This window comes from Chroicocephalus ridibundus, chromosome 4, assembly GCF_963924245.1.
Source record: "Chroicocephalus ridibundus chromosome 4, bChrRid1.1, whole genome shotgun sequence".
NCBI classification, from domain to species: Eukaryota; Metazoa; Chordata; class Aves; order Charadriiformes; family Laridae; genus Chroicocephalus; species Chroicocephalus ridibundus.
In genome coordinates, this window is record NC_086287.1 from 60,057,967 (window position 1) to 60,334,016 (window position 276,050).

The following is a 276,050-nucleotide window of genomic DNA, read 5'->3' on the forward strand; positions in this document are numbered from 1 at the left end:
TGCCTGATTTTTGTTCTCTTTGGGCTGATAGATGCATTTCTGAGTAGGCTTGAAGGTTTTCATGCAGGTTGCCCTATTGCCCACGTTTCACGCTCCTCTGCCAGGTGTTAAGGAGCCACCCTGCTGTTGCCTGTCCCCATTTGGTGGTGTGCTGGTAGAAATGCTGGTGCAAGGTGAGAAGCTTACAACAGAGGGTTCACTTAGCATGCAGCGTGGACGCAGCAACTCTGGAAAGCTGCCTTTAACTTGCACAGGTGCTGTGTCCCCAACGAGTGTTGCAACAGCAGAGAAATTACAGGGTGCCTCAGTAGATCTGGTTTTGCTCCTTATTCTTTCTAGTCTAGCTCAAGCAGCTCTCTTTGGGGTACAGATTTTCTCTGCTTGGAGTCATCCTCCAGGAAAGCTTTACAGTCCTTTCACCTTGATTTAGCAACTAAATGTCTTGAAGTCTGGGAGAGTTCTGAAGTTTTTACATCTGTAAAGTAGAGCTGATCCTCCTGAATGGACTAGATAACCAGATGGATTAGGTGACCTCTCACGGGACCTTTGATCCCTTTCTTCTGGCATCACATGCCTCAAAGAGATCCTCCAAGTGCTGGGAATGGGACTAAGGGCTGCCTGAGGGGTCAGAAACAGAGACCTAAAATGGGTATTTCCACCGAAGGGCAAGAAATGACCCTGAGGACTAAAATAGACTTGTGACCTTCTGTGAGTGTAGTTAAACTCCCAGTATCACACGTGCCATCTCTGGGGGCTTGGGGAGAATCTAGAGACAGCAGTATGCTTTAGCATCTAGATAACACTCATTTAATTCTTGGGCTCTATACCTTCAGAAAAATGCATTAAAAAAATCTATTAAGATTAGGTTCTATTGCAGTAACAACTAATTTTTCTCAAGGACTACTGGTTTCATGCTTGGGCTGGTGTGCTCTGGCTACCTGTCTTCCTCAGCTTTAACAGACCTTCAACTCCTGACATTTCCCTTGAAGCGACGCCTGGGTTATTCAAACAAATGATGATCCCAAGGCAAAAGCAAAGACCAAACCAACTCAGCTTATGAAAGTTTACAGGGAGTGGGGGCAGTTATCTGTTTAGCTCTGCTTCAGTTTTGTTGGCATAAAGTTAAGACTTATAAAATGTCCTGGAGTTAATGATGTCAGTCCTTCAGGTGACTTCATGCAGGTGGGTCACTGCGTGACATGGAAAGCCTGTCTGGCTTGCTTTGCTCCTGTCCCTTCTCCCATACCAGACCCAGCAGCATCCTCAGCTGCCAGCTCCCTTGCCTGGACACCAGGCCGAGGTCTGAACAGGACCCTCCTGCCAGCCCAGGGAGGTGTTTTTATCCTCCTTCCTTCACGGGGAAGTAAAGGGAGCACCGGCAAAAGAAGAATAAAAATCAAATCTCTTCACTGAGGCCTGGGCAAATAGTTGACTCTCCGGCATCTCCGAGTTATTTTTGTTTAATAAAATGCAGCAGAGGAGGCTTTCTCAGGAGACTCTCTTTACTCCACTCTTTGTACTTCAGGGTCAATATTTTAACAACTTATTTTTCCTCGCATTTGTACTTCTACAGTAAGTATTTCTGCTGGCGTGGCTGAGGCGGAACTAGCCCCATTAAAAAGCAGGGAGCGCGGAATGAACAGCTGGGACCCTCAGCCTGTCGTGCAACACAATTAACAAAACATATGCAGCAGGGACAGGTGGTGGCAGCCTTCGTGGGTGCTGCTGCACCCACCGTGAAGAGAGAGCACAGCGAGGGGCAGATCCATACCCAGGTAAGTGGAAAAACCACAATCCTTAGCTGAAAAACTACAATCCCTCCTTAGCTAAAACCTCACCAAAAGAAGCACTTTGGCTTTCAGAATGAAAACCCGGTGGATACCTAACGTTTGTATGCGTGCATGGGGGCGCTCCAGCCCTAAAGCCAAAAACGTGATGCTAACACCTTGCCTATGCGTCTCCCCGTGGGGACAGCAGACGACAGGCTCCAACCCACCTCCAACGTACTGGCAGCCACGCTCCCTTGCAAACCAAGGTGAGGGGACCCCCTCGCTCTGCAACGTCTCTCCCGTCCCCTCCTTGTGCTGGACCAAGGCTCTGCTCTGGCACAGCCACAACAGCCTTGTGAACAGTCCCATGGCTCAGACCCTCTCCCAAGGGCTGGTTTCTCTCCTGTGTTAGTGCCTGGACCACTGTGCTGCGGGGCAGAGGGGAGCTGTGCTGCAGAGGGAATGTCTGCCTGCCCGCTTTCTGTCCAAACTCCACTGGCAATAGCAGCTTGCTTTCTTCCCTGGTGCCCTGCAGTCCCTCCCCTGGCATTTCTGGGGTAGATGTTTGCTCGTGCATGGAGCACAGCTCTCATCCCTCCACTTGTGGGGGAGAACGGTGGCTGGGGACGGCCATGGTGCCTGCCTGAGCCCCTGCGAAAGTGTGGAAGCAGGATACGTGCGGTGCTTTTTCCCCTCCCAGCACCAGCAGCCTGTCCCGGCACGAGGAGAACTTGTCCTACAAGAGGTGACCACTCTCTGGGAGCTTGCACACTGCAGCGGATTAGAGTGTGACGGCTGAATCAGCTTCCCAGCAGCGCTGCGCCCACCCTCCCCAGCATCCCTACAGCGGGGACGGGAGCTGAGGATGTCCAGGAGCTCCCAAACTGCGGCAGTTATGAAGGTCCACTACATTAAATTAAAGCAGGACTGATTTTGGTGTAATAAAGCAGGGTGAAAATGTGTAAATCAACACCTTTAAGGTATCTGGGATTACACAGACACTCAGTCCCTCACATGAGTTTTTTTTTTAAAAACAGAAGTAATGAAAGTATTAAAAATACATGGAATTGGTTGGAGCAAAAGGCCTATTGTCACAGGCTCTGGGTTCTGTTAAATTCATGCGGCAAACTAGAAGGTCATTAATAAAGGATAAAACGATGAGTGAATGGGGTTTCTTCCCATTTGGGATCTGCAGCGGGCGCTAGGTGAGGAGGAGAGACCTCTGGGCAAACCGTTACCATCAGGGCTGCCCTGCTCAGGCTCTTCTCGAATCCCAGAAATCACTAAGTTACTGAGATGGGTGTATTCCGCTTAGGGAAACTGAAGGAAAGGATCTGGCTGAAATCTTCATTTCCACCCAGTTGGGCTTCTACTTCTTATTTTCTTTCTTCCCTCTCCCTGTTTCCTCTTCTCTCCTCTGTCCGCTCGGGCCCCTGTTTCAAGCCTGGATTAGGCAGGCAGGATTGCATTTTTGTTAGTGCTGCGAGGGTGCTCAGAAAGGCTGAGCGGTGCCCTGAGCAGCTGAATGCTGGTACAAATCATCTCAGAGGAAATGATAAGAGCGTGCGCTGTGCCCTTTCTTTCACAATGAGATGGAGAGGAAGAGTCAGCACCACAACAGCCGCTGTGTTTTCTGTCTCCGCAGCTTTTCCCTCTCGCTCTCCATTTGTGTGCTCTTGTCTTTTTTTTTCCTCTGGAGGAACAAAAGAAAACAACATCTGCTCCAGCCCATTCAAAATAACCTTTTCCCTTTTTGCCGAAATGGACAGTTGTTGTCACCTCCAGTACCTTACAAGAGCCAGCCAAAAGAGTGGCTTTCCCTGATAGTAGGTCGTTCTGTAAGCAGGAAAAATAATGAAGCCTGTTTCTCTGCAGATCTGTGTTCCTATCACGTAAAGGGCAGTATTGACTTTTAAGTTAATTATACTCAAATCTGCTGTTATCTCTGCATAAAGCATAAATGATATCATGCTCTGCGACTTCCATGTTCTTCAGCCACTCTGCCTCCCTTGCCTCCCCACAGCTGCTCCGCTGCCTTTAGCTGGCTGGCTTTCCTCCTCCTTCCCATCTTCCCTGCATGGTACTGCTTCCTTCTTTTTCTGCCGCTCCAGGTTTCCCTTGAGATCGTCTTGTCATTTCCTCCTCCTGTTTAACCCATGCCTTCCCCTGCTGTGACCGTTCTCCTCTTTGCAGGGCCATGCGAGCTGCCGTGGTGACCATCAATAACGGGAGGGCTGTGGTCAAGCAGTGACAACTCCCAGTACACGAGGAGCACCAGGGGAAGCGGGGCGATACCTCACCTCACTCCCCCACTGCCGGTGATCTCTCAAGGTCTTTCACATCCCCACTAGCCACAACAGACCCACCAGAACCAGCCGTGCTCCAGAGATGGGACCCGCCAACGGTCCTCCTCAACACTGTTGATCTTTTATCCACTAGCCATAATCCAGCTAGGGAATCTCCTTTCCCTGCTGGCTGCTGTTGCACTACAGGGACTACAGCTCTTTCATGCAGCTCTAGACAGCACAGGGTTCTTGTTCTGGGTGTGGGACAGCTGTTGTAACACTGGTACCAGGGCCTGTGTGGCACAGCAGCTAAAGGTGGAAGAACTGAGCTACAGCTACTCCTTCCTGGTACTCAGTCAGCCCTTTGCACTGTGCAGCGCACTTCCCCAGTGGCTGCTATCTCCTATTATACATTTTTAATTGATTAATTTTTCATCCTTATCCTAAGGTCGCACGTTCGTGGCAGTCATTGTCAGCACCCCGTGTTCATTTCATGTACAGCTATATTTAGACATTTCCCGGATGACATATCCCTAATGTCCAATATCCTTTTACAGCTCGTGTTAAGTCAGACTTCAGGCCTAGAGACTAGGATTTGGTTAGTCCTTGTCTGGACCATAAGCCATGCTGCTCAGAGGAAGCTTGTCGGTCGCACCAGTGTGACTGCAGTTAGACAGCTACAAGAGATTTCCTCGGTTTTTTCAGTCTTTTTTGGCATTGCATTAGCCTGCCCTCTTCCCTTTACTTCCTGCCCTCGGCACGGTATCCGAGTGGGGCCAGGAGGGCTCCTGTGTTTGGCCTTTACCACGATGGCACCACAGTGGCTGCTGTGTATAGCGTGAGTTGAGGCACCACATGCACTCCCCAAAGCACCACCTTTGCCCCTTCTTTTCCCTTACAACATTCCCCCTCCCCTCCCCCTCCCCAAGTACTTGAAAGCCAAGTGTTATTCTAGAAATTGGGCAACTGGAGAAAAATCATCTGAGGTCGACTTGGGAAGGTCCAAACCACGCTCTCTCCTTGCTGGCCACTTCTAAATTCCGTGAGAATTTAATTAACTCCGAAGAACTTTACTTTTTGTATTAAATTCTGTTGAGATTGGCTAATGGGGGAAAGAAGATGGGGGGAGGACGGGGGACAGATGTGCATTGCTCAGCTGATCTCATAAGCTTTATTTCTATAGAAAATTGGGATAAAAGCTAATGGGAGAGAGAATAAGGAGTGTTAAAAATAACAGCCTTACTTGATCCTTTGCATATCCGATGCTTTTAATATTTTCTCTCTCGTTCAATACGTTAAGGAGGATTCACAGGGCTGAGATGCTCTGTCTGAAGCCTCGGACTTCATTTACCAAGTTGAAGTTGAGTTAGCACCTTGGAGCCTCTGGGGCTGTGCCTTGCATCAGAAACAACACAGCTTGTTATCATCCCTGAACTCTGCTCCTATCAGTCGCTGTGCTAGGTGATGCTAGGTGACACGCGGAGGAAAACAGGATCTCTTCCAGAATATGTGAAAAGGTAGGTTTGACATAAGATTAAATCAATAAGAGGAAGACGGATGAGCATTCATTACCTGTATTTATCGAGGAGACTGTTTTAAGAGAAGGGAAAGTTTACCTTAGGACGTTTGTTCGTCTCCCTTTTGTTGTACAGCTGCTTGTCAGTCAGCTCTTTGGCTGCCACAGTTGGGAGCCTGTGCTTCAAGGTGAACTGTTGCTTATTTCAGTTTGCCTTAAAATGTTGCTTGGCAAACCGAGGTAGTTCAGGAGATGATTGATGAGCAATGAGACAAGCACGCAGCAGGGACAGGCCGGACAGCTGGGATGACTTCAGCCACAGTCCAGAGCTGATCCTATCATTTAAAGGGCAGGATTGGGTCGAAGGGAAAAGGGATGCTAAGGGAGAAAGGATGAATAAGGGAGAGAGAGAGACAGCTTCAAGGGCTGGGAGACAGGCTGCGATACGGTAGTCACCATAGTGACGATGAGGGAGGGAGGCAGGAGACAGGGCAAAACCAAAATCAGTCAATAGTAAAAACAGTCAAGGTTCAAAAGGCAGCCTGCTGGCTTTGCGCGTGTCTGGGGATCCTGAAGACTGGGCAGGCACCAGCTGCCTTCTCCAGTGCCTTTCTGCAGCTATTGGTTTTATTTTGCTAAAGGCATATTTAATGTTATTATTTGGACCATCGCGTAACAGTGACAACCATGTTTTAGCTCAAGCGTATTCTCTTTCGATACAAGTGACTCTTGGCTAAGCTTGACTAACTTTGTGGTAAGATTGATATGGGAAAAAATTCCTTGTGGCCTCCTTCCTGTCTTTTGCTACTGCCTTTGAATTGTTAGTGCATTTATTTCCCGTGAAGGGAGGATTGCCTTACGGATGGGGTCATCAGGACACGGCTACACAGCAGACACAGCAGGGTCTCCAGATCTGTGGTAGACCCCTTGGTTCCCCAGTGCATGGAGGTGGTAAGGTAACATCAGAAGGGGCTCCACAAAAGCCACTATGCTGAAATGTCAGTTACCAAAAATAGTCTAAAGGAGGCACCGAAAAGAGAAGACATCCTTGGATATACACTGCCACTTTAGAAGAGGCAGCAGCAATTTAAAACACGATCATCATTTCAGATGTTTGAGTTCCTCAGGTCTCTGCCCGAGTTTACCATTGTCACAGCGGAACGGTTCACCTGAGCACTCTTCATCTGCCCCACTGCAACGTCACACCACGTGGTTTTTGCACTGAAGCAGATGAGTGATGTCACAAGCAACTCCGCCAGCCCTGCTGAGGGAAAGCAAGTTTTCAGCCAGTTTTCAGCCCAGGACTTGTAGCTGAGGGACAAGGATCTAATTCATTCCGCTGCCACCATTACATTTGCCAGAGGCCATCTGACCAAAGCTTTAAATCCACCCCTTCCCATGGCATAGACATCTTACTGCGTGCCACCAGGCAGTGCCTTTCTCCTTTCAGAATTCAAGCTGGAGCTAGATGTCTGAAACTTTGCCTTATTGTGTTAGTCTGTTTGTTGTTGTTTTCATTGTTTCTGTGTCAGCTGCTGGAGATGACACAAGAGGCAGGGGTTAGAGCGCTTGACAAAGAGATCTATTCACCTCCTGTCTATCAGTAGAGCATCCAGGCATAGCTGGAACCGTGCTGGAAGAGAAGACCCTGCAGACCTTTTGAAGTTTTGCTCTGCTGCATGAAATAATTAAAGATTCTTGAGGGAAGGGAAAGGGGAACAATAACTCTGTTCCAGCTATTACAGCACCTATCTACGAGTCTCAGCATCCCAGGCCATCCCTAGTAATTTAGCTAGTGATGCCTTGTCTTGTTCTGTCTTTGTCCCCTCAAAACTTTATTCCTGATAGCAGTGTTTCTCTGAACTGTGGGAAGAGAGTCACATAAGCTTAGAGACAAAAAATCGGTCTTATTCCAGTTACTACTGGAATACATCAAGGACATAAAAATTTGACACTGGTATATTAAGTGTGTTATTGCTACCTCTTTAAAGGCTTCAGGATATGCAGTATTTACTCTGACCCTTTTACTTGCAAGTGTGTCTCTTAATGCTTCATGGTAAAATCATCTGTTGGTTTTGGTTTTTTTTCTTCTTTCTTCAGAAATTAGGTGAATTTTAAATTTCCAAACTTGCTTTCCTTGACCTTCTTCAATGAGGAAAGGCCTTTGACTATGCCGTGAGAAGCGTAGTGATTTTGTGATTGCCTAATTTTTTAAGGGTGTAGGATGGACTGAGTCTCTGGATTTACTTCACACCCAATAAATATCCTCAACAGACTATTCCTCCCATTCTATTTGGATTGTAAAGCCAGGCCTAGCCTTGCAGGAAAGAGGGTGTCAAGCCTAATTAGCCCCTTTCCTTTGACCTCTTAAGCAGACCAGAGCACAAATTAAAGTTCTTGATTCTTGGACCCTGCAGTTCTGGACAGCTTTCATGTTTCCTAGGCCCTCCTATAACTATTTAAAAATGTGCACGTTCTGTGAAGTGTGCTGCGTGATGCACTACTGAAATTGTGAATCTGAATTACAGACAAACATACTGACCCTTGCTTCTGCATGTTTTTTTATAATATTTCAATACTTTGTGTTATTTGGCTCTTGCAGTGTTCAGGCTCCAAGAAGAGCTTAGATTGCAGCGTGGCAGTCTTCAATAACCTGCTTTTGGGGTGGTTTTTTTGGGCAAAGGTTTCACAATGGTACCCTGGTGTGGGGCACAGGCCTAGAAGTGAGAGGGAGAGAAAGGGAAATTGTATAAGCAATAGGGAGGAGAAACGGGAATTAACATGATTAAAAGGTGACTGGTCCTTGGTACGAAGGCATTGACAATGTAGAAAGAGAAGAGTACTTGGATGGAAAACCCAGAGATGGAGGTTATAGCGATGCCATCAGAGAGACTGGGATGAGGATGAGGCCCCTGAGAAAGGAGGGGTGAACTTAAAACAATGGGAAAAGTGAACAGCATGAGAGGAAGCAGGAATGTGGAAAAGACTGAGATGCAGAAAGGTCCATTTTAGGGGAATGCCCGTCAGGATGTGTGATACACCCTGTCAGTGTGTGGAAAGGCACTCAGGCTGCTGAGCCTCCTTCTCTGCTGTCAATAGACAGCAGTGAAGCTGTGGTGGCAGGAGAGGTGCTCGGAGTACGAGGCATTGTGGTACCATGAGCAGACACTCCATTAGGTCAAGCAGTAGAAGGCTGTGGAGTGGATCTAAAGAGTCTCCTCTTTCTGAGCTTGAGGATATGAATGAGTCCAGATGATACATTAAAAAAAAAAGTCTTCACTCTCCTCCTCCTCCCCGCCCCCCATACTAAAAATCTGCAAGCGACAATGAGGTTGAAGTTCAGGTGATTCAGAAATTCAGATGACTCAGAAAAATGACAGAACAGAGACTGCATTATGATGCAATCCTTAGTGGGATACTATTCTTTCAAAGTAGTTGAATTTCTCTGGTAGACAAGAAGGACAGAAGATCGTTAGTCGTTTTGTTTTATCTGCAGTATTTAATGTGTGGTCCCTTACATATTTTATTATGTATTATTCAGGCTTGTTTTAAAAGCCATCTGTTTCCTCCTAAGTAAGGATGCCGTATATTTGTTTTTGTCTGGTACATCCTTCTTTTCGGCCCTTTGAATCCCATCTGGATGATTCTTTTAGGCAGTAAACAGGATTTTAAAAGAGAGTTTCAGGGATAGGTGCTCTTGGTTTTGGAGGATTTGAGAAATACCATGCAAGACCTCTACTCCTTTTACTTTTTGTCAGTGATATGGTAGCTCAAGTCCTAAAATTTTCTCTAGTGCTCATCACTGCTGTTCTTGAGGGCTTCACAAACACTCAATTCATCTTCATATCAGCCTGCTGAGGGTTTCATTTTGTTCTGTTATTTTGGGGAAGAGTTAGGTGGGGTTTTAGAAATAAATTTCATTATCTGTCTTTCAACTTTGATTATAGGGTGCATCTGTCCAAGCAAAGACCTTGCCAACAGCATGCTAGTAGCACACAATGGATAACACCCTCTGATTATAGATCAGAAGACTGAAAGTATGACTCCTGGATCGTTTCTCTTTTGCAGGCCACACGCTTTTTTCCCTTCTCATTCAAGGTGTTTGAAGAACAGATGGTAAACTCTCTTTGCAATCTGGGTTTCCTTACCAGCTGAGTGTGCAAGTACCCCTACTTTTTCACCTACTTTCTATAGGACTCAGTTTGCGTAGCTCCAAGTACCTCTTTAAGGTTAAACTGAGATAGAAATCTGGAAGGCAGGAGTCTCTCTTACTGCACACTTCACATTTAAACCCCAACAGTGATCCGTTACTCAGAGAGGTAGAGGAACCAGTGGAAAAAATGTGATCGCATCATTAAAGGTTCAGAATTCATATTCAGAAGCAGGGCAGAAGGGATTTCAGTCAAACTGAAGTTGCACACACAGGCTTAATTTTAGCACTTCCTCAATTCCCCTGTCACATTGTTCTTACTGGATCTTGATATAAATGCTGGGACTAGAAATGGAATGCCAAATACACTTAGCAGAACTGAAATAAATTCACTGCAAAATATATTAGTTGTGACCAATAAAGTCAGATTATTTCACTGGATTTACTCTGGGTTTACCCTAGTGTAACCCAGAACAGACCGTGGTCCAGTGGGTATGGGAAAAGTTACACTTTAAAGAAATAAATCTCAACTATTTCAAGTTTTATTAGCTTGTTTCTGTTGTGCCTTTCAATTTTTATATTTGTCATATACTGGGGCTTGGCTGGATGAAAGCTTTAGTTTTCATTGTGTTATAGAGTTTTTGTAAATAGTAGATGATGTTTTTAAAAAGCCAAGAAGAGACAATACGTGTAACTGTTTACAGTGAACTTACTCTTGCCTCAATTTAGCCTTTAGCATGACAAAGGATTTTATCCAAGAGCACAGTGAATCTATATGGTATTGCCAAACTGAATCGTTTAAAAGTCATGAGTCAGATCTTAAAAAAAAAATATTATGACATAGGCTTCTAATTATAATGTTTAGGAGCAAATATATGTTCAATTCATTTTGCTTTGCCTTCTGATTCCTGAACCTTTGCAGTTTGCTCAGGTTATATTTTTAAGCTTTCTATCTACAACCATGAGAGCAAGAAAATTACTGCCTTTTTGTTTAAATGAAAGAAAAATGAGAGATTCTCACATAATCACATTACTCCAAGAGCTGGTACTTTGAGGAAAAAGCCTCAAATATCACAAAACTCATGATAAAAATTGTGAGAATTGGCAATTTGTAGCTCCTCAAAGGTGTCTGAGTTTTAGATATGCCCTTCTTACAAATAAAGAACTTCCTGAAGTATATAAAAGATGCAAAGCTATACTTTAGCTGCAGTACCATTAGAAATAACTTCTCCTTCTCCAGGGAAAGACGTAGATTGCCACCTTCTCTCCACAACCGCTGAAATGGGAGGCCCAGCTGCAGAAAAAATGTTCTGATCTCAGCTGAGTCGACAATCTGTTACCACAGTATGGATTGGGAATATCTCCAGGAAAGTTACTGCAAATACCACAGCTTTCCACTTTGGATCTAAGATCAGAATGTTTCCTGATACCTCAGGGAAACTGGAGAAGGGAGGGATACTGGATTTTGGTTTTACGACTGGGTATTATCTCAAACAGACGAGGAGAGGTTTGGGGCCCCCTTCTGCTCTGGATTACGTTGGTTTAATTCTGCAGCAATTACACAAAGACAAATTAGCATACCACAGATAAGACTGAGGTCAAAGGAGAACGCAGCTTTTTGCAACTTTTAGTTCAGTACAAAGATGATATTAGATTTTGGGTGTTTTAACTCACATCCGTCTGCAACAGGGGAGCATTAAATTGCTAAGCAGCAAATGGAAGTTATGCAGGTAATTCAGGACATGGAAGCGCTTTTCTCAAGGGCTAGAGCAGACACTAGAGATTGACCTCGGGAAAGTTGTATGGGATCAGACACAGGCTCTTATCTCTCTGGGATATAATCTAGGTGGAACGAAAAGAGTGAAGAACCTGGGAACTGCTGTGGAGTGACCTAGTGAATGGTGAAATCCCATTGTTCCATCTCCCCAGGGATCCTGAGAATCCAGCTATTCCATTTGAGAATGGATGTGGTAGCCCCTTGTCCTCAACCCCAGCGATGACATTTGTCTGCTATTATTAAAGTGAGAGGGTTGCACTCAGAATATTCTGGGGCTTCTTTTTCTGCATTTGCTGAAATTACAAGAGCGCCTGGGCCCGCCTGCAGTTTGCCAACAGGTTCTGCTCTATTATTGTCTGTTTTTATGAAAGAACACATGCTCATCTCTTTTTTGCTTTGCAAAGGGTCCTTGTTTTCCATGCTGGCAGCAGATTACTAGGTGTGTCCTGGAAGCTGACCAGATGACGTCTCCCTCTGGCTTCTGCTACTCCAAGGGTCTTTACAGAGTTGCATCCTAAGCATCTCTCCTGAGTTTCAAAGGAGCTCTTTTTTTGTCATGGGGGCAGCTACAAGCAAAGTGTTACCACCCTCTGTCCACTTTTCTGCAGGAGGATGCCTGTGACTGATATACCATCCCATGGCTACAGGAGATGACCACCGCTGACAGCAGTAGCTCACTCATTTTTTGTAGAAAATCTTCAAGCTTGTTTTGTCAGACACACTCCTTTCCAATCTTCTGAAATCTCCAAAGGAATTTTTCTAATAGTTCTATCTCAGGCCTTTGCAGGGTCTAAGCTAATATTTCGCCACTTCCGCAACAGGTCTTTCAGCATCTGGAAGAGCAGGAGGGGCTGCTTCTCTGGTGGACACGGCTCTTGGGCGGGCTGGTGCCGATGAACTTGTCTGTTATCCCCCCAGTATCAAAACAGCAGCCTCTACAGTGGAATAGTTGAAGACTATATCCGATAGTTGAAGACCCAATGTCCAAAAGGTCTGTTTGTCTGCCTCTTGCTGCTCGGGCCTTGGTGTGCATCTGCACCAGAAGTCTGAATAGTCCCGCATGATGAAGAAACTCAAGGCAGTTACCCTACCAGGGTAGCTCTCTTACGAATGCCACGCATCAAAGATCCACAGCTCATTACAACTACTTGGCAGCTGACTGGCACTGGCCTTCCTCAAAACGGGAGGCCTCCTCTTCCTCTTCCCTTCACATGAAGCTCTGCCATCCTACATCCCTTGGGTTCAGTGGAAGCCTTATCCTGGGTAGCCACCTTGCCTTTTTCCTTCTCAGCTTTTCTCCCCAGTCTATGTGCTCTTGAGTCGTTAGTCCTTTATGCTAATCATTGGAGCTGGGTTCTTTCTAGCTATCTTTAATTACTGTCTAGCTTATATATAACTCCCTCATATTGTAATCATAGAGATAGTAAAGATTATGCAAATGCTGATTAGGGTGTAATGTGGCTTGCAGAGCATTCATCATAACTGGTGAGAGGGGAGAAGAAGGGAAGCTTGATTCTTATGGGCTAGGATGAAGTTGTCCTGAGAGCATTTAGATTTTACTTTCTTTTACTTGCAACTGAACATATTTGACACAGAGAATACTGAAGCCCAGCAAGGAAAATATTTTAATATAATCATGCTTCCCTGAAGATACATTTAAACTAGGTACCTGTTCTTGGGTCTCACCTATGCAATACGTGGGGGGAGTTAAGACAGTCAGTTGTTTGCATCCCAAGACAGCCACTCTCAACTTGGTACCACCTAGAGCACTTTTTGTCCCTTTCTTAATATGCACAGGGCAGAAACCCCCCAAACCCTGTGATAAAAAATTACAGGCAAAAGTGAAATTATCCTAAACAGCAGTCAGTGAATATGCTGATCTTCTTTCCTCTCCTAGCTCTGAAGACTCAGGTGGATAAGCAGAATCCAGCTAGGAGATATCTTCAGACAAACAGCTGGGTAATTATTTTTTCTCTGGAGTTACCACATTTTACGCATATTATCATGAGGCAGAACAAATGGTACCTGGGAAACTGTAAATCTGAATTACCATTTACCGTACAAGATGAGAACATTGCTAAGAATAGTGGAAAAAACCATCGAGTTACAAGAGGCAGACCAACAAGGTACTACAAGCTTTATGGTAAAAGCCAGAGAGACGGAAGGACATTACACCATCGTATAGGTGTGCATATGTCTTGGATCCAACACTTGTGGATCCAGTAGAGGGATGGATATATATAAGACAAAGGTTGGCAGAGAATTGTTAATGCCATGGAGGAAGTCCCAAAACTGCATCTGTAAGAACTAAATCTGGAATGGAACATCCTTCAGGAGCACAATAGTATGTGTCATACACGTAGGGCAAGATCCATGTGATTTAACAAAGGGATCCGGGGTTAGCTATACCAGCTATATCTCCCAAGGGAACAGCGTTGACAAGAGAAGTGTTGTTTTCCTCTAGGCTTCTAGAACAACTGTTCTTTAGATGGTGATTGCTACTGACTGGATTCTCTCCAGGAATATGCTGGCATTAATGTATAGGAAACATCGAGGTTCCGTCCCACGGTAGCCTCTTCAGTACTGAGGCCTGGTAGGTCTGCATGGGTCAGTCTGCGTGTAAAGTCAGGACAGAATATCTCAGGGTTTGGAAACGCATCTTTTGCAGACAGTTAACTTATAACAAAAGAACACCCAGAGGCTCAAACAACGTTCAAGGATACTCTGAAATCTCCCTTTAGAACTTGCTAGAGCACCGTCAATAAAAGGGAGGGAAAAAAGCCTCTCATCTGGCACAAATGGAAAGAAATCTGTTATGATGTTCTTGATGGCACTGGAGGAAAGGCACACAGCTAAGCTGGAAACCAGGAAAGCGATGAGACTCAATGACCACCTCCCAGTCACCTCAAATGCTCAAATTGTTCCTAAGCCTGATTCTCACAGGTTGGTTTGTGTTCCCATGACTACATGCAGAAAAGGTGAAAGTAAAAATAGTTACGTCACCCTGAAGGAACAGCTATTATTGATTACTGTGAACAGCCAATAACAATTTCTACAATAATGAACAATTCTCAGCATTGAAAGTATACTCATCTGGTCCTCCTGCCAATATGAAGTGAGGCTTTTTCCTCTTATATGATTAGATTCTGAGATTCTTGATGAAGAAAAGATCCTAAGGATATTTTCAGAGATAGATGTATCATCCAGAAAATGAGGGCATCTGGATAAATCAATACAGCTGTTATATTCATGTCAGCCTTTTACTTTGCCAGGTATTCAACAGAATCCTTGTAGTTGTTAGTTACAAACTAGTATAATAACTGACGTTTTATGTCTGGGGAAAACTTTTGGACCAAATCCTTGCTCCCAATAAAGCTGCTTTGTTCTGCTCAAAAGGCACAAAGCAGCCTTTAAGATGCTTTTACCAGTTATATTCAGATTCAGCTGTCACAGGGAAATCTCCATATGGTGGAGAGCTGGTCTTGCTGAGTCTGCACTCTTCCCATCACAGCTCTGATTTTGGAGCCATACTGAGAGACAGACGTAAAGCTGAAGCATCGCTGTGCTCTGGTAATTCCCTGCTGTGGAACCGTATCTTGTCTCTTTTTCCAGGTACAGCTTAGGATTCATGTGAGCCACGTTACAGGCCTCTTTGGAAATCCACTGACATGCACTCCAAAATTTCATTTGACTCCAAAGTCAATTTGGCACAGGCACAATGGAAGTCTTGATGGTAGGGGAGCCTGGGGACCTCAATATATTTTTAATAGTCTCAACAAAAGAGTAAGAAGGCACTAAGATTACTGAGATGCAGTTGTGACATGCCATACTAATATTTCTTGTCAATTGGGAAGCAGATCTATAAACTGACTTGGGAATTACAATTAGCTTGAAAGAAAGGAAAAAATGTCACATAGCATACTCATAAAGGCATATATAACTAACTTCTGGAAGACCTGAGGAATGTTTCGCCTCAAATGCTTGTCATTTAGAAAGCCGTCACTTTCTAGGAACTTCAAGTAGAAAATCACCACTCGGGCAGGGGAAATCCCTTTTTTTTCTTTAAGCAAGTGGGCTATCACCTTAGACATTATGGCTTCGTAGCGGTTGAAATAAACCCCAGGGAATCTGTATCTCATGTATAGGAGGCAATAAATGAATGTGTATTCTCATGATACAAGTCCTCTTGGGCTGTGCTTCAGCAATAAAAAGGAATATAAAGTCAATGAAATTATTATTCTGTTAATAAGCGTCTTTGATCCAAAGCATAGGATGAGGTTAGCTACAAGTCAAGAAGCTGCGTCAGTGCCAGAACTGCAGAAGCTGGGTCCTGCTAAGTCTTGCTCAGATCCACAATAGGTATCGATTAGGAACAAAGCATAAGTACCATCTGCAGAAACTGTGGAGAGGGCACGTACAACGCACACGAATCACAACACTTAGAGCTGGCATTACATACAGAAGCAGTGCCAAACCACACCTGAAACAGCAGGGCTAATAAGGATGTGTACTGTATCGTTACCAATTACAATAGTTCAGCTGAATGACTGTTAATTGCAATAAGCTAATTCACAGAAGAAACAATGGTTTGCTGCCCTCTCTCTCTCTCTCTCTCTTCCCTCAGGTTTACTTCCAGCATTAAAAATAACCTGTTGATACTGCTTTTGGGAAGATAGGGCTGGAAATGATCCCGCTCGACAACTACACGATGCCGTTTTGTTTAGGAGGTCTCACAGAACACCTTTCCACCAGCCCCTACTCAGCAAGGGTCACAAAGCACTTTTCAGTAGCAGGTAATAAACTTAAGAGCTGCAGGAAAAGACCAAACCTCTCAAGCACAGTATCACAGAGGAAAATAACCAGTACCCCTGCAACAAGATATTTGCCAAATAAATCTCCCAGCAGATTCTGAAAAAAGCGGCAGGGGTAAAAAAGGCAAAACAGTCCTTTGCCAGGCTCACCTGAGGGAAAAGGTTTCATTGTGACCCAAATCTGACAATCAATTCAGCTGTACGCCTGTGAGCAAGATGCACCACAAACCACCTGATGACTTAATGTCACCAGTGTCCTTTCTACATCCTGTTTCTGACTAATTTCCAGTGCCTCAGAGGCAGTTGAAAAAAACCTCACAAGCCAAATGCAGACGGGGTAGAAGACCAGAAGAAACCCTGAAGCTTAGGAATGGCTGAAGTACAATGTCAAAAGTCAGCAGCTCAGTCCCCTTTGAATCCTCCTTGGACCGAAGTATCATGCCCCGATTTAAAATCATTTAGGTGCTTGTGCCTAGAGCACTATTTGTTTGCTCCTGGAATAGTGAGAAAGCTTTTCAGTCTAAGCATCCTCACAACCAATTTATAACCATACATCCTTGTGCCCGTATCATTGATTAATTCAAATAGCTCTCCTTCCTTGATATTTACTGTTTGAATGTATTTACAGCAAATCATCATGCTGTTTTGGCTTCATTTGGCTAGTTAAGGAAGCCAAGCTTACTTGCAGCTCCCGTTCAAGAATACAGATCCTCTGCTCCCCTACCGCCTCCGTGTTTCTCTTCTGCACCTGTGGCGACCTGAGTCAATCTTTTCTGATTGTAAGTCACCAGAACTGGACATAATTTTCCAAACAAGAGTCCTTAGCTGTGCTGTGTAAAGCCATATTAATACTTCCCTCTCTCTACTAAAAATACCCTGCTTTGTGCATCGTAGACTCACATAAGCATTTTCCACAGCTATTCCCGCTGGCAGCTCACAGTCATTTTCTCATGGAGGAATTCACCCACGTAGTAAGGTCAGACGAGTAGGCCTAAGGCTACCAGCATCACCACCTTTCTCCTTTCACTATACAGTGTTTTAGGCACAGGGTACTACTTCTAACCTTGAAAAAACTCCTTGCTGTGGCAATTGTTATTTCCTTTGCCAGCTTCCTTCAATATCTACGAGTTAAAATCATTTTTGGGTTCCTCCATCCTGCCAACCTCAGGAATTTCCTCCATTTCCCAGTTTGCTGTTCTGTAATCCCAAGTCTTACACAAAGATCTGCATTTGTTCCTCTTGCAGTTTAACACGAGCTGGATTAGCCTGTATCACTCAGTTCAAGATACTAATCTTCAGTACTTTAATACTACGGCCTTCTACAAGGTCCTTGCCGCTTATTAATACTAGGCCTAAAATAGCATCCTCTCTCATGGACTGTTTGCTTGAGAAATAGAGTTTCTACGACACTCGAGAACATTTAAGCCCTACCGTTTCCCAGTGGCATCTTCCAGTCTGTGTCTGAGAATTTATAGTTTCCCATAATCACATGATATTCGCTCTTCTACATCTTCCCCATCATTTTTGAAGGTATCTATCTCTGTCCAAGTTTGTAACTTTTTTTTAATTATTTTTTGCTCTCATGTAATTTTCCAATGTAATGCCCTATTATTTTATTTCTTCAAACCATTTTACTAAAATATAGAGTGACTCCATGGTCTTTACCATTATTTCTGTTGTTCTAAGTAGATACCCCTCCAACGACTGTATTCTAAACACTGCGCCTAAGCAGAGGTGTGCAGCTTGTTGCGGCAGCATTGAAACACAACGTTTCAGGCCCTGGTGAAAACATTGCTTATAAAAGGAAATTCCAAACCAGTTAAAGACAAAACATATCTTGCTATAATAACTGTATTAGAAATCTTTAAAATCTTGTAGTCATGATACGGGAAAAGAAAAACCACCAAAGCACTTGAACTGGTAGATATTGCATTAGATCAACGCTTTATCCCTTTGGCTACAGAGAGGCTTATGACATCTTTCAGATGGTATAAGAATTTGTTTTCTCTTTTTGGGGAAGAATACATTAGTATAGCTGCTAGAGCTACAGGCACTGGAATCCTAGTATGTTTTTTCCTTTTCTTTTTTTTTTTTTTTTTAGGGCAAAACAAGAGGACACATATACAACAGCAAAAAGAGTGGCAAAGAAGGAAATTGCAGGTTTGCCTCTGGTAGAAAGTTATTTGCAGCCCTGCTGCTGGAGAAATCCAGGCTGGGTGCAGAGCCCTATCAGCCAGTCCAGCGCTAAGCAATCTTGAACAAGTGATGGGAACATTTAAGACATTGGTCTTAGATCGCCTTTCTGATCGCGGGTTCAGGGTGTCATTTCAAAAGGTGCAGTTGTCTTGACAGCTAAGCCAGCCTCTTACTGGGGACAGCAGCAAAAGGAGGGAGAGAGAGAGGAGGGGAGAGGCAGAAAGGAAAGTGGAGAAGTGGCATGAGGAAAAAAAACCAGCACACAAGGAGGGAATTAGCAGTGCGAGCCAAGCTTCGCATTTTAGGGGGCTGGTGAGGACACAGCCGGAGCTGGAGATGTTTGGTTTTGCAGGTTGGCGTGGGCGTCACAGAGATCCGGGGGATGAGGACCGAAGAGGGTCAGGATGGATTTCGGGACGCGGGGAGATGCTGTAAGCGGCAACTATGACGCAAAGCTTGTCCGTTCAGGATCACGCATCCAACTGTTCCTCCCTAGTGATCCCTCGACAAACAACGTCCAAAAAGGATGGTGACCTCATCCCACTGAAATTAGCCAAACACCACACATTTCTCCGCGTTCAGCTCCGCACATTCCTTACAGCGCCGGCTCTGGGGCTCCCTGACCCACCAGCCCCATGGCTTCACCCGGAGATCCGGAGCCCCCTGTGCGGCAATTCCTCCCACTGACCCCGGCTCCCGATGAGCCTCCCCCTCCACCCCCCCCGGCTCTGTCTGAGCCCTCTCCGGAGCTGGCTGACCCCCCCGGCTCCGGCTGAGCCCCCCCCCGCCCCCGGAGCTTCTGCGCCAGAGCCGCCTCTCCCCCCCCGCCCCCCTCTCAGCAGCCCGGCGACTCGACAAACCGCACAGCTCTGCCCCGCATAAAAAGCGATGGCGCCGGTACCGGCCGGGCATCTGCCCCCACCGGGAGGACACGCCGCGGTACAGGCGGAGCCCGGTACAGCCATTTATTTAACCCGGCCGCCCGGAGCGACAGGTTCTATCGGGTGTCAGCGTCGCCCCCCTTCCCGCTTCCCCTTCTTCCCCCGCCGCCGGAGCGGGACGGGTGCCTCCCGCACCCCCGGGACGCCGGGGAAGGGAACACACCCCCCAGTGACTCGGGGTTGCCACCTACGGTCGGCTGCTCGCCGCTCGCAGCCGGCCCGGGCCCGCCTGAGGCGATCGTCCCCTCCGGGCGGCGAAGGGCTCTGGCTCGCTGCTCTTCTCTGCTCTTTTCCAGACTCTTCTTCCCCTCCCTCCCCTTATTTCCCAGTGGCATTTTTAATTTTATTTTTAAATAAAGGCTAGTCTGTCCGAGGCGACCCTTTGTGCCGGGTCGCTCGCACCTCCCCCGGGGGGCAGAGGGGAAGCCAGCGGCTCTCCGCCCGGTCGACCCCTCTCTCCCGCCGTCCCGCCGCCAATCCCCCGGGCCCTTTCCCTCCTCAGCGCTCCCGCCCTTCTCCCCGGTGCCCCAACGGCCGGGCCGGGCCGCCGCAGCAACGCCCGCCCTCAGGCCGAGCCCCCGCCGCGCCTCGGCACGGCTCCCCCCCGGCCCCGAGCTGGACGCGCCGCCTCGTCACAGCCCACCCCGCGCCCTCCTGCGCCGCTTGCGGGCGCCGGGCGGGACGGGCTCCGTCTGCCCGGGCTCCTTCTCCCGCGGAGCCGGAGCTGGGGAGGGGGGTGTGGGGTGTAACGGCGGCATCAGGTGCAGCCGGGGCAGGCGGGCAGGACAGGCCCGGCCCCCGGCTGCCGCCTGCGCGCTGAGCGGCTTGGGCCAGGCCCGCCCCTCGCTGTGTGTGAGGAGGAGCCGGGAGAGCAGCGGGCTTCGCCGGGGATTTCCAGCCTGAGCGGGCGGGAGAGGAAGTGCGGGGCGGGGGGGGGGGGGTGGGGGGGAGACGGCGCAGAGCGGCAGGGACTTTCCGTCGGGCTGGCGGTCGCCTTCGCCGGGCTCCAGCTGTCGCCCGCCGCCCCGCTCCCCCTCATACGCTCGCAGGTAGGGCGGCCGCGGGGCTTGGCGCGGCGGAGAAGGGGGAAGGCGGCGGGGCGGGGGGAAGGAGCCCTTCACCGCCGCCGTGGCGGCGGCTCCCTCTCAGGGCGCCGGCACCGGCCGGGCTCCCGAGGCAGGGGGACGGGGCTGGGCGGGCGGCAGGAGCCGGAGCTGGCGGGGGGGTGTGTGTGTGTGTGCGCTCGGGGTGCGCGGTGCTGATCCGAGGCATCTGCTAGCAGGCAGGGGCCGAGCCCGCTTCGCCCGCAGCCTGTTGCCGGGACCTTGGCGGCGGCTGGTGGCCGGGGAGAGATCAGCCTCCGGCGGGGGCGGCGTGGACTCTGCCTGCCCGAACGCACTCGCACTCCAGGGCTCTGCAGGTGCCCCCTTTTCACTTACTTATTTCTGCCTCCCCGCTTCCCTTCCCTCCCCCCCCACCCCCGCTCCTTCCCGCTTCTCCCCTCGCCCCGCGCTGTGTGTGTGCGGGGAGGGGAGGGGAGGGGAGGCGAGGGCCAGGCCGGAGCGGAGCCGTGCGGCGGCGGCGGCGCTTGCGGCGTTTTGATGTGTCGTTTGAATGCAGAAGCCTCGCTCCGCTCCTGGCTCCCTCCATATGCGGTGCTGGGGGGGGCGGGCCGACGGCCTTTAAAGGGGCACTGCCGGCAGCCGCCGCGCCTGGCTGCCGAGCGGCGGGGCCCCCCGCAACTTTCCGCCGCCCTCCGCGGTGGCGGTGCCTCTGCCCGGCCGCCCCCTCGCCTCCCCCGCCATGGGGACTTCGGCCGAGGATCCTCTGCCGCCGGTACGGAGCTGGCCCTGATCGCTGCGGAAGGAGTTTTATATATATATATATATATATATATATATATATATGTATGTGTATATATATATTTAATTATTTTTTTTTTATAAAGTCTGCCTGCCTCCAACGGCCTCTGCGCTGTGAGCCCCGGCGTGAGCGGAAAGAAAAGTGTTTTTGTTTTCACGCCATTCATTTTTGTGCGCTGTTCTCGCCGCACCGCGGTTTAATACGTTAAATTAATTACCGCGTTGTAGGTTAGAAAAAAATAACGAGTGTTTAAAAGTTTATACTGAGTCATTCCTCTGCAGATGAACCTATGACTGACTCATAATCTGAGAACTGCAGTGGCTTGTAAAATAGGAAGGTAAGGCATTTACATCTTGATTTATTTGTATCTTCAAGTGTCTTAAGATCTGAATTATCTGCGGAAAAACAAGAGAAATGGTATTAATGCTTAGAGGCGTAATCTCGTGTTCTGCCGATCTGAGCTTGTGTGTGACGTGAAAGACTGTATGTGCACCTCCGTGTGGATCTTTACAGTGCATCAGGACATTTTTCATCTTTTTCTGTGTCTGTAGTAGTAAAATGTGGGAAGTTCCAATGATACGATTTGAAATTTGCAGTCTCCTTGGGTCAGTGACTTCTCTAGCTTGTTGAGATCTAACTGAGCCTTGTATATTGCAATTCATGCGTTTTTTTTATTTGTTCAGTAGAACCGTGTATTTTTCCTTGCGGGTTTGTCCCGTAGAATGCATGTAGCGTTATTGTGCTCTGATCTGAACTTGCATTCATAGATCAAAAAGGAGTTTAGTGTATGATGTGAAGGTGTGCTAGCACTATTTAGCTTAGACAAATGAAATAGTATAATTTTAAATAGTTAGTAAAAATCCGTATTTAAAGTAGCTACTGGCTTGAATAGAAGCTTGGATTTAAAGGCTACGCTGATTGCTAGAGTTACAGCTAAAGAGATCATAATGCATACTGTACGCTGTCCTTTAAAATGAGCCATTTGGTGAAAAGTGTCTATAAATGGCAATCCATACACTGTGTATGGATTACCATAGGTCTAAATGTTGTTTATTGTGATTAGGGAGAGGTTTTTTTTTTTTTAAATGAGAAATACTTGAACATTTGGACTGAATCAGAGTTTTTTATGGCTGGACCGGGAAACCCCTTGTCACAAAGCTTGATAACGGAAACATTGATGTATCATGAGTTTGGCATTGCAAGCAGACGGCACTATGAGATTATAGAAGTTGCTTTGTTCCAACCTGAAAATGGTAGGTGTTTTACTGAAATACGACTTGATGAGAAGCTTCCAATAATAGCTGGATCTACAGTACAGAAAGGTAAAGTGCATTCCATAGCACAGCAAATTAATTCTAATCGAAAGAGGGTGCTGAATGACTCGGTCTTTAGGCTTTCCTGAAGTCCTTCTGCAGTTAAGTTTGATGATACCAATTTTGATACCATTCTTGTATGGATTCAGGAAATTTGATCATTGTGTAAGCTTATTTACTGTTGGTACCTTGGAAAACTGTGTAAGATGGCAGTAGTTAGCATTGGTGACAAAAAATTCTTTATGAAGTCTTACCAGTCGGTGCTAACACAGTTTGTCTTCTAATGATTCCGAGGTCTCGTTGTATTTTAGATCTTTACGTTGTTCTTGTCCATAATGAAAAGTTGAAGTGAGAGAAGAGGAACATGTTTTTTCAATACTGAAGTCCAGCTGTTCTATTAGTAGATATGGCAATGCTAAAAATAAGAAAAGCCAGAAATCTCAATTTTTAACTTTTGTTGTTAAGCCACTGGAACATTGATAAGTAGATGATCATAGTTCTTCTACAGATGAAAAGGCCGTTTAAAAATAGGAATGACTTACATCTACTCCAGTATCCTAAACTGGTTTTATATGAATAGATAGTGCAAGAATAACACGTTTTGATCTCTGATATCTTAGATGATGCAATAACTGGATTTCATTAGTTTTTTTATTATAATAGTGTTTCTTAATTGAAGGTGCTGAATCTTATGATGTCTGAAGACTGCTCATTACACATTGGTTTCAGATGTCTGTGCTCTTGTGCACAGTTCCTTTAAAGAATTGCCAAGGCTTAATTTTTTTTTTTTTTAATATGCCTGTGGGTGGGTACTTTCTGAATACGGTGCTTGTATTTGAAACCTCCTGGCATTTTTGGCGTATGGCTCAGGAACACCAAAAGTGGTGGTAGAGAGTGAAATTGAAGATTTGAAGATGTGGTATGGATGGGGAAAAGAAGCCAAGGGAGGGAGAATTGTGTATCTTTGTGTAACAAAATAAAGGTGTGATTGTCACACAGGAGATTGTGTTGTAGTCACGCCAACTTTTATCGTATACATTTTAACCTGTGGTGATGAAGTGATGACATAGAAACTACAGCAGTGAAGGGCTGGCAAAGAGAATATATCTGGTCTCCTAGCTCTGCCTGCTGGAAGCCCATACCCTCGCAGATGGATAGATTAGAAGTTAGTATATGTTTGTTTAGACAAATTACAAACCCTTCTCTACACCTTTTTTTTTTTTTTCTTTAAGGTAGAAAGAGAAAGGACTAGAGAATTGGGAAGAAAGAGGGGCAACTTACAATGAAGGATTGTTAGGTATCTGCAAAGTAGGAAGAGATGCTCTCTTCTGTGCTAATGGGAATGAAGAGACGAGGAAATAAAGACAAAAGAATACCCCTAGAAAATCAGTGAGATCTTAGAACTTGGGGAGAAAATAAGGCAAAAGATTATTTGGTATTAGAAATTGTGATATATACGTATATATTTATATAGTCTTTGAGGGTGTTTTTCTTCCTGGAGATCTTTTCTACTGGAGCACTGACAGCAAAATATTGTTGCCACTGTGACTTCAATTGCTACTGACTGTTGGCTTTGTAACTAGGCTAACAGGGCGAGTGTCTCTAAAATTATATACAACAACCGTAGGTCACTAATCCTCTCCGCCCCCCCAAAAATGTTAAGCCTTTGATTTCCATGCTGTTGTTCTTCCCTGCTGCGTTACTCTGCATGTATACAGTGTGATTTTAGCAGAATTCCAAGTTCTGCAGTTCATCTAGTCAAGGGCAGCATGGGAAGGGAAGTCTCAAGATGTTTGTGGATGCACAAGTTCAGTGTTGGACATGCGTGATGGCCTCTATCCCTGGCTCCCTCCTTGTACTGAAAATAGGGGTATTGTGTGCTTTGACATCAAGATTGAATTTTGTAAACTGCAGGCATTAGAACTGCAATGGGCTTAGCAGGAATGCTTTAAGTTGGAACGTTCCAGTACTATTTTATATAGTGTCATAAAACAATCATTTATGAAATGGATTTCTCTGATGTATAGAGGAAGTGTTCTGTAGCTTATTTACGATGCTAAAAACTGCTAATAATTCTGTAACATGGCTTAAATGCTCTGAAGTGAATATATCCTTTCACATACAGTATGTGTAGCAAGTGCTTCAGTCAAAAACATTAGTGAAAGAAGTCATGAAACTTCTATTTTACATGCTTTAATGATGACTATATGGAGACTTGTAAGTAGAAAAATTTAACATTTGGAGTAATACTGAACTTTTGTCTGACTTTTTGGTTTCTGCATTAATAAGAAAAACATCTTTTTGTAAATAAAGTAAGATACGTCTACTCAAGACAAGCTCAACATGCTATAAGTATTTACAGCTTTCTTGAGCATCTAGCAAAAAGAGTTATTTTGATTTGGTCTGTCTTGAAAAGCATGTTGCAGATACTACTGGGAGATAAGAAGTGCCTTCCTGGCTGCCACTTCATTCCTGCAAGACTTGACGTCTATCAAGAAAGAGAAAGGTGGTCCATTGAAGATACCAGTGTAAAATCTAGGAGACCTGGGGGCTGGTTTTTTTCATTCCTGCAGATAATATGTACTGTAAGTCATTCAGGACCAAACCAACAAAGGGCTTAGACGTTGCAGTGCTGAGTGATGTGACATCATGTTTGAGTCCCAGGGGCAGAAGGGGGATTCCAGTCCAAGTTTCCTACTTCCCTGGGGAGTATTCTCATCATCAAGCCACAGGCCAGTTAAGAATAGTGTCACTTCCTCCTCTTACAACTCTTCTGCTATACCAGGAATAATCAAAACTCAGTGTGCCTGAGAAACAGGACAAGAGGAAGCATGATGTCTCAGTCAAGTGGTTAGGACAATTCCCAGGATGAGGAAAGACATAGTCTGCTGATGCTTCTTCCACTGCTGTTTTGTTTGGTTTTCTGGTGTGTTTCAGCTTGGATGTTGAATGCTTGCTCAGGTGATCAACCTCGTCAAGACACATGTTCCCTTAGGCATAGAAGGAAGGGGAAGAAAAGAGTACTGGTACTTGGGTGTTGCTAGGGTTAGGTGGTAGCAGACTGGGAGTTCTGAGAATAGCTTTGATGCAGCTAGCAGCTTGTGTGTCTGGCTTCTGGCTCCATATACAGACCGTTTTCTTGGTCTGTAAAATGAGAATTGTGGCCCTTTCCTACAATCTGAGGACCTCAGAAAGGATGAGGTGCTGAGACCCAGTACAAGCGTCATCTGCTGATAAATGAAATGAATTGCAAGTGCTGTGTGGAGGCATCCTGTTCGGTCTCCTCTGCGGTGCTGTGCTGTTCTGCACCGTCAGCATCGTGGGACAGGAAACAGTATTTGCTTTATACTCTGCCATTGTTGCATACAGCAAACGTGTGGTGCCATAGGAAGCTGAGTTGTACATGACAGAATTTGTCAGTGGTAGCTTTTCTGGTGCTTGTACTTGTTCCCACTTTCTGCTTTGGACGTTCTAGAAAAGTAACAATTTTTTCTTGTTCTATAGAACCAGCTTACACGATAAATGTGCCTAAAATAACTTTCTAACAGCAAAGCCTAGCTCATAAACCAAATTTTGGCAATGTGAATGGATTTCATTTTGTAAGCTCATCCATGTACTTGAGAGAGGGAGATAATTAGAACAGTTATTAGAGGTTTTTGTAATGGAGATCTTGTGTTACTGTACCAGTTTGACTGTGCCCTCTCTCTGTCTTTCCACAGAGAGGAACCTTCTGAGAGTAGGTTTCCTTGAGTGTTGTGGCTTCTAACTTAATGACTCGCAGATGTAACTCTTGATTTTGCATAGGAAATATAGCCTTACAATTTTCATTCAACTTGTTCTTGTTTTAATCTCCTTTAAACCACGCCAAGTGACTCTTCTTTCTGCGTTTTATGCTTTTCAGCTACTAATGGAATGCTCTTGTCCATGCTGTGCTTCTCTTCCATCTTAAGTTGTTTGGCCGAACAGTATAAATGCTCTTAATTTCTCAAGCTGGTTCCTCTGATTCTTAGAAGTGGCTTATTTTGAACTGCTTTCAGTCAGATCTCTTGTAATTTGAGAGTTGTTAAGGGATGACTTTTATTCCAAGGTGGTTTCATCCTTGCACTTCAGCAAAGTGGCTGCATTTTCCCCTTTACTTTACTTCCATTTACATCGCTTTTCTCTTGAAATACTTGTTTTCAGGCTTGTACTTACTTTCACACTTCTGGCTAATAATTTTTATCTGCAAATCCACTTTTTTTTGACCTCTCTTTGACTTCTCCTCCAGGTCACTGAAAATGGTCTACAGTGTACCCTGCTGTTATCTGAAGTAGATGTCTTTAAATCTACTCTTGCTCTCTCGTTCCGTCTTTTTCGCCGTCCCCTTTGCTGTTCAGCACAACATCCTTGAGAGAGGAGCATTGTGCTTTTGCCTGGGAATGTTTTTTATTGTTATGACTTTTGCGGTTGAACTTGATTAGGATACCAGTTCTACATTCAATAGGTACCAAAGGTAAAGTGCCTGCGGTTGTAAAATGACATGTTCTCAAAATGCTACCGTTTGGCTGACAGTTTGAGTAGGTGGAAGTTGGATACCTAAATAAATGAAGACATATTTGCCTTAATTTGCATATGCACATCCCTAGCAGTTTTGGAAGCCTTTGATGCAGTAGTATTTTAATTGCCTTCTAAACCTCAGTGTTTTGGGGGGAAAAAAAGACAGGATTTGGGCTAACTTAATTTGAAGTTAATAATACGCAGTATCACTTGAAGTCAGCAGTATCTTCTCTCTCTGTTTTCTGTTAGGAGTTGAATTGTATTTCTATCTACAGAACCTGAGCATGCTATATTTCAGATTAGCAAATATGTCTTACTACTTGCCCATGGTGTCAATGTATAATGGAAATACCAATGGATCCTGTGTTGTAATTTGGCTAGTAGATATTGCTGTTGTGTTGCTCATATGGTTTGGCAGGGTTTTGTTTGGGGTTTTTTTTGTATCTGTGTTCTAGCAAGGTATTTTGACAGTTTTTTGGAGCATGTGCAGAAGAATGCTCTTGGCAATCCCTAGGAAGATAAAACAAGTTTATTGTTATTTGTGTTGTACTTCATCAGCTATTTTTTGGTACCTGGTACCATAAATTTCCCTTATTCCTCTTTCCTTCTTATAAATTCCTGAAAACTTCACTTTCCTTTTGAGAAGGATTATGTAGACATGCAACTTCCAGTATTTGGCTAGTAGATTTTTGAGGGAGTTTTGGGGGATTTACTTGGTTGGTTGTGTGTGGGGTTTTGTTGGTTGATTTTTTTTTTTTGTTTGCCTTTTTTTTTTTTTAAGAAAGATTTACAACAAGCAAATAAGTATCCACCCACTGCATTCTGTATATTTTTTGCTGAGGACATTCTCTCAAAATAAATGAAGAAGAAGCCTGGAATCGTCCTGTTTGTGTAAATAAAGCTGTTAGTACATATAGCCAAAGTATGATGCTGTAATTTTGCCAAATTATTTACCAAGACTTTTGGTGATGTGGTTTGGTTTTTTTTAAATATGAACTCTTAATATATTGGTTGACTGTTCTGAGATGAGATACGGCAGACAGACTTCGAAAGTCCTTTGCGCTGTACGTAAACAGTCATTTATTCCAGAACAAGAGTGTCCATATACTGAGTTAGTTCGAAAAGTTCAAAGTAGTTGAACCCTTTCTTGCAATGTTGTGATTTACTTAAAAAGCAAGGAGGACAGAATGCCGTGAGGAGAAGATACCTACTACTTGTAGATCCATTTTGTACATAACTTCTGGCATGTTTGTTTGCATGAGAAAATGTTAATGAGATAAAGCGGTGGAAGTTGCCAAACGTCATCATGCTACAGGCTTTATTGATGCATACAATAATTTGCTACCTGTCTCCCATAGTATGTTTTGTAGCAGAAGCGCAATCTGAAGATGTCTTGGAATGCTTAACTTTATCTTAGGCAAGTGTAGGTAGTGACTTCTGTTGCTGTGGTTAAGGTCCAGGTTTGTCAATATTCCTTACACTTTAGAGGTACTTCTGTTTTGCTTTCAGAGCGAAAGTTTAAACATACTCAAGGTGGCTGTATTTTTAAGCTGGCATTGCTGCTTCACAGTTACTGCTGTTTTGTTTGTTTGTTTTTAAAAAAAAGTATTTCTAACTAAAATCTTATCTCATGATTATACAAACGTCCTGTTGTACTTAATAAATTTGTATGTGAATGTAATGTCGGGGTTGGGGGGGGGAAGGACTGTCTGATTGTTGCCTATGGAGAAATAATTTGGCTTCTCTTGTAGCTAATCAATTTTTATAGAGTATTAAATAGGCCATGTGTTAAAGTATCAGTTGTTAACACCTCCAAAATAAAATGTTTGTCATGTTAAGAGGAAAAATTAGTGAGCTCTCCATTAGATGGTGCTGCTGGGATTGAAATATGTGTATACCTAATAGAAGCAGGCTTCTACCTAGAACTGTTTTCATGGCTGTATTATTTTTTTGGTTTTGTTTTTAAAAGGACTTATCTTTATTAAAATACTTTCTGAAGGCAGGGATACTTGCGAAGATGTTGGATTTTTTTTTTTTTCCAATTTGAAATGAATAGATAAGATACTAAAAAGACAGGCTGTCTCCATGGGAAGGAGGTATGGAAGGAATAAATCATGCTTTTTGATTTAGATTTTAACAGCTGCCTCTGTTGTGGCTCTCATCTGTCTAAGTGTTGACTCTGTGTTACATTCATGCCCTGCCATCATGTAGATGGGGATACTGCAGTATTAAAGAAATTCAGTGTCAAGAAAGACTTGATTTAAAAATCCAGAAATTGATTAGACTGACCATTACAGCAGTAACACCCTCATGGATCTAGTATTTGAGTTCCTGTCGTCTTGTTGACCCCTGCCCACTAACATTTCTTTTTAAAGAACAGTGTTTTGACTTAAACACATAATGATAGTATGCCTTTGCCTCAGCCCTGACTGTCTAGTGGTTTTTTTAGAAAAACTCAAGGGAGCAAAGATGGTGCCTACACACAGAGGCACTGAGTACCATCTTAAATGCTGTAGGTGATCCCAGATGGTCTCAAGTTGACGCTCCAAAAGTGTGCAATCTTCCAAATGGCCAAACTCTTATTGGCCAGTCCTGCACACGTCTTGGATGTTTTAGGGTATCTAAAATATTACTAAACACCCATGATTGGACATCTGACTCACTCTGCAAAAGTTGGAGTTGATATACCTATTAAATTAAAAAATATGCATTAACAAGCCTATTTGTTAAATGCTTCTTGCTGTTAGGACTCCTCCAAAGATAGCAAGACAAGGTTGCGGAGACCTTTGAATTCTTCCACACCATAGGGCTGTAAATAGAAAAAAGAAAACCTCTCATTTTTATAAGTGGTGTTGGTCAAGAGAGATGGAAGTAGTCAGGTTGGGTTCGTGAAGCCCTCTTCTCATTAGAAGTATGAGAAGTAGAAGTATTTTTAGTGTGATTTAAAGAATCAAGGTAATTGTGACCAGCTAGCAAAAAAGTTTAGTAGCATTAAATAGTGCTGAGCAAGAAAAGTAAGACACAGTCTTTCTTAAGAAATAGAGATTATTACTATTTTTTTTAAGAAGTAACTTAGCGAAAATCCTGAGGTTGGAAAGTTTAAACAATTTTGGATCCAGCAGTGGGAAGCCTAGCTTAACAGACTTGGCATGAGTTTAACAGCTGTTAAAGTGGTGTGCAGCAGCCAGTGAACTTCACGTGTAATTTTCTGTTTTCAAAAAAAGAAATTGAGAAATTTGCAAAAGTCTTTGTTGACTCTCTAACCTTGGCCAGGGTTAAAATGTGTGATTGTCAGGTGCTGTTAATTCCCCAAAATCTATCAGGTTGAAGTAATAGCCAGAGGGATGATTCTCTTTGGTCTTAATCATCCATTTTGGAATAACTCAAATAGGAAAAGTTATCAGTTATGTGATAACTGGAGAAATGGACAAGCTGTTGTGTGAGAGAACTTGGCCATTAGTGTTTTATCAGTTTGCTAATAATAACCTAAAGCTTGCTAATAATAACCCTTGAAGGGGCAATTAAAAAGTAGCGGTTATGATGTCATCCAGCCATACGACTTCACATCAAACATGAACTTGCTATTCCTTAGTTACGTGATTGGCTTGCTAAGTCAGGCCAAAGCCAAAGGTGGAAATGAATCGGGCAGAAAGAACGTTGTGCTTGGTCACCTTGAATAGAGAGCTTTGATTCTAACATTGCCATAGGACAGAGTATAGACAGAAGGGTGGTAGCAATCTGGGCTCTATTAATAGATACTTAAATATCTGCAAAACCTAGCCTTGCTTCTTCCTTCCTACCTTGACTTTCAACTGGTTAGACTACCTTTGTGTTTACAGGCTAAGATGTGGTAATTAACAGAATTTGTCATTGTGTTTCATTGTGCTTAGATTCCAGATCAAGGAATAGCTATTGTTCCTACGGCCAAAATGACATCAACAGCATATCCCGCAGGAATGTTGACCAGAGAGGGTATAGTAAGGGCAGTGAGGGAGGAAGTATTGTAGTGTGTTAAGGATGTGTATCTTTATTTTTAAGTGAAGAAGGTAACAGGGAAAGTTCTAGGGAGTGATAAAAACAGTATTGTGATAGACCCACCAAAAATGGGTGGTGAAACTTATTTCTGTTTTAAAAGAAACAATAAACAAATGAAAAAACAATCAAACATGAGATTTGGTGTAAATGAAGGATTTTATTTGCATGGGTGTCTTTTGATAAAGGAGTATGGGACATGTACTCCTATGTAAGAATTGACTGATGTGCGGGAAAGCTCTCGATAATAAATGTGGATGCTTGTCTTGATTTCATATTGACCAAGAGAGGAACAGGCTGGTTAAGAAGATGGAAGAAGGCAGCTTGTGAAAGATTAACTTGGACTGATAAAATTCAGTATTTCTAGGAAGAACAGTAAAATAGAGAACAGCAAAATAAAGACAATAATGAGAATTCAGAAAAATTGTAGGTAAGATGCCATAGGAAGCATGTTAGAGGCTGAAAGCAATTCGATCAAGTTACCTGCTTTTTAGGGAACAAGCATGGATTATTAATTTTTACTTTTATTATTTTTTTTCTTTCTTTAGCACTGATACAGAGCAACACACCACTTTTGACTAAATCTGTACACTGCTAATGATTTGAACTTTGAGAAGAAATTGTATGAAATTAGGTGACAGTGTTAAAGATGAGTAAGAAAGAATGGCGTAAATGTGTAGAGATAAGATTGGAGTGTTTGAGCCATAAAACAATATCAAACTAATAAGGGAGCTAAAAGGAAAATGAGAGGATGTTTTTCATATGGTCTTGAGCAGTAAAAGGGTATTGTTCCAGTAGCCAATACGGAGGGAAGAGTGACAGAAGTTGATGCCAAGAGAGGTGAAGTAATTAATTCTTCCTTCTCTCGTCTTTAGAAGAACCAACTGATATAATGCATAACCCAATCAGCTGTTAACTCTTTTGCATCCGTTTGGAATAATTGATAGAGGTTAAACACAATTCAAAGGAGTTTTTGTATTTGATCTTGTGATTTGTTTTCTGTGATATGAGTGATGCAAAACTGAGTAATGAAACTTTATTTTCCAGAAAAATTAGAATAAATGTTTTGTTTATAAACATCTGCAAGACAACAGAATGATGGTAAGGGCCGTTAGAAATTTCTCCATACTGTGATGCAGCCAACCGTACCCTGGGCTGTGTCAAAAGGAGTGTGGCCAGCAGATTGAGGGAGATGATTCTGCCCCTCTACTCTGCTCTGGTGAGACCCCACTTGGAGTACTGTGTCCACCTCTGGAGCCCTCAACGTAAGAAGGACATGGGCCTGTTGGAGCCGGTCCAGAGGAGGGCCACAAAGATGAAGAGAGGGCTGGAGAACCTCTCCTATGAGGACAGGCTGAGAGAGTTGGGGTTGTTCATCCTGGAGAAGAGAAGGCTTCAGGGAGACCTTATAGCAGCTTTCCAGTATCTGAAGGGGGCCTACAAGAAAACTGGAGAGGGACTTCTTACAAAGGTGTGTAATGATAGGATGAGGGGTAATGGCTTCAAGCTGGAAGGGGGTGGTTTTATATTAGATATTAGGAAGAAATTTTTCACTCTTAGGCTGGTGAGGTGCTGGAACAGGTTGCCCAGGGAAGTTGTGGATGCCCCATCCCTGGAAGTGTTCAAGGCCAGGCTGGATGGGGCTTTGAGCAGCCTGGTCTGGTGGGAGGTGTCCCTGCCCAGGGCAGGGGGTTGGAACTAGATAATCTTTAAAGGTCCCTTCCAATTTAAACCATTCTATGATTTTATCATAGTTATTTCTATGTCCTGATTAAGGGTCCAGGGGATCGAGGAGAAACAGTCTTGTTTAAAGGACGTGACTGCAAGGGTAGCATGCAATGGATAGGAAAAGTGAGCAGGAAGAAGCAGGTAACTGTCAATTGTCTTGGGTAATATTGCGTAGGCATCTGTTTTGGCTCCTGAGAGAGTTAAAAGTTTCCAATAGTGACTTCAAGGACTGAATAATAGAGGACGAATTTAGTAAGTTTGCAAATAGATACCAAACTGGGACCCCCTGTAAGTATTCTGGAGAACAGAACTCCAGTTCAAAATGAGCAGGCCTTGTTGGGGTCAGCGGCATCAGGTAGCACGTGGCTTGTAAGTTTTCATATGGCCGACATTTTTCTTGCAACCAAGGATGCAGCTTAAATTTCTCTTGTTCTCCTGATTTTAAATATTGAATCCAATTCAAGATGTCATTGAACTTCAAAGTACTTGGCGTACGGCCTCCCGTGTTTTCTTAAATGAAATGCCTGAATCGGATGTTAAGACTAAATGCAATGTGTCAGTCTTGATGATGTTACCAACACTGAAATAAAATTGTGTATTTCCCCCACTCTTAGAGGGGACCCAGAGCTGCAGTGTCCTGGAACTCACTTTGTATCTTGGGAGGTGCTTAATCCACCACTGAACATGAGTTTTATGTTGTATGACGTTGTGAAGTGAACTGTAAAAACTAAAGAGCCATAGTTTTGGCTTTCTTTTTTTTCTCTTTACTACCACAAGCATAGTAAATTCAAGGAAGAGGTGGGAAGGCTAAATAAATACGTACCAATATCTTAATGGCTGTAGTTAGTCACTAGGGCTTAGGCATCAGAGCCTATTGCCAGCTATTCCATACAATAAGTAAAATAAGAACAAGGGCTTTTAGGGAGTGTTTTAATAATACACATTTCTATATAGCCTTATTCCCTGTTAGAGCTCCCTGAGCCTGCGTGATCATGGAATCATAGAATCATTTAGGTTGGAAACGGCCTTTAAAATTATTGATTCCAACTGTAAACCTGACACTGCCAAGTTCACTACTAAGCCATGTCCCTAAATGCGACATCTACACGTCTTCTAAATACCTCCAGTGGTGATGACTCAACTGCTTCCCTGGGCAGCCTGTTCCAATGCTTGATAACCCTTCCGGTGAAGAAATTTTTCCAAATATCCAGTCTAAATCTCCCCTGGCCCAAATTGAGGCTGTTTCCTCTTGTCCTATCGCTTGTTACTTGGGAGAAGAGACTGCCCCCCACCTGGCTACAACCTCCTTTCAGGTAGTTGCAGAGAGTGATAAGGTCTCCCCTCAGCCTCCTTGTCCCCAGGCTGAACAACCCCAGCTCCCTCAGCCGCTCCTCATAAGATTTGTTCTCTAAGAGCCTTCACCAGCTTCGTTGCCTTTCTCTGGACATGCTCCAGCACCTCAATGTCTTTCTTGTTGTGAGGGGCCTAAAACTGAACACAGTATTTGAGGTGGGGCCTCACCAGTGCTGAGTACAGGGGGACGATCACTTCCCTAGTCCTGCTGGCCACACTATTCCTGATACAGCCCAGGATCCTGTTGGCCTTCTTGGCCACCTGGGCACACTGCTGGCTCATATTCAGCCAGCTGTTGACCAGCGCCCCCAGGTCCTTTTCTGCCAGGCAGCTTTCCAGCCACTCTTCCCCAAGCTTGTATCGCTGCATGGGGTTGTTGTGACCCAAGTGCAGGACCTGGCACTTGGCCATGTTGAACCTCGTACCGTTGGCCTCGGTCCAGCCTGTCCAGATCCTTCTGTAGGGCCATCCTACCCTCAAGCAGATCAACACTCGTGTCCAACTTGATGTCACCTGCAACCTTACTGAGGTTGCACTCAATCCCCTTGTCCAGATCATTGATTAAAGATATTAAACACAACTAGCCCCAATGCTGAGCCCTGGGGATCACCACTTGTGACCGGCCGTCAACTGGATTTAACTCCATTCACCAGAACTCTTTGGGCCCGACCTTCCAGCCAGTTTTTTACCCAGCTAAGAGTATGCCTATCCAAGCCATGAGCAGCCAGTTTCCCCAGGAGAATACTGTGGGAAACGGTGTCAAAGGCTGTCTAGGTAGACAGCATCCACAGCCTTTCCCTCATGATTCTCTCCTTAAACTGCTGTTGTTTCTTTGTTCTTTTAGTCTCTACTCATTTTCCTGTAAATAGAAATGTTTTTAAAAAACCTTTAGTGTTTGCTTACGAGTGATTTCTGAGATGCTGTTTCTATACAATCTTTGATGAAACCACCCTATGTATCCAGATGTTCACTGCAAGAATAAAGATGACAGCATACAATGGCTGTAAATTAGTTTAGCTTCCATTGTTCTAAGCTAATGTAGGTTATTAATCTGTTTTCAGTAACTAGGATGAGACTAAGTGGTGACTGGGTCATTCTTTCTGCAGATACTCAAAGTGGTCAGTTGTCTTTGTGACAGTATCTCAGCTTTGCCATGACCGTGGCAGAACTAGTTAGACAGTCCAAATCAACTAACTTTGGAAAAGCAGGCAGAATGAGAATTGATACCACCGGGCTGATGACTTTTCAGGATTATGTTAACTGATAAAACTGACCTACTACCAATACTGGATGAGGCAAAAATGCATTGAGGAAATAGATCTTGGAATGTTACACATTTTAAATGAGTAATACTATTGCCTGCAGTTTGCCCAAATGTAATTGTTTCTGGTAGTTGTCCAAACATAGACGGCTTCAGAGTTGTCTTCAGTCCATACTCAAACTAGATCAGGGGCTGGACTATAGGCTAGAACACAGCTGTTTGTTGCTGCTGCAAGGATTTCTTTTTTTAATCCTTTCTTTGCCTCTCATCTACGTGTTTGTTTGTTTGCTTGTTGTGTTTTTTTTAATTTGCATTGTGCATTTTGTGTTTTGGATTACTGTACTGAGGTCCTTCCCGGAACCGCATGGAGATACGTTGTTAGACAAGAACAACTGAAACCTCTATAGCATTATATTCCTATTGTAATTGAGGAAACTGTTTTTATGGTGTGACCCTAACTTACAACAGTAGCTCTAAGTGTTCAGATGTCTGTAGGGCCATTTTGCAAAACAGCAGATCAAGCTTGCTCCAGCGTGGTTTCCAGATGTCTTAACGCTGTAGGAAGAGCTGTCCTTACCCTTGTGATCTGAACTGCAGCAACTGCCTTAGGTGGAAAACCTAAGGCAGACCACAAAACCAATATTGTTCTGGCTGTGGTTTTTTGATAAGGCATACAGGGAAATCAGCCTGCCAGTACATGGAGGGTGAGGACCGGTCTTCGGTATGTGGATAAAGATGATGAGGTCCGTGTAAGTACAGTGCTGTCAAGACTGACAAGAAGAGCCTAGCTGCAGGTGAGAAGGAGTGTTTAGCTGTCCTGGGGAACTTGAAAAGCTGTGCTACTGTCTGCTTTCTGTGTGAACTGGTGGACACCTTTGGGTCCTCAGGATGGTTCCCAGAGATTGCTTTGGTCATTACAACATGGAGATGTTGCTTTTTACTTGGGCAATGCAGCTGTATCGCTGGTCTTGGTCTGTATGCTCCAGGGGTAGAATTTTGGCCTTCAAATGAATGAATGCATCACCAGGTAACAGAAGGAAGCATGCTTTTTGTTTTGTTTTGCATGTGTTGTTTTTTTTTCTTCTTTCTCCTTAATTACAAGTTGGTTCTGTCATGCAGTAGAGACAGCCTGCTTAATTAGGTTTCAGTATAAAAAGGAACATGTAGCTATTGGAGTCAGAAGGCCTTTTTCATCCATTCTTCTGTCATCATCATCAGCTAAGATAAAACTTGCATACTCAGAAATGTGGCTTTCGCTGGCAAACACGCAGGTAGTGAGAAGAAAGATGAGATGCAATGCCTTAATGTACAGCAGTGTGGAAAGAACGTTTTGGTAGGACAGAAACCTTTATAAAGGATTTGCATTGCCAAAAGTAAAATAAAAAAGATAAGGACCACAGAAACAGTTGTTCATATATTGCATTATGGAGCCCTATCACCAGGAGTTGTCCAAAGATGATGAATTTAACTCTTGAGTTCGGGCTTCTAAACATTTTTCTTTTTCTTTTTCTTTTCCCTGAATGCTTTGTGGCCTGTTAGGATAGTCGTATTACAGTTATGGTAACAGAGTTGTGTTTTTTCAGTACTAAAACGCTTTTGAGACTGTACATAGTAGGATTTAGTTTATGATCACTTTCGTAGTTTGAAGTCTGTTTTAGAGCTCGAATACGTTTGCATTTATGATCCACAACATTAATTCAAAATATTTATTCGATTTCTAACTTTCAAATTTGAACTTACTCTTAAGTATCATTAAAAATATTTGAAAATCAGCAACTAAAATATAAGTTGTAATTGAACATAGTTTTAGCAGGATAAGGGGAATAATATTTGAGCTGTGAAATGTTTTGAATTTACTCTTGACTTTATTTTTGAGCTGCCTGGTTGTAAATATAATGCTTAAGCTGTTATCAGCCCTCTGACAACTGAGGGAAGGTTTTTTCATTCAAGCTACTTTACTTTGCGTAAACTGGATTTTATACTATAGTTGCCTTGCAGCCTATTTTCATTGATGGAAGAGGGAAAGAACACCTTTCAGTTTGTTACTGACTCTCTGTAGGGAGTCTTGGCTTTCTTGTTAGCTTTTATTTCACAGTAAAGTGAAAATGGAAGAATTAAGATGGTATCATGCTTTCTTGTAAATCCATTCCAACTGTTTCACTAGGACTAATTTTTTTTACAAGAATAAAACTGGTAGCTTAAACTACTTCAGTTCTCGGTATCGCAGTTCAGAAATGGCGACGATGTGCTAGCCAGTATGTTTTAATGCCATTTGGTGGTAGTATTAAAACTACCTGTGTTTTCAGCGTTCGTGTTTCCTTCCTTTTATATCGGGAGTGTGAATCTTTCCTATGCTGAAGAGGCTGAAGTACATTAGCTAGTAAAATTAGATGTGTGTTGTGAAATGGAGTGTGCATCTCGGATAGTTTCTTTTCTTGGTTTTGGTTTGGGTTAACAGAAGTATCTTTACATCTGCAGTTTCTGGAAATTTAAGAACACTGTGAACCTCTGGCCGATAAAAATTTTCCCATTATGTAAAACATTCTTGCAGATTAGCTTGACTCACTAAGTGGTGGCAATGGTGACTTCCTCCATGAAGTAAACAGACTTTTGCAATGAATTTTCAAGTGAACTAGTAAATCTCAGTGCAGCTTTTTGATTTGCTATAGCTTGGTGTATGGTTTCGTGCAACCTTAACCTACTATTTCTCTTTACTGCCTTGGGGCTTTTGACAATTGTTTCTGTGTATTAATAGGAGATACTCGAAACCGACTTTACTTGTTTGTTTCCCAGCAGGAAAGCCTGAGTGCTTAGGCTTTAACTGAATCAAGACCAGCTCTCAGCAGTGGGAGACAATATATTAATCCATTGGAAGCACAGGCTGCAGTCTTGTGTATCACTGTGGTTTGTGTTGTGAATTTTTTTCATGTGAAGAGGTAGGTAGCAACAATTCTTCTGCTATATATATTTTTGTAATATGTATGTTTAGAAACCTCATGACAGTCGTGTGAGTTGGGGTTTTTTGTTGGGGGGGTTTTGATTTGATTTTTTTTTTTTTTGTTTTGTTAGAAGTAGCATTTGTATCATTGCATGAAACTGTGAAGTACCTTGTTCTCCTTTGTGTTTTCACATCTTTAAGTTGATGGTATTAATTTTACAAATCATCTTCAGTGCTTGCACTTGCTTTAGTAATGAATGAGGGTGATACCTCAAAAGTCAAACAAGTTTCATTCTTAGTTCTGTAAGTAAATCCTCTTATAGCCTTGATCTTTCTTGTTCTGTTTCTTCCACACAATCAGAATGGACTATTTAACAAGTTGGGATGGACTGTTTAGCCTGATGGAATTCAGTTGCCTGATAGTATATGGAGGCTTGTTTATTTATAAATTTTTGGTTTGTTTTATCAGTTCTGTTGTATTTGCAAGGAAGGTAAGCAAATTATTATCTTCGTTTCATTAAACATCTGAGGGAAAGATTTTTTAAATTTTTTATTTCAAATAGCTTAAAAATATGTTTAGAACTTGCAGGTGGTCGCCAGCTTCCTCAGTCAGCCACAGCCTAATTTGGAAAATGACATTGTGCCTTAGTTGCCAGAGGAGAAAACATTCTGAATCTTTTAGAACAGTACATTAAATGCGTTTGAGGTTGCGCTTTCCTTCCTAGTTCCACTCTGCTTTTACTGGAGTTTGAAAAGAAATGATGCTTCTACAAAAAAGTTAGTAGTCTTGTTTGCCTTCCGTTTAAGCTGTAAATTAGGAATGGATCAAAACAGTGGACATGCCCCTCAGCTTTTTGGCATGAACATAGGAAATTCCTCAGTCCTTCAGGTGGGCGATAAGGGTTGTGTCTTTGGAGAGCAGCAGTAGGTGATACTCTGGTACCACTCTGTGGCTTGTTCCTCAGAACAGGGGCAGCTTTATAAAGCTGGAAGGTAGATAGACTCTTTCAAACTTTTGCGTGGAAAGGAGGTAAAAATAAGATTTTTTTGCTACAATACACTAGACAAAACATTAAGCACTATGACTAGGAACTTCTTATAAGTTATTGATTATGTCAATTAATGATGCTGTTTATACACAGAAGTTCATGTTCTTGTCACAAAAAGTTCTTTTTGTAGGTTCACGTGGCAGTATAACAAGTCCTTTCTAGGTTGTGATCTAGACACGTAGCACCTGAAGGGTGCAGGAGGAGGAAATAGTTTGCTGGAATGACTGCATGCTATCTTGGCCTTTTCTCTTTCTGTCTTACCCTCCCACCAAGAATACACGGGACCTTGAACAATTTATGAAGCAGAATCGCTATCTTTCTGTAAGATTTTGTTCTGATTTAGTCCTAGGTAGTTTTTTTTTCCCTAAGAAATCCTAGTGTGTGAATCCCAGCCAGAAAGCAACTAGGCTGCATGTAGCTGTCTTCAAGTCATTCTCAGTGTCCTGAAGCAAAACAGATTGAAATGTGTCCTTAAGGTGCTAGTTTTAGACTGACTGCGGAAACTGAAAAATATTTAGAGATTCTGTTCTGTTTTTAGGGGAAAGGGATATTTTTGGTCCTCCTTTCCCCCAACTTTACCAAGATATAATTATGTTTTTGTGTTCCTCATTTCTAGTTATTTTTTCACGTTTGGCAGTTCCCAGCTTAAGACTGAAGTCCTATTATACAAGGTAATATGTATACAAGTATGTGAAGAGATGGGAACTTGGTAGGTGTCAGGTAAGATCAGAGAAAGGAGGCATTGTATCTGTTCCTCAGCGAAGGAGAATAGAAATGTACAGAACTGCTCTGAGACATGCTGAAAGTCTCTGATGGCTCCTCTGATTTTTTTTCTCTTTTAAAACCAACAGGCCTTTCCCCTTTTCAAATCCGTTATCATATTTTTTAAATGTAATATGTGATGTTTGGTCTACAAAGCAGGGAAAAAAATTGAAACTGAAGATGATCTTTAGTGTTAAATAAATCATTTTTAGTAGAGAAAAGCTTAAAATAAAACTAATGAAAACTTTGGGAGCCTAAACTGAGTATATGTTGTCCACTTCAGGAATCTCAATTTTAACTAAGCCATGTTAGAAAAGAAATAAATTGTAATACTGCCGTTTTAGCTCATGGAAACTCAGGAGCCCCCTGTGAAGAGTAAGCAAAGGACTTGTGCACAGCTGTGAGAAATTAATCTTTCTCCCATCTGTGGGTGGTGGAGTGGGTAGTAGAGATGTTCATTATATCTGCGAGTCTGTACCTATGTTGCCCATTACCTTTTCTTTAAAAGGCCAACGTAAACCTTGTTGAGGTACGCCACTAAAAACAACCAACCTTTTCACTGCTGGAGCCAAAACCCAAAAGGATGCATCCACCTCCAAATTCTCCCATTTCCTTTCTGCTTATCCCCATATAACATCGGCTCGTGCCCCTTCTCCTGGGGGGCTGCGGGCAGAAGGTAGGGACGTGCTGAGGAGCTGCTGGAGGTCTCTGAGCTTTCCATGTCACTCTCGGCATGTGTGCAGCCCTGTGTGGTGCTCCCTCGAGGCCCAACCGGAGAAGGCTGGGCGGGATCCTCCCCCAAGGAGAACATGGATCTCATAGGTTGCTGATGGTAGGCAGCTGGGCTGCTATGGGCTAAAAGAGCTGGCCTTGAGCCTTGCTCTGCAGGATGCAGAGGGAAGGAGGGGTGGAAAGCAGTGATGAGCCTATTGTTGCAAATGAGCCAACAACTGGCTGATTGACACCGAGAGCCCATTTGTTTCTCCCTTTGCTCTTCAATGCAGCTGTGGAGAATGAAGAAGCGAGGGCTGGGAGGGAGGGGAAAAAAGGTATAAATCAGATTTCTAGTGTCCAAAAAGGCAATGGGCATAAATTAAAAACCCATAAAATTCCATCCGAACACAAGAATTTTTATTTTTTTGTTTTTTTTTTTCTGTAAGGGTGCTCAAACACTGCAACAGGTTGCCCAGGGTGGTTGTAGAGTTGCTCTCTGTGGAGCTACTCAGAAGGTGATGGGACAGCATTCTGGGCAGCCGGCTCTAGCTGACCCTGCTTGAGCCAGGGGTGTTGGACTAGATAATCTCCACATGTCCCTTCCAACCTCAGCTATTCTGTGAAAGCTTCGTTAATGCTTGGGTGTATTCTTTAGCTGCTGTTGTGGAACACTTGGGAAATAATTACAAATGCCCCTGCTGGGCGTTTGTTTCACAAATGCTGCTGGCTGTGTAATCATGGCAGTTTTAATTGTATAGAGAAAGCGTCCAAGTGTTAAAATAGTTAATTGACTAAATTCCCTGATTTAACCAGCAAAAGCAGAAAAACCCACCATCACCATCTACCCAAAACTCCCCAAAAAACCCCAAACCTTAAAAGATTTTCTTTTTTGCTTTAGTTTTTTTAACCCTTTACAATATTAGTGACTATGAAAGTAAAAAGTAGCTTGAATCTAATTCATAAACAGTGAAGTCACTAAATATAAGAAACAACTTAAAAATGTAAAAAATAATTGTGTCCCCCCCAATTTCCTCTAGTTTTGCCACAAAGTAAAATCCAAAAATTATCCTATGAAAAATTAAGGAAAAGAAATGCAGGATCATGAGGAGAGGAACAGCAGAGAGAATCCTGGAGATCCCAACGAACTGTAGTTTATTCCTTCGAGCCCATGTCTGATAAGACATGAGGATTTGAACAAACTTTACTGCAATTGTGTTTCTTTCCCGGGCTCTTTCAGTCCTCCCCTGTCTGCGTTTTGCGTAGCCCTCGGAAAGACTGCAGTGCAGTCATTGGCAAGGAGGGAATTGCTAGGAGGGAAAAATCAAGCATTGCTGGCCCCTCTTGCAGTGCCGTGCTGCCGAGATCTGCCGTTTGGAGCAGGAGGTCATAAACGGCTGCCTCCAGGTTCTGAACTGGGAGATCTGAGTTCCTGCAAAAAAAAGGCCGTGGATAAGTTTTCATTAAGTGCATGGCATGCCAGACAGCCATTCAGTTTATTGATGCAGGGGTGTGTCTTTTCTTTGATATGAAATGCTTGCTGTTTCTGCCTAATACTTTGTTTTTAATCCTCTGTGCTCAGACAGTGGAGAATAAGGTAAGGTACTTTTTGTTGCCTAACGTACAAAGGGTAATAGAAGTAATTTCTGCATGTTGCAGCATGCGATAATAACTGCATTCTGTTGGAGAGTAAAAGTTTTGATTACTTTTTTTATTGCTTGTAACTCGTTGAAATTCATTGTAATAAATTCCCTGAATTATCAAGTATATTAAAGTTAACAAACAGTTATTTGTTCTTCATATGTATTAAAATATTTTTTGGAGACAGTTTTCACTTTGGTTATCCAATATAATAAGGAATTGTTTTCAAGAATAGTGTTCTGGTAATGTTCCTTTTTTGTCAAGAGCTAAAATCCCAATCCTTTTCTATGTCTCATCCATGTCTTTGGATGCTGGTTTTTTTTCATGCCAGAATTTTAAGGGTATAGCACTGCTATAACGCTGCTGTTTAGCTGTGGAGTGCACTACTTCAGTAAGAAGGAAACCTTGGAGGTGCCTGAATTTTCTGTGAATCAGAAGGGGTTGGTTGGTGTGTCAGGAGGAAAAGGAGAGCCACAAAATTCCCTGCACTAAATTCAGCTTTATAGCTAACAATATGAAAGGACAGTGACCAGGGCAATTGCAATCGGTGTCTAAACTCAGGATGGGAGCTTAAAAGAGCTTTAGAACTTAAATTTCTTGCCCGGTTACTATTTAAATGTTTAGTACAGAAATTCGTATTTCATTCATGACATCTGTAAGAATTATGGGCTGATTTGCAATTTATATGCTATTTTGATGGGGAAAGTTGCAGATCTCCTTTTCATATGAGTAAGAGTTTATTCCTGTAGTTTCCTATAAATCTCACTGCTGGGCTATTTTTCCAGCTACTGTGTTTCTAGAATGAGCCAGATTGGGTTTTCCTTGGCCAGTGTGTTTCTTTTGCCCCAGTCTGAATCCACTCCTTAGCCTCCAAATTAATATGATTGTGGTCCAGACTAGTGTGGCTGCTACTTTGTTAGCTGCAGTAGCCTTTCCTTTCCCCTGAGGGCCAAAGGTGAATTGTAGCATGGACAAAGATCAAAAAGAAAGCCACCAAAAGATCATATTTATAGCTGTGGAAGTTTGTGGCATTTCTCCTGAGTAGATAAATGTTATGTTGGTCTCATGTTACAAAGTCGCTGACTTTAGACACGATAATGGGGATGAGAGCCCAGCGCGTTTAGCGGCAGGTGTGCAATTCTGTGACTGTTTGAACTTCCGTAACTCTGTGTAACTGCTGAGGCTGATCCATCTCCGCAGCGTTCTGTGCAGGATGACAGCAGGGAACGCGCTGCCGAGGTGGGCCCTTGGTGCCGCTCTGCTTAGTGTCATCTGGGAACATCGCTGCTCTGGCACTACGGAATAGCTGCTCAGATCGGTCAGAGTTCACTGGCACTGTTGGACTCTGTGGTAGGTGGATGCAAACTTCGTTGACAAGAGTTGAGAAACTAAAACTTCTTGCAAAAGTGTGGTTTGACTGTATGCGTTGTAAGTGGTCAGGTGAGGTTACTGCAACGTGGTCACAAAATGTTGTCGTTGAAGTCCTTGCTGTCCATGAGAGAGACTGTGAGGACTTCAGATTTAGCGCACTGGTGGCCTGGGCATTGCTGTAGCATCTGTTGCATCTAAACTTTAGTGCCAACATTTAGGAATGCATGTAGATAGAGGCTGATGGAGATTTGTGTTAATTATGCTTTCAGACTCTTTCCTTCTTTTTCTTTGTGCCTGTAAAAATTCCAGGATCAAACAAGCTTCCCCAAACCAGACTGCTTTCTTCTGATGATCTGTTTGAATATTGTCACAGGGGGTGTGATGTGGTGTTTTTTTTTTTTTTTTTTTAAGAAACACTCTGCAGAACAGTTAGTTACTTTCCCAGAATTGAGCTGATGTTTCCAAATGGAATTTAACAGACTGTTACCAAGAAAGTGGCACTGCTCTGAAGGTTTTGTACAGTCTGTAATGACACGTAATGTATCTGATGGAAAAGTTTGTATGTGTGTGAAAGCGGGATAAATTAGCTGTGATTTTTACTTTGTGCATGTCCTTCTGCAATGGTTTGTTGAGAGTCCTTTGTGGACAATAGTGGGGGAGAGGAAAACAATGCTTTAAAAATCATATGTTGGTATGTTACGTATAACTTTCTTTATGTTATTTGTAAAATTTATCATTAAAAACTAGTTTGATACTTCCTCAGGTTCATTAGACCATCTTTACAGATGCTGAGAAGCCTGTTACAGGTTTTTTGAATGAAGGTAACATAACTTAAACTTTTCTTTCTTTAGGGTAAAGAAAGAAACCGGGCAGACTGTAGCAAAGCTCCCCTCATTGGCAAGAGTAAAAAGAACCCCAACAGAGCATTGAGAAAGCCTGTTCTCCTTTCTCCTCAAGCTGCCAATCAAATGAGATTCAGATAAAACGAAGGAAATGTAAGCAATCTAAGAGCCTTCCAAATTTGGGGGAAGGGAGGGATGTTAGTGTGTAACAAGAAGACAAGTGTACAGATTTAATCAAGAAAACTGTTGCATGAACTTTGGAAATCAAGAGCTTTTTTTAAACTAACAATTCCCCTTTTAATATTGTAGTCTCTTCAGTTATCTGTCAAGGAGAACTGTTATGTGAGAAGGAGTACGTAATTTCCAGACTGATACAGAGTGTCCCTGGTAGCAGATAGCCAGTGGAGAGGTTAGAAGAGGCAGTGAGAAAGAACAAAGGTTGGTCTGGGAAGAAGACAAGAACTATCAAGGATTTCAACTGTTAGGCCGTTCTGACTGCAGCTGTGATACTGATGAGGTATTTAAATGGAAAAGGGTCTTGTAACCTGTTCTTCAGGTGAACCTGTTCTAAAGAGTAGGTTCTAAGAAAATACATTTAATTTATGGAGTCGTGTTACTGCTAGTTTGGAGACTCACCTTTAATCTTCTAATGCTTGTGACTTACCTTGTGGGTTGCTTGAAACTGTATTCACACCTGTGTCAAATTCTTTAGGGGCACTGCCACTGCTTTATGCAACTGTGATGTGATAAGAATCTTGATGCTTTTGTTTTGAATATAACTTTTTTTTGGCTGCTGGGAAAAATCTCACGTTTGACGAGCATGAAAATTCTGACAGCGTTGGATAAACTTTGAAGGAGAAAGATTTGTTTGGAATTACAGATTGATGTACTTTCTCTCATTGGTTTCTTTGGCCTTTTGTTTGAGTGCTTGGCTGAGCTGGGCTGTACTCGATCCAAACTTCATGAGCTTGCTAGTAATGGTTAGGAGACAAATTGCTACTACATTTATTAAGGAGTTTGTGATTATTTTTTTTTCTACTAAAGCATGAGTAATTGTAGAGAGGGGAACATTTTACCTGAGCAGTCTTTTACTGTGTTGGAGTACATGGTTAGGACTCCTGTGGAATATTTTTCTTCTTACCTGCCATCTCGAACTTTACTGGAAATCGCCTTTTTGCTTTGTTTTTAATTCAGCACCTAGTCATACACATAATATTTTCTCCTTATGTTGAAAATGTAATGAAATGTAATGAAATTTTTACGTTGTGCTTGAAGGTAAAACTTCAATGTGGTAGTGAGGGGCTTGATTTAAACTACTGGTCAAAACTCAGCAAATGAGAGGACAGAAGGATAGTATGTGAGTCCAAAAGGTCTTATTAATAGAGAGAAGCTCTAGCATATTTTATTCTGCTTAGGCTACTTCTAAAAAAAAAAAAAATTATCTGGAGACGATTTTAAAAAAATTGGGTGATGACATATCATTAAAGATTTAAAATTTTCATGTGGGAAGAGAGAGAAAATTGGGATTGTCCTCATTCAGCTGAACTTTGATACTGTGGATTTGCCTTAATTATAGCTGCTGTTGTCCCTAAGCATGCTAATGAAATCCCGTACTTCAGTGAGACACAGAAGCTGTTTGGAATGATAAGGAAATGTATCCTTGTTTCAAAATGGGATAACCTTCATTTATACTTACTTGGTGACAGCTATGCTGGTGATAGCTGTGATTAGTAAAACTCTGGTGCAGTCAGTGCCCAGGAGAACAAATTACTAAAAATTTATAAAGAAAAGAAATACAGTGTGAGTTTACATACACCTAATTTAATAATTGGGGTTTTTCCGTGAATAACTGTCTTGAAAATGGGACGATTAAAAAAAAAAAAATAAAACGACTTTTGACACTGTATGATTAACCTACAGAACTCACTGATCTGAGATAACACTAGGAATTTTCTGCTCTTGGCCTCAAAATAATTGCTTGTAGGGTTAGCAGAGGTATAGAGGAAACAGGAGTCATGCTTAACAGACGCTTTTGAGCTACCTTTTTTCTTTTTTTTTTCTCTTTCCTCCAACAGTTGTATGTTTCTAGAAAACTTTTCAACTATGTCTACTAAAAGCAAATACTGCTAGGCTTGAGTGAAATCATGACAGGATGCCTGTCTGTGCTGTAGGCTATGAGCCTATCGCTACTGTGTTCTACAGGCTGTTTAATGACGGACAAGAATCCCAGGAACTGGATTGTGCCTGACTTCACGGGTGTTGGTGAGGGGTCTGGAGGATAAGTCTTACGAAGAGCGGCTGAGGGAGCTGGGGGTGTTCAGCCTGGAGAAGAGGAGGCTGAGGGGAGACCTTATTGCTCTCTACAACTACCTGAAAGGAGGTTGTAGCCAGGTGGGGGTCAGTCTCTTCTCCCAAGTAACAGGCGACAGGACAAGAGGAAACGGCCTCAAGTCGTGCCAGGGGAGATTTAGATTCGTTGTTAGCAAAAATTTTTACATGGAAGGTGTTATTCAGCATTGGAACAGGCTGCCCAGGGAAGTGGTTGAGTCACCATCCCTGGAGGTATTTAAAAGACAGGTAGATGTAGTGCTTAGAGATATGGTTGAGTGTTTTTGTCAGAGTTAGGTTGATGGTTGGACTAGGTGATCTGAAAGGTCCCTTACAACCTAGGCGATTCTATGATTCTGTGATTCTCTGTATATTACTGCTTTTTTGAAGTATTTTGGGACCATGCTGTATTGTAGGAAGTGCATTTATGTATATTCTTAATTGGATTCAGTTTGACACTTTTTGGGGATCTTCTAAAGGCAGTAGTACAAGAGTTTCCAGAACAATGTGAAGCAGGCAGAAGAAGAGATTCTTCACACGGCATTTATGTTGTCGAGGTGGTAGTTCTTATATATAGAATGTACCTTGACCTCTCTAGCTGTTTGCCTGTAATATTATACCTAGTGTTTTCAGATCCCAAAATGGCTTTGTGTAGATCATAAAGCATTGGGCTGCAGTTTAGTTGGAAAGTATTATGAAATGAAAAATCTCTTATGAGACTGAGAAGGATGGGCAGGTGATTTCTTCTTATCCAGACTTCTAGGACGATTTAGACTGGTGACAAATCTCACTAGAAGAAGAGTCTAAAAATAATACTTCCTACTGATGTAGAACACTTCAGACCAGGGATGCTATAAAAGGTAAGCAATATTATGCTTATTTTAGAGTTCAGGGGGAAACAAAGTGGTAAAGTCTTACAATCGTGTAGCCATTCAGTACAATTGGTGGAAAAAAAAAAAATCCAAACCACTACTGTAATATTGGAAGCTTCATTGCCTAACAGATTATTTGCAAGAAGTGGGGAATCAGCACTGTCCTCTGAATAGTCATTAGCAGCGGAACATCCTTTCAACTCTAATCTTAGGACATAAGCCCCTTGCTCTAACAGCAAGTGTCCTCTGCGTACTTTTAAATCTGGCATTTGGTCTGATTGGAAGTTACTCTCTGCATTCTGCATAACTAGACTGTGCCTCCATGGATCTTTAATGCAAGCAGATAGTCTTTATCAGCATAAATTCTCCAAGGAATCTCTGAGTATTCTCATTTACTTTTTAGTGCAACACCTGGAGGCTTTCAGGTTTGAATTTTCAAAAACAAAAATGCACGTTTAAATGTTAAATTGCCATTAATACATTAAACAAAATTGCTCTACTCAGTATTTATTTGGTAGAGGTGAACACGATTTCATTAATAATAACTAGAGGATCCCTCCGGCTTTAAGCATGCAAAAAGAATTTTCAACTAAAACTGGCAACTTCCTATTCCAAATCTGAAAACAGAAATCTTTCTAAGACCTTGTGGATGGTGTGGAAAGCATCAGTTTTTAAGGCATCTCTTCAGCAGCAGTACTGCACAATTCTACCAGAGGTTTCTTTGAAAGGCTGCTGTCTCTTGTGTTAAACTTCTTTTGGCTCTATAACAGTGATAAACACTTGCTTTTGGGTAGTAATGTGAAATTTAGTCAGAAAAATTTGTGAAGTAGTCTTACAGTCTTCACACTAAGTATATTGTAGAAGGAAAACATCCTTGTTGATTTTTGTTAATTCTCAAAATCCACTGCAAGAGAGAAACATTCAAAGGGAACTGTTTCTTTTTTTTTTTTTTGTCCTTAGAAGTATCGTGTCTGAACTGGTGCTGTAGAGATGGCTTGTTCTCAAGATGTCAGCAATATCTATTGTTTTGAAACCTCCAGTTTACAGTTGATGTAAACCTGCAGGCAGCAAATATAAGACTTAAGGTTGGCAAGGCAAAATAATATAGTTTGATATATGGGAAAGTAATCACAATCTGAGAGAGAAACTAGGAACTTGCATGCAGGTTCCTGGTAGAGGAGTCTTTTAATGAAACTTTGCAGCTGGAAGAACGAATGCTGTCATAGATCAGAAGGAATTTGTGTCTTATATAGACTTGGCGTTCAATAGCATGTTCCCAAAGCCTGCTTTTACTACAAGAGGAAGCAACGGGTTCTTTCCTTTCCACAATTGCTGGGAAACGTGTTTTGTGAATCTAAATCTTAAGCTACAAAACCCCCAGCTTCTTCCATGAACACCTTGATAAAAGTAAAAAATGCTTTCGATAGCAGTGAATACGAAGTTCTGATTCTGAATATTTTGACAAGTCTGAATTAAGGGTCTATGGTCTATGACTATTTCTAAACCTTGTTTTTTCTTCCTGAAAACTCAACTTCAGTAATACATTTTTACTAGAGATGTAGAAAGTGGAAAGCACTTCAGTATGACTAGAAATACTTGTTTCTGTTGTGTGCTTTTTTTTTTTCCCCCAGATTCCATTTACAAATGTGCGTCAATTTGTTTTTTTCCTCTAACAGAAAAATCTCAACAACTTCAAGATGTTGGTCATAGAAAATACAATATAAACAGTGAAGTATACAGAATGAACACTGAAATCACTGAAGTTAAACTGCTTATCACTGCATTAAACAAGTGGACAGTGTTTTTGTCTTCCTTCACATTCTGATAAATAATAAAGTAGAGGCAAATGATGAGAGTGTTGCCCTTATGCCCTTTTTTCCTTTTTCTTCCTGAAAAAGAAGCAATGATTTTAGACAAAGCTGAAGACGTTGTCTAGAATGGTGGAAAAACCTACTTAAGATCAGTGAGAGGTTGGGATCTGGGTATGAATGCATGTCTTCTAGGCAGTTTAATGTTAAATAAAATATTCTGATGATGTCATTTGCTGTTGTTAGTTCCTAGAATTTGATTAGTATTTAGGGCAGTGTGAAAAAGTAGTCCTTTCTTACCTGTGTTTATAATACGTAGTGGTCAACTGGATGAAATGGAAGAGCAGGCAAATGTTTTATGTGGGTGAGATAGTTTCCACAGGAGACAGGATAGATTTTTTTTTTTTTTTTTTTTTTTTTTTTTTTTAGCTTTGAATGTAGGCTTAGAAAAGTTAATCTGGTTAGAGTGGAAAGAATTTCTTGTGGATGTGAGATACTGTGATCTCAAGTTTTCTGGGATGGCCATTTCTAGTTCCACAGTACTTCATTTCAACATGGAATTCAAGAAGTGCAGAGCCATACTTGAAGTTGCATTCTGTTTCGTTTACCAACTTCCTCTGCACTCTGCTGTGTTCGGTATTTCCAGGGAGGATTATTTTGTTAAAGGTGAGCTGCATTTTAAAATTAGATTAACTAATATTTTTGGGATTCTTGAGAAGGCAGTTTTCCTGTAATTATTTATAATCAGCCTCTTGAAGTGCTTTGGTTTATTATTTTTTTTTTTTTGTATTTACTGGTCTCTGGCACCTTTGCCTTCTTCTAATAATTGCAGAAGATGAGGTAAAGAATTTTAAAGCAGGTAGCACCTCTGCTTAGGTTTGAAGGCCGGATTCATTAAGAGTCAGCACAGACGCACCCTGCCAGAAATTGGCAATGCAGAAAGTATTCTTCATGCACTTGCCAGTCAGCAGAGTAGATGGATAGACTGTGATTTGAAGAATATCTGTTGCTATTCTGCCAGACTTTTGAAATTTCATTACACTTGAAACTGGGGATCTCTTTGATTAAGAGAGTGGAAAAGAATAAAAGAATAGCATCCATCGATAGGTCTCGGTTTAAAAAAAAAAAGGGAAAAGAAAAAAAGACTGACAGTAACTGTAAAGGACAGCAAGATTTTTTTTGATTCCTACTTGGTGATTTCAGAGATGAAGAGACTTAGGTGTCTTAAGTTGATGTAATTTAAAAGCAAGTTGTTTCTGATAAATCATGCAGCAGGGTTTTCTTGAAGGCACACCTTAGGGGGGAAAAGGGGGCTTTTTTTAGGTCACTAAGCGGGGGATGAGACATCTTTTTCAAGGAATTAATGCTTTGGCCAAAATGATTTGGACATGCCATCTGCCTTAACCCATGTTAGGATTTGTCATGGGTAGTTCAAATTTACTGTCTCCCCATCATAGCAGGCGTGAATGGGAAACATAGTGAACGACTTCTCTTTTGGGTGTACGTGATTTGACATTTACTACTTGTAACGTGTTAACCAATGACTTCTATGGGCAACAAAAGTAAAGGAAATGTTAAGCTCGCTGTAAAATGAGAAGTGGAGGAAATCTGGACTGGTGGAAATAGCTTTCCATAAAAATACAAGTACTCAGAATGCAAATCTGAACTGGTTTTGCTAGTTCTTTCTTCAAAGCATAAATAAAACAATTTTGTAAAGGAAACTACCTTTAACTTGAAATATTATGGTTCTTATGTCATTTCCCAGAATATTTGATCTGAATATTTTCCTTCTGTGGTAGGATTTTTCCTCTGTAAACAGAGACAGAAATTACAAAAAAATACAGTGTTGATCCACTTCCTCCACATGGGACAGGCATATGTATCTCAATCATGGACTTCCCCTGAACAGCAGAGGAAGAGATTAAAGTACTCTTTGTCCTATGATCATCTGATCATCTTTTGATCTTTCCTGTTCTTTAAATGCTTCTACTAAAAACCTTGCATAGAAATATGGACCTCAAGTAGGGGTTAATTTCATAGGTGAAAGGCAATAACCTTGTATATTTTGTCTTTTCTCTCCTGCGCCTATAGACAAGAACCCAAATTGGGATTCAAAATGGAGAAGAAAGCACACAGGGCGAGCTTGGACAGGATGGCTCTTTATCTGTTGTCTTCTGACCCAGGCTTTCAAAGCTTAAGAGGTCTTTTGATTTCTAAAAGAGGCTTTTGATTTCTAAAAGAAGCTTTTGATTTCTTGCTCTTCAAATGGCTTTATACTGCGTTTTGGTAGCCCACTGAGATTATGAAGTAATTATTGAGAGTTGTAGATAGCAAGCATAAGTCAAAATACAAACACTTTGTTTTTACTACTGCCTCAGGCTGAATCTTAAAGCCGTTTTGCCAGCACATATGTCATGATTCAAAAGAATGCTGTTAACTTTCAAAAAAGTAATAGGTGAACACAGTGTCACGTAAAAAACAGCTTTCCTAAATGGCACTGAATTACTTTTCTGTGGTCTTTTTTTTAGTAGTTACAATTGAATCCTTTTAAAGTTTTTCTTCTTATCAGTGCTGTATGTGTTAGACTGAAAGTTAATTCTATTCAAATATTAATGGGTAGTTATTAAAAGTGTAAGTCCCTGGGCTTTTGGATACTCCAAAAGAAATTAGTACTACATTATTATTTAGATCCCATCCTCATCTCGTAATACTGATGTGATTACTTTGCACATCTATCCAATGCTTTCTTTTCTGTTTAGATTCCAGACACTTGTTACACACAGGGGGGAGTATATATTAGAAGTGTTTTAATGAAAGCATAGTCTATTGGGTTTGCTGAATTGGGTTCCTTGTACTGGGATGCTGGTTTGCTTAATCCCGTAAAACACGTCACATGACTGTGTAGACTCATTGAAAGAAATAGAGCCAAGGAAAGTGGTAAAAGGCTAAAAAATAAAACAATGTAAAACTTAGCATACCATTAATTTTCTGCTATTCAGTCATCTTGCAGACTAGAACATGAGAAGTACACAATGTTTCAAGTGACATGCATGGTTGTTCTTTTGCAAAATATCAAGATACCATTTTTGGTTATACTTCGGATTTTCTAGTTCAGATAGGAAAAGAAGGAATAGGCTGTACCATCCAAACCAAAAATAGTTTTGCTATTTGTTTAACGGTTTTTACAGACTAGACACCTTAAAGATTATGGTCAAATTAGGTTTGCTTGAGAACATTGGAACAGGCCCTTTTTTCTCCATAAGAATATCACGCCATAATTTCTATAATAAAACTTTTCCCAGAGGAGCGGAACACGTTGTCTGGGGAGGCTGCAGTATCTTCATCCTTGCGGTTTGTGAAAACTCAGCCTTGGGCAACTTGGTCTACCTTTGAAGTTGTCCTTGCTCTGAACAGGAGGTTGGGATAGATAACCTCCAGAGGTCCCGTCCAACCTCTGTGTCTCTGGGATACTTCACTAACAAGTGACTGTGAAGAGCTTGCAAATGACAGAAGCTTCTTGCGCAGAGAATAGTCAGCATCTTCTGTGTGTTTTCAAATGCTTCTGTTCCACTTGCTTATATCCAAGTAGTGACATTTCCTATTGATCTTCATCTTTTCTATTATGTGTGTCTCAAGGTCGTCTTCACAGTTGGTTTCCGTTAGTTTATGCAAGGGAGGTGGATGCTTATGGAACTACAGGGCAAAGTTTAAAGTAGTTAAAATACCCAATTTATTTTAACAGAAGGAAGAATAAATTTTAAATATCAATGCTGCTTTTATTTTCATACAAGAATTAGTATTTGGATCTTTTGCATAAAAGACAAGGAATGGGCTCATCTCTTTCACGATGTAAAGTTATATTTAGCATTGGTGACCAGCAACCCTTCCCCATCCCCCCCCCCCCAGAAATCCCCTCAGAATTTTCTCTTAAAGCATATGCTGGAAATACCTCCGTGCTGGTTGGTTGATCCTATATATGCTATATAGAAACAGTAAATAGTGCTTCAAGAATAAGAAGTGCATGGAGGGTGGGGGGGAATAAATCAGTAATTCCCCTGCCTGTACAAACAAAAGGAGTGAAGGTGCCGAGACTTCTGACCTCACACAAGGCAAAGGTGATGGATGGTCCTCTGCTTTCAAACCTGCCACTCCAGTGCTGCTTCAGCCACTGCCTAGGTGTTTTTGTGGAGTGATTCAAGCTATTTGCATTTTATTTATCAGCTGTTCTTCTGTGCCCCTCTCTGCAGTCAATGGTGGGGCTTTTACCAGGATGGCAGGCTGAGGGGTGGCTGGGTGTTGTGAGGCCGGGACTCTGCAGTAAGACACCTTCATGCTTAAGAGCTCTAGAGTCAAGATTCCCATGGCAGCCTCCCTGCTCAGCTTTAATTTTTTTTGACATGTGTGCACTGAGTAAATTGGTAATACGTTGTCACCAATATACTGCTTTCAACTTGCATTATTGTTTTAACCAGTCATCAAGGTATGGCAGTATATGTTGTGTGTTGTAATCGCACTCAGAAGTAGAAGCAGAACCCAGTCAGCAGACTAAAAGATGGTGAAAGAAAGATGTACATTCTTTTCAGTAAGTATGTGCCAGGAATTTATTAGAAGCTATAAAATGCTGAAATATAAGGCAAAGGAAAAGTTCAGATTGTTTTAATAATTTAATTTTAAGATAAAGGTTTCTGTGTGATAACTTGAAGCAATAATTCTTGGTGATAGAAAGCACATGGGCTGGGAAGACTGAAAAGCTGGAAATACTGCACTGATTATCTGGCTCTCTGAGGGTATCCTTTAAAGAACCGAAGAAAATTCTGTGAAGAGTGAAACTGGTGAAGTCTGGTTTCCTACTAATCTGTGTTCTACATCCCTTTTTTTAGCCCTACTACCCCTTCTTCAATTAAAAAAAAAAAAAAAAAAAAAAAAAAGACCTCCAAAACCCACCCTCTGCCATTGTAATATTGGAGGAGATGTGAAGACCTTGAAGTTTGCCCGGACAAGAGGGAGCACGTGGTCTTGGCTGGCTTGTGTGTGATTGTCTACTGACTGGCCAACTGATGGACCACAGGGAGGTGGTGATGATTGAGGTCGCTCTTTTATAGCCTCTTGCTCACTGGGACGCTGCATTAAGTTTCTCTTTCTGTTAACCACGTAGCTGCTTGTTTTCACGAAACCTGTCTGTCCAGTTGGTTCCAAAGTGTTTTTGAGAGAGTAGGAGGAGAGACAGGACAATCACAAGCCCCATCTCATTAAAAGCTAGACTGAAAAAAAGTACCCCAGGCTACCAAAGAAATGACCTAGTTAGGATTAGATACTGAAGTTTGTGTGGTTTTACGCTTTTTAGGTAAAAATATATAACATGTTTTTTGAAGAGGAAAGGTTGCATCATCTCATTGGTCACTTTTCTGCTGTGATCTTTAGCTCCCTCTCTAACTTCAGGTTTCTTTTTCAAAGCTTAATTTAGATATTGTGCACGCAGTGCTGCTCTGTTTGAGTAACTTCTCAGTGCAAATTGTAATTTGGTCAAAAAGCTTTTCTATCCTAAGTAATAACCAAATTAGATTGTGTCTTCTGTTATCTGCTTCTCTGGTAGTGTAACAAAAACACTTATATCAAATAACTTCTTGACCTTTTCAGATTTTAAAACTTTGGCAAGAGCTTATTTGCTTTGTATTGTCAACACATTGAAACGTCTTCGTGCGGAGCATGCTGGGTCCCAAATCCTGTGGTCCCTTTTGCAATCCATTTTTGGGGGTGTTTTAGATTGCATAAGAGTTGGTGTGCTGTTTTTTTTTTTTCTCCCATTTTTTTAATGCAAATTTATTTTGAGGTTTTAAAGATGCATTATTATATTTCTATGTTGCAACTTGGTTTTATTCCCAAAGAGCAAATAAAAAAAAATATATGTGCTATAATACAGAACACCAATGCCGTTTTCTAGGATGTTTGCCCTCTCTGTGGTGAGAACAGTATCCCTGCTTAAAGAAGGAAAGAACAAAATGCTTTTTGTTTGCGAACTCACGTGCTTTCTAATTCTTGGAACATCTTCGTCAGTAAATGCACTTTTGCTTCCAGTTTCTAACCCTCTGCACTGTTGTTAGTATGAGTTAAATAACAACAAATCGTTCTAACCTTTATTACTGTTTGTACATCCTGAAATATTAACTGAGGTCCAGCCTCAGGTACTTGAGTACTGCTTGTTCTGAACAAGAGTAGTGACAAAAATGGAGCTCAGTGAGATGTGACACACTGGAGTGAGCAGTGTCACCCGTCTGATGACCAGATCGGTCTCTGCTTCTGTTGCTCTGCAGAAACGTGAATGTAGGCATATGCTGCCTGCAGGAGAGGTGGCTGAAAGAATGTAATCGACGGTGGACATGACTTTGGTGACTGTGCCTCTTTTTATGTGCTTATCTGAAAGGTGATTGTCCAAGATTTGACAGTTTTAAAAGACATCAAAAAGTCATATTCTTATATTGGGGTGATTTTTCCCAGGGATAAGAAACTGGAGCTTAAGAAATAGCTAGTGGTGAATTAGGAGTTAAGATTGCTGAACGAGAACCAGAGTCTTTGGCTTGGTGGCAGCTTGCCGTGCCTTTAGGAGTTGGAGGCCCCCACCAGAGCTGGCCTATCTTGAATGTTCTAGCCAGGCTCCTCTGCCCGCTTTCTAGAAGTGCGTTATCTTCACTGCTGTAAGTGCATAGTGTCTTACTGAAGTGTGACTGGAAAATTGCTTCTTGTTGGCAGTTTGAAACGTGATTACGGGGGTACAATCTAAGTCCTGCTGTTAAAGATTCCTGAAAAGGAAAAGAAGACATTGCAGATGATGCCCTGTAGTGGTATGTAAACCATAAGAGAAAGCTGTTTGCAAAAGGGTGGCAGCTGAAATGTTTGTGTTATCTGCACTTGTGTTCACCACTGATCCCATATACAGGTGTACGAGCATGTAACTCATGTGCCTGAGGGCATCGCGCTGTGCGTACAGTAGTTTGATTTGTGTGCGCAGTTTGATAGACATCACGTCTCCCCACCCCCTTGTGAAATGCAGCTCTTTCATTATAAGGAAAGTGGGTTTGGTATTCTTTTAAGCTCAGTTCTCTGTCATGTTTTATTGCAGTACTTCATGAACGGTTTCTTGGTTTTGCTGCCTAAGAAAATCCTCACTGTTCAGAGTACTGTGGAAGAGAATTCCTCGCCAAGCTGGCTATTCTGGTGCTGGGCTTGTTTAGCTTTTCTGATATAATATTCTCGCTCATAAAACAGAAATATAAAAGCCGAGGCACACAGATCTGGCTGTTAGGCATATTGCATAGTAAATTTTATTTACCAGTGTGCTTTCTGGTTGTTTTCTATGACAAGATATCCAATCCGTCAGTTCCCAAAGTGGAGTCCTGTGGAGCCCTGTGCAGTTTAGGGGTATGAAGTCTCTCCTGCCAGCTGACAGTCCAGCCCCTGAGTGGTTTCATATCTCTATGAAACTCTCACCTGCTGCTTACTTGGTATTCGGTACTCTTTCTCAGTTAAATCTTGAATATTCTCTTTCTCACCCTTCCTGTCTCCTCTTGCCTGCCTCCTTGTGACTAATTATTCTGTTTCCATGAAGAAATGATGGTGTTGGAAGACCTCACACCACTAATCATCTTTAGCTTCTTTTTGTTTGGAAGAAACAGAATAAGGAAACAAATGTTCAGTAGTTGTGTTGTATGACTTAGAAGTTCAGGAATTTTGTGCTCTCTTGACTCAACAGTTCTCCTGTCAGCATCTCTTTTAGTGCCCCTTTTTCTGAATTTCTTTTGTGGGTCAGAATCAGGCCATGCCTTGTTTTGTTCTGGTGTTTTAAGGAAAATCACGTTCCCTTTGTTGTTCTTACGAGTCAACATACTTGAAGTTGTCCTTTTACTTCCAAAAATTGACAGAATGGTAGAGGTCTTGAATATGATAAAAAAATATGCAGTTGCAGAGGGAAAGAGGCATTGATATCTGTCTACGAATTACAAATCGGAGAACTGAAAACCTTTCCGGATTCCTAAATTAAAGGCTCTTAAGTGAAGCTTTCCCCACAGTCACGCACAAGAAGCAAATCCGTCGATAGCAAAGTTTCACCACTTTGGATGCTTATGGAGTCACACTTTTTTTCCTCTCTTGCTAATCTGCTTTTCCGACACGACTGCAACAAAGTGCCAAGTCTAAGCTCATGACTGGGTTCCTCTCTGTCCAGCCACAGATGTTCAGCAATGGCAGTCATGTCTTGGGCAATCGCTAACGCTAGGCTACTTTCATCAGCTGCTTTCCTTTCTCACTCGTGGAACTTCTCTTTAACCTCCTTGTCTCTCAGACTCTTGTTCTCAGCATCACATCTCAGTTCTTGTGTGCTGGTTACAGTCTCTTGACTTGCCTCTTCTGTGTCATCATAATCTGGTTTTGGGTTTGTTTGTTTTTGGGTTTGTTTTTTTTTTTTTCTTTCTTTTATTATGCTTGCTGCTGAAACTAGTTCAGGCTTTGCTTGCTTCCCCGGTCTGAAATAATCTGAATTTCCTCATTAATGAGAACTGCAAGTTACTTTCAGTTCAGCACTGATTTTTCTTTTTTTTTCAGATATTGTTCTGCCAAGGCATTAGACTCTGCAGTCTTTGAAGAATAGACAAGGAACAGGCAGACATTAATTCAGATTGTGGACCAGACTTTATATTTCCCTTTCAGTTACTGTAGAAACTGGTTTGTTTGGGATTTTTTGGTTTTGGGTTTTTTTGGTGGTTTTGAATAAGACCCAATCATTGTATCTCTGTGTACTGAGTTATGAGGATGGTTTCCTTGGGCTCTCCCTGTTTGATGAAGATACAGAGAGGCTTTCCCCTGGAGGAAGGGGGCAATGAAGTGTGGATTTGTCATTCAACAGCTCTATCTTTGCTCAGCTGATGTAAAGCCAAGAAATGGTAGCAGCAATGAGTTGCAATGATTTTTGTCTTCTGTTTCTAGAAATAACAGTTGTCATCAGAAATGAGAGGAATTTCCTTGTCTGTTTAGTCTCTATGGAGAGTTCTATACCAAGAGTATAGATGCAGAAATGAGCTACAAGAAAATACATTGAATTGCACATACTTGTTTTGGGCTTAACGAAGGAAAATAAGAGATCGCAGAAACTGTGTACGAGAAGGTGTGTGTATTTGGGATGTGAAGGATTTGATGCCCTTTGTGGTATCGATGGACATACTTCTAAAACTGAGAAATAAACTGGGCCTCACTTCTTCATTCTGCTTCTTAAAGTTGAATTATAACTGTAGGGGTTGAGGCAACTGTAGAGCAGCAGAATAGGTTTATATTTCAAGCGTCAGTTAATATGGAGGGAGAATTGAAGTATGCCTTTCTCTTCTAAATATGTAAATAGGTGTTTTGTCTTCCAACTGTGCTTTCTGCTTCATGCACGGAGGTTTTTTAAGACCGCTTACACTTGCTTGGCTACAAGATAAGCAAGGGAATTATTGAAAACAGGTTTAACCTGGGTATTCTTCCTCTGTTGCTCTGCTAACGCTTTGCATGCTGACCTAGAAGAATCACAGTCCAAGATAATAAGTACTATAATTCAGTCTTCAACTGCATTAATTATTTTCTCAGTTGCCTGTCAGTTGTGCTTAGTCCTGGTGAACTAATCAAGTGGCCATGTTATGTAGGCCTTTCTCCTCTGCCAGTTAGACTTGTATCACCGTTCTCTTCACGTGGGGATGGATGATGAACAGGTTGGAAAGTGTTTAATAAGTAAAAACCTGTTGTTTTGTTCTAAAAGAAACTTAAAGCAGCATGTCTTACACTGGATAGACAGGAGAAGTTGGTAGTGGAGCTGCGTAGATTGCAGATACCCTGATTAGGACACTGATGGTTGTGTGCTTTTTATAATAGCATGTGAGTAGTGTTCGTGTAGTACCGTTCCAGTGCACCTTCTCCACCACACCCCTTGCTGCTTCCTCTAATGGTATGACTTCAATATCAAGGACATTTTTCAGAGAGAGAGAGAGAGAGAGAGAGAGAGAGATGGAAGAATAAAAACTCTGTTCTTATTATTCCTAGAGCGATGGTCATAACGGACTAACACTTTGCTTTCAGGAATAGGTTTTGATTCTTGACCTTCTAGAGCCTTTGAAAAATGTGGACTATTTTACAGATTTGCGATGCTTAATGTACTTGGGCAGTTACGTATGATGTTCACATGATGTGTGGACATGCATCTAGTCTTAGTGCTTTCTGTTTTTACGTAGTCTCTCAGAGATGCCATGTTTGTTTCATTTAAATGGAAGAAGAGATCTTCATTTCTCAGAAGTTTTCTCATTTTTTGCTTCACAGAAACTATCTTAGAGCATGGACAGCAGTAAGAAGACAGAACCCCCTTTGTCTGTAGAAATGGTACAACAAAGAGCCAATCCTGATCGCAGTCCTTCAGCATCGATTTATGTTCCAGAGCAAGGTGGCTACAAAGAGAAATTTGTAAATGCCGTGGAAGATAAGTATAAATGTGAAAAATGTCACTTCATCTTATGCAATCCTAAACAGACTGAATGTGGACACAGATTCTGTGAGACCTGCATGAATGCCTTGCTCAGGTATGGTTTTTGTTGTGATAGAACATGTTGATACCTTTAAGTCTTGTGAACTGATGAAAATAGTGTGGACATCATTGTAGTTTTAGGATTACATGAAGGTAATGCCCTGGCTCAAAGCAGCCTTCCGCTTGTTGCTTGCTTGATTATTTGTTATCCATGTGCTGGTGCAAACATGTGTGTTCTACTTGGGGTCAGGATGAGACAACTAGGCTTTCCATCAGTATTGTTGAAACGGTTGTTAAAGTGGTTTAATCCCGTGTAGTGATGTGTTAGGTAAGAATTTCATTGGCTGTGGAGCCTAGACTGAGTAGCTATTTCATGTGACTGCTAACATGGCTATTTTGGAGTAAAATACCCTCAGTAAATCATGTCTGTGTGAGGAAGTGAGCCTGCAGAGGCTCCTTAGAGTGATAGTACCTAACTAGCTGTGGACCCAGCCTTACAGTTGAGTGGTGGGACCCTTGGGATAAATGTAATTACTTGTGGAGCTTCCTTTGCCTGTAACCCTTCTGGCTGCATGTCCTGTGGCTTTATGTTTTGTGGATTCCAGTAGGGTCAGGAAGGCTGGCTTCTCTGTTACTGAGATGTTTGGGCCAGAGTGCAAAGTGTGTGAGTGAAAATTATAGACATAAAATGAACGCTGAGAGATGCAATCTTTCCCAGTCCAGGTAAGAATAAAAGTGCAATCATTCAAGGAGTATCTAGCTTTTAAGAAGTATCTGTGCATCAGCAGAAGTATATTTTTTTGCCTCTCAGCTTTGATGTGTTGCTACTGATTGTATTCAGCAGTGTGATTTTTAAAACTTGGTCTAATGTTTGGAGACCATTCCACAAGCTTTAATCTCCTGGAGTAAATAAGTAGTCAATACTTCCATTTACTACTGGGAAAGCAGAGGTAGAGAAGAGATTGAGCTCACTGGATATTGCGCTCTGGACCGCTAACAGAGAGAGGATTTGCCTTTGGAAGGTCTTGTTGATCTCCTATTTACTTTTTGTTACCACCCTGACTCTAGGTATTAATTTATATTTCACTTGGAAGTACTGTGATCTCAGGTAGATATAAATCAAGACTATGTGCAGCATGGCAAAACAGATTGGAGGATATTACATTACTCTGTCTCATGATAAAGAGTAACCTCTGTACTGGGCAAATACAAGGGTCCATAGCTCACTAATCCACTCCTGTAGGTTTTGTGCTACAGCGTGTTAAATTTAAAACAACAACAAAAAAAACCCCACCAACTTTTCTTTCAGTACGCATTTTCAGGTGAGGTGTAGTTCGCATTTAATAAATGCAGTTATTTCTTTCTGAATATATGTTTTTTGGAGGACTCTTACATGGTTAATAACAGTGATTGCAGAAAACCGAACATCTGCCATGCTTGGATGTGTGCAGGTGGACAGAGCAGATCCTTAACAATCTTAAACAGTAACAATTCTGGCATTGCTGGAATCTGGGCAATTTTCCTTCCCCGCTGTGAGACATGCACATGTGCTTATTACAGTGCAGCTAGAATATGTGTAATTTTACCTTTCTGACTTTCCACCCAGTCTGTTATTGAAAAGGACACCTGGCTAAGACCATCTACTGCACTGCTCTTTCATTCAAGTTGTTTCACTGTATTTAAGTGCTTGTTGCAAACAAAGCCTTTATTAAAATTAAATTTACAGCTCCTTTTTTGGGAAATAAAATGTGTGCCGTAAAATGGGAAGCAAAATAAGTTTACAGTGTCACTGGATTTGGCACTAAAATTTTTCATTCAGTGTTGATGTGCTGCTGCGCGCGCACACTGATTACACGCTAGTGGGTTCTGTTCCAGGGTTATTTGAGGACAAGGAATTGGGAGTCGGTGTAGATAATGCAGTAAAGCTGTCTGCTCAGTATGCAGTAGTAGTTTAAAAGAGCAATTGGGATGCTTGAGTGGATTCAGTAAAAGCGAGGAAAGCATGACATTGTATTAAACACTATATGCCCTCAAGTAGATTAGTTCCCCCGCCCCCCCTCCCGTTTTTTTTAACTTAAGAAAAATATTACAGATATTGAAGCTGCAAGATAGTTAAGATGCTCAGAAATGAGAGACACAGCGTGGTCAGTTAAGGAGCAGAAGCCAGTGAGATGATTTGAAATAACCATACTGATAATATAACATAAACTTATTCAGCCTTTCACATTGCTTTGCACTGCTGCTAGCAGCCGCAACTTACGTAGCCTGTCAATGAGTTGCTTTACAAAAGAATTTACCTAGTTTTTACCTGGTGCTTTTCATCCATAGATCTCGCTGCTTTACAAGGGACATCATTATGACTATCCCCGTTTTACATAGGGGGAAAAGGAGCTAACAAGGAATGAAGGGATTTGCATTATGACACCTAGCAGGTCAGAGTCAGAAACAGCTGTAGGAACACAGTTTTTCTTATGCTCCAGTTCAGTTTCTGTCCACAAACTGCTCTGCTCCTCAGCCTACCTGTTGTCTAAGAGATCACAAGTTTGGTAATTAGATTACTGAAACAGCTACAGGGCAATAGTTCAGCCAAAGGAGGGAGCAAGGATCTGTAACAGTTGCTAAAACCAGAACAGACTTAAAGGAGATGGGCATAAATACTTTTTTTTTACCCTAAAAGGATGTATAATTGACTGTCGGAGAAAGTAAAGTTTAATTAGGTGTTGTTTGAAAAAGGACTGGGTAATCAAAGAGACAGTATTTTGCTTGTTTGCCCAGATAGATTGAGAAGTGACAAAAATAGTGGATCGAGTGCAGACTGTAAGATAGGGAATGAATTTTGCTGCACAGTTGGCTGGAGGCATTGTGGTGGTCTTATTTCCTTGGAAATGTCAGATACTGTCCACAGAAAACTCAAGTGCTCCAATTTTTTGAAATAACATCATGTTATCTCATTATAATGAACTGTATCCACTTTTAATGCTTTTAAAATATATTGAATAATTATAACTAAGTGCCTCATAAACGGAAATTTTTGTAATACAAAAATTCAGATGAGTTAAAATAGTTTTTCTGTTTTCTTTTCTCTCCAGTTCTTCTAGTCCAAAATGTACAGCGTGTCAAGAAAGCATAGTAAAAGATAAGGTATTGTTAAAATTGTTTCTTATTCAAGAGTATTGAATTGTGTGGCATACATAAGATGTGTTATTGCTTTGTGGTAATTATTTCATAAGCCAGATAAGCTACCCAAGGAAGATAGTTTTGTTATAAAACCTAAACCATGCATTTTATAGAGGAAGACAGCTCATTTGTACTGTTAACCACATGGTAGAAAACAACGTCAGCCTTATCCCTAATGGTCCAGCCAGGTGTCACAGCTTGTTTTCGTAGTTGGGAGCTGCAGCAACATGTTGCAGTTGTCCTCCCATCAGTTTGGGAGGATGATAAGAAATATTACATCTCCTGTAGATGCAGAGATGTCACAGGTGTAGGCAAACCTTACTTCTGATTTGGCTCCGGACCAGTGTCTGCTGTTTCACTAGTCCATTTTTACAGTGTGCTGTTCTGTCAACCACACTGGTACCAGAACCGTGTGGAGTTATAGTAACTGTAATAGAGTCTTTTTTATGGATAAGTTATTTCACTGATGCCCTCCTTAGTGTTTTTTCACAGTAAAACTTTGTGTTGCCTTTGAAAGGATGAGGGTAGAGAAAATTCTTTTTGATTTAGTCCATGGTTTATGCAGGTTTCGTGTTAGATGTTTTTTGTTTAATAAATTCTTTGTGTTAGTAGTCTTTATAATAATAGTATAATATAATATAGAATAATATAGTAGTATAATATAACGATAATACAATAATGCCTAAATAAATACTTCTAATAGTTACCATTTTCAATAAAAGGTTAGTGGGTACATTAATTTCTCCTTGTCTTAACACAAAATAGTTCTCTGAACAGTGCTCAGCTAATTCAGTTTTGACACGGATGGGTTCTGCAGGAGCTCAGACCAATAATTCATGATGCCTACTTTATTTTTTGTTTTAACTCTGACTTTCTGGCTGCCGATATATGTAAACATGTACATTTGTTATGAAACTTCAAATATCTCTAAAATAGGAGGAGGACATGAAGGGCAGTGGATATTAAAGACATGTTAGACTAACTGTGCAAGTTGGTGATTTTCATGAAACTGGAAGCCTCTCTCTTCCCGTAGAATGATGATGTTCAAAATACTGAAGAGCTTTTAGACAGCCTTGGCCAGCTGCTTAAAAATTATCATCTTTTGTTAAGTTTAGTGGGCAAAACCGCACCTAGTAACAATGTTAATTACTTTGGAAAAAGTACTACAGTGCTGGAAATGGATTATTCAGATGAGATTCGTTGATTGATTAAAACTTCACATCTGCATCTGAAAAGTAAACAGAAATCACTGACCTGTGTCGGGTGAGATTGGATGAGAATGATGGCAGCATTTCCTTCTTAGCTGATACTGGGGATAGATTCATAGTCACTGTGGATGGATCTGATTGTAATTCTTTGTTGTTGTTAAATGCAGAACCGTTCCGTAATTACAGTAACCCTGCAGTATACGCGGTATCACAGAACTCCGTTTGTCAGAGAACTAGTCATAGGTTGGGCTTGCTTCTTTAGTATTTCTTAATGGTCGTGAAAGCAACTGCAAAATAACGAGAAGTTTTTATCCCTTGGTTTTGGACTTCAAAATAGTAGTAATGGTCTTCAGTGCTTATCTCCAGTTCCTGCCCTTAGCAATGGGGCTTCTTGAGAGTGCAGTTGTGTGTGTCTCTTTATCTTTTATGGGATATCTCCTGTAAAAGGTGAAAAATCCAAACCCCAAGCTCTCTATTTCTAACTTCTTGCAGTTCTATTATAGACAAAAAATGCTGGAAAGGCTTATAAATATTAAAACGGAGAGGCAATTAAAGCCTGCTTATCTGTGTAAACTTCCTCCAGTTTAAGACCTTAGAAAATGTCTTTAATTGTGTCACCACCGAAGTGCAAGTAGGTGTTCCAGCTAACCAGTCTAGTCGTTGTGAGACTGCCGTAGCCAAATTGCGCGGCTTCTGCTTTATTTGAACTTGCACATTCTTGAGTGGTTTTAAATTTCTAAAATGAAGTGATATTTTAAATTTTTCAGGTATTTAAAGATAATTGTTGCAGGAGAGAACTACTTGCCCTTCAAATATACTGCAGAAATGAAAACAAGGGCTGTAAAGAACAACTATCTTTGGGTCAATTACTGGTAAGTAATCTAACATAGTCATAAGCTTCCTTTTGAGTTAGAGAGTGAATAGAAGTCTTGCAAATTAAAACCCCAATCCATTTCTTGACTTGCTCACACTAGTGGTTAATCTGATTTATAAATTTATAAATTTGGCTTTTAGATGAGCTATAAGGAATTGCAGTCAAAAATCGTGTTGACTGTGTGATGCTAAAGCTCAGAAATGTAAATGCATGAAACAAATGAAAACTGGAGGGAAAACTAAAATAGGGAAAAATCTTAGTGTGTACTTCACAAATGTGAGAAATTTGCATTGCTTTTTGGTGTGTTTTTATTTTTATTTACCAGTCTTAATCCTCTCATGTAAGTGGTGGTTTATGTGTGGAATTAAACCTTTGGCCTCTCCAGACTTGTACAAAATAACTTGTAGCTTTGTTTCATGAAGGCATAACTTAACAGTAATCCAGTAATTTTAACAGTCGGAAGGGATGGCTACACAGCAGTCTGCAGTGAGATGTGTAGGTACTTAAACTTGCTTTGAATGAGCAGGCTCAGGTACTTAAATAACTTAAGGGCAGCATCTATGTTTATGTGGAATAATATACCTTGAAAAAGAATCCTTACCTTTTGTTTAAATAGCCTGTGTGGAATTTTAGTATAAAAGTACCTTGTAGACATCTATAATAGAGTGAAATTTGCTGTCCGGGTAAATGCACTGTAAAGTCAGAGGTGTACTCCCGAGTAGATTTGCTAGTGTTTGCTCTTGCACAATATAGTGCATCAAATAACTTTGCTTACTTTGGTTCTGAAGTTATTTAATGTGGAATGTCTCAAAGGATGGAAGACCTGCACAAAACTTAGTTGGCTTGGCTATTTTTTTGTATCTTTCAGATGCATTTGAAAACTGATTGTCAGTTTGAAGAACTCTCGTGTCCTCATGCTGATTGCAAAGAGAAAATACTGAGAAAAGATTTGCCAGACCATGTAGAGAAGACCTGTAAATACCGGGAGACAACCTGTAAATATTGCAAAAGCCAAGTCCCAATGATTATGTTGCAGGTGCAGTATTTTCTTGTGTATACAGAACAAGATTCATACATTAATGTGAAATAATAACTCTTCTTGTGCTTCTTTGTAGCTGCCAGTAGAGCCTTGGCCAGCATTAGTAAGTCAAAAAAGAAAACAGGCTTACTTTCAAAACGTCTTTTTTTTTTTTTTTTTTTTTTTTTCCCCCCTGCAAAAAGACCAGCTACTGCACTGACTGGGAAACTTTCTTTTTTCTGATGTTCAGATACTGCACTTAAAAGAAATTCAGACACACTGCATAATATTGATACTAAAGCAATTTTTGTTCTGCTTTTTCATTTTGCTTAAATTGATATAATAAATGCAACTACCATGATAACAATTAAATGTTGGGCAGGAAAAGCATAAGCATAGCAAGTGACTGGAGAAATAGCATCTTTCCATATAATCCTTCTCGGGTGCTGTGTGATCTGTTTACGAGAGGAAAGGAGGAAACAATGCAAAAAGAAATAGTGTTTTGGCATAACTAGCAATGGTACATGATAGGCCCAGGCCACGTTACCGCTGTTCTTGGCATATAAGTAGGTTGTCTGAGAAGCAGCATGTTGTGAGTTTGAAGTATGGAGTGGAGGTTGAGAAAGTCTTACGTTACACATGGAATTGTAACTTGTCTGTGTTTGTATTGTTTTGCATTTAACTGTATTATGCTGAATCTCTCTTGCTGTAATTTTAACTTTTTTTTTTAAAATTCTGCTTACATAGTTTGACAGTCTCGGATTTTGGACCTTTTTTAGTGTAGTAAGAGTGATGAGAATTTAATTTTTATTTGTGTTTTTGTGTATTGTTTGTTAGGTGAAGTCTCACAACGATAAGAAGCATTATTTGCACAGAGATGCCATTACAAAAAGGCACAGGTGGAATCTCACCAAGTTCTCATTTAGATCTGGCTTTCAATTATTTGAGTGTATATCTGCAAGGGCTGGTACTTCAATAATTGTGCATTACCTAGTATAAAGTGGCTCAGATGTGAAAATACATGGAGAAAATAGTTTACACTGTTTACTCTTGCACATTCTGATACAGAGGTGAAACTGTATTTAGATAGATTATGGATGCTGTTCTCACAGAATTTTCTTTAAGCTGGGAACTGATGTAAGGCAAAGAGTGACATTAAAAAATGCATAGTGTCTTAACAGACAAAATCAGGGAATATTAAATATGTTTCGTTGTACAAGCTGGATTTCCACATCCAAGCAACATTCTCACAGGTTCCTTGTAGGCAGTTTCTTTTTATAGGGGCAATGTAGTTAAATTTTTGAGTCTGAAATCATCCTTACGTCTTGAAGAATATAGCACTTTGTTTTAGTGTAAGAGCTCTCTCTTTTATCAGATGTTGATGGATTTGACATTTATGAAATCTTTGAACTAGCGGTAGCTTTCAAGATATTCGGAAGCTGAGACAAGTTTTAGTCTATCAGATTTTTAATTCACAGCGAAACCTATTTTAGGCATACATGCTGGGAACAAGAATGGCGTATTACTCTGAAGAACAGAAAATGTTTTAAGTGTTTTAAATGAAGTAATTGTTCTCCAAAATCTTAAGTGGTGTGATTCTGAGTTGTTTTAAGAGGTAATGGAATTGCCTTATCCAGACCGCCAAAGAGGTTAAAATGTAGCTTTATGTTCAGGTGTCGCTATTTTGATTGTACTAAAGTTGGTACTGCTGTTCGCCTGGCCTTAAAAGTTCTAAACAAATCTGCATTTGTAAATCAGAACACTTCCAAGGAGTGTTACATATTCGCATGTTATCATTGGCTTATCTGTTTCAGTACATAGGAAAAAAGGACAGTTTTACTTCCATGCTGCTTAAGGGTGCAGAAAGCTCCGCAATTGGCTGCCATTTTTCAGTTTTTTTGCCTAGATTTTTAAAAGTTCAGTGATTACAGAAATGCAGATGGTTTTATTTGTTGTTGCCTGATAAAATGTTACCTCATTTTACTTTGGTAATGAGAATCAGAAGCTTAATGAGACTGTACGTTTGAATCAAAGGCTCCTTTTGACTTCTCATTTGAGTTTTGTCACCCAGAGCTTGAGTTCATCTCTAGCTTCTGTAGCCTAAAATTTTCGCTAATGTAATAACGACTGAAGCAGGCCTTGGTGACTTGAACTGAAAATGGAGATAGAGGGAGCATACCGAGAAAAAAGGTATGCAAATGGAAACAAAAATAATTTTACCGGAGTATGTATGGTTCATGTCTTCATAGAATCCCATGACCCGTGCGGTAGGAAATCCCCGTTGTTGGAGGCAGACTCTTTAGTTAATGATGTTAGTACACATTTCTTCAGATTGCATTTGTCTTGCCTGCACTGTCTCTAGGCAAGTTAACTTCTTAATTTATTTTCTTTTGTTTAAACCATCGAAAAAGTTTGGGGGTTTTTGTCACAAAGATACCTTTTCCATCCTGCAACTCCCGGCAGACAAAGATGGTGCATTGCTAAAACAGAAATTAGTAGCCTGAAATGCTTCTGAGTTGTTAGATTTTTCTGTGAATAATCCACAAAACTGCTTGGAAGTGCTTCTCCTATAAAATTGATGCTTGGGCAGTAGTGGTATGATACAGATGTGGAAGGACAGCATTACCTAGTGCCTAGGCTCTTGGCTGCCACCCTGGCCACAAAAAGGCTGTCCGGGCAGGCCCTGCCAAGGCAATCTGGACTCTACTCAGTAGGCCGAAATACCACTGGGCTGACCGGGACGGCCACTGAGGAAGGCACGAGACATTGTCACCTTGCTCCCTTGTCACTGCCCTGCAACCAGACCTGTTCTGAGTGCGGCACTGGCTTCTCTGGGCAGCCATATTAATATCCTGCCTTGCCCTCATCTGTGCCAGGTGCCCTGCACGTGGTGTTACCCATATTATGTGCTGCATTTGGCTCTTGGTTTTGTGTGCTCGACTGTGTGAATTTAGCTGGAAGAGGATGCTGCCACTGGAATGGGATATCCTGAAGTGATTGGAAAGGCTCCCCTTGGTTTCAGTGAGTGGGCCTTGGGATGTGGAGTGAAGAGGACTAGACAGAGGGCTGAGAAGAAGTTGTGTGTTGCCTTTTTATCGTGAACCGAGAGTCAATGTCATAGCCTTTGCCAGATAGTTTGGGCAGGTTAGAGAAGAGAGTGAGTTAAAATCAGGGAATGAATGTTAGAAGGGAGCATTATTTTTCTAGCCTTGTAGTTGATAAACCATTACAGACGTTTGTAGGGCAGTAGGCTCCTGGAGCTGCACAGCAGCACGTGATGTCTCTCTTCAACCCAATGACGGACGTGTTCAGAATGAGGGAGCCCAGGTCCAACCCTTGAGTCTGAGCAGAAATGGTCCTATGGGCTTATCAGAAGAGTCCTGCATTTGCCTTGACAGAGGTTACTCTGGGGAGAGGTGTTGTCAGTCTGTTAGCATTGCTCCTGGCTGGGTATCCAAGTCCTGCTGAGGAGGGACTGAGGCTGGCTCCTCACCCCCACATTTTGGGAGGCTGTCCCAGCTCTCTGGCTAAGGAGCAACCTAGGCTTAACTTTGTTCTGTCGCTATGACTGCTTACATGTGCTACACCAAGTGAACTAGTATGAATAAGAATCATAGAATTGTCTAGGTTGGAAGGGACTTTCAAGATCATTGAGTCCAACCATCAGCCTAACACTGACAAAACCATCACTAAAGCACGTCCCTAAACACCACGTCTACCTGTCTTTTAATTACCTACAGGGATGGTGATTCCACCACTTCCCTGGGCAGCCTGTTCCAGGGTTTAATAACCCTTTCAGTGTAGAAATTTTTCCTAATATCCATCCTAAACTTCCCCTGGTGCAACTTGAGGCCATTTCCTCTTGTCCTGTCACTTGTTACTTGGGAGAAGAGACCTACCCCCAACTCTCTACAACCTCCCATCAGGAGGATGACAGGATGGACTGCTTCAGAACAGCATACCTGATGATGTGTTTTTAGAAGTGAGGAGGTATACATTTTCAAGTATTTGCAAATTTATGGCAGAGTTCTGAACTAAGGTCTTTCACATCTGAGAGCTTCGGTCTCCTTTATGTCTTGGTTTTATTTCCGAAGACTAGACATCATTACTGGGCAAAAAGGGCATGCTATTTCTTCTTCCTTTTCTAACCAGCTTATAAATCTAGACCTTTGTTTCATTTGCTTTTCTTAAGTACCAGAAATTAAAGTGTTTGTTTCAAGTTGAATGGGACATGTCACTCGACATGACATTGATTTCTTTTTTTTCCAGATATTTCATTTTGGTGAGGAAAACTGAGAATCAATATAAATTTAATTAGATTGGGCCTGATTTTCTTCCTTCCCTATGGTGATATGGTTTGACATCTGTACTGAAGTGTCTGTCATCATCAAGGTTCAGATCAAAATGCCTGCCCAGCATCATGATAAAATTTCAACATCTCTTTGAACTTTGGGTGTGTAACAGTGAGACTAGGTATCAGATGTTTGGGAATCAAAATTAGAAAAGAATTGGAAGGGGACTATCTGTACTTAGGAAAGAGAGATTCTCAGAGAGGCGGCAATGTACATTTCTGAAGAGCTTCTTCATGCGCTGTATGCCCTTACTAAAAAGGAAATCTGCAGTGGTTCTGCTCGCTCTTAAAGATGCCCATTTTTGTGAGTTATTCTTAGGGAAGAAGACTTGACTTTTATTATTGTTTCATTGCTGTAAGTAAAAACAATAAAATGGGAAGCAAATAGATTTATTCTGTGTGGGAAAACATGAGAAACCCCTTATTTTTGCTTCAGAATATCAACACATCTATCAAAAACATAAACTGATGTTTGAGCAATTGGAGTTCTGTAACTGCACAATTGGGATAAGCATTGAAATAAATGTTGTGTGGTTTTTTTTTTGTTTTTTTTTTTTTTAATTATTGTAGGATGCTTTTCTTTGCAGGTAAGTCCTCTCCTTAATTTTGGAGTAAGAGTTGATTTGTGGTCTGTTTGCTTTTTCCTCTGTAGAAACATGAAGATACAGACTGCCCGTGTGTCATGGTTTCATGTCCTCATAAATGTAGTGTTAAAACACTCATGAGGAGCGAGGTAAGAAGTCATGCCCAGTGTTGTCCTGAAAAATTAAATAATTTTTTTAGTAAGATCTCGCAAGAATTTTGCCAGAAGCCGTTTCCTTATTTAATAAGTGTGAGATCTAAAGAAAAGCTTTTTCTACCACACAGTTAAGTGTGATAAAACTGAAATATTTTTAATGATTTCTTGAAAAACTATTGAAAAAGAAATAATTTCTTAGGTTTGTGTCTTTATAACACTTGGCTTGCCCAAGATTAACGCATGTCTTTCCTGCTTTCATTTTTACTAGCTCTCCCCCTGCCCTTCCCCAATTTGAAGCGTTTGTTGAGGACAATAGAGCAGCATCTTGGGGTAGTTAGCTTACATTAAAATAAAAAGAGATAATTAAAATTTAGTGCACATTGACAACAGTTAGTAAAGACTAGAAAAATCATATAAATGTGTAGAATCATTCAATGGAAAAACTTGAATTATGATTAAATCTGTTAAATTTGGGAAAAAATAACAACTGACACTTCAAGAATTAGTGTAGGATACAGGGTAATAGGAGTCCAAGAGCCAGATCCAACAATACATACAAATCTCTCTTAATGTAGAGAAGCTTCCAGTAAAATATAAGACCAGGTTTAAAAAAAAAAATTAAAACCTGTCTTGTTTGAAGAGATCCACATTCTTGTACATTAAAAGATACAAGTAGCATCTGCCAAAGTCGATGTGCGTTATTTTTTTCCTAAAAATAAAACTTACTCACCAAGGATGGGGAAGAGCTTATTTAAGTCTTCAGCACTCTGGAAGCCTCACTTAAGGAAAGTTAAGTTTCTGATCTGAGGATAAGCTTTTCTCTTTTCACGGGTACTTACTTCCTGAGTTGGATTCGTACTATTTTTCACTTACACTTGTAAATTGTAATATCGTGTCATAGTTGCACAAGGCACATAAGGCAGTTGCCAAACACAGGGGCAGTCTTTTCCCCCAGGATAATGAAATATAAAATATATGACAGATGTTGTACCTATTAAGAGAAACTGCGCTGCTAAGAAAAGAGAAAATATGTATACTGAGCCAATTCCGTCAGTGCTTACTTCTGAGTTTAGATCCCAGTTCTGGAGCACTCGGGCATATTCTTAAATCTTGACTTCAGCAGTTACTTTGAGAAGAGGTATATCTGAGTGCTATTAAGATTTGACCCATTAAAGCCTGGGTTGTTACACATATAGTCAGAATTGGGATCTGAAACCATTGGTAGGAAAAAGAACTTTAAACAGTCATCTTGCCCTGCATCATCTGTTGCTGTATGTTGCTTAATTTTTTTCTGATACTGTGAAAATGTATATATTACTTAGCTGCATGGTTAGGGACAACGACTCTAATGCAGAAAATGGGAAAATGCCTGCCTAACAGTTTGAGAAAATTCTGTAGTGTACAACAAGTGAATATTCTATTGCAGAATAAAAGGCAATTTTTCATGTTTAATTCATAACTCTTTGGCAGAGTTCTAGTTTTGAGAAGTTGAAAATGTGGCGTTCTTGTAAAGCCTGTTATACCACATGTCTCTCTCTTATTTGGTCTTATTTTTTTTCTGAACCACGTGTCTTTTGAAACGATACTGTGAATTTCTATGGATAGCATTTAGAACATCATAGGTGTATATCAGAGATGAGTGACGGCTTGCATCTCGGTATCAGATTTTTAAAGACTGTCCTGTCTGTTCCAGAGTGACACGTTCAAAGCAGAACTGGTTCCCCACTTCTTTCCATGGAGGTGGATGAGCTGAGTCATGTGGGGCTTATGGTGTGGGAATTTCAAATGTGATTTTTGAAACCCAAAAGAGTAATGCCAGCTGAGGAGCTAGACTCTAGCTCTTGTCTGCTTTGTGGGAAATACAAGGAGAGTGTTTGTTGCACCATCCTATCCAAAAATGGCTCTTTGCTCCAACTTTTAGGCAGTTTGCATCCAGCTGCTGCCCTCTGTGCTGCAATGGCTGCTGTCTGTATATACGTATACGCTTCTGTGAATTGGTTTATTTTTAAATGAAAAGTGGTCTGTGCTCATAATAATCCAAGATATTGGAATAAATCTCAATCTGTGAAAAATGCAGGCATTTTACTAATCAATTTTAGTCCTGTGTACTGCATTTTTTAAAGTTACTTAACTGTACCTATTCTAAAACTCTTTGTCTGTTCCATGCAGTACTTGTTTAGTCTTTTTTGTGTAATTTAACCATTAAATTTAGGCACAGAGAATTGCATGTTATGTTTTGAAAAATTGGTTCTTCATGAAATTAGGATTAGAAAAAATGTACTTTACTACAGTGAAACTGATCTTAAGACTTGCTCAGAACACCAGTAAAAAAAATTACTTGTTGAGAAAAGATTAGTCATTTACTAAAGTCAAATGAAATCATATGAATAATTGTAGAGTGTGTTCTTTTTGTTTGCCTTTTCTTTTTTTTTTTTTTTAATTGGGTTGCCTATTGAAATAGTCTTTAGTAGAAGTTTCACTGTATATTAAATGTATCACACTGTATACTGTATCGGCATGTGCGTGTGGTTTACATATGTGTATATATAGTAGTTGCACTTTAGGCCAGACTGGAGAAAATATACACACGTGTATTGTATGTTCTGCAAACGGCACACAATACAAGCCTGATAACCTGTGCCCTTTATGTTTTGAGCATTATCATGCAAACGTCTTTTGCCAAAACTCACATTTTTTTCCTATTGCAGTTGAATGCACATTTGTCAGAATGTATTAATGCCCCAAGTACCTGTAGTTTTAAGCGTTATGGCTGCACTTTTCAGGTCAGTATATAACAATTATACTTCCCAGTTGATGAAAGTCTGCAAATAGAACCTTACTCTTTGACGTGAAAGTTCTGGACTTCTCTAGTCTCGGTTAAGAAAAAGTCATCAAGTTGCACCAAGTGATTATGCAGCAGATGTTTGGTTTTGCCTTTTAAAAATAAACAATGTAAAAAGCCCACACGTTCCTGCAGTGGTTTGGGAGTTCAGTTACGGGGTACATCTTGTTGAAGTAGGAAGATGATACATTTGAAGAACTTTTTAACTTAGAATAAAAGGAAAGTCATTTTTGTTCTTCAGAAAATAGACTAGTAACTTCAGTTGTTTCTATGAAAGTACTTAATTCCTTGAGCTAAGTATGTTTATATTTTCTCTCATTTGTGTGTCTTAATATTTTTATTAAGGTTAAATATAGGTTAGAGCACTTAAAACATATATTTTTATGTGCATTCGTATGTCTGTGTGCACATAGGTGTGTAATCAAAGCATAGCATGAAATTTATTTAAAAGAAAAAAAAGTTTTAGATTTTAATCCTGGCAATCCCTGCAATATTTTAAAAAAGAAAAAAAGGCCGAACCTCGGAGTTTATTATTCCAGTCTCTTCCAATATTCTGCTATCCTTACCATATATCTTGAGGAGTTTGGATGCTTATATAATGACGAGATTAGTCAGGAAATTTCAGAAACTGCTGACAGGAAAAAACGGGGTTTATCAGATAGTGCGATTCATTTGTTAGTCCGTGATAACTTAAAGAGACAAGAACTATAAGCAGCAACACTTCTCAATAAACTGCTTCCTGCAGGTATTTCCAGGTTCTTAAATAATGAGCATTCATCATTGTAAGTGTTAACAGTAATGCTCTTAGTGGTAGAACTGATCAATGCTGTAACCCTGCCCACTGTTATGTCGTATGTATTGCCATTCATTTTATGTATATGTATGTATATGTGTGCATATATGTACATATATCCACATATATATTTTTAGTATTTTATATAGAGTACATACCTTGAGGATCATTGAAACCCTTTCAGTTGCTTTGCAGCGTAACTGCCATCAAAGCTAATATACTCTGCATTGCACAACACTTACTGAGGTAGGTGTAATGCAACACAATACAAATAAAGTCAGTCATATGGTCTGCATCTTATGTACTCTGTATATGATCTGTGTGTGTTCTGTAAACTTTTTATATAGTGGTTATTTGTAACAGCATTTATAGGTTGTGCAGAGGCAGCATATCTGACTATCATAGAGCAATCACGGTAACATCTTAGGATGACAAACTAGGCGTTGTGATATCTCTCAAAGTAATTTATAAAGCTGGCAGTTTCCAGTGATGATAAATTTATCTTAAATATTTGTCTTTAATACTCAACTGAGGGAAAATTTAGTGCTTACGAAGCTGTTCATGAAATACAGCAGAAGTTTTAAATTACGGTTTGGGGAATTGGACGTTTTAGGTTTTGTATGACTCAAGAGTTTTATTGTGCTTTATTTAGTATAAAGCTACACAGAAGACTCCAAAATACAGTTCATTTGGTAAATCTTGTTCATCTTTATTGTCTCTGACGTATCAAACACACTGGATGGAGATATATGGCAGTTGTATAAAACACTTGCTATATTAAATGTATTCCTGACTTTTGTAAATTCCCAAGTAGATTTCCCTTCTCTCTACGGTTCTGCAACGTGCATCCGTGAACCAAAATATGTAGTGTTGGTTCGATGTCTTGATATACTCTTTCTTTGTAGGTTTAAAAGAAGTGGAATTGGCTAAAATGTATAAATTCTTTGTTGTCACAGGGAACAAACCAACAAATTAAAGCACATGAAGCCAGCTCAGCAGTGCAGCATGTTAACTTATTGAAAGAGTGGAGCAATGCTCTAGAAAATAAGGTATATCTTCTACTCACTTCTAATTTTCATTGATTTCTTTAAATCATATAAAAGTACTGGAAGAAGCGCTTTTTTTCTGTTTAATAGCTGTTCAACAGCACAGCTAAAGCACTAATAGGCTCCAAAAGCAATCAAGCTATTTAGCATATCTGGTACCTTTGTTATAATAAAATGCTGTGAGAAACTTGGCTTCGCAACTCCATATACGATTTTCCTCATTGGTAACTTAATTAAAACACTTTCTTCATACAGATAAAAAGTCCAGTATTAAATTTCCTCTCTGAGCTGCCTTTTTACAAAAGGGAGGGTTCAGAAGGCTATGGCAGCGCTATGAGCTGTATTTTTGCTACCTCAGTATTTTTCCAGAGATAACACGTTATTAGAAATACCATGTAATAAACTGGTTATTTATTTTATTTATTTTTGTTCTTGCTTTCCAAACTGAATGGCCTGCAAAGGTTAATTAAATTAAACATACTGTAAGTCATGGACATGATGATTTCTGCTTTAGTGCTAGATCAGAATGAAGTTCGTGTTGCAGTGCTTCCTTGGGACTCCTGGTTTTAGAATGTTTGGGATTTGAGAGATGCTGGAAATCATATCAGTGTCAGCTACAATCTTGTGAATCATTTGAATGACTTAACCGTCTGTTTTGCAAATAAAATATAAGGCTTTGCTTAAAAAATACAAAACTTCATAACAAACCACAGTTTTCTTAAATCTTTTTGAAAAAGTTTTACATAGCCATTAAAATAATGCTTCCGCTTTTTTTTGGGGGGGGGGGGGGGCGGCGGGCGGGGAATCCCAGAATTACTAAGCTATTCTACAAATGCAGGCAGAAGAGTCAGGAGCCCATTCAGATTTTTCTAGAATGAGTTAAATAAAATGCCAGTGTAAACTCGGTGGCAGTTTTGATATGTGTGGCTTGTGACTTCTGTCATCTCACAGCATCTCTCTAGCTCAGGTTTAGCAAACTCTGTCTAGAAAGCGTGTCCCCTTCTTGGCCTCCAGTGATCTCTCATGCTTGGGTTTCCAGCAAGGTCCTGAAGCTGCAGTGAGCATAGCTTTAAAGCAGAAGTTAACAGGAACAGCAAAATATGATTTTTGTCCCAAGCACTTTTGTCCCTGGACTTTAAGCCCCGTAAGGAAACCGTTGAACCTAGTGAAGGTCTAGTGTAGTTTTTTAGACAGAATTTTTACTACGTGTGTAAGTCTTAGTTTGATGATCAAAAACAATACTTAAGTTTGCTTTTGCACTCGAATCTCTTTGTTAATGTAGGAACTGTACATTTTTTTGGTTTTAACAGATACAAATTCATATCCTTAGTTCTTTTTTCAGTAGTCTGATTTAAACTGTACAATTTATTTTACATCATAGGAAAAAACCACGTTCCTTGTGACTTCCAGAATAGACCATGTTCTGCCTTTTGTCAGTGTCCTGAGAGGTGCTTTGTCATTTAAAAAATGCCCAGCAGTTCTATGTTTGTCTCTTATAGAGCTAAGAGAATATTCACTTTACTACTCTTTTATGTTAAATTTTTGTTTCAACTTTCATTTAGGACATAACTGCTTATCATTGTTTGTCCATTTTCTTTTTTTCTTTTCTTTTCACTTCCTGCTTTGTAGACTTCTTCCTATTCATAATAAAGAGTTGAATCACTGGAAATCCCAAGACCATGCCAAGTTACCAGAATAGCTAACCACATATCATATGTCAGTGACATTATTCTAGAGGAGGGTAACAAAATGATTTGTAACTTCATTGATGTTCTCTTCTTTGAGAAAAAATTAATTGATGCACTGAAGAACAACGGCACAAAGTTAACTTAGCTGATGAATATCACAGAAATCTTGGCCCTTCTGAAATCGGTGGAAGTCTTGTTGGTTTCTGTAGGGTCAAGATTTCTTTTGGGGTACTCGCCATGATATGTATGGAGGCGAAAGGAGAAGTCGCCTTCTCCCAGTCACCATGTTCTTTAACAGTGCTTGAAGAGTATGCAAACTGAAAGTCTTCAGAGCTGCAAAGCTTGTGCCGAGTGATGGGTTTGGTATTTGAAGGGGGCTGTTGGCAAAGAGTAGTAAGAGAAGGTCAGATGTAAAATCTTGAATCAAAACTTTGTGGGGCGAATTAAAATCCGGTGTTTTGTTCACTCTGTGATGCGACAGACTTGCAGACTGAACTCCCACAGGTTTTGTGATGTTGGAAATAATGACGTGAACGTAATTTTGTGGCTTCGTCACATTCTTAAAGAAATCTGGTATAAACTAATTTTTCTTTTTTAATATGCGACTTAAATCTGGGACCTGTCTGTTTTAATCCAGCTCTTTGTGGCGTTAAGAGGGTTTCTTCCATTCTTTTTTAGTAATCAATAATAAGCAATAGCTGAATTTGAAAGACTGCTGAATAAGAGCATGCTTTATTCTAGCAATATTTCAAATATGACAAGGAAATAAAGGAAGCTGATGGATGCAGTTTGTAAATGGATGCCATGTTTCCTTTACCCCGTTTTTTAACTCAAGTTCCAAAGACTTACGCCAAATGCAATTAGGAAACTATATTTAGTGTTAAAGATTTCTTATTCACAAGTTACCACCAAACTACAATTACAGACTTAGCAATGACAATTCTGTATGATTAAGGGCTGCAGGACATAATTCTATTTTTCTTCTGTTCTGTAGAGCTGCGTGGAAAATCTCAGTACGAGACAAGCCCACGTTTTGTAACTTGTACAAAAATGGAAATGTAATGTTAGTGACACAGAGTGTAACTGCCGTACGATTGGGAGGCCTGAGGAGGAAACAATGAGAAAAGGGGAATGTAAAGATCACAATTAACTAAAGAACTCTGATTCATTAAGGAAAAGGAGTATGCAAAAACCTTAAGTGGCTACCTAGCAGATCTGAAGTATGTAGGAGGCAGGGGCACTAGTTTAAATTTAAACTTGTTCTTGAAAATTTTCCCTAGTACCTAGGCATGCATTCCTTCAGTCTCGAGATTGTTTCTCTCTCTGCACTGGCAAAATTAGCTTTGTCTTGTTTCTGTTGAGCCTCTTCTGCCAGCTTTTCCATATATAAAATGCGGAACTAATGCATGTGTGTATATGCACACACGCTATGCTGTATCGAAAAGTAGATATGCACATATATTGTGGTATCTCTATATTTTTGGGCCCTTGTCTGATGAACCTGCCTTGCAGACTTTGTCAGTCCTTTGTCTGGTTTAGGCTAGTATAGAGATGGAAATTATTTGCCTTTTTGAAGTGGCTGGCCTCTTCAGTCTAGGAATGCAGGTGACACAAGTGATTCGATTATGTCTGATGAGAGGGCAGTTAGGGTGGTGGAATTCTACGGTGGTACCCACATCACAGTTAAAATGGCTTAACCTCATACTAGCCCACCTCATCTGTATTGGGGGTGGGGGGTAGATTTTTTGGGGGAACACGAAGCATCCAAGTAATTGGTCTTAATGTGGAACGTTTATCAAGATTTCCCTGGGTCAAAAATGGTGCTGCTTCTTATCCATATAAGGATCTATCTGTGGAACTAATCAGGGCATGTCCAAATGTCATTTTGTGTCAAGTGTTTGTTTTCTATGTTTTTACCACCAAATAATCTTGCCTGGTGAAAAATGAGATTTTTTTTTTTTTTTTTTTTTTTAAAAAAAGCAACCCACCACCACAAAGTAACCCCCTGCCCCAAACCACGTTAATGAGCAGAGCACAAAATAGCGTGACAGAGAGTATTACCATATTACTTTCATCCTCAAAGAGATGAGATATATGATATTCTTCTAACAAGGCTCGTGTTTTAAAATCAGAATGAGTCACTAATGAATGAATTCATAAAATGTCAATACAGAGAGAGAATATAATCTGCAGCCTGTAGTTCTTTAATCTTTTCTACAAGTAGGCAGCATTGGATTTTCCTTCAAATGCATGGATCCCTTCTGTATTCACTCATTTCAGGAGTTCTCATCACCATCACATTCTGTGAAGCCAAGCCAATCCTATACAGATGATGTTTTTCCTTAAATTTGCTATAGATCAGGATAGATTGGAGTAGGGGGGGAAGATGAATGCGTCCCTTTCCCAAGTAGATTTTTTTCTGGTATCCCTTCTGTGCAGGGCTCGAGTTCTTCCACTGGTCTAGAGCTAAATAGGTTGTTTCTTCCAAACTCCAGGCAACTCCCAAGTCAGTTAGTGGAAACCAGGAAACCAAGCCATTAAATAAATGGAATAAAGAAAACATTATGCTTAGACACAAGTTTTTTTGCTCTTTGTCTGTCCCATCTGCACTTTCATTAGCCAAAGTTGTACCGACACCACGTTGTGGAAGTGCAAAAGTAGCAATTGGAAGGTTGGGGTTTATTTATTTATTTGCAAGACATGGAGAGAGATTTTACTAGGATCTTATCCCTTTCATGTGTGTAAGATAGTTTAAAACTAACAAAGTTATAGGTATTTTCTTAACAGACTTTGGCAGGAGTAATTGTAGAATTTTTTCCAGGTGGCCTTGCTCCAGAATGAAAGTTTGGAAAAGAACAAGAGTATACAAACTTTACATAATCAGATTTGTAGCTTTGAAATAGAAATTGAAAGACAGAAGGAAATGCTGCGGAATAATGAATCTAAAATACTTCATTTACAGGTAAGAAATTTAGAATCTCCCCATTAAAGCAGAAATGGTAGTACCTTCTGTTCTGTGCCTTTACAGTTGTGAAGTGAGGTGTTCGAATTAAAAAGGGGGGGAGAGAGTTTATTATAAGCCTATTCTGATTTATTTTTTTTTTAATTCTTCTGGTCAGTAGATGGTTTGTTGGAGTAAGATGCTTCATCAAAACACTGCAGTTGCCTAGCCTATGTTAAAACAAAACCCCTGTTTAAAAAGAGAAAAGACTGAAAACAAAATTATAAATCTTACCTGAAGAATAATCATAACTATTTTTTCTTCTCTGTGAAAAATAACTGCTTGAGGAACTACTGTCCAACTGGAGGACAAGATTAGCACCTTAAAACTGTCATATATAATGTATATTTCTTTTCTACTTGCTGGTATTTTAAAAAATATTAATCATGAGTGAGATCAGTCTGGAATGGAATTAATCCAAACGTAGTACGATGCATTTAAATACACTTCTTAAAATCCGCATTTCTGTTGTCCTCCTCCCGAGGAAAATGTATCTAATTGTTGCTTTGCCAGTAGGTCTGAGTTTCTTATTCTGTGGTCTGAATCACCTGGCCACAAGCCAGCGTCAAACTGAAAATCCTCTGGATGCACTAGCGTGGTGCTTTAGCCCCCAAGCTGGAATTCTTTGCTTTGCATTCAGAGCTGACGTGGAATGTGGATGCTGGGAATTTGTGTTAGCTTGCGTGATACTAACAGCAATTAGGGAAACCTCAGGAGATATTTAGCAAACTATTCTGAAGGTATCGTTTACAGATTGTTTTAGTATGTCTTGCTGCTAGAATATCAGATACCTGCTTTAGCATCCAGTGTGAAGGAATGTAAATGAAACAATCTTTTTCACTTACTATTCACGTCACATGTTAAACTGCAAATGTTGATACCCGAGAAAGATCTAAATATCCAAACTAGAGTATGGATAAAATTCAGAGGGTAGCACATTCAAGAACTCAGAGCCTTGAGTCTCTCAATGTTGGTTGTATAAGGGAACCTTTGAGTTTGGCAACAGCAACATTTCTCCTCACAGCACTTATTTCTTTCCATGTTCTGCCCATGTAGTAACCAGTTTAGCCTGCCTTAGTCATTGTTATTTGGGCTGATGATAGTCTGGGATCTGGCTGCATGCTTACAATATTGCATTCTGAGACTGGGAAGCTAATCCTTGTATGTATTGATATTGCTGATTGAATCTACTAGGAGGTAAGTTAATTTGTAAGCCTGGGGTTTTTACACATGCTGTCTCAATAACCAGTGATGAGACGGGAAATGTTAAAAAACGTAGAGCAGAGTTTTTCATGATTGTCTAGATGACAAGTTGCAATATCTTTGATTTCCTCAAGCTGTAAGTGTTAGCAAAATCAATTTTCAAATGGTTTATGTTTAGGAAAAAACAAACCACAAAACAATATGGTTGGCAGACTGCAACAGGTGGCTTTTTGGTGATAATAAGCACTGGAGAGGATGTGTTTCGCTCTTTTTTTTTTTTTAACCTTTTTTTTTCTTTTTTTCCCCGTTCTCCTCATTACTTCTTGCCAGCTATTTTAGTTTAGTTATTTTAAGCCAAACCATGCTTTACAGCTAGTTCAACCTGATTTCCTTCCATTTACTGAAACTTCCTGGTTCAGCCAGGTTGTTAAGGGCATCCTGGAAACACACCTCAATTTGGTTTTCCCCAGACAATAGGATTAGGCTCCTTCTGTTGCTACGAGGAGTTGAAGGAATTAGTTACCTGCTGTGAGCCATTCTTTTTCTGGGTTGCATCGAGCAGCCATGGCGTTACAAGAGCCACAGATACTGCCAGTGTAGAACTAGCCAATTCAGGTCTGGCCAAGCGTTATGTGCTTAGTGCCCCAAGTTCTATACGTGCTAGTAATTTCTAGTACAGTTTCGGTATTAGTTGCCTTCTTTGGCTTAGGAACAGATGTTTCACTGAGCACAACTGGGCATCATCTGCACGGCCAGGCGTTTAACACAACTCATGTAAATGCATCAAAGGTGTCTGGGCACTGGCAGGAACCTCAACCTTGAGATGTTTTGAGATTAATTTTCTGTATACTGGTCTCTAGGGGAAGTGTTTTTACCAAGAGAGTATGTGATCCTGCTTTGACTGCTGTCTTGTGGAAAGGAACCTTTCACATCCAGTGTCTCTGACGAGTGTATGGAAGCATGTTAGTAACCCAAGTCTTAAGCTGAGTGTGGACATGAGGTACTTAAAGAAAATGTGACCTTATGAATATAAAATGATTTGATCGGTAATACATTCCTTCAAGGGAGGAGGATGTATGATTCGTTTTCCCAGTCAAGTAGTACTTTTGGTTCCTTTTCTGGTATGATCTTTAGCTTTTGGGTTTTGCTCTATCAGTTACAATGGAGAGGTCCATTAGGAGCACCTGAAAGAGAACTGTGAATATAGCTTTCTTCAGTTCCTCGTGACGTTTTCTAAATTCTTTTAGTAATAGTAGTGCTAAAGTTCTGGAAATTGTTTATTAGAAATGCCAAACCGAGATGAAAATCAACATCAAGAAGAGCCCTCGATGATTTGCCAGGCATATAACTCTGGATTAATGATCTGGAGAGGTCAGTTGGTGGAATAAAAAGTGCATGCAGAAAATTGATATGTACTTGAAAATTTATGAGTACAGTGTGAGACATCTGTGTGCTTTCTGATGGAATAATTAGAGACAGTGAAATTCTCCAGTGCTGTATTAAATTCAGATTTAGTACATCAGTATCTCCCAGCAGTGAGGGAGGTTGACTCCCTGTAGGATAGAAAGATAGAGATCCCACTGCTTTTTAAAAACAGAATACAAGTCTATTTCTCATTATTCTGTATCTCTTGAATTCTCATGAAGAGGTACAGGAGATAAAAGACTACATGTTTGCTAAAAACCAGAACTGGTTGTGCGTGTACAAAGGTAAAATGTTGCACACAGGGTGATGGAGAGAAGTTGGTCCCTAGTAACAGCTTTTAGTAAACTTCTCCCCAAAGAAGAATAACTTAGAATTCTTCTGCATCTTTACCACTTTCCAAATTCACTTAAAAATGTATTTATTCATTTTGTTTGATAGTGTGTAAGTGCCAAGAGGTCCCCATTGGAAATCAGAGCATCTCTGTGTGAGGCACTGTACAAGCCCATGACCGTGTTATTGTTCTTGCCTTGGAGAGTTCATGCTCTGTGTGAGCCGAGGAAAAAGATCAGGCTGGGGCACACCTTGAGTTTACTTTTTCACGTGAACTGTGAATTAATGACCAGATCTTGTGGCTCTGCTCGTACAACATTCATTCAGGCCATTCCACGGTGTGTTTCCTTTTTGTATGTATAGTGAACAGCCCTTCCCTAATTTATTTTCTGATTTTCGTCAGTTCCAGTGAGAGGATGTGATTGTGTTGGTAGCTGATGATCACTGCATCCAGGCAAGTTGCTTCATCTAGTTAATGGGACGAAGCCCCTGCATTTATGATTCAGTACACAGCTTTCCTTCACAAAGTCGTAAATTTGCAAGTGAGATATATAAGCTTGTTTTAAAACTCCGACATAGAAATAAATAGTTAATCTTGGAATATGTTAGATTACTCAGTGGTTTTAAGAAACAACAACATAAAACACTCCTAGAACATGATTTTGCTAGCTGACTTATCAAATTGACAGCCTTCAATTAATTGTTACAATCTTTCAGTATAACTGAAGCCGCATGATTAAAAGCAAATGCCTAAAAGGGGAAATGAAGGTTGCGTGAGGCAGAAGGGTTTTCCCCATCAGTGGGGAACATTGAATCCACATGGCTAACCAGAAGGCAAATGCAAAATAACTTTTATTTTCTTGTTTTGTACTCAACTGCGACTTTTTTTTAAGAAGTGAAAAATTATTTTTAAACCTGTTGGCACTATATGATTATAAACTGTAAAGTCAGATTTGGAATTTAACTGTAGGTGGTAGCAAAAGTAGTTTCTTGTCTCAAAAATTTGTGTTATCATTTGAACTTCACAACTGGTTATGAGGTTCTGGCTAAAATTCCTGCTAGTCCAAATTAGCTGTGATAACGTACCGTGCTATGTATTTCTTGCACCAGATTTGAGGCAGACTGGGAAATATGTTCTCCTTTATATTTGTAATAGACTGAGGTGCTTGCAATGTCCCGCTTTTGGAGAATACCAGCCGCCTTATGTATTTATTTTTTTTCTTGAGTATTACATTTCATGCCTTTCTAAAATCAGCTGGGTTTTTTTTCTTTGTTTTCTTAAAAAGACTCAGCCAGCAAGCACTTTCAGGAGGGTTATTCAATTTAGGAAGTAAGGGTGGGAATTTTAAAAGTGCTTACGGGGTTAGAAGTGGTAGTTTTGCTTACGCTCTTGAGGACTTCTGCTATGGTTATGGGCACATAATAACTTAGGCTTTCATAACTGATTTATGTGAGCTTGGAGCTTGCTAATGCCGCTGTATCTGCACGCATACGTACTCCTGCTCCGTGTGTGCAAGAGTACTGATGTTTTTCTGGAGGGGTAAGTTATTTTGCTATTACTCGATGATAAACGCATGCACGTGAGCAGCCAGTTGATTCACATCGTGGTAAGTTGTTCTTGTGCCCATACTTTGTTGCTTAAGCACTCTGACACGAAACCCAACAAATATCAGCCTATAATATCAATATAGAGACATCCAGATGGTTGTTCTTGCATTGAAAGGTTTTTTAAAAAAAATTTTAGACAAGAGCACACTAACAATTCTTTTTTTTTTTTTTTTTTTTGGATAAAAATAATTGTGTTGATAATTCTGATAGTGCTCTAACATTAGTACCTATGCAGCGCTGAAGATTTTTTGTGTTCTATAAATACTTGGGCTATTCCTCTAATTTTCAAGGTTTGTGTTATTAAAATATTTGATATAAGTCAAACTTGTTTATATTGGAAATACATCTTACTATCAATATGTAATCCGTGTTTAACTTGCACAAAGTAATGTCTTTTTCTTATTTTAACTCGTAACTTATTGTTTTATAAAGCGAGTGATAGACAGTCAAGCGGAGAAACTGAAAGAACTGGACAAAGAAATCCGTCCCTTCCGACAGAACTGGGAGGAGGCTGACAGCATGAAGAGCAGCGTAGAATCCCTCCAGAACAGAGTGACTGAGCTGGAAAGTGTTGATAAAACTGCAGGGCAAGGAGCTCGAAATACAAGTAAGTGTAAGCACAATGGAATGAAGTACTCAGCGGCGCTGTCAAGAGAAAAATTACGTCCTTTGAATGGCACTCCCATTGCGATTTTTATGTGGAAGCCTCAGTAATGCTGATTCTTCTGATTTTTGAATAGGAAACTGCGTAATGTCTTTGTTGATGATGTGGCATTGCTTCCACGCTGTTTTCTTAGGCTTGATTCTTGTCTTTTATTTTGTTTTCTTGACCCACGTATTGATTACAATGTTAGGTCTTTATAAATAGTTTCTCAACTGATCTTTGACAGTTAATCGCTTTCAGCAGCTTCTTTAAATATGGTCTTGGTATATTGACAAGTTTCCTTTTATTACTCTTCTCCCACCATGAATGGATTAACAGTATGGTTATCCCCCTAAAACCATGTGTCCTGATACCTGTTACAGAGGTATGTTTGATCCAAAGAAAACTGTGAGATCTGCTTGAGAGTAAGGTTATTGTTGTACTTGCTGAGTAAAGTGAAAACTGGAGTTTAGCAAGGTAGTGTAGATCATATCTAAGTGTTTATGTGATTGGACAAAGAACTTAAGGTTTAAATAGATCTGTATAAAACAAACCTGCCCTACAAATTCATCTGCTTCTCAGTATTGTACGTTGGCCAATTTTGCCAGTGTGCAAAGACAAAGAGTAATGTTTTTGTGGGAGGGAAAGGGGACATTAAAAACAGCCCTCCCTCCAAACTACATAAGTGACCATATAATGCAGAGCTAAGCTTAAATTTTCCTGTTCTTTTATGATGAACAGCACTACACTTCTGAGACAAGTAGTGTCTGAGAAGAATATTTTGAATTATCAGCAGTGCTTCTGAATTTCAGAGGGAATTGTGTAGGGTGTGTGACCACTTCCAAGATTTTCACTGCTAGTAGCAGTCTACAGGTAATGCTACCAAGCCTCCTCTCAGAAAATGGAAGCCTCTGTAGTTACATTGCTTAGTGACCAGACAAAATTTATGTTAGAGGATTTGAATATTTGACTTTTACTGCCTGTGCGATTAACACCCGTGTTTGTAAAAATCCCGGTTAACCTAGGTACTAGCTGGCAAACTGTTGTCTGTGGAAATTGCTTCATCGGTGACCGAATGCCCTTTCATTCTTGGGGAGCCAAATGTTTTAATATACAACAGCAGCATTGGCAATTGATTTTTACAGTCTTTAGAAAAACACAGTTTTCTCACCCTCGTCCTTTCCGTTTTCTAACAGGCCTGCTAGAGACACAGCTGAGCAGACATGATCAGATGCTGAGTGTTCATGATATTCGGCTGGCTGACATGGACCTCCGATTCCAAGTTTTAGAAACTGCCAGTTACAACGGAGTATTAATTTGGAAAATTCGAGATTATAAACGTCGGAAGCAAGAGGCAGTCATGGGGAAGACTCTGTCCTTGTACAGCCAGCCCTTTTATACTGGATACTTTGGCTACAAGATGTGTGCCAGAGTTTACCTCAACGGAGATGGCATGGGAAAGGGGACGCACTTGTCGCTGTTTTTTGTCATAATGCGTGGAGAATACGATGCGTTGCTTCCTTGGCCGTTTAAACAGAAGGTGACTCTCATGCTAATGGATCAGGGACCGTCTCGACGCCACTTAGGAGATGCTTTCAAGCCAGATCCAAACAGCAGCAGTTTCAAGAAGCCAACTGGAGAAATGAACATTGCATCTGGCTGCCCAGTCTTTGTGGCTCAAACTGTTCTAGAGAATGGAACGTATATTAAAGATGATACTATTTTTATTAAAGTCATAGTGGATACATCGGATCTACCAGACCCCTGACATACAATGGGGGAGGCGGATTAAACAGAAGACAACTCCGTTTGGGGGTTTTATATCAGTTTGTCTTCAGTCAGAGGTCCTAAAGCTCACAGAACCACCTTGTGGAACAGACGGAAGAGTTTGAAGGCATAACTGCATAGGGTCCAATTGCGAAAGTAGCAACACATTAAGAAATCATACCATGGTATATTTTTTAATAGAACTAGCAACACTTAAGCTCTGAAGAATCACTTATCCCTCATGAGGATAATGATTATGGTCAGAGAGGATTTTTTTTTTTAACTTATTAATGATCTAGTCAATTGGAGGTGAAAAGACATATACAGTATGTGCTGAATAAATTACTGACTTTTATTTCTTTAAGCTAGAATATGAAAACAAAAAAAAAACCTTCACATGTGGGTTAGCTGGAAATTGTCAGCATGTTAAAAGAAGAAATGATGAAGTAATGTTGCAATTATGATATTATTTGAAAAACTGAGGTGCAATCTTGTCTGAAATATAGTATATTGTCTTTTTAAGGCCTCATCTGGTCTCTGTTTTAATAATTACTTTGTCAGAAGATCTTGGAAAAGCATCCATGTCTTCTCAAAAGTATCTGAATCAAAATCATATTTTTATTTAAAGTTCTATTGTTACAGAAAACATTTTATTTTAAAACTGTTGATAGACTGATATTTCTTGGAAGAAAAATAGAAGATATCAAACACTGGTTATCACTTGTGATAGGAAAAAAAACTATTCAATTCTGTTATTTCTCTTTAGAAATGTAAACCTACAATATATGTCGTAGTTAATGACACTATTTCAAAATTAAGGAAAAATCACTCATGGATGCTGTGCATCATTATCAGATTTATAATTGTTTTCACCCTAAAATAGGGCGTTTGTTGAACTTTGGAGTTCTAAACGGAATCCTGTACATTTTTTAAAGTTCTGCCCCATGCTTTCCAATCAAGCTATATATGTTGCACATTATGCTGTCAGCAGTATATAGTATTTTCAGTATTGGGGAGGAGGATTAGTGCTGAAAAAAGCCTATATGTTTGTTCTGTACTAGCAGCCATTGCTTCTTAAGGACAAATCAGCAATGTCTTAATACAGTGATGGTGGCTTGCATGCATACATGTGCCTTAGATGTGCTGTGCTGCTTATAAACCATAGCTTTTTATTCAGATTAATTCTGATATCTGAAATGGTAGTTTAATTGGACTTCAGGCATAATGTTTAGCCTTGTCTTCAGAGCCCTTAGGTACCTTGCCGCGTACAAAATAGAAGCCAAAGCCCATTTCTTTGGCTTCCGGAGCTTCTATGACTTGGCCATGGTGGGATCCATCTTATTCAGGTGCCAAAACGTTATGCTCAGTGCTCCTATGGAGCTTGGACTAGACAGTCTCCATGGCCACTGTGAAGGCAGGCGACATTTTTCCTCTAATGCCTGTGGTTGTAAGGTGGCATCACTTGAAACGGACCCATCTGAGAATTCTGTGGGGCTGTGGATGTATACGCTCATGACAGCTTTTCATAGCAGACAAGCATCCTGACGGGGAATGCACGGGCTTCTTTCTTATAACAGCCTGAACTGTAGTGGAAAGCATTTGCTAGCCCTGAAACATGCTGATTGCAACCTGCTGTGTTCATCTGCTTCTATTTAATAGCCTGTGACAAGCAAGTCTAGAGGCGCAGCCTGACTGTGGTGCTCTTTAAAATCCAGGAACCGCTTAAGCAGAGCAGACTTGCACCACTGTGTTTTTAGCCTTCGTGGGCTTGAAAGAAAAAAAACCTCGTGTCTCAGCCCTTTGTGTCAGGTTGTGTCGGTTTTCTGCTTTTTGAGGCATAGTCACAATTTTCATCTAAGGTGCAGTTGAATTCATGCCTTTGTATTTCAGCTTGTCTTTTGCCGTTGTCTTTTTTGGCTGTGCCTTCACACACAGTGCCTGCAAGAAGTATTTATGGATACACAATGCATGCTAAGTGGTCTTCATGGGTTTTCCAGGCACCTGCTAGAATACTGCCTGCTGCTGACCGTCGCAACTGTCGGCAGCAACTTGTCTTCCTTTTCTTGCCTTCCATTGTCCAGGTACTGTACTCCCTCTATGGTACATCGCTGTCAACAGGTGCAAGCTCAAATGCGGAGGCATGTGCTGGCTTTTAATTTCTAGCACGGAAGGAGGACGTTCTGCACAAGAGATAAATATCTATAGATATACCCGCATCTATATCTCTAGATATAATTACACGGCACTTGCAGTTTTATGCAGGCTGCATAAGCAAACCCATCACTTACGCTTTAGGGCGAAGGTTCGCTCAACTTGTGTCATTTTAATAATTGTGAATGTAGGCAGCTGAGCTTTTGTGTTTGTGCATCACAGAATTTTACTGAAAACAGGATTCCCAAGTGGAAATGTCCAAAGGACTCTCCTCCCATTGCTAATGCATGTCTTGTAAACTTAAATGAAACCGTTTGGCCATCTCAAAACAGTTTATATCCTGTTTCAATCTGGGACTTGGAGGAGATTTCTAGTATAAGCAGGGCCCAGCATATTCTGCAGATTTGTGACTACAGTTTCCAACTCCTGTGACAGAATTGCGTTTCTAAATCCAGGCTCTTTAAAAGAGGAGGAAAAAAGAGTTTCCAGCCTTTGTGATTGAAAGAGGACTTTGAAACATGCGAAAAGTGTAAACTAATAGGGAAGTCTTCCTGAGTCTGCACGCAGCCTAAACTAGTAGCTTTAAGAGATCTGAATATCTCCTCTTAGTGGGATATTGACTCAGAAACTTCGTAGAGAAGTTTAAATATGAACACTGCTAACTATATTAATGCCGATCACTGTAGCAGAAACATCAGTCACTGTTGTATTTCACAGATCTCTATGCTGCTTTCCACATCTCCCAAGTGCCAAAAGCACCAGCTGCCAGAATCTTCAGCTTCACTTGGGCAGCTTTTATAATGCAGTAATGTGCTATCGATATAAAAATATTTTTGCATATATGCTTTTTATCACAGTTAATAAAATGGAGGCCTACTGCACTTATTTTTTAAAACTACATGAAGCTGCCAGAGAATTTCCAGTTTGCCAACCCTGCGTACTGTGAAATCCAGGATCTTGCTACACAAACGTAGACACCGCCTGCTGTGGAATACCTGAAGCCTTGACTGTAACACCCCTTTCTCCGCAGAACTCGCGGGCCATCTCTGTAGAGTTCTTACTGTGTACATAGAAATCGGTTTCCTCTGCTTTCCAGCAAGGAGTATGTAGCATTTTGTGAAAACAAGGCCGCTGTATATTCTCTAAATTGAAAGGAAAAGATACCTGGTGCTTTACTCAACACTTTAAATTAATTAACTTTTTCTCTCATCGTTGAAATGCCCTTTATCCTTTTTTCTGTGTGTTCCTGACCCAGATATCCAAAGTTTTCTAGGGATTGTCTGTTTAAAATTATTTATGGGGCAATAGTCTGCCCCCACATATACTCTTGAATCCCGGCTAGCTCCTGCGGTGTGCCGTCATTGCAAGGGGCTCCCAGAGTATCGGCATTACTTTGAACAGTTTTTTCAATGGAACCTTTTTTTCCTCTGCTTAGTAATTCTTAGCAGGGCACAACTGAAGTCTCTTGCTGGTATTCTTTCTTAACTGTGATGCTCCAAGTTACGTACAAGCCTCTTCCACTTCCAGCTTTCTCTAGGGAGATTCCAGTGTGTGACAGCCTGGATGTTGCCCTTTTTGTACGCTCTTTCAGCACAGGGTGAGTGCATCCGTTACCTAGAAAGTCTTGAATTCTAAACAGGATGAAACTTATTTGGGTGTTTAAAGACCAACCTGCGATTATGATGCATGACCACGTCTGCATTACTTCTTTGATCTAATTAAAAGGGGTCTTGTTTCAGTTACTGTCTACATGGTACACCTTCAACTGCTGACTTACAATATGCAATGTTTGATTTCAGCCTTGTACTGTAAATGTTGTTCTTCACAAAGAGAATGTGCAATAGGAAGAGGGGATGATGGGTGGCATAATTTTGACGGGGGGAAGAAAAAATAACGTCGTGGGTAACATGCTAGCTTTCTTATAAATACGAAATGTGGTTTATTTCCTTTTCCTATGGGTTTTCCTACTTGGAAAAGGAAAGTTGAAGATACGTGCCTGTTTCTGTGCCTGGTGAATTTCTCAAATGCAAAGATAATAGAGATTTGTGTTAGTTGTAATTTAAGCGTCGAACCCATGAATGTTAGGTTGTGATTGTGTCACTCGTGTTTCTCTGCTTGCCACGTTTGTGGCCAGTTGAGATGTGAGTTTAAAAGCTGCCACCTATTTGTATCTGTATTCCATCGCGTGGGATAGGCATTTCACCAACAATGCAGGGGTTTTGTTGTTGTTTTGTTTCATTTTTAAAACACTGGTGCTGTTTGGTCCAAGGCAGAGGGGTGTGTAGGGAGTGACAAGGAAAGTTGCCTGCACCGCAGAAGGGTGAAAAATGTGACTGCAGTATTGATGCCTTGAAATGATTTAACTATGCAAATATACAAATAGGTGAGGGGGAAAAATTCTTGGGTTGCATACCTAATCTCTTAGTTTTTGCTCTGTGAATTACTCGTACGTGTGTAGGTACATACATATACACACAGACATGCATGCACATATATATGCAAAGTCTTTTCTTTATGTAGAAGTGATGAAACAAAACCCTTTCCTCCAAATTATACTTGATCAAGTGGTGCAAATATAACTTGCTGCTGCTAAGGGAGGATCTTGGACAAGGGCAAACTTTGGATTCACATCTTCCAGGTTTGAAGACCTGTGTATAGCAAACAAACAGTTTGTTTAGCCTTTCTGAAGACCTTGGAATGTCATCTAGGGCACGTGTCCTTCCTCATACTCCGCTAATTTGGAGGTTGCTGTATTTTAAACAAATATAATGATGGGCAACTTGTTAATTGCAAATTCTTTCCTTTAGTTTGGGAATGAAATATAATAAAGAGCAGCTGGACCTCTTCCTGGAATTCCTGTCCTGTTCAGTCAATACCTCTGTATTCTGGTTGACCTAGAAATTGTAGCTACTGCAATAAAAACGATCGGTTCTGGAATTCAGTCTGTCCGAGAGTAGTCTTTAGTGCTTTATACAGCATAGTAAGCACTTTGCATCCACAAACATGTTCTTCTTATAGCAAGTGCTGTTTGTCTTTTCTGGAAAAAGGAAAGCAACTGGATGAAGCAACTTGCCCAGAGTCACGAAAGGAATCTCCTGGAGCTGGGACTGAATGAGAGGTTCCAGTCCCCTAGTGTTATCTTCAGATCACTAGGTTTTACTCTTTTTAACACATTTGTCGTTTTAAAGGAACTGAAAAGTTGACATACCTTGAAGACCCACATCAGGACAGTAAGGGCTAGAATTAAACATAGAAGCTGTCGTGATTTGGGGTTGTACGTGTCTGGTGGCCCAGGTGTTGCTCACTCCTTGGCGGTGCTTTGCAGGCCCTGCAGAGTGGAAGGCCAGCCCAGTGCGTCCGTGTGAATATTAGCAGCAAATGTGCATCCTGCTCTATTTGTTCAGAATCCCCCAACAAATTCAGTCTCGTTTGATGCTCCTCTTAACTGGGGAGGGAGCGTACCGTTTTCAAGTAAAGTGGATTAATCTTTGGTCTGCCAGCCTGTAGTGTGACTGACCGTTTCTTTCTTGTGGGGCTTTCTCCCCTTTGCTTTAAACCAAAATATGGAGGGCTTAATTGTTCTTTCCTGCCTCTTAATCCAGGCCTTTGCTGAGAAGCACCAGATAGGAAGGTTGTGGAAAACTTTGGAATGCTGATTCAGGGACATCCTCTTAAGATTTAGAAGAGTAGAGATATACAACACATAAGGGATCTGACTATTCCTATTTCTCTTCTAATTTATGGTCAAGACTGCAGCTTCTGTCTTCCATTTCATGATCTTAGTGTAGATACTAGGCTGTGTTTGTTTAGGTTTTTTCCCTCCAAGTTAGGATTAGTTCCTTAGGGTTCAAATAAGTTCTAAATTTCACAGAGGAGCACCTGAACCAAAATCCTGGATCCAAACATCCCAGACTTGATGTGTAATTCAAATCTGGATCCCAACTCTGTGGCTTACTAACCTACCCGTTCAGGGAAGGGTTTGTTGTCTCTGTGGTGTTTGTGTTTTTGGTCCTTTGGAACTAAGCTTTTAATTTGGTTGCCAGTTCTGCAAGGACTTTTTAACTTCTTAGCAATGCCGGTGTTCACACGCTCCATTGCTGGCAGTGCGATGCGTCGTGATAAAATTTGACTCTGTCTAAGGGTTACTGAGATAAACCAGCATTATCATTCGTAAGGGTCATTTTCTTGCGTAGTGTTCTGAGCTTTGGATTTGAATAGAGCTCACATCTGAAAGGACACATCTTCCAACTATGACCTGCGTCACTGGCAGAGAGTTGTATAATCTGTACTTGTGGAATGGGAAGGTACAAGCTTCCATCGTTGCTGATGCATCATGTGATCCACCTGTTTTGTTTTTCTTATAGTTGTTGTTTGGTTTATATATTTTCTTTTTTCAGTTTTATAGGAAAAAAAAAAAAAGGGGAAGTTCAGGATTTTTTCTACAAGGTATAAAACTCCAATGATTTAGTGGTGACTAGAGAGCTGTGAAAAATACCCCATTAGGAGACGATGGGCTGAACGTAGGTCCATTTCTCTTAGACAAGTAGGATAACCTTTAAGACGCATGGAACAACGTAATAATCGGGAAAACTAAAGATGACATTTGTTTCCAAGAAATTCTGTAAGAAATATCTATGGAAAAGACATCAGTGATCGAGAATAATGTACAAATTAATGTGTTTGAAACTTGTGTATCCATTTCTTTAATCTCATACTCTTCAGTGAACGGTACACTTGTGTTCAGTTTTATGATCAAAAACAAAGACCAAAGAAGGCCAACCTCATTTGATTGTGTATATTCTGCCTGTCTTAATTATCAATAGCTGTAAGGATACAGTGCAAGTGATCTGGTAACCAGTGGTTCTTGTCCTTTTCTTTTAGGGGGAAAAACAACTTTAAAATGTATAATTTATTGCTCAGCAATAACCATGTTGTTAAAATAATAATAATAATTAAAAAAAAAGGAATTAGCAACATGTCTTAATTTCCCAATAGCATTATTATATGTTGTATTTCAGTTTATTGTATATTGTGTTTTTGTATTTATTTGTGTTTGGAGGTCTTGCTATGTCTTTTTGTGTTTAAATGCTAATAAACAAGGACAGTGTGTAAGAGTGTAGAATGCCAAACTCTGAAATGCTAAACTGTGTTATTAAAGGAAAAATAAATCTAAGTAGGAAATCATATTTTTTAAAAAAACCTGGTGTGTTGAATTTGAGTGACTGCTGCTGACTTGCAAATGGCCAAGGTGCATCCTTTCTCCTCTCTCAACCCACTGGAGGATGTTGGCTGTTCAGTTTCGGTGCTTTACGCTTACACACCTAATAGATCTTTATTGTGGCATTTCCCTTCCTTTTCACAGGAAATGTGCCGTAACTTTGTTGTCAGAGTCCTATTTTCCATGCGATAATTCTGCAAGAATAAACTAGGTGATGGTGTTCATCCTAACTTCAAAAGGGCCTCGTGCCCACGGAGGTGTGGGAAAGGAGAGGCAGAGTGCGGCTTGAAAGTCTGAAAATGTAGATTTATTTTTTTTCTTCGCCAGTGTCGTCAGTGACTCGACTCGACTCAGAGCTGCATTTAAGGTGTGTGTTTGAAATCACGGAACACGGTGCAGTCTGTAAAAAGCACCGCGCTGGTTTGAAATGAGTGAAATAATAATATTTCCACCACGTTTCAGATTCAGCCTAGTGATGAAAACCCTGATCCCCGGTGGTGAAGCACGTCACTTCTGCCGAGCTGATCTGTCTGTCCTTCCGTTTCTTCTTCCCTCCCACCTCTTTCTTACTGAAATTCCCATTTCCCCTCTTTGACGTCACTGCAGGGGTAATACCAGGTTTAGCAATGTGGGAATGTCCTGCCTGTGCTCAGAGGCAAGACCATGGTGTCTCAGCAAAAGCCACCGCCGCGCTGCCAGCACCTGGAGGTGAGTACGACCCGGACAGCCGATAGTGGCGTTTGCAGCAGCCGGTCTAGAAGTGCTGGGTGGCTGAGTGCCTTTTCTTGATAAAATGGGGACACCAGAGGAAAAGCAAACACAGGAAGGTGGGCATGGTGAGAGGGACGGGTGCCTAAGAAATGCTGTCCTCGCCGCGCATGGGACGTGATGTGGATGTTCCCTTCTGCTGCTGAGAGCAGGCACTGGTAAGTGACTTGGGATCCTCTGGCATCCCCTGCCCTGCTCATCACTCTTTCCACTCATACTCCCACGGCTGGCCCTCGAGGCTGTGCTGCCTAAATCTCTTCACATCTCCTCACTGTGGAGCGTGAAAAGATGGGGAACTTCCCTTGTGTTCTTAACGAAGCGGGTTACCTTCAAGCAGAGCCTTTGCTATCCCCGGAGCCCTTCCTCCCAAAATTTTTTTGCTTGGTGCTGCTCGGGCTGTGACACTTGTGTCATTACAGTGCGGCAGTATAGGTGGAGAAGAAACAAATTGCTTTAAACGTGAAGGCAAACACCGATTCTTTCCTCACCTCCCTGCTCCTCCTCCCACAAGCAATGAATTGTAATTGAAATGATACATGATGCCATTCCAGCAAGAATGAGTCTTTATAAAAGGTTTCTTCCTCACGACAGGTCACAGAAGGCAGCTGGCAGTGTTGTAGCGTGTGTTCCCCCAGCAGGCGATACGTTATTTAGGGTGATGGAAGCAGAGTGCCAGCTCTGGAAGAGCAGGGTGAAGAGCTCTCCTGGTCTACAGAGGGTGCTGTGCAGACACATACGTCACCCGAGCCCCAACCTGCTGCTGGGGTCATCTCTTGCAAGAATTGCAGGGGCATTTTTTAATCTAGTCTTCTAGTGTTTAAAGCCTTCGGTTTGCTTGCTGTCTGGTAAAGAGAAACATTTCAATAATAATCAATAATAATAATTAAGAAGGACATGGACCTGTTGAAGCAGGTCCAGAGGAGGGCCACGGAGATGATGAGAAGGCTGGAGCACCTCTCCTATGAGGACAGGCTGAGAGAGTTGGGGTTGTTCATCCTGGAGAAGAGAAGGCTGCAGGGAGACCTTACAGTGGCCTTCCAGTACCTAAAGGGGGCCTACAGGAGAGATGGGCAGGGACTCTTTATCCAGGGAGTGGAGCGGTAGGAGTGAGGGGTAACAGTTTTAAACTGAAGAAGGGGAGATTTAGATGAGATATCAGGAAAAAATTTTTCACTCTGAGGGTGGTGAGGCACTGGCACAGGTTGCCCAAAGAAATTGTAGATGCCCCGTCCCTGGAAGTGTTCAAGGTCAGGCTGGATGGGGCTTTGGGCAACCTGGTCTAGTGGGAGGCATCCCTGCCCATGGCAGGGGGGTTGGAACTAGATGATCTTTAAGGTCCCTTCCAACCTAAACCATTCTATGATTCTGTGATTTTCAAAACCTCTACTTTCTTGGTCCTGCAGATGGACCTGTCTCCTGCTCTCCAGGTCAGCCTGCTTTGGTGAGAGGAAGTCCTGGAATTGTTTGAGGAAGGGGGAAATATCCAGTGGTCAAAACAAGTGGCGAAAGAGGTGATTTCCCCCATCCTTCCTCAAAGCTGGTTTTCCATGAGTCAGTTGTGCGGTTCCTTCCCGCATGCCTGGGTTGAGCCCTGGAGGCTGTCACCATTAAGTAACGCTTCTGGCTTACCCTTGTCTTTTGGCCAAAAGAGGTGATAACCCAAGTGTCTTCCCCTCCCTCCCTCAGCAAATGTGTTACCTGGGGAGGGTGATCCCACCCAGCTCTTTGCTCCTTTGGGGTGACCTCTGGTAGTGGTGAGTGTTGGACCTTGATGCATGCTCTCATGTGTCCTGTAGGCTCCCAAGAACAGGGAATGGTCCAAGCTGGGAGCTGAATTCCCATTGTCTGGGCTGACAAACACAGAAGAGACCCTGGAGCCTGACTTCCATCCCATGGGCTGCAAATTAGGCTAAGCGGTGTTTGGTCACAGCTCAGGGCACTGGTTGCAGTGAGCGGAAATGTGTGTTTTGACAGCATCGCTGTGCTAATTAGAGGCAGGAGTTGTTTGCAGACATTGCTATGGACACTCCATGGCTGCTTTGTGCCAACACAGAAGCTCCCGCAGAGGAGATTATTTGGAACAGCCCTGGCTGGTAGAAATGGCATCTGTCTTGGCATACGCTGTGTCATCGGCCAGCAGGAGCGCAGATGAGGCGTGAGCCTGTCCCCAGCCATTGTCCCTTTAGCAGATGCCCTGGGGGTAGACGGTGGAGGCTGGTAAGTGCATCTCAGTCCTCTGAGGACTAAAAGAAATCTCACCCAAGTGCAGGGGCTGGATGCAGGGGGATGGTTAAAGTGTCCGGCAAGGTGTGGGCTCAGGACATGAGAAACGTGCCTGGTTGCTCAGCTCCCCACACCCATGCAGCTGAAGCTCTGTAGCCCTTGTTCTCCTGCTTCACACCAGGAGATAAGAAGCGAGTGGGAACCTGGCTTCCAGATAGCTCTGAGATCAAATATGGATTCCCTCCAGGGACTTCTCCTGCCTTGCTGCTCCTAGGGAAGGGTGACCGTGTGGCTGCTGGAGGCCTGTAAGCACCAGGCGAGTTCCTCTTCCTGAACTGGTGCAGAGTCCCCAGGAGGGTTTGTCTCCGTGGGTTGAATGAATATTCAACTTTTGCTCACCACCGTCCCCGACGTGGCGCCATGCCTCTCCCAGGTGGACACACAGCTCCTCTGCCACCGAGGACTGGTCCTGGCAATACAGATTGTGCTGCTGCACCTGAGGCTTTAACATTTTCTTAAATAAAAGGAAATTCCGCGTGGGGATCTTACTCTGCTCCCTCTGCTCACTGCTGGGGGCTGCCCAGCTTTGAGGGCAGTTGCGACGTACAACAGCTAGAGGGGCTCTCGCCAGGCAGGGCGCTTCTCCCTAGTCATTTAGGATTATCTTTGTGTCCAAACCTTAGGCGATGATGCACCGTGCTGAGGAGAGAGGCAAATAACGTGTGCCTGGGTACAGCCCGGCCTGGCAGCGTGTCCCGGGAGCAGCCTCGTGCCCCCCCGGGCTGCGTGGAGGCAGCTGCTTCGGGCAGGCCTCTGCCCCCTGCCCTCTCTCTGCGGCCACGGGGCCTCATACAGTTACCGCAGAATAATTTTTCCATGTGCTGAATGACTTTCTGGGGACGGTGCTGTTGCGGCTCGGCTGTTCGGAGGGCTGCAGGCAGCATGTGCGTGTTGGGGGCCATCGCTCACGTCAGGGACTGGTGCTCACAACCAGGGAAGCTTTGTGCCCAACACGGGCTCCCTTTCCAGCCCCAAAGTGCTGTGTCTGAGGGCTCGCACTGAGAAGCCCCTTGTGGTGCAGGCTACAACTGTTTCGAGCGGTGGGAAGAGCTGAGAAAGTCAAGCCTCTGCTGTGTGATGTTTTTCCCCTCTGCGCTGGGGATGTGCTCCTCCTCCCCGGGGGCATCGCAGGCAGCCGTGGCCGGGAGAGCGGGCTGGGGAGCAGAAGGGTGGGCTGGCGGCAAGGAGTAAAATGTGCTGATCTCCCCATTAGGGCAGCCGCCTTCATTGCTGGGGACTGATTTCTGCTTCCTTTCATCTTTCTTTCTCTCCCTGTAACCACCTGATCCAAATCTCGCTCCTGAGGCTGTGGCTGCCCGGCGCTGGGGCGCAGCAGCATCTATCAGCAGCAATATCAGCGGCAAAAGCAGGATGAGAGAGGAGCGTGCCCCGTCCCTGGGGAGAGACCTGGAGCGCAAGGGTCAGGTTCTTCTGTCCCCCTGCTCCCAGCAATTACGCACCACTGAGAGGCTGTCCCCAGTAACGCAGGCCTTGCTGGGGTGGCTGTAATTGTCCTACCCTAACGCTAGAGTAGGGGGAGTGGGGACTGTCCCTCCATGGGCAAGATTTCGCAGGCCCTTTGATGAAGGCAGGGCAGATTGGGTATTTCAGATCTCTGCCTGCTTGTCAGACGAATCCTGGCTCGCTTAAAATCAGACAAGTATCTGCTTCAGTGGGACCAGAGCAGCTGAAACACGCAGCACCCAAAAGCTGCAGGACACAAAAAGTAAAAATAAAGGCGTAAAGCATGCCTGAAACATGGTTTTGGAGGCCACGGCATCTCTCACTGTGAGTGGTTTCTCCCCTCCTGCCTGCCCTGGCCGTGCTGCGGGATGCTGAGGCTGCGGACAAGCATGCATCCTGCCCGCTGCACACTGCCGTCCTTTCTCCAAGCTGTTATTGCTGAGTATCTGTGATTTACACTTTTTTCCTCCACCCTCTATTAAAATACAAGACATCTCGCTGCAGCCAGCATTCACCCTGAGAGTCCCCCGGGAGAGATTTGCGAGTGGTAATGAGAGTGCGGGAGCCTTTCACCTCGAGGACATCTCTCGGCATCCAGCTCCCTGCGCAGAAAGTGCTGACTGTGTTTTGGCTGATGCCCAGGCTGAGAGCTGCTGCTCAGGAGATTTTTCCCTTGGCAGTTTGCGGGCTGTGCTCGTGACACCGGTGGGGACAGAGCTCCAGGTAGGGGCACCTCCATCTTCCTTCGCAGGGCACGGTGCGTCGCCTGGGGCTGCGCCAGGGCAACCTGGGGGGAGGACCCCCCCCCCACTGCTCTTCTCACTCTTGCACTTGCAGCAGAGGTGGGAAACGGCACCACGTGGGTTAAGGTTTTGGGAGACTGGAGAGAAGATTTCCAAAGAGTGATGTGTCCCTGGTCCCCAGTCCCCCCTCCTTGGTTTGCCTGGATGGAAGCTGGGAAGTGGTGGGAGCATGAAGGGTCAGATGGGGATGGCCTGTTCCTCCTCCTGGGCTCCTAAAGCCTCGCTGGTGTCAGGTCAGAGCTTCTTGTGGTTTGTGACCCCCTCCACTGATGTCCCTTCCAAGCACTTCTCCAGCCTCCCCCTGGGCTCCTGTAAACCCCTGCATTCACGAATCTGCCCTCATCCTGCTTGTACCAGCATCAGCTAAAGGGTCCCTGCCGGAAGAGTGCCGAGCCCTCCAGCTCTCCCCATGGTGTGGACCTCTGTCGCCGTCCCCACGCTGTCCTCTTCCCAGGCTGTCCTTGCTGTCCTTGTAAAGACATGGGCCTGGACCTGCCCACAGCATCGCTCCGTGCTGGAGCAGAGGTTGGGGATGGTGGAGTCCCTCCTCCTCTTCCTGCAGCCCCGTGCACAAGTGCCACCGCCAGCTGCCCCCTTCGACGCCTGGCAGCCTCCACAAAAGCAGCGTGGGGCTGCGCTGGCTCTGCCGCGGCGCGCGCCGGGTAATGAGCAAATCAGCTGGTGGCCAAAGTACAATTACAAGTCATCGCTGGGAGCTGCTCTCTTCCAAGTGAGCTAATTGAAAATACATTGAGACCATTATTAGTAATTACAAGGTAGCCGGTGTTCTGCAGGGGAGAGTGGCGCGGGACGTGCATGTGGTGCATTCGTGCTCACCACCTTTAGTGGGACCCACATGGCTGCAGGGGACATGGATGGCGAGGTCTCGGGGGCTGGGCTTGGCTGGGGTGACCCCCCATCTCGCCTCCCCTCCTCCTTCCCCAGCAGCTTTCCCAGGCTCCCCATGGATGCCAAGGAAGTGGGGAGCTTGGGAAAGGAGCTGAGAGCAAAGCGGCTTCTGGGTCTGAGAAAGGCTGTGGTTCATGCTGGGGGAATCCTGCCTGCTGTACTGGTTTACTCCCTTCTCCTTACAGCCTCCTCCAGGCTGAGCCCATCACGTGCCCCTGAGGAGGGTCCAAGGTCCGGCTGGGCAGGGGCTGTGGAGGCGAGGGCTGGCAGCCTGCTGCAAAATGAAGTGCCTGTTCTTCCTCCTCGGTGTCCTGCAGCTCCTCGGTGAGTATGCCCAGGGCCCAGCCGCCACGGCGAGCAGCGGTGACCGCTGGACAACTTCCCCATTTCGGGTGCGCTTCTTGGCAATCCTATTTCAGAGCAGAGCTGCAGGTTCCGTCACTTCAGGCGCATCCGTAAAGTAAATGGGAAAAGCCATTTCCAACCGGACAGAGAGAAGGCGGGGGAATGAGGCTGGGATTAGCATATCGTGCCCGCTGCACCTCCGCAGCTCAGGTTTTCCTGCTCTGACTTGAAGCCAGCAGCTCTGCACTGCAGGACAGGCGCTGTTGAATATGCATGTTGCTTTGATGTTCAAGGACTGCGCTTCCCTGGAGACCAGGCTGATTAAATAGCGTGCTGATATTTCCAGGGCTGCGGAAGGTGCAGGAATGCATCAGCGCGGCTGCGTGGGGGAAAAGGCTTTGCAACAGAAGTTTAACCTCCCCTGCCCCACACCCCCCGGCCAGGGGAGATGCCCCCGGTGTGCCGCCGCCTCCGGGTGGGCAAGCAGAGCCATCTCTGCGGTGTGGGGCGGCACGAGCCCCTGTGACACAACACCGTGCAACTGCAGGAACGTGGGGCGTGGGTGGGATGGGGCCGGCCGAGCCTTTCTGCTGGAGCCTTAATCTCCCCATTCCCCAGCATCCTGGGATGGGAGGGATGGAAGTCAACTGCTGCAGGGACAGAACAACTGGCAATTACCATCTGGGGGCTTTTTCCTTTCTTAAGCTCTGTTCAACTCCAAGCCAGCAAGGTGTTTGTGCCCACAGCACTGCAAGCAGCTGCCTGGGTCTGTTTCTTGTTGCTGTTATAATCTTTTTTCCCTCCCAGTGGGTTTTAAAGTGGATACGGGGCAGGGGGGTGTTTGCTCTATCTAAGGGCTCCTTCAGGCAGCTAAAAGCAGTGTCTGCAGCCTGGTGTGGGGCTGAGGAGCCCTTCTGCTCCTCACACCTGGGCTCCAGCCCCTATTCCTACGTTAGGACTTTCATGACGGTTAAAAATACATCTTCTCCTCTTTGCCTGGACATGGCTACGGTCTCAAATTGTCTCAGCGCAGCCCCTGGCAGAGTCAGACAGTGCAAATCACACTTTGAGGTGATCGCTATGTGCTGATAAAGCCTCCGCAGAGCCTACAGAGCACAACCTGCCACATCCCTCCCCATCATTCGGACTAGCAGGGCCTGGGCTTTCTGCAGTGCAGCTCCCTTCATCATTGGAGTCATTCAGACCCTGCTCCCTTCCCAGGCCGGGGGGACCCCGCAGGCCCTCCTGCCCCCTCTCCGCCCACCCTCCAGCACCCACGTCCCACTCCACTGCCTGGTCCCCTCCACCACTGGCTTCCTACGTGTTTTGTAGTTTTGTGGGTTTTTCCCCTAAAGAAAAGATGATTCATATTAAGAGCAAAGGTTTTTTTTCTTTTTCTTTTTTCTGTCTCATAACTCACTTGCCCAAAGCCATTTAATTCAGGCTGCTGGAGATTCATCTTCAGCTGGATGTCCACCTCCCAGTCAAGCCTGGGCAGTGTCAGGCTGGAGGGGCATGCGGCTCTGCTGTGCTTGTGCAAACAGAGCAGGTCAGAGTGAAAACCCACCTCTGCTGTGGCCCATCCCTGGCCAGTGGGTTCATCGCTGCAGGACCGCTGCTGTCCCGGTGAAACCCATGGGGAAGACCTCTACTTCCCATCCAGATGGTGCCTCAGGCTGTAGGACACTGCTGAATCCCCCTGCTCCAGCCCCAAACACATGAAACCAGCCCATATGTTTAGGCTACGCATCCCATGGCAAATGTCCTTTGTCTTCTTGCCCTGCCCCCATGGTCCTGCTGGCTCTGTGTGCCTGCTCCCCTACCCACTGGAACCACCAGGGCTGAGGGGTCTCTGCACATTTAATAGTCTGAGTGGCCACAAACCCCACTGCAATGATTGCTGAGATACCAGGTGTATGGTATTTTTGCCCATTGCCTGCAGGACTTACCTGCCTTCTCTCTGCTTGCCAAGTATTTGTCCCTTACTCCTCTTCCTGCCTGGGTGGGTAAAAGCCACCACCCAGCCAAAAAAATCCCCTGTGCAGAGGAGGGCTGTGACTGCTCAACGGGGAACACACAGGGCTGCTTTTGGGTGGAAAAATCCCCAAATCTGGCCTGAAAATGCCAAGCCATCCCATAGCACATCCTGGAGAGGGCTCCCGACACCTCCCACGAACTGTGTTACACCGGTTTCCCTGCTCCTCCCAGCTGCTGCCACCGCCGTGTACAAGCAGTGGATCCCCAACACCAACTTTGAAACCGCCTCCAACTGGGATGAAGGCAGAGTCCCCTGTGCCAGCGACGTGGTTCATTTCGAGAAGAACAAGGTATTGAACATTTTTATTTTATTTTTATTTTTTTATTGTCTGATTTTATTTGTGTTTTATTTTATTTCTTTTATTTTTATTTTATGTTCTTTTTTATTTTTATTTTATTTTTTGCACAATGCTATCGGGCATCGGAAAAGCCCATTACCTGCCGGGGGAAAGCGTGTTTTTACTTTTGCTTTTCTTACAGGTTGTCTCAGTCTTCGTCAGGTCTCCCCACGCGCTGACAGACATGGTAAGGCAGCGTGCGGTGGCGCCGGGACGGAGGGCAGGGCTGGTGCCAGGTGGCACGTTCCCGTGTCCCCCTCTCCGGGGACTTCGACATTTTGCTCTGTGGTCCAGCCAGGCTGAGGATGCCTCAGCTGGGGCAGGGGACGAGAGTCACAGTAGCCCAGGACAAAAATCCCATTTCTGGGATTGTTTTTTTTTTCACTGGGGGAGGTGGCCGACAGCACTCCAAAACCCACTTTTGTTTAGAAGAAATTAATTTTTCCTCTCCAAATGAAGGATAAAACTCTCTCCATGGGACTCAGACCTTGGCAGTAGTTGGCTGAGGAGCGCCAAGCCACGGCATTGCCGATGCGGAACAGGCACTAGCCCCGGGCAGAGGCTAAGTGAAGCTGACATCAAAATATCTTGAAAGGAAAACAAACTGTTTTGGGAAATCCCAAAATGTTGCTCGAGAAATTTTCTTTCAAGTGCCGTTGGGTTTTATATTTTTCTGCAGCATTATTTTCCTGGCTGTGACAGGATGATCACAACACCCTACCGAAACGCGTGTGTTGGGTGAGATAAGACTGGGGGTGTCTCACCTCAGAGGGGTTTCTGAGCAACCTGGTGTCCCTCCAGAAGAGGACCCCTGCCCGGAGCAGGCTGACGGGCAGCCATGGAAGTGCAGGGTCTTGATCGCCGTGGCTTGGAGGGGCAAATTTAACAGGGAGAAATTAAAAGGAAAAGCAAACCTGCTGCCCCAACACACCCGCATGGGACAGGTCACCGTTGAGCCCCGTCCCAGAGCTGGGATGGCACAAAACAGATGGGATCTCATTTGCAAAACCTCCGCCCCTGGACAGGACGAGCTTGTGACCATGTTTTCTCTCTTGGTTTTAGGGCAGCTTTGCTCTTTTATCGACCATGAAATCCAGGCAAGGCCTTGAAATTTATGTGGTGTAATTTGTTCAGGGTGTCTATGCCACTAATAGTTTTGATGCTTTAATAATGCCATGTGCCACATTTAATTCCTCTACAAATATTTGGAGGAGTTACTTTATTTATATGGCATTTTAAATATGAATTTTGGAAGGAAAGAATGTACTGGGGAAAGACGTACAAATATAATGTAATAAATGATGTGGAATTTACCCAGAGAAGAAAAGAGCAAAATATCACTCCAATAGATTTTATTTTACTTACAGATGAATGTATAATGTTTCTAAAGTACTTTCATCAGAGGCCTGCGAAGTGCATAATTGCAAAGCAGCGTTATTCATTACGTTATTCATTACGGCGTGAGCCTTTCACAACCAAAGAGCGGAGCTGCGCAGCCCTGCGGCTGGCCAAGGGAGAGGGAGGCGCAACACAACCTTTGCACGACTAATGGCATCTGTGGCCGCGCTGCTGTGCCGACCGTCCGCCGTGGATGTTTCCCATCACGGCTGAGCACCATCAGGGTGCCGGAGTGGCCCCCGACTCATCCTGATCAAGGGATGCGGCAGTCCTCGAGGGAGCCGCCGGGGACCCGCTGTTGCCCCGGGGTTTCTCTAGGATCCCGCTGCTGGCAAGCGGCTGTGCAGGCTCCAGGGTTACAATGAATATTATAGTCCCACCTCTGTGCAGGAGGAGAGGAGGGCTGGGGGGGGGGGCCCATGAGGGAACAAATCCTGTCTGTGAGAGCATGGCTCCATTCCCTTCCAGCCAGGAGCTCGCCCAACAGCTTCACCATGTTGCACCTCCTGTGAGCAACTGAGCTCATCCCAGGCTATAGCCTGAACTGCAGCTCACCCTTTCCTTCCGAGCATCACCGTCCCGACGGTTTGCAATGAACCGTCCCAGCAAGTTTCCTAGCGTGGTGGTTAATATTTCTTTTTAATTTCGGCTCAGCCACCTCCCTCCCGTGCGCTGCCCTGCTCTGCTGTCACCAGGTGATGAGGGGACTGCCAAGATTAGGGAGGAAAAAGGAATGAAACCCAGCACCTGAGCCACTCTGCCGCTTGTGGGGATGGCGTGAAATTTGGCAGCCGGGTGGTTAGAAAATGAATTGGTCATGAGGCTTTTTGCAGCGAGGCTGGGCTGCACCTGTTCGGCTGCCGGCCGCGTCGCGCCGGAGCATTAATCACTTAAATCAGCAGGAATACATTAAGCTTTAGAGTCGCCATGGAGATGCGATACAGCCTTTGGCCAAAAAAAAAAGGAGAGCGTTGTTTGCTACAGAAGCGCAGGAGGAAATTCGTGGCCGGGGAAGGGGCTGGGCTCTCATTGACTTTCATGAGGACGGTGCCCGCCATGGCAGGCGCAGGGGGGATGCTCAGTGCTGGTGCCCCACCAAAGGAGGGGCAGCATGAGACCTCCCACCCTGACGCCCAAACTGAGTGGAGCAAGATCTGATGTTGCACCCCCTGAGTGCCAGGGGGTCCTCAAGTGCAACCAACAGCCCCCTCTAGACATTTATATTAAAGGAAACTCTTCTGTATGGTGAACCCTCCAGCTCCCCTCCCCATCCATCCCATGCAGGCACCAGCTGAGGGCCGGGAGCTGCTTTCTCGGGAGGTGGCATGCAGCCCACCTCCCTGCTTGGAGAAAACCCATTTACCATTTTAAACTGAAAGAGGGGACATTTAGATTAGATATTAGACAGAAATTCTTTACTGTGAGGGTGGTGAGACACTGGAACAGGTTGCCCACTGAAGTTGTGGCTGCCCCATCCCTGGAAGTGTTCAAGGCCAGGCTGGATGGGGCTTTGAGCAGCCTGGTCTGGTGGGAGGTGTCCCTGCCCAGGGCAGGGGGGTTGGAACTAGGTGCCCTTAAAGGTCCCTTCCAACCCAAACCATTTTATGATTCTATGATTTATCACCCAGCTCAGACGTTATTTGGTCTGAAGTTTCGAGTGGGTCCATAATTCAGTCACACACTAAATCCAAATAAGCGTAAGTGACTTTGAAACACAACCGTTGTGGTTAGGTTGGATTGTCTATGGTATTTAGCTGCCTAAAGATGCAGATCAGTATTTAGCTGACTTTCAGAGGCATCTGGGGGTAAATCTACAAAAAAGATGGAGGTGCTCAGGGTGGCAGCACCTGACATGGGTGCTCCAGGGCAAGGCAGGCTTTGGCTTTGGTTGTCTCCCTGCTGGGGGAGAAGGGCTGCTCTGAGAGATTTGGACCCCCTGGCCACAGCTGCATTTCCAAAAGGAGCCAGGCCGGGGCACAGCCGTGGCTGCGAGCCTGGCGTTTGCCCCAGTAGCACCAGCCCTGGCACGGTTTGTGCCTGAGCTGGCCAGTATTGCAGCGCGGGCCAGGGATGGATGATGCCACTTGCTATTTTTGGGGTAGCGGGAGTCAGGTTTAGCCACGTGGGCAGAGAAGCCTCGCTCAACCCCCATGGTGCCCGGGTCAGGGCACTGGCCGGGGTTATTTGGCAAAGTCAGCATCACCTTTCCAGCTCTGCCCCATCATCGAGCCCTGCCATGGTGGTGGCAGCTGCCTGCACCTCCTCCCTGCCTGCGCCTCCTCCCTGCCTGCCCAGTGAGGGGCCACAAAGGCTGGGTGAGGGTCAGGAGCATGCGGGGCAGCTGGGTCTAACCAGGGATGTCTCGACCAGGCTTATATTTTTAGCCGCCTAATTGCGAGAGCAGAATGTACTCGGCTTTGCTGCAGGATGCTCCCGCTCGGTTCCTGGCAGAGATTGATCTCGAAATGCCAATTGCTCTCCAGGGGCGCCGGCTCTAATGAATTGCCACAGTTTGCGCTCGTCCCAGGCACCGGCGCTCCCTCCCCCCTGCTTCCCAAGCAGCAGGGTAACGAGACACCCAGAAAAGGGATTATTTTCCCTTCTCCTGAGATGAAGGTAAAAAAATTTCACAGGAGTGCGTGTGTGTGTGCGTGTGTGACAACACATCATTACAAGCCCGAATCCTGCAGGCTTTTCTCCGGCAGCATTCCTGCTGCTGGTCTGCCCTAGGAAAGGAGCGCGGTAAAGCAGCCTTTTACAGTTGCCGCCCCGAGTTTATTTGTTCCTTGCAGGCTAATTTCCAGCAGGAGGAGTTATTAAAGCCTGTGATGAGCGGAGCATCTTGCCGGCTTCCGGGGCTGGAGTGGATGCTGGGGCAGATCTGGCCACTCTGTGCACTGGCTGCCATCCCTTACCGCTGAGGATGGGTCCCCTTTCCACACCTCGAGCCACTTTCCAGGTCTCCCTGACCTTGTCTGCAGAGGGATGTTCAGGAAATGAACTGAACTAACCTCAAATAGATTTGGCAAATGGCTTTAAGCCTCCGTGTGCCTTCTGCATCCACAACTCAAGTGTCTTGGGCTGATTTACCTTGATGCTGTCCCTAAGGGGCTCCCGGCGTCCCCTTTTCCCACCCTGGGAAACACAGTTTCCGCACCTTGCTCAGACACGTTTGGCTCTGCATCAGGAGGTGTGTGCTGGGGAGGCTGCAGTCAAATTAATGGCCTTTTTGGGCCAGTTGCTTTTTTTTAACCCCCTGCACCAGCCTGCCCTCGCATAGGTTTCATGGGGGTAAAAATGCATTTCTTGCTTCTTTTCCTTGGGATGCTAAAGCCCTGCTCCCAACAGGCATCGTGTGCCTGGGCAGGGAGCTCTTTGGGCAGCAAGGTCCAAGTCCAGCAGTGGGTCACCCTCCTCGGCTCACCCAGAGCTGTTGGGGTGGCCACAAGTCCTCCTGCCTCACCACCTCCTCTCATGGGGGGTCTGGAACAGCCGATGTGGAATCAGGGGCTATGGCGGGGGTAGGTAGGATCCGGCGGTAGGCTGGGGTGTGGGGTGATGTGTGCGGCTGGGGGGAAGGACACCAGCCCGAGGATGCAGGTGGGAGCTTCACCCAGGCAGGAATGAGAGAGAATGAACCCCTGCTAACGAACCCAAGAGAGCCCGCTGCGAGCAAGCCTCTGGCAATGCTCCAGAGCCGCCAAAGGGATTCACCTGCGGATGAATCTGGCCCCATGCCTTTCTGGGGCCTCCAGCCAGCAGCTGGATCCCACCCAAGCACCTGCACATCCGGCTGTGCTCAGACCCCCCAGCCCCAATGGGAATTGGGAAAACCCCCCACTATTCCCACCTGTGGGCAGCAATGGGCTGCCCTGCCTGCTGCCCAGCCTGCCTGCCTGCCTGCTGCCATCTGCGGGCTGCCGCTGCCCCAGTGCAGCAGAACTGGGAGAGGTGACACAGAAAGCGTTAGTGTCTGTTGTGGGTTACGACACACATCCTCCCCATGGCAGAGAGATAACCCCCTTGCATCCCACCCCAGCGATGTGTTTCGATGAGGTGCCAGCAGTGCCAGCCCAGGAGCTGCCCCCAGGCTGGGTGACGAGCGAGGGGATGTACCCAAGAGCCATGCACAGCCCCAATGGCTACCAAACTGCTTGCTGGTGCACCCATGGGTGCAGCGCTGCCGAGCCCTGTGTGCCCAGGCAGTCTCGGCATTGTGCAATGGGGATGGTGGCACTGTCTCACCCAAGCAAGGAATTCAAATATGTTGATGATGCCAGTTAAAAGAAGGCTGGAGGAAGAGCCAGCCAGCTGCAATGACAAACATCGCTCACCCAGGTTCAAAGCAGAAATGCTCCATTTTTTTCCTGCGCTGGTGATGGTGACAGGCCAGTCACGCTGCTGCTGTCAGTCGTGTCACGAGTCGAGCAGAGCCGGGATGCCCCAGAGGCCAATTCAAAGCCACCCACTTCAAAAACCACCTCTCAGGTCTTTTCTATTTTTTTTCTTTTGCATTTCAGAGGTTAGTTTCATTTTCACTTACGCATTGGGACAGCAGGATTTCTTCTCAGTGGTGCAACGCTGGGGTTGCAAACGTGGTCACTGCGGGTCGAGAACCACATGGGGTCTTTCCTCTTTTATTTTTGCTGACTTGGATGAGAAAAATGATGACTGTGTTTCAGATATCGTTACATTTGATAACGATGACCAAACAGATCAGTCATTTACCAGTATCAGGGATGGGAAATGAGTGATGGGACTCTAAGCTTGCTGTATTAATGGCCCTGGAGTACAGGTTGGCAGGAGTAAGGGAAAGCAGATGAAACTGCCAGCTTTTTGGCTCTGGTCCTTTGGTACATGTCATTGCTCAGTTCAAAATGTACTTGGAAAGTGGCCCAGCCTATATGCAATTTCTATACTAAACTCCCAAATGCAGAATGCCAGTGCCCAACTGGAGCCTCCGCTTGTCCTCTGCAGTGAGCTGAGATGCTTAGCTTATGTTAGGAAAAAAGAAAGGGTGAATTTTTTGCAAACTAAGACCCACTGGATGACAGAGCCACTTCTGAAAAGCTGCCCAGTGGCCTGTGTCTCGTGGCGGGCTGGTGGTGGATGGCCACCCGTCCGCCTTGGTGGGCAAGGAGCTGTAGCTGCGGGGGCCAGCCTAAGAAATTCCTGCTCTGAAGCAGAAGTGCAGGACTATTCTTGCACTTCATGTTTGTGGAGATGAGGTGCCTCCATCGCCCAGCTCCCATTGCGTTGTGTTGCATTTTAATTCCAGGGCTGGTACTAACAGTGTTTGGGCAGTCCTGGAGGGTGAAGGAGCCAGCATCTGGGACACCGTGTGTCCTGTGGGACTCTCATTTCCCTGCCACACTCACACTCACGTGGACAGCTTCCTCTGGGCTTGGGAAGTCCAGCCAGCCTGAGGTTTCGGCCTCGGTGGTGTAGGGGGATCTCCAGTGCTAGCTGGAGAAGCTGAGTCTTCTCCAGAGAGCCCAGAGGGCAGTGTCTCCTGAGCCCTGCAGGCATGGGGCAGGTTTAGCATGAGGCGTTTTCTTCCTCCTCTTCCCGTGGGTAGGATTGGTGCCCTGCAATGCAGACCCTGCGTCTGCTCCACACCCCATCCAGACCTTGCTCACTTGGGCATCCCCAGGCACAGGAGGACGTGACCTCGGTTGGTCATTGGACCAGCATTTGTGGCTCTCTGTGCACATGTGTGTGTAGCTCTAACTGAGCAAGCCCACCTCATCCCCACTCTCCCCACACTGAACTCAGTGTATACACCAAATGGCTAACTCCCTGGACAGGAAAGCTCATTGTGTCCTGCATGGCCACCGCAGGGTGTTTGGGAAGCTGCGACCCACAGCCATAGTCCAAGTGTTTGGTAACTACAGGGGAAAGTGCTGTCTTTGTGTAACTACAGGGAAAGGCAGGCAGGGATTAGCGGCAGGGACTTCCCAAGCCAGTGGTCTTGATCCAGCCACAACACTCACAAATGCCAACTTCTGCAGCCTGGGAAAGCAAGCAGAGGCCAGCCAGTCATGGCCCTGCTGTGTCACCTGTCACCAGCAGCTGCTCTCTGAGTTTTCTTCCTCCACCCAAAGATCCCTGCAGCTATCAGCCAGAGTGCCCACAGGTGACTGCTGTGAAGAGCTGGTACCCTGTGTTAGTGAAACGATCCACTGCATCACATTCAAAACCCCACCACTCTGAGCAGCTCAGCTGGACCCCAGCAGGCAGCTCTCCCTGCCACTCTCCCTGCTCGCCCCCATCATAGAATCATAGAATGGTTCGGGTTGGAAGGGACCTTAAAGATCATCCAGTTCCGACCTCCCTGCCATGGGCAGGGACACCTCCCACTAGACCAGGCTGCTCAAAGCCTCATCCAGCCTGGCTTTGAACACTTCCAGGGACGGGGCAGCTACAACTTCTCTGGGCAGCCTGTTCCAGTGCCTCACCATGCTCACATAAAGAATTTCTTCCTAATATCCAATCTAAATTTCCCCTCTTTCAGTTTAAAACCGTTACCCCTTGTTCTATCATTACACTCCCTGATAAAGAGTCCCTCCCCATCCTTCCTCTAGGCCCCCTTTAGGTACTGGAAGGGGCTATAAGGTCTCCCTGGAGCCTTCTCTTCTCCAGGATGAACAATCACACACAGCTGCAGGGCGGCAACCTGCAAACTGGGCAAGAGACAGCGGTGAGGGGCTCCAGCTTGAAATGGCCCGGCAGGTTTGGGGGAAGGGACTTGGTCTGCAGTGCTGCTGGTACCTGCCCTGGGTGTAGGCATTAGCTGACTGCTCCAAAGTGTCCCACCACCCATTCCTGTGTGGGCTCACAGGAAAGCAAGCCAGGGCACTTCTGAAGTGAAGCACCTTGTGAAAGATGCTGGTAGCATAGATCTTGCCCAGCTCAAAGAAGGCCAAGTCCTGAGCCTCAAAACGTCAGTAAACACAGCTTTTATATCTGCAACTAAAGGGCATGTTGCCATTCATATCCTGGCAGACCTTTCAGCCTCTTTCAGTGCTTCCGTATTGGAAAAATTGGCTTTACTCAAGAGTAATAGAAATTCAGAGAACATGATGGTGTGGTTTCCAGTTAGGCATGACACAGGCAATGGTCTCATGGAGCAGTGTCCATAGGCAAAAGCCTCTTCCTGGCCATTGGGGAGATTCCATACCCTTGGGGCAGAGGTTGCCCAGACCTCAGCTATTCACCTCATCATCCCCTTTTCTCCAGCCCAATGTATGACATTGCCGGGTCTGAAGTAGATGGTGCACTGCAGGGCTGTTCTCGATGGTAGCCACCCTCTGCTCTCCACCCTGGCTTCTCACAGTTCCTGAACCAAGAGGGGGACATAAGCTATGGCCTTCAAAGCACCTCCGCACCAAGGCACTAAACTTCTAAACAGCTGCCTACAGCTTGGGGGTGAGGAGCTTTTTGCCATGTCCAACCCCCCTGCAAGGTGGTCCCTGTGTGGGACAGAGCATCCTCAGGCAAGGCTGCCCCAAGGACAGAGAGCTATTGCAGACACCCGCAGCAGTCATTCATAAGTCTTGCTTTCTCTAACCTACATACATATTTAAAGACCAATTAAGTAGATGAAACCTTAAAGTCCCACCTAATGTGCTTCTGCCTGAGCACAGGACCCAGTGCATTGGCATAACGCAGTCCTGGAGGGCTTCCAACTGCTGTCTGGGGAGTGATGCTACAACCCTGGGTAGACTGAGTTAAAGGAGAAGGTAGCCTTGAACATCACCCCTTGACATGTGAAAATGTTGAGAGAAAACCTGATTGTCTCGTTGGTAGTTTCTAAACGGAAAACAAAATGGGCTGGGCTGAATAACCCATGTGCTGTGAACGAGTTGCTTGACTTAGTCGTTTCCCAAGGCCTGTCCCAGAGTCAGCAGTGCTGGCTGGTGACCCAGGTAGCCACAGGTCCCTGCCAGAAGGGCCACTGTGGCAGAGCTGCTCCTGTTGAGGCTTGTCCTCATGCCCCAGAGCAGAAGCCTGGCCACAATGAAGCCAAGCAAGCGTGGTGACCCCGACTGCCTGCCAATGATGTCCTACCTAGTGGGTACAAGATGGTCTAGCTATGGCAAGCTGCACCAACTGCTGCTGCATGCTTTCCTTAGCTCGCACTGAGCACAACTCCACTATCTGACACCTCCCCAAACATTGCGTGGGTTCCTGAGTTATTTTTTGTGGGGCAAGCTCAGCCCCTGGAGGTGGGAACCCATTAAGCAAGGTGACCTCTGGGCACTTGCAGAGTAAGGTTGGGTTTTTCGTGGCATACCAATGTATAAAGCCATTCCTGAGCTGCTGGGAGTGGGTGTGCAAGAGGAGGAAGGAGCTGTCGAAAGAGTTCATTTTGCTTTTCCCTTGTTCTTGCTTCCCTGAAAGCTTCATGTGTTTCTGTGTTACTGGAAGACAATGTCAAACTGCCTCTCCCCATTGCAGCATCCCCATCTGTAAAAACGGGAGCTGATACTTTCCCATTAACACGGGGCACGGCGAGGGTAACTCCTAATGACTGTGAAGTGCCTCGGAGACAGTGAGTGTAATAGGCAGCCTAATAATTAGCACTGTTATTTGATTACAAGCCTGGGTGGCTGGCAGCGGGGCCGCACAGTAATACTCTGAATCCCTTCGTCTAGTACCTGCCCCTGAATGGAGAATTCGTGCTGGCGTCTGGCGCAGGATTCGCAGCTTTCGACGGCAGCTGGGATCCAGGCTGTGACTCAGGTATTTTATGCCCAGCCCAGTCAGCCCATCAGCCCCTGACTAATCATGCGAATTCAGCCCCAACGCTTCTACAAAGGTCTTTGCTGTCCCACCTCAGAGCAAAGTGAATCACTCCTCTTTTAATACCTGCCTTTTCTTTGATGACCTCCCTCACATCAGATCTTTTCTTCCTGCTAGATCACCTGTCTTCTAGAAAAGTAATTATAGTAGGGAAGCCTTTGAAGTTGTAGCAGAGAGGCAAATATTGTTTGTATTTTACCCTGCCTATTAAGCATGTAGCCACATCAAAGCCCTCATTTTCTTTGCCATGGTATTTCTAAAGAAAACTGGTTAGGAATTACATACTGGTGAGCTGAACCGCAGCCATCGTGGCGAGCTGGCCTTTGGCCCAATGCACACAGGCATTTCGGCGCGAGAGCATCCTTCCTTCCCCTCTTAGCCTCCAGCCCAGGTTTGCCATGACTGAGGCAGGTTTGTTTCATTGGTGCCTGCAAGCCTGAAAGCTGTTTGCTAGGGAGATGTATTTTGGGGTATTTATGAGCTACTTAACACTTTCAGTGGCAAGTAACTTTTTAGTTTGGCTGCAGGAAAGGAAGAGTCCAAGCGGAGCACTGGCAAAAAAAAAGAGAAAGAAGAGAGAAAAAGTCCAAGCAGGTCCGCCTGGAGGAGGGACTGCAGCATCAGGCTGTCCAGAGCCACTCTGAAATCCTTCATCCCTACCATTTTTCCTCACTGGGGCTGTTTGCCCCCCATCGGGGATGCTCCGGCAGCTGCCTCTGCCTTGCACTGGGCTTTTCCTTCTGACCATGTGCTGCTCCCCTGAAATCAACAGGAGTTTCTGGGGCAACTTTCACAAATGGATTTTTTTAAAGCATGATTTTAAAATGAATGCAAATAATTCAGTCAATAAACGCCCGTTTGACAGCTGAATTGGTAAAGGTTCAGCTGTTGGGGAAGGGTGAGAAGGAAGCAGGGCATCACTGTGTGATGATACTAACTGTGACCAGCAGGAAAGGAGTTAATGGTTAAATAATTAATGGTTAAATGGTGCACTGGTTTCGGGGTTACCCGCTGCGGGGAACAGGGCTGGTCACGTTTCTGCAGGCCTGCCAGGCTGCTTGGAAACTGGGACATGAATTATCATACCCATTTTTATCCCCTTTAGCCGATATTCAGCATTTAGGCTCTACGGCTGTTTTCCTCCTTAACCATAAGGGTGAGCTTTAAAGAAGCGGGGGAAAAATGTGGGATCTGGGGCCAGAGACCTGCAACCAGAAGTGGGGGCTGGGCTGAGCTGCTGAGACCTCAGCCATGAGCCCTGGAAAGCTTTGCTGAGGTTCCGTGAGGCTCCAGGAGGTGCCTGCGGCGGCTGCCAGGGAAGGCGATGCCAGGGCCGGCCCTTTGCTCCCTGCCCATGGGGTGAGTTCCTCCTCTTCTGGCCAAGCTCTCACTGGTTTTACCAACCCAGAAGCATCCATCAGGGCTGCAGGTTTGGGTCCGGGTCATGCTCAACCTTTCCTGTTGCTTTTCCAGGTGCAACAGTGAGGTTTGCCGATGCCGAGCAGCACGCGTGGTTCGACCCCACGCTGTGGCAGGCTCTGTCCCCCAGCAGGGAGCTCGACCTGAGCGGGCGCATCTTTTCCATGGATGAGGAGCGTGTCCCGTGCCGCTACGACGATGTTATCTTCCAGCCCGAAACCTCCTTCCGGGTAAACGTCGACTCATCGCGGCGAGTGATTCATCTCCGCAGCATCTCTCTCATGGGCCAGGTAACGTGGGGGAGATGAGAAACCTGCTCGACGCCTCCTCGCCACAGCCCCAAAGTAGGTCAGGAGAGGAAGGACCAGCCAGGGATGGAGGAGCGGGGCTGCGTGGGGAGATGGGGCACTCCCACGGCGCCGCATCTTCATGGGATGCTGCTGCTGCTGCTGCAGATGGTCTCGATGACTTTTTTCCTCTACCAGTTTGTTATCCTCTCCCTCCCTGTGTCGTGGGAGCACAGGCCATCGCACTGTTCACACTGGAAAAAAAAAAAAAAGCCAATGTGCACGAGTCAAACTACCAGCAAATGGCACCTTCTCCAGCACCCAGGGGCTGCCCCCTTCACAGGCTCGTGTCTGCAACCGTGCTGCTCAGGGACCCTCTGGGTTCACCTCCCTCCCGTTCCTGGTCTTAGCATGGCCCGTGGCCCTGCGATCGTCTCCCAGCTTTGCTTCGGTACCGCTTTTTAATTGATTGGAGGGATAATTATAGAAAGGCTGGCAGCCTGCTGTGCTTCAGCCCGGGAATCAGGCGCAGGATGAGCCCTGTCCCTCGCTGGTCAGAGGAGTGAAAGATCACGGGCACTGCAGCGGTAAACACAGGCTCCTTCCAGGAGTGGGAAACGCGGCAGACATTTCATAAGTTATTTATTATTTCTACTGCTGCGCTGCCTGAGATCTGCCATTTTGGGGCCAGGCATTAGGTAACTGCTTTGTGAGGTAATAACCTCAGTCAGTGTCCAGGCTGGTGCAGACGAGTCTGGACAAGGTAGGACCCCAATGGAGCTCACCTGGGGCACATGTAGCCTCAGGGATGCAGAAGTGGGCGGTCCTGGATGCTCGGAGTGATGCTGGTCCCACTGATGCCTGGGGACCACCCCACGTACACCATCCCCCCCTGCCAAATCTACCCCCCCAGGGACCGCAACTGGCCATGCCCTGGCGTGGAGGCTGCTGATGAATGATGAGATGGAAAGAAAAGGTGCTTTTTATTTCTGTGATTGTAGCATATTTCTTAAAAAATGACCTTATAAGATACTTTGCCCCTTTGAAGACAGCCTGCTCCTTGCTCTGGGTGTGGTATTTGCACGCCAGGGCCTGAGAAATCCTCCTGCTGTGCCAGGGCATGGAGGAGCCTCCCATGGAAGGCAGCAGGTGAGGGACTTACCATCAGCTTGGTAGGACAAGGCTGGTCAGTCCAGTTCAGCTTTTGCTAATACCGAGCCCACTGAAACGCTTCACAGATTGAAGGAAAACACCTTAGCTCCAGCCCCTTCCTCCTGTACTTAAAAGCTGATTAATTGAATTCCATCAGAAAGAGAGAAAACAAGAATAAAAAAAGCCCAGACATCTCATGATTTATTTGTAGTCTTTTTTTTTTTTTTTTTGGTTTTAAATTAGGAAGTGTTTTTCTGCTGGCCCCGTGGAAAAGCAGAGGGCAGGAAAAGAAGCGGCAGGATTTTCCTGATGCACTCCACTGCCTGTGGTGGGTCTGCCCAAAGCTGGCCATTGGACTTGGCAATGGACACCCAGGTGGCACAGCCCCGTGCCTGGGGACAGCGCTGGGACCCGGCTGGGGATTCTCACCCTCTTTGTGCTCTTCCCTGTGCAGGAGCTCAGCAGCCCCGAGGCCTGGGCTGGGTACCTGCAGGGTCCCTCCGCCCCGCTGCAGTTCCACGGCAATGGCACTCTGCAGGTGACGGGCACCGGCTGTCCCGACAAGTCCGGCTGTGACTGTGGGAACGCCCCAGTGAGTCCTCCTTTTGCCATTTAGGGGGCTGCCATTGCAATTTTGCGGGGGGGGGGAGAGAGGGAGGGACGAAGAACTGATGCTGTCCTGCTCTTCTTTAGGATGGACACCGCATCTGCGCGGCCCTGTTCAGGGCATCAGGGAGGCAGTGCCCAGCGGTGACGTGCCGGAGCCCTTTGCAACCCCTCGGCCACTGCTGCCAGGTCTGCGGTGAGTGGGGGGCACGGTCCTACTCCTCCCCACCAAGCTGGCTGTCCCAGCCCCCCTTCCCCTGGCTCTGTGGGGGAAAGCTGGGTGCAGGGGGTGCTGCTGGTCATGGGCTGAAGTTTTGCTGTGTCTCTGCTCCCACGAGTCCCATACACAGGTCCCATCCGCGTCCCACGTGCCACCCTACCAAGGCACCGCTCTGAAGCATCAGCCTGGCTTTTGGGAGCCTGTTCTGAGTTGCAGCCCTTTGTCCCTGCCTCTGGTTTATCCTGTCAGGATGTCACATCTCGTCAAGCTAATAGGGCTCCGCTGAGTTTATGTGGCAGAAAACACTCAGGGGAAGTGCACCTTTTTCACCGTAATGTCAGCTTTCCAACAGCAAGTTTGTTTCATTTCATTTAAAATAAAAACATGCAGATAGACAGCATTCCCTCTGCAATGGGTGCTTCTCCGTTAATTTACCCAGAAGGTTGTTAAGGGGAATTTTTCATGCACAATTGTACCTAGATATTTGGTATATCATATTTGATATATCATACCAAATTCATTAAAATGGGACCATATAATATTTCAAAAGATGCTTACTTGCATTTTTGCTCAGGAAAGTATTTGACCCAATGACTGCATTGCAGTGGTACGGGGAGCGCAGGTGATGCCTCCTTGTTGCCTTCCCTCCAAAGCCCAGATAGCGTTGCTGAATCGCAGCCTTGCAGCCCCAAAACCAGATACAGGCAGAGCTTCCTCGAGGGATATGTGGGAGAAAACTTTCCAGGGAAAGCTTCTTTCTGGAATATGGTGGAAACCAAAAGCCTTTCATCAAACCCAGTTGATAAAAAGACCAGCGAGGGAGGGAGATATTTCTTGGGGCAGAGCTCCTCAGGCAGGGCTGTGGAGCCACCTGTCCACACCAGTTGCATGGAGGTACTGAAGGGTCTCCAGTGCCTTTTGTGGCAGTCAGAGCTGTGCTCTCTGCCTGGGCTCGGTGACAATGTCTTGTCTGTCTGTTTCCATGCTGCAGGAGCCACCGTTAACCTGGATTTCACTCCTGATTTTGACCTGCAGAAGTACCAGGACAGACTGGTCCAAGCCCTGCTGAGCCAGGTACATCATCCCACCAGGTCGGGAGGGGCTACTGAAACCGCAAGCCACCGGCTATGTCTGTTGGTGACTCAGTGCTGGTGTGGCTGTCTGGAGGGGTAGGCAGTCCCAGCGATGCAGGGGGTTCAGCCTCGCTCCCCACCCCACAGGGCTCACCCCCCACATGTGGCCTCTTGGATGTGCCAACTTGCCATGGGGGCTGGTGCAGCCTCCCTTCCTCCCCACCACAGCCACACTGTCCCCCCCGCCAACGCGGGGCAGGAACAGCTGCCGGCGTGCAGATGGGGAAGGATGTGAGGGGCTTGCTGGAAACCTGATCTAGAAAACACAGGAGATCAGCCAGGAGGTCAGGTCAAGATAACATGGGAGGTCAGCCCATGTGGCTGGGATCATGCAAACCTGCTGCAGCACAGCCTGCGGGCTCTAGGAGACCATTCCCAATGCTGGGCTGCTTTTGATTCCCCGGTAGGCAAGCGCTATGTGGGTAACCAGTACCGGTCAACACTCAGATACATGGTCTACAAGGCATCACTTCACGCTGCTGCTTGTCAGACACAGCATGGCATCCCTCCTCCTGGCTGGGAGCTGCCGTGGCAGGGGGATGACGTGTTCTGAGTTACACCAGGAGGATCGATATCAGAGTATTGCTCTATTGATCCCGAGCTGAAAGCCTGCTGCCTGCCCTCCTTACAGCTGCACACATCTTAATACAGCATTTAATGGGTGTGCTACATGAAATTGCTTTCTCGGCGTGCTTGGTTCCGTGGGAGGACTCTGGTCATAGCTTTGAAGGGAGGGGAGATATGAACCTCTCATTTGGGAAACCCAATGACACTGTGGTAACTCGGGTGGCAGCTCTGTGATGGGACTCAAATGAAGATTTATAGGTGGGCCTTGGTGGCACATCCGTTGTGGCTGTCTGTAGAGGTGACTAATTTCTGTCTGCAACTCTCGTGGGCTTTGTGTGTTGCCTTGTGTTTTGAAAAGCCCAAGTACGACGGGGTGCGGATGGCCGTATCCAAGGTGCACAAAGCACAGACCTTCCTGGGAGTCATACCCCAAAGCGCCACTCCCCTTATCCAAATCGTGCTGATCGATGACGAGGCGGGAGCACAGACGGGCACCACCGCAGAGCAGCTGGCTGCAGACATCATGGACGACATAGCACAGCACGGTAACGCCACTGTCCTCCTCGGCGGGTCCCCCACGGGTGCACCAAAACCCACAACTGTCCAGAGCTTCTTGACCCCCACCAGCAGCCCACGTGGCAGCCCTGCATCCCTGCCCTTTCACCAGGGGATCACATGGGGATTAAATGGCTGCTTGGTTGAAGGTCCCTGAGTTGAACACTCCTAAGGTGTTTGTCCTCATCAGTCTGGTCCAGCACACCACGAAGCCTTCCTAACACACAGGCTCTGCATTTCGAATGATTTCAGTAGTGAACTTTGTTTACCCAGAAGTTTATCTTTGCTTACCCAGAAGTTTTACCATTTTGATTGTAGTAGGACAGCGGTGTGGGCAGAGCAGAACTGCAGGATCAGAATTATCGGGTTTGGTAGGGATGTCTGGAGACCATCTTTCTCCTCTGCCCCCGAGAGCAGGTTGCCCAGGGCTGTGTCCAGTTGGGTTTTGAATCTCTCCAAGGATGGAGACTCCACAGCCCCTCTGGGAACCTGTCCCCACATCTGACCAGCTTTGCAGTCAAACGGGCTTTTTCTTAGGTTGAAGTGGTATTCACCATATCTCAATTTTTGCCCATTGCCTCTTGCCCTGTCATTGGGCACCGCTGAGAAGATCCCGGTCCAGCACTTCAGCTGTGCCTCATCAAGGCAGAGCAGAGGGTAAGGGTGACCTCCTTTCCCCTGCTGGCAACCCTCCTCCTCATGCAGTCCAGGATACCATTGTCCTTCTATGCCATGTCTGGCCATGGTCAGCATGATGCCTGCCAGGACCCCCAGGTCTCCCTCTGCAGAGCTGCTTTCCAGCCAGAATGTTGCGTGTGGAGGCAGCCATGTAAGCTGGCTGATGATGATAAGCATGTAGCTAACAGCTGGGGGACCTGGTGGTTGTTGTAAGGGTAGCAGACCCACATGGGCTTGTCCTGTTTGAATCCACCCAGCTGCATATCATAGAATCATAGAATGGTTTGGATTGGAAGGGACCTTAAAGATCATCCAGTTCCAACCCTCCTGCCATGGGCAGGGACACCTCCTACTAGACCAGGCTGCTCAAAGCCCCATCCAGCCTGGCCTTGAACACCTTTGTCCCCAGGGAAAGGTGACTAACCAGGTGAGCAGTGCCAGACCCAACTGCAGGCTCCCTCTGCCCTGTCCGTGAGTCAGGGTGGTGTGCGGGAGTGTTGCCCCATCCAGTCCTCACCCCTATTTCTTCCTGCCCTTTCCCAGGTGAAGCACTTGGCATTTCAAGTGGCAAAATGGAGGCGGCCACTGGCAGCACTTTCAGCGGGCAAGTGGGGAGCCATGCATTGAGTAGGATCACAGCAGGTACGGTCTTGGGGCTACTCTTCAGTCTCCTGTTGCTTGGAGGGATCCTCTTTCTCCACAGAAAGGGAAAGCTAAGGTAGGCATGAGGCTTCTCCTTCAGCACGTTGCCAGGTTTCTCCTGCCTGGGGACACCTATCATCCCAAAGCTGTCCTTCCAGCCAGCCTGGCGGCATGGAGGCATGCAGGGCTGCCCAGAGCTCCCATGGTGGTGGGCATGGCCAGGGGGTCTACTGTACCCAAAGTTGCTAGTTCATTGCATCACAGAATGGTTTGTTTTGGAAGGGACATTTGAAGATCATCTAGTCCACTCCACTCTGCTGTGGGCAGGGGCATTTTCCACTAGACCAGGTTACTCAAAGCTGCATCCAGCCTGATCTTCAACACTTCCAATAATGGGGCAGACACATCTTCTCTGGGCAACCTCTAACGGTGTCTCACCATGCTCATACTACAGAGGTTTTTTTCCTTACGCCTAATTTAAATGCATCCTCTTTTAGTTCAAACCCATTGCTCTCGTTGCTCCTCAGTTTATTGGAGGTGAAGTGGCTGGAAGGCACTTCTGTACTCTTGGCCTGGTACTTGACTGGGAGGACTTGCTTCTTGGTGCCATGTGGCACAGTGTGCTCTGGTGGGAGTGGGGCTGCTGTGGCTCAGTTGGAGCTCTGCACAGCCTGGTCATGCCGCCTGAGGACATCTCCCGTTCCTTGGAACTGTTAGTTTGTAGGCCTGCTGGGGGATGGAGGACTGAAACTTCCAGCTGCTAATAGACGTGCATCTAAATAGTTCAAAGCATTCATCCTGCAGCTTTGTGGCTATGGAAGGGAGTGAAGCATCCAGAAGCAAATGCAGCTTCTGGTGCATTAGTTGCTCACGTTGTGTGGAGAGTGGTGTGCAGGTCCCAGGGGAGGGATGGTGGGGGTGCATGGCACCTGACCTCACCGCAGCTGGGAGCTGGGCAGAAATACCCTTCTCCATCACCTTTCCCCCTCACGGCTCGGAGACAGGCTCCAGCAGTGAACAGGGCATCCCGGCAGCACCCACAGCAAGCGTTTGGGGCACCCACCTCTGCTCCTCACTCATGCACTCACCTTCAGGCAGGGCCCTGCCTCTCCCAAGGAGGGTTTCACAGGGTTTACTGGCAGATGTCTTTGTGCGTGGGGCTGTCTGCTGAGCCATGATGGCTTGTCTCACCTACGTGAGCATGGGCAAACAGGAAGGACTCTACACTTTTTATAACCAGGGGGGTGGGAATAGCTTTAGTTTGTGTGTGCACGGTGCATTGGTGTCTGCCAAGGCATGCCGGACATGTTGCAGGCTTACAAGTCAGGTTGTTTCTTCCCTTCTGGTTCCTCCACCGGGGCTTTCTCGCCATGCAGCAGCGGCCATGGCCAGGGATTCTTGTCCTGTTGCTCGGCACATGCTGACATGACATTTCCTAGCAATAAACGCACGCCTTCATTTAATTTCTAAATAAAACTCCCAGTCCCATAATTGCTACTTGATGATTTATCTTCCACTGACACTTCTTTGGACGCTGGACAGACCTTTGAAACCGTCTCCGTCGGCAGCGGGAGGGAAGTTTGTGTAGCTACAGGAGATGGAGCTGAACCCGAGCCCAGGCCACGTCCCCAGCCAACCCGCTCCTGCTGCGTGTCCCTGGGTGGCTCCGGGACAGGTGCCCTTTCAGGCTTTGAGCATTGAGGAGGCGTCCGACACCAGCAGGGAAGCTGCAAATTAGGCAGGGGGCTCCGGGAACCTGCAAACAGTCTGCCTCCATGCAGCGGAGCCATCCTGACCACCAACAACATAGCGAATTTAGCTCGTTTCCAGCAAAAAGGGCCTGGCACAGCCTCCCTGCAGATATTGCACTCCTCCGGTTGCATATATAGAGCCTGTGGTCGCAGTGTTTAAGTATTGGTGGGCTCTCAGGACCTGCAGGGACATGTGAGGACCCACTGCTGAGCCCACCCGCACCAGGTGCCTGGTTGCAGAGGATGAGGCTCGGTGACTGGGACCCTTAGGATAAGAGCAATGAAGAAAATAATAAAAGTAGTGCTGGTGATTAAGATAATAAAATGATAACATGATAAAAGTAATGATAAAAGTAATTAGTGCTTGTTGAGATTGCAGTGGGAACAGGTGTCAGCTCAGTGGCAATTCATTTTAGGCCACGGGGGGGAGAGCAATGGCTCCGAAGCGAAGCCTGTGCTGGGATTGTCTACATCTGACAAACTCTTCCCTCCAGGATGCAGGTCCTAGCCCTCTAGGCTTAATGGTTTCTGCTGGATTGGGCAGCTTTTCCCTGGGAAAGGATAGAAACAGCCCATTTCAAAGACACCTGAAACTTTGCCCCTGTATTTTCCCATCCACCTCTTGCAGACACAGGGTTTCGATTGGGGGAGCTGCTGGGATGGGTGGGATGCGGGCAGGTGACACCCAGGTCTCTCCCCAGGCTGCCCGCCCTGCGCCACCCCTGGCCCTGGGACAGAGCAGAGGACCCGGCGTCCCCTGTGCCAGCCGGTGACAAAGGCTTCGACAACCCCATGTTCGACGTGGTGAGTCGCCACTGCCTGGAGACGCGGGGAGGCTCGGGGACGTGGGCAGGAGGTGGCAGAGCCCCAGCCAGGACCCTTTCGAGTGCTGGTGGAGGTGCAGCACAGCCGGCAGGGCTCCTCCTTTCCCCAGGCCAGGAGGGGTTTGTGGGATGGTCCCATCCTCCCACTGGGTCACCAGCTCCTCGGCTGCTGCGGGGACTCGGCACTGGGTGGATTTTGCCAAGGGTTTTGCTTCCCTTCCCCATCGGTTGCTTTTCCCTCCCTCGCTGCTGCAGGAGCCACCGAGTGCTGTCCCTGGAGACGAGATGCCACAGGAGATGACTTCTAAAGACCACCAGGTCTTCTACCTCAACCCTTTGTATGATGCAAGTGAGACGGAGACCTGACAGTGTGGCCCCATGCCGGGGGCAGCCACCACCTCCCTGGGAACACTGCCGCCTCTCCAGCCCTCACAGCCCCCCTCATCACTCCTGGTGGGCTCTAAAACACAAGCACGTGGATCCCACCCAAATAAAAGTGTCCGTGCGGTGAAGGAAACCACAGCAAACCTCCACCGTTAGGGCTCAGCCACGCAGGCATGGCCTCCCTGGTGTTGCTTCTGAGTTTTAAACTGTGTTTTGTAGGTATAAGCCCTTTTTAGACAGTTCAACATTGAGATTTGGGTCTCAGGTGATGCCTGGGGAAGTCGGGGTCTAACTCAGCACCCTGGTCTTCAGCCAGCACCGTGCTGGATTTGCCCAGGGCACACAGCAGGTTGAAGGAGGCGTCCCTGGATGCATGATGGAAATTCAGTGCTTTCAATTAATTTCAAAATGTGGCCCAGAGCCTCCGGAGCTTAGACCCATTTGTTGGGATCGAAAGGAAATTATTTTCCTTTCCCGCAATGTGCTTGGTGCTGGGACATCTCTGCGCGGGGTCCCCTGTTCCTCCTCTCTGGGACCTCTCTCCTATCCCTAGGGCGCTGGCACCGGGCTCCCTCCTGAGCAAACGCTTCCCTCTGCTGAGCCGCCTGAGCTTGTTCCTTCCCCCTGCGCCTGGGCTGAGGGTTAGATGACCCTCTTGGACCTACCTGGGGATTTATCACATTATTCCTGGCGGCGGTGCAAAGGGAAGGAGGTCGGGTGCCAGTGTCAAGGGTCCCCAGCAGGACCCCGATGGCTGGGGACAGCCGCTCCGGCCTGTTGCAAACGAGGGTCGGGGCAGTGGCGGTGCCGAGGGGCCTCGTTAGCGGCGGCGTTTGCGGCCTGGCGTGTGTCGGATACCCTCAGCTGCCCGCAATGTCAGGCAGTGCTTCATTACGGGAGCAGGTCTGATGGGTGAGGCTGAAATTATGGAGATGCATGCAAATTTATGCAAATTTACACTCTGCTGGGTTTTCAGTAGGGCTTGTTGGCATATTCCATAAGGAAGCAGCTATTTTAAGTTTATTATATTTTGTTCTAGTCTCTGGAAGACATAATCCCTTCTCAAAGGCCTGGGAATTCATCATTAGGTGCATCAGAGCCCTGACGAAGGGTGATGGGCAGCGCGTGGTGGTGAGGAACCCCCCCCGGCCCCGGCCCCAGGCAGTGAGAGCAGGCAGGACGCAAAACGTGAGCCTGGCAGGGCACGCGGCCATCGCCAGGCCCTGGTTGTTGCCATTGCGTTGTGAGACAGGGTGGGGATTTCACCCTGCACATCGCCCCCGAGGGTGCACCTCCGGCAGCACCGGGATGAAAAGCAACCGGACCTGCCTGGGCAGCAGCTTCTGCTGTGGCTGTCGGGCACTTGGTGCTGAGCGAAATGTCACCAGCTGGGTCAAACCGCAGAGGGAGCCATCGGCTGCTGCAGGTGGTGGCTGACACCAGCCGCTTGGGAATACCCGAGTCCCGCCATCCCGTGGTCCTGCAACACGTGCATCTCTGTGGAGAGCAGTGGTTTGGGGCCGGGTCCTCAAAACTCACCCCGCAGCACACAGCGTCACCCCTGTGATGTGAACCCCAGGGAGAACCCTCACCCCCCCACCCCCCAAGCCCTCAGCCGGACCTCAGGAGGCCGGACAACACCCCATGGCCGGGGGGGCTGGTGTGGACATGGTGCTGCACGGTCAGCCTGTGCGCTGCTGGCTGGGGAGGCCCTGGCACTGCGAGGTTTCCATGGTGCCTGTGAGAGCAGCCGCAGCATCCTCCGGCCCCGCACCGGCTGGGCCTCACTGCGGAGGAGCGGGGGGCGTTCATATCCATACGGGTGTTACTGCTGCCTGCGAGAGACTTTTTGCGCTCTTTTCCCCTTTCAGATCAGTTCATTGCAAGTGACTGAATCTCCTCTAGCTTACAAGCCTTTAAATAAACATAAACATGTGATTTAGTTTTTCCGAGCTGAGGCTGCTGCGGTGCTGCATGCTGGAGGCCGTTGCACCAGGCAGCTCGCCACCCCAGCGCTGCCCTGTGCAGGGTTGGGGGGCTCAGGGCCACCCCCAAAAGAGCCCCTTGCCGCTCACCCTGGAGCTGTTTTTTGGGCCCCTCACTCCAGGGTGACGAGGGGTCTTGGTGGCCACGTCCCTCATGACATTTGCAAGAGCATCCCGTGGCCGCACGCCGAGGGAGGGAAAAGACAACCCATTGGCACCAGGGACCATCGCACAAGGTGGTGGCAGGTGGCACCTGTCCCCTGCGGGCAGCTGAGGACATTGGCTCTGCGGGGGATGCCAGCACATGTCCGCGAGGTGGGGTGGCCGCAGGGGACGCGTGGCCGATGGCGCGGCCGGCAGGGAGGGAGGCAGCACCCATCACCGCCCGGTAACCCCTCCGTATTGGGACGTATGGATTTGCTGCTTGGCGAGGCTTCATTTTTAAAATGCATTAGCAGCTCGAGGTCACTTACAATAGAGGCTTTAATTAAAGTAGAGATCAATTTTTGTCAGCGCGCTAGCAGAGCACATTCTGTACTTTTCCTTCAGGAGCCACTCTCGCTCGCTCGCTCGCTCACACAGAAAACGTGGCAGGGAGGGGGGAAGCTCTGCAGAAAAAAACCTGAAGCGCCAGAGTCAGTTTGCGATGCCGGGGGCCAACGGCGGCTGGAAAACCAGCTGCATCCACGTAGCCATGATCCCTACGCTGCGCACCGGCACGCAGACAGCCCGTGGTGCAGGCAGGGGAACGCGGTGGGGTTTGGTACGTCAGCGTCTCTCCTGGGATCCTGCCTAAACAAGGAATTTCATTCGCAGACATCTTTGCATCAGATGGGTGGTTTGTGCCGCCGAGGCCGTGCGCGGCGCGGCTGGGCACCTGATGGCTTTGTTTTGCTCTTGGTCCTGAGAGTCAAGGGTCCCCCCTGCCGCCACAGACTAATGCCAAATGCATTAGTGTTAATGGCAAGATCTCGGGAGTCGCTGCTCCCCCGGGGTCTTAAAAGAGAAAGCGACCTGCACACGGGTAATGGACACCGACTCCTGTCGCCGCGCCTTCCCGCCACATGTTACGGCCACTCGCAGAAGTTGTGCAAACCTGGATTCAGGCAGCGCAGCAGGAATCAGTGCTCAAAACACCACGGAGCCCGCAAACAGATTTGGCCCAGTACATTTTTTTTTTTTTAATTCTTTTTTTTTTTTTTTTTGGCAGGAGGTAGCAGCAGCAGCGAGAGGGGAGGGGACCTGGCGGGGCTGGCACCCGGGGAGTGCAGGAGGTGGCCAAGGCGCTGCGGGGTGAGAGCGGAGCAGTGGCCATCTCCTCCATCAGCAGCCAGGGCTCCGCACTGCTCCTCCTCACGGGCCTGCAGAGCAGGGAACCGCGCACGGAACTGGAAAGCAGGCGATGCTGCAAAAAAAAAAAAAGCCGAGGGTTTTATCTGTGAGAAAACAAGCCATAAAGCTGCATAAACCTGTGTAGTCAGGTGACAAAAAAAGTGCTGCATCTTATCGGGGAGCAGGGAAAATATTTGCTGCAAGGACGGGGAGCTGGCTGATTCCTGAGTTCATGTTCCTCCTCTGGCTGGAGCGCAGCACTGCAGCTCCCGCTCGCTGAGCACGTCCTGCTGTCTTCTGCTCCTGTCCTCAGCTAACCCCGCCAGCAGCGCTAGTCTGAGCAGTGTTCGCCACTGGGACATGCTCTGCCAACGTTCGGCTTTCCCTGGCATCCCGCAACAGGCGTGCAGCCGGCGTCCGGTCTCGTCATCACCCCATATCCCCAGAAATGCGTTTGGGAGGGCTTTCCAAGGGAGCACCGAGATCATGCTGGCTGTTTCATAGAACCACAGAATGGTTTGGGTTGGAAGGGACCTTAAAGATCATCCAGTTCCAACCCCCCTGCCCTGGGCAGGGACACCTCCCACTAGACCAGGCTGCTCAAAGCCCCATCCAGCCTGGCCTTGAACACCTCCAGGGACGGGGCAGCCACAGCCTCCCTGGGCAACCTGTTCCAGTGTCTCACCACCCTCACAGTAAAGGATTTTTTCCTGATATCCAACCTAAATCTCCCCTCCATCAGTTTAAAACCATTACCCCTCGTCCTATCGTTACACTCCCTGATAAAGAGTCCCTCCCCATCTCTCCTGTAGGCCCCCTTTAGGTACTGGAAGGCCACTGTAAGGTCTCCCCAGAGCCTTCTCCAGGCTGAACAGCCCCAACTCTCTCAGCCTGTCCTCGTGGCATAGGTGCTCCAGCCCTCTGATCATCTTTGGGGCCCTCCTCTGGACCCGCTCCAACAGGTCCATGTCCTTCTTGTGCTGAAGACTCCAGAGCTGGATGGAGTACTCCAGGTGGGGTCTCACCAATGACCGTGCCTTCCCTCCTGCCTTCCTGACACGGCACCTGTGCCCATGGCGCCCCTTCCCCCCAACCAGAGCCCCCCCAACCCCACGCCGCTGCCCTGCCCCATCAGCGGTGAGCCCAAGGCCGTGGGGCAGCAGCTCCCAACCTGCAGGAAAGGGTCTGCTCTGCCCTGGGTGAGGGTTGCAGCAGCTGCAGCTCTTGATCCATGAGCTGCGGGAAGCCCAAGGCTGCCGGGGAGGGATGCAAGAGGAGACTGAGAGGTGCAAAGAGACAGGAGAAGGTGGTCCAGACCTGCTGCCACCGCAATTTTTGGTATGTCCTCCGCACCCCTGCCTGCTGGAGCCACTTGGTACAGAGTGGGCAGGGTGCAAACCAGAGCACGAGATGCATGAGGAGCCCGGCATGCCGGAACACCATCTCCCTTTTTGTCTTTTTCCTAGGCTGAACCCAGCAGCAAGACAAGGTGCGTGTTCATGATGCGACGCCTTCCTTTGGCTGTTACTTCGGTTAACTACACCTAAGGGTGCAGTTCAGTTCCCACTGTTCACCCCTTCCCTCAAACGCTTCCCTGCTTCTCAGTGCTTTAGACTACCTGCCCCAGCCCTTCAGGTTCTTATGCACCTGCCTTCTCCCAGGGATGCCCAATCTGGCCTTGTGGAGAACATCGAGGGCCCCTGGACCATCGGCATTTCCACGCTGAAGTCCCTTCCCCGTGATTTAGCTGCGTTAAGCACTTACCCTGCAAACATAAAGCGGGTGTTTGAGCACTGCCGCCAGCAGACTGCACCCACTGAGGAAGCTGTTTGTTCTCAGCTTCTGTGCTAGAGACAGAAGCATTGGCAAGATGGGTTTAATTCTTGCGTAGCAAGTGACACCAGGACATATTCCAAAATACGCAGCCTTTCAGGGCGAAGATCTGTGCAAGAAGTGACCAACGTGTTCCAGTGAGTGCTCAGCCCATGGCCCTGGCTTTGGGACCTGATGTAATGCCTCTGAAAATGGAATGGGCAGAGGAGCGGGCAGACCAAATTATCCTCCTTCCTTGCATAACTCAATTCCTCACTGGACTGGTAGCCTCCAGCAAGAAGAAAGTGCACTGTCAGAGGAACATTTCACATCGAGTCTTGAATTTCTGCATTTCTAAAAGTTCTCCTGAGGGCTGAGGAGGACTCTTTAGGTAACCAGCGTCAGAAGCCTTAAGGGAATAGAAGATTTGTGGTGGTAGAGGACTTGGGGAGGAATTCTGCTCGGCCAGGCTTGAGGGGAAAAAAAAAAAAAAAGAGAAAAGAATAACATATTCATACCGAGCAATTAATTTATTTTTCTAGAAACGTTCTCCTGCTTAAATTATAACCAAGCCCTGGCACTGCCGAGTGCTATGATTTAATACCCCCATAATTAAAGACTTTGTTGTCATCCGAAGTCCTCACTGTGCAGAGAAAAATCAGCTCAAGAGCAGCCGAAATGCTTTTTTTTTTTAAAAGTCAAAGGCTGATTAGCGTGAATACCTGTGAGACGGCTTCCGGCACACTGCTGACAGGAGGTTTGAGGGCTACCACCCCCATCCCCACAACTGCCCGCGGGTGACTGACCTGCCCCTGCCCGCTGGCCTTGCCCAGGTGTGTTTGGTCAAACAAGGAACAGCAGGGGCCAAAATACTCATCTAGGCCTTCCCCATCAAAACGACCTGGAGTGAGACGGGTGAGACAAACCAAGAAGTAACCCAGGAGCACCTGGGCACTCCGAAAGGGATGGGGGATGCTCAGCCAGGACACGCTCGGGAAGATGTTGGCTCTGTTCTAGCTACAGTGAGCTCTGCAGCCCTCAAATGGCAAAGCATGAGGGGAGCTTTAAAAAAACCCAAACCCTATTTTAGGGGCTGCACCATTCACACCCCAATCCTTGAAACGTTCCTATGTGTTTCTTTGGGACTGCAAGTCAAGTGTCTTTATTGTTTTATCACACTTAAGATGTCCGAACAGATCCTGCAGCCTCCTTAACTACGCTTCGGCCACAGCCATACAGAGCAAGGCAATAGTCATATAAATAATTTAAAAATTAATAGGGCAACAGTAATCTAAATAATTCAAAAATGAAAGGGCCAGCGACTCGATGCAATGACAACTCTAAACACAAACCGAAGGCACAAAATTTCAACACTGTATTCCACCAAAAAGGAGTTCCATTGCTCCTGAACATGCATTTATGTGCAGAAACACCCCCCCACACACCCCCCCTTCTTGCAGCGTTCAGGTAACAGAGCTTCAAAGCATCTCTCGGTTCAAGTGAAACGTCCACCTGAACCAACAGAATTTACCACGAAACTAAAGCAAGTGTCAGCGGCAGACTGTTTTCACACGTCAAGACAGACGACTATGAACTTTAAAACCTCCCTCTTCTGCTTTATTGACAGGTAAATTGTTCAAAAATGTTCTCACAATTCAATAATTACAAAGACTTAGACTTACATTAAAAAAGTAAAAACCAGAAAACCCCCAAAGCAGTAGTGTCCAGCTCTAACTGAGCCCCTTTATCAAGAATCTGAGAAAAAGAGCAAGTACTGTCGAACACTTAACGTAACAGGATTAAATGTTGACTAGAACACTCAGTTTAAGTTTAAACTAAAGATAAGTGCACGTCCTATACAGTGTTTCAGAAAAGAACATTAGCCATTGGTATATCATTAGCCCATTTAAACCAGATTTTAAATAAGTGACATCCAACTGTCATAAAATTGGCACAGAAGGCACACTAGTGTGACAATGACAAACTGGATATGCCAGCCACGGAATTAATTACAAGCTTTTAATGAAACATGGTCACAAATCTTTGATTACTAAATGTATAATACATGGAAGCATGAGATTAAATATACACGCAAAACATCACCACTGCACGTGGGCCATAGCAAAATATACAGGAGTGTGTTGTGCATTTTTCTACATGATCAATACTTGATTAATAATCATGGGGTCTTCATGCAGGTGAGGATACAATTAATGAGAAAAGCAGCACCCCCAGTTACACATCCTTCACGTTCCACTTTGGTAACCAGTAAAACAGGACGATGTTGTAGTGCGATACAGTCCCCCAGGTCAAGCAGACTTTGAGGGTGACGTGTCCACGAGAAGGCTTGCTAGCTAAACAACGTAGTGTGTCCTTACACCAAAAAACCCAGGAGAAACAACTTCTCAGGAGGAGACAGGCAGGAACTAGGAGTAAAATATTTTTTTTTTTTTTTTCCACAGCAGTAATTACCAATATTTTTTAAAAGCCCTGACTAACGACTGATTGATGAGGACTAAAAAGCAGGGTATGGGTAAAAGATAACGGGCAGTAGTCCTATGTACAAGACTAAAAAGTTGGTAGAAAGATAGAAAGACAGTTATGCAGCTGTATATGTAATGGCTAAATGAATTAAAAGGCCACAAAACTATAACCAACTTTTATTTAACTTCCTGGTGATTCTATTGATGTTGGAAACGACCTACAGCTTCCTAGCATTCTCCTTAAGATTTAGGAAACAAACAGTTATGGGAAAAAGGGAAAAGTGTATTCATCTGAGGATGTAACTAGACCTGCTCGCATTTCCTATTTGGAGGTCCAAATTGTGTCTAAAAGGATTTCCTGCTAATGAGACATTACATCATTCTATAGAAAAATAATATTCCCGATATTGTAGCAACATTATCAGTATCTCTCTCTATTTCTTTTTCAGCATAAGAATAAGACTATTTACCGGTGGCCTTAAATGCTCCTATGCAATAAAACTGTGTCACAGCTGTGCAGAAAGGAATCAACCGTAACTGAGCAGTGAACAATTCTGCATAAAAAGCTCGATTGCTATTTAGTAAAGAGTTTTCTTCATTTCAATAGTTTGTATCTACAATCTGGATATATAATTATTCTTGTACAACACTAGAGATTCAGTGTCAGTCTTGGCACTAGCATCTGAGACAGCTTTGCCCTGCTCTGGAATACTCCGCGGAGCGGTGGGTGATCGAAGCCAGAACGGCGACAGTGGTAGCGTTATGCGTCACAGGTCGACTGGTCCAGTCCGTCTAGCGTCAGCTGATTCCTATGAGGAGAGTTGGGACTTGGGGGACCACTTGGATTTGAGCTGTTGGATGGAGTAGAGTGTTTGGTGGAGTCTGAATCAGGCTGTTAACGAGACACATTGAAAAAAAATAATTATGTTTACTTAAAATCAATTCTTTACACTCAAAAGCTTTCAAAAGCACTCAAACATTAGGGTGAGCAACACTTACAAAGCAGTGTGCATTAGATTCGTTTCATACCGAAACAGTCATGCAAATACTTCCATTATCACCAAGAGGACATAGTGCAGTCCTGCGGGTGATGTTCTGATTTAACAGGAATTATGGCAAAGTACATGGAAATTGCTACATCTCAGGCTCCTCTCCTTTAGCCACTGCAGAGCTTTCCTGACGCAACGCATCTACCTGTCCACTGTTGTTCTGGATTTACCAGCCTGCGTTTTTTTAAGCAGTTTTTATAGCCCAGGAATAGGTTTATGTGCCGATACAAACAATAACGGTCAAATCATCTTCAGTTTGGTGAGAAGAAAGGAAACAAGCATATGAACTGTTTACAAAACAGCAACAGCGACAAGCATGTGAAGTGCCTGACAAAAGGGTGAAGGTTGCCAAGTCTCAGGCTGGAGATCGGGGAAGCAGAATATACTTACTGGAGACGCCCTACGTCAATATCTAATAAAGAGAGTCTATCCACACTTATTTCCCCAGCGTTAGATTGGTTGTTGGATATTTGCCTTCACAGACTGGTCTCACTTCAACGGGATGGCTGGCCAGTTTCCCACTATTTTGGTGAGTTACAACTCTGAGCACTGCACACATTCACAGCTAATGAAATACTGCACAGGAAAAAACTGGTACCGTCGCGGCAAGTTATTTTCAAGAAAGGGAATATATAACTCAGCAAACAGATTGAAAGGTAACATCCTTCAAGAATGCTGTTCACAAGGTTTTGCATGGCTCAAACAATAAGATTATCATCTCTAACAAGATTATCTCAACATGATCCAGTTCATGCCGTGATAAAGCTGAAAGCCATGGGAAAAATAGTATAAAGCCCAAAGGTGTTATCAGAGCCTCCCTCTTCAAGTTTCAAACTACTATTTTTTTTTCAATTTAAGAAGTAGTAAGAAATTGTCAGATCTACTGAAAATGTTGCAAAAACCTTAGAATCCACTACTATTTGTGCCTACAAACAGCAGTTATCATTAGAGCATGGAATGTAATGGAGTTTGGGAAGGATGCTGCAGAATAACGAAGTGAACTGACATAGTCCATCATCAGCACCTTTGAAAATCAAGACAGTTTCAAAAAAACCTATGTTTAGAAATCCCTATTTTTACATTTTTAATGGCTTACTCAAGGTGACAAAGGAAGTCAGAGTGTGGCTGTGACCAGAAATGGACAAATGCTTTGACTTGGGGTGTACGAAAGCACCCTGCAAAAAGTCTGTCTTCAGGAGAACACCCTTCAAAATCCAAAACATTACACGGACCTTTAGTTGGGTACCAAAAAGCGCTAAAAAGACGCAAAGATCTTGATCTAGGAGTTTGCCTCCCAGGAATAATTCCTGACACTTTCCCTGCACAGGCAATGCTTGAGGAAAACTTGGAAGAAGCTACACCCATGATAAATCAAGGAAACAAAAGTCACACATCTTCTCGCCTTAGATGCGGGGACACTGGTTTTGTGCAGCCAGGACTTTTTCAGTTTGCTGAATACCGGCACGTACTTTTACTCTTGCTAAAAGCAGTTTTACATATTTTAAAATAGGATTCATTCTCAGGTTACATGACAAAAAGTCTTCCTTAAGGCAGCACAGAAAATTACTTAACTAGTTGTATTACTTTGCTATTCTATGCTAATAGCCCAGTGAACATTTTTAGGAGCTTTGAGGACATTTCATCAATTAGTCAAATTTCCCTTGTCTACAAAGCTTAATCCAAGACATAACACTTCTTAAAATATGACCACAGAAAGATCTGTTCATAGCTATGTTTTTGTGCTGGCATATCTAACCCGCAATCATATCTTACAAGCTGGAGAAAACATTTGTGGAAGGAAGACATCTCCATAAAGAACATGGTCTTTATGAAGCATTTCCTCAGAAATTTATTGGAAAAAGAAAACAATCTACGGCAACAGGATATCGTTAGTCTCCATATAATAAAAGCTACTTCACCTCTTTGTCAAACTCCTGGTCGGGATCAGACATACTTCGGGAAGGCATGGCTCCTCCCACATCACTGCCACCTGGACAGAAAGAAGGAAAAAAGGCAGGTTTATACCTCTTGTTGAAGCCATAAATTACAGCTCCGAACTGACAAGCTTGCTTCCAGCCTTACTTGACGAGGGCCATGAAATATAGGTTTTGTTTCTCTGCTGCTGTTGCTGCCGTGAGAGGTTAGCTGTAGACGGACACGATTTTTCATCCTGTGCTGCAGGTAGGACACTCTACAGTCGAAATGAAACACCTCGTTAGCCAGCAACAAAAGCTATCCAACCAGGAGTTCTTACTCATGAAAACTTTACTGTGCTTTTGAAGCTACTACAAAACCCAGTGTTGTTAGAAAAACTCTGAACTTACTTGACCACATCCACATATTTTCAGTAACAGACACAAACCCTGAGAAAGACAGAGAAAGAACTAAGCCCCACAGCAGCCACTGGAACCTGTCAGCCAGCAAACCCTCTATGAAGGGGCAGGGACTGTCCCGACAGCTCTGCTTTCCTTCCTCCTCCTGCTGAAAGGACAAATGCATCATCTGGGCTAGCTGAGAAGGACAAGTGAAAGCCTGACTAGTGAGGTACAGAACATAAAAGTGTACCTTCATGCCTTCCTCTCATGGATTTAACGCTAAAACAGCTCACAAAATGCTGTATTTGTTAAACACAAAATAAAAAGAATGCTAGAAAGCACTGCAACTTACATGCATTTTAGTTACCTCCACAGCATTAGCTTTTTCCACCCCTTGTTTTTGCTCTAGAATTGGCCAAGTGCCACAAGCACACCGTTCCAGTTCCTAACAGCTTGTAGCTACTCCTACCCTTGCTAGGGAAGCAGAGGAGGGACAGGAAGAGGAAGAAAGCAGAGGGGAGCCTTGCAGTGAGGAACGGTCACTCTGGAGAAAGATTTCAGCAGAGATAGGGCTCATGTGATAGACGTGCTCAAAGCCTGTTGGAGTGATATCAGAGCAGAATGTCAAGAGGATGAGGGGGAAGGAAATTAATTCTGTTATTTTAAGATGACAAACAAGAAAAAGGAAAGAGGAGAGACTGATTATTCACAGAACTACTAACAAGCTCCTGGCAGCGATATCTATTTATTTTAGTGTCTCATTCATAAGTCAGCTAACAGTATCTCCTTGCACAGGATTTAGAAGCATTGCACATCAGGAAGGTTCACCTTTCTCAAAATGATTAAAAGAAGAATATGGTACAAAGATAACACTTGAACCCCATACAGCTCATCTTCACAGTTTTTCTGAGCAAGAACAAATGCACATACACCTCCCTCCCTTTTAAATGTATTTTACCAGTGGGAGGTCCATGAGAACCTGCATTCCATCTCCTGGTCCCATATGAGCCACGTGGTTGAAATTCGTTGGGTTAGAAATCATCTTTGACCTTAGCTCAGGGTCTCTAAGCATTTCCCTAGAAGAACAGAGTGATTTTTATTATTAGCATTCCCAGTCTCTGCATGTCATCACGTATATTAAGTCACATACTGCAATTAAATTCTTACCGCCTTTGCTGTAATCGCTCTTCCTCGGGAACCTTAAACACAAATCTTCTTTTGCTCCTAGTTCGAAGCATTTGCTTCTTGCTATTGTCGGATGTTTCTGGTACGCTGAGGACTGCTCCTGCTGTAATATCAAAACGCAATTTCACATACACAGGTACATGTTGACCCAGATGCATCCAACGCAAGTCACCTCATGCAAAAGTAACGTTGCTTAAAATTACCCAGTTAGCTTCGTGTCATTTCCCCATTTCTCCCCTTGCTCAGTACTCACCTGCAAACTTGTTCTTGAAATATATTAGTCTTGGTGGCTCGCAGTTAAGGAGATTCAGCGTGCCGTCCATGTTTAATGGTCTGATCTGTTTTGAGGAAGCAGGCAGAGAATTAACTCAAGCCTAGCATACTCTGTGAAGAAACGTCTCATTTGGAATTAACCCAATTAAGTTCTATATTCAAAGAAAACTACTTACCCTTCGCAGGCCAATAGTCTGGACCCATTCCATAGTGTTAACATCAAATACATCAACACCATACTCGCTATACACTGTTACGTACGAAGAATTGCAACCTGCATAGATTAAAAACAAACAGATAACCCTAATGTGGCTTCAGTAGACCAGGACTAACATATATTTGAGCAAATTTCAATAGTTACAATTTTTCCACTACGTTCAAGATACACTTTAAAACACTTTTTCCCAGCCCCACTTTCAAAGAGATATTTTTGTGATAACAGATTTGCTAACGACAACTGCCAGCATCACGGAAAGATATAAATTTGACCCTTTCTATATTTTTAAACTTCAAATTGTGATTTCATGAAATTGCAAAATGGCATCTGAAGTTTTCAGATGCATACAAATTTGCTGCTTGGTAGGAACTGAGCAGCTAGCTCTTCTACAGATGCAGATTACTTCATTTCGGAAGCAGCAAACTAACTATACACGTGCTGTGTGCAGGGGAAAAGAGAGGGCCACCATCTGTGAGGTGGGTCATGAAGTCCTGATGCGGATCTGTTCTCAATTTCCTTCCTCTTTTGCCAACAATTATCTACTTTAGATATTCACGTATGGGTTGCTTTCATCAGGTTAACAGAAAAATGTCACAATGCTTAAAGCTCACAACCCATTTTTCTCTTTTTGACTTTTTCTTTTTTAAAAAAAAAAGCATAAAAGCTATCAGCAGACAAGTTTATTTTAGGTCAAACGAAAAACAGAGATCCCTAGAGCTTTATATCAACATGCTTCTGCTCATGTAAAGACTGTGCCTGGATGTAAAGAGCAGTTACTAGAAATTTATGGGATTTAATAGAGAAAAGAATGGCTTCAATAAACAAAAGGAAAATAACCCAGCAGGACACCAAACACATCACAGAATCTTCTTAGAAGAACTGAGTAATGGTTGAGGTGCTATTTTTTAAACTTGTTCACAGAAAGCCTTGGGGACAGCTATCATAAATATGTACCCCAAAAGTGATTTATGGCCAAGTATTTATTTTATGGGGTCATGGTTGACTTGCATGTCCACATCAAGGGAGACCAGCGAGCATCAGACAGAAATACCAACTGCTTATGCCTGGCCAGCTGGTAGCCAAGGCCAGCACTTACCAGTCAGAGTTGACGAGCGTGATCAGATCTCAGCTGGTTCCCAGAGAGACATGTCAGTGTCTGCACTGGGCTTGCCCACGCTACAGCTTCGAGACCTGCTGGCTCCAAGTCTCTGCACTGCGCCATACTCAAGCTAAGCAGCCCCACAACGCCTGCGCTGGCTCAGCACAGAACCAGCACATTAAGCTGGTTTAACTGCAACCTAGACAGGCTACCCAAGATAGAGCTGACTCTGTTAGCACAGACCTCGGCCTCTCCTAGCACAAGGGGACTGAATGCCCTAGAGACAAATTCTCCATCGTGTCCCCAAACCTCTCTATAACGCTGTCCTTCACCACAGCAGAAACTGCAACAGGGGGAGAACTATTTCCACTTTGATGATCTCCTGATGGGACAGTTAAAAAAAAGCCACCATCACCAGTGGTGGACCGAGGAGGAAGGATAAGGCTAATGAAAAGGAAAGTAATCCAGTTTCCTTTGGGAGTGGACAAAGTTGCTCTTTTTACAAAAACAGCCCTAGGCCAATGCCACTCAGGATTGCACATACAAGAATGCTATAAAATAATTTACAGTAAGAACAGTTTCTAATAATAACAGACAAACCAATTAACAAGCATGTCTAGTTTGCTGAAATGCAAAAAAACTGTAAAACTGATAAAGGAAAAGGAAACATTAGCTTTGGCTAATGGCATTTTAAAGTAAATTTGCAACCGCATCGTTTCCTTGGGCCTTTGCTTCAGACTTCTGCACAGAACTAGGCCAGAGTAAAGCAAGCAAACAATTTCAGTTCAAGACAATTAAAATTAAACAAACTGCTGTTAGGGCCTGGCCTGATCAAACAAATGAGCACCTAACTGCTTGGCGTACTATTTAAACAAAAAGCTATTTCTTGCTTTCAATCATTCAAAACACTTTAATTGCTATTTGAGCTCCAAATAGAAATTCTGGGTTTTATCGCGAACTGCCTTTGACTACCAAATACTGAAAAATGCTCCACATGTGCTTCTGTCCCAACTAGCTGATAAACCAATGGGCCTGAAAAGAGCAGAGCGGTTCAAAAAACCCCTCACCAGCCTACATTATTTTAGAAATTCTCCCCCTTAAAAATAAAACCAATAGGAGAAAAACTGCAACCAGTTCTGCCAAAAGCAATATTTTTACCTCTTATTTTGTTATCTTTATGAACCCTTAGAGTCACAGTTACGCTTCAGCTTTCTGTTGTACTTTGAGTACAGGACACAGAAGACATCTTAAAGACAACCAGACATGTACACTTTCTAGGGGAGCAAAAATCTTTACAGAATTTCACAGACCAGTAGTCTTACACTGTCCTGCACTCAGGACTACTCTCTGTAAAAAATATTTTCCATTCCATTACTTGTTCTTCTGTGTCCTGTAACAAGACAGAGCTTCTTTTCTTGTAGCATCCGAGATCTCAGCCCAGGAGATCGCCAAGTCCAAAGCTACCATCAGGAAGAACTAGGTATCCTGTTAACTCATCAAAACTTAAACTGTAGACAAACCAAAGCAAAATAGAATACAATGCTGATTATTTTTAGACAAGTAAGCAGCAACAGGGATATGGCAACAGAAAAACATATACATACTACAGGCAACAGGAGTTGCAGGCCACATTAGTTCCTGCATGCGTGACCTTCGACCTTGCGAATCGACGTATACTCCCATATGGCTGAAGCAAAGCAGGTATTCCTCATTACTGAGCTCCACAGCACAAAGGGCATCAAAAGACTGCTGTGAGAGGAAGATAAGCGAGGGGTCATTAGGATTTACCAGGTTTATAGATTGTCCATCTCCCTGGATGGTCAACAGAGAGAACCCAGACTGGTAGCCAACACAGAGCTTGTCCTTGAACACTGTCATCCACTGTACAGTTCCTGGAGCCTGAATTTCACTGAATTTTTTGTGGAAAGGTTTAGTTCTGTGAATTTCATAGCAAAAAACCTGTCGTTTGACAGCCACAAACAAACAAGTTGAAGAACTCTTCTTTAGTGTTCCAGTTGTAATCAATTGGCAGCCTTTAGTTTCTGCAAGCTTAATGTCAAAGTTTCCTTCCGACCCATCCAGAGAGGCCCAGGGGTAAAGGTGAACGTGATGATTCCGCCCGCAGATGAGGATGATAATTTTCTCTTTGGGAGCAAGCTCTATCTGGTACACCTTCTTGCAGTCAGCAGCTCGGACTATCACTGCAAAGGAAGCAAGAGCTGCCGTGAGTTAAACACGAAAACCATCAGAAATGCTGCAGTGCTACATACTGATGTCTGAAAATGAATCTAAACGCAGACATGTACCAGATAAGAAAGAGCACTTTACACACGTTCAATGCTCTGTTATTGATTTTCAGAACAAACAATGAATCAAAGCACTCCTATAACTCTCTTTATGGGTATAAAGTCTCACTTCAGCAACACTTTGCAGCCAAAGGCTGCTTAACATCTGAGATAAATGGAGAAAATTTTTAATATAATCATATCTGTATTATCTCTGCACTGCTAGATTGTGCATCTTCTGAAACTGGTCGCACCTTCAGGAAAAGCATCAGTGTCTTCAGTAAATTATGGAGGAAGACTGAATTAGCAGAACACGGAGAGAAGTATAAATAATATAATATAATATAATATAATATAATATAATATAATATAATATAATGCTATTAACTGAGGATACAAAACGCTGTATTGTTGGCAAATGTCTCAGCCAGTTACAAAAGCCTCACGGTAAGTGAAATTTAAACACCTATACAGAAAGGCAAAAGATGCTGTGTGTACTGCAGTAAATAGGAATGGGCTTAAGCTGTATGAAATTTAGGACAGGCACAAGGAAAAGCCTTCTCACAATAAAAACTAGTTCGGTTATCTATGGAAGCTGGGGAATCTTCACTGTTTCAAGGTGTTTTTTTTAAAAATTGGGTTAGACAGAGGCAGTTAATAGGGTTAGGTACAACATGTTCTGCTTTTGGGATCATGGGTATATTGGCACGTTAAAGAAAGCAGTAATGGGGTACAAACAGAAGAGACTAAACAATTCCAAATTAGGAAACATAATATGCAGAAGCCAATCATATTAAAATATCACTTTCATTTTTCCATTAGCTGAATGCATTCGAAATATTTATGAATGATAATAAAAAAAGAAATATTAACTGGAAATGATATGAATTTTTCAGTAATAGTTGAGTACCCTAGCCAAGTTACCAAATTCTGTAAACTTATAACAAGACTTTGGCTGTTTAGATCACAAACAAGTGCTTCTGTGGCGTCGCCCCGATTGCACAAACAGATGATACGTCTGAAGAAATGTTCTATAAAACAACCAGCTGTTGGAACTTTGCCACGAAGATTTTTTTTATTTTTTTTTTTCCTAGCTCCAACTCCAGCTTACGGTTTAGTTTATTTGTCAAGAACTAAGTGATATTCTGACCAAAGACCTTTGATAGAAGCAGCTGGCAGTTAATTAACACTGAAAAGTGTAACTGCCATAAAATGAAAAAGCGATTACGATTTATAAAAATGCTATTAACACACTGGCCATAGAAAACTCCTGCAAAACATCTTGTAACTTAAAACCAAAACTGATAATTCATTTTCACATTTATGTATGACACGGTGATGCAGATAATTGTTCCTTTATGAAATGACCTTTCAAATTAAACGTATAATTTGCTTTTATGCAAGAAGCTGTACTGGAATCTCTGGAATTACTTGTGTCTAAAGTTATGTTTATAACTAACTACTTACAGAATGGTGACCACTGGAAGTTTACTCAAAGGAATGGCATTTATTACTGATAAAAAGAATTTCAAATATCTGCGCTCTCCATGTATAAAGCAGTTTCTCCTGGAATTGGGCAATGGCTTATTCTAAGTAAGAGGAAGCAATAACATTTTGCTTTTTGCCCCAAAACCACATCACTGACTTCATTTGATTTTGAAAGTCAAGTATGTCTTTAAAAACCTATATTCACTGCTTTATTTCACATTGAAATGCAAGTTTTAGCATGACTGCTATCCAAATTTCAGATGCACTGAAAAAGGAAGTTCAAATTCCTTATTCAAGCCTAAATTTCAAGATATTTCTTTTTTTGAAGGTTGAATGAAAATGAATAAAAACAGCCAAAGAGATATTTCAAGAACGTCCCAGTTATTTTTCCAAAGCAGGAAAAGGGACCCAGGCACCTTTTAATTTTATAAATCTATATCACTGACCTGGACTCCCAGATAGTTAAAGACATCAGAAGAACATAAGCTCAGAGTTTATAAATACAGATGAAGAAAGCATTAGGCATTTTGTGAGAAACAATCCTATCAGACTGGCTGTTAGCTATCGCACCACAAAAAAGTATGGATTTAGAGTGCTAAGTTTAGAGTGCCTCAGAAGTTACACAAAAGCATGGATTTCACAAGGTAAAGTTTGGCACTTTTAAAGTCAGAGAGAAAGAAATAACTAATATTTCCTACGGTAACTCGGAAGAGGACAGACAGTAGCAGGTTATTGTGTTTTAAATCTGCACTGCTTCTTACAAATATATTACTGAACTTCTATAAATTAAGTTTAACTCAACTAGTTGTTTTGGTTTTTTGTTCATTTTTTTGGTTCAAAATAAGACTATCTTATTTTTGAAGCAGATAACAAAATTGACCACACTTGTTCTTTGCTTTTCCACGTTTAAAATTGCTTTTTGTATGGACTGACCCCAAACAATCCCCATGCTCATGTGCTAGTAATCCTTTTGGCCTCCACACTTTCCCCACCATACCAAGGCATGTCTCCTATTGTTATTTGTGCTCAGTGTATCAGGTCAAAGGGAAAAACACTTCCCTTAGGCCCTAGCTGTGATGCCCAATAATTCCGTGATAGAGGGATATGCCTGTGCTGTGCAGCGACTACCCTGCACACACTTTGCTGTGGCACCTGAAGTACAGTCTGTGTGAATTTCTGGGATGGACACGTTAAACATCCATCAGCGTTCAGGAAGAACAGGCTAACCTGATCCCGCTTTTCCCAAAGCGGAGGGCAGAGTGTATTAATAACAGAAAGGAAAAAGCAGGTTCAGGAGGAAGCGTGGGGACGGGGAAATACAGAGATAATGGAAAGAGGCAAGCAAGGCATTTGCTCTGGCCATCATCGATCTGAAACAATGTGAGTGGCTGTCAAATTTCCGCAAGAAACGGACAACGATACGTGGTAGCTTTAATGCAGTCTACAAACTCTTGTGTTGCTTGCACTGGCTATCCTCTAACTCATGGCAATTTAAGTTCTCTGATGGTGCAGGTTTGGCGCAAGCCTGTTCCTATGTCAAGTTTTTCTCACTCAATTCAAGTTCTATTTAGTAAGTGCCTGATAATTCACTGTGCATCAACTGCTGCTGTGTGTGCTGTGCGTGCTCTGTGTGCCGAAGCATTTTGCTACCTGCTGTGAGAACACAGTTAAGGTAAGAATGTGTCAGAATATGCCCAGTAACCCATCCCTTTAATTTCAGCCGGTCAACTGAATGTAATGATAATGACCAAACTAGTTTTTATATCTCACATTCACTTTTCCTTCTCATCAGTTAGCTGAGTGCTTAATACTCAACTTTACACGAAGGGCCGTTGTGTAACCTATACTCTAACAGCTCTAGGAGTTACGGAGCTCATATTCCGTATGTAATTACTGCATGCATTATGGTCTGACTTACCGTCACGGGTCACCTCTATCACATACAGTCCTTCTTCTGAACCAATCGCTATTCTATCTCGATCTAAACCAGGAAGGATAAAAAAGGCTATTAATGCAGCTATACTTAATCTTATCTTTAAAACAGACTGTTTGCTTTGAACAGCTGGAAAAATTTCTAGACAAACATATTTTCGACAGCAAATCAATTTTGCTTAAGTTCATGCAGTCTGTCAAAAGAATGCTATACAAGATATATACCGTATTGCTGAAACAACCTGTTAAGCAACTAACCAGTATTATTTACTCTGAATGGATGAAGAAATTTGAATATCAATGCAAGATTAGCATTTTCCCCCCATTATTAAATTCCTATGAAGGAATTCATCTGAGGAATTTATTTCAAGGTGTCAGCGCTCCCATTTACAGAAGCCCATCTAAAAGCTCCAACAACTCACCCACTTAGAAAAGTTAAAACAAACATACCTACAATAGCAGCAGCTAAACTTGCTTTAATAAGAGGCAGTGTACTGTCATAGGCTTCTTGTGGAATATGCACAACCTGGTTTTTCAGCCTGTTTTTGTGCAGGATAGACTGCAACCCTTCTAGGATTCCGACCCACTTTCTCTTCTCATTCTCATTTTCCGTCAGGATCAGTAGAGAACAAGACTTTGAAGGCAAACCTAAGAGAGAAGCTGTCACCTTTTAACAGACAGAGAAAGTTACATTAATAAGAGTAATAAAAGCCCTTTTTGTTAGTGTGATATACTTCACAGAACTGTGAAAATAAAACACACTTTTTCATAACAGCGCGATGATGTACCTGAGGGGTATACAACACAGCAGACAGCTAATATGGCCACAGCGCTTTGAGAAAATGCACAAGCCTCAGCGGTTTTGTTTAAAAATACTCAAACTTGCTTAATCATTCCAAATCCTAAAATACGGGCACAAAAAACCGCTACATTCCTTTCCTACAAAGCAGTAAAAGGCTCCTTCCTGCTCTGAACTGGAATTTCAGTAGCATGCCATAATTTGTCCTGATCCTCCCTACCCCCATCTTTTAATAACTTATTGAAAGTGACATACATGCTTTCTGAGTCGGATCCATTTAAACCCAATGGCATTGCTACGATCAGTTCTAGATTTTGACTTTGCTACTTAATTTTCAAAATACTTGCCCAGGGGGAACAGCACATCATATCTGCATTAAAAGCTCTGGAGGAAAACAATGTTTTGAGACTGAAGTACTGCATTCTCCCACTTCCCATGTTAAAAGAAAAGCACTATGGCTTCACTTAATTTTCAGGTAAATCATCCTCAAAGCAGAATGTATTCTGAATAGAAGAACTATCCAGGAACTTTCTGTTGCGCAAAGTATGCACTTACTAATGCTTAATATTAGTTTTGTGTTCTGCATGAAGAGACTGAAGGGTTTGTGAGATCATGGGAACTATGCTTTCAGTCACAAACAGACCATCAGGCAGTATCAGCCCTCACAAGAGACTTTTAGAATAACAATAGTTAAAAGAGAAAAAAAGCAGGAAAAGGTGCAAAAGTGCAAAACTGAAGGCTATAACTATTCATACAAAGAATAAGACACCTTCAGCCTATATGCCTTGTTAAGGAAATCACTATGAAGATGGATGATGTGGTTATGCAACATACACTTCCTGGAAGAGTGAATTAAGCAATAACATTGATCTTAAAGATAAAACACATCTGGAAAGTAAACTTGGGACAACAGGATGTCAGACAGAACTCCAGAAGTAAGATGAAAGTGAAGAGCAGTAGGAAAAGAATTGAGCAGTTTGCAATTCCTCATAGCTCTTATTACTTTGCATCAAGCTTTGTTCATGTCTAAACAGTAACAAAGCATTAATATTTTAAAGATGGATGGAGGCATAATGGATAATATTTCTAAAATTGAAAACAAAAGAAAACAAAACCAGACTTCAGCTATTGTTTTCCATCTGAAGTACCACCACTCCTCAGTCTTTTGAAGGTAGCATCTTACATACAGTCAAATGCGGGAAAAAATGGGTGAAGTTGGTCATAAAATACTGAGCATTATTCATCATACAAAAATCCATTATTTTCTATGAAACTCAAGGCTTCTTAACTCAAACTGCTAAGCTCTGGAAGGACTCCACTACAGACACTCTTACACTATTATTAAAAATGCATCAGTGCCAGGATAGCCTAACATCCAGCTCTAAAAACTGGTTACCAAGGAGAGATGTTGGAGTCTAAGACAAGCTCTTCCTCTTCTTGATTTCACCGGGGGCAGGGGGGAGGGGTGGCAGTCAGAGGTGGCAGTATTTTAGTGTTTGGCAGCATTCTGGTATTGCTTTCTGCTGGTGGAAGATCCAAAAGAAATGAAAATCTGTCTTTGGTGGGCCACCAATATCATCATGTGTTACGTGAAATGACACACATGAAAGAAGGACCACATTTTTACACAGATGATGTAAAGTAATGGCTGTAACTGTTGTATAGAAGCCACTCCACGTCATTATGTCAGCAAGATGCAAATCTAGAATGAAATGAAATTGAGAAAATAGATTCTCCTGCATCAGATATTACTGTGTTGCAGTTTTAGAAACTCCTTCTTTTGAAGGAGGACATAAAACTGAGCAGAGAGGCGGACTTTGGCACCATCTACTCTGGTCCCTGTCAACAGGGTATCTAAATGGATACACTCACACACCAGGCTTCCAGTTAATTCATCAGATCTCTTTAGTAGGGGATAATCTGATCAAACTGTGGAGACATTTTGTCATGTCTATCCACACAAGTATTCTTACGTGGGGATATTTAACAAAAGTATTTTTTCTTAAATACCCTTTTAGTCAAAAACTGCAGGCAGAAATTAGAGCAGCAAGTCAGGCAAGCTAAACTGTATGGATGCTTTGTTCTTAAATGAATCAGCCATCATTCTGCATAGCTCGTTTTCTCTCCTCAGAAGTCCTTTCCCATAGTATTCCGCACTTGCCAATTTGAGAAGAGAGTAGGCAGATGGAAATAACAAAAAACAAACCCCAAAACATTTACAAACAAGTAAGAGGAAAACGAAGGTAAAAGTAGCAGTAAACTGAAGGCTGAAAATCCACTGCAGAAAATATTTCTACAAAAAAGCAGAAAAGCAAAGCCACAGAAGCATTCCAGTAGCCAAGAACATTTCCTAAGTAAAACCCTAAAGGACCAATTGGTTGGAACTGCATGTGACTGTCAGCTCCATGTTCCACTGATTTGATTCTAAGTGACAGAGGATCAGAGATGCTGAAAATGGTGAGTTTCTGTATTTAAATGCAAAGGATAATAGATATTGGCTACTAATGTACTCTTCTCTATATTTTAAAATTTCAGATTAAATATAATTCACATAAAACCTAGAAAAGAAATTCCTGTTGTTAAAAAGTAAATACAGCATTCAGATAGAACATACATCAAAGAGGATATTATAACTAAGCTAATTATTTTCTCTTATTTTACGTTTTCCCCTACTATACTTAAACATGAAGTTAGGCAAACTGAAATTTCAGATGTATTTTTTTATACAAGACAATATATGGCAAACTAGAATCAGTGAGCACAGCCCAGCTTCAGCCTACACTGTTACAGCATCAGTTCCTAAAGCAAGAGTCCTCCAAAGCTAAGAGAGAACCACCAGGATCTGGTAATACCAATGGAAGAGCAGACAAAAATATACTGAATTGATGATCAAGAAAATAAAAAAAGGTCAAACTTTGTATACAAGGAAGCAGCAAAAGGAGGAGAACTTTGTTCTTTACAATTCAGTTATAAGTGGAGTATCATATTGTCTTTCTACACGTTTCAGCACCCCTTGTAAATTCTTATACTTTTGCATAACTTAATAAACATTAAATACAGATAAGGTATTTCGCTATCAAAACAAAACATTGGTATTTAACTTGTATTTTCTTTAATAGTAAATTGGTAGCCATACCCTGAATATACAAGGGATGTCTTTACGAGTCGCATGTATTACATCCGAAGCTAGGACAGAGCTCACACAAAAATCTTCATCTCTAGTAAGAAAGAGAGCAAGAGAATCACATACATGCACGCGCTAACGTCATTCAGCAAAATCTAATTGATATCACAACTGTTTCAATAGGCTGCAATCTCCTAATACCGCACAGAGGTCACAACGGCCATCACTGCTTTGATATGCTCTAACCATCCTTGATCCAAACAACAACAAGCTTTAGTTACGTTTCTACAGCATTCAGTACGTGTAACTCAGTCCACCTGAAGTTAAGTGGGGTGGCTTTGTGTAGTTTTGGTTTACCAACCACACCTATTCTACAATTAGCAGCAAGAATATTGCTCTTCCAGCCCAGCAGACACATTAGAAATGAATAATTCATACCTCAATGTGTAGCAAGAGAGGGGCCTTTGGAAAAAAAGAAAAGTCACATAAAAAGCTCTTGGCAACATAATTATAGTTTGTGGGATTCAAGTAAGGGTTTTCAAAACAGCTAGATTTTATTCTCTATTACAGTAAAATAAACAGACATCAGAACAACTTTTGCATTTTAGACTGCTCCACCCCAGAGGGCTTGTCTACACAAGCCTTTTTAAACTGAATTTGACCACGTTCATCATCATAATTGCCAATTTTAGTATAAAGATGACACTAATGCCTGAAACTTGCCCATGCTAGAATTCATAGCTGTGGTGGTTAACGTCTATTAAAAGATCTAAGAATCCTCAGAAGACAGACTCAAAGAGGCAGATACAATACGCAGATAAAGCACGGGACAGTTGGTATAATATCTGGCTGAGTTGCTTCAAGCAATGTACTGATGTCAACACTGTTATTTGCAATACTTCCATGCTCCTGCTCCCGCTGCCGGCATGTCAGAGAGCTGACACTGACGGTTCTCAGAGAATAAATGTGGGAAGAGAACAGCAGTACTGGTGCAACCCCACAGTACTACTGTCTGGAAAAAATATAAATCAAGGTGCTTGTGATTGCAAACTTTATATTCAACAGAGATAGGAGGTGGTGTAACATTAAAAGTTATTACACTTTTTTTGATATTTCCATAAACTGAAATAAAAAAAACCCCTTCTTGGTTACTCTGATCAATGTAAGCCTCAGATCTTCTGTAGACAGTGTTCAGTGGTTCAAACGGTTCACCATGAGAAAACGACTCCTGTGAGAAGGCAGGGTCAGAGCTACTTGCACTGTAAATTAGCTGGTGCTTTTCTGAAGACTACTTAGGTTTTTCTGATGTTCCTGAAATGACTGGCTCTGGGATGAACTGCGACTCAACGTTGAGGTCAGAGTGCAAGGTAAAAAAACAATCTACCAAAATCTATTTGTTTTGCATGTGTGCTTATGGAATTATAGGAAGAAGCATGCTAATACTGTAAATATTAGTGATTGTAGTATAAGTGACTATAAAGTCACTTAAGTGACTTGTTGAGCCAACTCATTCAGCCTAAACTTAGCTGCAGTCTATGTACAGAATACAGGGGTCTTTTCAGACCAGAGCTCTCATGATCTTTCTGTGTACTATAAATAAATATTCTTTTTAGGAAAAAAATACAGAGGATTTGTACTCTGTCATAAAAATACAAACCTGAGATCCAAGACTTGACTTGCAACAACTCCAGGCTGGGTGGATTTTCCTTCAGGCACATCATATAAGAACAGTTTACAGTCACAGACAACTGCATAAGCCCTCTGCCACCCTTTCTTAACTCCTGTAGGCTTTGGGACCTGCGTATAAATAACTGATTGCTTATTAAATGTAAGCACATGTAGTAGACATAGAAAGCAGGGACATTTAGAAAAGCTTATACTTAGATCAATGGAATTAGAACACGTTCTACTTGCCCTTCAAAACGGAGTGAAAAATGTCAAGTAATCAAGCAATCATTTTTCCTCCCTTAAGCTCAAGCATTCCCTGTTACAGTTTAATAAGTATATTAGGTAGTATTAGGACAAACAATGGGGCTTGTATATTCCACAAATGCCAAATGGTAGGACAGTTTACCTTTTATGTTATGCTTACATCAACAACAGAAATTCTTCCTTAAAGCATGCTTTTTTCCGCCACCGCCGCTGCTTATAACACTGTAGCTACTAATCTACTAACCTTTAGCTCTTGTAGTAAAACCAACCGTTTCTCCCACATCTAAAGCAATGAAGGTTAAATAAGTTACACAGACGGCACACAGGGCCTTAAGGCTTTAGCACAATTTAGGAGATCTGTTCAAACACACTTGGAGGTTCCAAGCTGCACAGCTGTAAGTGAAGTTTAGTATTCTTCCCTTGTTCAAGAACAAAAGGCTGTTACCTTGACATAACCTTTATAGGCGGTTCCTATTCCTCTTTGCACATCTACTCCGAGAGGCCTTTTGGCTTGCTCAGGGGGTATGGGGCAGACCTGAGGTGCGCTATCCTTGCAGGAAACATGGCATGCAAATGAACACACTAAGTACAAAAGAGAAAATTCACAGTGAAATGCATGTATGAGTCAATCGTAACAGGAGATTAACGTAGTCCACCCTTACGCTCAGCACGTTAATTAACCACACTGAAACTGGCAGTCAAATATTGCAACAGCCCACTACGCTAAAGGAGTGAACGCACCTAGATATTGTATGAGACTCTCCAAAGGGCTTTTATATTTTCTCTTTTAAGCCTATTACTTCCATAAAGGGCAGGAACTGAGTCCACATTTCAAGACAACTTATGAAAGCATTTTCCAGAAGGAAAAGGAGTTGGTCAGCCTCACTGGTGTTAAGCAGCAACTAACCCAGTCACAAAAGAGAAAAAGTATTAATAAAGGAGGAATAAAAATTATGTGGCAGTGATAGGTGACAAGATAAATATAGTAGGTGTTTAATTTGATCCAAGTATGCAAGAATACTTCAAAGATTGAAGTATTGATCAAATACTAACCAAAAGAAATAGAAACAGTTAAGCTATTAAACGTAGGCAATAGACTTGAAAGCATAATAAAGTAGAAACCAGGCAACAAGGACTGAAACACTGTGTGGTGAAAGGGGCACATACATATCTCAGAATTCAAGTAAGGAGCAAACAACTACACTAATCGTTGCATCCTTTCTTACCATTTACACCTCTTTGTACCGCACCAGCAAGGGACAGAGGTCTCTAGGTCTCCTGTCTATAGAGCACTTCACACAGAAGCACTACACAGAAAAAACTCAGAATATACGCCAGTTGACATGAGGCAGACTACAAGAACTGCGGAATGAATTAACATGTTATATCAAGGCATCCTACCCACAGTTTATGGGCCAGATCTTTCCACAGAGGTTTTGCCTGGTTTGTCCCAGCTGCCCTGTTTCTACCAGTAGGCTTGGGAAGGCAGCAGGAGAGTGGCACAGTGCTGCACTCCATCCTCTGCTTTCTCCCAACCACATTCTCAGGAGCAAATACCCTATGCCCATCTAGTCCTGTAATTATGAAGTGTTAAAGGATTCCAGAAGACCTGCTTCTGCTAGAGCCACAGGCTGGGCTACAAAACTCCTCCTCATGATGCCCAAGGGAACAGCCAGGAGAGAGGGCAGCCCAGAGCAGGCTGCCTGGCTCCTTCTTTGAGCTACGGTCTGCTCCCAGGAGGACAGGGGTTACCAAAAACTCATGCGTGCCAAGTACTGTAGGTGCTCCCCAAGGCCAGGTAATAAATGTAGCTCTTTCAGGAGGCATCAGTTATTTGGGATTGTGCATATCAAGGCACACCGGCTGGAGAATAGGGAAAATCCACAGGATATAGCCAGTTCCACAGGACTCTGGAAGTGCAGCTGTATTTTACTGTAGTCTCCAGCATTAAAAAGAGGAGGAACTGGGAAAAGCAAGTGACTGGGAGTGGAAAATGGAAAAGTTTTGTTCTATCGGAGTCATCTCTATTCTTATGTCAGTGTGATTCTATTTTTTTCTGTAGCTATCAAGATCCGGAGTAGAAGAGGCAAACTGGAAAACTAATGATGCAGAGCTTAATCAAAACACACGAGGAAAAAAGAGCAAAGTTGATAGCTACACTAAGGGAAAAAGACCGTTTCAAACTTGCAGGAAGAGATGCAAAACAAGAGTTCAGAACTGTCAGCAACAGGAGACAAAAGGCAGCCCCAGGGCAAGTGCTGGCAGAGCTATAGGTGCTCCTGGGGAAAAACCGCCACCAGAAGATCCGCCAGGAAAAAAGCCCTGAAGGGCAGATGAGGCAATCTGAATATGATACTGAAGGTGTCAGTGGAGAGGGTGTCACTAGCAAGAACTAAGCTAGGCACAGAAATACAATAAGGTTATTTATACTGTAGTATAAATCAACAGATTTGTGGACTACTTACTAAGTTCATGTGTCTAATCACGATACACGTAAGTATTTTCAAATAAAAAAACCTCCATATACTCAAACATGGAATTCAATATTGACACATCCATCAGAGAAAGCATTTAAAATAAAAACTGATGGACAGCAAGACAGGTCAAAAACCCTAGCAAACAGGTTACAGGTCAAAAAGCCTAGCAAATGGTCCTCCCAGCATAGGGGTTTATGATCAGGGTACCACAAAACAGACAGACTCAGGTTCTTGTTACCAGAGCCTTTTTGTAGTCTTCTCCACTACAGAAACAGAAAACAGTCGTGCCTTCCCCACCTCCCTCCCTACTCACACTATAACAGCACTAATGGTAGCAGAGTTAATTAGTAATATGAAAGGGAGCCTTGAGGGCTGATATTAATTCTTTGACCGATGATGATGCAAAAGAACGAACCATTCAGTGGCAGCCACCTCTCTCTTTCATTCCCTCCTCAAAGAAACGGTTGCCTTAAAATACATTAGTGTTTTGGGATGATTTTTTTCAGGGACTTGCTGAAAATATAAAAAGTTTAACTGACTCACCGTCACAGGCATAACCTTGTCGAACTAATCCCACCATAAGAGAAGTGCAATGACTACACTGAGTAGGGCTTGTGAATGACTTGATGTTGAGCTGATGAGCTTTAGGCTGAAAGATACATTCAGGATAAAAAAAAATAACTTTTCACTTTGTGCACTGATGCAATGCAAGCATCTCCCTTCACCACCCTCCAAGTATACCAGAGTGCACATTATGAAACCTGGGCTTCTTTTAAGTAAGTGCAGCTCGTAAAAGGTGCTGCAAGACAACCGTAACACTTTTATTTCCAATTGCATAAAACACTCAAACCCAAACCTACGAGCAATTACTTTTTGTCATCCCTTCTGACAAATCAAACCCCATCAACTTGCATTTGGAAACATTTGATTAAAAACAGAGACCTAACAGACAAACACATGACAAATCCAAACAGGACAAGAACAAACATGGAGGGCTAGTTTATAAATGATATTTTTTCCTTTGTTCTTTAGAATAAGGTTAGTTAGCACAGTCCCCCTACCTTTGGTACAGCTAGAGAAATGGATTGAATGGTGGGGGAAGGAGCAGCAGGCATCCTCTGAAGCCGAATTGGTTCCTGAATCACAAAAAACTGTAATTGAGCAAAATGAGGCTTCAAGAATTTGTTTCAAGATCGGGGTGGTAAAGCTTATTGTTTTCTGATTATTTTTTTTCTTTGAAAATTATCAAAAATTTAATCGTCATAAACATCGCCACTCTGATTTAAAAGAAATAGATTGTGTTTTAAAGCGCTCAAAGGAAAGCCTGCACACTAACAAACAAGCAGCAATACAGAAAACATATGAAAATGAGGTACATCAACATACACAGAGCCAGCAAAAAGGTTTCATTTGCAACTGTCCTCTAAGCAGGTGCAATTAACACCGACACATTGCAAATAAGCAACATTCAATCCTGCTTTTTCGTAATGAATGCTGCAATATGTATTTATCATGAACAAGACAGCGAGACTTTCCAGTGAATTACTCTTCAGGGTAAAATAATGGCGCTCTTACTTCTTGCTGTTGCTCTGCAGTTACAACTGAAGCAGACGGTGAAACTTCTGACTTGGGACCCTGCGCTTCCTGCTCACTAATAGAACTGGTCTGCAAAAGTGACAGCAAACATGTTACATTAGATACCACAGATCTGACAAAGTGTTCTCACGGCAACATAATGGAAACAAAACACAATGCTGATTTCTATATGCAATACACATATATCTAATAACAACTTTCCCCTCTGAAAAAAAAATAAATAAAAAAAAAATATCTTTCGTCAAAACAAACCCTGCCACCTGATGGAAAAGCTGTAAAGCTGGAAGTACTGAAATGCAAAACCTCATAGCAGGCAGCATAAATGCTGTAACAGCCTTCTTCTCCCAGCACGGCTGTGTCTAATCTCTTGCACGCAGGTACGGAATGGTGGTTGAGAAGCCTGGCAATCATCCATAAAAATAGCTCATTTCTCACGGTAGCTTACTACACCAGGATTTTTCTAGCACACAGCAGCCAGCAATTCTGCCACGGCAAAAATTCTTGAAGTAGTACTATGCAATCTTTTAAAAAGTTCTTTAAAATGGTTGGCCTCTGTCATTAAACGAATAACGTCTACTTAATCACATTGTCTTATATTTCACTAAAATTTAAGACTACCATCCATTACAAGCCTTCTATTAACTCCACACTTAAATTAGCAACTACTAATTGCCAGCACAAGGGGGAAGTATGCTACAATTCCAGAGCTAAAGAAGCTGGGTGTGGAAGTAGAATACGGTATTACTGTACTCCAAGGATATAATGAAAATCATGATTAACAAACATCAGATTAGACATCACATCAATGATGTAATTAGCACTAAAGGCAACAAGTAATGAATCACTCACTTCCCAGCCAGTTTAGACAGGAAGATGGCCCAAGTTCAGTTAGCTCACTAAATATGTTCAGATATTTGTTATTTTTTTGGTTATGAATTGATTGGTAGGGCTGGGCCATTTCTGATCAAATTGTACCATTATGTAATATGAACTATTTAAAAATGCTAAGTGTGATTCAGCTTTAGCCATACGGACAGTCAAAATACAAAACAGTATGCCTGTAAAGAGGTATTAAAACTAAACTAGCTCTATTTAGTGGATTAAGTTATAGAGACGTTAAGGAAGCAAAATATCTAGTTTTAGAAGGCCATTTTTACTATGACAGGTCACAACAAAATATGGACACAAAACTACTAGCAAAAACTTACTTCTTCCCAAAAGGCTAGCAGAGAAGATGTAGATGAAGAAGAAACAGAATCCTTTGTTGTAACGGATATGAGGGATAAAAACGATCACTTATCATCCACAGGAAAACTTCAGATAGAATACTAGTAGGCTAGCTAAATATAATGTTTTATATGGGCAAATGATATTTATTCAAACTAAATTAGCTCACAGCGGATGACGCAGACTATCTTTCAGTACATGTGAAAAAAACTGTTAATGTAAGTCATTAAGTACAGTATCAGCAATTTTAACCTAATCCATCAGAAAATGCCACCTGTATTTCCATAGCAACTATATATTTATTGCAGGATCTGTATAATGGAATCTTTATTAGTTATGGGCTTGATCACAGAATCATAGAATTGTCTAGGTTGGAAGGAACCTTCCAGATCATCGAATTCAACCATTGACCTAACACTGCCAAAACCCATCACTAAACCATATCGTTAAGCATTCTAAGATATCCTATATGCTCCTGTTTTAAGTACATCTGGTACTTTTTAAAGCAATGTTTTAAAATACCAAGGTCAGTAGATAAAAATTATTATTCAGATAGTAGCATATATCATGTTTCTCTCTCTTCTGTCCGCCTCATCCATATAGCACATCTTGTGGCTTCGGCAAGAATTGCAGGGGGAACATTTTGTGACTGAGAATAGCACATACACAAAGCGTATGCAAATACCATATCATATCCATAGGCCTTCTTTTTAGCAACAATGACAATTTGTGGGGGAAAAAAAAAAAAAAAAAAAAAGAGAGAGAATACACATTTCCGATATAAAATTTAACCAGACTGACAAGGTTTTAACCTGAGCCCCTTTATCTCGGCTCCATAAACACAACAGATTATCCTTTCCAGTTCAAACTCTTGGTTTTATCCTAAACTGTCTATGTGTTTTGCAAAAAAAAAAAACAACATCCCAGAAAATCTTCAGGGATCAAGAGTTCATGAAGTAAGGAAATGAGATTCAATGTTGCATTTAACAGCTGCTTCCTCAGGGAGTGCACAAACCTTTTAAAGTGAAACGCCCACTTGGAGCTGTGATTTGTATGATTAGTTTTCTAAGGATCAGAGGGTGTGTCACGATAAAACTTATTACACCAACATCTGTGCGTCCTCTGATTCTCTTCCCAGTTCCTTCTACTCTAACCGCTCCACTAAGATCTGGAGCCAACACTTTTACATATCTGTTTAAACACTCCTTGAACCGTGTGAATACTTTTATTAACCAGCATCTTCAGACTGCAAAGCATTTAATCCCTTATTTGTAACAGGGTGTGCCAGCCTTTCCAAAAAACCCTGAATATATATTATTTAGCCAAATGATTGAGATTAACCTGAACAAAGAAGCTGGAATGGGAAATAATTAAATGCGAACTTCTGGCAATATTTCCCAAAGGTGCCAGCTTCTCTAAAAAATGCCACGCAATCTGACATCTACTGGGCATCCAATTGTGTGCCATGCTGATTTGGCAGATCCAAATGTGCCACATAGTGCCCAAGTGCTACTTTTACGTCATAAAACTGTAATTCAGTTACCACATTTTAATAGTTATTTTATGCAAAAACTCACTCTGAAAGTCAAATCACGTGCAAGAGGAGAGGTGTTGAAATATTCAAAAATGGAATCTTGAAAGTCTGGAAGTTTGAGACCTAAAATCCAAAGCAGAACAGGCTTAGTTAAATGGCAACATTGCAGGTGGTATTAGAACTCTGTTAAAACACAGTAACTTTAATTACCTGAATCTGTTCTGTATTTTTCTTCCAGTTTTTTCTTCAAACCTTCCATCTCTTCCAACAGTTCCCTGTTTTTCGCTTCCGATTCCTTTAATTTACTAAAGCAATACAATATGAACAAAATGCAATCTGAAATACCTCCAAAGCAGAAATGTCAGTGTATAGGCTTGTTCATTTCTGGTCCTACATCTCAGAGTACTGGAAAACTCTTTGGGTTTTGGGGTTTTTTTGAGGAGTGTTTTTTTTAAAAGGTATTTTTTTTCTTAAGGCTGATTAATTTTATTTTTCCCCTAAACAGGCATCTCATTACTTGACTAGATAGTGAAAACTGTACTTGAGACTCCTACTATCATTGCAGATATCTGCCATACAAAATTATTCTAGTAGTAGTTTGGCCTTTAATTCCCACGAATATGTCTACTCTCCAGTTAGTCTAAGAAAAGATATTGAATTTGATTTGAATTTGCTCTTATGCTTTTTTTTCCCCCCTCAGGTGCCCAAGACGTGTATCTTATTACCAAGCTATTCACAGCAGTGATATGTTTACTTGAAGAATTTTTTACAGTTCTCATTTGACTATGTAAGAAATGTGTAGTCTGTAGAATGGGATCTTTCTGGCAGCCCAATATCCCAGGCACAAGGGGCCATTTTTAAGAAAGTCGTTACTATTCTAAGGAGCAGTTTAGAGCAGTACATTAAAACCCAAACAGAACCAAAGGCCTTATTACCTTTCAAAAGATATGTTTGCATCTTTAACTTTCCGTAGCTCTTCTTGAACTAGTTGTTTGGCACGAATTTCTGCATCAAGGGCAGACTGTAATTCCAGCCTGGCTGACATATCCAACTTCTGACTGCGTCGCACTTTCCAAAGTGGATCCTGTTGCAGTTAAGTTACTGAATATTAATATCAACTGTTTAAAGACATTTCTGTTCTTGTTCAAAAACGTAAATTAGCTTTCACACTGGTTCAGAGAACGCTCTTTTAATTAGTTATGGCCAGTATCCCTGCTGCATGGAAATCAGTTGATAGTCAGACTATGTTACGCAAAAATGGAAGTAATGAGCAATTTTTACATTGGTTAAACCACTAACACAATATGCTTGATCACCGAAGCACGGAACTCAAACTGAGAGAACCCATTGAAAGTGGTTAGTTTTCTTTGTCCAATCTAGAAAAGAGTATAAGACTTGCACAGTGACATACTGGACTTTCAAACACGAGATAAATGTCAATATTTAATGTAAAGCATACTAATCTAAAACATACCCAGAGTAGGAAAACCATAAAAAAAGGAAATAATACAGTCTTGAGATACCCGAGATAACTAGAACATTTGCCTAAAGAATTCTCACGCTTGCTAAGTAGCATACGCTATACTTCTGCATACACCATTCAATTCTGCCCTACTATCCCCTAAAGATAATATCCCGAGCTTTGCCAAGGATTTGTCAGTGCGGGCTACATTTTAGATATTCCCTAATGGATACCTCTCTAGTCACATATGACCTTGAAAATAACAGTCATGAAAACAAGATGCATGTTTAATGTTGAGAAATAATTGCTTTAGATCAGGTTCTGCTGAAGTTACAAAACCAGTTGTAATTTAAAGAACAGAGAGCGCTCTTTGGCAGTAGCTAAGAAGAAAACACCAACTGCGTTTGATCTGATCTTTCTTTCTATTAAACCTCTCAATATTATAATCCTCTCTTGATGATGTAGGCAAATGATAGCTCACAGGAAGTCATAACTTTCTCTTTCTCTCTCCTATTCATAGGTCTGGGAGAGGTGGGTACCTTCTTATCTGTATAAACCAGCAACAGATGGACCCTTTGCGTGGCAGACTGCGCTGACTGGCATTGCTAGGAACGTGGGCTTCCATGCCTAGCTGGAAATGGCTTTCCCTCTCCTTATGCAGGTATTTAGTACCTGCCAAGGCAAATCAGTGTTTTCGTCTTTAAAACCATACTCCTTTGTGAAAGCTCTTCTGTTTTGCAGATTTTTTTTGGCGTTCATATTACTACTGTATGGGAAAATTATGGCACAAGGTCTCATCGTTCTACACATAAATAAATCTACATGCTCTCAGTGTGTCACTAGTTTTAACAATATCAACCAGCTAATACTCGTTCACAAAGAAATCTTACTTTATTATTTCACTGTAACAGCACTTAAAATGATTCGCTTGCACCTAACATGGTGAGGTACATCTCTGTACTCCTCTTCAATGCTTTATGTTATTGTTTCTTCTCTCCACTGCACTGTTTAAAGCTGTTTCTGATGGTAGATACTAGTAGTTACTGGGGCGGTTGTTTCATACCAAATTCTGAACAGATTACCTAGATGCATTTCACAAGTACTAGATAAAAAATAGACAGTAGAGCAGAGGATTTATTAGAAAAGAATTCTGATTATGAACAGATAGCTGAAACTAAAAATTAGCCTCTAGCTTCTTAGATATCCCCAGGACAGCCTGAATGCTTGCTATTTTCTTACCAGCGTTCGTGACCCCAGACTGGAACTTCTCAATGATTCTAGTTCTTCTGTCATCTTGGAAGCTAACGCTTGCAGATAGCCACGAGCATCCTTCTCATCGCTTACCCTGTTGCGCAATTACAAAAAACTGTTACTCAACAGTTCCTTGGCTCATAGCACCAACTATTGTACCATCAAATAATCAGTGTCTGCGCTGGATTTAGGGACATACAGAAATGGACAGAGCCGGAAAAACTCTTCCAGCAACAGAAAACTGAATACATCTTAGATCGTCTGCTTTAGATTTTTCTTTTTTCTGCTTCTCTCGATTGTGGCAGTTGCTAGGGAAACTGAAGTTTCCCTTTTACCATCAGCAAGAGTTCTGCAGAGGTTCACTGCTATTGTTTGGAACATGATCTGCATATTGCTTGCTCAATTTTTATAAGGGCTACCTTCAAGTTCTCCTTGTTTTGCATGCTGGAAATGCTTGCACACGGCTTGCTAAACCAGCAAATAACAGAGGGAAGAACTGACCTGTGGCTGTACTAGCGCTTGTCTAGTACAGCTAGTGACGTTCTATATGTTAACATGGACCTTTTAAATCATGACCATCTTCCTGAATGAATTTATCAAAATATTCCAAATAGGGTGATTTAGCGAGCACTTTACAGACTGAAGCAAGCTGACATCAAAACCCTCTCCTTTGTACTTAATAGCATCTGAAAATTTCACTTGTCATTACTACTGAGCAATACTAGAAAGCAGAAGAGAAACAGTTAATCAACACTCAGAAGTACCATGCTTTTGTTGATCCCGGACACAGAGAAAAGACCTAGCTATACATTAAAAAAAAAAAAAAAAAGAAAAAGGCAATCAATATTTCAAAAGTTGAAAGTGGCCATCTGGATCTCTAAACAGCACACACCATTGAATAATTTCTGCAATCTGAGCTTCCCAGTGGGCAACAGACTCCTTCTTTGCTGCTAGGTCTTGAAGCTCATCTTCTAGCTGTCTGTTCTGTGCTGTCAATTTGTCCACAAAAGAGCAGAGCTGAAAAAAAAATTAATTTCACTTGTGATTTATGTCAGTTTCAGACTTTTTAGATACGTGTATGTCTACACACCTACAGAATCTGAACAAACAAGACTACCCTGGGCTATCTGGAAGTTCTAACACAGACTAAAGAATGGGAAAGGATTCATTTTTTGTGGAACTGGAGACTAGCTCATGAGCATAGAAGAACATATTGCCAGTTCACACAAAACAATCCAAAACAAAGGAAAAGAAAAAGCAAGCGCAGAGGTCATCAAGAGGAATGAGGTTTAACTGTAAACCATCAGGAAGGCTGGCTGCCATTGTAAATGCTTACTTCTCTGTGCAGCCTTCATGAAGAAATCAGAAGGTGGTGTCCTCTGAGCTAAACTGAGATGCTAAAGGTACTATTTAGCCAGATCTCTGACATTTATATGGCAAAAACGACATTTGTTTTGTTCAGATACTGCCTGAACATTCACAGATCCTGTTCTGACCAATGAGTAGACTATTTCGACATCAGAAAGTAATGAAGTTAACAATTACATTTTGCTTAAAAACGCGTCCTAAAATAATTACCCTCTCATTTTCTGTTGTTAGTTTCTTGTTATCTTCCAAGAGCATAGATCTTTCACGCTCATATTTCTCTTTCATTGTTCCTACTGCTTCCTCCATTTCACTGTGCCTATGGAGAAGGACAAGAAGTAGAAACAAACTGTAACATTGCTGAACTTGTAGACTGGGATTTTCAAAAAGGAATAAAGAGAGTTAAGGTGAAATACCAACCTATGCAATGCAATACACACAAAAAGAAATCCATAGTTAATGAATCAATGCCCAAAAGCTTACCTCTCTCGCTTTGTTTTCTCTAATTTATCCTTTAATATCATTATCTCTTTCTGCAGTGCAAGCTGATGGCTCTCCGAATCATGTACTTCCTTTTTCACATTTTTTACTTCCAAAACATGTGAGGCTTCTCGTCGGACCAACTCCTCTTCATAAAATAAGATTTTCTTTTCCAGCTCAGACTTAATTTTGGAAAGCTCCTGTTGATGTTCTAGTGTGGCACCTGCTGCCCGGCCTCCCTGCTTCAGCTGCAGAAGAAGAGAAAACATCAGGAAGAGACTATGGCCTGAAAATTTTGGGAATATTATTTAAAATCAGAATTGTCCAATTGGTGACACTTCGGAAAAATTTTTATTTGGGCACCAAGTGATTTAAAAGGTGCCTATGCCTGTCTCCAAGCATTAAGCCCCATAAATGACTGCTCTGCTTACATGACCCTAATAAAGGGTTCAAATGGTTTGCAGAGATAACAGATTTGGACCACGCTGGTTTAGTATCTGCTTAGAATTTATGTAAACTGGACATTTTCAAGACATTAGTCCAATGAGATATTGAAGTCTTTCAAGCAAAAAAAAGCAAATAAATCTGAACACTTTAGGTCAGGTTTCTAGTAATGCTGTAGTTTCTAAGTCTCCCACAGGTATCACCAGTTGAGTAAGCAAAACTATTGCAGCTCCTGTGCCATGAGTAAACATTTGTCAAAAAACATGTAACCTTTAGAGCTTCCAGTTCATTTTCCAATTGTTTGGAGAAGACCTCACTGTGCTCACGAAGCTTGCGTTCTTTCGATGCTTCTGCTACAACTTCTTCAAGTTGGGCTTCCAGCTGTAACGAGGAATTTTAAGTCATTTCAACACAAGACAGCACTACCTGTATTATTCATTTCCTTTCCACCATAAGGACGAGCAGCACGTTTTCCTTATTTCTATTTTACACTATAACAATAATCTGAGAACGTCATGACAGTTGTTTTGCCTTCACCTAGAGAATACATAAAGTTTGATGATTTTTCAGTGATTAAAACACTCTGGGTTAACCACAATAGCTGTTTCTTATGCCCTCTTCTGGTTATCTACTTCATCTTATGTAAAAGTATAAATTGCTTAGAATACTAATTGGAAATTAACTTGCTTCAAGATATGACAGACATGCTCTACAATGAGTAACTACAGAGGAAGGAAAATCACATATTTAGCCTGTATCACTACTCCTCCCTCTAGCTGAAGAGAAAAAATTCAGTTAAAAAAAGAAGTCAGAATACTCCAACCTTAAAGCACATGAAGACATTAAGCTTTCTAGGTTTCAAGCTGACTATGAGTCAGAGTCTACAAGAATCAAAACACAAGAACTAAGAAGCTGGGTGTACAGCAAGAATAGTTTCCTCTGGATTAAAAGGGGCCTGAGTACAAACAAAAAAAGAAGACTCAGTTCGTTTCCTGATACGTCAGTAAAACATTTTGAAACAAATCCAAGACCTATTTTGTGAACTGTAGCAAAAGTTACATGGAAGAGTTACTGGTGCAATTTCTTACAGATGGACAAAGGAAATTATTGCTAACAGTCCCAATTTTTCAATACAATCACATATGAGATACTGAATAAGCAGCAGCTGAAACATGTTACTGTTAGCTATTTTATCAAGCTACCTCTTTTCTGATCTTCTCCAATTTACGGATGTCCTGTCGCATAGCATCAATTTTCTGCATGCTCATTTCCACCTCCTCCTCTTTGTCGCGAAGTTGCCGAGACAGCTTCTGCTTTTGAGACCGCAAGTCTCCCATCCTCTCACTGAGCTCGGAGAACTCCTGCACAGCTAGCTTCCTTTGTTGGTGGGCATCCCTCAATTCTTTGGATTGCATCTTTAATCTCTCTGAAGCTTCTACGAGTTGCTGGTTTAAATAAAGATATAATAAAAAGAATTATTTGAACTCCATATATTCTTTCCAAGAAGAAAGGAACTGGACCTACATAAGCATGACTCGAAAGCTCAATCACCTTATATAACTTCTAAGTACTATTTCTAATTCTTAATTTACATTGTTTTTTTTTTATTTTTCCTGGCTAAGCAGCTGCAGTAACATAACAAGACAGCAGTTATTCTGCATCTAGTGTGGCAGCTCCAGTAGTACCTTTGGTGTTCCAGAAGCTTTTCTTATAAATCTGACTACACAAGGCCACCTCACTTCTAAATAACTTAATTTTAGATTACCACCACGTACCTGTACTACAATAGCAACCTTTTTTAAAGGAATGTTTTAGCAGACAGCACATTCAAGGGAGCCATCAAAGACACTGTACCAGCATTGAGATGCTACAGCAGATCTTGTGAAATTCTTCAGAAAACTGAGGAAGATTCCTTAGCACAGACTGTGAAGTCCTAATACTTTAATTGAAAAGTATAAAAGCTGTTTACAGCAAGTAGTTAACAAAAATTAACAAGACTAAAATACAGATTGAATGTTTTACATAAAAGCATTTGAGAGTAGGAGGAAAAAAAATAAGAAGAAGAGCAGAACTAGACAAGAGAGTAAGTGAATACTGGCTAAGGGACTTCTAAAAATTTCTGCCGTTGGTAGGAGTACTGCAGGAGCATTCATTAACTGCCCCAAAGGCATGTGTTCAAACCAGAAGGAGCAGATTTGCCTTCTCTGCTGCTCATACACTGGTAAATAACCCTTACCAGTGGTAAACAGACAGAAGAGAGACTGTTAAATTCTAGCAGACAAAAAACCCAGAGATTATGCCCCATGGATTACTTTTGGGTCCATCTAAATGTCACGTGAACAATACGGCTGCTAGACTTTTCCAAAACTAGCTATTTGAATACAGGTAGTGTTTTTTTAATATGTATTATTGAAAGCAGTATGAAGTATATGCAAACCTCTATTTACTGCAAAATATTTGCTGACTTAAACTAAGATACTGTTACATTTAACCAAGCAAACAAAGGTGTAATTTACACAACAGAAAATAAACGCAGCAATTACATAAAAGTAATCCTCAGCCTTAAGCAACAGTTAACCTTCTGATATTGCAAAGACTAAGTGGACTCAAGCTGGAACAGTGACCTAGCACTATTAACTCCTTCATCTATATATATATATGTATACACACACATAGACACATGCACACACTTTTTGGTATCTACAGAACTGATGAGTAGCCATAGATCTGAGTTTAACTCCTGTGTATATTATCAAAGAATCATAGAATCATTTAGGCTAGGCAGAACCTTTAAAATCATCAAGTCCAACCATTAACCTAGCACTGCCAAGTCCACCACCAAACCACGTCCCTAAGCACTACATCCACGCATCTTTTAAAACCTCCAGGGTTGGTGACTCAACCACTTCCCCGGGCAGCCTGTTCCAATGCTTGATAACCCTTTCAGTGAAGAAATATTTCCTAATATCCAATCTAAACCTCCCCTGGTGCAACTTGAGGCTGTTTCTTCTCATCCTATTGCCTGTTACCTGGGAGAAGAGAAAATTCCTTTCAGGTAATTAGAGAGAGCGATAAGGTCTCCCCTCATCCTCCTCTTCTCCAGGCTAAACAACCCCAGCTCCTTCAGTGGCTCCTCCTAAGACTTGTGCTCTAGACCCTTCACCAGCTTCATTGCTCTTCTTTGGATGCACTCCAGCACCTCCATGTCTTTCTTGTTGCGAGGGGACCAAAACTGAACACAGTGTTTGGGGTGGGGCCTCACCAGTGCTGAGTACAGCAGGATGATCACTTCCCTAGTCCTGCTGGCCACACTATTTCTGATACAGACACCAGGATGCTACTGGCTTTCCTGGCCACCTGGGCACACTGTTGGCTCATATTCAGCTGGCTGTTGACCAACACCCCAAAGTCCTTTTCCGCCGGGCAGCTTTCCAGACGCTCTTCCCCAAGCCTGTAGTGCTGCATGGCGGTCCTACAACAGACTCCCACCACAGTATGTCTTGCTGGCCTTCCCCCTGATTCCTACCCAGAAAGACTCAACCCTGTGGCCACCATTGTGAAGCTCTAGACAGTCAAAACACTCCCTGATATACAAGACTACCCCACCACCTCTCCTTCCTTGCCTATCCCTTTCTCAAGGGTTTATAACCCTAATTCCTACATGACCATTCTCAAGTGCTTCTGTGGTTTCTAACACATCGATAACCCCTGCGTCTTTGTCGTCACATGGCTCTCCAGCCCCTGACATGGCAGACCAAAGCACCTCACTAGCGTCCCTCAAACACTGGTGTGCCTCCCCAGACTTATCTCTGGCAAGCTTGGCTTTATCCCTTTCCCTCTTCAAATCTAGTTTAAAGCTCTTTCAATGAACCCTGATAACTCCTGCACCCTTCGAGACAGGGATACCCACCTGTCACCAGCAGGCCTGGTGTCATGTAAATCGACTCATGATTAAAAACCACAAAATTCTGCTGGTGACACCAGGCTTGGAGCCAGGTATTGACCTGCTGGCTCTTCCTGTTTCTTCCCTCAGCATTCCCTACAACTGGAAGGATAGAGGAGAACACTACTTGTGCTCCTGATCCTTTAACTAGTCATCCCAAGGCCCTGAAGTGTCTCTCGATTGCCCTCAGATTTCTATTGAAACAGTTAAGAATAAGGAATTAAACTAAACCCATTCTTTAGGTGTTTGTTCCATCTAGCAGAACACATTTGAAATAAATGTCTATCAACTACCAAAAAAGAAACTGTACTACTTTAGAAAACTACTGTTAACAGATTCACTAACATCTCCGTATAGTTTTAAAAAGCAACATTTAAAACACTAAAATAGGAATCACAGCAGAACTGTTCTATAATTACTTCACATGACCATTTTTAAATGTATCTGTCTTTGGATCAATACCTTATGAAGGTCCTCCTTTTCTTGCCGCAGTACTCTGCACTGTTTTTCTAGTCCTTTCAACTTGTGTATAGAGTCTTCATGTTCCTGTCGGAAAGCCACTGCATCTGCAAGCTGTCCTTCCAGTTTACTTATATCTGTAGATTAATATATATTAAAGATTTACACCAATAAAACAGGCAATATTACTCAAGCAAACTGGCATCACTTTGCTCGGAAAATCAACTTCTTTCCCATTCCCGCCATGTTAGATTGTTTAAGGTAATTTTGGGGCACTGACACCTCCAAATAATTTTAATTTTCTCAGCCTATTAAAGAAACCCTCCCAAAGACTGTGATCTCTAAGTGAACAAGCCTTAGCACAGGGCTTTGTTTTGTTTTTAAAGAATGCAACTTCAGCCTTTGAAAACACTGAAATAAACTTGAGTTGTTCTAATTCCAGTTCTAGTAATTTGTCTACTAAATAGTTTTCATTACATGACAAGCAAGGCTACAGTCAGTCATTAGTGCATCAAGCAAGACAGGAAAGGACTATTTATAGGATTAACAGGGAATCATGGAATGGTTAGAGTTGGAAGGGACCTTAAAGATCACCCAGTTCTGCTTGAGTTCTACTGATGTCTGTGGCAGAACAGGAAATTTGACCTATCTATTTAGGGATCCCAAGCACTGCTGTAATGATTAAAGTATTATTCTTTTCCTCACTTCAGCATAAACCTCATCCCACCCCACATGAACAAATACTACTTCTTTTTAAACCAGACCATACTGCCAGTTTTTGTATTTAACAGGATATCATTGGCTGAAGAGCTAGATAAACCCAAACCGCTTGCAGAAGCAGCACCTTAATCTAACTATTTTGACTCAAATCTAATTGTAGAATACACAAGAATAGCTCTTTTTTGGAACAATAAGCTATGTAGGACAGCTGAGCTGATTTTTGCAATGCACACACCTACAAAAGGGATCTATTGCCAAACTGCCGGGGGGGCGGGGGGGGGGAGCACGTGGAAAATCAGCATCAGCAACTCAGCATCTGAACTCACTTATGCTGTACTACGGGCCCCTATAAACCTCTCAGCCAAGTCATCAGGATTCAAAACTACCATTTTGTTTATCACTGATTTCCACTTAAAAATTAGACGCTAACAGGAGGTTTGTATGGATAAACTAATAGCATTGTCAAGCAACAGATTTTCAGTGATATGGATGAGTCAGTCTTCTCTCGGGACAGATGCCAGTATTTGTTTTTCTGCAATGCTCAGTGCTTCCTAATTAATGCATCACCAGACAGAAACACAAAGGGAGCAGGAGCTCAGAAATATCTAAATGTGACCTATTATTATACACCCCCCCACCTATCCCCTTACGTTACTAAAGACCAACTATAGTCTTTTCTCCCCACTGTCTCTTCCACCTGCCTCCAAGTAAAACCCCTCCAAACAATACTCCCCCAAAAAAGGAGGAGTAAGAGAACAGGATCTCTGGAGATTTTTAGGGAAGCACACATCACGCAAAATATTTAACTGAACCCATCCACACAATTCATTGTACTCTAGACTCCCCATGCTAGAATATGCTATCAGGTTAAGCAACTGGAAGAAAAAGTTAAGTGCTCATCTGGAAAAACTGAAATGCCTCTTAATATTGAAAGAGACTTTAAAAAACCCTTTATTTTTTTAGCACCTCAAGAACATGAATTCTGATTATTGCAAAAAAACCACTACATAATGTTACCAGGAGTAGCGAACTAAATTGCATTACTATAATTACCATACCAGAGGCTTACCTGTTAATTTGTTCTTCAACCGTTCAATTTCTTCATTTAATTTTTTAATCTCCTTATCACGGCTTGTATTTACTGTAACACACACTGGACCTTGGAGGTTCTGCATTGTCTGTGTAGATTCTTAAAATCAGAAAAGGAAGGAAAAGCTTTTCAATAAAACACATTCCAATTCCTCCTAATCAGCAGAGCTAAAGATCCAAACAAACATAAACCACTAACCTTGCAGTTTTCTGTTCAAATCCTGCTTTTCTTGCTCCAATTTCCGTATTTTCTTTTCATAGCCTTCTATTTGTGAAGTGTTCTTTAAGTCACGCTGTACATCCGTATCTTTGGTTACAGTGTCAGACTGCATCGCACTCTTTAAAGTGCCTCTATCAGATAAAGAGCTGAAAACAAATACGTAAGTTAGAACATTTTAATAAATACTCACAGCAGTCTACAGCAGCGGCATGCTAGGATTCCACCCAATACACACCTTAAACACACAAGAATAATTAGTGCAGTAATTGGTAGCATTGAGTCAACTGTCAGGGCAGACGAAGTTCTTATTCCCTAGCTACTGCAGCATTAAGATACTTGTATTCAGGACTTCAATGATGCTGACGTACATTCACTTTACAAACTGCCTGAACGAGTGAAAATGTTACCTCTCCTATGCTAAAGGTTACTACTATCTTAACAGCAAAGTAAGCAGAATGGAAAGTGGACCTGCACTGAGAGCTGAGAAACAACCCAAAAGTTTAGTTTCAAGGGTGACAAAGATCGATTTAAGTTAAGCCACAGCAGGATTTCACTCTGAAAAGGACGAGATGCGTGTACTGGGTTCTTTCTGAAATAGCATTGCATAGGGGTAACAAAACCCAGAAGAAGGAAACCAGGGAATAACAAACCGGGCAGAATAACCTTAAGAACAGTGACAAGTATATGTTTGAGGGATCTTTGAAGTTAGATGGAGGCCATTTCAAAGTTGGGCAGACTTAGCCTACCAGCAGGACTTGAGCAGGACAGCTAATTCTGAACTGTTCCTGGCAGACACACACATGGACAAGACTTGCTCTCAGCCACTCACTGCAGGAAGAGCATGCTTATACTCAATTGCAAGTAACACATCTAGTCCCTTAACTTTAATTTAATTCAAATAGATTAAGTACTAAATACAAAAGCATCTAATCCCCAAAAGCATGATCCAAATACGTTCAGGCACTTGGAAGAAAAAAAAGAAGGGATAAAGGTTTATCCACAGGTGCACCTATGGACATCAACCTTTCTACATGTTAATAAAATGAGAATTTCATAGATTAGCTGCATTTAGGAAGCAAGTGTAATGAATAGCATATTCTTTGCTTACCTATCAGTTGTGTATGTAAACCCAACAAACGGTAAATGCAATCCAGAAAAGCCTGTATGAGAACTCGGTGGCACCACTTCCTGCATGAAAACAAAATGCATGAAAACCCAAAAGACAACCCATCCAGGCTAAAGGCATTTGATTTACCCTCAACAGTTAAAGAAAGACAACTAATGGAAAGACTTTTCTTAGTGCATACCAAGTCACAATTGGCAGTAGAGCCTTCCATTGCCGCTGGAAGAACTTTATTTCAGATTAGGTTGTTTAATATAATGACTTGAATTTAGGAGCCTCTTGAACCGGCACTTGAAAGGACAGCATTTCAACAAATTCAAAACACAATGCAACCATTAAAAGAAAACCCAAAATTTCAAGTTCTTAATTAAAAGCGACCTGGCACCAAAATGCATGCTGTTAGTTTTAGTATGTCAGTTACTGTTAGACACGTAATCAAAAAGCATGCCAAAAGCTCTTAATTTCTTGGAATACAAGACGATGAACAAATTACCACAAAAGCCCTCTGCTCCTCTTGACCTGAGTTTGTAAATTACTACACAACAGAAATGGAGGAGGGGAACACCAATGTCCCCACTCCAAATGCCAACCTCCTGGTTCTTATGCGAGTGGAGAAGTAGCAGTGTGAGCTTTCTCACCCGGACAGCTGTGATTGCAAGCTGCATGGAGAATATATGAGTATTTCTGAAGACAGATTTTTTTTTTTTTTTTTACCTTTGAAAAGGAATAAATCCAAACACTAGCACCTTGTAAAGGTAAACCAAAAGGGCAGCTAAGGGTTTCCCCCCCTCCCACCTAGATATGTTTTAACTTTGACTGACCATGTCAACAACTGCTACCATTCAGAAAAGCAGCTCACAATTTCTGATTATCCAAAATGACAAAGAGATGAAAAACTTGAATTTTTCACATTTTAAATTACTTATTTTTCATCTCTTATATTACTTACTTTGAAATAAGTTCTCACTACTAACTTATAGTGCAGCAAGGTTACATATTTGCATTAGTAATATTCAAAAACAAAGACTCACTGGATTTCTTAATACATCATCATCTACATCAAAGTTTGAGGTGTCAGAAGGACTGCTAACATCTGGAATGTAAGGTGCTTCTAGGTTTCGGATGTTGTCCCAATTAAGTCCTTCAAAAAATGCATGAGACTTAAAATCCTCTATTCCATTCTGTCCCAGTCTACGCTCCCTACTGCAGATGAGTCGCTGAATAAGATCTTTTGCTTCTTCAGATACATCTGTAACATGGGATGGAAACTGAAATCGTTCCTAGAAAACAAAACGAATAGAGAAATTTTTGAGAAGGAATCCATTCCATAACTTTCAACAGCAATTTCAAAAAGAACATGCTAAATTACACCAATAAAACTGGAAATGAATAGGCAACCATGTTCTAGTTCCAGTGAGCAGTGGCAGAGCACAATGCATTACATTCAGTGACAGATTTTTTTGTCCTTGAAATCCATTTTAAGAACAAGTAATCATTTCTCAATTTCTTTAATACAGATCTATTTGAAACTACCTGCAATTACAGTAACTCTGTTAGGAAAAGCAAACTTTTTTAAGAAGACATACAGGAATCTTAACACACTATACTATATTAAAGATCATAAAATAAAGGCAGACCCTCACTGGTATTTTTAGTCACTGATCCACTGATCTCCTGAAGATGTACTCCTTGAGATTTTATTAATTCCAACTCTAAAAAACCCATGATGGTAGCCAGTTCTTTACAAAACTTTGTTGTATTTAAGGCTGTATTTTTCTAATTTATAGGTTAAATATCTGCTTTTCTTACCAATCTACATTTTGCATAGATTTATAGTGTCATAAACAAATGGAAGTTCTAAAAATTTTAATTTCCACTAACATCTGAAATTACTCTAGGTAAAAATCAGGAAAACGTTTTCTGTATTTTAGCTTGCTACTACTACCACTGTATAGTCAAGAAGGGTTTTTGTTTGTTTGTTTGTTTTTTTCAATAAACAACAATAGCCTATATATCCCTTTTAATAATGCAATTTTTCAAGCTTAAAATTAGATCATTAGGGACCAAATCAGCATAACTGAAATTGAACTTTAAAACTTCCATTGAAAAACATACAATGATATTGACTGTGTGTCCGAATGAGACTAAAAACTTAAGTCTGCAGGACAACAGCTTCAGATTTCCTCCCAAGTAGTTCAAGAGCCAGGCAGCCATAGTTTACACTGCACAGTTTGTGTACATAGTTTACATTTGCAACCAGTTAGTTCACTGAAGAAATTAAAGCAAGAAAGAGATTAATATTTATCACAGCAAGGGTGTCAGCTCTGGCAATGGGTTTCACGTCTTATCCATCACCATTTCACTGTGAGAGCAGAGCATTGTAAACACCAGTCAACTGCGCTCATCCTGGGGAGAAGAAAATGCAATACTACAGCCTACACAACAGCTGCTGGCTACCTAGGGTGAGTATGCGCATCAACACATCCTCCTAATACAGCTCCTGAAAGGACACCAGGAACTGGTTTATTCTTATTCTCTAATGTTCAAAATGCACACAGAAGTTCCAACATTTCTCTACCACTTTGACCCTGGACAAACCCCCTGACGTCATGTTCTTCGTGCAGCTCAAGTTCGTGTTCTTCTACCGCTTCCACTCCGGGCAATCCCCCCAACCTCATGTTCTTCATGCAGCTCATGTCTACCCTGGTTGACTTGCCTGTTCCCTTTTTCGTACTGTTATCACTGACAGAAAATGTGTACAGCTGTGTAAATAATACATTACTTCATTTCTCCTGCACAGCCCAGAGGAAACTTTAAATGGGCCTAACATGAGAGTTGGTTTTAATTTCGATTTTGTGATGATTGCTTAGATTTTCCAACAAGAACAAGATCAGCATTTAGAGAAAAATTTCCATTTGACAAAGAATCAAATTTCTGCAGTTCAGAGAAGCAAACATTCCTAAAACCTGAACCAACAAACCTACACAATATGGTTCTAAAGCATGGTGAAAAAGCAAAGAACTACCATCACTTAAATATCTTTAAGTTATAACAGTTTCTCTGTAAACCTTATAAGCTCAGTGAATACATAAAGGTTTAATACAGCTCTTACTTCATGATTCATAATCTTCCCATAGGTTTCCACTAACGACTCTGCATAAAAGGGTGTTTCACCATACAGCATTTCATACATGCAGACACCCAGAGACCACCAGTCACATTCAGGCCCATATTTTCCCATTCCATCTTCCATTGCTTGCAGTATCTCCGGAGAGATGTAGTCAGGTGTACCCACTGCTACTGAAGACTGTACCTGAAAAATAAGGCAAACATAATCCTCGTAAGTTTTCAGGTTCTCTCAGCAATTTTCTCACACAAACAGCAGTATTTCTGACAAACAGCGACACCAGGACATGATCTGGGAAAGGGAGATATTTATACAAATCACAGCAATAAAGAAAATATTAAGAAAGTAACAAAGACTACATAGATTAAGTTCAAGTCCACTTCTACATAAAATCCGTTAATGTATTTTATCCAGAACACAGCAGAAAACTCAAAACGGTCATACTCGTTGTGAGAAAGCAGGAAGACAATAGGAGAAAATGTTTTGCCTTTTTGTCTGTTTAGAATTGCAACTAGCTGCCAGAAGTTGAAATGAAAAATGATTATGTAGGGAGTTTGAGTCCTATGCCCGACTTTACAGTTTCATTTGAAGATCACAAACCAAGGTCCTCGGGCCAGTAGTCCCCTATTTTTATTATGTCAGAAATTGGTTTAAAGCTTACTGCATAATGTGCAACTGGATGCAATGCAGGGGTAAGGTGGCGAATTGCCCTGTGCCCAAGTCGTAGGGAAGCCCTGCCCATCAGGGCAGTGGCAGAGCAGTTCTCATCTCTAGGAATATGTTCTCGGGATTCACATCCAGTTATAATGGCTCCTTCCAAGTCATTCTGCATTTTAATATGGTAAATCCTTGGCAGGCATTTTATGACTACAGAATGTCACCAAGACCTGAGTTTGTGCCAAAAATCGGTGAACGATGTTGCGTGCCATAGTTTGGCAGGACTGGCACCCCTGGAAGCACTCTAAACTAGGCAAAACAAACAAAAAATGTCACAAGTGAATTAGCTTTCAGGGCTGTATCCAATCTGGTGCACAAGATGGCCAATTACCATACTGTTGCAGTTCCATTTCTAAAAGGCATATAAAACAAACTGCTGATTAATTATCTCCTCATTTTTGATGACTTCTACTTTAAGTCTGCCACAGCTTCTAGGTTTCCTGGTCACCTGTGGTTCCTACACATAAATCATACCAAATTTTTATCCTTTTTGAACAACTGATCTCTGGACAGTTCATAATATCTCATGAGAACTCAAATGTCCGGTAGCAGAAAGGATGAAAGTCAGAAAAACATAGCAAAGGATAACTTTAAAAGGTATCAGCCTGGAAAATAAGAAGATGAAGATGACAAAAATGTTTTTATAAGTATATATTACTTATAAATTACTTATTACTTCCCTCAATTTTTAGCATGTCAATAAGCTTACAATCTAACACCTCCCTGATGCACACTGACATATCTAATACCTTTAATACCAACAACTCACTTAAAAGGTCCTACTACCAGCAACCCAATGAAATTTTGCTTCATACATACTGTGCCATCTTCACTCATCTTCAGACAGGACCCAAAGTCTGCCAGTCGTATGTGGCCATTCATGTCCAAAAGAACATTATCAGGCTTTATGTCCCTGTTATAACAGAAAGAAGTGAAAAGATTTAAATATAGAACATTAGCTCTGCTTGTAAAGATTAATCTTAACATCAGAATAACAGAGAATTTTATGTTGGATACCCACAGATGCAAACTCTTTTTATTGCAGTATTTACGACCCTCTCCTCCCAGTGAACTCACAACTTTGCCTGCAATATTGAAGCCTTAGATTACATCAGAGATTCAGCTCAAAGTTGAACTGTGAATAGTCAAATAACCAAGCAGAACAATTATGGTGAGTCATATGACTGTAACAGATAGGTAGTTTACTTCACCAACATCATTTCAAGGTTATGTGTATCTCAATATATTGTTTAGAGGCAAGAAAGATAAAAGAGAAAAGACAATCTTTTAATCTCATGTTTTTCACCAAGATTTATAACCAACTTTTAACTTCTTATCTAGAAAAATTTTTTTACTACTTCTCTAAATTTTGTCTAGTATTTCTGATAGCCAGTATTTTTCACTTGCTATTCAAAACTTTCGATACGCTACTGCACAGCACATTTGCTTCTCTGGGTACCCAAAGACCTTTGCGTCCTGTGTATATGCAGAAGTTACTCTACAAGTCACTGAACTGCTCCAGCTCTGGGATCAGGGCAATGCTATTTCAACAAGATACAGTAACATTAGAAAGTCTCCAATATCACAACGTGCCTTTCCTACTCTTAGATATACATAGCAGGCTGTAAAATGCTATACGGCATGCCAAAGCTACTAAATAACATGGAACTAAGACTCCCATTTCATTGCTTGATACTCTTTTTGATATCACGAAGGCAGCCAAAAAGGATTTACTAAAGAGCACGTTACTGGAATTCAGTCCACCAATTAACCAGACTATTTCACAACTTTGTACTGAAATTCACACAAAGTAAAGTATCAGTAGAAGATCAATCATCCAGACGACTTAGTAAGACAGTCCTGATACATACTGTGTTGGTGGTTTTTTTTTCCAAATTAATAGCCTCAAAATATCCCAAATGATTTTAAGAGCACCGAGCCAGTATGTTGGGAAGGTGGCGAGAAAGAGAGAAGAGCAAGTGCAGAAAACAGAGTCAACTCAGTTATGCACCGATTCTGCAGGCTAAAAAGAACATCCATGTCTTCCAAAGTAACATATACCAGTCTCCTTCCCTCTCTTTAGCCAACACTATCCAGGATTAGCTCCCAACATGCTAGCATATCACCATGCAAATTTGAAATACTATTATTTATCTGAGCTGACCGAAAAGATAACGAAACCTATAAATGCATTGATTTAGGGTGGTTGGTTTTTTTTTAGATATCATATTTATTTAAATAATACTATCTATTAGTAATAAATAAAACCACATGAGCTTTATGTTAAACCCACCAGTCTTGTTGCACCATAAAACACTGTATTTCTTTTCAAATAGGAAGTTCCAAATGCCACTACATGTGCTTAAAAACTTAAAAAATTGAACAATAGCTTCAGCTTAATTTTTGAGGAAGAGACTAGAATTACTAGGAACAAGAAAAAAAACCATGCTGTAACACACCTTGCTACATAGATGTGGAAGTTGACAATGTATGATTTTTTAAGGTGCTGAATTCCACAGTTTCACACTTGAGGAGACTTACAAGAAAAACCATGACAGGTTTAACAAAGGGTCCTCATATGTGTAAAAATCCCGCCAATCTGATAAATTTTTCCAACACAAACTTGAATTAACACTTTTTAACCAAGGGCTAATGCTTTGGAATTAATTAATGAAACTTCACTAACACTAACCCTGTTGCTCATTAGCAGTATTAAGACAAAACAGTAAATGCTAATCCACGTCTGTCAACATACATTAAATGCATACTGACTTGTTATAATACAGAAAAGTATGTGCTAACCCAGAAAACTAGACATGTCACTATGCTTTCCCAATAAACTCACTAGTAAATTTCTATTGTTAAACTTATTCCCTACATTTCAGTTCCAGATATTGTCAAGATTCCCTTACAGCCCCATAACCACAAGCCAAGCTCAGTGGGTGCAGAGGACTATTAAAGCTTATCTACAACTATACACCAATTTGTTTGGTTTTTAAATGGCTCACAGTGCCATTCGAAGCACGAGCCAATCTCAACAAACACATCTCTGCTTTTCTGCTTTGCATGCAGATCTTGCTGGCCTAAGGGAACACTGTTTCTGTTCAGAAAAGCTTAATGCCTCCTCTCTGAGCTCCACCGTTTCCTATCTACAGCTAACAGGTCATATAAGCCTTTAAAGGGTCCTTGAAATCCTCTCCAGAGCAATCATGCTTCCTCCTAATCCATTCCAGTTGCCAAGCAGTAATTTCTTGGGCATTCATACATCTCCTATTCATAGCGTTTGTTTTGGCCTCAAGAGCCATTCATTCCTACTGCGGCAACAGACCTTTCAGCCCCATGCAAAGATGTAGCTGGTCAGTTAGTCAGGCCACCTTCCTCAGAAATAGCTGCAATGGTGCTTCTGGCGAACATTTGAGTCTGTAACATTTTAAAATCCCCACATACCATCCGCATTTACTCACAGAAGTATCACAGAGTTTATGTATCTTCTCTTTCTAATTTTTCAACAGAGATCAAAGTCCAAACAGAAGAGTTCAAAGTGTTACAGTTTGAGAATTCCCTGTGTCTTTTAAACATTATTTGTAAACAAAAATCACCTCACCGACCCAATGGTTTTCACCCATAAATTTCATAAAAGAGACAGTAAAACTGCCCTTATTTCACAGACTAAGAAACAAAGGCATAAAGAGGTAAAGGGACCTGGCCAAGATGTACCTGCCAAGTCAGATTGAAAGCTAGCATGAAGTCTACTTCTCCTGAGCCAGGACTTGCAGTCACCTATCGGGGACCTACTCACACAGTCATAAACAGTTTTCAGTTAACTGAAAAACCCCACTACTCTCATACGCTGTATTTTCTAATTTTGTTTACTGAAATCAAGCTATAAAATTAGCACATAAAGGGACAACTGCAAAGGTTTCCAGAATTAGTATAATTTTGCTTCCTAGTTGACACATCATACATAGTTGTTAAATCTGAAAAGCAAACAAAGGATAGAAATTCTCCCTCGATCAAGATTCTTGCAATGATGAAACAAAATATTTAGCAAGTGCCTCCCTTGCACTACTCACAGTTCTAAAATAGTTGCTCTAAGAGGAAGCCAAAAAAGAAGCATACAAAGTGTACTCTACCTTCCTGACCCATTTCCTCTGACAGAGCATGAGGAATATTTTATATTCTTAACTACTACAGAACACATCCTCACTTAACATGATGGTAGGCACTGATCAGGAATATACATGGTGTGTGCAGAAGCAATTAGACCAGCAGATGCCCACGCATTACAAAAACCGTTTGAGGATGACCTCAGGTCAATACACGCAGTGATGTTATCACGGGCTCACTGTGTGCAAGTTTTGCAGAACATCTAAACATTTCCAGAGAATTCAAACCACTTCAAACTTCTAGGTTGGCTTGAGCAAAGGCAGACAAATATGCATGAAGTGAATTGAGAATAAGTCAAGAAGCTTGATTAAAAATAAAAGCTTTAGGAAAAGGTTAGTCAGATAAATGTCACTGCTTCTAATATCAATCCATCAAAATTTGATATTTAAAATGTATAGCTTATATATAGCATATATTTTTTGTATTTTTATATATTTATAGATAATTTATTTTTTTATATTTATATATATTTATGCATATATTAGATATATAATAGATAATAGCTTATACAACTATTATACAGTGTACAGTAAGCAAGTACCTACAGTAGTTTGCCTGTGGCTACTGTGTCCATTTGTATACGCAGCAATAACTTTAGGATTAACTTCATATAACTGTACATGTATTTTTTGCCAAGTAAGACAATATTTTACCTGTGCACATAATGCAGCTCATGTATGGAATGTATAGCAAGCACCATTTCACCAATGTAGAACCTAGCCATATCTTCAGGAAGCTTGTCTTCAAACTTACTAAGAAGCGTCAGTAAGTCACCACCGACATAGTAGTCCATCACTAGATACTGCAAAGGGAGAAATAAAGCAATCGAGACGGATGGTAAGGAAAAAAAATAAAGTTCATCAGTGAACTGCCAAAAAAACCCCTTTCATGAATTTTTTCTGTGCCTGGGGAAAGTAGTCAAAATTGGTAATCTTTTGTGTTACTTTTATTTGCTTATTTAGTGTAAAAAGATATTACATTCCTTTAATAACAACAGTAAGGAAAACACATCAGCATTCAGTTCTTACCATAAAAAAACCCCACAACCAAGATACAGCAGCAACAGACAAATACATCAGAGTGACTTTATTTCTGTCTCAACTACAAGTGTCACACAAAGAAAATGATCTAATATCACCAAAACTAATGTAGGGTGTCCCAAACTCTTAAACTGAGAATTTCCAGAGGATGCAGAAAGAAGAAAATATAGTTAAATGCAATACTTGACACTTAGTCTAAAATATACATTTCATTACTACTTTTAGTTTTGGTACCATTTCAATACTACTAGTGGTTCCAAAAGTGGGCCTTATCACATCAACATCTTCAACTACTCATCTTGGCACATGCCACATCATGGATGCATAACACAGCTGGCAGGGGCTTGGTGACACTATACATTAGGGGTGTCTATGACAAGCCAGAAGCACTGTCAAGCCAGAGGCACTACAGTAGGAAATGTTAAAAAAAAAATAAATAATCAAACATTAATGTTCTTTTAAATATATTTCAATGAAAAAATAAACATCCTCCTAGGCCAATCATCCATTGCCCTGTTCATGGAAAAGACCAACATAGATAAGGTAACGTGAAAGAAAAGAGCTCGGACTTGCTATGTTTCTCTCATACCACAAAATGAGGATTTAGTTTTAGTTATTTCTTAGCAATATCCACCTAAATCCAAACCATCATTTAAAGTGTAATGATTTTATCTAGTGCTACCAGTCTTGAGCCATTTTGTTCTATGCTTCCCAAGATGATTTGATACGTGGTTTCAGGAATAACTGCTTATTCTGGAATTAACTTTCCAATGCAGTCATATTATTTTTCCCCTCAAGGCAAAGCAACCTACAATCTACTGTACCTGCCACAGATTCATCCTACACACGGCAAGTACACTAAAGAAGCCTGGAACTCAAAAGAACATAAAATGTAATACAAACCATTTCCTCACTATCTTTCGGCTTAAAAGACCGATCTGAATGGCATAGGTTTTGATATTTTTTTCCACTGTATTCAAATTATAGCTTTATCTGATAGGCAAATTTCATCCCTTATGTCGAAATCAATCAGTCAGTATTGCACAATCCATCAAGGAATTTCAAACATGTGTTGGAACACTGTACATATGCAACAATTATGTTTAAAAACAAAAGGCTACGAGAGAGAAACCAGTAACCTTTTAAAATGGATATTGTATTAAAGTATTTTCTCTCCAATTCAAGGCTAAGAGAGTTTATGGAGACTTCTGTGCGAGCTGAAATATCCTGCCTGTCGAAGAGAAAAGGTAATGCACTTCCCTCAGCTCTCACAGCGTTCGTAACTCAGCAAGAACCCAGCTGACCCATGAAATGAGGCACTTGGATCAGAGGAAGATGGTGAGACTTCTACAAGAAAGTAAAATTTTATTCATCTTCCAATTCACAACGATCTTCATGCCTGGAGGCACTCCTCCCTTCACATGGGGTTAAAATAAAGGCTATTCTGATGCGGAAATCTAGAGGTATCACTTCTTCCAGGGAAGTGACTACATCAAACAGAGGGAGAGTAGCTGGAAATCAAAGGGAAAAAATACATCAAAATAGTCTCATGAATACTCAGAAGCATTTAAGAGGCTGACAGCAGACAAACACCCATATGCCCTTCTCATGAATGAGACTGTGAAAGAAAATTTTTCTGTAAGTCACAATAAAACAAACAGATTTGAATCTAGAAGAGATCAAGAACTTCAGATCCCGTACATGTTTCTAATATTCATGGACTATGTTTTACCTACACCATATCTGCTTCAGCAAAATCGCCAAAGGCTTACTTAACCCATCTTGACCCAAACTGTCTCTATGAAAGCTTTCTAAGAACCAGAAAAAAGCCATGCTATCATTTCTGTGTAATGTCATGTAAGAGTTGGCCGTTTAGAAAACACTACCACGTGTATTTACCTCTAAACCATTTTAAAACTACAGCAGCAGAACCAGAAAATTAACATTTTGTGTTTCTTGCTTATATTTAAATTCTACATCATAACATGTTCTACTAACTTTAAATAGAGGGGGAAAAAACCCACAATTACTTCTAGACTCTCCAAGGACTCTCCATTTTTCTACCTTAACATCTTACCTTCTTTTTATTTTTCACGTTCTGAACCCTTTATCATGCAGCCAGAGGAGGAAGGCAAAGCCCTAGGTATGGGAAGACACCAGGGTTCTCTCTCTGCTTTCGGGTTAGCTTACGTGGCTTTGCATTTAAGAGTCACTAGCTATAATGCACAAACATCACTGGTAGCAGATACCAGAACCTAGAGCTTTCTTGTTCAGAGGACTGATGTCCACCCCAGCCTGGAGAATCAAGCTCTGCTGTCTGTTCTTGTTTTGTTCTCAGCTTTGCATTCCATTCTACAAGGATCAAGGATGAACAGCACAGCTAAAAAGTAAACCCAATCTGACTGAGTTCTGTAACATGGCAGCACTCTCCTAAGATGTGGAAAAACATGGCTATAAACTTCTTCAAGCTGAGCAGAGAATTGAACAGAGACCTTTTAGCCCCTGGACAAGTGACCTACCAGGATGGTATGGAAGAGAACCTTCTGTCCAGGTTTTTGGATGAAAGTCATTGCCTGATGTGCTTTCACCTTTTCTTCATGCATCATTTACCACAGAGTGACTGAGATGCAGATACACTCCATCTGTGAGCACCAGACACTTACATGAGACGGATGCTGAGTAACAGACCAAATTGGAAGGCAGCATCTCAGCACATGCAGGACCAGACCTCAGGCAAGCTGGGAATCTGCTGACTTTGGCTGCCAGGCAGAACTGTTGCCTTCTTAGATACTGGCTCTTAAATTAGATGCTAGATGTCTAAATTCTGCTGTCAAGGGAAACTTCAACATCTAAATGTCTTCAGGAATTTGGCGAAATGTATTATACTGCTATAGCTTGCTTGGAACAGATTTGTATAAAATGGTATTAGCAACACTAGATTACTGTCATTACTGCTGCTTGCTATCTTGTACAGCCAACAATTTTTCCTTAGGTAGCTCCATTCTTAGAAGCTTCTTGGAAATATGACATTATAGGATGTCTTAGGTTATTTTTATGCAAGTCTGAAGGCCGTTTGGTTCTGTGGGAATCTGAAATTATGAGCTATCCTCATGAGGCAGTGCCAGAGATAACTAAACTTGGAGAGGTTGAAGATCTGGATCTATCACAAAGCATTCAATGGAAATAGCCTGTAAATAAGGGTCTGAGACTCAACTACTTATTTGCTTATGATGTGCTTGTTATTCTGAAAATAATTTTAACATGACAGTCACAATAATTTGTTTTGTTTCAGCACCTGTGAAAAAATCTGAGTATTTCCTGACTGTCATAGGCTTAGTTCCTGAACTCATTGTCAGCCTTGCTTCAATACATTTTTTTTCTATTTATAATCATGACTTGCTACTGTGGTACTATCTGAAAGTATTGTGTTAAGAAGGTGAAAACTTTTACTTTAGAACTATGAGAGTTGTCACAGAAATAGCAGGTTTGCAAACCCAGCCTGAAGTAGCCACATGGAAGCTGTATGGTTCAGTATACTGTAGTATGTTGGGGCTTTACCGATTTTGCTCTTGACCTGCACTCTCCTGACTTCTGTGACAAAGGTAAACATAAGCTTATATGTTACTATTCCAGTAACCCATCATTAAAAAAAAAAAAAATGTAATAGGAGTAACAACTTCATAAATGGTTGCTAAAGTGTCTCAACTACTGAGATGACCAATCTGATTTAAAATCATATTTTAGTTAAATACTTTTAAGAAATAGGCTAATTTTTTCCTGAGACTTTTAAAATACCAGTTTAATCAGTTTGTTTAAAGTAAAATTTTACATTACTTTTGCCATTTTAAAACAAAATCTTTCTTCAAAAGACATTCTGAAAGTTTAAAATAAAAATATTTCTTATTTTTACAGAGTTAACGCCTCAAATTATTTAATTGCAACGTTATCCAAAACATTAAACTTAAGCAGGATTTATTTTAAGCAAGGGTAGATTAGTTAATTTAAAATGCTTAACTAAACCTCTATATACTATAGTACTACACAATTTTCTCACTCTCCTGGAGTTACAGTCAGTCCTTTGAAGTTTTTCTTCAAGGAGAAAACAAGAATGTTGAAAGACTGCTGTGAGGCATGAGGTAGACTGATTTATTGCAGTAATATCCTTAAATGTACCAAAAATAAAGTTCTTTCATAAGCTAAAGCTTTTATTTGCTGATGAATCAAACATACCAAATAGTTCTCATCTTGAAAGGCATAGTGCAATGTAGTAATCCACTGACAATCTCCATTCACCAAGACATTTCTCTCCTCTCGGAAGCAAGCTGTCTAAAGGAAGAGAGGGGAAAAAGCCATTGTCAACATCAACAAGTACTTTTCACAGGATGAATATATATGGATGTTTTACGGGATTATTTAAAATTACTGAACAGAGGTCTCTATTCATTGGAATTCAGTATGCACAAGTGACAAGCCAGGGAATCTCTGCAGGCTTGTAGTCAGGCATTGAGTCACTCTAATCCCGACTGCGATCTTCAAAAAAAAAAAACCAAAACAAAAAAGAACCAAGAAAACCTTCAAAAAACCCCCACCCCAACACACACGCCCCCAAAACACCAAAAGGCCCAACAAACCAATTCAAGTCAACACTGAAGCTCTGTTCCATAATGTATTTTTAAAAGCCAGAAAAATGGTAACTTGCCACTGCAATCTGTATCAGAAAGATAGTGGCTCTAGGAAAGTAAGTCTAGTTCTTCTCAAAAAGACCTTTGTGAAAATAGAGTTTCACGTATACTTTTCTACAGCTCCAGTTCCAGACACTGACAACACACTATAGGAAATAAGCAGATTTTACTATTACTGTCTTATCTTTGTCCAGTATAACACATTTTCATTTTCAATAACCTTTCCTGCACTTCAAATAGCACACTGAAACACTTCAGAGAAACAAGCTCTGTGTAACAGATTTTCTCAGCACCTTTACATAAAAACAACTTTCATAAACTTCAAGCCAAGTCCTCCTTAATAAAAATATATTAACATTTTTATTGGATCAGAAATATCAAGACGCAGACCTTGGGACTCCTGCGCTACTCTCAATTCAGAGAGCCATTATTAGGACACGTGGTAGCTGCAGATTCAAGTGTCTGTGTTCTAGATAATAACTGATTTTTTTAGTTGTTGCTGTTGTCACTGCCACTTGTCCGTAGGTCCTGGAACATATACTACAGAAGGAACATTCCTGGGAAGCCAAAGCGTTACCATATACTGATTGTACCTTATAAAGCTATCTCAACGATTTTTCCTGCTAAGGAAGCATAAGTCAATTTACATTTCTACTGAAGATGACCATACTGTGGCCACATTGTAAAGCTAGTAATTACTGGTGCAGAGAGATGTAAATTGTAATTAAATGTTAACTGAGAGTGGCTTAACGGTTTATGAATGCAAGGCCAAAGTATCACTCTACAAAAAAGTTTGGCAGCAACAGCAACTCCCAAGTAATCCTACCGCCTGCCCGCAGCACCAGAGCACAGCACTTCCCAGTGCTCCTGGCACCACGATGGGAGGTGGCTGCCAACACAAAAAACGAGTTTGTTTGTTTTCGAAGACATCTGTTCCTTGATCCAGTTCACTCTGCAACCTCAAACAGTGAGGGAATGTTATGAGCACTTCAAACCCAATAATGCCGCTGAACCCTTTGCATCATGAATTCAAAGGATAAAACTCTCCTTTTCTGCTTACACTAGCTTAAAAAGGCCTCGAGACGTGCCTTGAAAAAGCACGACAGGCTACCTAATCAGCCAGTCACGGCTTATTTGGAACTGTCAACACTAATACACTAATGACTCTGTATTTTGCTGTCAGAACAACAAATACAAATGGTCCACCTTATCAACATAAACGGCGTGCCTATTTTTGCTTGCAACCCATTTATGGATGTCAGTTGATATTCACTAATCTTTCCTGTATTTTAGTGGTTTCCGACCATATGTGGTTTTTTTTTTCCTTACCGCTAGTACATAAATAAGCAGTATTTAGATAACTTTTTCCTATGTTTAATATGTCATACAAAACAAACATAAACCAGTGTAACAACGTGCTTCTAAGACCACTCATACAGTGGAGAATAAAACACCTGAAGTTTGCTCTTCAGTGGAACTGCCCACTTAAGAGGCTACTGTATTCTTGCAGGCTTCATTTTAAAAACTAACAAGTTTTACCACATTTGGGAAATTTTAACACCCAGATGTTCTATGAACTTGACATGCAGGTTATAAAGTCTTGTTTATCCAGAAAAGCCAAATCAAACGAGCAAACTGAACAGGAAAAGACAGCAGAGAAGCCAGTTCCTTTATTGTCTATTGTAGGTGGGGAAAATCAGGGGAAGGAGGACTTAGCTGGACTGTTATTTGTCCTAAGCATGTATTGGGAAAACTATACCTCCTTCTTGGTGGATAACCCTCTTCCACATCCTGCTTGCCCGGCAGGGTGACATGAGTTAGTCGCATAATTTGAAGATAATTGTAAACAGCATGTAAAAGTTTCAACTATTTAGTTAGACCATTTAATTAAGTTACTTTAAAAATGACGGCGGTAAGCCAGCATAGCTGTATTGCCATTAGAATTTGGGAGACCCTACAAGCATTTAGGTTTAAAACAATTGTATACCGACCAATGAATTAACCCAACTGAAACCTGTCTAGAAAGGGCACAAACTTCCCCCATACAGGGAAAGGCTTAATGCAGAACCGCTGATGCAGCACAGCCAGGAGTGTGAATTCTACTGACAGCTCAAAGAACAGCCCAGTGGCAGCGGCTGCCGCTGCTTGTGAAGAAAGCACGGACCCATGGACCGAGTGTGACTAAACCAGGCAAAGGCAGGGGCTTAACAAGAGGGAGGAGATTTATCCACAGGAAAAGAGCTGGCACTGACTCACTGAACGGAAGGGAGGGATTGGGAAGGGTAGGCTGGGCGGGAGGAGGTGTCAGGAAAGGGACAGAAGAATAGGACAGGGAAGGGTCAGCAGGCTGAGTCCTCAGCAAGCAGCTGGCCTTCACCCTTCAAGAGAACTGCTGCAAGTATTGATGAGCTACATGTATTTTCCTCTCAAATCTATCGTTTGTTTACCTGTTGACTTATGTACTATTACATCTGCCATAAGGTTTTCCTCTACCATGCAGCAGTAGGTATCCTAGGAACATGCCCCTTCCCATGGCACATTCTCAGTACGTCCTTCCCTAATCTGTGAAGTACCTATTCACATTTACATAATTTGTTGTGACAACGTACACCTCCTTTCACCAAAAATACCCTTCTTAAACAGATTTACCTTCTTAACACGTTTTGTTTTACAATCTGAATTCGTGATTCCAAAGTATTTAGTTATAGTTTCACCAGTTATATAAATCCTGTTACAAACTGTAGGATGCAAAGCTCCTTAATGAATGCTTTCTGAATGCAAGAGAAAAAAAAAAAGACCTTTTCATAATGTTTTTGTATACAGCTGTGAATGCCATGGTAGCACCAGTCTCAGCTTTCATGTAGTCTTTAACTTGCCTTTATTGTAAACAAAAATCTGGCCAATAAATTCAGGGTAAGAACTAGGGCAGACTGTCTGGTGAACGAATACACGGTAATGCTGAGAACAACAGATGCCTGGAAGGGACTGTCAGACTTGATTGCATTAAAACAGCTTAAGGAAAAAAAGAAAAAAGAATGAAGCTCCTATGCTTATGAAATAATTCTTCCGAATCTGGAAGAGCTTCAACGTAATTTTCCAAATGCCATTTTAAAAATTCTCTGCATTAAAGAAACATATTACTTACCTCTGCCCTTTTAAGCATTTCCCATTTATTTAGAATTTTCATTGCATAAATGCGCTCTGTACACTTCATTTTAACAACTGCAACCTGAAATAATAAGATATCTTTATTTAACAAAAGTATGGTAGAAAAATACAATATTTAAACAGCTTAATGTTCACACAAAAGCATGGTCAGAGAAATATTTTTCAAGAGAAAAAATTTTCAAGCAGCTTAATGTCCACAAATTAATAAAGTAAGTTACTATGGAGGCATCAGCAATCAGTTCACACGTTGATAAACTACAGCTTGAGTCTTTGCTCCTTCTATATTCCTCCTACATTACCACTATGTGCTTGACGCACAGCACACCATGTGTGGTCAAGTGCTCATGATCAAGTACAGAGGGGATGATGCAGGAGGAGCACGAAGCTTTTCATATGAAGATGCGCAGTAAAGCTGCATTGTTTGCCAAGAACAAGCGATGCTTGTATGCCATGCCTTCAGCCAATGAGGCAACATTTAAAAGGGCAGCCTGAGAAAACAAGAAAGGCTGCTGTCAATAGAAATATACTACATTTGACTAATTTGTTTTCACATTTCGGGTTTCAGAAACTTGAAAGCTATTTGCAAATTAACATGCTTTTGTGTACTGTACGCAGATACTCAAAAAGAAGCAAAACCAGTATTCATTTACTTATTCATCTTTTTACTTGAAGCATTTTACTATGCATCCTGTGTATTAGACTTGCTTAGACTGGTCTATTATGAACAGTAGCTGTGCAGAAGAATACAAAAACTACAAGGCTTAGGAATGCAAAGACTTTGTTTTGACCAAGACTTGTATTCTCCAAGACCAAAACTAATTCTTCTTGTAGTAAAGCCATAATTTCCACAATTTTTTTCCAGTTGGCAAAAGAAAAGCAGGCATCATGACTAAGACAGCAGCATTTTCACAGGACTATACATGGACTGCTTGAATATTTCTGCTGCTTCTCAGCTCGCCTCTATTTCAGAAAACCAACCAGCATTAATTGCTTCCAACAGAGCTCTGAAAAGCAGTGGAAAAAGTAACAGGAATCACATCAGCTCGCCTCTTCTGTTGCTTAAAAACTCTTCTCTACAAGGGATTCAGGAGCTACAGCAGCTCTAAGAAGACACTGACTACAAGGCAAGGTTGGAATAGCGCATCAAGGAGAGCAACACTATATAGTCAGAAGTCCTGAAGGGGGAAAACATAATAGCTCCCTGCACCTTACCAGTAAAGAAGCTCCAGACGAGGGGCAGGGGGATGACTGCTCCTCCAGTAACACAAGAATGGGATATTCCCAATTAGACACCTGACTCTGCAGATGCATACCTATGCCTCCCACGCCTCAGGTTGTGAAGCTCCACTCACCAGGTCATGTAAGGGATGAGGGACACCTAGCACATACCTGCACAGAGAGTCATGTAATGGAAACATATCTTAAGAAAACGTCTAGCAGGTATCCATCACAGGAAAGGTATAGGAATCTGTCCACAAATGCAGCTATGAAAGACACAGCACTAACAAGCAGCTTTTTTTAAGCTATGTAGGATATCCACAGCTACATTACATCCCAGTGTCTCCTGGCCTCCAAACACCTCCGGCAGACACTTCTTATGCTGTGGGGGAAGGATGAGTAACAGGAGAAAAGCCCAACCAAACACATGAGGTTTCTTGGCACCTAAGAAACTGTTCAACACCGACCCTCAGTAACAGCCTAAAAGGTTTAGTCTTGCTCCTAGCCTCATCACGGCCTTGCAGGTAAAAGCCGTTGTAACAACCTCTCTCCATACACTTAATTGAATCATTATTACCCCAATACAGCTGAAGGCACACAGTAAGTCAAACTGCACATCAAAAGCTTTGAGAAACTACGAGATGCTGGTGTTACCCGCTCTACATTTTAAACTCTGTTGCACACAGTGCACGACAACTCAGGATACACCCCCATCTCCACTGATGGGACGGGCCAGACCTGAGTGCAGTTACCTGCTGCAGATGAACAGAAGCTCTGGGGCAGAAGCAATTTGCAAGTGTAGATCTGCAAGCCCTGAAGTGGCAAGGTTCAACTTTCATTACACCACAGCGCTAGAACTGCTCAGCCACAGACCTGGACGAGCTAGAGAGGTGGGCCCGAGCAAATCTCACGAAGTTCAACAAGGCCAAGTGCAAGGTCCTACACTTGGGTTGGGACAATCCTCATTATCAATACAGGCTGGGGGATGACGTGATAGAGAGCAGCCCTGTGGAAAAGGACTTGAGGGTACTGGTGGATGAAAAGCTGGACACAAGCTGACAATGTGCACTTGCAGCCCAGAAGGGCAGTCGCATCCTGGGCTGCATCAAAAGAACCGTGGCCAGCAGATCCAGAGAGGTGATTCTCCCCGACTACTCTGCTCTCGTGAGACCCCACCTGGAGTACTGTGTCCAGCTCTGGAGCCCTCAGCCCAAGAAGAACATGGACCTGCTGGTGCAGGTCCAGAGGAGGGCCACAAAGATGATGAGAGGGCTTAAGCACCTATGCTATGAGGACAGGCTGAAAGAGTTGGGGTTGTTCAGCCTGGAGAAGAGAAGGCTCTGGGGAGACCTTAGAGCGGCCTTCCAGTACCTGAAAGGGGCCTACAGGAAAGCTGGGGAGGGGCTGTTTGCAAGGACATGTAGCGATAGGACGAGGGGCAATGGTTTTAAACTAGAGCAGGGCAGGTTTAGATTAGGTGTTAGGAAAACGTTCTTCACAATGAGGGTGGTGAGACTCTGGCACAGGTTGCCCAGAGAGGTGGTGGACGCCTCATCCCTGGAGACATTCAAGGCCAGGCTTGATGAGGCTCTGAGCAACCTGATCTAGTTGAAGATGTCCCTGCTTACTGCAGGGGGGTTGGACTAGATGACCTTTAGAGGTCCCTTCCAACCCAACTCATTCTGTGATTCAAGTACAAATCAAGAGCACAAAAATCAGAACCCAGATATTCATCTGGGTTTTTATCCTTGGATAAAGTGATGATCTGTAAGTCCTATTTAGCAATTCCCCAGTTGCTATCTATATTAGTGCTATTTATTTTCAACTGAAAGGACTGCTTAAAAAAAGCCCAATTTAAACTTTCTGGGGGAAGATAACTGTCTTCTGTGCAAGAAAAAGTAGAATTAATAAGAGGAAAGTTGACTCATATTTTCATTTTAAGTGGTTATCAAGTTATGGCACCAGTAAACACACCGCTGCTTTAGTTGTAAGGGTGACAGTGGGACAGCTTCTTGTGCCAGCAGAAAAAAATCATTTAACCATACAGCAAAATAGGTAATTCCTCAAGAATTTTATCCTGAAAAGAAACCTGAAAGGAGCAGATGTCACACAGAAGTAGCAGAATTTTGGTCTGACTAGACCTGACACCTCAACTCACTCTAATCATTAGGATTTATTTTTTAAGAAAACAAAGAGAAATGCAAAACCCAAACCTTGTTGAAGTCTGAACTGAAACAGGGAAGCACAAATTAAATTATGCCTTGAATAACTGCAATATTGTTGCAGTATTGCAGAAGATCCCTTTGTTCCATAGAACACCTCAGCATTTCCTCAAGTTAGCTTTCTTTTACTTTCTTCATCAGGTGGCAGTATTTCTAAGTTTACATCTGTCATATCAGGCTTTGACTGCTTCTGAGATGCTGCAGTGTAGTTGTTTTTTCTTACTTTTGTATTAATTCCTCTTTCTCCGGCATACCTCAAATTCAGTTACAATAACCACACTGACTGCTTTGCAAGATCAAACAGAGACCTTTTATATTGCAATTGTGCTAACCATGTAAGATGTCACGTTTTAAATATCATGGCTCCTATACTACATACTAGTCCACCAGAGTCAGAGGCGTTCCAAAGGATGCAGATTTGTACACTGCTGCAAATGCCTACTTTAAGAACAAAAGCATCGCTTCTGTCTTCAAAGTTTAAAAGTCTAGTGGCCAAACCACTACTCATGTTATGCACAGACTACTAAAGACCAGGATGCTCACTCTTTTGATGCTCACTCTTCATTTCTAAGGCTATTACAACTTACACTGTAATACAAGTTAAAAAAGAAAAAGTATGTTAAGGATAATGAAAGGTAAAAAAGGCACAAGCAGAGGTATAAAATAGCTTCTGAAGAAGATTTAATAACCTAAAATATTCCAGGTCTGGAAGAGATAACAGCTATGACAGGCATACAAAACCACAAATGTCACAGAGAAGATGAACCGAGATCAATTATTTGCTCTTTCTCATAACACAGTAATTAAAAAGTGTCAAATAAAATAAAAAGGTAACAAGATTAAGGAAGTCTTATTGTTACACAACAGTTTTGGAACTCAGCCATAGGCTGCTGTGGACACCTAAGTGTTCAGAAAGTACTTTTAAGTAGATGCTTAATATCCGAGTAACACATGGAGCAGAAGCCTCAGAGACTCCTGACCTTACAGGTGCGGCTGGGGAGTCCCTGAACTTTCAGCCGCTGAAGATGGGAGGGTTCAGCTCTGCTCTGGCCTTGGACTTTTCCTACACCTCTCTGCCTGGCCAAAGGGATGGGATGTGGGCCAACTAACCCATGCACCTTTGACCCAGAACATCTTTGATATCCCTGTCAAATTAAGAAAATAAAAACTTATCCAGCTTGCATCTCATTATGCTAGGCTGGCAGGGCGAGTCAGGGGTTCCGAACACTCAACAATCACAGAGCAGTTTGGTAGAGAAATTTAGGTGATTCTGTTTTATCAAGTCTTAAAACACGGATAAGGAAGAGTTCCAGATGGAGAGGCTGCCCTGCCACTGCAGCCCCCTGCCAGGCGAGCCCCCGTGTGTCTCAGCTCTCACCAGCCAATTTGATTACCATCACCAGGACTTGTCATGCTCAAGATTCACAGCAACAGGGACACTGCAGTAAAGATCAAGCATGTTTCCTCAAGGACCTCGGAAAGCCTATTGAATCCTAGTGCCTATACTTCAACCAACTTTAGACATATTTATGTCAAAAAGTGTATGAGAACTGGGGCTAAAGCATGAGAGAGAGCCAGCCCCGGTAACTACACACCACAACACCCTTTCAGATTTGTATTACTCGCCATCCATTTTCTTCACGTACCTTTTGCCTCAAAGCACTGTTTCACTTGTACTGCAATAAAATAAAAACTGAATCAATGTAGCTAAAATAACATTTTTAGGCTTTGGCAAGAGCTAGTATTTTGCTTCTTGCATTATTTTATAGACGTATTTTGATGCATTTTGATCTTGACATTGACATTTAGGGCTGCAGTGTGCAAAGCCACCCTAGGCCAAGCTCCACCTTTCCTCCTGCCCTGATGAAACCCACAGGGTGGGAATCTGAGCCAAATCAGCCTCTACAAACACGACACAACTTCCCACCACCATACCCTGCCCTTCGAGTGACACGATCAGTATTAGTAAGCAGCATCAAGGTACAACTTTTCTTTTATGTAGATGATAAGCATAGCGTAAGAAAATGCAGGTATCATTTAAATGCAAGACTGAATTTCCAGAAAACCATTAAAATAGTTAACAAAAAGACTTCCTGGAAACCATGCTGGCATTAATTTCAAAGCAAAGATAAAAAACCTAACTATTCATGCCCATGGCATGTTAAACTTTCAGGTAAAACTTATCCTCAAGGACTGGACTTTCAGGAATAAGGTGAAACTCAAATGCAAAAAGTCATCAGCTGAAAAGAAGAGGAACACAACATACAGGTGATAATCCTTGTGCAAACAGCTCGTAACAGCAGGTAGTCAAGAAAAAGACAAACGCAACTGGAATTCACAGTCAGATAGATACACACCACTAGGCATGGGTAAACATTACTGCCCTGTAAAAATACAAACTCACTAGAAGCTCCACATACAGCCACACCTCAGAGAAATAAACTTTATCTGGAGCAGGTGTGAAGGAGGACTATTGAGATGATCAGGAACTAAAGAGCCTCTCATAGTACTGTGGGAAAAGAAGAAAGCTTTACTTAAAAAAAAATAAATGTCAAAAGGGGGTTATGATCGCTACCTATAAATAAAATTGGAAGGAAGGACATCAGTAATAAGGATGATAAAAGAAAAAAGATCTGCTTAGGCTAATGGACAATAAAATTACATGGATAAAATAGTGTAAAATTACCATGAATTAACCTTTGGCAGGAACTTGAAATGGCTTTCAACATTTGAGCAGAGATTTTAGACAAGCCTTTCAACCGGGAGAAGAGACAAAATGTCATTTCAGATGTAAACAATTTATCTGTAATGTCTTATTATCAGATTCATAATTGAATATTATAGTCATTTCCCTCAGTTAAAGCTTGCATATGCCACTTCTACTCTACTATTTCTGTCTCATGCTATTGATACTTGGACACCAGCTACTGAAAAAACACCACAGGAACTGCTTTATTCTCCCAGTATTCTTGGATATGAGAAGTCTTTGATATATAGCTCTTTAGTTAACAGTTTTAATACTGCATCTTTGAGAAAAACTGGTCTGGACTGCTCTATCAGGTTTTTTTAAGTCTATTTTACACCTAAAATGAGCAACCAGAGTGTCTTTTGGTAGGGTTTGTGTGCCACGGTGCACATTCCAAAACAAATTTTTTTTTTTTTTTTTTTGAACGCACAGCGTGGATCTTCATGTCGTGCAAATAAGAAATCCCAAGTGCCAGCCAGAAAGGTTCTGCAAAAGAAGAATAAAAGCCCCGAATAACACCTGAGCTCTTCCTGAGCAGTCGGGGGGGTTGCAGAGACAAATGTCTGGTCTCGCAGCAGCACTACAAGGAACTGTGTCTCTCCGGCTCCTTGCAACCTGCCCATCACCATAGTAACTTGGTGCTGCCATACAGACAGACACCGAGCTGGGGAGGACCAAGATAGCAACCAGCTCTTTTGAAGCATTTTTATAACAAAGCAGCTTCTTTCTTTGTCCATTTCCACAGCAGAAAATACCTTGGTTTGATTATTTGGGGGTTTTTTTGGTTTGGTTTTTTTTTTTTTTTTTGGTGAAGTGCATACAGTAGAAAAGCAAAGCTAATTAAACATTTTTTCTGCATCATATTCTGAATGCTTTGACTCTTTGAATAGCTGGATGAAAAGTGTCAAGATGTTGCATGCAATACTTACAAATAGTGTTAATCTACAATGTAGGAAGGTACAGTCCCTGCTAGGTATCTAAGACCAATCACCAAAGCTTCTGAATAGGTGAGACAGCCTTAATTGCAGCGTGTGGGCTCAATGCGCCCCCGGTTAATTTCTAGAAGTACATAAAAATGTTAAACTCAGTACCCTACAGCTGCGCTGACAAGGTGGAGAAGGCATTACCAGCTCTGTGTCGCATTGCCAAGCACCACTGTCCGAGGAAGCTCAGGTTTCGCATATTCACTTTGAGTCTCACTGCGCCCTTAGCTGCTATATCTCTTGTTAGGAACTAGATAATTTATCAGAAAGCCATGGTACACAGGGGATCAGTCTTTTTCTCCCAACCCTTATTTATTTTCTTCTGGAAACAGATTTTTACGTCTGTTGATTCCAACTAAGCCTCTGACTAAGCACCCTGAGTCGAGGTGACATATCCTATTACCAAACACTACACAGATCAAGTCTGTACATAACAGCACTTATATGAAAAGGTATTTCTAATCCATCCAGAGCAGTAATACTTAGGTGGGGCACATTAAGAGTTTTAGTTATTTTTGTGCTAAGCAAGACCAAGCAGTTCCACCCTTCCGCTGCAACCACAGCAAGCGTTGCTCCTTCAAGAAATCCCTGCTAACAAACAAGGGAAGGAAAACAATTGTTTGAGTCCCATGCTGCCAACTTTCCAGGAGGTGTCAGCCACATTATACAAGCTGAGTTCTCAAACAAGGTACATCTTGACACAGTTCTTCCTTCAACAATTGCTCTTCACTGAAATGTGCTAATTTACAGTGGAGTGCCTAAATGGTCCTTTACACAAAATGAGGAAAAGTGATCTCAAAGACTTACAAGTACATTACTAAGAGGTCAGATGAAGCTTGCAAAGGAGCAAGTGCAAGTATTTAGAGCCAGACAGTCCCCATACGCAGGATCCTCCTCCTGTCCCTATCACCATATGGTAGCACTCCCAGTTCCCTTGGTGGGCAGAGGCCAACACCAAGCAGACAGAAGGCACTTCTTAGGCTGGCACAGGTTTCTCAGGTAGGCACAATCCCACCAAGCGCATGTTCTCAGGACATTATTTCTTTTCAAATAATGGTCCACAGTGTTTCTGGACAGAAGTAGTCATCAGGCGCATTCAAACTTCAAGTGGGTTTGGGGGTTTTTTTTGTTGTTGTTTTGGTGTGGATTTTTAAAGGTCTAAAAGCTAGAGGAGTTTTCCATTCTATGCTCATATTCTTTAATTTTTCACCTAAAGAATGTCTATTTTCACTAGTTAACAAAAAACTTCACCCTACACAACATATGCACTCTCGTCTACAAAGACAGACTTCTGCGTTGGTTTTATTAATAGAAACCAGAATTAAGATTACAGAAAACCATTTTAGCTCTGATTTTATTTCAGGTAGCTTTTCAATTATTATTGGTTTTACTGCTTATGCAGCTTGCCCCTCTGCACATGAGCTATCTGCCCCTGTGACCCGCAAAAACAAAGGCTGAAAATAACATTGGGGCACCCACGAAAATGTTCCATCCAGCTTGACATACCCCCAAGGTGAATACACCCTAGGAAATGGGGATGAGCCATGAGTAGTTTATCCTTCTTACGGCCAGCATTTCAAATTATATGCTGTTCTAGCTGTCATGAACTCAAAGAACGTTTCAAACTTTTCTTCATAACTGCGAAACTTCTGAAAAACTTAAATTATGTTCTCAAGCCAGTGACTCCAGGAGTCAGAGCCTTAAATGTTGGTGTAAAGGATATTCAGACATACAGTTCATCCTGTATGCAAAGTAGCTGGCTTAGTCTATGAGAAAAGGAGAACTGCATGTTTCGGCAGGTGGCTAGAGAAGAAACCTCCACGTTCGGAGCTAGAGTATTGCTGTCTTACCATAATAATAATAATTTTTAAGAAATATTTTTTCTCTTGCTTTCTCAAATCTCCCATGCTATAAGAACTTTCACTCAGGCAGTTCGGATTGCCAGTTAGGTTTTCTTCTCATACTGCTGGAAAAAGCATAAAGAATCAGGTTGAGTTCTGCTGGTTTGAAAAGGAGAAAGCAAGCGAGAAAGCAAACAAGCAAGAGAGCAAGGACGAAAGAAATACATATCAGTACAGATATGTACTGGTGATTATATCAATCTGCCTTCAATTAGATATTCATTTTGCAGTTGTGTTCACAGGGACAAACTCAAAGACCATGTTTCCTTGGCTTACGTGTTGTGTGGCAAAAACTGACCACTGATCCCGACTAATAACTAATGTCATGCCTTTATTTTGTTTAAGCTGTCTTTCTTCAAAGTTACTGATTTATGCAAAAGTTCTTTGGTAACACGAAAGCCTGTGGCGTTCTCCAAAAAGTCCAAAGTAGCTAAACTGAGAAGAATGGAATGTAGTTTTCATCCTTTTTGAAGTCTGGCTTGTTTAGCTGTTCAGCGTTTAATTTAAACTACTTAGTTCTAATAGGAATATGTTTAGTTTAATTCTGATTAATTTCTTTATGCATTCTAACAAATATTTTATAGGTATTTTTTAAATTTAATTCTAGCAGATAGTTGTGTTTGAGTTGTTTTTTTTAAACAAGAACTAACGAATAACCTTATAACCACTAGAATCCCATCAGCTAATTTCTAACATAGTTTCTATGTGTGTAAGAATGTGATATAGAAATATTACTTACAGCTCCCCCATTCAGTTTTCTGAAGTGTTGCTTTATATGAGTCAGATGCCACAAGTCCCTCTCAATAAACTAGATTTTATTTTCTTACTATGGAATTTCAACCTTCATATAATTACTATTTTATAATGCCTATAGTGTTTGGCAGTTGTAGCACTGTAGTATACACAAGGGTCAAAGGATTCATTCATAAGCAAAAAGCATGAAATATTATCTGGCAAGTGGGATTAAAGTATAAGGAGCCTAAAATCAATGATTCCCGCATAATTTAAACTGATCAAAAAGTTCCAAGCTGCTGCAGCTATAAACTAAAACTTTTATAAGATGAACAAGACAACATGACATTGACAGATTAAGTAACACCACTGACTGTGAGCACTCACAGCTCTAACAGAAGGATGAAATTAAGATACTTTCTCCACTTCTGTGAAATTTCATTTCTGCTGGGGGGATGGGATGTACAAATTGCTTTAGTTAAGTTTCATGCTTTTCCAAAAGAAAAGAATATGAAAGACATTGTTGATTCAAGCACTCCAAACACTATTAATACAAGCTTCCACCCAGAATTTGTATCTTTTATACACTTTAAGACTCTTGATCCAAAGCTAAGAAAGATCATCCTAAACCCCCTAGCAAGTATAAAGTGAAGTCTCTTGAAGTTCACGTAAATACTTCATCTGCTGTTGTACTGAGATTTCCAGTTGGTCAATTCCTTATGTGGAAAAGGGCACCTTTTTGAAAAAGAACAGAGCGAGCACTATGGAAAACAGCTCTTCCTTAAAATTATACTGTGTGAAGGCATTCCCATCAGCAAGTCACTATAAAGGGTTCCCTTGACCCGAAACCATTTTTGATAGCTACAGCATTCACAAGTCTAGTTCTGAAAAGATCCAGAAACCACTTCTAATCCCACCAAAAGACAAACTGCCAAAACACTAATCTAAAATTCTTTACATATCAGTGGTCACAGCCACTATAGCAAGTAATTTGGAACCGCAAGACCAGAACAACAGATAAAAGTAGCCTGTGCTGAGCCTTCCCATCTTTACTGTATGCAGTTCAGGAATTTTGCTTCAGACTGTATCTAGCCTGGTCTCCTGGACTAAACATGCTTTGAAGCTATTAGGAGAGTCAAACCCGGTGATTGATTCTTATGTACCCTGTGGAGCCAGGAGCACATTTGGTGCACACTTGGAACGGAGGTTCTGGTTTCGTTTCCTGCAAAAGAAATCCAGATAGCACATAACAAAATCATTCTGCAGTAACTGGGGGGACTGCCTTCAAAACCGTCCTACTGCTTTGAACCAGAACCCTAATGGAGAGGTAGCCAGTCACCTACTACTGTCTTGATTCTCTAGGTCTTTTATCTACTTGTAAACCTTTCTGCTCAGAACTCTTTTCTGGACTTAATTTGTAGCTTTCAGTCCTTCCTTAGACTTATCAAACTTTTTTCCCATTTCTATTTTTTCCCACCAAACTCTTTGCAGTGACTTTCCTCTCTAAAAGCCATGTTCAAATAATACATGCCAGCTAAAAACAAACTCTCAAGTGAAACAGCCAAGTGATTCTCATGCAGTATTTCCATTACCCTAAGATAACACTTCCTTTTCTGTAACAAACGTTGCAACTCATCAAGTTCAACATCCACTAGAAAGTGAACTTTTGTCTTCTAGGTCAAGATGCTACTATTTATCTGAACATTTTACTTAAAATGCTGAAGTTCTTTGAGCAGCTATGCTCACAAAAACTACACGTGAACTACTTGTTACCTCTTCACATCATTAGAGGGTGGTACAGATGAAGAGATGTACTTGAAACATTCATTTCTGTCTGTCTTAGGTGTCCACCTTCCTCAGAAGAAGTCCTTGAAGTAGCTTAAAATTATGTGGAAACGAAGCTGTTACTTCATCCACCACCACGTGCACATGCACACAGAAACCTCATTGCTTTCTGAACCCAGGCTGAGTAGCATTCTCGCATTTTTCTAGCTCAGTTTCTGCTCTGCCTGTGAGACCTCTGTCTCACAATCAAACTCTATATGTAAGAGTTTGACGTGTCCAGGACACACTATGCTTGGAAGGAAAGCCCTGCATGGCACACAGTCCTGCGCTCTGTGGAGACAAGATGAGATGGGAGAGAAGACGGAAGCCTAGCCTTAGCCACCAGCACCAGAAGTTGTAACCAAGTGCTAATGGGCTCAAGTGAGCCGCTAATGCCTGTCACTACATTTGACTTTACTGTGGCACTACTTAAAAGAAGCTTCCTGAAAGAAATCTAAGGTGTTTTTCACTTCTAGAAATTCTCTAGTTAGTAACCTCTTTTGCTGACAGCTATGTTATGTGTACTTAAACGCTGAAAGGGGTGTCTTTGAGGTTCTCCAGAAGTCTCAGGTATCCTACGCGTACTGGAGGGGACATGCTCATGAATGCCTTTGCCAGTGGCAAGCCCCATCAGAGCACTGGTGACTGATGAGACTTTCATCAAGCATATTAAGTGAAGCTTCTTCAGTCCAGGGTCCTGGGACTGGCTAGTCCTCAGAACACAAGGCGTTCCTATCATCCCAGCATGATTCAACTTGCTGTCCAAAAAAACAGATCCACCAGCCTTTGATCTTCAAAGATGACAGGGAACAGCCTTTGAGGCAGCCAAATGCGTCTTTCTGCATTACCAGATTGCTACAGAGACAGGCAGATGGGTGGAGCAGCCTCTGCGTTCCTACCATAGAAGCAGCCCAGTTCTGTGTTAAATTATAGCAGTCCAGAAGAGTACATATGGCAAGTGGGAGAAGAGATCCCAAATTCAGCTGTGCAGCTGCTAGGTGGGACCACCCTGTTCATATACACATTGAAGAGACACTTGTTTTGTTATGCCAAAGTCAGAACGAGCCAGTCACAGAAATGGCAGAACTGGATACTAAATACCCTGCGCTTCAAAGGGACCTTTCACTAGTACCTAGACAGTATCCCACATTTGGAAGTATTTTAGCACATCTGCGTAAATCTTTTGTCTTCAGGACAAGTACAGGTCAAGTGCAGCAAGAAATCAGACGCATCAACGATGAAAGTTACATTATCACAACTGAGAGTAAAAATCTCTTACCTCACCAAAAGCGCCTCTTCCAATCACTTTTATAATTTCAAAGTCATCTCGATGAAGTTGCATTTCCTTTACCAATTTTGTAAATGGTCTTGCTGTTTAGGGGGGGAAAAAAAAAGGAAAGTTCAATTACCAAGAGAAATATCATAAGCCAAAATAATACATAAGCCAGAGGTCAAAAGTACTTGTTGCATAACCAGTGCACTTTTTCAACTACTAACAGAAGCATAGAAGGAAAAAATATTAACTATACTAAGTAATACTTAAAGTTTTTTTTAAAGTTCAATTCTATGACTGGTTCTGCCTTGTTGCCATTGAGTAAAGAAGTAGTCTTTCAGCAGGATTCACCCCCCCCTCTTTCTTTAGGGTTTCATGAATCAGTAAAGGACCATGTGAAAGCTGAAGAGCTCATTCATTACTGGTAAACTCTAGAGAAAAGCCATCCTATCCTTCAGCCACTAGAATAACTCTCTTCTTAAGCAGAGTTCAGTTTTACTTTTTATTATTTCAGCTAGTACCAGCAAAAGCTTTAACAACCCACTCTCAGGAGATAGCTGTCTCTGCTCCATAGCAATGAAATAATTTTCAACAAGATCTATGGCTAATTTGAGATTTTTTACTTTGAACTATCTGTTAAGCAACATTCGCCGGATCTCAATTAGACCAAGTAGCAAAGGGCTGCAGCCTAAACGTGTCCAGCAATTAACTAACCTACCCTTACTTTCTTCTGGTGGTCCCGCTGGACTCAATACATCTCAAAATATCTGGCTGATAAATTCCACTGTACCTGCAGATCCCATCAATTTTCTCCTCTCCAGTTCCTGTTCAGAATATTTATTTCTAACGTATCACAGGATGAGGATTACTGTTTAGATACAGCATTTGCTACAATTCACTGCTGTGACTATTGAAGACCAAACCAATAAGGAAAAACAGTGGCACAAGCTAAACTGCACAAGAGCAAGTATGATGTCTACAAAGATGCTTATGCTTCTAAGCACAAAAAAAATAAATTGCTCTTCTCTAGCTCATCACAAACATTTTTAGACTAAAAAGACTGAAGTTTTTAAACAGCTGTATTTTTTCCATTTGCAATTGAATAAAACATCACAGAACTGCTACTTGTAACTCATCCGGGGCTCCTGTTTTACCTCACCTTACATTATCATTAAGCTAACGAGTTATAAGCCAAACAGAACTCCTACAAGAGGGGTCACTGCCTTCACGATGTGTTTTAGCTACTAACACAAACAAACCAAACCTCACAAACACACAGAAGACACAGAAGTCCGAACTGGAGATTACAGCCTTCAGTATGAAGCCTAACCAAGAAAGCCCGAAAACCTCTCAGCAAAATTCGTATAACAGCTAATAAAATGAAGAAATAGCTGTACTGAAGACTAGCCATGCTGCTTTGTACTCAGGAGAGGTGTTATTGAAAAGGTTTCCTCCAGAAGTAATACCCCTTTCACTGGATGTTTCTTGTCTACCCAAAGTAAAAAATTGAAGAATGAGACCCTACTAGATTTTCTGCTAGATCCCCCATTTCAGCTGGGCAGAAAAGCCTCCCCCGCCAGAAGGCTGCTGAGACTATCATCCCCAAACCTCAAATTGTTTCTAACAAATTTACCAAACAAAACCAACTCAAATGATTTAAGAGACCTATACCAGTCCAGTCAGACATCTATACAAGTAAATACCACTGCTGATGGCTGTGATATATATCAATTACTTCGCAAGGTTCTCCTGCCTCCTTCTCTTCCCATCAGATTGGAACAGATGGAGGAAACGCAACTGCAGATAAGAAATAAATGTGGAAGTTCCATTATCAAGTTATGGATCACTACTACAGTATGCAAGTCATTAGACTAACTTCTGCAAAGTTAGTCTATTCAAGGAGAGGGGAAATGAAATACAGCAATTTTACTTGGGATACAAACCCAAGAATAATACTTTTTTTTTTTTAAAGAAATAACCAGTTTTAACAATAATCCTAGTCAGTAAACAGAATACCAAAATAATTGGTTTAAGTATTTATAAAAAACCCCGCGTCTGTAAATTGATCACAAGCAACTTCCGAAGTGGGAAGACACACACCTATGTAAGTTTAAGCTGTGTTGTACACTTAAAAAAAAATATCTTATTCTCTTACACTTTTCGTATTTTGCTAACCACTGACAAAATATTTTATGATTTTGTCTACTGTTTTCCTTGCTTTGAAATGTATCAAACTTCACCTTGCCAAAACTGGGATTCAGTTTAGAAATGCATTAAATTGCATTAAAGCAAGTGAATTCAATTAGTTTTATATTTTAAAAGATAGTATTTATGATGTATCAAGCAGAGCACATACTTAAATTTTAGTAAACAGAAGAAATAGTGTCTGCAGAGAAAGGCATTAATGCTGTCTTTCTAGGAATTGTAGCCTTCAAGAAGGAAGGATTAGCAGACCTTATTCACTTTACCACCATTTCAACTCAAAAACTGCAAAAGCCCTAGGTTGGTCCTGCTTCTTCCATCTAAATTAGTCAACTGAAATCAACATATTAAAATTAATTAGTTTAACATGTGTAAATGAAAAAAATGTATTCCCTACTAAAAGGAAGTTACTATTTTTTACAACCTCTTTGTGCACTTAACTAATGTTGGCTTTTAGTATTTAGCAGGGCTTGGTGTTCAGAAACATTGCAACCTCAGTGCTCTCTCCTGGAAAGCTAAGCACCAAATGTGTAAATTTTGAAATTGGATAGGATTTCCCCTGAAATGGAAAAATTCAAGTCTTTGTCAGGGCATCTAAGGTTCCTTAAAAGTAAATAAAATTTGAAAATAAAACTTAATATCCACAAAACCTCATCATCACTGAGACTACAACAGAAGTTACTCAGTAGATGAGAGCTCAGAGGAGGCAACACACCAGTATTCCATTTAAACTGATATCTACTTTATTGGCATTTTGGAGTAGAACGCTGTTCATACTAGGATGGAACCTGCTGCTTTTAAGTACTGGATTGCACAATTTTTACCTCTTAGTAAGTTAAATCAAAAAATATTTCCAAATTGCTTTCCTGCTCCCCCCCAGGAGGTTGCTGTTCCTCAACCCTCTAATATCCAGATGAGTAACACGTACAGAACTATCAAAATTCAGTAAGCAGAAACTTGCATCAAGAAATATCAGCGAGAAACTTGCACCAAGAAGTATCAGAGAGCCGTGTTCACTGTGCTTGCCAGAATGATGCCAACTGATATACCCATCACTACGTAACTGGTAAAAAGCTCCAGCTTCTCCTTTTAGATAGCACTATTTTATAAAAAGGGAACTCAAAGCAAACTTCTCTCCATACACTGGAATGAATAATTACACTTTACTGATTAGTTTTGATCCTAATATTAAAAGCAGGACTTACGATTTGGAGTTAATTTAATGCCTTAATGAAAGTATTTCATCCTGGCAAACAGGGGCATTAGCTGTACAGGGGGTTTTGTTGGCAGTGATTACTGATTTTTTTTTTTATACATACTGTTGTCAGGGTAACATTAGCTGAGAGTAATTGCAAGCCTTTGTTTATTCATGACTGTGAGGCTGCAATCAGAATTTGGGATAGGCATTCTGTGTGCAATATATTTGTATGCATCACTACTTTTTCTCTCAACCTGATTTGGCATTATTGTACTTACGCTTGTTTGGAACAAGAGTGATCTCCATAAGGCCACACAAGGAAAAAAAAAACAACAAAAACTAATTTTAAGAACCCAAGAAATGTATGCTCTAAAGAATGTAATACAAAACAATAACAGTCGATGTTTTGATCAATATTCGTAAGGGGAGGTGAAATGCCAGCATTTATTTCTTCAATGAAAACCAGGGTATGCATGAAAGACAATTCTCCACCCACAAATTCTATTCCGATCCTGTTCTCCTTTTCCCCTGATAGATGGGACTAGGATATTTTGTTTGCCCAAAAAGAAAACATCAATTTGAATAATTTGAAAACATAATTTGAAGTACAGTCATAGGTAAATGGGTTTGTGATTTAGGTTTGTGAGATGGTGCATCGACGCTGCAGTCAATTTGTATTATGTCACCTGATAAAAAGACATTTGAAGACTGTTTCAGAATGACTAAAAGCTGCAGGAAACGCCAGCGGAGACAATGTGACACAGCAGATTGGGCACTCCGCACTGCTATCCCAGGAACAGGCACATGCCGGCCTCTGCCAAGGTCAGAAACGTACGTCAAATTTCCTCTCATTTCTGAAAGCAGGTCAGGGAAGGATGCAATCATTGTCAACATCACCCTCCAAAAAAATAACAGGGCAACTTTTCCCAACCTAGAATGTGGTTAAAAATGAGAAGTGTTGAGGTATGTTTTGGATTTTCACTTTCTATTCCGATTATGAACCATTCAATTGATGTCAGTAATTTACTATCTGGAATCACAAAAGCTAGCACCTTTAGATTACAGGGGACAAAAGACTACCCCCTGGGTTTATTATGACAACTACTGCTTCAGTGGTGGAGTTACCCAGTGGCTCTAATCTGAGGACTCCTGTGTATTTTGTTAGGCAGTGCAAGCTTCCAGAAATTCAGAGTCACAAAAATCACTGAATTGAAGCTGCCAAATGTTGAAGAACATCTGATGTTTTGTATCACTGGCAGCTTCAAGTTTTAAATAAATGTGACAACTGCAAGAAAATAATACACAGACTTGCAGGTCTCTTTCAGCAACTCCAGTTGAAAGGGACCTCAGGAGGTCTCTAGTCCAACCTCCTGCTGAAATCACAGTCAATACTGATTTCAGACCAGGTTACTCAGGGTTTTGCCTGATCAGGTCTCAAATACTTCAAAGGATGGAGACTCAATTGCCTCTTTGGACAATCTATTCATATACTGGACTGCCCTACACGAGACAGTTTCATAGTTCAGAACTGATCTTGTAGGTGATTTGGGGTTTAAGTCATTATATAAGACAATGATAACATTCAGGTAGATCTATCCAGAAGGTAGGTCTAACTGTCCGGTCAGACAGAAATTCATCCGCCACTACACTCCCTTTATCTACTCATCCCCTTTGCAAAATGTTGTGGTAGGAAACTATGCGAATTGCAAAATATTAATGTCAGGGAAGCAACAAAATGACGCAGATAATTGTCCATGGAACCATACTCCCACCAGGCAGATCCAATATTTTATTTAACATATTTTCTTTGGAGGAAGAACATGAGAGAGCAGTGAGTTTTACCATTTCTCCCTCTTAGCTTACATTCTAGAAATCAAGTAACTTGTTTGCCCTTTGTGCACCCTTTTCAAAGAAACAGCATTCCTGTGATATTGCTACTAAAACAGTAGGCTGACAGGTTTAACAAGTCAGTGCTTGTACACATGTCTTGGGAGATACCCACACCCAGGTAGCCCCAACCTGCTTACTAGGGTGATAAATACCTATTACAACCCACACTTTTGAGTTTTAAAGAACTACTTGCTATTTGATTGTGAATATTTCCCTGTATTTTCGAAAGGGTAATTTTTTGTTAAAGTCTTCCATTTTTTGTTGACTCCAGTCTTAATTTTTCCAGTTACAGATCCTTGCCTCCCTTTTCCTGTTTCCTCTTCTGTCCACCCAGTGAATGCTTTTTTTTTTTTTTTTTTCCCGATCTGGTTTCCTAAGGAAATAAGGTATGTGTGATCATACTCTTTGGCAGTCTGAGTCCATTGCTCCTGCCCGGTACCTTTTGATCCCAGTGAAGACCCTTAATATCCCATTCACCAAATTTCAGTGATGCTGTCCAAAGATACCCAGTTGCTACAAGTTTTATAAAAAAAACCTGGCAACGAATAGGAAAGATATCCACAGTATCACTTCCATTGAGGGAAAGGCTACAGCAGGAATATAACATTCACCTCCTTAGCCGGGCAACCAGCACCTAGTAAGGTGCAGAGCAGACATACCTTGTTGTCCCTAGTCGTGGAGGGACAGCAGAGTGACACTGACACAGAAGAGGGAAAAAAGGAAGCGTACCGCAGAAAAGGGAAGGTGGTGGGAAGGGTAGAGGGTTACTCAACTGAGCCTAGTAAAGGAGGTACGAGAAGCCAAACTTCAACAAAGCTTAGGTGACACCTTTTGTGTTCTCCAACACATTTTCTGCCAGCCCTTCCACTTCTGCCATGTCCTCCCTCCCATTTTTATAAGGCATATTATATACACATACATACACACACTTCACTTGCTCTGTCTGCCTCTTACTCCGTGATCTCATCCTTCATCAGTCATCAACATCCATTAGACGTGTAAATTCAGTGGTGCAAGACTTCAGTTATCATTACAACGAACACAAGCTCCACTGGGTTAAAAACTTGAGAAGCACAACCCGGTTACCAATTCCAAAGTGTTTCCAGGTCTTCCAGAGCAGCCTCCCGATACGGGACGCTGCTTCACACGCTGTCAGAGCCCCTTCTATGCCCCGAGCAAGGACATACAGTTTTATAGTGCCTGGTTAGTCAGTACTTTCTAATTTTAAGATGTCCTCTCCTAACAGTGTTTATCTGAATTGCAATCCCAGTAGAAACAGACACATACACTAATACAACACCAAGAAAGTGTGAATCTTCTTGAGGCTGACCGACAGGTTGTTTTCAATGGAATTAATAAGTGGTAACTTTATTATGAAATTAAAGATTGTATGGTGTACTTAATCTGATACACAAATCCTTTTTAAAACCTCCCTACAACTTCTCTGAAGTAGCAGCACACAAACCTACATCCATTTGCAGTTATGATTACGGATTTTGCTTCGTTTTATGAATGCCTTCTGCCATACATAAAATAGAGCACCTGACCCCTTTCAATCAGATACCTTGCTGGCACTTAACTGAACTATGCATTTGGACAAGACTTGGATCATATAATTACATGTGAAATCCTCTAAGGTTTAAAAGGATAAAACCACCATTGCTTTTATCTATAAACCAAGACTGAGCGCTCATAGCTTGTGCATTTTGCTCCACGAGTGGCTTTATCAGTTACAGAAGAACTGATCCTGGCATTTAGAATTTTTATACCAGTTTGCGATAACTGCATGAAAAATTTATCACCATACTAAAGGCTAACGGCATCGGGTAGTGTTTTGAAGAAAAATATTGAGTAGCAGTTCTGGTGCTGATCCCATTAGCATTGCTAAATTTGCCAGCAGAAGAGCAAGGCATTTACCTTGAAATATCATTCCTGTTCGCTATTATTCACTGAGCACACTTTTTGTGTGGCAAGCCCCAAAAGCAAGTACCACACAGAAGGACTCAATCCGCAGCAATATGCTACCATTTGCCAGCTCGTTGATGAATGTTACCACAAAACACTTAAAGGCTGGCTATCTGCCTGACTGGTCCATTCGCCGCTTTTCATGCTTATAATGAAAGGACACCAAAGATAATACTAAAGATTTGTACAGGCAAGTACTGAGGAACAGGCAGATGGTTCTGAGTACTCCAAGCAACAAAAATGTGTTGCCAGTTTAACTCCTATCAAAGCCACCGTGCTTCTCAGAACTAGACAGGTGAGAGGAAGGAAGCGTTGGCTTGCACATCCAAGAACAAACACCAAATGACTACTTGCTGTAATCATATATGTAAGACAGTAGCTTACCTATGGAAAAATAATGGTCAGGTAAAATAAAAAGCACATGCCAATCAAACCTAAAAGTAACAGCGTACGCTAATGTTATGATGGACGGAAGTACAAGGGAGAGGAAGCTTACATCTGAGATCTAACAGAGGAGGACGCTCACTGCCCAGTTTCTCATCATATTGTGCTACTGTCGTGGAAAGATCCACAATTTAGGAAATTACAACTTGGTCTCTAGAACCAATTCATGAAGGTTTTTTTTTTGTTTGTTTGTTTGTTTGTTTTTTTAAATACCAAAGTTGACCTTGGCAGACGAAACGGTGAGTATTAAGACTGAATAAAAATATGAGTGCGAATAACATTTCGTTTGGGAAACCCAGAAGTGACCATCCATGCAAGCTTGACGCAGCTTCACAAAACGTAACATTTTAGCCTACAGCTGTCAGGACACAGAGCTTTTCAAGCAGCGTCCTGGTCTGGGGTAGAGCAGAGCCAGCTCCCTGGCCAGTGGGAGGCCCTTGCGCATGCTTGTTGCCGTGGCAACCAGGGTCAGCTGACCTGGCTGTTTACCCTGTGGGCAGGTCAGGTGACCCAAACCGACCAATCAGGTGTTCCATCCCATCCGCCATGCTCAGTACTGAGGGACCAAAGGGGTCAGGTTGGTTCCTCTCCAAGGTCGCTTTTTCAAGGGCTCCTCTTCTTCAGTGGCTCTTTTTCTTCAATGACTGACATCTGAGGAGAACCCCGTCAGCTTATCTGCCTTTTGATCCCGGTCGGTGTGTTCCAGTTCCCATTTGTTACTGAGTCCAGTCTGGAACTTCCCCAGTGCCTGCCAGTGACATCTCCCTGGGATACAGTTTTGTGTATGTTTGTGTGTATTGTATCTATTTCATTATTTCTTTTTTTTTATTTTATTATTAATATTTCATTAAAGTAGTTTAGGATTTTTTCTAAACTCACAAATCTCTTTATCTCTCTTCTTCCTCTCCTTAGAGCGAGAGGTGGGGGAGAGCATCTGTCGTCTTGTCATTGGCCAACCCGGCCCAAACCACGACAAGCAGGATGACACATTCTGAACGAGAAAACCCAAACCTTTATGAATACTAACCAGGGTGTTTCAAAAAGCACTCAGCAGCTTGAGATTAAGTTCTAGCCTAGCTCTCACAGTAGAATTAAGAAAGTTCCTAGAGAAACTGTGTTCCTAACTGCAGTGTATAGTACAGTTTTTCATACCTCTTTCCAACTAGTCACATTTGTTTGTGAGAGGGAAAGCCGCCATGCCTCTCTAACCTTTCCCTAAGGTTCACAGCTCTTTCAGCAGACTGTGCACCAGCCGCGGATTCCCCGGTGGTCTACCACTTTCTTCAGCCTTAGACACTCCACTGACTGATTTATTGTGCAGAAGCCCAATAACATCTTCAAGTTGTGACTTTCTGAGGAGGCTGAAATACCAGATCTTGCTTCTACTTGAATTTCATAAGGTTTTAGAAGGTGGTACTTTCCTTCCTCTTAAGCCTTGCTAAAAAATGCAAAGACAAGATTACTATTCCTCAATAAAGAATCTTTTCTGCTCTTGAATAGCTGTTGATATCCAATGCTGCCTTAAGTTTCATCTTCAGTCCTTGTATTTTCCTCAAGACAATCATACCCAGCCCAGAAGACACATGCACATCAATTCATATAAAGATTCTTAGAACTACAGACTTTCCCTACGACTGTCTGACATCCCAGATATTTGAGACAACTGAATGGGAAGCTACAGACCACTTTCATCCAGGAAATCCATTCTGCTGCCAAAAGAGTTACTCCTTGTTCCTTCCCACCATGCTGCACTCTATTGTCTGGATCTTCATTAGCATTTACATGGTATGTCAGAGCAGGAAACATTTCCAGGTGAAAGCTAACTTGTCTGTCCCACTGAACCATTCACACAATTGTGACTCACGTACAGTTGTGACACTGGAGCCCCAGCCCAGGGCAGGTAACAGGATGAGGCTGGACAAGGGGAAAATGGCCCTTTTTTGGAATTGATGTGGATCTGCCTCGGACTGCAGTGAGCATGAAGTGCTACCCAAGAGTCTGTTTCTAGCCAACCTACAGCACATTAGGACAGGATCTTCCAAAATACATGTCAAAACATTGTAAGAAATGGATGGCAACAACAGCCACAGAATGCAATCCACGGATTTTTCTGTACTCCTCATCCAGGGCCAGATTTTGCAGGTGTTGGAGAGGGCATTTAAGCCACAGCAAATGGCAATCACATATTGAAGCACATCAGTAATGGAAAAACTGTTTCAGGCTTCTACATGAATCACTAGTTCCAAACAGTAAAATCTCGGTGATTCAAATGCTTTCATTCCATAACAAAGTTGTAAATATTGCTAAAATCCACTATTTTTACTGCATGATGAATAATCCAAAAAGCAGAGTTAATAATATTTTTGTAGAACAGTTTGAGAATTACGACTGCTCAGAAAACCCCTTTGATATTGTCACTTGTTTTTCAGATAGTTTCAAACTAGAGATTAGGAAAACCTCAAATTTGAGCTCACCCAAATTTCAATAACATAGGAATGAATCTAAATTTCATCAGACCCAGCACCTCTTGCACACCCTGCTAAGAAATAAACAATTCCAATCTGATGACCACACTGTGCTGATATAAGCTTACCTACACTTACGTTAATTAAGAAGCCACCACTTACATCATCAACGTATGAGCAAAGTTCTAGTTTTCTGACTGCATGCTTTATTTCATCTTAAAAGTAAAACCTAGCAAGACAAGCAGCATAACTGTTTTATCAATTATTTACAGTAAAAGCACAGCTTTTGTTATGCAAGATGTTCTTTCAAGTTACTAAAAACTTAATACATGCATTATGTAAAAGAACAATTCATATTTTACACTGGTGCTATATTTACCAGCTTTATTTTAAAGGTTAGAAGTTTCTATTAATAAGCTCTTCTTGACAAAGCACCCTACACAAATGCATTTAGAGTGACAGGAGAAATCCATCTTGTGAGGTATCCCTTTTCTCCGCTCATACAGTTAGAGTGAAGTAAAGATGTAGTTCAATGACACAACTGAAGTGGATCGCTGGGACCAGAGGGGCAGTTTCACAGATCTGCTCTCTTCCTTGCGTCAGCTGTAACAAATTCCGCTGGTCTCACCTCACTGACCCGATTCTGCACACTACACCAGCAGAAACCCAAGCTCCCGAGGCACATAATGCAACTATCATCCTGTAGTTTCACAAATTGAATCATCATCACCGAAGGGTCGGGAGAGGCTGCTACGCCAGTGCAAGCAAGAAGGGTAAATGAACTGCAGCTCTTTTTCAGAGGCCGTCATCTTAAGTAGCACAGATGAAGGCGAGAAGAATTGCCCATGCAGAGGTGGCCCGCCTTGGTGCCAACACCCAGGCAGCTGCACAAAAGGTTGGGTAAGGGAGCAGAGTCAAATGACAATTACCTTTTCCCTGATACTTCAGTTCTCAGCCGGATCAACACCATAAACTAGGAAATATAAGACTAAGGGGATGGGGCATTAGATCAGCTTACAGTGCTACAGACCTGCACCTGATTTTATTTTTTTTGATGGTCATTATTTTGGCTGGGAGTACACAAGAAGTTGGGAGCAGACACAGCTGGGCCAGCTGACCCCAACTGACCAAAGGGATATTCCATACCACGTGGTGTCGTGCTCATCATATAAAGGATGGGGTAGAAGGAGGAAGTGGGAATGTTTGAAGTTCTGGTGTTTGTCTTCCCAAGTAACCATTACGCATGATGGAGCCCTGCTTTCCTGGGGATGGCTGAACACCTGCCTGCCCATGGGAAGTGAATGAATTCCTTGTTTTGCTTTGCTTGCATGGCTTTTCCTTTACCTATTAAATTGTCTTTATCTCAACCCCTGACTTTTTCCACTTTTACTCTTCTGATTCTCTCCCCCATCCCATGGGAGGGGGAGTGGGCGAGCAGCTGCGTGGTCCTAGTTGCTGGCTGGGGTTAAACCACAACCATGGCTCAAGGCAGCAACACTCTGCATATAAATACTCTGAGCCGTTTTTCAATTTCAAGAGTTCAGATAGCAACAGCTCCTTTAAGCAGAGGTGTGGCACATCTTTCTCTTCACTCAACTTCCTTTTAAATGGCAGTGGGCAGGAGGACATTTTCTCAGACATTACTCACCCTGTTTCAGAACTTCCCTGGAGCTCCAGGTCTAATTAAAAGGCCAATGAAAGTCAGACTTTTGCCATAGGAAAAGGCCACAAAGACATGCAACAAGCAATTACTGTAACCAGGCACTAGAATATTTGGAGTAGTTCAAGTTACTCAGAAGGAGAGAAGAGGGGAATTGTCTTTAAATCTGTGGAGAATACTAACAAGTCCCATGCTAAGATTTGCTACACGTTACACTGGAAGGCTCAGAGTGGCTTTTTTATTATTATAAATACTTTCACTTCTTCAGCTCCCTCTGTAGACCAGGAACTCTAGACTCAAAGCCATTCTGTCTTGCTCTGCTCCTTCCAATGTCCCTCGCTGGGAGCAATGAAGAGGAAGACCATTTACGGTAGCATTATTTTCACTGACTCTGGCCTGCAGAATTCTGTTTTAGAATAATGCCCATTTAAGCAAGTAGACTTTTAGACTATTGCCCCTGTTTGCTAAACAGCATCAACTAATTATTACAAAGTTTCAAACTGACCAAGATCATAACACCTGCTATTAAGTAAGAATAAAAATCCATCTAAACCTTGCTTGAAAGCAGGGTGGTGGTGTGTTTTTCTTTCAATATGCATCGAATAGCCCTGAAAGAAAATATTTTGGATAAATGATCATTTGGAATATTAGACATGTGACAATTTATACATGTTCAAATTTTTAAACTGTTCTTTAAATCAAATAGTCATCCTTAGGGAAGTCAAATCCTGGAACAGTTAAGAGTGAATTTTTAAAACCCAACTGATTTAGAGCACAACTAAAGAGCTTTAACATCACACGTATATGCAAAGCATACGGAACAAGAATCTAAAAACAGAATGCCATGCCTTTTCCTAGAGACATTTCCAAGTCTCCAAGCATTATAAATTCATCTTTCTCTAGTACAGTCAGGGTGGAATTCTTCCTTCTTCTCTTTTCCTCATTCTGCATTTTTGTCACCCTTTCTTATCCAACTTTTTGCTAATTTATGTACAGTACACTGAATTAGCTCTTTCCCCTTATCTCGATATTTTGTGTATCAAAGAACACACTTTTGCTTAGTATTTTTAGCCCACCTTTTCCTAACATCTTTGCCATGATGTCTTTCAGAAATTCTTAAATCCAGTTTCTGGATCATGATTTTAGACAACTCTCAACAGACTGCCAGCCCGCATGACACACTGTTTAATGGACACGCTTCTAGGCACTCCCAAACCTCTTGTAGGCTCCAGGAAGCTTATCCATCACAACCATCACAAACCAGAACATACCGCCCGTTACTACACACCCCGGCATGATCAGCAGCAGCCCAAGCTCCCTGGGTTCTAGCTTCTCCATCTTTCTTGCATATGCTTAAAGCCACCAGGAAACAAAAATCTGTTCATTGTCCTTAGCTGATATCAAAATTACCACCATTAAAATATGAAAAGTACTTCAGTCATTACACTCCCAGTTGTAAATACCATGTGTCACACCTTCACATCTTGCTCCTCAGCTTTTCAAGGCAGGCATATCAAGCAAGGATCATCCCAACAAGCTTTTATATCAGATGCAGTATCTGATAGAACATTGTCCTTTTAAGCTTATTGTTTTAAACACAACTTTTCAGTTTTGTACACTCCTCTTTACTTGAATTTAAGACTAAGATTATTCACATTGTTTAATAAGATGTACATCCATAATCCTTTTGCTGCAAGATTTATTTCCACGCATTTAAGTAAAGAATTCCTTTTCCTTAGTCATTTACAAACCATTTAAGACAGGTGTGTTGATTTGAAAACAGAAAATCAAGTACCAGAACATTCAGAACAAGCTTGTAGTATGCTGGCAATCTCAAATCTTCATCTATACCTCAGGCTCCATTCTGTTGGCTTCCAACCTTTTCCTTTACTCATACTTGGAAATAACAACCAAACGTTTGCATCCTCCAGTGCAACACCAGGGTGAGCACCTGCATGCCAGTACAGATGCAGCTGGAAAACCCTACCAGCGCAAGTATGCTTTTAAAACTTCAATTTACAGAGTAGGAACCAAGGAAGATGCATTAACTTCCTTACAGAAATCTTCTGACACAGTACGCGGCATCTGAGGAGACCACAAGCAGAAGGTGAGACCACAGGCAGAAGAACAAGAAATTTATGCCAATCTTCAAAATACTTTAAGCTGTTGCAACATAACTGCAAACTACTATAGATGCTGAAGTCAACTATTTACAGAGAAAAGTTGCCTTTCTACTTTCTTATATGTCATTTCAGTGATAGCCCATTCCTTTCTCCTCTTTTTCCACAAAGAATTTAGTATTTTCTTTTACTAATTTATCTCCAGTGTCATCTAAGTAAACCTTGGCTACTTTGCCCATTCAGTGATTGGTTCAGCTCTTAAGTAATATTTTCCGCTTGCATTGACTCACTTTAAAAAAAAACATTTAGTCCTAAACCACAATCTTGTAAGGACTGTCAAGCTTTTCATCCTCAATACTATAGTTCAGATGTGCTAGTTTCACTTCTGATGGTAGTATTGCGGAGCTGAGGCTATGCAATCCTTTTGTTCTATAAACTTCCTTGGAATTTTCTAATGCAAAGAAGTCTGGAAGAGATGTAGTCTTCTCTTTACCTTTTAATCTCCAAAAACTCTCAATATTTATGCCACTTAAATCTTCTTTTTTTTTTAACCTACATGAAAAAGGTGCTCAGGATTGCTTGTTTAGTAACACATTGTTCTAGCTTTGAGTTGCCACCGTGAATCCAGCAAGGACATGAGTTTTTTTAATCTCTTAGTATTTTCATGGCCTTTAAAGTAACATGCAACCTTCGATCAATACAAGGTGCATTGAAACAGTTGAATATTGGTTCAATACAAGTCCATGGCAATGGCCTCTAAGACAGAGATACCATGCAGCATTGAGGGAAAGGAAGAATGTGGTTATAAAGATTGCATTTTTGTTGTTCAAATCTTCTGTAAAGGAGTTCAGTCATTTTTCTGAGAACCATCCTAATGCTTCTACCCTAGCAGCCACACAATTCTACTTTTATCATTATTTCTTGAAGCTTAACTCGTTTCCTGTATAATTTGAATTTTAAAACCAAGTTCATAGCAACATCATTCTAAAAAAATCTAGGTCCGTGAAATCTTTAAAAAGAAATATCAGGCACGGCTATGTGTTGAACTATTCCACTGTATTATTTGCATGAGCAGCAAGTGACACTGTCACAATTTCTATTATGGTGCTCAGACTGTACCAGAAGTTACTCTTACACAGGAACAAAAATGTGCCTAATTTTTTTTCAAGAAATTTTACAATACCTGAGTAGTTTGCAGTTGCTGGCAAAAGTTCAGCCCTGACTGTCTGTTTAGCTGTATTTTAAAGGAAGGAAAAGAGCCAGGAGCATTTACAATTGTATTGCATGAAATAAAAATTTAAGTTTGCCTTTTCTGAAGAACCACTCTATAAGAAATGCATTGTCAGAGAACTAAAAAGTCAATTTGGAGTCTCATCTTTCCTACGTGAACATATTTTAACACATTAAAACCCCCAAAAGTCTAGTAAGAATCTTTCAGTTATCACATATGAAAGTTTTTTCTTCAAGTGTCATCAGTTCCATCTCTCTCCTTCAAAATCTTATTTAACAGACATTTTAGTACGTAAGCTCAACTTAAGGTTTTCCTTAAGGTAAAGGCTACCTGGTACTTACAGAAGCAATAAAGATGCCTGGCCTGATCACTGTTTGTTGTAGTGTGTTGATCAATATTTAGGACTTTAAGTGATGCTTTTCCCAGTCCTTTCTAATTCACGTACCTGCTTATTTTTTATTACAATGCTGCAAATTTTAATTCAAATACTATGACTTCTCAACAATCTATTTCTGGACAAGTGTTAAAAGATTACAAGTAGACAGTGTTGATTTCCTCTTCCATGAATTGTTATGCACAGCTAAATTTACTTCCTTGCCAATTTTTTTTTTCTTCAGTTTTTGTTTTTTTTTAAATACAGAAGTGATAACTAACAGCCTCTACCTAAGCCCCTCAGAAAACGTAGAGGACAGGTTCTTTAAGTGTTATATGGGACATGATGGGGGGAGGGAGAGATGAGGGCAAGGAGATTGAAGTAAGAAGTAGGTCTTGCCCATGCTTCTCTCTTGCGGAAAGATAATCCATTATCTTCCACCAGCTGTCACCCATTTCAGAGCTCCCCATAGAGCTCTGAAGGTAAATTACTGGAGCACATTTTCCAGTAAAGTCTCTGTATTCTACTTATTCTGTAGCTATCAAGCATATACTTGAAGTAAGAGCTATTATTACCAATGCGCACAATGACATATCACAGCCACCGACACAAAAGATCATTGCAGCAATGCGTGCACAAGTGTGCATTGCTGCTTTAAAGACATCACTACAAAATGCCTTTTCTCTAAATACAAAAAGGAAATAAGAAGTAAAAGGTCTGAACGATGAAACAACAGAGGAAACTAAGGACATGGGAGGAGGGAGATGATGTTTCTCAGTAGTTCTGGGCAGCAAGACTCAGTCCAAAAAAGAAGCTATTGCCATTACTTCACTATCTGTTTTTTCCCCCCCAAGGGATCTACACAGTGTGCAGGAACCTCCCAAGAGGGAAGCAATACACTGAAACTAGAACACAGGGTGAACAACTTCCATACGTCACTCACAAACAAAGCTGAGGGCTCACAACCACAGCATCTGAAACAACCAAAAAACACTTTGTTCAAAGTTTATTCTGAAAAATTATCACACATTATAAATTGCTCACATACCGTCCTTGTCCCTGAAGGGCAATGGACCACTGCATTATATGGTACTGGCAATGAGTAACTTCATGACATAGCTATCAGTATATATTCTCTGAGAAGGACATCTACCAGACTTCCAGGCATTTAGGAATCATGAGAATTCTGAAAGAAATTTTATTATTTTCCCAGGAGTTTGCTGGAAGCAACACACTCAATACCACAGATACAAATGCGTTGTATGGAAAGTCAAGTGTCACTAAGGGTACCCTATTAAAAATTACAACACACCACTAAAAGGAATCAGTTCTTAGGTTTTGTCCCATCTGTACATTGTTATCCTCATCATTGATAGCACTTCCCATGCTATTTTCCATATATCAATATGATTTTGAAACACTGAATTTGTTGTGTGTTTTGGTTTGCTAAGTGCATTATCATCAAGGAAGAATACCAACACTAAAAACCATGTTGCAAGTCCAACTTCATGTAAGTCATACAAGCTCTTATTCTACAGATGAAACCAAAAACCAGACAGTATCTCCCATTAGGTCTTTACAACTATGAGGAACATTTGTTTCATGCTGTTGTTAGCCACTGCTTAGTCAGACTTCTTATATTGTCAGATATAAGGATATTAGGAATCCTACTAGATAGAGATCCCTTTGTGAGGTGAGAACATATCTAGGAGAACAGCTAAACCTGTATTTTTCGTAAGGGATGATTCAGGCTCGCAGTCATGCAGGGATTGCAGGCTCTTCTGACAGCTCCGTGGAACTAAAACTTTAAAATACTTCAACTACTATCAAGGCTAACAACTAGACATAAGGAAATCACGCTTGGGAAAAAGCACTAGACATAAAACATAAGTTCAAAGTTCTTGAAACCTGTTCAGGCAATTCTCTTCCAGGAACAAGGAAACTGGTGCTTTTATTAAATACATGGTAGAAGAACATGAACAACATTTATTTTCCCATCACTTGCAAGCCTAAAATTTAGTTAAAAGCTTGTCAATACTTCTGTTCAGACTAGGTGGTAAAATGTCAACCAATCACGGTAAACACCTGAGATGATGAAACCATGAATAGTAAATTTACACAAGTTGTGTCAACTACTTTATCTACAACAATGAGATTCTATTTCACATATTTATTTTTACTCTGAGAAGTATGAAGAACAACTGTTTTCCATTAAAGCATCTGTGATGTTAAATAAGTTTGCTAACACAGAAAAAAAAAAGAGATGATACTCAAATATAGAATAATTTTAGACTAGGAGGGACCTCTGCAGCGCAGAATCTGACCTCCTACTCAAAGCTGAGATAACGTCAAAGTTCAATCAGGTCGCTCAAGGCCTTGTCCAGCTGAGGTTTATCTCGTAGGATGGAGAGACTATCACCTCTCTGGGTACCTCTTTCTGTGCCTGACCACACTAAGTAGGAATATTTTTTTTCTCCTTACACATAGTCCAAATCCTCCTTGCCTGTGTCCATTGCCTTTCCTTCTCGGCAGTGCACCTGAGGAGAGTCTGCCTCTGGGTGCTCCCTAACCAAACATCTGGCAGTTGAGGATCATGATTAGAGTCTCCTTCTCCAGGCCCACCAAACCCAGGTACCTCAGGCTTTTCTTGCACATCGTGTGCTTCAAGCCCCTAACCACACCAGTCGTTCTCTGCTGGACTCACTTCAGCTTCCCACTGTTTTTTCCTGTACTGGGAAGCCCAAAACTGGACACAGTACTCCAGAAATGGCCTCACAAGTGCTGTAAAGAGCAGAATAACCACTGCTCTCAACCTGCTGACTGCACTTGCTGACTCAGTCCAGTAAACAGGCAGCCTCCATTTCTCCAATGATGCACTATTGACTTTTTCAACAAATTGTTTATCAGGATCCCCATATCTTTTTCTGCAAGGCTGCTCTCTAGCTGCTCACTCCCCAATGTAAAGAGCTCCACAGTGCAAAACTTCACACTTGTCATGCTGAACTTTGTCAGGTTTTTACAGCGTGAAGAAAAAATAATGCTGGTACGTAAAAAGTAAATTATAGATTGTAATCTCTGCTATCCCTGCCCTCACAAAGTGCCTGAAACGTTAAACAAAACTTTTACAATGTTTAATACTACCTGCAAGAGCAGGAAGTTTGTAACTAAAATACCTGTGACTCTTGATTATCATAGAATGGTTTGGATTGGAAGGGACCTTAAAGATCATCTACTTCCAACCCCCTGCCATGGGCAGGGACACCTCCCACTAGACCAGGCTGCTCAAAGCCCCATCCAGCCTGGCCTGGAACACCTCCAGGGATGGGGCAGCCACAACTTCCCTGAGGAACCCGTTCCAGTGACTCACCACCCTCACAGTAAAGAATTTCTGTCTAATGTCCAATCGAAATTTCCCCTCTTTCAGTTTAAAACCATTACCCCTCGTCCTATCTGCTCCTGGCTTGAGTGACTCAAATGCATGCACACCTTTAATGTTGAGGATAATTACTGCAAAGCCCTTTCCTAAGAGCAGTAAAAGCTTCTCCACCGCTGAAATTTTTTAAAATGAAAAATCCCCCCTCTCTTTCCCTCTTTCTCAAAGTGTCAGGTCTTGTGCCTTTACAGTTCACATCAGATACAGTCAACTTCAGGATGCACAAGCACTGATTATTTCTAGCTGTGGACGTAGACCTGCACGGGTCTTGCCTGCCTGGGTCAAGCCTGACCAGTAGAGTAGAGCGCTGCTGGTACAGCACTACAGCCAACCCAGTAAATCCTGCTGGCCCACAACAACATACACAGAGCAATAACCACAGTTCAGTTGCCTTAATAACCGGTAAATACTTCTAAGGGTAAGATAAAGACAGTCTGTGGGTCTCACCCAGCCTCCAGTTAGGTATCCCTGCTGTGTCTTGTCCTGTATTATTTTATCTGGAGTACCAGGCCGCAGTTTAAAAACAGCTGTTTGATATTGTCACTATTCCCAACTTGAATATTAACTGTCCAGGAAACCAAAGGCTAAACTTACTAGTAATGGAAATCCTTAAGAGAGTAAGTTAAAACAGTCAAATTAATTCCTCCGTGCAGTGATACCGTGCCACATGATTACGGCGTTTTGCTACAAGTAGTTAAAGCTGGTCTGGAAGAAAAATGTTTGTGCTTCTTCCCTGTGACACAACATGCTAACTCATCTGCAACTTCTCAGAAAGTCTGCTCTGAAAGATGAAGTGGTTTGAGTTTAGGAAAAATACCATATTACCCATAAAAGGCAGAAAGATTAAATACCACAGACTCCAGCCCCCACTCTGCATTTATAACTCAACATCTAGCAGTTACTAGTTACCAGTTATTCCATTAGGACTTGAGATCACTTTTAGCTATTTGTAAAAATTTTCTTATCCCAGCCTCCTCTAATAAGTCATATAGGGTGAGGTTCTGAGTCACAAAATACGTAGTTTCCTTTTCTTTGGGCAAGTAACTTGAGAGGGTTGCAGGGCAACAAAGCCATCCTAAAAGGAAACACCGATAGCAAGTGTGCAGGGAGATTCCATTCTTGCCTTAAAGAACATACAAACGAAAAGAAAATGTGGACAGATATTACACTCCCATTTCGCTCAGATGCAGGGCAAATGATCAGAGAGTAGATAATGAAAGCCTAATTCCTTAACTTAAAATTTTCAGTACGAACTTCTTACTTAAGTATACCTAGCCCTAGAAAAAATACGCTAGCCAGAGGGGCTGCAGAACAAAGCCCGCAGGGCTCGCACCCTGGGTGTCCATCTCAGCACTACTAAGAGACAAGGAGACCGCAGCCACATCACCATCATGCACAGAAATAAGGCAGCACGGAATGACGACACATGACGACCTAACTAATCTTATCAGAAAAAAGAGCTAAATTTAAAGACTAAACATGCATCTTGAAAAGCAAACCTTTGGGAACACATCTCAAAATGATAATAGGATCTTCATGCCTAAAGTCACCCTCCTGCCGTTTCTACTCTGCCTTAATTACAGTAAAATAAGTGACAGAACACTCTGGCTTTCGGTATTGATAATCCAAGTCACACAGGTAGCAATAAAGCCAGCAGCATACAGCAAAACTCCATGAAGAAGCCAACTTTTGAGGAAGGATGTGCAAAATTAAGACTGTAGAAGTCACACTGTAACAGCAGCAGAAATTCAAAGGCGTACAGGCAATGGAGACGACCATCACCCACCCCCAAGGTACACATGGATCTCTGGAAAAGGGGGGGAAATTGGAGACAGAGGAATTCCTCAAGAGTGGGAAAAAGGTTTCAGATGTCCCAGAAGTATTACCATGCAATTACTAGAAACCTCATCCTTCCTCAGCTGAGGACAGAAATTTCGCCCTCCAATACCCCACTTTGCACAATTCTAAAAGGGATTCAAGTTTTTAATGCCTTAAATTAAAAAAATTGGTTCTTTGCTAGGAGAGGGTGTTTATTGTCTTTTTTCCCCGTATTACAGGGTTTAAACAAATTTAGGGCATGATCTATTTTTATGTACCTTTGTAGACTTTTTAGTGACCTGAAGCTTTTCCTTAAGTCTCATCTATCTAGGGAAGGCATACAGTTTAGTTCTTTGGCTAAGGGACGATTACTAGCAGGGAAATCATAATATACTAAAACCCCCCCCATACTTCTGTAGTGGCTTCTATATTTTGGGTAAAGTTACACCATCTACAAAAAGAGTGAACCCACATCCCATGAATTACACAGTCCCAAATAAAAGTACAATATTGCCAGAATAGCTGCAACACTCCTTTAAAACAGACTTCCACGTATCTACTGAAGAGAGTTTAAAACTGGTTTCATCTTACTTACCACTTCATCTTTCATTTTTTATGATGAAAATTAGGACAATATAACCCAGGTTGAAGTTGAAATAAAAGTCCAGACAGAATTTTGAGGACTTTCCTAAAATCCTGAACACGCACATCTTGCTAAACTGGCATAAACACATTTCAAGTAGGACTTCACAAAGCAATTACCCATGTTTATTTTTATGCTGGAGAACAATTATAAATGGTGAAAAGAATCTGGGATATATCTGGAATTGATGCTGCTTCTGACATTTTCTCAGCCTTTTTGGGAAAAGCAGCTATACATATTCAGTCCTCAATGGCACTGCACTTAAGCAAATTAAGAACTATAACTTAGCCTTCATTAAAGCACGCCTGATTAATAAACTCCATACATTTCCAATTATTCAATACTTGGTGAAGACATCTCCACCATTTTCCAAAGCTCAGACTCCTTTATAGAGGTCCCAGGTTGGGCACCCAGAGGTACTAGTGACATTTGAAGCTTTAGGCCATGGTTAAGTAATAACAGGTTTCAGTGTTAAGACCCTGATGACATAAATGACAGAAATTAAGATCTCAGGCACTTCAGGATGCCTAAGGCCTCAGCTGGCAATGATGGATGCACACAGTTAATCTGAATGCACTCTAAGTATATCTACAGACGTGATTACTGAGATCTATGCAAAATCAGGGCTTAAGAAAACAGTGTGTAGTTCCCTATTGAAGAAAGCTACATTCATTATAGTGAACAAAGATCTTTATAAATGAAGGCTTGCATTCTGGCAATCTGCATACGCTGATGAGAAAAATAGAGCGGAATATTTTAGTATCAGGAGACAGCTAAAATTAACAGATCACATTGAACCACAGAACAAACGTACTTAGAAATTCTTAGACATGGAAGAGCTTATTAAAATTAAATCCCTTTTCTTAAAAAAAAAACAAACAAAAAACCCCACCACCCAACCAAAAAAACCCCACAACAACAGAACTAGACCTTCAGTGGGATATATTAGTGAGCAAGGTACAAGCTCTTTGGTAACTACATCAAGAACATATACGGATTCTCAAGTGTACCTTTTGAAAGACTTAGAAAATTAATCTGAACTCTGTTTAAAGCATTATCAAGGGCAAAAATACAGTAAAAAGCTTTAACAAGTCCCTTCTATTGCTCTAAACAGATTTACTCGCGGTCCGTCATCCTATTCATCTTTTCAGACATGGGTAATGAAAAAGATGAACCCATAAAATTTTTCCTAATCCTAGGCACTATCTTCTGTTAATGGCTCAGATAAATTTGTGACTGTTTAGGTAAGTATTATAATTCTTTCTTTTTTGTAATACCCATCTAAAACCAGCTTGCATGACTTGCCTCAAGTTACAAGCAAGGGATAAAATGTAAGTTTCATAAATTTGAAGAATCTGTAGTTTAACATTCCCAACGAATTTCAGCTACAGATCAACATTTCTAAAACCCAAAACATTAATATATAAGTAAAAGCAACTTGCTAAAAAAAGCTGCTGAAACAAGTCTCTTCAGTTCTGACTCACACAGTTAAAATCATTTGTTTCTAGTAGGTGTAGAAGAAACTGACTCAATCCCACATGTGAATTATTTGCAAAAAAAAAAAAAAAGGTTAGTCCAAAGTCATTTGATAAAAAAAGTTCATTGCACTGAATCTGCTGACTGAACCAACATCCAAGCCATTTCCACTGATAATGCCAACCACTGAAGCTTTAAGGACATAAATTAAGTATTTTTTTTCCAAAGTATTATATCTTAATATTACCTATGAAGAAGCAATATGAAAATATTTTAGATTTAAGTGAAACAAGTCAGAAAAAAATGTTAGATTTATGGATGCTTATGAAACCTGACTTCTTCATTCTATACCTTATCATGTACCATGAGTGAGAAACTACTAGCTGCACGCATTCTTTCTACATGAAGACAAATTTATCGATGACTTATTTACCCCTATCCGAGTTTTCACATGCAAACAGAATTAAAATACAAAATATAGGTCGCGGCCTTTAACATACCACATAATTCCTCAAGCCCTCAGTAAAGAGTGTTTAGTAGCAACTTTATCCACAGGAGAAAAATGATACCGTCTTCCTTTGATGGGACAGAAGACAAGCTTCACCCAGGAGGGCTGTCATTTTAACAGCACATGCCAACGCATCTCTCATCCTCCAGACCACATTACTTTCCCCCTGTCAAAACATGACTGTGGCACTCAGTGCCAACATTTCACAGCATAAAGTTTTACAGAAAAAGCCATTAAAAGATATTGCCTCATTCTCATTCTAAAAGCACCAGATTAGAAGATTAGAACAGATGTACCATAAAGGGTCCATCATACATGGAGCACCAAGCTTTGAACTGCGTGCCTTCAGACCACTAGCCGTGAGCACAATGCTATCACAGCCAACACGGCAATTCGGGACACTCCAACATTAGTTAACCCTAACATATTTTTCAAATTAACAAAACCAGTTTATGCGACAGCAGAGAATGCTGGAAACCAGGATTCGACAGCCATGCTCGCGCTATTCTGCCAGATGACCAAAGACTTCATTAGCAAAGGTGATCCAAGCTAGAGTGCCCCATCCCCAAGCACAGGAAAGCCTTCAAGGAGCAGGTCTCCATCTGCATCCACACCGCACTGTGCACAAAGAAACCATGGCCACCATCACCACCACCGGCATTTCCAGAACCTCTGCAAGGCACCTGCAGCTTCACCTTGCCCCAGTGGGCCCTCATCCACACCCTCCTGCTGCTAGCTCTACTACAAGGGATCCTAACAGGCTTTGGTAGATAGGGGATGGAAGTAGAGGAACTTAGGCCAGAATCTGAAGTTTTCTTGTTCATCAGCTGTCTCCATTACCCAACCACACTCACTTCGCACATGTGCCCAACAGGCTTATCGCTCCCTGCACAGCTTCTGCCTCCACAGAGAAGGACATTATACAAGCTAACAGAGCCTGAGGCCCCTCTCTGACTTTCTATGGGTATTTCTGCAAGCCGGGGAGGGGGAAGGAATGTCAAAGGAAAAGAGAGTAATTTAAGCCCTCAAGTCAAGTCATATGACAAGTTATCAAGTGACAGTTTTTCCTGGTGTAACCCAAAAAGGACAAAAGATCATCATAAGTAACCCTTAAAGTCGGACAACTTTAAGGACACCTGAAAAATACTTAAGGATAGTTTCTGCCTCCTATACTAGCAGCACTCTCAGCCACATGTTGTGCCCCCATCCTTACTTAGCACTTATTCAAGTATATCAGTGCCCATGGCAGCCAGAGGACCAGGTTTACCCTGCAGCTAGCTTCAAAGATGCTCTAATGCAGACTGGGAAGACCTTTTCTCAGGTCCACATCCACTTCTGAATACAGCTGCTTTCAGGCTGGGAGAACAGGCTCTACACTCTTCTGACAGAAAGGCCACCCTGCAAGGTTCTCACTTCCCTCATTAGATATTTTTATTTGAAAGGTTAAAGTGCCTCTTTAAGCAGAACTGGAAGGAGGAGAAAGTAGGTCTGGGAGTAGACTTGCAAAGTTCACAGAGCCCCCCCGCAACAGCAAGGTGAAAAACTTGAAGTACCAGTCCTTACAGCGACCCAATGCTGTGAATCACTGCACCAGCACAACAGCAACCTTTCTGGTGAACCTTCCGCACATATTTCCATCTATGGTCCAGCCTCAGGTGCAACAGATATACACCCAAAAGTGGCAGCTTGAGGCTAGAGAGGTTAGTTTGAGTGCTCTGCATGCACGTTTTCCCCTCCTCTAGCCCAGAATGGGAATATATTTTTGGTACTAAACCAGCATCCAGTGCCTATTATGCCAGCCTGTCTTCAAGGGCTTGGCAGCAGGTGCCCAGACGGTTTATTTGTGCTAATCATCTGCAATCTTCTTTCTTCTCTCCACAGCTTCAGCCTCCCCTTAAAGTAAGTTCTTGTCAGAAAAAAAAACACCACCACCCAAACCAACAAAGAAAACAACCAAAAAAACATCACCACTACCCAAAAGCAGAACACCAGTCTAGCTGGGTAGCAGACCTTGCACAGAGAATGCAGAAGATAAGCCAACATTCAAACAGACGGCTCACAACTCATCAGGAGGAACAGTGCACCTGCTTCAAGGAAAAAAAAACAAACCAACCAGGACATTTCAGATCACTCTAAACTACTCTGACATTGATTTTGAGGTGTTCCCACAGAGAGGACCAGCCAGTACATAGTCCAGGAGTGAGACAACACTGAACGAACTACGTGGGGACATGTGCCATCTTGCCCTCTGTAGCACGCCAGCAGTACAAAACAGGGTCAGAGGAAACAAAGGCTGAAGCAAGAGGAGTCTGCGCAGCACCAAGAGCATTTTGAATACAAATAAGGCCCATTCCTGTTAGACTCTTCTCTGAACATGCTTGCCTACCGGCTGCAAACTGTGCCAAGTAGCTGTTCAAAAATAGAGCAGGCGGCTGCGCCAGTCCCTGCTGACTGGAAGTAAGGGGCAGTAAGCTCCAGCCACAGCCAACTAAGATAACTCCTGAAAAACCAGGTGGTGTCAGATGAGCACGAATGCGGTGCCAGCCAGCAAGGTGCCCTGCACGCAACCATCCTAGCACAGGATTACGAAAGATTTGGATCCCTCAGTACGACAGAACGAAGGCCTCTGCTCCCTAAAGAGGAACACACTGTACCTGAAAGCCAAGGGACCAGTAATGCACAGGACATCTGAGCTGCAGCAATGCTGTTTCAGCACTCCTGTACTTCTCTCCTCATCACGTGAAACAAGGGACAGCACAAATTTTTTGCAGGAAGAGTCTCTTAGGAGGTCCCTCTGTAGCGCATGGACAATACCACTCCAAAACACCCAAGCACTGGTTTGCACCGTAATCCGTCAGAGAAGTCCAAAGTCCACACAGCCTCCTCTATGCATGCTGATAGCTTTAGGTGGTCTTCACTAGTGGCCTGGATCAGCTTTACCAAAGGAAGCACCTCCATAGACTTCCAGGGCCATGCAGACTGTTTTACAGGCTCTCTCAAGACTGTCCAGTTCCAACATCTCCCAGGATGTCAGCTAGGTCGCTCTCCTGACAACCCTAGTGTGCTGGAAGGACTAGCAGAGACGGTCAAGCAATTTGGCCTCAGAGGCACATGGGCTGTAGTACCCCAGTTTCACTGATGACTTTGAGAGAGGAATGAGCAAGTATGATTAGAATAAACAGGACTCCTCACTGTTAGAATTCCTCACTATTTCGCACTCTAGGAGTAGCATATGTAGCAACAGTTTAAAAGACACTAAACACAGATTTGGGAAATTCTTTCTGAAGATGTAGATATGGGTCTGCTATGTAACAGACTTGGATTCAATTCCCACTAAGAATATTCAACATTATTTCAATATCTATTATATAAACAATACAGTGATAACCAACTGGGTGAGACCTTATTCAACAGGAATTATAAATACAAATTACTGGAAGAAAAGGACTTTGGAACTCTTCACTTGCAGCTCAGCTAGCTCTTCTCCAAAGATACTTGGCATAAATATATGTGTATCACACTTCCATTATGGGGGGGGGGGGGGGGGGGGGGGCGGGAAATATAGTCTATCTGAAAGCTCCATTCACCATGGGAAAGCTACAACTGCCAAGGTTAAAATGGCAGATTCTTACAACGTTTCTAAAGTGATGGAAGCCACAATCCTCCTCAAGGCAAAGGGCCACACCCTACCCTCTTCTATGGTTCGCAAATAGGAAGATGATTTTGAAGAAATTAGCCTGTGGCAGGACTGCCAGGAAGCAGCGGTGGGATTCACAGGACAGAAGGAATGAGATCCACCATTTGAGGCTCACCAGCCCCTGCAGGTGAGGTGCGAGGCTTCTACAGATGTTGACTAGGGAGATGGTGGCATAAGTCTCATGGGATAAACATGGTACTTGATTTCCTGGGCTCCCCGCTTCCCCTCTCCCACAATCACCAGCTCCAGAACACAGGTACCATCGTGCTGCTGTCAGACAGCAGGTATCTCCACGTTCAGTACCTCCACTGCACGATTCAGCATCTCCTCTGAACCCCACAGCCAAGAAAAAAACTCTGCCTCAACTACCACGCCTGAACTCTATTTTCTCTTGGCAATTAAGAATGCAAGCAAGTCCATTAGCCACACTGAATCATTTAAAGGGAATTTTACATGTGTGATACCTCACACCCAGTTTTAAATCCAAAATAGTAAAGAAGTGCTTGTTATATAGCTCGCCTTAATTTAACCTTAGTACCTACGCAGCTTACTTCCATCATCAGTGTTAAGTCTCCATTTTGTCAAAAGGAAATTCCTTCTGTCTCCAATTGATAAAGAAACACTGATCTTCAAAGTATATCCCAAACATTTAACTACACTCTCATGCTGGCACAGACACATAACAGCACACGAAACTTGTGCACATCAATCTAGAATATCTTCTAACAGAGAATCAGGCTGTAATTAAGACTGCACATCATGACATGAGGAAGATTAGCGTGTTTGGTGTGATATTTTCCTCATTAGCTGGAGGCAGAAACAAGTTCCTTGTCAGTGGAAACATACTGTGAGGGCATTAGGACACAGATAAAAGGTGTCTCGTTGTTGGCATTTATTTGTTTTTAACAGCTTGAAGGAAAAGGAGGAACACACAATATCAGCTGTAATTGGTTTTAAGGGTATTCCTTGTTGATGGAACACAAATATAGTGCACAGTCCAGATTTAGGCCCATCCCCTCACCATCAAGAGCCTGGATTATAAACTTTTATCCCTCCTCTGCAGCACCAGATGGTAGCTCACATACATTTCAATTATTTATTGAATAGGCACTTTGTTATACTAGGGTAATCCCACACTGCAGTAAGAACTACACACTGTTTTTATTGCAAGCTATACTTTTCATCAAGTCAGTAACCTTTTCACATTCAGTGAACATAATAAATAGAATTAAAGGAGGCGATTTTATAAACAATTGGATAATCGGCCTCTCCATCACACAGAAAATGACAACGCAGGGATCAATCAGTAAGACACAACCACCAGCAGTGCTATAGAAAAAGCATATCATTCTTTGGCCTGCCCCAAATCCTTTCCTCAACTTCAGCGCTCAAAGTACCACTGTAGTCTGATCTATCAGATTTAACAGTTTGTAGGTGCTCACTCGTTCAAGCCATCAGCTTGAAAACAAGAGTATAAAACCAGATTGCACTTCGCAGAAGACATACAAAGCTCCCACCACAAAACAAATAATCAATGTTCCCCAGGCTGCAGCCTTGCGGGGCAGATGTGATAAAGTGGTTAATTATTCAGTTGGCAATCGCATTACTGACGTCAATAGAAGAGTCCAGGAAGTGAATCCTCTTAGTTTGTTAGTGTATGACAAAGAGTGGTGGTCCCCACAGAAATTAAGGAGAACCAGCTGTCCCTACATGTTAGTGCTCTGGTCTATAGTGCTAAAGAGACACATTTGCATTTACTGAAGTAAATCGGCCCCTCCCCCTCCCTTAGGAAATCCTTTGTTTTGGTTTTTTTTTTTTTAAGAGGGCTCTTTAAAAGCCTAATTAACTGTACATGCATGGAACAGCTGATAAACGGGACAATACACTCATGAGCAATGATGTCTCCTCCCTCCCCTCCAATTCTTATTCCATGGAGAAGTTAAGTCACCTTCATCATACATTATTATTCATAACTTACTCAGCTGAATAAACCAGTCAGCCACCATGGCCGTTTTAACATAAATTCATTTAGGCATGCAGCAGAGAAGGATCTCTGCTATCCACATACCTGTAGTCAGTGGTCTTAACTAAACAACACCGGATAGAAAACTTTCATCCTAAGAAAACAAGTATCCACGTTTTCTTTTGTCAGCACGCTCCGGACTATTGGAGGTTTCTCATTATCAGGCTGCTTAACAGTAGGAAACCATTAAACAAAGCTGTTATAAAGGCTGCCTGGAATTGCTCTGTCCTTCGGGGGCATGCCCAAATTAAAAAGCCTGCATGATGAACGGTAACTGTTGTTCCTCCAAGACACACACGCCCTCTCTAACAGCAACAAATCCGGCACAAGAGCCGTATTTCCAAGCCTGAGCCTGCTGCTCTCCTTCCCTCCCTCCCCCAGGTAGGGAACCCTCCCAGGAGCGCTGGATTAGCCTGACATTTCGGGTTAAGCCGAGCGGGGTTTCAGGCCAAGGACACCGGTGCTGTTCCTGCGCCGGCTGCCAAAGCGGTTCGCTGGGGACGCAGCGGGGCTGGGAGGAGAGCTGCCGGGGTCAAGGCCCGGCCGGCGGCGGGGGTGTTCCCCGGGGAGGCTCCGCAGCCAGGGGCGGCGGCTCCCCCGCCCCGCCCGGGGCTCGGCTGCAGGCGGGGAGCGCACTCCCGGGGCCGGGCCGCCTCGCCGCCCCTCGCCCGGTGATCCGGGCAGCGGGGATCCCCCCGCCCGCCTCACACACACAACCCACGGCCAGCCGGGCCGCGTCCCTCCCCTCACGGCCCCGTGTCCTCCCCCCCGCCATCCCCGCGGCCCGTCGCCCGTCCTCACCCCACTCGAGGAAGTCGGAGACGTATCGGTCGCGGCGGAGCGGGGAGTCGCGGCTGCACTCGGCATAGACGCCGACCAGGAGGTCGAGCAGGGTCTCCACGCTCAGCACGCTGTCGTGCCGCTGCGGCCCGTCCAGCACCAGCTGCTCCAGCCGCTTCAGCCGCACCTTGGCCGACATGGTGCCGCGGACGGCGGGCTCAGGGCAAGGCAAGGGCCGCGGTCGCTGGGGCGGCGGCGGCGCGATAAAGGCCCGGGGGCGCCGCCGCGCTCAGCCGCGCCGCACCGCCCGCCCCCCCCCGCGCCGCCTCACGGCCGCGCCGGGACCCAGCGGCTCCTTCCACGGGCTCCGCCTCAGGCCCGGACGGTCCATGGGCCGGACCCGGCCACCCGCTCCGGCCTCTCCCCGGCGCCGGAGAAGGACTGCTGCCGCTCCCGCTCCTCCTGCCCCGGCGAGCGCGGCCCGGCGCGTCCCACCGAGCGGCCCCGGCGGCGCCCGGCCACGCCCACTACGCAGCGTCCGCGCGCTCCGACGTGGGCAGGGCGGCGCGGAACAGCGCAGGAAGATTGGGACCAGCGGCGCGCCGTAGTCGGGGGGCTGGGGACGAGATGGCCGCCCCCCGCCTGAGGCGTCTCGGCAGATTCGCCGTGTGAGGAGCGGGGGCGGCTCCAGCTGCGCCTTCCTGTCCGCACTTTCGTCTCCCGGCGGCGGGGCGCAGCTTCCACGTGCATGTATGTCCTAGCCTGCGCCGTCCCAGGAGGGTTTCGAGGAGGAAGTCCCCTCCTCACCGCTGAGGCAGGGATCGCCGTGCTCTGGAGGCCGGGCAGCCGGCCCCGAGCCGCCCAGGCCCGCAGCCAGGCCGTGGCTTCCCTCGAGTGACAGGGGTCACACCGCAGGTCGCCATACCCACTGGCCTTCGCAGGGCGCTGCCTGCCCAGGGCTGATGTTGGGCTTGGGAGGCTTCTCTGGCCATGGATGGAGCGGGGCCTTCCCTTTCCCTGCCTCAGACACGATTCCCTGCTCTGTGGCTGGACTTTGTAGAATGGTTTGGGTTGGAAGGGACCTTAAAGATCACCTAATTCCAACCCCCCTGCCAGGGACACCTCCCACTAGACCAGGCTGCTCAGAGCCCCGTCCAACCCGGCCTTGAACACCTCCAGGGATGGGGCATCCACAACTTCCCTGGGCAACCTGTTCGGTGCCTCACCACCCTCAGAGTGAAAACATTTTTCCTAATATCTAATTTAAATCTGCCCTCTTCCAGTTTGAAGCCATTAACCCTCATCCTATCACTATATGCCTTTGTAAAAACTCCCTTTCCAGCTTTCCTGTAGGTCCCCTTTAGGTACTGTCAGGCTGTTACAAGGTCTGCGCCTGGAGCCTTCTCCAGGCTGAACAACTCCAACTCTCTCAGCCTGTCCTCATAGGAGGAGTATGCCTTGGTGGAGCCCCCAGCAACAGGCGTGGGGCTGGCAGAGTAGGCAAGGCCCTAGAGCAGGACATGGTTTCTGGAAGCTGTGGCTTTCTGCGCCTTTCAAAACCTACCTTGGTGATGGGGCTTTATCTCAAAGCAGCAGCAGCTGGCCTGGGCAAATAGTCCTCTGTGTTAACAACTGCTGTCCACACTCCCTGGAAGGGAACTTGGTGTAAGGCACTCAGACTTTATGCAGTGCCTTTTTTTTTGCATTGCAACTTATTCTGAGAACTGTTCTCTCTGCAAGCTGCAGCACCTTAAGGCAAGATGCTGAGTAGTTTGAGATGGGAGTTTACGCTTCTAGGAATGCAGCCAGTCAGGTCCTGATGCAAAGCTGAACTGGGAAGGATGCCTTTTCCTTGCTTCCCTGGCAAGTAGATGGAGCGCTCTGTGCTCTCTGAAAGTCATCACACCAGCAAGAGAGGCAGCTGAGTGCTGGTTCTGTCAGGGCTGGGAAACCCCCTGCCTCCAGGAGCTGGAGCTAGACAGGGGTTTGCACCACGGTAGCTGCAGTTGCCACGGTCACCTTCAGGGCCAGTGACTAGCCCAAACCCGACCAGTGCTGCATGCAGGGAGATGCCCTTTTCAAAGGGTCAGGAGCATAACCAGACAGAGCTAGATGGAGTATTGCAGAGCAGAAAGCATTGCTCCCAATGTGACAGAGAGGTCCAGCAGATGATTACCGAAATATTGGCTTCTAGGAGCCCGTGCCCCTCAGGCATGTCTGATAGATATCTCTTTGACACCAAATACCTGTTATATCTGAGAGCTATTCAGGTCGTAATAACACTGCGCTGTGCATTTGGACCTACTACCTGGATCAAGAAGGTGCAGGCATGTTGGGACCTGTTAATTCTAAAAAATGCAATACAAAAGAAGGTCCTGTGAATCATACTTTTATACCGAGAACCTGTAATTTTAAAACAAAGAAAATCCACAGTGGACTAAAATAACATTGTTTGGTTTTGTTTTTCCTAAATGGCTCTCTCTCTTTGTACTTCCTTCTGCAAACATCCACTTGAAAAAGTATTTCACAGCATATCCCAAAGTTTTCATTATTCTCTCTCAATGTTCCTCCCTGGTTACAGTTGTTCCACTTGATTTCAAACTGTTCAATATCATAGATACATTAATTTGCAGGTTCCTTAGCGTTTTAAAAATTCCGATTGTATTTCTGGTGCGGTTGCTTTATTTAAAAGGAGAGGTTAACATTTGCCGCTTATTACCACTTTGGAGACTCGTTTTGGGGCAGTTGATCAGAGTAACGGCTGGGGAGAACAGAGTTTTAAAGATCCTGTTACAATATCTATCTTTCTCCTTCTTATCTGTTCCTGCAGATGGTGATAATCACCACCTCCTTCAGCAAGAAAGAGATTATAAAGGAAACTGCAGCTGGATGAAGAAATAGCCATTTTCTGCCTACCAAACGCTCTAATGTTTCCGGTCTCCTCAGTCTGTTTTACATTAGTAGAATTCAGGGATTTCAGGAGCTCTTCCTGACTTACACCAGACACAGGGAAGGATCAGGTCTTGTGCTGGGAAAACGACAGATGGGTGACAGATGATATTGTACCCTGCTTTAACAACTATGGGAGATTTAGCGTATCAGACCAGCACGTGCAGGATTATTTATGAGCGATACTGTAGGTGTTCCAGAATTAGTTGAAAGATTTCAAAAACTATTGGGAAGAGTTAAAAACCTTGTGGATTGTCAATAATGCTGGGTTTTCACAGCAAGGTTTGCGGTTATAAAAGACTTACCTAGGTGAAAAAGGACGTTTGGTGTACATACTAAAAAATGTGTGCAAGCTTGAAAATGTAGCTGAAGGTATTCTGTTCTGTTACTCATCTGTGCCAATTCCATATACTAAAAATAAATGTGATCTGGCTAAAGTGAATTAAATGATCCATCTTACCAGTTCCTTTTTCCTGTGGTATATTTCAGCGGAAAAATACAGCCCCTTTTTCTGGGACTGATCTGATTTTTAAAATCCCTTTTTTTTTTTTTGTGAGAAAAAATGTAAGCGAACGGGTTCTCACTTATATATTTTCTGGAATCATTGTAGACGCACAGAACTGAAGGCACAAAGTCCATATGGCTACTGAAAAGTTTTTTTCAGATCCAATCAACCTAGGTCTCCTTTTTTTTTTTTTCCCTGTTTTTGGCCGTACTCCAAGTAACTTAGTAACTAGTAGAGGGAGAAATTCTGTTACAGAATTTTGATGGCAACAGGAAATAGCTGTGTCACCGCTTTATGACTTCAGGAAAATCCACCCACGGATCATTTTGGAATTGAGAAGAATGAAGAAATATAAAGAGTATGGACAGAAATTGCAAACATAGCTCATTAGCAATGAAGAACCCCATGCTGAAAAAAAAAAGTGAAGAAGACGTTGCAAATATCTACGTTGTGACATTCGGACAGATAATTATATAAAAAAAAAGACAAAAAATCATCAATTTGCAATATTTTATTTGCTTTTTGTTTTAATGGTTTTTGCATTAATAGGCAAAGGGAGACTCTGAACAGCTAGAAAAGCTAGCTAGAAGATCTAAATATATTCTACTCATTATGAAAATTATATTAAATTCCTAACTGAGAGAGAAGCTGACGAATGTGGAGTAAGGGAGGAGTTTTCTAAAGATTCCGAATGCAAAATGTAGTTAAATTGAAATTGGAGAAAGCTCCTAATAACGAGTTTCAAAAGTAGAATATAAGAAAGGGTTAAACATGCCTAAAAGCAACGCGACTGGTTTATATCTTGCTGTTATCATAGACTTTCCTTCCTGGAATTATTTTTTAGGAAACTGTCACCTTTCCAGCTCTGTTTGTATTTGGCAATATTCTAAAAAATTCCTTCTTGCCAAGAGCGCTGTAAATCTACAGCTGTCATCCATACTGGGAGCCAAAAATAGTCTATCAGTGGGGGCTGTCTTTGATGACGTTGCATCATATAAGCCTGAGCATTGAGCTGAAATACTCAATATTAAACCCAACGACAGCGAAGTCCCCATCGCTGTGATGCTAGCCGTGGTACACAGAAAATTTCTCAAAGGAAACAAAAGTCTCTGCTGTTTTGGTAGGGTGATGGAGACTGGAACTCTGCTTCAGCTTGCAGGGAGCTCACTCTGCTGCAGCTCACGGCTGATGCGCTGGCTGAGCAAGGGGAGGGAGTGTCACAAACACTCTCCTCTTTGCACATGATGATGAGCGAAGTGGGAGGAAAGAAAGGGCAGTTGCTCGCGGAGAAGCGCTGGGAAGGGCTGAGAGTCTGGTCATTTCCAATTTTCACTAAAATGCTTTCTCATAACAATAATAAAATAAATAAATAAAAGAGCAGCAGGGCCATTTGGCAGGCTACCTTCTGTTAAGTGCATTCTGCCATTAAGTGCATTCATTGGCAGTGCTGCTCTTTTGCTCCTGTGAGTATCTCGATTTTAGTGATGGTATAACCCAACATTTTGAACTGCAAGTGGGGCAAACTGGGATATGAAAAGATTTTGCACTTGCCACGTCCTTTCTTAAAGAGAAAAAAACCCTAAAGAAGCAAAAAATCATTAGGTGTATTAGTAGAGAATTTTAGGGATACTATAACTTCTGATTGGTTTGCTTTGCAGGATATAGGGAGCAAAGTGCCATCATAGGCAAAGGAACCATGCAAATCCCTCACTTCTTCCAGTCTAGATGCAGCAGGTTCCCAAACACATTGGTTTTTTCCTCAGTATTTTTTTTTCGTCCTCACATAGTTTCTTTTCTCAATAATTTAATCCTACTTAAAGTTCACCTGAAAGAAGGGAACTTGCCTCCCTGCTGCTGTTTCAGGAAACCGTCGGCCTTATTGATCAGTACGTTTCCTGATTACAGGCAGTTTAATACAAGGAGCTTGAAACGGATTGCATCAAATTAACGGGCTTCCCATTCCATTCACGCTTTGAGAGCAGCATTAACTGAAGTGGGCAGCTGCTTCCATCAAAATCATTATGAGGCCACTTGTTCTTTTTTTTTGTTTGTTTCCAGAATTTGTCTGAAAATGACTGAAGTGTAGGGAACTGGGCGTTTAGATAAGGTCATTGTCGTGGACATCTGGAACAGAATGTCATCACCACATTTAGGCAACACAACAGCTCGATTTTATTTCAGTCCTGATTTCGAGTCCACAATATCCCAAGGAAAGCGTTGGCTCAATGATCCAGTCTGTTTAGGCACATGGTGGTGTTGAAAGCCTGGCAAAACAAAACATAAAAACCCTCTTAGACTCATGATTCTTCAGGGATGTTCCAAGGGGGTGGAAGCAGTGGTACGGGGATGATATTAAAAAAACCCGTCGACAATTATGACATCTTGCAAGTCGCAGTCCCGTGTCTTGCCCTCTGTACAGCTGCCATTTTGTCATTTAATAGCGTTGTGTTACTGCAACTTCACATCTGCCAGGCTCAGTCAGATCAGTCTTTTGAACAAAGTGTGAAAAGCATCGTGTTGCTAGCAGCAATTTTTTGCGCCTGAGTTGATGCTGTGCTAAGATTATGTTTTGTGGGCTTTTTTTTTTTCTTTTTCTAGATACTCTGCACCCTGTTTCAGCCGCGCCAACAGCAGTACTGTTCATTGCACAGAATAAGACGAGTTTTAGGTGATATGTGCAAAAACTAGATAGGAAATGTTTTTCTTTTTCTTAGCTGATCTGTAGGATTAGTTCTCTTGGGTTGCCGAGAGTAGCAGTGTTACTCATATTGCAATTTAAATTAATACTGCATTTTATTAATTTTCTTATGTCTTGAGAAGGATGACTGGAAATGAAAAATAAAACTTCCCCACTCTTCTCTCTTGAACCTTTAAAAATCTGTCACTGACTTTAATAGGAGTGTTCCCATGGAGATAAGCACAACTAAGTCTACCTACAAGGAAAAGAACTAGGCTGCTTTGAATGAAATATTTTTGCATTTTAAGTAATGTTACTTTAATATGTACTTCATTCTTCTATGACAAAGTGCTCTTTGATTTTCAGAGACTGTATAATCAAAATAAAAAGCAAGTTCTATTGTATTCTCTTCCCTGGTTCCCTCTCCACAATGGACAATCCATAGATAATCATTTTGCGGTAATGAGAAGTTGAAATCAGAAAATATTCCAATCTACTTCTAAGATACAGGCAGAGCATAAATAGCATTCAGGAAAAATACGGCCGTACAGTGCCCTAAAAGCAGCAGGAGATATTGTGCAGAAAACACCTTTACTTCTTCAGTAATGACGACCTGCCAAACCATCAGCTGATGGTTCTTTATTATACATTTCCGAGCACTGTTCAGAAAGGCAGAGGTGGGACCAAAATGGCTTCAATTTATTTGCAGTATCCTGGGACAGTGAAAAAATAACTGTACCAACTTCAGCATCAAATAGGCTGCTCCTGATAATTCTCACTTTTCCGTTCAATGAAACCTCTTCCAAAAACAAAGTGATTTTTCTGACAGTGTGCAAAAAAGATATTTTGCTCCTATTCATTTGCTCTGAATGAAGATTTCACCCAAGCTTCAGGCTGATCTTGGCTGCGCCATTACACGACCAGAGGCACTCGCTCTGGATTTACACAAATGCCGCTATCTTTGGCTTCCACCTTACCCCATCTCAGCAAAGCTGTGCGGAAGCCCTTCATCTCACACGTGATGCCAGCAATTACCGAGATTTGTGACACTGACAGCAATTCAGAAGAGACCTGAACTTCACAGCACTGCAGGCGAGTGTGGATGCTGCCCCTGCCTGACGCCCCTTCTCCCAGCCAGACCCCACCCCACGGGAAAGATCTGATCCCCCCCTTCCCACCTCCCTGCTGGGGGCTGGCTCCCTGCCACCCCCCATATTGACCCCCTTCTCTTCGGAATGAGCGATGAGCTACTCATCCTCCAGTAGAAGATGCTGCAGGAGAGGGTGGTGCCACCCAACTGGACTTTTCAGGGGTGGGTAGAGATCATGCTGCCTGCAGGAGTCAAGGGGAAGGGCAGACAAAAAGCCAAGGAGGACCCTGAAGGGCTGGACATGCACCTGCTAATTTGGGATTGGGGGTGGAATGGTGGCTGGAAATGGTCCCGGGAGTGCATTCACCCTGCCTCTCAGAAGGATTAGGCAGCAAGCCTTGCCCTCCAGCTCCAGTGAAAGAGAAACAGAGGACAACTGCTGGCCCTGCACGGGTCTCCAGCTGCCTCTGGGGTCACCAGCCCTCAAACACTCTTGCCAATAAAAAGCTATCTGCAGTCCCCACGCTTTTATCTTATTTTCTTTTTAGCTCTGTATAGTCGTCTCCACGCAACATTGACATGATCCACACATTTCAGAGCAACTTGAAGTTCTGAAAAATGAATCTGCGATGAGCTGCCTCAGTTGGGATTTCAACTTTGCAGCCAAGACCAAACACAGTGTTACAGCTTCCCTCTTTTGGGTCTTAGTGCAATTCCTACTGACATGGGCGTAGAGAGTGCACGCACTAGTGTGAGTGACAGTGTCAAACATTCATTTTATGGCATCACACATGTCTTACCAAAGCCCTGTTTTCAGTGACAAAAGGCCAGGCAGTGATCACCCCATGGTGCTAAGAGCCCATAGTCCAAGGTGTGGAGGTCCTCCAAGCAACAAGCGCCATGGGAAGAGCAGGAAGGAGGGATTCCTCAAGCAGCCATGGGTTCAGAGAACTGCTTCCCACCCATGAGATGTAAAGGCAGATGTATAGTTAAGAGGAGGCGGCTGCGGTGATTATCACTTGTTGTTCTGAGTCAGATGGGGGAAACAGGGACTTTTCTGAGTGCAAAAATGAAGACTCTGCAGTGGCCATTGCCACAGGCTGAGTGCTCAGGCTGGACAGCCCAGAAGAACATGAAGTCGTGATTGCTCTTTCTGAGAGGATTAATGATTTAATGGGTACTGCTTCTGTTCCTGATGCTAAGCAGCAGGGGGGTAGATCCACAGCTACAGTAAATTGTCATGACTTCATTGGAGTCAATAGCAAATTGCAGAGGCCCGTGATGTCAATAACTAAACTCCCCAGGGCTGATCTTCAGCTGGTAGAAATGACCATAACTTCATTGAGATACACTGATGTCCAGCTGACCCCGAGGTTTTGTTATTGATTATGCTGGGAGTAGGACATGACCTAAATTTAATTTTGTGATGGTCCAGGAACAGGATACATTATTTCAAAGCATCCATCGTTACTGCAATTAATTGGTGTCTGTCCTGGGCATGGCTGTCTCTTTCAATCATTAAAATGCCGCTTACCAATCTATGATTTGCCCTGCAGATGTGAAAATCTGCACTGAGATAATATATGTAAAGCAGAAACCTATTTCAGGTTTCATTTAGGTGTGTAGCCTATGGTTGCCTCAGGTAACACCGAGGTACTACTTAATCATGATAACATGATTAAGATACAAATCCACATGCCTAATTTAAATACATTTTTTTGCTGAACCATCCAGCTAGGTGTAGTTTCTAAGAGTAAATGCAAAGTACTCACAGCAGGCTTCAGCTCAAGCAGAATCCCAGGGACAGCTTCCAAATGTAATCACTCATTGTCGTAGTAGAAAGCTGAGGTCACCTTTGTAAAAGTGCTGGGAGTCCAGGTGTTATGCATGATCCTCACTGATTGTATTACAGAATCACAGATCACAGGATGGTTGGGGCTGGAAGGGACCTCTGGAGCTCATCTGGTCCAACCCCTGTGCTCAAGCAGGGCCACCTAGAGCCAGTTGCCCAGGACTGTGGGCCATGTCTCCAGGGATGAGAGAATATCTCCAAGGATGGAGATTCCACAACCTCCCTGGGAAACCTGTGCCAGTGCTTGGTCACCCTCACAGAGGAAAAATGTTTCCTGATGTTCAGATGGAAACTCCCTTGTTTCAGCTTGTGTCTGTTGCCTTTTGCCCTGTCACTGAGCACCACTGAAAAGAGCCTGGCTCCATCCTCTTTGCACTTTCCCTTCAGATACATAGATGTATTGATAAGACACAACCCCCCGCCCCAAGCCTTCCCTTCTCTAGGCTGAATAGTCCCAGCTCTCTCAGCCTTTCTCCATAAGAGAGGTGCTCTAGTCCCTTAATCATCTTAGTGGCCCTTCACTGAACTCTCTCCACTATGTCCATGTCTGTCTTGTACGGGGGAGCCCAGACCTGGACATGGTGTGGCCTCACCAGTGCTCAGTAGAGAAGGATCACCTCCCTCGACCTGCTGGCAACACTCCACCTAATGCAGCCCAGGATACCTTTGGCCTGCTTTGTCACAAGGACACATTGCTGGCTCATGTAACTGCCATCTTTTCTGGGGAAAACAGGCTTTGTGCAGGAGTGAGAGGATATCATCCCTGGAGCCAAGCCTCACAGTTAAGAGAACCTACTGAGACACTGCTCAGCAGGGCTGATATGATCTCTCCTCTGAACATAACAAAGAGTGCACTAAGTTAAGCAATGGCTCTACCTTGTCAGGTCCTCATTAGTCATGTCCACCCATCTATCTTGCCCCAAAACTATCCGATGTGTCAGTAATGAGAAAGCCTCCTTGAGGAGCAGCCACCACTGAGCAAGATCATGTGCAGCTCACATTGTGGGATCCTGCTGGACTCCCAGGAAAGCACAAGGGTGGCATTGGCTGGTGGGACACACAGGAACATGGGGCAGCAACCCAAGTTCTGAGCCACGTTGAGCCATGGGTAGACACCTATCCCAGGATTTTGACCCTAACGTCATGTAGGCAGACTCTTGTGTCTAAGACACCTTGTAGCAGCTCCTGACTTGCTGGGACACAGGCTGGTCAGATTGGCCATCCCCCCTCTAGCTTTATTGGTGTTGCTGGGTGTAGCTGTCCCGTCTACGTGGTACAGGCTGTGACATTTTAACGCAGTTGGCATGCAGTCTCTGGTCTCTGCAGCTCCTCTTAAACCCAGATGTCTTGCAAGGTAACAGCTTGTCCTGGTCTGCCTGTGCCTCCTCCTGCCTTCTGCATTTCCCCTTGAGGATAACTCCTGAGGCTCCAGTGAAGGTTTGCTTCATTCTCCCTACCTTGAGGCAGGGCTGTGGGCCTCATTCGTCACAAAGTATGAGCTCTAATGGAGTTTTAATGGCCCTTTCCAGTTAGGGTATAACCATGCAGAAGGGCTTTTGTATTCCCATGGGCACACAGCAAAACGTCCAGTAGTTTTGCTTGCAGACTCCTTCCCCCACCACGCTGAAGGAGAGTGGCAAGATTAAGAATCCCGGTTCCTTAGACTGCAGACTGGCCATATGCTTAATACCTCTTTCCTATAAAAGCCCTGGTTTGTAAGAAATTCAAATACACCTGGGGAAAGCAGCAACTATAATAAGTGCAAATGACTTGTGATGGAAAAAGGACTAGAAACTTGGAACATGGAATGTTTTGAACTTACGCAGGTCAGGCCACCTCCAAATTACAGCATCGCAACCAGAGGAGTATCACAACCGTGCAAAAGCTGAGAGAGCTGGAAGTCTGTCTTTTAAAAATGGCCAAACCCACTGTTCTGTAGCAGAAGCAAGCCAGCCAGATATGCAGCGTGAGCATGTATTATGATGAGCCTGGGTTATTAGCAGTCACCGGTTTGGAAGCTCTCGGTGAATAAATTTGCTGTTTCAGGATAAAAAAGAGACCACGGTATCTGCTTCGTCAGTAGTCACTGCAGAAGCAAACGATGAAACAAACAAACAGGCCATGAAGAACTGTACTGGTATATGCTGATTATCTCAAGTTTGTCATAGAAATGGGAAGAAACCAGTCTCATGGTGAAAGAGTCCATGTGCTATGAATAATTACAAGGGAATGAGATCAGCTAACGGTGCCACACTTAAAGATGTGGCTGTACAGAACTCCAGAGACCAGGCCACTGTTAATCATGTCAATCAGATAGTCAGTATTGATCCAGGATGGCAAGGGTTCATGAGCAGCAGAACTCAGGAACCTTTTTCCAGTGGATCTGTGCCCTGTGCACTACTGCTTGTTCCTCTCCTTGTCCTCCGTGTCATAGAACCACAGAATCATAGAACCATAGGGTTGGAAGGGACCTCTGGAGATCATCTAGTCCAACCCCCCTGCCAGAGCAGGGTCACCCACAGCAGGTTGCACAGGAACGCGTCCAGGCGGGTTTTGAATGTCTCCAGAGACAGAGACTCCACCACCTCTCTGGGCAGCCTGTGCCAGGGCTCTGCCACCCTCAAAGCAAAGAAGTTCCTCCTCATGTTGAGGTGGAACTTCCTATGCTCAAGTTTGTGCCCGTTAGCTCTTGTCCTGTCGCTGGGCACCACTGAAAAGAGCCTGGCCCCATCCTCCTGACACCCAGCCTTTAAGTATTTATAAGTGTTGATAAGGTCCCCCCTCAGCCGTCTTTTGTCCAGACTGAAGAGACCGAAATCCCTCAGCCCTTCTTCATAAGAGAGGTGTCCCAGTCCCCTAATCATCTTGGTAGCCCTTTGTTGCACCCTTTCCAGCAATTCCCTGTCCTTGAACCGGGGAGCCCAGAACTGGACACAGCACTCCAGGTGCAGAGTAGGGTGCGGAGTACAGGTGCGGAGTCATCTCCACGGCAACATCCTCAGATCTGCTCTGCATCCAGCACTCTAGTCCCGTACCCGCCTTTCCCACCCATGCTTCCCATGCCTTTATCCTCCAGCCTTGCAGTACACCAAAGAGTTTACCACTTCCTTCCGGCTAACCACAGTGTTTCCTGTTTCCCTCTTGTGTCCCACCTACCCCTTTGTGGGCTCTCAACCGAGCGCCTCGAGCATCCTGGCTGTGTTTGCTGCCAGACACGGAAGGTGAGGGCTGGAGCCAGCCTTGCCTTTCTCTCCGGGAGGGTACAAATGCAGCATCTCTCTCCTCTATTAAATCACCCATTTGCACAGAACTTGCAGGAAGACGGCACCTTTGCTATTTCTGTGCTTTTGCCAAATTTGGTAGAAGTCAGGTTCGGTAGCTGCTGGTGCAGGGGGAACAATGAACACGTAACCAGAAGTTAAGTTGCTATGGAAATCAGGAATGACCAGAACACCAGGCGCCTGAGGAGCTCTGACTGTGACTTGTAAGAATGCCGACAGCAGAAATACCTGCATGATGAAGAAGCAGAGGAAGAACAGCTATAGAAATACCCCAGAGGCTTTAAGGAACCCAAATCTAGATAGGGGCATCACAGAAATGCTAAGAAGAGCTTGAGGTTTTGACTGAGTGTTGTATAAGAGTTATGAAGGACGTTGGTACCTACAAGATAAACACAACACAGGGAAGGTGGCACAAAAGCAACTGAGGACCAACATGCCCCATGATGGGTTGCATTCAAAATCCCACTCACCCTCTTGCAGAGGGATATGGTACTGCTGAAAGTGGGTACAAAAAGCTGATAGGATGAAGCAAAAGGTATTTCTTTTGTGGCTTTCTGGACGCGGTGGAGCAGAGTAGAAGTTCTAACAGCATGTGAGCATTTTACAAAAGTGGCAGTGAAAGAAAGATAGCAAGTGGGAGTGAGTCTGATAAAGAACAAAAATGGGAGCTTTTAGTTACGAAGAATTCAATTGCAGAAAGGCAGAGGAACGCTTTAATGAGCTCCTTAACACAGAGGTGGGCAAAGGTGAAGAGTAAGTGGCTGTCTTCCAGACAGCTGAGCTGTTTGCAGCAGAGATTTTGAAAAAAAGATGCAAAAGATGCTCGGGAAGCTCAGGACCAACAAGGCAGCAGGGCACAGAGTGTTCCTGCTGAATTACTGAAAAATGGGTGGTGGAGATAAGATGAAAGCCTTTACAAGCTATTTTTATTGGCTTGCAGGCTTGAAACAATAATGGAAGGGTTGATCGTGACCTAAATTGCATGCCCAGTTTGCAGAAAGGAGGAAAATGAGAGTGAGAATGTCAGAAACTGCTCTTCGAGGCCTGCAGAATGTAAGCGTGACACCCAGGAGAGGCAGACCCCCTGTGCCAGGGAGCTAGTCAGGCTTTCCTGAACACAGGAATCAAGACAGTCTGAGGTGGCTTTGCTGCCGACAGCCCCGGAGGCGTTTCAGCCGGTGCCCTGATCCGAATGAGCAGCTCTCTGGGCTCAGGGCAGACAGGGGGACACACACAATCCCCGCACCCCCTCCCCGACTGCTGGGGCTGTGTTTTTAATATGTCTTCTTGTGTCTGTTTCTGGATGGCCTGTGAGTTTCTTCCCTGTCTCTCAACCCTTGTCACCCAGCCTCAAACACTACCCAGACAAAACCACGCTATCCAGAACAGTCGAATTCCTGAGCAGCCTCGCCTATGTGAAACATATGTTTACTGCGTCTTAAAGATCCCTTAAATGGAAAAGCAGCATAGAGACCTACCGTACCTCATGAGATTTAACCCGGTCCTAAGCCAGCATTTATGGAACTACTGCTTTTGTTTTGTGCTGTAATCTCAGCACCTACCGCAGGCCATATGGTGCCGATTCTGCATTCAATACCACCAGCGACGGCGTTATTCCTCCCAGTTTTATTGCAGCTACATACAATGCTGATGAGCTCAAAACTTTTCTGAATAGGACTCCCGAATACTTGGCAGGGTATTGCATGACAGTGCTATTTGCAGCTTGGCACTTCTCCCTGATTTACTGTTTCACATTAGTCATCAACATTAAAGCCCATCTCTCCTTTATTGGCTTCGGGTCAGACTGATGCCCTGATTCACTTTGAGAAGCACCCAACTCTACAAATACTCCCACTGAACGTTCAAGGATCTCCAGTTCAGTTTGCAGAGCTGGTGGTTATGAAACCGTCATTTGCTTGTGCATGAAATATAACCGTGTTAAAAAAATTCCAGTCTGTAATTTTCACAGTCACCTTTTCAGAGCAGAGCTGCATTGCACGCAGACCAGCTCCCTTCCTGCTTATTAAATCCGACTGTTGTCTTAACCTGCAAATTTTGGTAACTAATATTTCATATCCCAACCTAGTCATTTAAAAACACAAGACATTACAGATAATTAAAGTCTTAAAATCAAATGCTTGCTGGTTTGCTCATGTCCTAGCCTCCCCTCGTAAGCTGTTTTTAAGCCAGTTGTCTATCTAACTATGATGCTTTACTGCATTATCATACCACAGCCAATAGCTAATTAATCTTTAACTTTCCTCTTTATGAAGTGCTTTTTAAAAATCTTGGCACAAAATACCCTCTCCATTTTCTCTTACTATCATCCCACTAGCAGCTTTGAAACATTGCAGCGAATTAGTTATGCAAGACTTATCATTTCACATCGTCTGTCTCATCATTGTAAATAAGGCACTGAAGCGCTGATTTACCAAGACCTGTCTCAAATAGATTACTGCATCCTTCAGAAATAACGGTGTTTTCTTCCTAATACATCTTTATGTTGGGTTATCCCCTCCCCCCATATTTGTCTGCATTTTTCTTTTGGGAATATTGTCTCGCTCTGACAGGATCGGTTCAAGTGTTTTCGAACCCTGCAAATTCTACGCTGACTCGCCTTTAATTGCCTCTGATGTATTTTACCTTTTTGCCGGGCTGGTTGGCGAGTTCAACCAGCTCCGCGTTCCCCAGGTAGGGAAAAACCAACAGATTCCGGCAGCTTCTGTAATCCTTCCCCTCAGCAGAGTCGCTGAAAGGCTGAGGAACACCAGCCTTCCTCCTGGCAGCGTATCATTGCTTAAGCACACTTTATAGGTACTTCAACTGCTGGGACATATGGTGCAAAATATGTGCCGGCAAATCATTTCCAACTGTCACGGTCTTTAAGGCCCCAAGATACCTCATTCGGCGGCCTGGGCTGCGGCAAGCACATTGCTACGTCCTGTGGCATTCTCCTTTTCCCTGACTTATATCCACTTGAGCAGAAGGAAAACAGGAGCGGCAGATTGATCGCAATACCGTTACCGCTTTTATAACACTGAAGGTTTTATTTTAAAATTATGTTTGCCCTTTACCTTGTATCTTGCTTGTACCTGCCGTGCCGATAGTTAGCAGGTAGGGAAAGGAAAGAAATGCAACCCCAGATAACCCAGCAAACAAACATGTGATGGGCTAATTTGTACTGAAGAAGTTATTCCACTTTGCAATGATTCAGCAGCAGCTGCCATAAAATACTTGAATATTTTAATTTTTTTCTTTTTTTTTTTGTGATATTGGAATAAATAAGGAGTTATTAACGCTTGAGGAAAAAAAAGGAAAAACAAATCAAAACCCAGAGATTTTCTTCAGCTTGCTAATAAACCTGGCAGTTCACTGTTCCAACAAAAGCAATATATCTAGGAAAGCAGCAAATACAATTAATTCACACTTGACCTGACACGAGTATCCAAGGGCGCAGAGTGATCCGAGCTGCAAGGCAAAAGCAACTTAATTCTTGCTTTTAGGCCACTACAAAGCAAATGAAATGCCCTGGAAAGGGTTTTGCACGCAGGACTCAGGCCTGCCCAGCAGCCGCCCGTGGCACCCAGCAGGCGTGCTGTGCACGAGGGCTCATCCTTCATTTTGGCGCAAAGCTCAACTCAAAGCCATCTGGGTTCCATTGTAGCCAGTAAACTGGTCTCTGCAGGATGCTGGCACACCATGCCAGCATGCAGAGGTGGGCTGCAGCTCCAGACCAGCCCAGCCACCGGACCCTCTCCTGCCTCCCCGTGGGCTGCAGCGGCTGAAGGAGACTCTTGGTCCTGCTTCGGAGAAGCCTCTGAGAGCACGAGCAGGAGATGCCAGCCCAGACACTGCTCTCATTGATGGCTGTCACTTGCTGCACTGCAACAGCAAGTTTGGTGCTGCAGGGACCAACCTGAGCCCTGGAGATCTCGGGGCCATGTCGTCACTGCTGCAGGCTAGTGCATCCTCCTTCCCTACCCCATGCTACCTACACAGTTGTCTTTTACTTCAGTTTGAGGAGAGCAGCAAAGGAAACCAAAGCCGATACAAGCCCCTGGAAAGAAGAGAGGGTGGGCTGAGGTCCCTGTAACACAGTGGCTGCTGCAGCCAGCCAGGGCAATGCTCACAGCTCTGCTCCTTCCTAGGGGCGATGCTACTGAGAGCTGGCATGGCGATGGAGATCCGCAAGAGCCAGGGGGTGGAACTCCAGTCTGAGGTAAGAAGGACATCTGTGGAGACTGGAGATGGGGTGGTCCAAGTCACCCCATGGCCAACGCACGCCGCGAGGACTCATGCTTGTGCATGGGAAGGGACAACGGCTCGTGGCTGTAGAAATGGAGGAGTGCAGGGCAGCTGCGCCTGGTGGAGCCTGGGCTTAAGCTCAAGCTACAGCCTCAGTCCCCAGAGACTCCCTCTGCTTGCTGGAGAGAGACGGGCTCCTCTGGGGCTCAGTCAGAGCAGAAATCCAATTTGGATGGCCAGATGCGCCCGCTGTTTCTCCTCCTCTGAGGGCATGGAGGAGTCTCCAAGCATGCGTGCATATGTGTGTACGACACGGGCAAGCCTGTCTCAATAGATGCTCAGAAACATTTGAAACATTAATCTGAGCAGTCAAAATGTGGAAGTAAACACAGAAATACATAGAAAAAAACCCAGAAATACATAGAAAATAGCTAGTCAGGAAAGCTACAGTTTTTAATTAAATACTACTGAAAAGTGTGATGGTTACTTCAACCAGAAAAGGGCCAGCAATTTGGTCTTGCCTTGCAACAGCCACAGTGTCAGAGCACATGAGAGATGCTGGGAGTGAGCACATGTGATGTAGCTGAGTTGTGGTGGAGAGAAAGAGAGAGAAAACATGAAAGATGGATTTAACCCTCAGGTTGTGGTTGAATAGCATCAGACCTCCAGCAGCAAGACATCGTCCTGCTGCTCACTCCTGTGTGGGGCTGGGTGAGCAGTGCTCTGTCCCTGCGCTCCTGCTAGCACGGTTATTTGTGGCTCCTCCATCCATTTCATGGTGAGACCAGGCAGGGAGAGGAGCAGAGGGGGCAGAAACCTCCATTGTATCTCCAGGCCAGATGGGAAACAGTCAGGTGCAGGGAGATACCTGCAGAAGCACTGCTGCTGGAGGCAATGCGTCCTTCATCCCCAGGCTTGGCAGGATGGTTTCATAGAGAGGTGAGGCACAAGGCGTAGGAAAATATCTGGGTTTTCTCCCCTTGGGTGATGGAGAACATTTTGCGATTAAACTGAAAGAATTCTTTCGTAGCAATTGGAGTGACAATTAGTGACAATGGCAGGCAGCTGTTGTACTGTGACCGCGGCTTATTAAGCTAATCATAATTGTCTCCCTGTTACCTTGTGCTCCTCCCTGTCTGTATGGGGCATCCATCTGTTGTCGCTTGTTCTGTAATTAAACCGGAAGCTCTTTGGGGCAGGGACCATCTTTTCATTATGTCTTGCACAAGGGGGTCCCAATCAGAGCCTCTAGCTGCTACTCCAGTGCAAATAAAGTGGCAATAAATAAGGGAAAATACTCTACTTCTCTTCGATTTGAATACCAGTTGCAGCTTAGAAAGCATTACTCCTAATGAGACGTCGTTTGTGAGAGGGAAATGTGCTTCGTCAGAGGAGCGAGACACGCACTTTGCTGCTGGTGAAGGCTGGAGGGTCGTGGTGAGACTGACCCTCCAGAGGCTGCAGCGTGCCATCCCATGGGCATCCCGTGGGAGGGTGAAGGCTCCACCCCAGCCATCTCTGGAGGAGGCATCGGGGAATTTGCCACAGGTCGCTTAGCATCCTGGGCCAGGGCTGGCCTCCATCAGCCGGGGGAATCCAGGGGCTGGAACCCTCCCTCATAGCCTTGCTGCCCGGAGTTGTACTCCATACTGGCTCCTGGGGCACGTGCCAATGGTCTCCTGCGTGCTGCGGTGTTTTTGTGTGTGTGGGCACACGTCTGTGGGCAGGACACCGGGGGAGGATCTGGCGTGGGGCATCCTGCAGTTGGGGAAGGGCAGCGCACGGCGCTGAGCCAGGAGGCTGCCCCACAGTGCCTGCACCGAGGGCGCTGGTGATGCGCCGGCTCCAGCTCCGTCCAAGAGCATGGGCAGTGGCTGGACCCTCTGCTCCGTTGGGGACGCGAGAGCTGGGGCAGGACACCAGGAGCCTTAGCGTCAGGTCAAAACAGCGGTAAAAACCCTCCAAGTCAGGCCTGCAGTGCAAGCCCTCGATCCAGGCACTTCATCACTCCCATCTCCTCTTTCTAAAGGATCCTTTCCAGGTCCCTATAGAAGTTTATTACTTCACTGCTGCGTTAGTAATCTGCTTCAGGGGCAGTAAACAAAAGCCCGCCCTGCTAGTTTGTACTTCGCCAGGTGTCAAGCTTCAGATGTGTCTCCACTCTTATTTTATTTGAAGCCGGGAGTTTACTGCAATTAGCGCTTTACGGAAAGGCCCGCGGGGCCAGGACCCATCTCTTTGCCCCACATCGTTTGGAGGCGCAGCAAGAAGGGGTCCCCCCCATGGCCGTGCCCACGCCGTTTGTGGCGCTGCCCTTGGCCCCTGCGGCATCCCCTCGGAAAACGGGCGCTGCCTTTGTGATCCCTCCCGCTCCCTGCAAACCAGTGGGGAAAAAATAAAAATTCTCCGCTCCCGTAAGAGAATATCGCCAACCTGCCCCAAGAGCGTGGCGCGTGTTATGAATATTAATACTGAAGGCTTGGTGGAAAAAATAACCCGAGTGCCCTCTAGTGACACGGGATGTGAGCCATACTGGGGCGCCAGGGGGGATCGGCGGACGCGGGGCGCGGGGGTCTGGCTGCGGGGTGATTCTGGGAGCCCAGGGAGGCCTTGGGGGGCGGGGGTGTGATTTAGGGGAGAGGCCTTTGCAAGGGTGAGGATTTATAAAAATAACCTGTGGCCTTGCCACTGTAGCCTGCTGGAAACCCCTGCTGTCCGTGGCAGCCGTGCAGCCTGTACATACGAGCTGCCCCCCGAGAAAGCCCCCCGGCAAGATACGGGCACCGTCCCTGACCTGCCATTTTCCAGCTGTCCTGGCTCAGCGGCAGCAGCCCTGTTACCCAGCTTCTCCCAGTCTTCAGCTTTTTTCCTGCCTTGAATTCATACTCCCTTGTGACACAATATTTTCCATGGAAACCAGTGATAAAGTCACAGACAAATGTTCCTCGCGATTCTGTCATCAGCTGCCCTTTCAAATAAATGAGGCAAGCGAGGCGGCCGGCGGCACCTCATCCCAGCCTTCCCTGTGCCTAGGCGGCAGCAGGGCTCCAGCCAGACCCCACGGATGCCCCCAGGACGGGCACATCTTCCCTCCCTCCGTGCAGCCCCGCACACAGCCAGGGCGAACAAATCTCTGCTCTTCTTGCTTGGAATAGGGAGAGGCTCTCATGCCATAATGCAAATTATCATCGTAAGTCAAATAACAATAATAAATAGCTAGGGTGATTGTCATTATTGCGGTTATTATGGCAAAGCGAGGGAGAATGAAACGCCGCTGAGCTGATCTCCTACGCTGTCCTTGGGCTAAGCGGGGCTGCGGTCCCAACGCACAGCCCTGCACGGTGGCAGAGGGATGGGGACATTTCAAAGCAGCCACACGCAGTTCTTCAAGAGAGTTTGCGGGTTGTGACCTGGCTTGCCTGATGCACTCCACGTATTCTGATGGTTTTCCACATTTCGTTTTAAAAACGAGCCTAAAATAAGCAAGAGTGGAGTGGATTATTACTTGGGTTTGGTCTGCTGAAGGATGAGGCTTTGTATACGCATGACCAGTTTGCAGAGCTTTTTCTTTTCTGTTCCTCTCTTGCAAAGCATTTAAACATATTGACTTGGAACCCCTCAAAGATTAATTCCAAATAAAACCTCTTTTATTTTTTTCTCCTGGAAATGATTGGGAAGATGTAGCCAGTAGATGCATTTGATTTATAAAAGAGTGTCCTTGCAGCTCTGACCCCTTGAATATTGCAGCTGCCTTGTGAATACGATTTTCCAAGCCCCGACTGCCCCTGGGAGGCTGGGATGTGACTGCTGTGACTGCTGGGCCAGGTGTTATCCTGGAGGGGGACCCCAGCGCGGGTGTCTCTGGGGTCAGGAGCAGTGGACCTGTCGCTTCCCGGCCATGGGGACAGCACAGCAGCACTTTCCCCCCTTCAGCTACTGCAGCTGCAGCCTGCCTTGCGCTGCAGAGAGGAACAGGCAATCGCTACTGCATGTCTGCAGCCATAAAACATCTCATAAATCACCCCAGCAGCAGCCCGGGGAGGGGACAGGACCTTGTGATGGTATTTATCCATCATTTCCAGCCACAACCCTCTTTCCAAAGGGCCATTTTCCCCACTCTTAAATACAAATCCAGCAGCCTTTACATTGGCTTGGCTTGCTCAGTGCAAGCCTGGGTAGGGCACAGTATTCACGCTGTGCCGGCTGATTCCGCTTGTCTGCCGCAGACCCTGCTGGCTCCAGCAGGAAAACATGCCCATGCCCTCCAACTGCAGTGGGCATCGTAACTGCAGTGGGAGCAGGAACCGTGTCGGCAAGACTTCTGGATGCTTTCTGCCTGTCAGATGTTATGTCTTTCCAGGATGTTTCTCCCTCTATAATGGTTATCAAATAAGGGGAATGAATCGAGCAATGTCACGTTGCTGCCTGTGACTGGACTTCTCCAGCCTGACTAACTGCAGAGCTGGAGGGCTGGAGCACCTCTCCTGTGAGGACAGGCTGAGACAGCTGGGGTTGTTCAGCCTGGGGAAGAGAAGGCTCCAGGGAGACCTTATAGCCCCTTCCAGCGCCTAAAGGGGGCCTACAGGAGAGATGGGGAGGGACTCTTTATCAGGGAGTGTAGTGATAGGACGAGGGGTAACGGTTTCAAACTGAAAGAGGGTAGATTTAGATTGGATATCAGGAAGAAATTCTTTACTGTGAGGGTGGTGAGACACTGGAACAGGTTGCCCAGAGAAGTTGTGGCTGCCCCATCCCTGGAAGTGTTCAAGGCAGGTTGGATGGGGCTTTGAGCAGCCTGGTCTAGTGGGAGGTGTCCCTGCCCAGGGCAGGGGGGTTGGAACTGGATGATCTTTAAGGTCCCTTCCAACCCAAACCATTCTATGATTCTATCATTCTATCATTCTATCATTCTATCATTCTATGAAATGCTCTCCTAAATCAGCGGCCGTGAATCCCTAGGGAATTAGCCAGAGCTTCCAGCACTCAGGATCGCTGCAGACGAAGCCACGGTGCCAATGCTGGTTTGTGCAAGCCGATGCGTGAGCACAAGCCTGGGTGTGGGGACAAGCAGGGCACCCAGCTCGCAGCTACCGGCTCTTCTAAGGAGCCCTGAATTTATGGATTCAGCAGTCCAGTTTTGCAGCTTGACACCAAAGATGTAGGCTGAAACAGTCTACTTTCCTCACCTCCCCCTTGCAAATTATTAATAAAAAGTATAAAAAGGAAGGAGAGGTAACTTTTGTGCTGCATCATAAAATGGCCGTAACACCAAGGCCATGCCATTTTGCCTCTTGGCTCAGAAATCTTCCTCCATCCAGACCCCAGGGTCCGTCCTGAAACCATGCACCCTGCTGTGCCCCCCTTGGCCACCTTGCTTCCCCCGTGTAGGCAATATTGAGGTCTGATTTGTGGTCTTCTGCTGCTTGTGGTTATGCTTCTGCCTCCCCCCTCAGCAGCTGCTAGAAAGCCCTCCCCAAATCCACCTGCTGACTGCAGTGGTCTCTCTTAAGTCATCTCCAGATTTTTCTAACAGAGGTTTTATGAGGAACCATGACAAATGGAAAGGAGTTTAATCACGGGCAGCAAAGGGGCTGGTTTTGCTGCTGCCCCCTGCTTTGTGGCCATATAGAAGTCCCCGGTCCCATCCTTCAGCATGAACTCCCTGGGCGTCCCTGTGTTTGCACAGCACCTCACCCCACACCACCCACCAAGGAGCCCACCAAGACACAGCGAGGGTCGGTGACATGCGAGCCAGCAGGTTCAGAGGGACCACCAAGGGGGGTTCAGCACAGAGGTCTGGGCACAACCATCGACAAAGCCCTGCAGGGTGAGGAAAGCATGTACTGGTGTCAGCCCTAAGTACCTGCTGGTGGCCTCTCCTGGGCACGGGCTAGAGATGCCTTTCTACAGCTACGTTGTGTAATGTTAAGTTGAAAAACAAATAGAAAAAAAAATAACAACCTGCCTTTGAAACAGGATCAGTGCTACAGTGGTGAATAAAAGTAAGTAATCTTCTCTGCTTGGAGCTTTGGGCATCTGGCGAGGAATGAGTAACCTTACTGCCCAAATAAGAAATGAATTAACTCCCTTTACTTGCCTTGGACTTTGATGTGCAGAATCAAAAATCTCCGGACTTCCTGCACTGATGGAAACAGCGCAAAGATGCCAAGGACCCTAATGGTCTTGAGATCTCCCCTCCTTCCCCTGCTCTCTGCTCCTCCACTAATCAAACTTCTGAATTCAAAGAGGCTGATCATGGGGCAAGCACTATGTCTTCCTTCATTTCTATTATACATCAAGAGGACTTCTGGTCCTCGGAAATAAAAATGGATGCAACGGCAAAGGAATCAAAAGGCAGAACCCAGCTCTGGCTGTGGCCATTCTCCAGCCGAGAGACCAACACCCAGCCCCTCACTGCTGCTCCTGGGCAATAAATAATTCCTGCTGAAGACAAAGGAGATGGGGAGAGGCAGGGGGAGAGCGTGTGCTGGTTCGTTTAGCAACACATTCCCGACTTGAAATGCACCGAGCCGCCAAGGCACTGGCCAGCAGTTTACCTCCGATAAAAAGACTGTGTTGGGAAGTGGGCTGCAGGCTGCCAGGATGGAGACGGCAGCAACGTGAGCTGCTGCTCTCTGTGGCACACGCTGGCAAACTTGTGTCACACGCCTTGGGGCTCTGCGACAGGGGTTAGTCAGCAGCAGGAGTGAGGGCAAGGAAGGGGGTTTGGCTCCTGCTGGCCTTGAAAGGGGCTCTGCTTTGGTGCGGTTGCTCTGGGAAATCTGTTGGCTGGACTCCGTGGGAGCCAAGCTGATGCTTTACGCCAGTAGCCTGTGTCTCCCCAGCACAGCCAGCTCTGAGCTGGAGCCCGTGCCATCAGCAGTGAAAACAAGCCCCACACTGATGGCAGTGACAGTGGGAGCAGGCTCTTCTTTCCCATCTCACAGTGGCATCTCATGAGAGATGAGCGCATCCCATCTCTGCTTAAAGAGGAAAGAGTTTTCACTCTCACGGCAGCGGCTGGTCAGTGGGCAGTGACTGGTGCTGGGCTGCCCGAGGTCAGCTCTCCAGTGGTGGTGGCTTTGGAAGAATCTGTTGGAGAAAAGGGCTGGCACCAAGTGAGGGAAAAAAAAAGGCTGAGTCTTTCTCTTCACCTCTTGTCTCCTATCACTTTGTCAGGCTTTGATTGTTCACTGAGGGTGGCTGGAAAGGCATATTTATCCTGCCTTGCATCTTCTTTCCTTTCAACAGCCAGAGCAGGACGCCAGCGCTGGGTGTGAGGTGTCTTGCTAAAAGATAGCAGCTTTCTGTCGAGAAGGAGCATGAGGGTCAAGAGGAAAGGAAGGCAGAAAAAGTCAAAGAACAAGAAAACAAAAACCCAGAAACAGGAGAGAGGACTGCCAGAAGAAAGAGAAGAAGGAGGAGGAAAAGGTGGAGTTGGGGGAACAGACAAAACAAAGAAAGACTGAAGGAAGAGACCTGCAGCAGGTAGATATTTATGTTGCTTTGACTTCCAAAGATTTCAAGCCGTTTTCCTACTGACTCATGGTGCTAGACATGCTTTAAGTAACTGCCTGACCTTCCTCCTTTGCGCTCTGACTTGCCTTCTGCTGCAGTCGGCTGCTCTTGTTGCCCACGATGCGTGCCTGGGGCTGCAGAAACAAAACACGTCATATTCATCAGAGTGATGGCGAGCTGTGGAGATGCTCCTGGCCTGTGCTGTGCCCCGTGCGGACCCTGCTTGCTCAGGCCCTGCTAGCTCAGCCGCCTCTTGCTCCCGGTGTGCAGCTCAGCTCACTCCCATCACCCTTTCCTCTTTCTCCTCTCCCAAAGACTGTAGGGTCTCCTGGTCCCTCTGCTTTTGCTCTTTTGCCTGTAAGTCTTAAGGCGATCAGATAAGCTGCTCCTTCCACAGCACAGCTCAGGTGTCTTATTCCCCATTTTGTTGCAGCCTATTTCTTTCAGATCCTGGCAATGCCACTTCACTAAATAATGTATTTGGTGGGAAGAGCCACATTGGCTTTCTGGTCTTCATGCAGGATGTACCTTTGTACGCAAGTACCGGCTTGTGCTCTGGGAGGACTTCACAGGGTCTATCAGGTGGACATCCCATAAGCTGCCCAGCATTCTTCCCTGTATTTTAATAAAATTTTGTCTCAGCTTCTGGCTGGTCCCACAGGGCACACAAGATTGTACAGGCACAAAAAGACCTTGACGTGTATTTCATGGGCTTAAAAATTTGGATTAGGGCTAGGCATCTCTGCACCACCCTGTACAGGGTTGGCCCATGGTCTCTAGCACAGCTGGGCCTGAAAGTGCAAAGCTGAGGGTACATGGACTTGGAGGGGACAAGGTGTCCCCAGGCATGCGGAGCTGCATGGGGGCAGCAACTTCGCAAACTCTCCTGCTGAGCTGCCGATGTTTGTCTGCTGACATTTTCTGCAGGAGGACTTTGTTTCCTCTTTGAGAGCTCTCCCCAGAGGAAATCCTGAATGCCTGGTGTGCTGGAGCAGAACGGTGCTGGGGCTTCCTCCGGCGTCTTTTCAATGGTTAATGAGCGAGGTTGACACAAAGGCATTTCTAGCCCCACCACAGCTCACGTGCAGTTGATGTTCCTGAGATCTGGATGACCAGACCGAAGAGACGCTGAACCAGTCAAAGCAAAAACGATTTCCTCTGTCAGCTGTGATTTATCTTGCTATTTAATAGGCAAGTTCCATCTTGATGGGGAAACCCACCAGTCTGAGTGATACCATTCAGAAATAGCCTTGCTTGTTTTCCAAAGACTTCAGACATTTCTAACACATGCAATCCTTGCTAAATTTTCTGAGCAAGTGACATGTAAATAGTGGTTCTTGTAGAGAAAGAACATGCGTTTTCCACTTCACTTACACCCTTTGTACTGTGAGGCAAAGCAGCTCTTGGATGGATCTGGGGCTTGGACGACCCAGCTGCAGCCGGGCATGCTCCTCCTTGCTAAATGCACCGGGGAGCCCAAAGAAACCTAACCGGCAGGAAGGGCAACGCAGAAGCATCACCAAATGATATTCACCATAAATTTTCAGTACTCGGTGATTTATGTTTCTGAATAAAGCACATCAAGCATATGGGATGGCTCAGTGGCTGTTCTACACCAAAACACTTATTAGCTCCCTTTTCACATACTGTCACCAAGTCTTATGGAGTATCCCACAAGTGGAAAATGAGGTGGAATTGAAATAAATTGTCCTGGAGGCAGCTGCAGGCTCTTGGGTGTTTAATGTGTAAAAGTCTAGCAAGCATCACTTCACTTACAAGATATCAATTTGCCAAAGGTTTCTTTTACAAGCTTTATACGCTGCTGTTATTATTTGTGTTGCTATCAGGCCCCAGATTAGGACCTCTTCGGATCTGACACCTTAACACAAGAGAATAAGAAATTGTCCTGCGCTCGGCAGTTTAAGTTTGAGAAACAGAGGACAAAATGAAGGAGGGAAAGAAAGGCACAGGAAGGTTCAGTTACCTATGCGAGTTCATGCAGCAAAGCGGCAGACCCTAATTCACAGCCCTGCAGCTGCAGGCACGTCCCGAGCCTCACCCCAGCTCCGCGTCCCAGGTGCAGCTTTCGGTGGCATGACTTGTCACTCTTCGTTTGTGTCTCAGAATGAGTTACGGCTGGAATAAAGGATACAGCTGGGACCGAAACATGAAAACGTAAGAGGGGAAAGAATACAAGGAAGGAGTGAAGGAGGGTGAGCACATTTTCAGGTGACTTAGGGTCACAGGGATGAAAGGAAGGGGTCAGGGGCAGAGGCAGACAGCAGTGCTGACAGTGCCCTGGCAGACAACAGCGTAGAAGATGTCGAGAGAGAAGGAAGAGGGGTGAAAGGGCTGGCAAGCAGGCTACTGAAAAAGACTGTGAGGGCAGGGATGAAGTGGGTCGAGAAGGGGCAGAGGAGCTGGCAGACAGGCAGGGAATGAGAAGCAAGGTGACAGCTCTCTGAAAAGGCTACAGGCTGAAGTCTCAGACGAAGATTTAAGCCAGGTTGTGAGCTAGACGGAGGATGCTACAGGGACCGGCAGTCCCAACCCCATGGGACAGAGGGAAGCAGCAGAGGAAGGAAATGCAGCGACACCAGCAGGGACACAGCTACTGCAGATTTTAGCTTGAGGGAGTGCAAGAAAGGGCAGAGGAGTGACAACAGAGGAGTCTTTTTGCTCGGGAGGAAGGACCTCTGTCCCTAAAACTGGTGGTAAGGCATGAAAGCAAGAGCATCAAACGAGCAGCTCCCCGTGGCTGGGGGCAGGAGCGTAGCCGTGAAGCCGAACACACCCTGGAAAACTCAAGTGATTGCGTTTCACCTTGCAACCAGAAGGATGCACCTGGCCGGGTACCGCGGCCCAAACCGCAGTTTCCTTTCCCACCCACCCCCGGAGCCCCCCGGGCCGAACGACGGCCGGGAGACGGGGAGGGCTCCCCGGGGCGGGGGGATCCCCGCCGGCGGCCGCGGGGCAGCCCAAGTTGTGCTTTTTTTGGGGAGGTCCACGAGAGGGAGCCAGGAGTAAAGGAAAGGCGGCTGCTGCCTCCGCCGCGGAGCCCCCGTCCCCCCGCCCGGCGGCTGCGGCTGCGGGCCGGCGTCGGGGGGTCCGCGGGAGGCACCCGGGGCGCCTCGTACCCCGCCGGCCCCACGCACACGGCGACCTGCACGGCCGGAGTTTGGCCCTCAAAGGGTTAATAACATATTTACACATCATTTGGCGCTTTAAGCGCCAGATAAAAGCGCCCGGTGACACCTCTGTGGGTACCCACGGAATAAATTCAGGGGGTAACCTTTGCTGCCAAGGGTAAACCTGATGTAAGTGGCAAAGGTGGAGGCCTTGCTGTGCTCGCCCTTCTTCCTCCTGCGGCGCTACTCCAGGTCTACGGAGAAATGGGACTTTGCCATCGCAAAGCGGTGCAGTCTCAGCTCCACTCCCAGCGCCGGGGCCAACGGGTTGGGGATGTCCCATGAGCAGCTCTTGAGCCAGCATCTTCCGCCCTGCCTGGCATGATGGAGGGAGGATGGGGAGGTGAGTGTGAGAAAACTCAGCATGGCAGGGGGTTTGGAACTAGGTGATCTTTTAAGGTCCCTTCCAACTCTAACCGTTCTATGATTCTTTGGTATGGACGGAAGTTGCTTTCTCAGCACCCACTGAAGTCTTCACCTTTTCACTTTGCTGGGAACTAAATAGGGTTTGGACTTGCCCAGGGATGATCCTTTGAGCTCTAAGCTTGTGAGGAAGGTGAGCACATGGTTGTGCTTAAGCAGTTTTCTGAATCTGGGCTACCGAGCTCAGCACCTTGCAGGGGGAGAGCTGGAGCCACAGGAGCTACATCCACTTATTTGGGGATCAGTCCTTGTATTGCCGAAGGCTGGGGGAGATGTGGAGTTGGCTCAGAGAGCAGGGAGGTCATCGATACCTGTGTACATCCCTGTGAGGGCTAGAAAACACCGCCCATGCCACAGCAGGGAGGCAGCAGCTCAGCTGACCAGAGCGAAGGGAACTCTTGAGGCTGCGCTGGTAACCCGAGACATAGAAATTGCTGTTTTAAAACGTGGCTGCAAAGGAAAAATACAGCCCTTATTGAAAGGCAAATTAGTAGCAGGCTCTCTCCAGCAAGTGTTCAGGGAAAGCATACAGGGCCTGTGTCGTTATTACTCTCCTGAAGCTTCCTACCCCACTGTGAGAGGCACAGCCAGGGCTGGATAAATAATACATCATAATTTTCGAGTCCCAGAGAGGTGACTTGGAGGTAGTTCAAAAGTTCAATGAATTATCAGTTCCCCTCGGGTTCTTTATGTCTCTTGCAAAGGATGCCATCAATCTCGATAACTCACTAGCTACCAAAAATAATAATAAGTAAAAGATCATTATGTTGAAATATGTGTTGTAAAGCAGCATAGCAATTTGGAAGATTAATTCAGTCCAGAAGGGGCAATAGCTGCTGGCTAGAGATGGGCTGGACACCAATTACTGCTCTCACTCATTACTTCCATGGACAGGGATTGGGAAAACACCTGCAGTGCATGAATAATTCTCCTTGAGTTAATATGCTTTCATTCAGTGCTGATTAACTCTATTTATACCTCATCTATGGTGGTGAGAGCAATGTGATTCATTCCTTTATTTCCGTAACTCTCTGATAAACTGCGTTTATTTGCCACCTCTGACCTCCTCACGTGCACGCTGCCTATTAATCCTTCTCAGCCTGGGCTGCTGCTGCCATCCCGGGCCCTTCAGTAGCCATCAAACAGCTGCTTCTCATTTTTCCCCCCTCGTTTAAAAGCACCTGCTAAAAAAAATGTGGGTCAAGGGAGAAAATAGGCTGGAAATTTCACTGTGATGATGGAGGAGAGAGGGTATATTTTGTGTACGTAATAATGCTCTGTAGGGTGAGGCCTCAAGGTACCACTGAAGAAATAATGATCAAATGTGATCTGTTTGGGGTATTCAGCCCCAGGTGACTGACAGCTGCAATGTATCCTGGCCATGCCTCAATACGTAAGGCATGACCAGCATGAAATCAAGTGTTGCCATTGGTGTCACTAAGGAATGGCCTCTGTCATGGGATATTTCTTCCCCCCACTTTTATTTTTCAGGTTTATTTTAATTTTTATTTCTCTAACTCCTGGTCTGAGCCAGGACTACAGGGTTCATGATTTGGGGTTACTCTTCCAGCAGGCTGATTGAAACACGTGTTGGCCAAACACTGTCTCCTGAGGCTGGCGGGATGAAGTCTGCAAAGAGACCTTGAGTGTATGAAATGTTCCTGCTTCTCCCCCATCAGCACAGCACTACCCAAACCCAGCACTAGGACTTGTCTTAAGGAAAAATATCTGACTGCTTGCAAGAAGTGGAGATGCTCTTTTGCTCCTTCGCAAGTGGAGATGCACTGCACAGGGGAAACGCTGCCTGGTAAAATCCCTCATGTTTACAACAGGAGCACAGACATGTAATCTACCCAGTCTGCGAGCAAACTGGGGAAGTTGGACTTTGGTTGTCAGAGCCATTCTAGGAACGGCTTAGGTTTTGCTGAGCTGGTGGATGGTCTGCGTTACCTTGTAAGCTTCATTCCAGCTCTCTGAGTCCAAGTATTGCAGTGCTCGTGTTTCCAGTACAGCAGGCAAACATCTTAGAACTTTAAAATATTACCCTGAGATCATTTCAGATCATAGGGTTACAGAATCATGGGGCAATTTAGGTTGGAAGAAGGAACTGACAGAGATCATCTGGTTCAACCCTCCAGGCAAAGCAAGACTAACTTCAAGACTAAACCATGTTACCCAGGGCCTTTCCCAGTCGAGCTTTGAAAATCTCTAAGGATGGAGATTACACAACCTCTGTAGGCGACCTATTCCAGCGTTTGACCTCCCTTACTGTGAATTTTTTTTCCTTTACATGTAATATCTTATTTTTTATACCTCCTCCCATGCCATCCCAGATCCAACGTTTAGGACCTGCGGCATTTCCCACAACCTAGGCAGGAAGAAGTTTGGCCTTTCTGCCCAGCCCTGCCCATGCTCTCCCTGCATCATGAGCCTGTGCTTTCCTGGTGTGGGACAGGCTGCATTCCCTGGAGGGGCTGAAATACCTCCTCTAATACCTGATCCCCACCGCTGAGCTATGAATCTTTTTCCTCTGACTTTCTGAGGGCATGTTCCTCTTTTGCATTTTCCTTTGATCATTGTTTCAAAATCTTGAGGGGATTCAGCTGCCTGCTCTGTTTATCTTGCTACCCTTTCTTCTCATTCAAGGTCTTCGAACACCTTCCCTAGGAATGAGATAAAAGCTTACAATGAGACCCTGGCTCTTTTGTCTAATTCCTGGTCCCCCTGGATCTCCTCAATGGCTTTGTCAGGCTTAAATGTCATCATATGGTTCATGTAGATGCTTCAAGATAGCTCACTGTCCTCCCTCTCCCTGCGTTTCAAGCCACACTTTTATTTCCGGCATGTCCAAGGTCTTTCCTATGCTTGGAAGAGAGCTGTGCTCAGCAGCCCGCTCTGCTCTGGTGGCACTTCAGAGCCAGGTCATCCTGGCCAACCCTTTGGTGAGGAATTTGTTAGTACATGGCCTCCTGTCACTGATGGCTGTGGTTCAGGTGGTGTCTCTGCCAGTGCTTTTTGTCATTGTCTGGTACCCATCAAATAACAACCAGAGGGTGGTGGAGGCTCATTGCACCTGGCACATGGGGGAGTTTGGGGGACATGAGGGTCAGAGATGGCAAGGGTGGATTAAATCCCCCCTTTGCCACCACCATGGCAGTGATGGGTGCTCAGCTGCAGGGCTTCTGTCTCCAGAACTAGCAGCTTTGCTCCCTCCCTGTAGGCTAGAAGAGAAGATCTCCCCGTACCGCTGCCCTCCCCAAATCTGAGAGGACCCCTGAGACGCCAGCTGGCCATTTGGGGAGAATGGGTTCAGGCTTCAGTCCCGCAGATTCGGATTGTTTTGCCACAACATACTGCCTTTACCTGCCTTGGAGGCTGAATATTGGAATCAGTCTCCCTTTGGCTTTTCTTGGCCAGTTTCAGTGTGACTGCTTCAATTTTGGCTCTCTTTCCTGAGACTTTTCTCACTTTCAAGCCATCGCAAAGCTCCCCAGAACCACCTCTGCCATGGCAGCAGGGAGGATTAGCTCCGACACCAACACTCCCTGCCATGGGCTCCCAGTGCTCCCTTCCCCACAGGCTCCCAACGCTTGCCCAGGCTGCCTGCTCTCCACGTGGTCCAGGCAAGGTCAGGACAGGTGAAGATCAAAGACATTTGATTACAACAGTTTGTGGTGGCCGAGACTGGGACCTGCCACTTACTCCAGCCCCAAGCATCTCAGTGCCTCCTGCTAGTGTGAGACAGCCCCAAGTCAACCAAGGGCATATTGCATCTGGAGGTGTTTTCTGTCTCCAGAAGATCAGCAGGATGTAAAGGGCTTAAATAAGAAAGAGGAAGGCCCTTAAAATGAGCTATAAAAGCCCTGCTGTTGAGCTTTGGCATGGCAGAGGGGTGTTTCAGGTGTAGGTGAGGTTGGATAATCACCGGCAGCACACTGGGTGGCCGAGGGCACACCGACAGGCTGGCCAGGAAAGGCTTCATCAAACGACACTGAGATTTGCGCTTGGAAGAAATACCACGATTTGGAAAAATTCACATAATTTGCTTTTCCCAGGCACGCTGTTGAAGGAAAGTCATCAGTACTGAGAGACAGTTAGATCTGGGAGGCGGCACAACCATCCACAGAAGGACAGCCATTGGAGCCAGGCCGTAGGGGGATTAATTGCTGAGAGCTTAGAAAATAACCGTAAAGGGATAACACAGCTGCTGCCGTAGAAAGCAGAACTCTCGCCTTTTTGCACCGCCCCGCGCGCGGTGTCCCCCTCCCCTCCATCCCTCCCCGCTCCCCGTGCGTGCTGCCATAAGGCACATCCTGGAGCCGCGGTTAATGGAGAAGTGATTTGTCTCATAACTGCAGCTTTACACAGTGTGCTACTGTGGGCGTTACAAATTGCTAAGCAGATTTAAAGTGTTCTTTGAGTTGCGAACTGCAGTATTTCTCCACATAGTGATTATTATTCATCTTTTCCAAGACACCGTGGGCCTGATCCTGCAATCTGCGCTCCTATTAAAGTCAGTGCTGTGGGAGTACTGCCGGCGTACAGACGGCAGGAGTAAGACCCAATTAATTTAGCCGCAGGGAAGAACAGGGCAGCAAACAAGCTTTCTTCTTCCTTTTTTCTTTTTTCTTCCCCCTCGCCCCCCCCCCCATGCATGTTTGTGAATTTTCTTGTTCCGTGGGCACTTTCAGAGACACGTGTCCAGGTGCAGGCAGCTGGCCAATGCAGTACAGGTGTGCTTGCAAGCTTCCAGGCTCTCTGGGAACATGTCCTCCCTTATTCTGCCTTTCTTTTTTCTTTCATTTTGGTCAGATGATCATTTTTTGCTGAGGGTGGTGAAACACTGGCCCAGGTTGCCCAGAGAGGTGGTAGATGCCCCAACCCTGGAAACATTCAAGGTCAGGTTGGAGACTCTGAGCAACCCGGTCTAGTTGAAGGTGTCCCTGCTCATTGTAGGGGAGGTTGGACTGGATGACCTTTAAAGGTCCCTTCCAACCCAAACCTATCCTATCCTATCCTACCCTATCCTATCCTATCCTATCCTACCCTATCCTATCCTATCCTATCCTATCCTATCCTATCCTATCCTATCCTATCCTATCCTATCCTATCCTATCCTATCCTATCCTATATCTTTCTCAATGGAAATGTCATCAAAACTGGTTCACAGCCATCAAAAGTTTTGCTTTGCTCCAGCTGATGTTGTCCAACACTGCCACATTTAGTTTAAAAGAGGGATGCCTGTTGTGCGATAGAGCTGATAATTCTGGTTCTTCCTCCTGAGCTGTGAATGTGGTGGGAAGGGGCACAGGCACAGACTTAAAATGCTATGTTTGGAAAAGCAGGAGATTTAAAAATGTGGTGTGGGTGCATGCCTTGAGCCCTGACCCATACCAGCAGCCCTGCAGGGGCTTGTCCGCACCGAGTGCATCCCCTGTGGGATGCTGTAGAGAGAATTTATGGGTCTGATCCCCACCCAGCACCAGGATTTGTCTGTGGGCAATCTGGAAAAAGCCTTTGACCCTCATTCACTCTCTTCTTCTGAGGCAGACAGCTCAGACCTCTTCCGAAGGAGAAGGCAACTCTTCTTCATCAACCACCTCCCTCTGCTCTCCCTGCCTGGAGGTGGTGGCACCATGGTGGTGAGCTACTGCTGCACTTTGAGGACCATAAGACCCAGGACGGCTGCCATGGTGGCCCAGCCCAGGTGGCTGCTGCTGCAGGACACAGCAGCAGAGGGGGAGTCTGTGACACCCGTTACCTCCATCCAAGGACAGAGACCTTGCACTGGGCTTGGCTGATGAGTGATGAGGCAACAGTGAGCTTCATGGCGTGAGGTGTTCATGGAAACGTGTGTTGCTAAGCAAAGAGGATATTGTGCTTTGTAGCAACTAGAGCATTTTTAGCTTGTGATATTGTATGCCTCCAGGAGAGTTGTAGCAGCTGAGTCTAGAAGTCACAAATACATAGTCTTGAGGCCAAGGATGAGTTGGAGTTATTCTCCAGGAAGAGGGTATTTGTGTGCCTGTGACACTGGGACACTTGGTGTCCTTAGCAAGGACTCCTCAAGTCCTGCTGGGCTTTGGACAAGAGCTTCCACCATGCTGGGAAACCTCTGCTTCCTTGCCCCAGACCCCAGCAGCACAGGGTGATGCCTGAGCAAAAGCCAACATCTCCCCATTACTTGCTTCTGAAACTTCTCTGGGATTTTTCCTGGCCTCACAGAAAGCCATGACAAATCTCCTGTCCCCTCCGAGGGAGGCCGTGACAGCCAGGAACATCTTAGGGAGTGAAAAACACTCTGTCAAAAACATAAGGAAAAGCAAGTGGGAAAAGGTCATGATTAGTTACTTTTCTGCCATGTGCATGTATAATAATGAACCTTGGGAGTGAGGCCATGTTAGTCCTAATTACTGCTCTTTAAATATTTATATAGCTTAATCTGTTCACCTTGCTCTTCGGCATGGTCCAACGTATCTGTAGGGCTGACCTTTCCAACTCAGCCCCATTTGTATACTTTACAGGCCTCTGGGTAGCTATTACTTTGCTTTATCTGAGAGGGAGAAAATGCATCACCCCGGAAGAGTAAACCCCAGGTAATAAGAGTACAATGTTAAATAAAACCAAGAGGATATAAACACAATCTCCTCTCTCAAAATCACATATCCAGCTCCTTAACCAATGCAAAACCAGGTGATTTCAGGAAAATCAGCCACCTGGTACGCCCTAAAGAATCGGCTGAGGCAACCACACTTATTTTCATGTGTAACCTCCAACAAATTGGAAATGGTATCTCCAGCAGTAAGGGACTAGTATGTTAACCCCCTCTTTCACCTCTCAATGCTTCATTACAACAGGTTTATTTAGATGCAATGGGAATTGCTGGAAGACAGAGGAGATGCTCATGGCTATGATGTGAAATCAGCTGTGCAGCCAACGCCTTCTTTATCCCTCTTCTTCAAGTCCTTCCTCAAATACCTTTCAAATGACTTTGGAATGCCAAGCTGATTTCCAAGAACTACTTGTGAACTAGAGTGAAAATCCAAAATAACGTTAGTTAATATCCTCCAACCTTGTATGAGCCCCACTGACCATTCCATACACTGACCATCTAAGGGGTCATGTAGAAACTGTCCTGCAATGAGTCTGTGAGGAATCTGGCGAACTATGGGCAGTCTATAAACACCACCACTGAAACCACAATAGATACGTACAGAAGACTTTGCAGGATTTTGGTCACCTTGGCAATTTGAAGAACCTCTAGTGTAGCATACTTCATCCTGAGCACCCTTATGAAGCTATTATGCAAGCAAAACAATACATCTGTACCTCCAGGTGCTTCCATAAAACCTTCATTAAGGCGATGTTACCCCAGAGTAATGAAATTAGTTTGCATAAAAAGTGCCTGATGTCCTCATGCTGCTCACTTCTATACCAAATTTGCTGGCCAGTCTAGGTCTGATATAACAAATAAAATCAGGCCAGGGACCATTCTCTGACCCTGATGCCAACTGGCACAGATTAGCCACTTCCAGTCCATAACGCATGTGATTCTGGGTCTCATCTGGTCCCCACGTGCTGCTCCTGTGGCCCTAATACAGTATTATTTGTATTTTCTTTCTTTTCTTTTTTTTCCAATTCAAAGCATCTGAACTAGTGTTGCTGTTGAGGAGGGTGATATTTTATTACTATGAAAATGTGGATATGGACAAAGTGTGGTGCTGATGGAGGACCGTGTGGGGAGGACGGTGCTGAATCCGGTGCAGCCTGGCCCCCGCTGCCCATCTGGGAACAGTCCTGAGCGCATGCTGCCCTCCAGGCTGTGCCAGGGCACTGGCCGGCAGGGCACTGCCTGGCACCAGCCAGCACCAGGCCAGAGAGCAAGACAACGATTAAACAGCATGGATGATGGCCGCACCTGGGGCCTTTCATTTGCCCATGCTGATGGACTCATAAGAAACCTCCATGAATAGGTGCTGGTTGACTTCCCAGTGAGGCCGTTTGGTCTCTAAGGCTCATGACGGCTCATTTCAAACTGTGGTTGGCTGGAAACTTTCCAGCAAATTTTCAGCCCAACAGCTGCTTTCTTCAAATCTTGTATGCTTCATGTAAAACATGTTAGGTTCAGCCGACCAAATCTGAGGCCAGGCTCTGGGGTGTCTTCCGCTGGATCCCTAACATCCCTGGGCTGGGGGTACTGCAAACTGTGGGGGCAGAAAGATGTATTTGGAAAGTCTCTTCCTGGGCTAAAAAGCCTTGAAGTTATGGGTCTTTGGCCCCAGTTTGCTGAAACTCTGGGTGGGGTGGGGGGAAGGCAAGAGAAATGTAATTTTTGGTGAATCAGAACTCCTGATCTTCAGCCAGCTCTGGTACCAACATTGCCACATCTGGTAGGTTTCCAAACATTACTCAACTGATACTGCTCCTTAATGGGACTGGCCTCCTTGGGACCCTTGTGTGCCCACCACAGCTCCAGCCATGTCGTGACTAGATGCCAGCTCTCCGGTGCTGTCGTGTCCCAGTGCCTGAGAGGAGGATGTCCGTTCAGCAGCGCTGCACAGCTCCTCTATGGACCCTGGAGGGGCCTGACAAGGCTGTGTCTCCAGAGCTGCACATTCGGTCTCCATCTGGAGAAGCTCCGCCAGGATGAGGAGAGGCACAGAGAAGGATCAACCCTCCTGGGGCCAGCTCGGTGCTGTGGAAAGGCAAGACAACTGTGGCAGAAGTGTTTGCAGGCAGACGGTGACCTCACTCTTTGTTCATCTTATGAGGAACTGGACTATATTTCTGCAGATAACATCCCTGATCTTACAGGTGTGCTGTACTGATTACACTGCCAGTGGTGGAATGGTCTGTTTTCCCAGAACCACCCTGTTGCTAGTGAGTAGCAAGACAAAAGTAACCCCTGGCATCATTTTTGACCGGGGTCTGCCGAGGTGGACATTAACACAGGCAGGCAGTGATGGGCGAAGACCTAGCAGATTTGGGCAATGCACTCAAATGCCTTGAGAAGGGCTTCATTGAACACAGTGCAGAGACAACCTCCAGTAGTAGGTGTGTGTAAAAACACATAAATTATATAATATATATTTACAGAACATAAAAAACCTCTGTTTTCCAGGTACTGTCCCTCTATTTGCTTAGCATTCAACCCTCTATCCCTCTGTAGGTGCACCACACAACCCAAAATGAAGTCATTGGAGACTTACAGGTTTTCTGCCGGCTGTGTGCACCCTGCAGCCGTTAGCCAGACTCGCCACCCTCTCATCCCATTCCTGCGGCACTGGCAGTTTGCTCAGCCCCCTACACAGCAGCTCGCACAATGCAGGGTTCAATGCACCAGCAGCACATTGGTTAAATAATTAAGCAGGCTGAAAACCCATTATGTGTATAATAGTAATACACTCCAGGCAGAAAATCTCTCTAGAAAAGGTTCTCCAGCTCACTGTTTCACTCAGCTGATGAAGAAGGTGAGCTATCAGCGGTGAGCTCCTGTGACCGAGCCACCGAGGCTGACCGGCCAACACTGGATGGGGCTTTGAGCAGCCTGGGCTAGTGGGAGGTGTCCCTGGCCATGGCAGGGCATTGAAACTAGATGAGCTTTAAGGTCCCTTCCAACCCAAACCATTCTATAATTCTACAATTTCAGGGTGCTTAGGAAGACTGCTGGGAAGCTCAGTCAATTTGCAGTGCGGTTGTGCTGATCTGTAGGCCCTGTGGAAGGGAAATCAAAGCCCATATGACACAGCACACCCCTGCAAAGCAAAGCTGCTCTCCTGGGAGAGACCTGACTCTCCCCTTCCACTCCTGCAACCGTGAGGAGAGCCAGCCTAGCAGACTCCGGCTCCTGGTGTGGTCCTGGCGTGACTATTGCCTCTTCAGATGAGACCTGTTTGGGGGGTGGGGGGTTTGTACCAGGGTGATGTCCTCCAGCTGCCCAGCGCTGCCCCATTTGCTCTAATGTCTGCCCTGGGTAAACATCTTTGCCGTAGGGGTCGGTCCCTGCGGAAGCAGCCGGGGAAGCAGCATCGCCTTCTCCTGAAGGGAACTGAAAAGTGGGAAGAAAGGAGGTGAATGGCATTCCTGAAATGTGGGAAAAGAAACATTTTATCATGGTTGCCATGGAAACTGGGAATGGACAATAAGCACTTAGGGGTTTTATCATTTCTCTTAGCACTTGTAGCACACAACCTGTGTGAAGAGGAGCATTATCATGCACCGGGAGGCTGACAGCTATCTGAATGGAAAAAATGTGTGAAGAATTTGTGCCAGGGCTGACTGAAGGCATCCCAGCAGAGGGGCTGCGGAGACAGCGGGGAAATGGCACTTCCTGAGGTGCTCCCAAAGAACAGGAACAGGGAACCCTGGAAGGAGGGATTGCATGGGCAATCGCAATCCAGAGACAAACATCTGGGGACACTGGGTTTGGCACAGAGAACCCATGCAATCCAGGAAACATACCATCCTGGGGCTCTCCTTACTGCCAGCCCCACTTTGGCACCTTTCTGTGGTCCTGTACACCCTTAATCCAACCAGGCATCTCTTTCACAGCTGTTGTGTTTGTGTGTTTCCTCACCGCAGTCACTGGGTTTTTATTCAACACATCGTGTATTACTTTCCTCACTCAAATTCATTTTGATGCATTTGACTGGAAAAGGTCATGTAGATCCAGCTCAACCCTTAAATGACAGATCATGCCCACACACCATCAATACATCAAACAGAAAGACATTTCCTTGGTTACAGTGCATTCTTAGGCCAAAAATCACTCTCTGTCCTCAGCACACCAAACATCCATTATGTTGTGGTCATGACTATTTTGGTCATTTAATAGAGATGCTTTCCCCATCTGCCTAAAATACTAAATTTCTGCCTCCTGCTCCCACTCACATTCCTGCTCCAATATTTCCTTCAGGATGTCTCTCTTCTTACGGACATGCAAAAAAAAATGCAAGCACTTATCATATGAGGCACACCATGATGAGAAACACCCACCCTTCTCATGAAGTACCGCCTCCCTCCTATCCATCTTCCTGAAGTACATGCCAGCCATCATCTGCAACCACTTCGCACAAAGCTAAACAATTCTTCCTTCATACCGAAACCACCAACAAAGAACTTCCTTGGCCAGGGAAACAGAGCATACACTGAATCCAGATGCCCGGAACAAGAAGAGGAACCATAATGTTCATATCGTCTCTAGAAGCGAATAGTCCCTCTGCATTCCAGCACCCAGACCCAATTTTTGCAATAACACAGCATCACAGAGCTTTCCACTTCACATTGCCATCAGTGAATATTTTATAGTCATCAGTCAGCCTCTGCAAACCCATGGAAAATACCTTTTCCTGCTGGCAAAGACTAGGCACGTGTGTCTATATCATTTACAACCCTTTATAGGCAGCCCCAACTCTTACACATTTCCAGGCTTATGACATGACAGAGCAGAAACTTCCCCATTTCAACACCCTGAGACAACATTTGCTGTAGCTGATCTCCCAACCCCAGCTGGTGAGCTGCTGATCAGCAGTAAGATGCCACAGGTAAAGGTGGCAGGGTTGCCCAATTAGATGGGCACGCTTACGGCTGTGTTCTTCTCTTGTAGCTCTGGGCTTTGCTTGCGTCTCTAAATGGTCTTTGCCATCTGAAAGCTTTGCTACTAGCAGTGTCCATCCAGTTCTGCACCACAACCTGCGTCCCACCAGTCGTTGCTGCCTATGTGAGCCCTGAAACAAAAGTTTCAAGTAAAACTACTTCACATAAGCGCTCCACAAAATTTGATCTCATCTTCTGACAGCATCATTTCCTGCAGCTGTTATCACCTCAGGATCAAACATCTTAGGAAACCCCAGATGCAAATTCTTCTGCTTGCCCAACTACAAATGCCTGTGCATAATCCCATCCATATTAATGAATCTCATAATCGTAGCACTTAGCAGCGTGTCCTCCATCTGCTGCCCAATAGTAATTCGAAAATGATGCCAGGAACATTAATGGATGGCAGGAAAGGACGTGAATCACGGGAGTTTGGCAGTTTAGTACACTTTTACCCCTCCAGACCAGTATTCCTGTCGTTTCAGAAAGGCATCCCACAAGGTACTGCCAGTGAATCTGTAGAGCACGGAACAGAGCGAGGGACCGCTGGACCTCAGGACATCTCCCAAGCACTGAGCAAACAGTCTGTGCACAAGGATTGTCAAGAGAAGCATCTTAGACTGTCATAATGAGGAAGGTGGGCAAGAGAGTTTGATACAGTGTAAACAGTGTACATATATATATATATATATATAAAAAAAAAAAATACTGTCTCTGTATAAACATGGCCAAAGCTCTAAAAAAGCCAGTGTCTGTTCTAGTTGGTCCAAAGAAATCCTTCGACATTTAGGGAAAGATGTGAATACTACAAAGGGAGAGAGCTGCAACCTATCTTCCCAATTGATAGCTGGGATTAAATCCAGAATAGTTGTTTCTCACCATTCAGCTATACGACTATATTGTGACAGGTTTACCATTACTCCTTCACGGTGGGGAGAAACACAGTTAAATTGGCTTCCCGTGAGAGTAAGGCCTCTCTCTCTGGCTATGTTAATATACGTGCTGGCGTACAGCAAACGTGATTTGAAGGAAAGGTCTGCAGAGGATTAATGTTCCAGATAAACACTTGGGTTTTGCCTGACGCAGCACTAGGATGAATGGGCTGTTGATAGGTTGAATTTTTTCCTTGTTACCAAGCGGGTCTCCCAGTAGCACTTGCAAAGATAAGGGGATCAGATCTCCAAATTCAGGGCGAAAGCTGATCACTACATCATGATGGAAATTATTCTCTTGCTTTCAAGGTATCAGGTAGTGGCTGTTACTACAGGCTATTGTGTTCGTTTGGAGACATGTAAAATACCCTTTTTTCTTCATCCTTAATACCGAGACTGTTGCCATCCCATTAATATTCCCTTCTTATCTTTTCTCGCTTTTCTTCATTTTATATGTAACTTTACACTTTGCTTTGCTTGACACTTTGCTGGGTAACCTATATCCCGAGAAGAAGAGAAATGACTGTGAGTCATATTTGTTTGGTAGCAGGTCTGGCAGCTGATCATCTTCCAAGTTGTCCACATAGGATATGGAGCTGGTTGCCACATAGCAATTTCTACCTTGTAAATCTGAGGTCTTCTCCTTTGTCACGTTGCTTCACAACAGAGATAAGTGTGTCCTGCAAACACACTTTTGTTCATCCGAATCTTTTTGTGGATTAGCTTTGACTGTGTTCCTTCCTTTTTCGTGTTTGCTTTCCACAGTTATCCTAGGGAACACATTTTCTGGTAGGAATACTCACCAAGTGTGAATTTAGCGTGAAAACACATTTCAAACTCATAATAACAACCACTTACATCACAAAATAATTCCAGAAAGTTACACTCTCCCACTTGGGAACAGAAACATATCACATCATCAGAATATCAACATCTCCCAAGGAACTGGCCACAAATGAGACACAGAGCACAGATTATTCCAATAAATTATTTAGCAAATAAGTCTGAACAATAGGTCCATATGTAAATATTGTGGTCCTTTCTCAGATAATCTATGAAGAGGAATTATTTAGCTATGTGTCAGATGAATTATTCAGCCAAATACTTGGAAAACAAGTGAGATGCAAAACATTTGCTCTTAAAGAAGTCCTCCTTTTAATCAATTAATCTTGTTAGCAAGTTGGCTTCTGACATAGGAGAAACAGAAAGAGAATGAAGCAGAACAGTTTCTTCCTGAAGAACATCGATTATCTGTCAGCAACATCCTTGTTTTAAATCTGGAGAAGTAGTCTTGGAATGCTAGTAACTTTCTTAAATCTTTCTTTGAGTTTTTGAAGTTATGCCTAGGATCCAGACGCTACATCTCAAAACTTCTGCAAAGATGTTCAAGGTCATAGTTAACATGTTTTTCAAAGAGACTCAAGAAATAAGCAAAAAAAAGTTCCTCAAGAACCTCTGTTCGTTTCCTCTGTTGGATCACGAACTATATTTCCCTCTTCTTGCACCTCTCCTGAGTTATATCACAGCACCCCACTAAGGAAAAGATTAATACATCTAGTGACTCTCTCTTTCAAAACCACATTGAAATGCTTCTCCAAGAAAAGCAGGCTGCATCCCCCTTGAGCAACGAAGTCTGCCATCTGGTAGGTTTGTTCTTTGTAGTCATTTAGAGGACATTAAATCTTCTTTTGTATGCAGTGAATTAGGTGGTGGAGGGGCTTAGCATTCTATTTAAGAAAAAAAAAAAAAAAGGAGAAAAAACAGTTCAGAATGTCATTGTGTCCAGAGAAGAATATTAGAGAGGCATTAAGTAGAAAGACAAAAGACAAGCTAGCATCAGCTCCTTTGAAAGCTGTAAATCATTCTGTCTCCTCGGGTGGTTGGTTAACTTCATTGTTAGTTGGGTAATTATTGTCCTTCCTTAGAACCTAAGCTTCTAAACAGATTTTGAAACAAAATCATCCCAAATGAGCAGCCAGGAAGACCTAATGGTGTCAAGGGGGAATCATGGAAAAAGAATCATGGAAAAAATATCTTCAAACACAGCCTTTAAAGAAACCCATAACTTTCCATTTACATAGATAAATTGCTTATCTTTGGAAAATTACATCTTTTTCAAGCTGTCCTCTTTGGTCACTGAGGAGGTGTTGAAGGTAGCTGGTTCCTAAGGGAGAAAAAGTCTCCAGACAAGGTTTTTGTTTTACTTCAGGACTTTAAATGACCCTCTATCCTGGAGAGTAATGGAGCAGGCTAATGCTTCCAAATCTGTTGTTTCAGCAGGTGCCAGGAGCGCTTGCCCGGGTGGAGTGCCCCTTCTGCGAAGTGGAGGCTGTTTGCAGACTCTTCCAGCTGGAGGGATCAGGTAAATCCAAGAGTGAAGAGTGAAGAGCTAGCAAATCTATGGGTGTGCTAGAAATTCAGGAGACTTGTGCAAGGTCTGATGATCTAGAGCAAATGATATACAATGATCGATGGCATGCTATTGATTGAGTGCAAAGACATAGACCAGCAGCTTCCAAAACAGCCTTCACAACCCTAGAAGGTTTAAGCAGGGCCATAAACCTAAGTTAGATTCAGGTTAACTTTATTTTAATGCTGGTAATTGTGGTTGTTTTAAGCGTTCTGTCCGTAAGTGAGGATTCAAGAAAAAGAAAAACTGAGAACACTGAGCTAGGCAGCGTCACCACAAAATGCACAAGAGTCTTGAAATTGAAACCCAGTGAAGAGTCCAGCACCACACAGAGCAGCTCTGAGCTAAGTTCTCGAGAAATGTGGGGAAAAGTGGTAGCAATCAGGAGTGCCATTTTGTGCCATCCTGTAGCGTCACACTACAAACTCATCCAGACTTGCAGGGACACGGCTGTCCCAGCCGCCTACCTGAGACTACATAGTCACCTCAGGGCTCATAGAATTCAGAAACTCTCTAAAATGGGAATTCAACTGTTCTTGAGTCATGGCAAAGATACAAGAAGCCTTCAGAAAAATACTATACATCCATTTGAAGTGCTGACCCAGCACAGGGCAGCACCTACACCACAAACTAGAGGCATGTAAGTCAGCTGGAACAACCAGATGCAAATTGGAGGAGCCCTCTGGCTCCCATCGCTACCTGTAGGGAAAAATAACCCTGTAACTAGCAGCAGCAGCAGATCTCCAAACCCTGTTCCTCTGGATTCGCAGACAGTCAGATTCCTACCAGACTCATGTGTCAGCAGGTCGTAAAAAGTTTTAAGTCGCCTTTTCTTTTTCTGGCGTTCTGGAAGAAGTTGTACTAACAATGAGCCACTGCTTGACAGCTCTGAATCCCAAGCTGTTGGGATACAGTGTGACTTCCAACATATTGCTTCCAGCCCCCACCACCCACGGGGAATGGCCTGGCAGGGGGAGCAGCACAGCCTGTTAGGAGGAGCCTCTAACAAAGAGATCCCTTATTCCCCGCTCTCAGCTAAAGGGCAGCACCCACATCAGTCAACGCAAGGAAACCAGTTCAGCTTCTTGCAGGTCAAGAGATCAGAAGAATGGTGATAACGTTATACGTTGGGTTTTTTTGGGTTTTTTTTTTTTTTTTTTGTGTGTGCTGCGTGGCCCAAATTAAAGGATGCGCTATGAAAGATAACACATCCAGATAGGATGGGGTTTTCTTTTACCTTGAACGGCAGCTTCAAACCCATGCAGAAAAGCTAACCCTAGAGGGCTGGAGAAGGAAGAAAAAAATTAAAACGCCACCAACTGCTGTCATTGGACCTGGCTTCGCTCCAAGGTCTGTCAGAGCTGAGATTGATTAGGATATATGGTATCCTGGAAACAGTCGGTACCTTCAGCTGGTTATAAAGCCATTTTAATTGTCTCGCTACCACCATGGCAACCATACTCCCAACCACAGCCTCCAGGAGGGGAGACAGGCTGTTGGAGGACAGTCCTTTGCCTATAGACCACACCTGATGTGCTGCAGTGATTCAGACGGACAAAACCTTGCTCCAACGCCAGAAGGGACCAAATTTGCAGAAGGAAACGAAGCCAGTACTGTAATATGTAGTAACTCCTTATGATAGCCAACATAAAGCATAATCATTTAAATGAACCTTTGGTATCATACAGGGAGGCTCCTGTTATGGCATTCCCAGCAGGTCTTATCCCATGAACAGCCCCTGCAGAGTTGCACACCCACGTGTGGGGTGTGCAGGGCCACGTTCCCGCACAGCATCACGGGATGAAGATGTGTGGCCTCGAAAGTGTATCAGGGAGTGAAGCCTGAAGGGATGGGGAAAGGGTGTAGGTAGGAGCTCTGCAGCCAAGGAAAGACAAGTGTTTTAATAAAAAGTTACTCTCCTCCTTCCCATAAATTTTCGGTATTTAATATCAGAAAGGTTTGTGTGATTCTTTATTATTTTCCCAGCCTGAAGCCCTGGCTTCTGAAGCCTCTGTGATTCTCATGCTCAGTGCATGTTAATACACCTTACCTTCTCCGGTTCAAGCAGCACCACGGTGTGACCAGATTTTCTGACCCAAAAGCCCTTGTACCAGGCGGGAATTGCTGCTGCCTGATTTGTGTGAGCTGAGCCTGCCGTTGGCCAGCTCACCCATGCCTGCTTGGTCCAAGGAGCTGTGCTGCCCGGGTTTTCCTTCAGAATATGTTGCCATGGGATCTTACATATAACCAGATACTTCACAAAAACACCTTTTAAAATAATCAAATATCTGGAAATGAATTGGAAACTCTTCTCTCCTCTGTCTCTGCAAGGGCATTACTCAGTCAAATGCAACCAGAAAACTGAAGGACTGAGAATTTTCGATCAAGACTGGGGTGATTAATTGTCTTGGAGCACTCACAAGGTGACCTGCACAGCAAACAACAAGAGATGACATCTCAGGATTCACAACGAGAGGTGTGTCCAGGAGGGACAGCAATGGTCCACAGAGAGGACAGAGATGGGAGTAGAAAGGTCAAAATTACAACATTAAATTCACAAGGTAAATAATGCCTTAGCATCGTGCGTGCTTATCTGATTCCTTCACTTCGGCTGAGCCAGCATGGCTGTCCCTGCTTCTGACGTGCTTCTGAGAAACCCAAGGCACCACATGCAGCTGGTGTCGCCCATGGCCTCAGCACCGTCACGTCTCACTGAGACTCCTGACTATGGGTTTTCATCTTGATGTAGTGTGCAGGACGAGTGCCCTTGCCACACCAGGCTTACTCCAGATCTGCAAATGCAAACCCCCTTCTCTTGGAGCCAATAATTATTTCCATGGTATTTATTTAATAAAGGCACCTATCCAATACTTGGGGTCTCCTGGCATAATTAATCATGAAATTCAATTCAGTCTTTGCAGTGTTCAAATCAATTCCGCAGGAATAACACTGGCTGACTGGCACTTACCCTGTTCATTATCTAGAGAGCCTTTGCCATCCAGACTATTTTAGAAACTGCAGTGGGCTTTAAAACCCACCACTATGGGGCTTCCAGGAGCCCATCCACATCCTCTGCTTTCTCAACTGGTGTCTGATCAACTTGCTCACGGAGGGAAGTGAATTCCCCACTTGGGGCCTTAAAGGTTGCAAACACAACCCCAAAGCCCTCCTGGAGAGCACCAGGCAGATGCTGGTTGCTTCATCTGAATGTTTTCACTAGCTGCCACGGACACATCTTGAGCTGACAGAGGCATGGACCATATCACAAGCATTCGTGTGAGAAAAGAAGGGTCACATTTCCTCACCAGGTACATGGTAAACACCCAGTGGAGGTATTGCTACAAGAGGACCATCAAACAGCGTTTTGGGATTTCTCACGATTCAAAGGGACCTCAACCATCCCCTCTGGTTGTCTGCATCGTTTCTCATTACCCCTGCTGCTCTATCTGTGTAGTGTCCCAGCCAGCTGCTCTTAAATCAGTCTCAGCTAGCAGTTGCCCATTGCCGAGCGACATCCAAAGAAGGGAAGAGAGCCCTCAACCAGTGTCCAAGGCACATCTGCCACCTGGGACTACACAGATCCTGTGGTGGAGACAGAAACTTGTTCTTTCCTTCCTTGTGGCCACAAACCCAAAACAGTTGTTTCCACAAAACTCAAAATAGCTGTGAAAATTCTTTTTTCTGTCAGCAGTCGTCCCCTGTCCCTGTTCCCCACCTTGCCTTCTGCAGCTCCTGGTGAAGCAACTCAGGAGAAAGTGCAGGCAGGACCCTGCTCACGGGGAGTGGAGAGCAGAAGTGGAAGCAGAGCGGAAAGGTCCCTCAGTGGCACCACACTGTCCCCAAGGACCCTGCAAGATTCTGGTGCCATTAGATATGGCGGGCAGCAGCAGCAGCAGCAGCTGTTTCTCTGTTTCACCCAGGGGACGAGCTTGCCCAGACCATGGCTGGGTCCTGCCACATCCCAGCCATCACCTGCACTGCACAAGTGCCCGATGGGCTACTCAAGCTCTCTAATCACCCTGGGGTTCTAGTCACGGGGACACCTTCTTCCTAAAGATTTCCAGCAATTCCCAACGTTACTGAGAAGTTGGTTTTAACAGCCACCCTATAAATCTCCCC

The 276,050-nt window shown here is 43.5% G+C and overlaps 3 protein-coding genes across 19 annotated transcripts; 2 read left to right on the forward strand and 1 right to left on the reverse strand.

The window, feature by feature from the left end:
- Positions 1 to 20,379: 20,379 nt before the first annotated feature.
- Positions 20,380 to 95,432, forward strand: TRAF3 (TNF receptor associated factor 3). Of its 11 annotated transcripts, XM_063333098.1 has the most exons (17): positions 20,380 to 20,494; positions 20,728 to 20,865; positions 21,590 to 21,645; positions 38,325 to 38,467; positions 42,574 to 42,588; positions 43,833 to 43,982; positions 44,855 to 44,998; positions 60,189 to 60,445; positions 63,480 to 63,531; positions 65,543 to 65,647; positions 66,518 to 66,685; positions 71,671 to 71,751; positions 74,466 to 74,540; positions 76,349 to 76,441; positions 80,948 to 81,088; positions 86,126 to 86,300; positions 87,533 to 95,432. In XM_063333098.1, exons 8-17 carry the CDS (start codon positions 60,204 to 60,206, stop codon positions 88,102 to 88,104), a joined length of 1,704 nt encoding a protein of 567 aa, XP_063189168.1. In that variant the 5' UTR covers positions 20,380 to 20,494; positions 20,728 to 20,865; positions 21,590 to 21,645; positions 38,325 to 38,467; positions 42,574 to 42,588; positions 43,833 to 43,982; positions 44,855 to 44,998; positions 60,189 to 60,203; the 3' UTR covers positions 88,105 to 95,432. The 11 variants fall into 11 exon arrangements, with proteins under 11 accessions (XP_063189168.1, XP_063189169.1, XP_063189170.1 ...); XM_063333099.1 differs by lacking the exon at positions 43,833 to 43,982; XM_063333100.1 differs by lacking the exons at positions 42,574 to 42,588; positions 43,833 to 43,982.
- Positions 95,433 to 101,884: 6,452 nt separating this feature from the next.
- Positions 101,885 to 125,003, forward strand: AMN (amnion associated transmembrane protein). 2 transcript variants are annotated; one of them, XM_063334251.1, is made up of 12 exons: positions 101,885 to 102,023; positions 104,253 to 104,371; positions 104,562 to 104,606; positions 114,475 to 114,562; positions 116,096 to 116,331; positions 117,935 to 118,072; positions 118,174 to 118,282; positions 119,298 to 119,380; positions 120,365 to 120,551; positions 121,783 to 121,957; positions 124,334 to 124,436; positions 124,712 to 125,003. In XM_063334251.1, the coding sequence occupies exons 1-12, from the start codon at positions 101,981 to 101,983 to the stop codon at positions 124,820 to 124,822; spliced, it is 1,437 nt and encodes a 478-aa protein (XP_063190321.1). In that variant the 5' UTR covers positions 101,885 to 101,980; the 3' UTR covers positions 124,823 to 125,003. The 2 variants fall into 2 exon arrangements, with proteins under 2 accessions (XP_063190321.1, XP_063190322.1); XM_063334252.1 differs by lacking the exon at positions 121,783 to 121,957.
- A 6,556-nt stretch (positions 125,004 to 131,559) lies between these two features.
- Positions 131,560 to 229,790, reverse strand: CDC42BPB (CDC42 binding protein kinase beta). Of its 6 annotated transcripts, none has more exons than XM_063333112.1 (38): positions 229,288 to 229,790; positions 199,347 to 199,438; positions 186,419 to 186,502; positions 182,822 to 182,917; positions 178,205 to 178,353; positions 174,204 to 174,297; positions 172,653 to 172,853; positions 170,572 to 170,820; positions 169,526 to 169,605; positions 168,397 to 168,563; positions 168,178 to 168,297; positions 166,392 to 166,525; positions 163,189 to 163,431; positions 162,257 to 162,367; positions 161,546 to 161,790; positions 161,276 to 161,381; positions 160,590 to 160,714; positions 159,686 to 159,791; positions 157,920 to 158,068; positions 157,195 to 157,289; positions 157,028 to 157,107; positions 154,203 to 154,292; positions 153,689 to 153,763; positions 153,171 to 153,276; positions 150,596 to 150,732; positions 149,876 to 150,015; positions 148,231 to 148,312; positions 144,746 to 144,962; positions 144,282 to 144,344; positions 140,195 to 140,791; positions 137,451 to 137,548; positions 137,255 to 137,339; positions 136,984 to 137,104; positions 136,775 to 136,892; positions 135,826 to 135,864; positions 135,584 to 135,692; positions 135,421 to 135,491; positions 131,560 to 133,344 (listed from the first exon to the last, which is right to left on the reverse strand). In XM_063333112.1, the coding sequence occupies exons 1-38, from the start codon at positions 229,463 to 229,465 to the stop codon at positions 133,213 to 133,215; spliced, it is 5,184 nt and encodes a 1,727-aa protein (XP_063189182.1). In that variant the 5' UTR covers positions 229,466 to 229,790; the 3' UTR covers positions 131,560 to 133,212. The 6 variants fall into 6 exon arrangements, with proteins under 6 accessions (XP_063189182.1, XP_063189181.1, XP_063189185.1 ...); XM_063333111.1 differs by having other exon boundaries at positions 153,689 to 153,778; XM_063333115.1 differs by lacking the exon at positions 153,689 to 153,763.
- Positions 229,791 to 276,050: the final 46,260 nt, after the last annotated feature.

What these genes read in the sequence shown, in the direction of transcription:
- TRAF3 (XM_063333098.1), top strand. Translation starts at nt 60,204, where the DNA reads ATGGACAGCAGTAAGAAGACAGAACCCCCTTTGTCTGTAGAAATGGTA. An exon ending in TCCCAATGATTATGTTGCAG is followed by an intron (nt 66,686 to 71,670) that starts GTGCAGTATTTT and finishes TTTCCTCTGTAG; the next exon opens with AAACATGAAGATACAGACTG. An exon ending in AAACACTCATGAGGAGCGAG is followed by an intron (nt 71,752 to 74,465) that starts GTAAGAAGTCAT and finishes TTCCTATTGCAG; the next exon opens with TTGAATGCACATTTGTCAGA.
- AMN (XM_063334251.1), top strand. Translation starts at nt 101,981, where the DNA reads ATGAAGTGCCTGTTCTTCCTCCTCGGTGTCCTGCAGCTCCTCG. An exon ending in TCCAAGCCCTGCTGAGCCAG is followed by an intron (nt 119,381 to 120,364) that starts GTACATCATCCC and finishes TGTTTTGAAAAG; the next exon opens with CCCAAGTACGACGGGGTGCG. An exon ending in CACAGAAAGGGAAAGCTAAG is followed by an intron (nt 121,958 to 124,333) that starts GTAGGCATGAGG and finishes GTCTCTCCCCAG; the next exon opens with GCTGCCCGCCCTGCGCCACC.
- CDC42BPB (XM_063333111.1), bottom strand. Translation starts at nt 229,465, where the DNA reads ATGTCGGCCAAGGTGCGGCTGAAGCGGCTGGAGCAGCTGGTGCTGGAC. An exon ending in GCAAACATATCTTTTGAAAG is followed by an intron (nt 157,290 to 157,919) that starts GTAATAAGGCCT and finishes GTATTGCTTTAG; the next exon opens with TAAATTAAAGGAATCGGAAG. An exon ending in AAAATACAGAACAGATTCAG is followed by an intron (nt 157,108 to 157,194) that starts GTAATTAAAGTT and finishes TTTGGATTTTAG; the next exon opens with GTCTCAAACTTCCAGACTTT.